Source organism: Astyanax mexicanus, chromosome 4, assembly GCF_023375975.1.
Source record: "Astyanax mexicanus isolate ESR-SI-001 chromosome 4, AstMex3_surface, whole genome shotgun sequence".
Lineage (NCBI taxonomy): Eukaryota > Metazoa > Chordata > Actinopteri > Characiformes > Acestrorhamphidae > Astyanax > Astyanax mexicanus.
In genome coordinates this window covers 46,666,690-46,913,354 of record NC_064411.1, presented here as the reverse complement: position 1 = coordinate 46,913,354, position 246,665 = coordinate 46,666,690, and the positions used below count along the sequence as shown (strand labels likewise).

Genomic DNA, 246,665 nt, shown 5'->3' with positions numbered 1-246,665 from the left:
ATAAGCATAATGTCACAGCGAATACAATAAATTAAGCTCTTAAAGTTCCAAAATAAGTTCTTATTTTATTATTTAATAAGTTCCTAATTAACAAGCTAAATGCAAGTTGTTTTGGATATTATATTGCTATAATGGTGCTAAACAGATGTGGAAAAGATGTCTTCTTGAGGCCAACATGTGTTTCCCCAAAATCTCCTGAACTTGTTTCTTATACAATCCTACACTCTAAAAAACAGAGGTACGATATGAGTACGTTTTTGTACTCAAAGGTACACTCTTCATAATTGTACCCTCAAAGGTACAATATTGATCTTTACAGCGTCAGATTTGTTCCCTCTGAAGTACAAAGTCATTTCTAACAGCAATAAGTACAGATTTGTACCATTTAACCAGCCAAAAGCTACATTCAGTATTCTGTATCACCTTACTGATAAACAATATATATATATTTAAATTGCACATTTTTCATTTGAAAGCCAGACAATTTTGGATCATCAAGTTTGTGAGCCATATTTAGTTGATGATAATGTTTATAATTTTTATAATCTTTACTGGCATAAAAACCATGGGTACAAAAAAGGACTTTCACTGAAAGGTACTTTTTTGTACCTCAATATAAGGTACAGCCCCAGCGACAAGCTTTGTACCCTTTTAAGTACAAATCTGTACTTACTTTTCTTAGTTTGTACATGGTCCTTATCTGCATCCATTGCTGACATAAATTTATGGAAACGCACACAGCATCTGTGTAGACCCTGAAGAGATGTACTGCCTAAAGAATAGGCCAGTAGTTGGGTTTCAGCCTGACTAGAGAAATCCACTGCTACTGAAGACTTTAGGTCCATCCCTAATTAAACACACCAGATCCAGCTTTAAAAGAAGATTTTGATATTTTAATATGGTGTTAAATCATTCGGATCAAGAGCACAAATGCAGGTAATGGCTCTTCTTTTGGCACGTTTGTCCACCATATTTGAATTGAAGTGGTGTGTATTGTGCAGCTTGTTATATACAGCATTTTAAACAACACAGAAGCCTCAGCAACTTCAATATAAAACAATATTTTAATTATTTATTATAACATTTTATTGATGTAATGAGCACAAGACTTTACCAAATATCTAAAGTTTACTCATAAATGTTGGAACATTTCTGCTTTTCACCATTTGAAGTCATTTTAAACATTAGTCATTTAAAGATTGAGATGGCCAGTCCATTGTTCTGAGAACACCAGCAGCAGGAGAAGTTTGATTTGTGTTGTTATTAAACCAGTTAGTCTCTATTGCTTAATGAGAACATAATGCTACTGGTGATTATGAGGTGTGTGAGGCTAATTGGAACATAATGAGGAACGAGCTGCTTTAAACCCCCACAGCATCGATCTAATAACTTAAACTCTGCTTATGATTAGGTTTAAAGTAGTGATGCTACCTCAGGTGCATTTAAGCTCTCCTTAACCCCATAAGATCAGCACTTAAAGACCTGATTACAGGTTCAGTTCTTTGTCTCATACTCACACTCATACTAAGGCTGGTTACATAGGGACACATACCTTGTAAGCTTTTATCCAACAGTCTGTCAGCAAGGAAATAAAAAAGCCACCTGTGCATATGGAACCTCTGTGGCTACAGTAGCTGGTATATCAAGTTTTTGTGAGCCTGGTGAAGAGCCAAAAAATTAATTACTTCACTGAGGTACTTTTTATTTAGCTCTATAAAGCCAAAGTCAGCTAGACAGGTTCTTATGGACCCTAATGTAGTCATAGAAATTCGAATGCTGTGAAACCCATGACTAGGCTTAATCTCTGTCTGGAAAACTTCCATACATTACCAGGTTTAGAGATTAAGACTGAATGAAAATTTTATAGTGAAAGAAACACATAGCCTGATTAAGGGATGTGCAAATTGACCTTTTTGATGGTAAAAGTAGTTGTACAACTGGTCCTCCAGGTGTAAATACACAATATACTGATAAACTGAATGGTGCAGCTGCTCAAATCAGCTTGACTTTCCTCACAATGCTGGTCACTTGATATGTTTAAGGTTGTGAGTTTGGTACCCAGGTTTATTGGGCTGCGCTGCTGTTGAGCAAAGTCCTTGACACTGGATTGGTTAAATGTGGGTAAGAGCACAGTTTTGCTCAAAATATTGCAATGCACACAACATTATGGGTGACATACCAGAGTTCAAAAGAGGACAAATTGTTGGTGCACGTCTTGCTGGCGCATCTGTGACCAAGACAGCAAGTCTTTGTGATGCATCAAGAGCCATGGTATCCAGGGTAATGTCAGCATACCACCAAGAAGGACCAACCACATCCAACAGGATTAACTGTGGACGCTGTAAGAGGAAGCTGTCTGAAAGGGATGTTCGGGTGCTACCCCGGATTGTTTCCAAAAAACATAAAACCACGGCTGATCAAATCACGGCAGAATTCAATGTGCACCTCAACTCTCCTGTTTCCACCAGAACTGTCCGTCACCACAATAAATTATTGTGGTCTAAAACCAGGTGTTTCAGTTTCATTGTCCAAACCCTGTTGGTGTTTATGGTTGTCTTTTTTCATGCTGGTCAACATATTTACTTTTATTGCTGACTGGTCTGTATCTATACACTCTGAAGAAAATAAAGAAGTTCATTCATAAGACCCTTTTACGCCACACTTTTAGCAACATGCTAAACTGCTTGAATTTTTGCACCAGGAGTGATATAAAGTTATCCAAAAGTAGTGTGTAAGACTGGTGGAGGAGAACATGCCAAGATGCATGAAAACTGTGATTAAAAACCAGGGTTATTCCACCAAATATTGATTTCTGAAAAACTTTTTTGTTATTTCAGTCATTTCTCATTTTCTGCCAATAAATGCTCTAAATGACAACATTTTTATTTGCAGTTTGGGAGAAATGTTGTCCGTAGTTTAAAGAATAAAACAACAATGTTCATTTTACTCAAACATAAACCTATAAATAGAACAATTTCATCTTAGTTTAATTTGATATTCAGAAACTGAAGTGGTCTCTTTTTTTTCTCCAGAGCTGTATATATATAGAGAGAGGGAGATGCTTGAATAATACACATATTTAATTATTTAGTAGAGGAAAAAATGCAAAATGCTAAGTTTTTAACAATTTGTGTTTTGGTTAAAAAAAACATTTCAGTGCATCTCTAATCAAAACCATAACTTATAAAGTTTTAAAAAGATCAGAGCAGTTTTACTTTCAAAGCTACAACTCAAACAAGAGGAAGAATAATAAATAGGAATAAGCTGGGGCTCAATCTGAAGTTTAAACCATTCCTAATTTACTGGAAAACTGCAGCAATCATAAAACAAGCATGCAGAATGACAAAAACAATTGTTTGTCAAGTCCGGTGCTTTCAGACCACCAGTCAGAACTCAGGAAAGTTGGCCACATCTCCATTTGGGAAGAAGAGTTGCAGCTCTGTTCACCAGCACTTTGAAAACGAAAGGAAGTTAATGGTGCAGCCTGTTGGAACTGCCCAGATCTTCTCATGTGGTTTGTTATGAATTGGTTGTAGTAGGAGGGAGGGCTTACAGAAAGCAGAAGTAGGAGGTGTGTGTGTGTGGGGGGGGGGGGGAGCAGTGGTGTGCAGTCAGTCTATTAGCAGCAGTCCACAAAAGCATACATGTGGAAGATAGCAGCACCAGGCTGACAGTCAGACAGATTACCTGTTGAGATTAATTTTGAATGATTGTATGAGGAGCTTGGGGGTTCCTCAAAATCTACCAAACAGTCAGAAAGGTTTTATTTTAATGGAATTTAGGTACTAAAGTGACTTGCATTGAGGCTATAGGGTCCTTTCTGAAGTTAGGTTCTTCAGGATCTTCTCCAAGAAACAAGATAAGGCACCAGGATGGACAGGTAGCAGCCAAGAGGGTGTCAAACACTGTCAGCTCGAGCAACAGAGGGTGACAGCTTCTCAATGCTGATATATGGGGCTACTTTCTCCAGCCCTAATGGCTCTACAGATGTCTTGAAAAGAGAAGAGAAGCGATGGAGAACAAGAAAAAGACCCAGAGCTTGTCCGGCTTATTCTCCTGGATCTTCTGGATGTGTGGAGTCTGCAAGATCCTGGGCTCAGGTAAGAGTTTAAACAATGGTTTGGGTGAATGTGGATGAATGGTCCAAAGCAAAGCGTTTAAATTATTGGACCTTCACTGTAGCATTATATTGTGTGAGAAAGCCCACAGGCTTTGTATGCGAGATTCATGCACCAGCTTGTGTTCATAGACTTATAGGCTGCGCCTGAAAGAAGTGTTGGAACTGGTAAACTTTCCTAAAGAGGGATCAAGCCTAGTTTTGGACCACACATCATTTTTAATGGAGATTTGCTATTAAAAGTAAAATTTAGTCTAGAACTAGGCTTTATCCCTGTCTTGGAACCAACTCTTTATGTTCTACTTAGTTCAGCGTTTTCAACCAAATGTAGACCTTTCAGCTTTAGTTCATTGGTCATTTAAAAGTCTCAAAAGTGGTATTAGTGTAGTACATTTAAATGTAGTCACATAAATATGTCAAAGTCAAATATTTTATAATAAAATATATGATTGTTTGCTTGAGAACAAATACTTAAAGGATTAGAATCTGCACTTTTTATTTAAAAATGCCACTCTGTGGGTAAGAAACAGCTAAACAAGAAGGAATTCTGAATTTCTGTATACCGGTAATTAGGTAGTGCACATAATGTAGTAACTCTTTTGCAGAGCATTAAGTCTTGGCCTTGCTTTAATTCTGCTGTATATCCTCTGTAACAGTGTCTAAAGCTGTGTTCGGACTTTTGGACGCTCTTTATTTGTCTTTTCCAGCCTTGGTGGTTTTGGGTCAAACATGCTGATGTGGGTGTACTTACTCTATGTGGGTTATGTGTGAATGCTGTCAATACAGTCATGTAAAATGAAAAATATTGGAATACCCAGTGTCTTAATGTGTTTAAACATAATGCTGTTTGTTCTGTGTTAGAACAGTATTGATAAATGAGAAGGATGATATATACAGCTCTGGGAAAAAAATGAGACCAAGATGAACTGCTTGAATAATTTGCACCAGGAGTGGCATAAAGTTATCCAAAAGCAGTGTGTAAGACTGGTGGAGGAGAACATGTCAAGATGCATGAAAGCTGTGATTAAAAAACAGGGCTATTTCACCAAATTTTGATTTCTGAATTCTTAAAACTTTATAATATGAACTTGTTTTCTTTGCATTATTTGAGGTCTGAAAGCTCTGTATCTTTTTCGCTATTTCAGCTATGTCTCATTTTCTGCAAATAAATGCTCTAAATGACAATATTTTTATTTGGAATTTGGGAGAAATGTTGTCCGTAGTTTATAGAATAAAACAACAATGTTCATTTTACTCAAATATATACCTATAAATAGCAAAATCAGATAAACTGATTCAGAAACTGAAGTGGTCTCTTACTTTTTTTTCACAGAGCTGTATAACTTAACACATAAAGCTAAATAAATGCCTTTAAAAATAATTTGTAAAATGTAATTACTAGAAGTGCAGAAAGTTTGAAGCCTGTTTACATGTAACAACCTGTCAAGGGATTTACTACTGCAAACATATTTGCAGCTACTTTTGGAGTTGGAGCAGTGTTTTCCAGTTATTTGGTTCAAGGCGGTTTAATCTTGACCTTTCTAATAAATCAACTGTGTTCAATATTACCATAAGTATATATTCATGCAAACTGTCACATGGATACTGTGTATAACCAATAGTTGAGGTTTATCCATCACCAAATAGGAAGCATTAAAGCAGCTACTGGAACGTCTTTAGCTGGATAGTGTTGGCACACACCTAGATGGGAAGCTGTGTTCTGTGTTGTGTTCTACAGCATCTATCAGCATCTATCTATCTTTAGTCTTATCTTAATGTTTTATTTTCATTGATTTGTGACCAATCAACACATCTGACTGTATGATATCTGATTGCTGAGTGGAACAGAATATGCACAGAATGCACAGAGTAGGTGTGGTCCATTCTGAAGGCAGCTGCCTAGGTAGCCATTGTCTTCAAAGGCAGCGCTCTCGTTCAGCAGCATTTTAACTGATAAGGATTTTTATGTGGCAGGGCGTTTAGGACATCCTTTGGACTCAGCATACGTCATCACATCTAGTGCTTCGTTCTAGGGCTCTGTTGTCTCACTTAAGTTTACCCTACCTGAGAGACAAGATGAATCCTCAAGCAGTATCAGCTATTTTTCTTTTCTTTCAAATTCTTTCCATTCAAATATTAGCCCTAGAACGCTAACGCCAGGTGATTTTCACCCACACAATATTTTTCATGATTTCCATTTACTTTTTTTATTTTATGTGATGTTAAATGTTGTAAAATTAAAGAAGGGGTTCAAAACTCACTATCAATAGTGGTGGTGTTACTAATTTTAACGTTATTGTTGTATTTAATTTCATAATTAATCTAATCATTATTTACTTTAATTTACACACTTTTCATCATGTCCAGTTTTATTTATTTATGTAACCATAATATCATAAATGTTTTAATGTTTAAATCATCAAGCTAAGCTACATTTCCCACAATAGTACATTTATACACAATCAGCTAAAGGAGCTAATGCTAGCTCCAGCCAATGTGACCAGAGTTCATCTTCCCTTTTATAAGAGCCTCTTCCCTGGCCTGGTAATAGCGTTCATCACTGGGGACAAAATAATCTGAATTACTAACAGCGCTTCATGGAGAACAGGATCAGGAACAGGATAATTCCACAAACTATTACAAGTTACCCTACAGTTATTCCATCTAACAGTTAAACCTTTTATACTGTATGACGAGTTTAGCTTAGCATGTTAGTGGCGGTTAGCTTAGCGCGTCAGCCGCGTTTGGTACTCGGAAATCCAGCTGGCCCTTTTAGCTTCACGGGTAAATCTGCTTACGCGCTAAGCTAACGGTAGCTTCACCCAGTCAGGTCTTACTTTAAATTAAATACAAGTGAGAACAACACTGGAAAACAACTTAAAACAGTCTTAAAAGTACTAGTTTAATAAAGCATGCAGCAATAAGAGGAAACACAGACGAAAATTACAATTACAATTACAATTACAATAGCACTGTTTTCTTTAAAACATCTCCTAATCTCTCCTAATCTGAGTTTAGTAGTGTTATTTCTTGTTCTCATCATATCAACACCTGTTTTGGTAAATCAAATCTTACTGGTGTTAAATCAGGTGAGCTGCTGATGGAACTGAACATGCACATGCTGGCTGAGGAGCATCCAGGAGAAATCTGGAACTACTCTTTGTTCTTCATATTGGCTCAGGATACAACCTACTTACCTAAAAATGAGAAATTCTTATTACTTTTTACTGTATTTATGTTTATTTGCATCTGTTTAAATCAAATGTGATGCTTTTTCAGGCAAAAACAACACTGGTATTGCTGAGATGAATGGATTATGTCATTTGTAAATGGATGGTGTAATTTGATTAGGGGCCTAAAACTTTTGCACAGTACTGTATTTTAGCCAAATGTAGCTCAAATGTATCGTTACTTTCTAAAGTGTCTTTTTTCCAGACATAATCCTGATATTCAAGACATATTAAGTCATCAATTGTAAATGGGGTCAAAACAAACTGTACAAAAATTGCAGTCTCTAATCTATATGTCATTGTTTATTCTTTTTCAGCCTCATCTCCAGCTCCCTCTGTTACACAGTGTGAACTGCTGGAGCATGCAAACATCACCTGCTACTGGACAGCGGCCGGTTCGGACAGCACCATCTACATTCTGTCAGTCAACATGTAAGAAACAGTCTAGAAACTTTTTTGGTTTGCTTTTAATGCATTGACCCAATTGAAATGCTTAGAACCATTTTGAGTTCTTTACATTTTCGTTACAGCACCATGGCTTTTTAGAGCCTACTAATTATCTTATACCTGATATCTTATATCTTAGACCATATTTTTGGTTAAAGTCCTTTACTTTTGCATGGTAGGATAAGGTGCCAGTGTGATGCTTTTAAGGTTAGCCCAACTGGGAACCAGATAGTTTTGTCCACCAGTTCCATGTGGGCCCCATACATGGATGTCAGTGATGAGGGCTCCATCCAGGTTATACACTCCACATGGGACTTAAATCATCAGAAACTATCATACACAGATTATTGCGTTATTAACTTAATGTATGGCAATAAGAGAAGAACCATTTTACCTTTTTAAGTCAAAACAATAATTAATTTATACAGAACAGCAACTTGAGCCCTGAACAAATTTGTGTATGTAGACTTTCTAAGAGTTTCCAGGCTGTTTCTGTGTGGCTTTCAACACAAGTTTTGCAAACATAGGATGTTGTGGTTTCACACCTAACCCCCAAAGTATGTTACATCAAGCTGCAACATTTATGTTAAACATGCTTATATAAGCAAAGCTTATATCAAATAGCAAAGATTTTTATCTTATTTTTATTTATATTTACTGAATCCATGTGCCATAAAGGTGTTTTTTGTGGCCCATTATTATTTTTGAGTACATTAGTATTTACAGTATTTATTTATTTAGTACATGTATCATTGTTCATTAGCGTGTCTGTTGTACCAAATACCAAGTGCCAACTGCAAAGGTTTTCTTTAATGGAAAATACTGTAGGTTTTCACAGGAAATTCAGACATAGACTTCCTGTTTGTGGTCTGTAGTAAGTGTGGGTGATTGGGCCCAAGTATAAAATACAGCTTTTTCCTTACCCCATATTTTGCTCTATCATTGAGTGTAACTACTCTCTGAAGTAACTTCGAAAAACATCATGTTTCACTACCAGATTTAGGGGGATTTCATGCCTACCTTGTTTGACCTGGACTTGAGAATCTTAAGTCCAAACCAAAAAAAAAACAGCTGTGAAAAGTCTAACAAAAGAGGAAAAATAAACCATAGTTTGGAAAACATATATTTTAGATCAAGTACAGGAAATTGTGGCATGCTAACTGTAGATTAACAAAAATAAAAGGAAGCCGGAGAGGATGAAGAATTGGCCATAGCTCAGCTGATGTATGGAAGGGTAGGCATTAGTCACACAGAATTGTGCTGAAAGTGTTTTATACCTGGCAACCAAAGAGTTGGCACAAATGATGAGTTTCTTTTTTTACCAAATTGAAAACCTCTGGAATAAAATCAAGATGAAGATGGATGATCACAATCCATCAAACCAAACTGAATTGCTTGATTTTTTGCACCAGGAGTAAAGGCATAAAGTTATCCAAAAGCAGTGTCTAAGACTGGTGGAGGAGAACATGCCAAGATGCATGAAAACTGTGATTAAAAACAGGGTTATTCCACCAAATTATGATTTCTGAACTCTTAAAACTTTATAAATATGAACTTGTTTTCTTTTTATTATTTGAGGTCTGAAAGCATTGCATCTTTTTCTTTGTTTTCTTTGTTTCAGTCATTTCTTATTGTCTGCAGATAAATGCTCTAAATGACAATATTTGTATTTGGAATTTGGGAGAAATGTTGTCTGTAGTTTATAGAATAAAACCACAATACATTTCCTATATTATACACAGCAACTGGGGAAATGCTTTTTTTTTATCTGTGAATCTGAGATTTTGTTGTCTGATTCTGGCAGTGAGGCACAATTCGGCACACTTAAAAACATGCTGCTGAACTGAAAACATGATGCAGCTGATACACATACTTCTACAAGTCAATCAGCCTTGCTGCCCACATTATTTCACTTAAGTCAAGTCAAGTCAAGTCAAGTAGATTTATTGTCAATACTGCATATGTACAGGACATACAGAGAATTGAAATTACGTTACTCTCCTTCCCAATTTTACAGCAAGTATAGATAATAGATATAATAAAGGAGAATGGGAGACACTATGGGTACAATACAGCAGGGCCACAAATAGACATACATGAGACAAAAACAAGGTGCAGTAGTGTGGGCAGTGTAGTGATAAAGGTATCTGTACAGAATAAAAACATAATGTACTAATGTTGCCAAAGTAGAGTCAGTTCACTGCTAGATATGAGTATTTAGGTGTATTAGCATTGTCTGCTTGCATTTTCACATAGCAATATAGAAGGCTATATTACTAAACTTTGCTTCAGACAAGACTGAGTGTCTTTCTGCCTCAGAATCCTACCTGAATATACTGAAGGTCCAGATATCATATCTGCTAGATTACAGCCCTGATATCTATAACTGGACAGCCTGAAATATTTATTATGATCTTATTATGATCTATCTATGCAGTTGTGCAACAAGTTCATTCAGGAATGCCCAGCATTTCACAGCACTGGTCTCTAGAGGCGTCTGCTGTTTACAGCATGACTTTGGCAAACACCTATCAGAGTAGATCTGGGAGGTGCTTCGTAATATGCAAATAATTATTTGTATAAGACAAGGGGCGGGCTGCAGACACTGAGCAGGAAACTGGAATCAACTGTAAGACATTCCTTAATGTTGTGGATAAGCAGCATTCTCTTTATGTGTCTTATTCTGTCCTACTGTTGGAGAATGAATCCTATAGTCTCTTTTAATGTGATCTGAATGAACATTATGTTTAAAGTAGTGCCAGTCTTTGATCTTCTGTGGTCCAAACCAACTGCATTGATGAACCTTTTTAAACATTTTGGACCAAGTAGCTTTTTTCCTCTTATATGTTTCTGCTTACACAACCCCAAATCAGAATGCAAAAGTGCAAATAAAAAAATATGTAGTAAGTACACCTTAATGCATACAGTATAATGCATGATGAGGTACATGCTGCCTTCAGGACCACATTTTTTACAAGCAGGACCATGCAGTTTTTAACAAAACAATGCAAAACCACATGCTGCAGTGCACACACATTACAAAGGCATGCCTGCAGACGAGGAGTGTATGGGTACTGGACTAGAATGCCTGCTGTCCTGACCTGTCCCTAGATCAGGGGTCAGCATTAGGCGGATGAAACATCTGGCCTGTGAGGTTGTTTGAACTATAATGAACAAAATAAATAAATAAAATGCTTCTCTGACAAGCTTTTGTTCACATTCCTCCCCTGTCTCTCTGTCATGCTCGGCATGACTTTAGTTATAGTATGTTTTTTTTCCCGACCGCGTCCCAATTGAGTAGCCAGGGCAGCGATAGTGTATTGGAGCAGTGTGTTTATTTACTTATTTTTTCCCTTTTACTTTACCTGCTTTGAGATCAACTGTTCTGCAATTAGGTTCAACAACCCCCTGGGCTGGAGAGCTACTAATCTGTAGTCCATTACTACTAGCCCATTACACTTCATTTTGTCTCTAATAAATATATATTGTGGGAAATGAGGACAGTGTGAATTTTTTAGAACCCTGATTTGATAATTAGGGGTGGGTGATATGGCACGATATTTCAGTGTTTAATATCGTTCACGATTTTAAAAAATATTGGCGATATCATATCGTGCGATACGATATGGCACACCCCTACTGTCTTAACATTTTCTGTTTTGGAATTGCGTAACTTAGGAAGAACTTGGTCAGTCTGAATTGCGTTGCATGTACTGTATCTACACATCCACTTCTTTCTGGTCATGGTCGCTATATATCCCGATCAGCAATCATTGGGTGCAAGCAGGAGGGTTTCTTAGGCAGGATGCCAGTTCATCTCAGGGTACCACACTCTACCATTCACTCACGCATAGGTAGCAATTTAGCACAGCCAGTTTATTTACCATGTGTGTTTTTGGAATGAGAAAATAAACCAAAATTTATGAACCCACAACCCCCAAACCCCTGGAACTCACATGAGACAACTGCTCTACCTAGTGTTTTAAAAGTCAGAGAGCCTAAGGGGTTAAGGAATTGGATTAAGATGTTATGTTTAATGTCATGTACCAGCTGTATTTCAGTTCAGCAACATTCTTGACTTGCATATGAACTGGCTTTATATCAGCCTACAAAACCCAAGATCAAAATACACAAAGCACATCAGGATCTGTACACATAAAACTAAACAAGTCAAACAGGAAAAAAGTAGCCCTCTAACTGCGTCAAAGTGCGTGACAACGGCTAAAGTGCGATATTTCACATGCTAAATGAAGTCAAAAGTAGAAGGTGTGAAATACATTGTAAGATGTTTAGAAAGCATGTATTTGTGAGTGTGAGTGGAGGAAGTGTCATACTGAGTTAAGTCCCACATTAACCCCTTAAAAGGCCAGGATTTTTGTCAATTGTCTGCCTAACATTACAACAGTAAATCATGAGGATTTCTATTTAAGTATAACATGAAAGACTTTCATGTTTAATAAGGAACATTACTGAAAATCATAATTGTATTTGTAATAGAAATTATTTAAAAAAATATTGAAGTAAATCTGCTAATCTCAAAATACAAAGGATAAAATCATAAAATTGGCTCTTTGCTGAAACTCATTTTAAAATCAATATTTTCCTGAATACAAATCAACCTTTAGTTTCGTTATGTTTGTCTAGTTTTTACATCTATTCTTAAACATGCAGAATTTAGGTTGATTCCTGTTACTAATCTGGAATTATTAATTAGAGTAGAGAGAAAACAGTCAGCTTCTCCAAATGTCCTGTATGTAAATAAGTTATTTTACTGCAGAAAAAGGGGTTTTATCACCTACACCTGTAGTCAGTATATGGGACAAGGCATTTTAAGGGGTTAAAACCTTCCAGTTTCTTTCAAGAAATTCAAGAAATCCAGAGAAATTTTAGTACATAAGGAACAAGGCCAAGAACCGTCATTCAGCTATAGCTGATAGAACCATGTGAGCAAGCAATTACTTGGGCAAACATTTGACAAGCTTTACAAACAACACAGAGTTGCACTCACAAATGCCACTTAGAACTTTATTGTGTAAAACAGAAAGAAGCCTCATGTTAATCATGTCTAGAAGTTGCCTTGAGTTCTCTGGGCTTTGAAGCATCTATGCTTGAGCATCACAAAGAGGAACTTTCTATTGTGTTTAGACAAATCAGTGTTCTGGACCTTTTTTGGGGGAAATATTTTTTTTAGCAATACGCTCAAAACCCAAAGTCTTTATAGTAATTGACTCAATATGTATTGGTTCTAAGAAATAGTTTTTTGAGAAATTGCAATTAAAATATTTTTTATTATCTTTCTATATTTTTCTTGCTTTTAGAAGGATTAGTTTGTAATGCATTTACTTATATTTAACTAAGTCTTTTAAATACCTGATTTCTGTTCTTTGCAGGACAAGCTGTTTGAATTCTACAAACTACAAGCCCATTGGTTTCTGCACTACAGCACACACTCAGTGTTCAGTGAGCATTGGCTCAGTGTCTCACTGCTTCTGCGTGGATGTTCTAGCATCTTCTCCTTCTGGAACCATCAGATCAGCTCGCCATTGTCTAGTCGGCGTCAATGAAGGTATGGACTCCCTCAGATTACTTCATATGCACTTCTTAAACTGATTCAAAGTGCTTTAAGTGTTATTTGGAGTGATTTTAAAGAACAACAGTCCTCTTCCATGTAGGTTCTGACTAAAATGAAATGACTGATGACTGAATTTGAATATTTACTAGAAAATAATTTAAGCCAATACCATTATTTTTTTAATGTATACATTAGTAGTGCTTTTACTTAAGACCTATTCGGATGGGATTAGTTAGCTGCTTTTTGAAACAGGCTCAATACTCCTTATTTGGGGATGCTATATTTTATCTTTGAAAAATATTTCACATTTCTGCTCAGTGATAAAACTCCTGCATCCGGACTGCAATTAAAAAAAAAACAGGAGGACCAGTGAGTTTTTTGGCTTTCTCGGTCACATGACATCACGTTCAGTAGCTCCTCCATTTCCACTCGCTGTTGTATTTATGTAGATCTCCGTGAAAACGCAATGCCTTCCCCATGTTCATTAATCCATGGACATGCATTAATAGACTAATGAGATACAGAATGAGAAACAGTAATAGAAAGTGTGGAAAGAAAATGGCAGGAAAAGAAAAGATCAGCTTATGATCTAAAAACATGAAGCCACATCTGTCAAACATGGTGGAGGTAGTGTCATGGTTTGGGCTTGCAGGGCTGCTTCTAGAACTGGTTCATAACTCCTTATTTGGGGATGTAACTCATGATATTAGCAGCAGAATGGAATTGGAAGTCTACCACAGTAATAGATGGGCGTGTACGGAAAGTGTGTTAAAAAAAAAAATCTGCTTATGATCCAAAACATGCAATCTGTCAAACATGGTGGAGGTAGTGTCATGGCTTAGGCTTGCATTGCTGCTTTTTGAAACAGGCTCAATACTCCTTATTTGGGGATGCTACTTTTAATGGTAACAGCAGAATGGAATTAGAAGTCTACAAGCAAACATTTTGTCTGTTAATTTACAGATATATTTATTTGGATTAATTTAATTTGGTTAAACTAACTAATTAAGGGGAACTTGATCATGCGTCAAGACAATGATCCAAATCACTCTGCCAACATAACAACAGAAAAACAAATGGAAGGTTTTTGACTGTTTAAGTCAATCACCAGACATTAACTGAAGTGCAAAATTCATCTCTATATGTAGATACAGTATCAGGAAATAAAAGATCTGTTTGCTCATAATGCTAGTTTGTCTTCAGTGTATAATTAATACAAAATAATGAGCCTACTGCACATGTTAAAACATCTTTCATATCCCCCTAAGGCTATGTTTTCATGCAAAACTTACACCACAAGTATGATCTTGAAGCTTTGAATAGGACCTGTGTTCTATCCAAACCAATTCATCTCTTTTTTACTTTCATTCTGAGCAGTTAAGATGTACCCACCACAGATCACAAAGCTCATCCCAATACCAAGAAAAGCAAACTGTCTGAGGCTGGAGTGGACTGAAGACACGTCTATCTATTTGCAAACTAAAAAGGAACATGGTGTCCTACAGATAGAGTACAGCACCTCTCATCAGGTATGATCCCACCACAAATACCTAGGTATACAAATACCTGCTTTTATAGCTTAAGCACTTTCCCTGCTTTTTCCAAACATTTTTTCTGTATTTTATATAATGGTTGAATGCCTGGCCACAGTGTTGTAGGCTATAAGAGCAAGTTGCCTTTTTCTTTACTGCAAAGCGTGACTTTATGCTGCTCGAGCACTGTGAAAAGTTTCCTGTAAATTTTAACAGCAAAAACGTTGCCAATAAAGGACTGTAAAATTACAGTTATTCACTGTACAGCATATTACAGCATATAATTGGACAATAAGAACAGTAATTTACTGTAATGAATGAATTACAATAAATACATTATAAAACTCTAATTATGTTTTATAATAACAATATATGTATGTTAAATTGTTTGGGGTCTTCAGTTGTTGTACACCTACAGCACTGTAGTTACACAATCAAGCATTATAAAAAGTATAGCAGATGTAGCATTTGAGTAAATTTCAAATGTATTAGGTAGATTCTATAATTAACAAATAAATAACAGCCTACATCATTAAACCTTTATTTACTGTATGAGTTTACTGTAAAAAAAAATACAGGAATTGGTTCCAGTGTGCCAGAATTTTACTGTTCATTTACAGAAGCATTCATTATGGCCAGCTATAATTTTACAGTAAAGTGTTAATAATAATTGTACAATAATTAATCAGCAAATAAAGGCTGTAAACATTGTGATAACATGATTATTGTAAAGAATTAGTACAGTATAATACTGTAAGCTGTATAACTTTTGTAATTTGTCTACAGTAAGCTACATTTCTTATTATACACTAATATGCTGTAAGCTTTCTCTACAGTGAATTGTTGTAATTTTACAATCCTATATGGGCAGCTTTTTTGCCATGAACTTTAATATTAACTGTAAAATTCATCATTTTTTACTATGAATATTTACTTATATCAGTCTAGCCTTTTAATAATTTATTGTTCCTGGTAACTTTTATATTTTCCTTAAGAATAGCATTGCAATCCGACACTATCTTCTTGGTGCATCTATTTTTAAACTATTTTTGTCAATGTGTGTATGTACAGGATTGTGCAAATGTTTTAGGCACCTGTGGGAATTTCAGTAAAGGAAAAGCTTCTTATCTGTGCAGTAAGTGTTTATTAGCTCAGTAAAACACTAACATTACAATAAATACAAACAGCAACTTTACAAAAAGCAGAGCTTTTACAGCCCTGTTTTTTCTAGTTATTTTCATATCAACAGCTGGTTTGGTAGATTGGTAAATGTGGTAAATCAGGTGAGCTGCTGACGGAACTGAACATAATATACACATGCTGGGTGAGGATCATCCTGGAGAAATCTGGAGAAACTACACTTTGTTCTTCAGCTTGGCTCACAGGATAAAACATACTTAGTTAAAAATGAGAATTCCTTGTTACGTTTTACTGTATTTATGTTTATTTGCATCTGTTTAAATCATATGTGACGCTTTTTCAGGTAAAAACACTCATTTTGCTGAGATAAATGGATCAGTGTAATTTACTTAGGCACAGTACTGTATATAATCACTGATATCTGCTTTAATAATAATAATAATACAATTCAATAGTAATAATAGTCTGTTTATCTTCAGGACCAGGCCAGCAGAGTCAGCACTGCCTTTCATGACTGGAAAATGGAGCTGTGTGGGTTATATCCCGGCACCAAGCACTACGTGAGGGTCCGAGCGCAGGACAGCAGAGCCCCCAAGCACTGGAGCTCCTGGAGCGGCGTCAGAGAGGCCACCACAGCGGAGGCTGGTGAGCAGCGGCTGGGGGTGGGAGTGGAGTAAAGTGGGGGAAGATGGAGGAAGCTATGGGTGAACAAAAAAAGAGAAACTGACGTCGCTTGATGACACAGTGTGGTTGTTTGTAGATTCTTGGAAACCTTAAGCGGTCACTGAGATTCAGAGTGTTCTGTACCCTTAAATGGAGTTATATATGGTCAAAAGAGCCAATTTTTTATGACCAGTCAACTGAGTCAGTGCTACGTATTTAAAAATGATAAGGCCTGTAAAGGTCTGTTGGTCAGCAGTGGTGCGGGCATTATGAAAAAAATATATAAGAAAGTGAAATCCCTCTAAATGTAGTCTAAATATCTGATATTTTTCATTTTGTGAATATTAAATTAATATGATAAGAATTAATAAATGATTGCCTTGAAATTAACTTGAAATTAAGTGATTTCAAAGATTTAAACTAGATTTAAAAGGATTTAACTTTTTAAGGTTTCAATTTAAATTCAATTCAAGGAACCAACCAACAGAGAGCCCAAGAAAGCACAACTGGCCATGCTCTCTCTGGGTGGGTAGATGACACTCCCTCCCCTTATCACTACCAATGTGATGCTAGTCAGCACAGGCATCTGCTGGCCAATGAATCAGAGCTGGGGATTCAATGCTTTCCTCAGAGAGGTTAGGCTTCCTAGTGATGCTGCATTGGTGGCTGACTTCACATGTATCGGAGGAGGCATGCTCTTACCCTCACCCTCCTAGTGCCGGGAGCATTGCAAGTGATAGATGGAGTCTATAAGAGTGACTGGGTTAATTGGTGTAGCTTCCTGAGGAGTAAATCGGGCTAAAAACAAAATTGACCCATGTTTCACAGACAGGAGAAAGTAAAGTAAAGTCTTGTCCAAGGACTCTTATTGGTGTAGCATGGTGTGTTTCCCCTGATAAGTGAACAATTCCTAGTTTGCAAAAGAGTAAGTGGTGGTGTTATCCACTACACTCATCAATCCACAGCCCTGCACCAACTGTTTATGTGCCAAATGCCACAGAGGGCACCTTCAGAGATCTTGTAAAGTGAGTTGTTTGTTGTGTTGGCACACAGATGCCCAAGGTCATATTAGGCATACTATATTTGAATGTGTTTGAATGTGTGTTTGCTTTTCTCAGCCCCATCAGCCACCCCAGAGCTATGGCGGCACATCCAGCCATCAGACAAAACAGGACAGAGGCACATCACCGTATTCTGGAAGGTAAATCCAAAGTCACCTGACTCGCAAGCTCTCACAAGCACAGGTGAAAACAAATAGTGAAAACAAAAACAGACCTGAGGACATGTTATATTAACTTCAAAGAATACTCTCATTAAATACAGAATTAAAAGCTGTTATAAGTCATTAATCAGTCCTCATATTTTGATTGAAGCAGTCTGAGAATCAACTTTCTATATGCAAAATGTTTTCATGGATGAAACACAAACAAATGAGGCCTTAACTGACTGAGCACTAACCACACAGCTGTTCAAATCTCAACTGAGTTAAACTACCCGAAAAGGCATTTGACTAAATCTATGTGCTTAAAATCTTATCAGGATTTAATCTGAGCCTTTTTAGTTTGCCCTGTATAAAAATGTGTTCATGTAATATATGCACAACAGTATTGGGACACTTGCTTATTTATTCTTTCTTCTTCCAAAATCAAGGGGTTTGTACTCTAGACTGGAGGCTTTCTACTAAATTTTGAAGCATTGCTGTGAGGATTCGATTGCATTCTTTTTTTTTTTTACATTTTTAAAAAAATTATTGAAAATTTGAAACAAATTACAAAGTGAGAAGTCATCAAGACATAGACGTTCACATACATCACACACTTCTAAATCTAGTTTACGTACAGTTTCTTCTTATTTTTTGTTTGAATTAGGAACAATTTAAGGAGTCCAATAGTACATCATTTTTAAAAATAGTGTACATAGAGCTTGTTCTTTTTAAATAGATGATAATATTTTTAAAAACAGTCTTACCTGGTGAAACTGTTGATCAATAGTCATTCTTGTCCTTTTTTCCCATAGATTATATTTAACAAGAAATATAATGAACCAAAAGAATTCACGAAAATGACATGGTACACTACTTTCAAAAATTCCATAAGCAATAGCTAATTGCATCGATTGCATTCAGTGACAAACAAGACATTAGCGAGATTAGGAATTAAAATAAATCAGCCTACCTCATTTCCTATTTCCCAGCCTATCCTAAAAGTATATGATGGAGCACCATTATCCCCTATTCCTCAACATATCCTAAAAGTATATGATGTCGCACCATCATCCCTATTACTCAACATATCCCAAAAGTTTTGGATGGAGCCCCATCAACAACCATTACTCAACATATCCCAAAAGTATACAATGGAGCACCATCATCACTATTACTCAAAGTATCCCAAAAGTTTTGGATGGAGCACCTTCATCCCTATTGCTCAAAATATCCCAAAGGTATTGGATGGACCTCCATCAAACCCTATTATTTAGTGTATCCCAAAAGTATTGGATGGAGCACCATCATCACTATTACTTAACATATCCCAAAAGTATTGAATGACCGTCCATTGAACCCTATTACTCAGTCTATCCCAAATGAATTGGGTGGAGCACCATCATTACTATTACTTAACATATCCCAAAAGTATTGAATGACCCTCCATTAAACCCTATTACTCAGGCTATCCCAAATGTATTGGATGGAGCCCTATCATCCACTATTACTCAGCATATGCCAAATGTAATGGATGGAGCACCATCATTTCAGACAAAACAGTTTCACTGGGTTCTATACCCCTCTAGAGTCTACTCTACAGTAATTGATTAACTCCAGGTCCAGCAAAATAGTTTGTTTTGCTGTTATCAGAACATTATACAGTATTATCTATAGCCATTCATCACTCATTGGGTGAAGCTAACTTAGCTGAGCCCCACAGTTATTTATTTTACCGACTTACTGGAATTGACATGTATGAACATGAACGCAGCAATGAGATAAACTGACAAATAAATAGTAAGAACAGTTGTTAGTATAGACCTGTGTTGGCTGATGAGCTTAAGTAGCTAAATGTCATAAAAGAAGACTAGAAAAGCCCTCGGCATCCAAAACAAGAGCTAGCAAGCAACATGGATCAGACCTACAGCCGTGGAAGGTTGAGTAAGACCGATACTCAAATTTAGGAGAAAGAGGAACTGTCATTTTGGATTTCCAGAGTGTTTTTTGGGTTGTGTACTTTGGTCTCTTAGTTCTTAGAGATTCGTGTTATCATGTGAAACTTGATGCCATCTCAAGACCACTTCATCTTTTTTCTTCTCTCAGTTAAACCAAAGTGGGATGTGGCAATGCTGAAGATCTCTATCAGATTCTAGTGCATTAGAGTCGTCAAAACTGTGATTAATCCAAATGTAGTTGAAGCAGGCTTAGCATTATGGCTTGTTAGTATGGAGGTAGTAGCAGAAACTGAACAATATCTATATGAACTATGAACACTGTGAGTGACACATGTTTAAATAATGACAGTGCATGTTACCTACACTTACCTAACTCTAACAGATACGTTATTAATGAGGAAACAAGCTACTGGTTAAAATATGAATGGGAGGACTTGCAACACTTAACATGGCAACTGTTTACAAATAAAGTCCCACCCTTTAACAAAAAGAACCAATCATCTTGCTGGTTGTGCTCTAAGTGGGTCAGAGTGCTTGATGTGGAGATCTGCACAAGCGCAGTAGCCATACCAACTATAACTGTAATTTAACTACCATTCGTGTCATTTTGGTTTGATGTCAAGCTCAATCAGTGTATACAACCTACAATATAACGTAAAATGGAATTAATGTAAAGAAGAACAACTTAAGTAAAAAATAGACTTAAATAAACAGAAAAAAATATGTTTTAGTGTGGGTGTCATTCCAAAATTTAAATAGCACTTGTTTTTCATTAGTATTCTCCCTTCGTCCTGCAGCTCTACCCTTCTTTCTTTACCCTTCCTTTTACTCTGCCTTCACAAGGGGCCCCGAGGTGATGTTACAACATCACACACTTGCCTAAAATTACACATCATGTTGTTGTGTAATCTTAAATCTTAAAAAAAAATCTGAGGTTTTTGAATGCTGGGCTCATTGAAACCACGAGCAAAGAGGTCTGACTAACTGGAGATGCATTTTGACTACCAGTGTAGTACCAGTGTAAAAATCTGATTAAATCTGCTAAAACCTTTATAACCAGTTTGTCCTAATAATGCACATAAATTAGACTTTTTAGCTTGATATGGCTGCTGCACTTGTGGGTTCCCCCACTTGTGGTGTAACCTTTAAACTGACCTCTAAATTGACGTCATTTTGAGCGATTTGAAAACTCTCATTCATATAGTAACCAGTAACTGGTTTCATAATTCATGGAACATTTCCGATATACAGTATAGTGTAAAATGCAATTTATGTGACAGAAAAACAAGTTAAAGAAAAATAAAGATGTTTAAATTAACAAAAAAAAAATTAGATATCTAAAAAAAAAGTTTAATGTCAAAGGTTTGGACATTTTTAGTTTTAGTATCAAAAATCTTAAATCCTAAATTATTTTATTAATTTAAATACCTTTCACCTTCATATAGCTTGACATATCTTTGTTTGTTATGCCCGTATCCATATGCATAAGGAGATACTGTTGCAACACCACACACTTGCTTCAGTTTATGCCATGTTCTTATGAATTGTCAAATCTGTGGGTTTTGACTATATGACATACCCTACATGGACAAAAGTATTTAGACAATTGCTCATTTATTTGTTTCTACCAAAATAAAGTTTATTTAAAAAACTTTATTAACTAGGTTTTGGAGCATTGCTGTGAGGGTTTGATTGCTTTTAGGGACAATAGCATTAGGTCAAGATGTTGGATAATCAACAACCCCCAAATACCACCATCCTCATCCATAACTCCACAAATCATTCCATTTAAAAGTACTGAACAGAGAATCATCATTTCAGAAAACTACATACTTTTGTCCATTCATTTTTTAGGGGTAACAGTGCATTATACAAAATCATTTGAATAGTCTATTCGGATTACATAACAGTCTGATATGGTTTCTCTGTCATAACTTTATGAATTAAGAAGATCTATAGCTCTGGAAAAAAATAAGAGAGCACTTAAAATGATGAGTTTCTTTGATTTTACCTAATTGAAAACCTCTGGAATATAATCAAGAGGAAGTTGGATGATCACAATCCATCAAACCAAGCTGAACTGGTTAAATTTTTGCACCAGGAGTAAAGGCATAAAGTTATCCAAAAGCAGTGTGTAAGACTGGTGGAGGAGAACATGCCAAGATGCATGAAAACTGTGATTAAAAACCAGGGTTATTACACCAAATATTGATTTCTGAACTCTTAAAACTTTATGAACATGAACTTGTTTTCTTTGCATTATTTGAGGTCTGAAAGCTCAGAGAAATGTTGTATGTATTTTATAGAATAAAAACTATGTTTATTTTACTCAAACATAAACCTATACAGTAAATAGCAAAATCAGAGAAACTGATTCAGAAACTGAAGTGGTCTCTTAATTTCTCACAGAGCTATATATTGCTGTGGTCTCAAATAAAATAAAAAGCATTCATTATAATAATGGGCGATTGCCATGGGGCTTAGCACTACAAGAACAGTGTTCAGACAGTGTAAAGGCAGCTGCTACACTCAAACAATTTAAACAGAAAATCTAAAAGCTCTGCTGTCTGTCTGTCTGTCTGTCTTTGTTTGTTAACCAGTACATGATGCATGTACAGTGCAGTATGATTACCGCTGCTGAACCTTTGCCTCATCTCATTAGCGTCCTCCCGCTCATAATAAGAACACCTCAGCCCTGGTGTGTAATAAGTTTTAATGAGGCTGTGTGTGGGGCTGAGCTTGATTAATCTGTGCTGCTCTTTATGTTATTATTGCTCAATCCGTTCGACAGCAGGAAATAGGTCTTAGTCTGTTAAGTTGTGTAAGTGAAGTGAAGTAACTAGAGAGAGATACAAGTATGTGCGTGTGTGTGTGTGTGTGTGTGTTTTCCTTAGTGGGTATGTATTATACAACACGTACAGCAGTTTAACACACCATGCGAAGGGTTTCCTGGATAAAGATTGAAAGCATTGAGTCAACGAAACACTCGGTAACACCTTACTTTAAGGAGCACAAATTAGTGGTTTATAAAAAATTAAACATAGAAAAATAGATTTAATTAAGACATTTTAACCAACCGTGATGATATATTTTGCTACCAAAGGATCCAAATAATAAAAATTACAGGAAGAAGACAAAGATGTGTACCTTAAAAACTAGCTATGTTACTTTTTTGCACACTGCTTTTAATTTCTAATAGATAACTAGTTATCCCATGGCAAAAAACACATAATAATGTCTGTTTGAATGTAAACATCTCTACAGTGTGTAAGAAAAGTGAGTAATGATTGATGAATGCAGGTGAAGCAGAGCTAATTGCTGTGGTTTTAATCTCTCAGCACTTGTTAACTACATACACCTTTTTTGATATTGTATAGTGCAAAACATTTAAATAGGCCTGTTGTTTTTTTATATTGTATCAGAGTTATGTGAGGAAATGAGGAAAATTATTTGTAATAAAATATTTTTGCATTCATTTTCATTGTAAGTAATCTTTTCTTTCTCCTGTAAAGTTGCTTCTTTAGAGATACAAGGTTTTCGCAATAGAGCAACGATTTTTTGGCTAATAGAATATGTGGTACCACTTTAAAATAAGACTTCCTTTATAAAGGGTTTATAAATGGTTTACAATTAGTTTATTAATAGTTACTAAATAGGTTGTGAATGCCTTAAAATCATTAATAATCAGTTATAACACATACGTAGAAAGGGCAACAATATAGATGGCTGTGGGTTCACTATTTGGCAAACAACAGGTCATTGTTGCCCTTTCTACATACGTGTTATAACAGATTATTAATGATTTTTAAGGCATTTACAACCTAATTAGTAACCATTAATAAACTAATTGTAAACCATTTATAAACCCTTTATAAAGGTAGTCTTATTTTAAGGTGGTACCGAATATGTTATAGGTTTAAGCACAATTATTTTAGATTTCTTTTGTTACCAATATGAAAATATATATTTTTGTGGAATAGTCGATAATATTAATTTGTTTGAGGACAATTAGTGATTAAAAATCCTCTTCTTTCAGCCTCTCCAGTGGCCTGACAGTAACGGTGTAGTTCTGCGCTATGCTGTTTCCTGCTGGAGTGACAGTGACTGGTCACACTGGGACTGTGGTTACCTGAACTCAAACAGGACGTCCTGTGTTCTTGCTGTCTCCTCACACGTGTGTACCTGCAACCTGACTGCGTCCAACTCTGCTGGAACATCACCACCAGCTCATCTACACATACCTGCAGACACGGACACCAGCGACCTACAAGGTTTATAATCCAGCACTCACCTACACAATTATTCTGTGTATTCACCCTGGTAAAAAATATGTACTTAATTTTACTTAAAACATATTGAGAAATGTCTAAGTATGCTGTAAAAATACTAACAGATTTATGTACTTACTTAAAATATGTTAAAAGTACATTAATATTATGCTTTTATCAAATGTTTGAGAGTAAACTTTGATCATACTTTTTAAAAAGTATAAAAAAGTGTATAAAATTTTATAAAATTTTATAAACTAAAATTTTTAAAGTGTATAAAAAAATAGACTACTATGAAGTACACTTTTAGTTTAATGCAATTCAATATACATCTAAAATACTTATTTACAAATATACTTTTGTACATTTTTAGCAAAGTGTGTGAAAAACAGCTGTTACAGTAGTTCACTTAAAGTACAATGTATCCTGTAACTTTTTAGAAAGTAAATTAAATTACTACATTTATAAAATTTTAAGTAAATTTGTAACATGCTAAAAATTGTAGTACAGTATATTAAAATATATTTTTATACCGAACAAAGTATTCTAGAAGTGTGCTACTTACAAAAGACAGGAACAAGAAGCATATTTGTTTTCTAATGTAAATATATTTAACATCAATTCTTAGTACATTTCTAATATATCTGGTGTATAATATTGATACAGTTGTAATACTCATTAAATGTGTTATAATATTACTGTAAGCATATTTAAAATATGGTGTTACATACATGAAGTAGTATGTTTAATTGTACCTTAAAGTATATTTAAATTAGTTCAATTTTAGTACAGTTAAGTACACTTTTAAGTACACAGTTTAAGTAAGACTTTTGTACTATTTAAATACGATTAAAGTATAATAAATACAAAAAAAGTTGTTTTATTTTAGCACTCTTTAAATATACTGATTAATAATGTGGCTACAAGAACACTTTAGTGCACTATAGCATAATAATGCTTAGTGTACTTTCAAATCTACTTTTTTCACTAGGGCAGTTACACTGTGTATCATAATTAAATAAGCCCCCACTTAATGTGGAACCAGAACAAGCAAAATGAAGTCAAGTTTTTGTGTAATATTGAGCTAAATGCTACACTATTCTTAGGTTTTGAAGTTTTTAAGATATTATCAATAATATAATCAATAATATGTTTTGGATCTTTTTCCTTACTATCTAAAAAAAAAATTAACTCATTTGAAACTGTTCTGTCTCAGTGCCCCCACCTCCTTTAAACCTCACTGTCACATCACTGGCTGACTACCAGCTGAAGGTAGAATGGACTGCTGCAGTGCACCAATCAGAGGCCAGCTTTGTAGTAGAGTGGTATCCTATACCGGACAACACGGCCAAAGGTCTACATTGGGAAATACTGAATGGGTCTGCAAGAAGCTTTATTATCACAGGTAAATGTTTACTTTCTGCATTATTGTGAAATCTGTTAACATGAGAACCAAGAGGTTTGTGGCAGTGAAAGACCTGCCCAAACTGTTAAACATGGTGGTGGAAAAATACAAAATACAATATATGATGAAAATATATATTTTTCTTTTTATATGAAGCTGCAAAAACAGACTTTCTTAAGGAAGTTTATCTAATGATCAATATCAGCCACGAAGTTAACAGTTTCATTTGTTGTAAAAACACTGCAGTTAATGCTATATCAATTAATTTGAATTGAACTGAGTTGAATGAGTCTGTTTTAAAGATGGTGTGCTTCCTGAGGTCCCCTATAACGTGTCCGTTAAGATTCTGTACAAAAAGACGGTTGAAGCTGTGAGATTTTCCATAGCCTTCACCAGACAAGGAGGTGAGACACAAAAGCTTTTCAAAAAAATTCAAATGTTGTGTTTGTTATACAGTACCAGTGAAAAGTTTGGACACGCCTTTTTCATTTATTTCTTTATTTAATTTGTTTTCTATATTGTATATTATTATTAAAGACATGAAAACAATTGAGGGACACATACGGAATTACCTAATAAACAGCTACAGTAAAAAGCTAAAAGTGCTACTTTGAAGAATTTAAAGCATAAAACATATTCTGGTTTATTTAACACTTTATGTTTATTAAATAATTCCACATGTGTTCCTGTTAAGCATTAATATATCTTCAATATTAAATTTACAATGTGAAAAATCATAAAAAGAAAGAAAAAACATGTAATGAGAAGAAGTGTGGCCAAACTTTTGATTAGTACTGTATATGAGGTTGATTAATTACTGTGTCAAATTCTTCAGTAAGTACAGCTTTTGACTTGCTTTCCATTTGGGCCGTATCCTTCTGCCCTGGCCCACTTCCTAACCGAGCTTGCTGTCAGTTAGAGATACTCCTTCTTAAATGTAAAACTCACACCTGCAGTCAGCCCTGCTGATAGATAAACACACACTCCCTTCCGTAGGCATGTTCCCATTAACTTCCATAACACACACACACACACCTGGTCTAAAAGAGTGAATGGTTGAGTCTAAGAAGATTTACAGACCCTCACAAACAGCCAGACCTGAAATTTGGAAAAACAATTTTACAATGTATATAATTGTAGAATTATATAAAAATGTTTAATATGGGCGCCGAGTGGTCCAGCGGTCTAAAGCGCTGCCACTATGAGCAGGAGATCTCCGGTTCGAACCCCAGCTCATACAGCTTTGCCATCAAGCTTCCAGCGCTCAGAGGGAGCACAATTGGCCTTGCTCCCTCCGTGTGGGTAGATGGCGCTCTCTTCCCACATCACTCCTAGGGTGATGTCTGCAGCACAGGGTGTCTGTGAGCTGATGTATCAGAACCGAGCCGCTGCGCTTTCCTCCAAGCGCGCTGGCTGCTCGCCAATGCTGCATCTGCAGCAGCTGGAAAAGAAGCGGTGGCTGGCTTCACATGTATCAGAGGAAGCATGTGTTAGTCTTCACCCTCCTGGTGTGTTGGGGCATTACTAGTGATGGGGGAGTCCTAATGAGTGGGTTGAGTAATTGACCGTGTAAATTGGGGAGAAAATGGGAAAAATTAGAAATAGAATTATATATATAAAAAAAGTTTAATATAATTAATTCACAATTATCAATTTACTAGTAATTTAAACAATAACAATTAATTGCTGCACCACCTGCTTCCTTTCTTAAGACATATGATGCTCTAAACTTAACTAGTTAACCAGCAGCTAGGTTGCTGAACTTTAGCGCTACAATGCTACACTACCTGGCAGAAAAAAAATTGCCACCAAAAAAAGTCACACAATCTAATATTTCATATTTCATTGGACCGCCTTTAGCTTTAATTGCAGCAAACATTCACTGTGGCATTGTTCTGATAATCCAGTGTTCATTTTTTTAACCAAGATCTTGTCTTCTCCATCCAGCACATCCCAAAGATTCTCATTGAGGTTAAGATCTGGACTCTCTCTCAATCCATGTGTAAAAATGATGATCTCATGCTCCCTGAATCACTCTTTCACAATTCCAGCCCCATGAATCCTGGTATTCTCAACTTGAAATATTCTCGTGTCATCAGGAAAGAAAAAATCCATTGATGGAATAACCTGGTCTATATTCAGTATATTCAGGTAGTCAGCTGACCTCATTCTTTCAGCACATACTGTTGCTGAACCTAGACCTGCAGACCAACTGCATCGGGTGCTTGAAGGATTGTCACAATTCCTAGGGGGGTAAATTTCACCTATGAGTTTCACTCAAAAACAAGAGGAGAATTTGGATTGGGCCTTACAATCAACTTAAAATGAGGGTATAATGTTGTGCAGTAATGCAAATGTATCCTTCAAACTGATGTTGAAATCAGTTACAGCACTGATAAAGAAACCACAGAACTGCTCTTATCTCAGATTAAAACATGGCCTGAGGGATTTCTTCTGTCTGTTTGGTTCTCAGTGCCCTCTGTTGGTCCGACTGTGGAAGTTGTTCAGGTAGAAAGCGACCGCATCAGTCTGAGGTGGAAAGCTGTTCCTCTGGAGAAGCTGTGTGGATTCATCCAAAACTACACACTTATATATAAAACCAACGGCAAAGTGAAATGTAAGTGTTCAGTCTTTTTCACAGGATGTGGCCTAAAAAATACTGTCCAACTGTGTTAGAAGACTCCACTTTTAATTAGTGGAACTGGTTGATTTAAGGAAAATCATTTGCTCACAAAGTAGTTCAGATTTACATTCATTAATGGAGCAGTGGAGCTGTGTTCCCTGAAATGATGGAGTTCCATCTACTACATGAATTAGAGTGGCATTTGTGATCCTGTCACGATTATTTAATTTCATTGGACAATATATTGTTCATTTTTTTATTTATTTCAATAAACGATTTTATCGTAATTTGAAAATATTTTTTTACCAACACTATACAGTAGCAGTCAAAATTTGGACACACCTTCTCATTCAATCTTTTTATTTGTTCCCACATTGTAAATGAATACTGGATTAATTCAGACTATGAAGGAAGGCATAAGCAAACATGAAGTAAACTTAAAAGTTTATATGAACATGCAAATTTCCCCATTGCTGGATTAATAAAGGATTAAAATATTTATTTCATCTCCAATAGCAAAATAATTAAACCCTTTATATAGTAAAGTAACTTTTAATAGTTAGGAAAGGATTTTTACCATATACCGATAGAGCAGTGTTCTGTTGTGCTGATAGAGCAGTGTGCAGGAATAAATCAGGATAGTGCTGTTTCTCAGTGTGGATCAGACCACATATATTAAATCGGAGTCCGACTTGGTGCAAGTGAAGGTATTATTACATATTTCATCAAACAAATCAATGAGTGAGATAGTTAGTTTGATTGAGATTGTTAGTCTTGGAATGACAGGATTGCAGAAGCTCAGAAGCAAAAATAATAGTGTATAGGGTTAAAAGAAATGGAGCTATGACCCCAAGGAGTCCATATACTCGTGTAGATCATCTCAGAGGTTGCATGAAGTAGTCTAAGCTTTAGTGATTTGATGCAAAGTCCAAGCTTGTGGTCTGTTTGCCAAGAGCTTGAAGCTTCACTCAATAAGAAATGGATTTCTCTTCAAGGCCTTCGTCATCTAGTATGCTGGCAGGTGAGGCTGTAGTTTATTAAATGCACCAGAGAGGTCAGAAAAATGTGTCATAGTATACGCACTGTCTCTGTAGCAGCTCTAGATGCTCATTAATTCAGATGCAGTGGTTTAAACACTGCATAGTTAATGTCCAGTTCTGGTTCTGGTTTAGTGCACAAGCTAAAAATTTAACTCAATATATGCTTCATCAGAATATACACTATATGGACAAAAAAATGGGACACTCATTCTCTGTCACTCACTGTATCTTCCAAAATGAAGGGTATTAAAAAGAGTTTAACTTGCTTTTTTTAACGTTAAGATTTTATATATTTTTGACAATCCAATAAATATTGAATATTTAGCATTTCTCCATATTATCAAAATAATTCTCAAAATATTAATAAAAATAATAAAAAACAGAGAAATCTATGAAGTGAATTTTGTGCCCAAAGTTTAACGCAAAAAATGCAAGAATTGAAAGGAAAAAGTGCATGTTGCAAATTCAAAAGAGAAAAACATTAAAGGAAATATGTATCTCCAAATATACCTGGTCACACTACCACTCTCTGCAGCCATTTGAACATTATTTCTCTAGGGAGTCCAATTCTATTGCCAATGCTTCTCTACAGGGAACAGTCAAGCTGTGTGTGTGCATTTGCACACCTGTGTCAGCAATGGGTGCAACTTAGCTAAAGTACAGTCATATGAAAAAGTTTGGGCACCCCTATGAATCTTAATCAAGATTAAAATGAACTAATCATTTTTAGTTCTAAATATTTGGGTGTTTGCAACAGCCATTTCAGTTTGATATATCTAATAACTGATGGACACAGTAATATTTCAAAAATGTCAAATTTTGGTTTAATGCATATTGCACATGTTTGTTAGTACAATAAACCTCATTTCAATCCTGAAATATTCATGTGTTCATCAGTTATTAGATATATCAAACTGAAATGGCTGTTGCAAACACCCAAATATTTGATGAATCTTTAAATGTCTGAAGTGCAGCCATGAGTAAAGTGTGGCATCAGTTCTCTATGCTCCTTGTTGTTCTGCAGATCAGGTGCTGGGGGGTGATGTGGAGGAGTTTTCTCTGAGTGGGCTCTCGGCTGGAGAGTACACCATCTGTGTGAAGGCCCACACGCTGGCAGGGGGCGCTGAAGGCCCGTGGGTGACTGTAGCTGTAGGTACGTTCAGAGAACCTCATCTGGCTTCAGTACAAAATGCCACAAATGTCAGTTTAAATCTTGCAGATCCACACTTGCTCTGAAACTGCTGTGTGTGTGTGTGTGTGTGTGTTTTTACAGGACATGATTACGTACAGCTGATGGCCATTCTGCTGTGTGCTGTTGGCACTCTGTTGATTTTGGTAATCTTGCTAAGCCAGGTTGAAAGGTAAGCCAATAACAGCTAAACGCTGATTAAATACAAAGGCCTTTACATATTTACATACTGTTAATAAATACTCAATAGACACAATTCCTGTGTCACTTATGACAGCTAGCTGACATGCAGGATTTAGCCTGATTCAATTGTAGTCAGCAGTCAGCATCTGTTCTGACCTTCGTACTGTGTATTAACTTAAATCACTATAAATTACACAAGGCATCTCACTATACAGTATTATCATGATACATTGCCTACAATAATTAAGCAATAATACACTCTTATTAAAAGTTATTTTAAGAAAATGCAATCTGTTAGGATATAAACACTTTGTAACACTTTGTTTGTAGCTGCACTGTTTGGTTTGTAAGCGCTGCATCGTTGCAAGGTTACCTGTATGTGGCGGAGTAAAACATGGAGAGCTTCGGTTACAGTGCATTACCAGCTGATAATGGCATTCATAGAACTCCTCTAAGCCAATCACATTGCAGGGTCGGAACTAACTGTGGTATAATAATCGATATATATATATCGATATAATTATCTACGATACTTCACAGCATCTGTGTTACTGAAGAGGATAAAATACTCCTTAATTATTAAATACCAGGAATTATGGATTTATCTGTGTGAGTTTTGCAGAATTTGACAACCAATATTCTTCAACCCAGGTTTACCCTATTCATTTGATTAGTGGCACCATGTGGAGTAATAAACAATAACTTTAGTCAAATTGGGGGCGAGTTTGTATCAATATTTGACGGCACATATCATGAATTTATAAAAAAAAAAAAACAATAGGATATATCACAATATCAACCATTTTCCCTCCCCTACACTGTGTAAACAATACCTTCAGCTTTCTCCGCAGTACGATTGGTTGCCACTTCTCATGGACGAGTGCTGATTGTAATATGATTGAGTGTGGATTGTGATTGTAAAGTGTCTTTGGTTATCTTGAAAGATCTATATAAGAGTAACTTCATACATTTATTAACTTAAATTAGCTTCTCTATGATTAAAAAAAACCTTGGTTGTGGTTCTGCAAAGAGCATTTTATATGTATAGGTTCTATAGCAACAAAAAGGAGCCAAATCAAGTGAAAGAAACCTATAGGACAGAACTTCTCCTGAAGTGAGTGTAAGTTTTCCCTTGTTGTCCTCCATCAGGATTCAACAGCAGCTCTGCCCAGCCATTCCTGACCCCTCAAAGAGCAGCCTGTCCACCTGGCCACCTGTCTCTCCAACTCAGGTAATGTCAGAAAGCATCCATAAAATTGGTTTGAATAAAAAATAAACAGAATCTGTCTTTGATTTGACTTTCATTTTGATGTATTAGCTGTCTCTCTGTCACCACCAGTAATTGTACCCCATTTGCCTATGCAATGCTTACAGTCAGGGTTAAGACTAAGGTTAGGGTCTAAACCTGCACCTCCCATGTGGTTCTTCTGTGTCCATGCAGAAGAATCACTTGCTATCTTCAAACATCTGTTGCAGACCCACTTCATTCATTAGCACTAATACATATTAAAGCTTATATTACACCTACCATGTCTTGTTCTTGCACTAGTTCTTGCATAGTAGTCTTTATAAAGGCTCTTATTTTGAAAGTTGCTCTGGATAAGAACTTCTGCTAAATGCTATACATGTAAATGTTGGACAACTAGGATAAACTAGGCCTTTACCTTACCTTTCAGGTAAATGCAAACAATTCTAAACTTTCAGTAGCCAAAGTCAAAAGATTTTAAGTAATTTTGGAGCATTTGTATTAGTGCATTCACCATGACATTTTAACACAATGTAAAGGGACCTACAAAGATATTACTCCATATTGTTGTTCTGTTGCTTTAACACTAGGGGGCGGTGTGCAACAGTTTTATATACACAGCTCTGGAAAAAATATGAGATCACTTAAAATGATGAGTTTCTTTGATTTTACCAAATTGAAAACCTCTGGAATATAATTAAGATGAAGATGGATTCACCAGGAGTGGCATAAGGTTATCCAAAAGTAGTGTGTACGACTGGTGGAGGAGAACATGGCAAGATGCATGTAAACTGTGATTAAAAACCAGGGTTATTCCACCAAATATTGATTTCTGAACTTTAAAACTTTATGAATAAATTGTTTTCTTTGAATTATTTAAAAGGCTCAGGAACTGTGTTTTCTAGAATGATGGTGGTCCAGTTAAATACTTTTTAGATAATTTAGCTAGAGAGTTGGGGATAAAGTGGTTCAGGTGATAATCCTGACCTCACCAATGCTTCTGTCGCTGATGCTTCTGTTTGCAATCAAATCCTCACAGCAATGCTCCAAAATCTACTACAAATATTTTACTAGTCTAATGATTAATGCTCAATTAACACCAATTAAATTATTTGAAATTAACTTCATCTTTTCTCTTTTTTTGTCCTATAGAACAAGCTAACGGTCTTGGACTTCCGACCGTCCCCCTCTCTTTTTGAACTCATCTATTTGGGAGGAATAGCGGGCCATCATGATCATCATCAACACCACCATGACCTCAGCCAAGTCTGGTCTTTTAACCCCCAGTCAGTACCAACCAAGCCAGGAAGCCATGAAAGTAAATCCCTTATGATCTTTCAAAGGCCAGTTTTACCCAACACGGACAAACGAGAAACTGAACAAACACTCAACAGTCCACCACCTGCTGACGGCTTCACTGAAGATCTAATTATTGATCCCGGGATTAGGAGCAAATCTGTGGCAAAACCACAGCCTCCAAGTCTGTTGCTCTCTGAGTCCTATATTGGAGTAGACCTTGTGGACTTTCTTCCTTGTTGGAACACTGTGCCAGCATTAGACCCCTGTTCTCAAATCCAAGTATCATCCAGAAGTCCACCAAACCCACCGGTTCCACCAGAGTCTTCAGTTGGAGTGGATGCCATAGACCTTGTCTATCAACAGAACGTTAAATCAAGACAAGATCTGTCAGAGTTCTCTTGCAATTCCATTGCATCTAGTGCTAGTTGTTACCTTCCTGTCTCTGAGTCCTACGTTAACATCGAAGCGGAGGCCAAAGATCCCATCGATCTTCTCAGAAGAAGCAAGAATTCATTGTCAGAACATGAGTCCTGTTGCTACACCCACCTATCTACTACCTACCTACCCATCCCTGAACCTTCTCGGGCCTTCTGTAAAGACCTTGTGACTGAGACAGTGAACTCAAGTGAGGGTCCTGGTCAAACCAGCCTCAAGTCCAATTGTTCCAATCTGGTAAATTCAGTTTCTTCTACTTATATACCGTTCCCTGTGTTAGCTTCTGCTGATAAGAGGTCCACAGAGACAGTGGGGTTAACTAGAACCCAACAAGCTTGCCAGTCTCCACCTATCTGTACGGATTCTATGGTGGTGGATACCTATAGGATCTTGGGTCCGGAGGAGTGCCCACTTCTATTGCAGTTCTCGTTACAGAATCACAGCACCAAGGACTCCACAGACCTTCTTGGGTATAGCTGATCTGACAGCAGAACAGAATGAGTAGATGGGACATTCAAGAGAAGGGCACCAGAATAACCCGGTGTTCTTTGATGATAGGGTTGTGGATTTGATAACCAGGTGCCCAGGGAGCAGTGGGGATTAGACGTTCCCAAGAGTCCAACAGTGGCAGCTTGCTGAACCCAGATTTTAAACGCACAACTCTGAAGTAGGGGTTAAAGGCCTTTCTCAGAGAACCAACAGGGTCAGCTTGCCACTCAAGTGAGGGTCCTGGTCAAACCAGCCTCAAGTCCAATTGTTCCAATCTGGTAAATTCAGTTTCTTCTACTTATATACCGTTCCCTGTGTTAGCTTCTGCTGATAAGAGGTCCACAGAGACAGTGGGGTTAACTAGAACCCAACAAGCTTGCCAGTCTCCACCTATCTGTACGGATTCTATGGTGGTGGATACCTATAGGATCTTGGGTCCGGAGGAGTGCCCACTTCTATTGCAGTTCTCGTTACAGAATCACAGCACCAAGGACTCCACAGACCTTCTTGGGTATAGCTGATCTGACAGCAGAACAGAATCAGTAGATGGGACATTCAAGAGAAGGGCACCAGAATAACCCGGTGTTCTTTGATGATAGGGTTGTGGATTTGATAACCAGGTGCCCAGGGAGCAGTGGGGATTAGACGTTCCCAAGAGTCCAACAGTGGCAGCTTGCTGAACCCAGATTTTAAACGCACAACTCTGAAGTAGGGGTTAAAGGCCTTTCTCAGAGAACCAACAGGGTCAGCTTGCCACTCAAGTGAGGGTCCTGGTCAAACCAGCCTCAAGTCCAATTGTTCCAATCTGGTAAATTCAGTTTCTTCTACTTATATACCGTTCCCTGTGTTAGCTTCTGCTGATAAGAGGTCCACAGAGACAGTGGGGTTAACTAGAACCCAACAAGCTTGCCAGTCTCCACCTATCTGTACGGATTCTATGGTGGTGGATACCTATAGGATCTTGGGTCCGGAGGAGTGCCCACTTCTATTGCAGTTCTCGTTACAGAATCACAGCACCAAGGACTCCACAGACCTTCTTGGGTATAGCTGATCTGACAGCAGAACAGAATCAGTAGATGGGACATTCAAGAGAATGGCACCAGAATAACCCGGTGTTCTTTGATGATAGGGTTGTGGATTTGATAACCAGGTGCCCAGGGAGCAGTGGGGATTAGACGTTCCCAAGAGTCCAACAGTGGCAGCTTGCTGAACCCAGATTTTAAACGCACAACTCTGAAGTAGGGGTTAAAGGCCTTTCTCAGAGAACCAACAGGGTCAGCTTGCCAAACTCGGGTATCAAACCCACTCACCTAGTCATCAACAGCCCAGTAGTTACAGCATTGATAACAGAGTTGTGAATACAATATCCCCATGCCCAGGAAGCAGTGAGGGTTGTGGATTCACTCCCCCAGTGCTTGGGGAGCAGTGGCGATTTAGACCCTTAGTTCTTGGGCTCAATAGTGTCAGCTTGCCAAACTCTGGTATTGAACCCACAACCCTGCAATCAGTAACCTGTTAGTGATTGATTACAGAGTTTTGCATTTGATACCTTGGTGCCCAATGACAGTGGCAGCTTTTGGACATGGGTATCGAACCCATGTCCAATCCTGTCGACAATGACCCAATGATTATTGATAGCAGGATTTGATACCCTTGGAAAGCAGTGAACCCACAACCCTGTCATCCATTACCATCAGGTTATTAATGACATGGTTGTGTGTTCAACACTCTTGGGCCATTAAGCCACCACAAAAAAATCAGGTTTTCCGATAAACACGGTGAGTTGTTGGCCCAGTTGGGTTCCTGGGGTACTCAGAGAACACTTGAGGTTTGTTTACCATCAATCAGCTAATTGATGAACTGTTGCTGAGCACATCACAGACTATTGATGAGGTGCTAACTGTGGCACCAGCTGCTTGTGAGGGCAACCAATGGGGGTTACTTCCAATGCCTAATCACATTCCAAGTTAAGTGTTGTTATGACTCTGATATAGTATAGGAATGTCATTCATCTCAGTCATCTCAACACGTGATATGGTCAAAGAATGATTGTAACTGTAATCGGTTTTGTTCATTTGATTATTTGTTTATTTGTTTGTGTGGCTGTAATAATAATTGTGAAACTGGCTGTGTCATATCTGAACTTTTGTTGTGCTACATTAAGCCTTGAGGACTGATTCTGTACCAGTTGTTTACTATGTGAAGTAGGGTGGGTGTTGTTTTTGTACTGTATGAATGTTATACATGAAAAGGAGCATGTTGCTGTACTTTTTATGCTATGCTATGAAACCGAGTAAGCATTATAATTATGAAGAAACACCAGCTCTTGTAGTTAAGCAGCTGAACATCACACTGGAACATTGTTTTTACTCTTCTGCACCAACTTTGCTCTACAACCTTGGATTTTTCAAAATAGCAGGTGTGAACCATGCCGTAATCTATGGCCTGGAACAAAGGATAAAAAATTGGTCCAAACTAAATAAGTGGTTTTAGTCTGGATCAACTGTGTAAAACCACTTTTTGGATGGTTCAGACTTTTAAACCAGTTACAGTAAGTTACAAGTAAACACTCTCCAATACGTTCTGTGGGTTAGATATATTGTATATATATATATATTGTATATATATATATTTCTCTGAAAGATGTTCACACAAACATTCACTTTACTCCACTCTCTAAATCAAAATGATTTATATTAAATAAATATGAATTATGCCAAACATGTCTTGACTGATTAAGTACATTTTGAAACCGTAAATTTTACTTTGCACCAAACTATTCTCTTAATGGAATGAAATGAGCCAAGAAATGCAGATTTGCAGATATGAGACTTATGTTGAGAATCCAGCTGACGAAGCTTAATGAAGAAGAGGAAGAGCGTATGTGTTTGGACAGATGGGCAGATTCCTCCATCCGCTTCCACAGTGCTGATCCAGGCGACTCCGTTCATAAGATAGGCCCCTCGCCAGTAGCGGAATTACAGATAAAGATGTATCTTTTCCTTTTTTTATCCACCCGTCCTTTCCTTAGAATTGTGAGCAGTTGTTTATTCACTCTTCCCCTAATTCCATTACTTCTTCCCCCAATATGTACACTTATTGCACCAAATTTCACAACTCTTTCTACCAATTATAAAACTAATTTTTTTTTCAAATTATTAAACTATTGCTCCAAATTCTCTAAATCTTCCCTCTAATTCCACAAACTCCCTGCCTAGTCTTTCACAAATGTTTTCCCAAATTCCACATCTCCTCCCCCACATCCACAATGCTTCCCCCAAATTCCACAGCTCTTTCCACAATTTCACAACTTTTTTTTCACATTCAACAACCTTTCCCCCAAATCAACAGTGACTCACCCAATATCCAAAACTATTCTCCCAATTTACACTACTTTACACCCAAATTCACAAACGGTTCCCCCAATTTCAACAACTTCTCCTTCAAAACTATTCTCCCAAATTACACTACTTCACACCCAAATTTCCAAAACTGTTCCCCCAACTTCAACAACTTTTTCCCCAAAATAATTTTCCCAAATTACACTACTTTACACCCGAATTCCCAAATTTCAACAAACGTTTCTCCCCAATCAATTATCCAAAATTACACTACTTTACACCCAAATTCACAAACTGTTCCCCCAATTTCAACAACTTCTCCTTCAAAACTATTCTCCCAAATTACACTACTTTACACCCAAATTCACAAACTGTTCCCCCAATTTCAACAACTTCTCCTTCAAAACTATTCTCCCAAATTACACTACTTCACACCCAAATTTCCAAACTGTCCCCCCCTAATTTTAACAGCTTTTTCCCCAAAATAATTTTCCCAAATTACACTACTTTCCACCCAAATTCCAAAACTGTTCCCCCAACTTCAACAACTTTTTCCCCAAAATAATTTTCTGAGATTACACTACTTTACACCCGAATTCCCAAATTTCAACAAACGTTTCTCCCCAATCAATTATCCAAAATTACACTACTTTCCCACCAAATTCCAAAACTGTTCTCCCAATTTCAACAACTTTTCCCCCAAAACTATTCTCCCAATTACACTACTTTTTCCCAAATTCACAAACTGTTTCCATAATTTCAGCAACTTTTCCCACAAAACAATGAACCTAAATTACACTACTTTCCCCCCAAATTTTCAAACCGTTCCCCCAATTCATACAATTTTCCCCCTAAATTTTTCTCCCGATTATTCTACTTTCCAGTGAAAATCCAACAACTTTTCCCCGTAAACAATTATCCCAAATTACACTACCTTCCACCTTAATTCCCCAATTTCAAAAACCTTTCCCCAAAACAACTGTCCAAAGTTACACTATACTTTCTGCTCAAATTCACTAATTTCAAAAACCTTTCCCCAAAACAACTGTCCAAAGTTACACTATACTTTCTGCTCAAATTCACTAATTTCAACAACATTTCACCAAATTCAACAACTGTCTGAACAAAATCCACATCTCTTTCCCCAAAATCATCAACTACTACCCCAAATCCCACAGCAACTCCTGCAAAACCTACAGCTGCCCCAAATTGCACTACTTTTCACCCAAATTCCAGAACTATTCTCCACACTTCCACAAACCTTTTCACAAATTTAACAACTATTCCCCCATATTCCACAACTTTAAGGGCACCGTTTTTTACCACAATTTATCCCTAAATTTCATTCCTTTTATTTTTCTTATGGCCATTTATTTAAATTAACATAAACCCACTTGTCTCTCTATCTCCAATGTAAGTGTGTACTTAAAACATGCGTTTTATGTTTTTCTGATGCTTCTTGACTGCTTCTTAATAAATCTGAACTCTTCTGGCTCGACTCCTGCTGTCTTGCTCTGCGGTTGTTTAGAGCTGCCAGGTAGCGGTGAGGACTTTGTTACATTTACATTTTAAGACATTCCTGAACAAAACACATCTTATTCTCAAAATTCTAAATGCAATATCTAAACTCATGATAGTGTCCCTTAAAAAACTGTATCACTTGCAAAAGCCGTTAAATAGTTTTACTTTGAATGGTAATAAGCCTGGTTGTCTGTTTTCATTCATTTATATAAATAACTTTTAATAAAACAATGAAAAGCTTCAAATCTGAGGCCAATCACAACAACAGTGTAACACGGATATACTACATACTAAATATTTGCTTCAAAACCTGATTCCCAACACTACACTTGTTTTACAGAGGATTATCATCCCACACACACACACACAAATGTGGACAAAAGAGACATGGTGTTCAGTATTTACAGTGCAGTTAGTTAAATAACGCTCTTTGTTGATTTTCTACAGGAAACAAAAATGTGGCTTTTCTTTGTGTAGATTTTAGAGCACAATGTGTCCTCTGTAGAGGATGAGTTCACATAGATTTAGTATCTGACCCCTACGTGACCCTGACCAAGATAAAGAGGATCAAGAAGAAGTGGATCCAATGTTTGGAAATGTGTTCAAATTTGTAAAATAAAATAAAATAATGTAAAATCCAATAAAATTAAAAAAAAAAAAAACTAAATGTATATTTACTAAAAATTACATTTCCCTAAATATATTTTATATATTTAATATGTGTCAGACATAGGCAAGGCCTTCACAAAACTATAATATAGGCCTATAATAATTGTATGTGATTATTATTTTTATGCTGTTAAATTTAGTTATTTTGTTATTTTGTATTTATGGCAAAATTTCCAAGTGTGTAGGTGACCCAGCTTGCCAAATGACTTTAAATCAACGTTCTTCAATGTTTCACAACCATTCAAAACCTTTAAATGAACATTGATCCTGTGTTAGAACTTCAACATTAACCAATTAGCCTCTTCGTCAAAGTTAAATAGACAATAAAAGCAACCTGCTTTTATTGTCATTTTTCCACTATTAACCTTAAAATATGTAATGCAACCACTAAATAATAACGTTTATTCAACGTCCTTTTATATGAGGGGAGTTTTTTTATCATTATGAATTTCCAAAAACAACATAATCATAAATAAATAAGAACATCCATTTACCTTTAACAAACTAAACAAAACACTTAGACTGATAACACATCTCATCATTCATCAGCTAACATATTTTATTCCTTCATATACTTTATAGTGGACACACAATTAAGAGACGTTATAAATAAATCACACAAAAAGGGATGACCTTAACCAGACAACATTTCCAGAAGAGAATTATCAGATTCAGAAGTAAAGTTAAAACAAGCTAAAAAAAAAAAAACATCATTACATGTATATGTTTGAGTAAAATGAGCATTGTTGTTCTATTCTATAAACTACGGACAAATTCCAAATACTTTTTTCTGCATTTATTTGCAGAAAATGAGAAACGGCTGAAATAACCACAAAACAAGATGTAGAGCTTTCAGACATTAAATAATGCAAAGAAAACAAGTTCATACTCATAAAATTCTTAAAAGTCTTAATGCATCTTGGCATGTTCTCCTCCACCAGTCTTATACAATGCTTTTGGATAACTTTATGCCACTTCTGGTGCAAAAATCAAGCAGTTCAGCTTGGTTAGATGGCTTGTGGTCAGATCATCCGTCTTCCTCTTGATTATATTCCAGAGATTTTCAATTTGGTAACATCAAAGAAACTCATCATTTTAAAGTGGTGTCTAGAATATAAATGTTTACAATATATTTTGAAGGTTTATTTGATGTATTGATATAATAACACATTGTATATTTAAGTGTAAATAAGTAGTTAACATTAATGGGGGAAGAAAAGATGTGACGCCAAAATATTATTATGAGGGTGGGCAGTAAGGTCGTGACGTCAACGCGGGGGGCAGGAGACACCAGGCGGTCTCGCGCTGCTGACTAACTGACTGAGCGCACAGCAGAAGAGCAGCAGCAGCTACCGCGCGCGCACTGTCTCTGTCTCTCTGTGTGTGTGTGACTGTGCGTGTGTGAAAGAGAGTAAGTGTGTGAGACGAGAGTGTTTCCTGGAGAATTCCCCACCGGCCGCCTTCCGCGTGGGAATCCTGCTGCAGAGCTTCTCCACAAACACTCCTGTCAACTTCTGCTGCTCTCAACACACACATACTCTCTCTCTCTCTCTCTCTCTCTCTCTCTCTCTCTCTCTCTCTCTCTCTCTCTCACACACACACACACTCTCTCAGAGTGTATAAACACAGAGTGTGTGTGTGAAGAAATCAGTGCACAGGTATAGAGGAGCAGCAGAGGATCCGGAAGAACTGCTTTTCCTCGTTTCTCCAGCGTGGAGCTGAGCTGAGGAGTGTGTGTGTATGAGTGTGTGAGAGAGAAAGAGAGAGTGTGTGTGTGTATAGAAGAGTGTGTGTGTTTGTGTGGGAGGACAAGAACAGCTGCTGAAACATGATGGAGTTAAAGAAGAAGAAGGTCTTCATCCTGCTGGATATGCTGTGTGTGCTGGTCGGTAAGTCTGATAGCAGCTTGTCAATATGGCCGACAGTGTCTCACCTGTTATTATCAGCCAACAGGTAACTCAGACCAACACCAGGAAACTCAGCATTAACCCCTTTAACCCCTCACTGAACTCAACTGTAGCCTTAACAATATTGGGTTACATACTTCATTAGGTACTCCTGTAGTATTGCCTTAAAGAGCTGGGCATTGTTGCACAATTGCGTCACAGTGAGCTTTAGGTCAGGTACTCTAGGTGCTGTGCCTTACAATACTTCTGATATACTGTCTAGTAGTTATAGTACTTCTGTGGTGCTGTATAATGGGTTAAATACGTCTGTGGTATTGTTTATTAGGTTCATTCCTTCTGTTGTGCTGTATAATGGGTTAAAACCTTCTGTAGTGCTGTATAATGGGTTAAATGCCTTCTGTGGTGCTGTATATTTGGTTGAATACTTCTGTGGTACTGTAAAAAGGTTAAATATTTCTTTGGCGCAAAACAATGGGTTAAATCCTTCTGCACTGCTGTGTAATGGGTTAAATTCTCCTGTGGTACTGTATAATGGGTTAAATGCCTTCTGTGGTACTGTATAATGGGTTAAATAGTTATGCATAATGGGTTAATACTTCTGTGATATTGTATAATGGATTCAATAATTTTGTGGTGGTGTATAATGGCTTAAATACTTCAGTGATATTGTATAATGGATTAAATATTTGTATGGTGATGTATAGTGGGTTAAATACTTATGTGGTGGTGTATAATGGGTTAAATATGTCTGGTGCTGCATAATGGGTTAAATCCTTCTGAGGCACTGTATAATGGGTTACACTCTTGTGAGGTACAGTATAATATATTAAATACTTATGAGGTACTGTATGATGGGTTGAATCATTTTGTGGTGGTGTATTATGGGTTAAAAACCTCTGTGGTGCTGTATATTTGGTTATATTCTTCTGTGGTACTGTTTAAAAGGTTAAAATACTTATGTGGTGCTGTATACTGGGTTAAATACTTATGTGATACTGTATAATGGGTTAAATAGTTGTGCTGTATACTTCTGTGGTGCTGTATAATGGGTTAAATCCTTCTAAAGGGGCTGTATAATGGGATACATTCTTATGATGTACTGTATAACAGATTAAATACTTCTGTGGTGCCTTATAAAGGGTTAAATACTTTTGTGATATTGTAAAGTGGGTTATATAATTTTGTGGTGGCATATAATTGGTTAAATAGTATTTTATATCTGTCTATCAAAAGGTGGGCATTCTGGCAGTGTATTGCAACTTATACCCTTTGATAGTGTAGTTCTGTATCATATGTTTATAATGACCCAGAATGTTTTAAATACTTATTAGGTGCTGCAAAGTACTTCCATTCCAGTCTATAATGAGTTAAATACAATAAGTGAAACACATTAACCTATGACTGAACAGTGCTATAGTAAACATATGTCTAATACATACATACTGAGCAAAAAACTTCAATAAATGCTTCTGTAGTATTGTCTAATAGTATAATAAAGAGCTGAGTATTGTGTGCACGCCTATGTGATCAATTCAACTATTGCGTCAAAATATGCTTTACCGGTACGTCATGTACTCTAGGTGCAGTGCTTTATAATGGATACAAGGTTGGCACTCTGACGGTAGGTTATCTGTATCATACACTCTTAAAAACCCAGAATGGGTTAAATATTTTGTTAAATACTTGTGTAGGACTGAATAATACATTCTGCTCCAATCTATAATGAGTTAACACAAAAGAGCCCATGGTGACGCATCTGTTGCAGACCCTATAACAGCTGTGTAAAGTTCTATACAACACTCTGTCCTTCTCTTTAACTCATGAAGTTCCTCAGTGACATTTACTGAACGTTCTGAGAGCATCACTGGACAGCGTGTGAACATGTGTTCATTCATTTGACCTCATTAATAATGTTAGCTGGGTTAGTTCTGGAGATAAAACTAGTTTATTCTAGTTCAAACTAGATTGTACAGCTGTTTTTTAATGCTTTAATTTGTGTTTAACATTTTTAGAACAAAATGAAAAGAATAGTTAGGTTATTGTTGTCATTTATGTTACAACATGATTTTAACCTTAAAAAATTTACAGTCATGAATGAGCTACCCACTGAATTTATCTGATTTGAAATTGGTAGCAATATTCAGAAATGGGTTTAAACCCATAAAATAAGTGAAACACAACAAACCCCCTGACTTAACAGTGCTATAGTAAACATGCTAGAAACTGTAGTAGCACTGTGTGCGATGTGTGCTATAAAACATAATTACTGGAATAAACATTTCATTAAATACTATCTTATTAAAAATATATCAGTACTGTGGTGCTATGTTCTAATTGGCATGATCAGTTACACCACGCACACATCAGCACTTATTTCCAGTACATACAGCGGTACAGTGCTTTATAATACTTCTTTGGTAGTATGTAACTGATTAAACACTGTATAATGCTTCAAAACCAGCTTATAATGGGTTAAGTACTTTCGTAAATGCTCCAGCAGTGCTTTTTAATACTTTAAAAAAAGTCTACAAAACATTAACCCCTGAATAAACTGTGCTGTAGTAAAAATCCAAAAACTGAATTAGTAGTACTGAGAACAGTTCTGTATGATATGTATTTAATGGGTTAAATGCTTCACTAATTACTCATGTAGTGCTTTCTAATTGTATAATAAAGAGGTAAGCATTGTGGCACTATGTTCTAATTGGCATGATCAGTTACATCACATTGCACATTTTTCCAGTATGTCATGTACTCTAGGTTCAGTGCCATAAAATACTGCTGTGATAGTCTATAAAGGGTTAAACGCTTGGTTAAATTGTATTGTAATGTTATATAATACTTACATAATAATAAAACAATCTGCAATGGGTTAAATGCTTCAGTAAATGCTTCTGTGAGTTAAATACTTCGATAAACACCTATGAAGTGCTGTTTAATCCAAGTTCTTACGTTCCAAGCTTCCAACACACCTGCACTATGACTATGTGATGTTGTAAAGAATACAAAATAAAATCTGGATTAGCATCAAATTTTTTTTAGTTCCTACAAAACAACTAAAAAAGACAAAAAAAAGTTTTATTATTTGTAGATGTGTCAAAATAGTAACAAACCTAACCATTAAGAGCTTTCCAAATATTAGACTAATGTTTCTTTTACATTTTAACATGTTCAAGGCAGTGAAAACTGTGCAAGTCAGAGTTAAAGTTGTATGTTACTAATATAAATGCAAAAGTTTAATTTAGCCATTCGTTTAATAACAGCCAGCAGCTTCATAACCTCTTTATATTTCAGTTTTTTACATGTTTCTGACAGAATCGCAAACCTATCTATGGAAATTCTGTCTGGCAGGTTCTATATGTTATATATGTTATATAAGTTGAACAGTTTTGATTAACCCATTAATCTCCAGTAATTTGATTCATTCAATTAATTTCCCAGACTCACTAATCCGAGAATCATTATTTAGTCTGGTACAGTTGAGTTGGTGTCTAGATAATTTTTTTTTTGTCTAGTTTAAACTAGCTTCTACAGCTGTTTTAACCTTTTATCCATTTAAATGCTTTAATTTATGTTTTACATTCTATATAACTAGTTCCGAACTGATTAACCCATTAACCTCCAATGATTCAATTCATTCAATTAATTTCCCAGCATCAACATGAACTAATTTGAGAATCATTATTTAATCTGGTACAGTTGGTGTCTAGATAAAACGAGTTTATTCTAATTTAAACTCGCTTCTACAGCTCTGTTTTAACTATTTAACTTTTAAATGCTTTAATTCATGTTTTACATTTTATATAACTAGTTCCGAACCGATTAACCCATCAACCTCCATTAATTCAATTAATTTGCTTAATTTCCCAGCACTTACATGAACTAATCCGAGAATCATTATTTAGTCTGGTACAGTTGAATTGTTGTTTAGATAAAAGTAGTTTTTTTTCTAGTTTAAACTAGCTTCTACAGCTCTGTTTTAACCATTTAACACTTTAAATGCTTTAATTTATGTTTTACATTCTATATAACTAGTTCTGAACTGATTAATATCCAGTAATTCAATTAATTTGATTAATTTCTCAGCACTTACATTATCTAATTCAAGAATCATAGTTTAATCTGGTACAGTTTTGGTGTCTAGATAAAACTAGTTTATTCTAGTTTAAACTAGCTTCTACAGCTGTGTTTTTTAAATATTTAACCCTTTAAATGCTTAAATTTTTGTTTTACATTCTATATAACTAGTTCCGAACTGATTAACCCAATAACCTCCAATGATTCAATTCATTCAATTAATTTCCCAGCATCAACATGAACTAATTTAAGAATTATTATTTATTCTGGTGCAGTTGTTGTGTAGATAAAAGTAGTTTTTTCTAGTTTAAACTAGCTTCTACAGCTCTGTTTGAACCATTTAACCCTTTAAATACTTTGCTTTATGTTTTACATTCTATATAACTAGTTCCGAACTGATTAACCCATTAATCTCCAGTAATTCGGTTCGTTTGATTAATTTCCACAACACTGACATGAACTTATCCAAGAATCATTATTTAATCTGGTACAATTGGTGTCTAGATAAAACGAGTTTATTCTAGTTTAAACTCGCTTTTACAGCTCTGTTTTAACCATTTAACCCTTTAAATGCTTTAATTTATGTTTTACATAAATCTATATAAGTAGTACCAAACTGATTAACCCATTAACCTCCAATGATTCAATTCATTCAATTCATTTCCCAGCATCAACATGAACTAATCCGAGAATCATTATTTAGTCTGGTACAGCTGGTGTCTAGATAAAAGTTTTTTTTTCAGTTTAAACTAGCTTCTACAGCTCTGATTTACAATTTAACTCTTTAATTTATGCTTTCATTTATGTTTCACTGTCTATATAAGTAGTTCCAAATTGATTAACCCATTCATCTCTAATAATTTGATTAATTTTCACAACACTGACATGAACTTATCCAAGAATCATTATTTAATCAGCTACAGTTGGTGTCCTGAGATGAGACAGAACACAAATATGTACCATCTCAGGACTGTCTTGTCAAATGCTGAGATTACATTTAGCAAGCGATTACAGTTTGTCTGTCTCGTTGGCATTTTACACTGGGTGAAAGTGTTTTCGATGCATCACACGAATCTGCAACATTCCTTGCCTGAGTACTAGGTTAAGCAATCTACCAACGCCGCAATGCTGCCAGCCCATAAAGTAGGTATGTTCTGAGGTCTGGAAGGCAGGTTAGATTTGGGATTGAGCCAAACATTTTGGAACATGTCCTGATCGGCAAGGTTAACATGGATATGTGATTATTATTTATTTTTTTAGAGCACATTTGTTTTATGTTATAAAATTTTATTCAAAATTTAATTCAGTGGTCTTGAATTTGTTTGTAAAATTTTTCTCATTTAGAAATGGGTGTTTCTGGCTTTGTAAGCAGTGTGACGTAATGTGTGTTATCTTTGCATGGCATGCTTAAATCCCTATGAGGGCACATGCACACATGCAGTACACTGGGCACTGTTTAACCCTGTAGGCACCAGGCATGCACCACAGGCTGGTAGCCGCAAGCTTTTCCCTGAATTTCCTACAGTAGGGAAAAGAGAAACTCATTAAAAAGGGAAGCTCAGAACTCGAGTACTGAGACATGAAGAAAGAAGATCACGCTTTGTTTGGACGATCCGTGGTTCTCAAGCCTGGTCCTGAATGTGTTATTCTAACACACCCACCTCAGCTCAGGAAGGTTGTGATAAGCAGCAGATAGGTTGTAACAGATGTGTTTTTTTCACCATTAAATAAACCCTACACATACTTTTACATACCCTAAAATTACTTTCGTCTTGCTTTTCTTAAGGAAAAAAAAACATTATCTACAAAAACACAATGTAATTGGATTTATTGGGTACTAAATATATTTTAAAATCCAAGCAGACAAAGCAACAGAGCACAATACATTTACTCCTGCAGTGCTAATCTAATCATGGATTTATTTCAGCATGGCTATTCACACATTAGCTAGCTAGCTACCACAGGGGTCAAATTTTAGTCATAAATGTACCTCAGCAGTGCTACTCAACTTGCATATGAGTAAAATTTACACAAAGAAAGTGTGCCAGGCTTTTGTAAACAAAAAAAAAGGCTAATGATAAGTTAGCACAGCTAACATTATCATTAGGTCTGTACAGTTTGTACCTTTCAGAAGGAGTCCTATACAAAAACACTGTTTTTTTTTTGCAATTAGACATTTATATCTATTGTTCATATGTTAATTAATTTGATTAAAATATATATTTTACAGCTTTTTATGTTTACACTACTCTCTAAATATATCTATGTTTACATATTCTATGTGTAAACCATTTACAATGCCAATAAACTGGCCTGCAGTGACAATTGTATATATAACAGCTTTTTTGCTGCTTGATACAAAAACATAATTTGTTCTCATCTTTTTCATGATTATACTATGTTGCCAAAAGTATCTGCTTTCCTGCATTGTGTTTGGTAATATAATTCTTGGATGGAGCTTCTTAGCCTCGGAAACCTATTCCATTAATCTCTCTACGCTCTACTGTTCTAGAGCTAATCTAAAGACCACATGTAGTTTGGAGGTCTGTAGTGATTGACTCTGCAGAAAGTTGGAGACCTTTGCACATGGCTGACCCCGCTCTGTTATTTTACAGTTATAGACTTCACAAGTTGCTGTCCTTCCCAGCCGCTTCTACTGTGTTTTAATATCACTGACAGTTGGCTGTGGAATCTTTAATAGAGGAAATTTCAGGACTGAACTTGTTGCACAGGTGCTGCATCCTATCATGGTACCACAGAGCTGGAGTTCACTGAGCTCCTGAGAGAGAACCATTCTTTCACTAATGTTTGTAGAAGCAGTCTGCATGACTAGCTGCTGCTTTTATACACATGTAGCCATGGAAGTGATTAGAAGCTAAGTTCAGTCTGGATGGGTGAATGTATACTTTTGGAAATATAGTGTATCTACTAAAGGCAGATTTTATTATTTTTTAATATTATTAATTTTACTCCGTGAAATGCCTGATCAGGGATTTCTGTTGAAATAAAAAAATACAGCTCTTGGGAAAAAATAAAAGACCACTTAAAAATGATGAGTTTTTTTATTTTACCAAACTGAAAACCTATGAAATATAATCAGTGGGAAGATGGATAATCATTGAGTTTTTTTTGCACCAGGAGTGGCATAAAGTTATCCAAAAGCAGTGTGTAAAACTGGTGGAGGAGAACATGCCAAGGTGCATTAAAAATGTGATTAAAAAACAGGGTTATTCCACCAAATATGGATTTCTGAACTCTTAAAACTTTATAAATATGAAATTTTCTTTGCTTTATTTAAGGTCTGAAAGCTCTGCTTCTTTTTTTTTGTCATTTCAGCCATTTTCTAATTTTCCGTAATTAAATGCTCTAAATGAGACAATTTTATTTGGAATTTGGGAGAAATGTTGTCTGTAGTTTATAGAATAAAACAACAATGTTCATTTTACTCAAATATTTACCTATAAATACCAAAATCAGAGAAACTGATTCAGAAACTGAAGTGGTCTCTTAATTTTTTCCAGAGCTGTATAGTGTAGAACTACAAAATATTGCAATGCCATTTTCCATTGCAATCCAGTATCGTGCAGCCCTAACAATAAAGGTCTTATCTTCTTCTGTATTCAGTTTGTGAAGAAATTAACAAGTTCAGGACCACCTAAGGCATATTTTAATAATTCGGTTCCAATCCCTTGTGTTTACTGCTGTTCTCACACACTCTTAACTATCAGTATAACGTCTTTCTGCATGTGCATCTGTCCGTCTGACCAGCCTGATGGTCACTGACCAGTCAGGGGTCACTGGTGCAGCTGGTACATGATTTCAGTTGGACTTCATTTAGTTGAGCAGGAGTAAGCATTTAGGCTGGTCTTGTTTGGCATGTGGCTTCACATTCCTGCACCTGTTGATGTGTGTGTGTGTGTGTGTGTGTGTGTGTGTGTGTGTGTGTTATGTAAAGAGTAAATCAGGGAGGCTTGTTAAGACTTGCTGTGGATTGAGGCGAATGGTGTGGGCTTCAGTTTTGCCTGCTGTCAGAACAGGAGTCCCACTCCTCAGCCAGGTCTTTGTTCTGGTTGCAGAGGGTGTTTGAACAGCTCTGTGTTTACCTGTCTACCCAGACAAGGACAAATATTAGTGGACGTGTCTCATTTTTTGCTCTGTTTGTAAAATGCAGGGCAAAAAACACGGTATCTTAAAACAGCAGTGTTAGCAGTAACACACATTAACATTAGCCTACTCTGGGTGCAACTGCTGAGAGCTGTACACGTACAGCTCTCTGAAAAAAAATAAGAGACTTAAAAAACTTAAAAATTATACGTTTCTTTGATTTTACCAAATTGAAAACCTCTGGAATATAATTAAGAGGAAGATGGATGATCACAAGCCATCAAATCAAGCTGAACTGCTCAAATTTTTGCACCAGGAGTGGCATAAAGTTATCCAAAAGCAGTGTGTAAGACTGGTGGAGGAGAACATGCCAAGATGCATGAAAACTGTGATTTAAAATCGGGGTTATTCCACCAAATATTGATTTCTGAACTAAAAAAAGCAGTCCATGCTGAAACACCCTTTATAACTTCAGCATGAATGGATTTGGGGCTGAAGCCCTGTAGGTTAAGTTGGTGTCACTCCAATTGAGCCAATTTTTGCAGCTAAGTCTCCGTGGGTGGTAATGATCGTGACCTGTGGCATCTGGCTAGAAGTGTCTGGCTAGAATGCAAACAGATAAACGACACACACATCCAACAGGCCAGTGCAACATTCTTTAGCTTCAACAGGACATGAAAAAAGCAATATCTGTGGATTTTTTTTTTATTTTATCTTAACATCCATTGTAAGGCCTTTTTTATAAAATAAATGTAGAATTAAATCTAGATTTTCCACTATATCTGCCTTTTAATATATATTTTTAAATTAACAAAAGCTTGATCAACCTGCTTAAACACCTCTTCAACCTGTGCTGTTAAACTCCACGCCTGTGTGTTGTAGCAGCAGCTGTTGGTTTAGGTTGTGAGTCTCGGCAGTGCAGGTGTGGAAAGCACACATTTAACACACTGTGGAACTGAAGGCTGGTAATGAGCTTTACTGTGATCACGGTGAGCCGGCTGTAAGGCTGCTTTAGCGTTGTGTGCTGGGGGTTTAGAGGTTGGGAAATCCGCATGCGGGGAGATTTGTTGTTGTTCTCGCTGGAAGCTGAGCGATTGTTGTGGCTCGCTCTTATCTGTGTGCACGTGAGCTTTAGTGTGTGGGTGTGTGTTTGGTTGTGATTTGAGCTGTGATTATAGACAGTGCAGACAGTGTAGAAGTGTATTTAAACGTGCAAAATATTTCTAATTTATAATTTAATATATACTAAAATATCATTGACCTATAGAAACAGTGCACTTTGTGTAATTTGGGGGAATTTTGCACTCAGTTTAAATAGCTGTAAATGGGAAATTGTGGCTGAATGTGTCTTTAAACAGCTTTAATATAAAACATCAACACCAATCTCTCTTGAACTCACTTTTTGGATGCTTTTGAATGCCTAAAAACACTCCAAGTGCGAAGAAATTCATCAATCCATTTTCTGTAAATCAGTTGAAATAGTTTGGTGTCAGGAGTCATATGTTTCTGTGAGCCGTTTGGATGGTTCCCTTATTGTAACATTAGAATAAGGAAACCTGCATAGAACCACTCTGGCTCCACCCCTCACCTGTCAACCCCCCCTACAGCCCCACCCACTAGATTTGCTGAAGAAATGCCACAGTACACAGCAGGATTAGCCAGTAGACTTTGTCTGATGGAGGGATCTGTACATAATGTCCATGTCAAGTCATCAAGAGAAGTATTTTCAGTTTTGTGCTTCTATCACAGTTAAGCATGAGCTAGCTTGTTTGTGATTTTTCATTAAGCACAAGCTAACACTAGCATGTGGTAAACACAAATTTTAAAAAGGTTAAAATTTGAATAAAAGTAACAGAGCCCTTAAATGGCTCATTCTGAACGGGACTGAAATGCTATACCTGTTCTAACTTGTGTAAAAAGAGGTATAATATGTCCACTTCAATACCTTTCCGTCTAAAGAAAATATAAGGGAAATATATAAAGATTTAAAGATCCTGTTTCTATAAATCACAATTATTGATCTGTCATTTATGTTCAAATTCATACATATTAAATCTTCAGCCTCAGATTGCAACAGAAACCTTTGGGCAGACTAAATGTAATAAATGTTCATTATTAACCACTGCTGTGATTTTATATAATTTACTATTTCTTTCTCTTTTGATTTTAGTTCAGTATGTACATATATATACCCACAATACCTATAAAACATAATTGACCTAGATACCTCCCCTGACCTACACAGGGACACACCCCATCTCCATACACACACACACACACACACACCCTTGGCCTTGTGCTGTTCTGTATAAGTGGCCTGAGGATCTTATCAGGCTTTTTCCTTCCTCCTCTTTTATGTCGTGATTTTGTTCGGTGTTGTTTCGTCTGTCTGTTCTCCCTCATTACGGCACTGTTCTCTTTCATCTTCTTCATCCACGCCCAGGCTTTCCTCATCCCTCCATCTGTACGGCTGCAGCAAAGCTCAGGATCATTTACACTGTAAACAAATTACATCTCTAGCACCGCCCTGTTGGTGTGTATGTGTGTGTTTTGCAATTGGTATATGTATGTTTGTGTGTATGTTGTTGGAAGTCCTTGGCGTAACACGCCGTGTCATAACGGATCAACTTCAGACATCAGCTGTGTGTGTGTGTGTGTGTGTGTGTGTTAATGTTGTTTCATGTACAGTGTATCGGTTTACTCAATAATATTGCCCAGATTTGTTTGTGACCATAGTTTTATTGGTATAATTAAAAATATTGCACATAATGAGTGATGTTTTCGTATCTGTGTCAACAGCTTACAATCCTGGTAATGCAGGAAGTCTATAGACAGGGTTCGTATGGTCATGAAAAACCCGGAAAAGTCATAGAATTTGAAAATAGCAACTTCCAGGCCTGGATAAGTTTTGGAAAAATTAAAAATACTCAAAGTTTTGAAAAAGTCATGGAAATTTGGTCTACAAATCTTTCGCGTTTCAGTTTATCGATGAAGAAAATCTATTTTAAGCTAACAAATACGTCAGCTCAGAGTTAACACACATTTTATTATTGAAGATTGCGTGTCATTCGTTTTAGGCCTACTTTAATCCATTCCGATTATAGTTTTAGTTGATTTTTTTGGATTTATTGTTTAAAAAACGTATGGTTATGGAAAGTGCTTAAAAAAAAGAATGGAAAAGTCATGAAAGAATCATGGAAATGTATTGGTTAAAAAGTGTGTGAACCCTGTATAGATTGTTGTACCTTTTGAAAACCTAATGTGAGCCCACCTCCAATCATTTATTAAAAAGTTAGAACTTGCCAACATATGATAATTTTTTCATGCCCTTTGTTTCTTCTTCTGGTCTTCCAGATTTTACCCTGACTTCCACACTTCCCCTGAACCGTCTTCTTTTAGCTTTGTGCACAGAATACTTTAGTTTTCAGTTACTTTACACAGTTACTTAGAGAAGTCCAATGTTTCTGAGTTTTAGTACAAGGTTTAAAGAGTCGTGTATTTGATAAAACCTGGACATTTTGTTTATCTGACAGTTCCTAACTAGAAAAGAGTTTAGGTTGTACCACTTTATTATTATTATTGTTATTATTGCTATGCGATATCTAGATAGTTGCTGTGTTGTACCAGGTGGGTGCAATTGTATTTTAGTAGTTTAGTTTGACAAGATGTTACTTATTGGTTGCTTGGTAGTTACTATGGAATCACAGGTGGTTTCTCTGGTGTCTCAGAGGGTTGCTGAAGTGTTGCCTTGTAGTTGTGTTTGTGGACCCCATGTGGTTGGTTGGGTGTTTCTAGGGTATTTGTATTAGTGTGACATTTTAGGGACATTTTTTCATTCCTATAGCGACAAAAACTGCAAAAATCCATTGCTATGCTGAAACCATGCCTCCCAACGTTTAAATCACATAACAAAACAATCTTGAGTTGGAATGGTGTTGATATCTAGAGACAAATTTTTGCTCACAGAGTTAATTGTGATTTTTATTTCTTTACTTATTTTTAAAGAGAAAGAACATGATAGAGAGAATTTAAAATACATATTATTATCATGCACATTGGCACATTGGCAGCTATCATCTATTAGATTTATTTTATGGTATGCTGTTTTATTGCATGTTTGTGTGTGCATGTTTTGCTACCTTTGTAAGGACCAGATGACCTTTTGATGGCTTTTTAGGAATTAGAAATTAGGAAATCTAAAAAATATTACTATGCATGTGGAAGGTCCTTACAAGAATAGCAAAACCAATGAGCGTGTGTGTGTTTAATTCCACAGGGACGTGAAGTTCGCCGGGGCGTCATGGGGCTTTGCTGTGGTTTAATCAGCTAATCGTCTCTCTCTGCAGCTCTACTGAGCACTCAGAATGCATGAACAAAACCACAGACCACAGAGGGGGAATTACAGCTGCAGTGGGAACGGGGGGGAAGAGGGAGCGATGGAGAGATGGAGAGATGTGCTGGTAAATGAGGGGGTGGACGAGGGCAGAAAGAAGTGAGATGTGAGGATGAAGAGAGGGAAGTAATTTGACAGAAAAAGACATGAGGAAGAAATATGAGGTAATCTGAGATTGAGGAGGAGGAGGAGGAGAAGAATGAGGTGATTAAAGGATTTAGGAGAACAGAAAAGTGAAGAAATGTGGTGGAGAGGTTGAGAGAGAATGAAGGAGGTTGTTGTTGAAAACTGAAAGCAGGAGAAACACTGAGCCCTAAGTGTCAGATTTCACAGTTTGTTCACTGAACACACACATACACACACACACACACACACACTTGTACATGCCCATCCCCTCAGATGTTTGGAGGCATCTTGTCTCTGTGAGTAATGTTTAATTTGCTTTTACTTTTGAGTTGAGCAATAGAGCAAAGGGTCTTTTGTTACATTTTCGTTGAGCATTGGGTAATGAGCAAAGAGGGCAGTTTTTTTAAATGATATGTGAATGGGCAAATGTGAAAAACTGTTTTAAAGGAGAACTCCAGTGTAAAATGGACTTTTGTTGTAGTAAAACATGATAAAAAGTACTTCCCTTTGATGTATAGCACACCTCCGTTCTCCCACAGTGTTCCAAGATCCAGAAAATTAACATTTTGTCCGAATAACTTTCAGACTGGGTGACATGGGGCATAATTTGCCCTGATAAATTGCTTTTTCCACCATTATCCAGACTCAAAGTGGCTCCACACCTCCTTGTTAGAATCTGGAGAACCCTGACATTTAAAATGAGGCATTAATTGACTCAAAAAGTGCACAAGAAGCTCATAAAAAACCTCTGTTTACATCCTGTAACGCTAGCTTCAGCTCCATGTGCCGCCATATTTGTATTCTTGCAAGAAGCCTGGATAGTAGTGGAAAAAGCGATTTATCGGGACAAATTATGCCCCATGTCACCCAGTCTGAGGGGTGTTTGGACAAACTGTTAAAATTTCTGGATCTCAGAACACTGTGGGAGAACGGAGGTGTGCTATTCATCAAAGGTTAGTACTTTTTATCATGTTTTACTACAACAAAAGTCAATTTTACACTTAAGTTTTCCTATAAGTTAACCTCGTAAAAAACCCAAGGATTGCTTTTTAGTCATAATCCAATTTCAAAAACCATTAGAAATTATTTTTAGCCTTTTAGAGTAGCATTTTTTTGGAATCCCCCTAGGTTCTGTTTTAGGGCCTAAGAAGTTTTCATTAATTATGAATATAATATGTAACATGGCATTGTTAATGGTGCCAATAGGTTCACGGTAATCTGCTCCATAGAGTCCTATTCTATTGACAGGACTTCTCAACTTTGGCTTGACAAGCTGTGTATGTGAGTGCATTTGCACATCTGTGTCAACAATGACACAATGGGTGAAAAAAATGGGTGAACAAATGCCTAGATGAAGTTTAATAAGCCTATTTATAACTTTATTTGGCATTAGAAACAGTAAAACACTGATTTTCCTTGTATGGTGGGATTGTAAATAATTTGTAGAGCTTTACTCTGATTGGCTGGTTTATAAAATATAAAGTAATGAATCCAGAGTCTTTCTGAATTTGTGGATTGTTCTTCTGTTCTGTCAGTGTGATGTGTGGTTAGCTAGCTAAAAGATGGTGAAGCCAGTTATCTTGGGTTAACACAGATATACCCCTCACCTCCGTCCTCTCCCTCTCTCTCAGCTGTCTGTGAGCACTGAGATTTATCAAGTCCTCAGAGCTGTGCTATGTCCTGTGTGGAGCTGAACAGCGTGTTGCTCTATCGTTGTCTGAGTGCGTTCTAGCATCTTAATTCATCCTCAGCCTGACAGTGTTGTTTCCTCCCAGAAGAACAACAGCTGCAAACATGTGCCTTCCTTTTAGCATAACTTTCAGGAGACAGGTCATTGACCTTCACACAATGGACAAGCTTAAAAAATCGTATCCCAAAGTTTCTTCCAATTTTTAGTTGCAGAAACTTAGACTCCATTTTTCAGAGACCCCCTTATCCACCTTATTCTGTATATACCATTGAGCTACACACAAACAGAAGTGTTTAATAGTGTGTAATGCATGTCTAATGGATATCAGCATGGAGTTGTAGAGGTTCCTAATGGTGTCCAGCAATAATCCATCCTATGCAGAGACCACTTCAGTTTCTGAATCAGTTTCTCTGATTTTGCTATTTATAGGTATATGTTTGAGTAAAATTAACATTGATGTTTTATTCTATAAACTACAGACAACATTTCTCTGAAATTCCAAATACAAATATTGTCGTTTAGAGCATTTATTTGCAGAAAATGAAAAAAAAAATGCTGAAATAACAAAAAATATGCAGAGCTTTCAGACCTCAAATAATGCAAAGAAAACAAGTTCATATTCCTACGGTTTTAAGAGTTCAGAAATCAATATTTGGTGGAATAACCCTGGATTTTAATCACAGTTTTTATGCATCTTGGCATGTTCTCCTCCACCAGTCTTACACACTGCTTTTGGATAACTTTATGTCTTTACTCCTGGTGCAAAAATTCAAGCAGTTCAGCTTGGTTTGATGGTTTGTGATCATCCATCTTCCTCTAGATTATATTCAATTTGGTAAAATCAAAGAAACTCATAATTTTTAAGTGGTCTCTTATTTTTTCCAGAGCTGTATATTTACATAGTTACTGCAGATTTTACAGTAAAGATGTGCATGGCTAGACAATGTATTCAAACTCCCTTTTAAGATTCCTTTTTTAAATATGGTTATAAAACAAGTTAAACAACAATTAAAATAATGGATCGGCTTGATGGAAGCTGGCTGTTGTTGTCCAGCAGGTCATCACATGACAGCCTCATTAATGCTAAGCAACTATTTCCCATGATGCGTTTGACCTGCGCTGTCCTCCCGGGTGTGATCGGTCAGTTTAGGAACCAAAGGCTCATTAAAGTCACTGAACGTTCCCTCAGCTTTTAAATGGAGAAGACTGTGTGTTTAATACAAAGCCTGGCTCTGAGTGAAGGTCTCTCAGTGCTCGGAGGCAGGAGTGAGTGACACAGTGAAAAGAAAGAGAAGAGACGCTGCTGTTTGCAGACTGCAGTTCCTCGCATGACCTTCCTTTCTTCTCCCAGCTATTCAGCATTTCCCCTCCTGTTTTCTCAGCCTGGTTTGGGCTTTGTCTCAAACTTTTACGCTTTTCTCCCCCTCTCCCCGTTTTCTCTCGCTCTTTGTCTCAGACTTACCCTTTCTCTCCATCTCTTTATGGAGGGAAAGGTCTGTATTGTGAGTCATTTGTGCTTTACCGAAAGAGTGTGTGCTGCTTAAAAAGAGACTCTGAGTCTGGGTAAAGTCAGGAAACCACCCACTGATGTTTTACAGGAGAACTGAGACCTGGCTCTTTTGTTTTACTGTACTTTATACATTGTTGCTGTCACGCAAAACTTAATCTCCCTTTTGCCATATTATTCACATTTCTAACATAATATACAGTAAAGTTGACTGTTCTCCCAAAAGTTCTTCATACTAGCAGCTCTCGATTATAAATATGGTCCTTAATGGAAAAGCAATTCTATTATGGTACCGCTTAAGGATCCATGAATAATGAAACGCTGTATATGTCCAGATTTTTGTGAACACTTCTTCTAATAAATGTGTTGCACTAATTGCTGATGCAGATGTAAAAATACACACCCGCACAGCTTGTTTAGTTCCTGTGGAGAGGTACTGCCAATAGAACAGGACATTCTGAAGCAGATAAACATGAACCTATTGCCACTATGCTAATTAAAACCAGACTTTGGTGGACTGGGGTGTGAAGCCCCCCATCATTGAGCTTTGGAGCAGTGGAACTGGGGCTGATGCTATGACTAAAAAACATTATGTATGTTTTTAGAATACTATTTAGTATCTACTTAGAATACCAAAAACGTGGTATTTCAATGACTCTGCAACCTGCACTGAATTGTGTTGTTTGAGATGTTGAAATTAGTTAGTTATGGTGCTACCTTTAATTGTTAAATGTATTTGTATGAAACTGTACTCTGTTAAGTGTGATCCCTCCAGAAACCCAATTATTTCCACACAAACAACCCAAACACATTCTTTTTTTGATTGACTGTGTAGGCAAGATACTATAATTTGTTTAAAATAGTTTATTAATATTTAGAATATATTCCCCAGCTCTAAGTGAAGACGAGACGAGACGAGACAAGACGAGACAACTTGATAGAATGATGCATGATGGAATTTGGCCTCAGCCTTTAACACATCTGTACAAGAAACACACTCACACTAGTGAATACACTCACAAAGTAATTTTGTGAGAACACGTGCCCGGAGCGGTGGGCAGCTAAACCAAGGTATCAAACCCACAATTTTGCTGTCGATGACCCACTGCTCTAACCACTGAGCCACCACTGCCCACTAATGGAATTATGGTGCTCCATCCAGTACTTTTGGGATGATTGACTGAATTTTTGTAAAAATATTGGTATATTGGAGCACTAAAGTGCCACTGGAATGCATAAATCAAACCAGTAGCTGCTATATCTACTACAATATGAAGAAACAGCACTGGTAGTTGTGTTTTTTTATATTATCATTTTTGTATACCTGTGTAATGATCTCTAATGTAAGTGGAAGTGAAAGATTTGTTAAACTCCTATACTCTTAAACCTGTATATTACTTCCTTTTAATTTACTTTGAATTCAGCCCAGTTAATTTTTTTCATGTCCTCGTAACTCCAGTTGTGAGTCATGTACAGTGTTAGAATACGATGCATTTAATAGATTCACAGAACTGTATCTCTGCGCTATTTTTCAACAAAGATATTAATAGAATTAATAGAAATATTGATGGAAAACATTGAATATGACATTGCCAGTGCATTTCTTCAACCTGAAAGGGGTTTAACTGATAGTTTTAACTGAATATTAAAACTTTTTTTGCACAGAACTCTAAATACAAGAGCTCCTGTACATTAATATAGACCTCCAGTTTGTCAGACACCAGACTTGCAGTTGGTTCTGCTGCTGCTTTTGGCTTGCACCTCTCGGCCTGTCCTTGCTATTCGTGTTTTGCAATGCTTTTCCTCCCTGGCTTGGCCGTGCAAGCTGGTCAGGGAGAAGTAGAGAAATGGTAACTTGAGTTTTCACATGCCTGTGAGAAAACTGAGCAAATTCCAGTCTCGAGAACATCTTCTCGCACGGGGAATACAGCCTGCTGCCAGATTTTATTTACAGAAATATGAAAAATATGGATGAAATGTCCCTGTGGCATACTTTTAAAGGTCTTATATAACATGCTGTGAAGCGCTTTTGATATTGGGGGTATTTGCTTTGCCACAAGGGCATTTATCTTACGTCCTGTGCTTGTCTTCTGTCTTTTCCTTCCTTCCTATCCAGGGCTAAGGTTAGCATATCGGAATAGCTTTGCCAGCGCAGAAAGATTGAAGGGCACCACTATCTCTGAAAGGGCCTGGGAAAGGTGGCGTGCAGAAGGCAGCGTTGCATTGTGGGTGTGCTGTAGAACTGTTAGTGTTGGCCCCGTTCGTTGCCAGTTTATCACTGAGACTGTTTAAGCCTGTGTTTCTGCTTTTGGAAAGGTTTAGTGTATACTGTTTAAAACGGGCCTGTTCCAATAGTGTCCAAGTACTGTCCAAGTACTGTGATTTGGGCTTGTTTAAGTATTTATATGAGAAGATTATACGAGAAGGTTTTATGGCGGTGTTGTAAAAGTGTACTGAGCTTCAGGCCGAATGAAAGAAAGCTGTGGTTTGGCCTTGCAGGCAGCGATACCTCAGCTGTGCGCCTTTTGAGGAATCTCGCAGGCTGTTGTTTCATACTGATATGACCGTGATATTGTGTGTTTTTTGGCAGTGTCAGGATTTGGAGAGGAGAATAACATGAATAAGTGCTCGCTTCTCCTTTTTGGGCCATGGGAAAGCAGCTCGGAGTCAAAGGTCACAAGGAAGGCAAAGCGTGTCCAATTGTGAATTCTTGCCTGTTTGTTTTCTTAAAGTCATCCCGCTTGAAACCTAATAGCCAGATGAGATTGCATAAGACTCTGGGTGGACAATAGATGTTCTTATTCCATCAGCGAGAATCCCTGCTGACACGGACACAAAGAAGCTACTGGCACAGCTCCTTATCACTCTGCACTGTAATAATCTGAAGGCCATTCCTGCAGGCAGTCGACTGTAGAGCAAGACCTCTGTGTGTGTGAGTGTGTGTGTGTGTGTGTGTGCGCTGAGATATATGAGGTTTGAGATGGGGTAAAGATGGGGCAGAGGTTTTGTCAGATGTAGTGTAATTAGTGGTTGCTGAAACAGTGGAAGCAGTATGAGCTGGGGGTCTGTTACAACACCACAGTTGTGTGCTAGCAGGCTTTGAGACCTACATAAGACAGCCAGTCCTAAACACATTTATCTTGAGCTCAGTTTGAGAATCTGAGCTTACTAGTAAAAAATAGTAGTAAGATTTACTAATATTTACTGATATGTGTTGCTATATTGAGAAATAAAACCCAATGCTAACCATTTACATCTCTGGGGAAGAAATAAGTTAATTTAATTTTACCACATTGAAAACCTCTGAAATATAATCAAGAGGAAGATGGATGATCACAAGCCATCAAACAAAGCAGAACTGCTTGGATTTTTGCACCAGGAGTGTAAAGCATAAAGTTATCCAAAAGCAGTGTGTAAGACTGGTGGAGGAGAACATGCCAATATGCATGCAAACTGTGATTAAAAACCAGGGTTATTCCACAAAATATTGATTTCTGAACTCTTAAAACTTTATGAATATGAATTTGTTTTCTTTGCATTAATTGAGGTCTGAAATCTTTGCATCTTTTTTGTTATTTCAGCCATTTTTCATTTTCTGCAAATAAATGCTCTAAATGACAATATTTTTATCTGGAATTTGAGAGAAATGTTGTCTGTAAATAAGTGTAGATAAAGGACTAGAGGATGACCAACACAAACTGAACAGCAGCAGATTTAGAGATTCTGTCTCTGACTTTACTTTATCTACAAGGTGAAGAAGCCAGGTAGGAGTGTGGAGGACAGTAAGTGAACACAGTGTTTAAAAACTCCAGCAGCACTGCTGTGTCTTATCCACTCATACCAGTAAAACATACACACTAAAAAAACTAGTTCTAACTAGTTCCTCTAAAAGATGTACTAAAGTAACCTGTAAGTATAGCTTTGGAATGGGTTCATCAGGTCTAGCTGTGAGTTTCAGGCAGAAAAGTTCTACTTCTTGCACATTGTGAGTGTACTTTGTGTCATTGACCAGAATTTGGTGAACACTGAGAACTCAAAGTGCAGAGATTGATCAGCGGAAGTGGAACTGAAGTGTGGACTGCCTCGTGGTAACTGTTAGGCTGGAAAATGAACATAAATAAGTAAATACATGAAGCCAGTTCAAGCCTTTTTGAGACCCTGAAGGGTGTAATTGAGGTCGATAGCTTTCCATCTTGAGCTGAAGAGGAACATCTGCCTGGGAACAGATCGGCTCACACAGAAACAGTTTAATGTAATTCCTCCTAAAACATGAAAGGCTAGCTGCTCTATTACTCATCAGTATTTTTCTCTTTAATGATTGTGAAAGAGAACAATCTAAAAGTCTATGCCCTCTAGATACCATCATGCCTGTTACATGACAAGAACTTCCAATTAAATAGCTTTAGCACACTAGCACCTCACTCACAGTGCTTTAAACTTCAAAAGTGTTTTGGTGAAGTCCCATGTCAAATGTCATGGGACAGGGGACTACATATCCCATAACTTTTGCCATGTCCCACATAAGCTAAAGAAGTGTGAATGTCAGTTGCTTCTTTGTTTTTATGGACAGATCTAGCCAGATGTCACCAGTCACGATCATTACCATCCACTGCACAGTCCACTGTGGGTGGCAAAGCATACTATAATGTATTCCTGGTATACATGTGATTTTGTGGATCGAGGAACATTAAATGCCAGCACAGCTTTAGAAACAAAGTGTTTTTATGTTTTTTTTTTTTTTTTTTTTTTTCAAATTCTTTCCCATTTTTTCCCCAAATTTCACGGCCAATTACCCAACCCACTCATCAGGACTCCACCCTATCACTAGTGATGCTTCCTCCAATACATGAAATGTGAACTCAGCCACCGCCTCTTTTCTAACTGCTGCTGATGCATCATTGCCGAGTAGCATCACAGTGCACTTGGAGGAAAACGCAGCAACCCGGTTCTGATACATCAGCTCACAGACGCCTGGCCCAGGGGGACGTCTGTGAAAAATATTTCAGGAGGACCAATGAGTTTTTTGGCTTTCTCGGTCACATGACCTCATGTTCAGTAGCTCCTCCATTTCCACTTGTTTTCACGTGAATTTCAGTGGAAACGCGTGCCCAAAGTGTAAGTACGGTGAGTGGCAGTGGAGAAATAGCTATTTTATTAAACTCGAGGTGATGAAACTCAGAGATGTGGATCCGGACAGGACTAAAATTACCGGAGGACCACAGAGTTAAACAAAAAACAGTAGATAATTCAGCCTGTCTGTGAAAAAAACATACATGGTCGTTTCGGATGGGAAAAAAAATCACAGAGGACCCCATAAAAGAGAAAATTAACCCAGGACCCCCTAAGAAACTATTGCCATCCAGAAAGGGCTTTAGTGTCACTAAAGACTTAGAATACTCCAACCTGAAATATCCAGCCAATACTAAGCTTAGAGAGATTTAAAAAACAACAAAATATGAAGATAAATTGTTTAGACCTATTTCTAGTATGCTTGAACGTTTGGACACCATAAATAAACCTAAAGCAAAGGATAAACTATTACTACAAACACTTTCTCCCAGTGATTAGTCTGAAACGTTTAAACATCTGATGATCTTCTGAACTGTTTCTTATTAAATCTGGTGTCTTCTCATGGGTGGGCATCCCAGTCCCCCCTACAGAAATAATCAACTTTCCTCCACCACTCCAGTGTTGCCTCATTCTAAATGACTCGCCACATTCTTTTGAGGTTTCTGTAGGCTCTCGCGGGAGAGCTTCCCACAAACACTCCGTTTCATTTCCAGGCTTTTACTGTTCCCATATTCCATGTTTGTAATTTCCCGAGAGATGATTTACTGACCATGCTGGTGGAAAAAACAGGAGAACAGAATGAACCACTCAACAAATAATCACAGTGTAATCGAATCCGAGCAGATCAAAAATGCGTCATTTACGATACATCCTGCGTTTTCAACGGAACTGTGAATCACTGGGGTGAAACTGCTTTACTGTATGTGTAAAAATTGGTTTTGGCAAGAAAATCAGAGAAGGTAGTTTAGCTTTACCATCAGCAGCACTTTACTATCAGAGGCCAAAGATCATTGAAGTAATGCGCAAGAAGATTTAGTTGTCTTTGTTAGTTCTTTAAGCAATGCCATGTTTCTCTATATACTTTATTACTTTTAAACCCCTTAACAGGGCAGGATTTTTAGCATTGTTGTTGCCTGACATTACATCACTAAATCTTCAGAATTTCTATTCAAGCATTACATAAAAAGCTTTCATGATTGATAATAAACTTTACTGAAAATCATAATTGTAATTGTAATAGAAATTATAGAAAAATAGTCTAATAAATCTCCTAATGTTAAAATATACTGAATAAAATCATAAAATTGGCTCTTTCCTGAACTTCGTTTTGAAATCAATACAAATCAACCAGTTCATCTCCACCAAACCTTTAGTTTGTCATGTTTGTCTAGTTTTTACGTCTATTTTCACTTAGGCAGAATTTGTGTTGATTCCTGTTACTGATCGGAAGTTATTAAGTGGAGTAGAGAGAAAACAGGCAGCTTCTCCAAGTGACACAGCAGTGCTGCTGGAGTTTTTAAACATCTTTGTGTCACTGCTGGATTGAGAAGAGTCCACCAGTCAGAATTATCCAGAAAACCACATTCTATTGGCACATTCTAGAGTTCTGTGGGCTGCATCCCGTGGCCGTGTCCTGTGACCACTGGTCATCTACATCTACAGTGTTTAAAAAATCCAGCAGCACTGCTGTGAGTTCCCACATACCAACATCACCATATCAGTCAGTGTTACTGCAGTGCTGAGAATCAGTGACCCACCACCCAAATAATAATATTAGTTGCTCTGTGGTGGTCTATCCTGTGTGGTTCTGAGCATTTGAAGAACAAGGAGGTTTTATTTAAAAGATAATTAAGTATACAGAGAAACAGATACTACAGGACTACAGTCTATATCGATAACTGTTACTATATGGTTATAATGGAGACTCCATGCTGTAGTGTATAATAGTACTATAGTATTAATACTATAAAATGTAGTATATAGTTGTTTGTACTGCACTGGTGTAAAGAACACAGAAAAGCACTAGCTGTCAGTTGGCGCAGATGTATTTCCAGTTATATTTCCATTCTGTCCATTACTGTAAGTGCGGGTTAGACCAGGGCACCTCAGACTGCTGCTCAGCGGCTCCACACAGACATGCATTTCCTGATGACACAATGAAGCTTCTGTGGCCTTCACACATGACATCACACGTTAGGTTCTCGAAGAGCAGTCGTGGTGTAAGAGGCACTATGTTCCTCTTCCCCCTGCATGGACCAGGTGCACCTCGTCAAACCTCTTCTCACTCTGTTTAAGGGGCTGTTGAAGTCCATCAAACTCCAAGAGGAAGGAAAAAAATGTTGTTTAATTAGTCTTAAAACTAAAACAGCAAATAAATGAATGTTTACACATGCTAGTTCCTGTGGTAAGCAGTATAGTAAATAAGGAAGTGCTGTATACAAGTTATACAAATTAAAGTTAGTATTATGTATAAGCCTGGTCCTCAATATGAGTCTTGATTTAAAGTGTGAAAAAAATGTTTGTTTTACTGAATAGGGCGTGTCCCAGTTAGGTTATTTTGCCCCCTAGTGTTTTAGTCTTTTGATGCTATGTATCGGCTAATAGCGATCCAATGCAATATTATTTGTGTTGCTTTAAATAATGCAGCCACACATTTTAGATAAGATGCACTGTATATATGTATGTTTATTAGCATTAGCATTAGCCTCCACAAAATTCTGAACATTTCTGCTGTTTAGTGGTGGAAAGAAGCTATGCGGTTTTTAGGCAAAAGGTTTATATAGTTTCAAATATTTTACATAAACACTTAATTTATCCTCTTAGAATTCTCCTCATTGCTGCTGGGCATTATGGTGGTCCAAACACTGTGGTTTAAAAAATAAAAGACTTGAAACTAGAATGGTATTAAAATATCCAATACCAAATATATTAAGATATGCCTGGCTCTTTTTGAAGGCGTCAAAAAGCATATTAGATGTCACCAATGTGATCAACAATCAATACCAAACCTAATTAAGGGTGCATCTTGTGCTAATTTCTAAGCTTTCAAACTGTGGAAAAACTGTGTTTTCTGGAATGATGGTGCTCCATCCAGTACTTTTGGGATGAGTTGGGAAGTAGTTTGGGATGAGGTAGGGTGGTGATAATTTCAACATCTTGACCTTATTGTTGCTCTTATTGCTAAATGCAATCCAATCCTTTCAGCATGGGGCTCCAAAAATCTAATAGAAATCCTTCTCTAGACAATGGAGACTGTTAAACCAACAAATGCAGAATAAACTCATTTTTTAATACTCTTGTATTAAAATATGTATCATATGTATCAGCTAATAGCGATCCAGTGCAATATTATCTGGGTGGCTTTAAATAATGCAGCCACACATTGTAGATAAGATGCACTGTAGATATGTCTGTAAGCATTAGCATTAGCATTAGCCTCCACTCAATTCTGAACATTTCTGCCTGTATAGTGGTGGAAAAAGCTTTTCCTGCTGATAAAACAATGCATTTAGATAATGAGTTTATATAGTTATGAGTTTATATTCCAACATCAATCAGCTGTGCTTCTCCTCACCCTGATGTGTTTTGCATTCTACATCTCAACATTTTTTATGCCCCTTTTTTTTTGGATGGACACATTAGATTAAAGACTTTTACAATTTAATATATTAAATAAAACCACAATAGCACCCAATATTTGCTTATATTAGCCCTGGGGCTACATGCTTATTTAGGGGGGCTAAAGAACATGTGGGGGAGGCTATAGCCCCCCTAAGACAGGTTTTAATAGGGACTCGAGTGGTCAACAATGTGCTGCAACAATGATTGTGAGAACGCTGGTTCGAATCCCATTCATGTAGCTTGCCATTGGCTGCTGGAGCCCTGAGAGAGCACAATTGGCCTTGCTCTCTCCGGGTGGGTAGATGGTGCTATTTCCCCACATCACTCCAAAGGTTTAATGACGTCCATGGTCCCAACACTTTTGTCCATGAAGGCACATAGACTTAATAAACTGTCTTAGTTACACCTAAGTGATGGTAAGATGTCTGAAAGTGGTTGTGTAAAGAACTAAATACTTTGTATTCTTCTGCTTTAACCCCAATATCTCAGTAATATCATGCTTTGCTTTAAAAACATGGCATTCGTCACAATAAGTGTTGTCCAATCATTTAGCAAATCACATCTGGAACGTTTTCCATGAAAATGGCATTAACTCACACTTCCTCAGACAGCTCTTGAGACCTTCCATCTGAGCATTTGAGCAACATGCTGCAGTTCATGTCCTCAGCTTGTGCTCATTTGATCTGCAGTGCTGACCTCACCATGAACCATGTTTCGAGGGGCTGTACCCTCAGCGAAGCAGCAGCGGATATCTCCCACTCCCTGCGTGTCTGAGCAGAATGCTGACATTTGACAGTATTGTGTTTCCTGTAGATGTTTCAGTAGATAATATGCACTATAGAATATATAATTTTTTGTAAAAAGTTTTGTTTGTAGCATTTTGTCATGCTACAATTTTATACAAAAGGAAGATGCACACTGTTCTCATTTTCCATTACATATCTACTGCATATGTCACATCTATACAAAAACCTCTGGTGAAACATGGTAAAAATTTAGTTTTTGTTTAATATCTCAAAATACAGCTCTGAAAAAAAAAACAAGAGATCACTTAAAATGATGAGTTTCTTAGATTTTACCAAATTTAAAACCTCTGGAATATAATCAAGAGGAAGATGGATGATCACAAACCATAAAACCAAGCTAAACTTCTTGAATTTTTACACCAGAAGTGGCATACAATTATCCAAAAGCAGTGTGTAAGACTGGTGGAGGAGAACATGCCAAGATGCATGTAAACTGTGATTAAAAACCAGGGTTATTCCACCAAATATTGATTTGTGCACTTTTGTTTTCTTTGCGTTATTTGAGGTCTGAAAGCTCTGCGTCTTTTTTTTTTTCCTTCTTTTTGTTATTTTAGCCATTTCTCATTTTTGGCAAATAAATGCTGTAAATTACACTATTTTTATTTGGAATTTGGGAGGAATGTTGGCTGTTGTTTATAGATTAAAACAACAATGTTCATTTTACTCAAATATATATATATCTATAAATAGCAAAATCAGAGAAACTTTTAGAAACTGAAATTGTCTCTTATTTTTTTATAGTGAAATGAAGCATTCATGTGAGTCTGAACTGAACTGCTTTCCTGCGAAGACAGCAATGGCTAAATAATCTGCCAAATATACAGTGTACTGACAGTGGTCTGCTGTTGCTCATACAGTTTGTGCATTCTTGTACAGGCTCTCAGGGTGAACTAAAGCTCCACTTTTCTGTTGCCTCTGTTACTTTGCTTTTGGTTGATCTATCTAACCATATCCTATCTAGCCTCTCATAAGTGGTGGGTAGCAAGAACTGACAAATATGCTGAAGGTTTAGCCATATTTATAAAGCTGTAACTGAATGAAGGGGTATAATAATGGATTCTGTCATAATGTGCAGCAGAAGACCTTCTGCTGTCATTACTATAGGTAGTTTGAAGGGTTACGCAGATAAAAAAAGACAATGCAATGCAATTGATAAATGAAAAAATAAACCAGGAAGCATATAGAACACGATACAGTTCTAGTCCTGGGTTTTCTGAGTGGGTAAGGTGTGTTAGTGTCCTGCTTCAGGTGTGTTTAGCTGTCCAGTGACTTTGCATTAGCAGCAGTTAGTAAATGAAGCAGATGGCTGGATGTTGTTAATATATAATGCTGTTGTAAATTTACCATTGTGACACCTCTGATTGGTGTTTACCTGTTTACCTATCTCAAATTGTCTATATTTTGTCACCTTAGGGTTGGCTAGTGCTTTGAAAATGCTGGTGATTCACAATGATGGCCTGAGGAAAGAGCATCATGGACATAATCTATTGCAATAACTATAACATTTCATTATAGCTTGAAAAGTAACATTGATCGGCCATGGTGGAAAACTGTATTGTGCATAGACAATACTAATATGGTCATTTCTGCTTTGTGACTTTCACATCCCTCAAGCTGGACCTGTGCTGAGAACATGTTCTGATCTTAAATCAGAAACCTGATACACATTCCTTACAGAGTGGCTTCCTCCTTTGATATGGTGTGTGTGTTTGTGTCATATGTCTGAATCTCATCTGCAGTACTTTGCAAGACATGAAAATCGGAAAGGTCTGTTTCAGTGGTTAAGTGGACCTCTAGTCCCATGACCCATAGCTTTATTTAGAACATCAAAGAAGGGATGATCTTTTACTTGATTAGTTAGAAAGTGAATTAGATGTAAGAACTGGTGGTGTACTGGTTTCTTGGTCTGTTTTCCTGTTCTCTGTATTCAGTGGGCAGTACCAACCAAAAATGGTCCATGGAGGAACAGCTGGTGAACCATGAAACTGGCTCAAAAATCCTTGTGCCGGTCCATGGAGGCACCACCTCACAACTTACAGAACCTATTAAAGGATCTGCTGCTAACTAACTATAGTTACTGGAGGTCTAATGAAATCCATTTCTTTATGGGTCATTGGTTTTACTCAAAGTTTACTCAGTTTAGACAGTTATGGCTGATCAGTGTATATTATGGCACAATCCTATTTCACTATTTAGGGCTTAAGGGGTAGGGGATTCCAAGTTTTCTTGGAATAGAGGGGTAGAGTTGAAGTGTTAAGGCTATAGGGCCCTAGAGAGGCACGCTTTAACTAAAGAGTTATACGAAATTGTGGTGAGATGGCTGTTTAAGGAGCCAAAGAAACCCACAAATGGACCATTATCTTAGTATATCGTAGTTTTAATGTATTCTGGCTGCTTTCTTTATAACAAACATTGCTAAAATGATGTTTCGGTAGCTAGCTAGCTCACTATCTAGCTATATTTCCCATTCCTCCCTAAATGATGCAGCAGTTACATTCTAGCACCTGAGACTTCTGCATGGTGGAATGGGAACATTTGAAACATTAGCTAATCTAAGTTAAAGCTGATGTCTGTAAGTTTTGGGATTCAGGGCCCTTTCTGGAAAGAATTGGTAATTGCACTGAGCATGTGGATGAATCATTTCAAACTGGGTGGGTGTGATGCGTCTCTTTTCAGAGTGGATGAATCCGATTCCAGGTTATGTTCAGTGAGAGAGACAGAGAGACAGAGAGAGAGCGCGCTCAGTCATAAACTTCACTCCTTCGTTTCTTTGGTTTTACTATGAGTGAATGAGCTACTGAGCTCTGAGTTTCCTCTTCTGAAGTCTCCATTGCTCCACCAGCCGCTCGTGTTCAGTAAAACTGTGTCGGATCCTCTTTTAGAGGCTGTACGTGTGACGTAAGTATGTAAAGACATGTGACGTGGCCAGAAGAACTCCTGTGAAAAGTGACCTGACACCCCAGTTTTTAGAATGAATATATCTTAGGCTTAGCAGGGATGGTCGTTCCAGCACAAAGGTACCATTAAACACAATATTTTATCCTTTCTCCACTCAGAAATGATTCTGCTTTTAGTTTAGAAACAAAATAATACGGACTGCCGCTTTAACTTTTGCTAAACTTTACCCAGCCTCTGCTTTCACCAGACTGGCAGTTGCCACTAGTAGCTGCTTATGAAACAGTGTTCATTTGATTTATTTATTTTAAGGGCCTTTTTTTGGGTGTTTTATATTTTGGGCCTTTTTGAAGAATGGTCCCATTTCCTCTTAATTAACAATTGCAAGGTGAAGGATGACGCTCGAAAACAAGGAGTAGGGGTAAAAATGCGAAATGGGATCAGGCCTAAGTGTAAGGATCTATACTCCAGGAAACTGATATGAAGGCAACGTGCCTTCAGTCTTTCATAAGAGCTGACATCAGTCTAATGCCATTCGAGTGAGTCACGTCTTGGCTTTGCTTTTCCCATCTTGAAATTGTTGTGATCATGAACACAGTATTCCTGCAGCAGTTTAATCTGTTTTTTTTTTTGAAAGAGGTCTTAAAACCTGTTCCAGATTTTACTGAGGCAGGTTTGTTGTCATACGATTGCCCAGAAGGCAGAGACAGTATGAATTTCACCCTGCTATCTACTAATTAACACCAGACCTTGTGTTGGGTAAACAAATGCTTTAAAGAAGATCTAACCTAGTTTTAGAAGAGTTGGCCGCATAGAAAAGTTACGTTTGAAGGTGCAAAATTCTTCTGTGTAAAAGCAAACCATTCATATTGAGCCTATCATCTAAAAGAGCCCAACATTTCTTGGTTCTTGGTGATGACTTTTGCATTCAGGATATGTATTTCACCTTAGTGGTCAATTTATGCTTCTGTGCCAAGTCTATGCTATGCGTATCGTACACAATAATAATAGTGTCAAACATTTGGACACAATAAAAAACTCCATATTTTGATATTGCAATATTTTTGAAAGTATTTTGTGTTTATTTTTTCTATTTATTTTTGTTTATTATAGTTGCAGTGTACATGCACAGAGCATAAAGAGGTTAACCAACAGGGTGTGTTGCTGTTTCATAGGCTAGACTCAACTATTTCCCAGCATTTTCATAACCTTATCTTTGAGCACATGGTCAGACAGGCCTTGAGTCCAAATTTGTGACGTTTTTGGACGTGTCTAGGCCTCTGACTTGTCTTGGTTTCAGTTATCTGTCTGGCAATGATTTTGTCTCTTTGGTCTGTTGTTCTCAACTGTCACCAATGAGCATCTGTTTTGTGTCTGATCTGGTCATTGGTTGGATTCGATTGAGATTCATTGTTTTCTAAGTTCGTTTTCTGCATTAGTTTTGCAGTAGAAATGTGAAGCCCATTTGTAGTGATGTACACATCCTTTACTTGGTCCTGCACCTGTTTTGGACATATAAAAGGATGATCATGCTGGCTTTTCTGAAACAATGCCTGTTTTTCCTGTGAAGCAGGAGCATTGTCAACCTTTCAGTGCTTTGTCATTGGGACATAGTGTATGTCAACCCTGTTATCACATGTTTTAACTTTAGTTTTCCTGGAACCAGGCTTAGAACAAAGTGAGAGGTCAAGCACATGCTGTTTTCCAGAAGAAAAGAATGGTTGGATTTGTGTAAGCAGTTTCAGTATAATGCAGATGGATGAGCTGTTTTGTCCTCCAGAGTAATATTTATTTCCAATTTCTGTAAAGACACAGTCACATGCCATATATTAGGGGTCAGAAACTAGTTTTTGGTCCCATAGAAGCTAAAATAAGCTGTGTTGATCTATGTGTTGATGTGTTTGTGGGGTCTCTTGCATTGCTCTTGACGTTTCAAGCCAGAAGCGGCTGGTCGTGTTCATTACTGCCTACTGTACTGTCCACTGTGGGTGGTAATGAATCAGATAACCTATTCCCAGTACACACATGATGTCAGTCCCTTCCACCTGGCACCTACTATCAATCAATCCTCGCTTAAACACCCATTGTCATGAGCACACTGACCATTGTTCAGCCTCACTCACAAGATAACACCTCACAACTTATACAGTTCAGGGAATTCCAGAGCTATCCCCTGAGGTAACAATCAACTATACAGTATAATCAAGCACTTTTGGCATATCAGTGTAATGCAGTGTTGCATTTATATTGTGCATTCTTTATAGCTATAGTTATAACACATCTTGCACTACAGTAAAAGCAAAGCAAAAAAATCCTATTTTTTCAACAAATAGTTTTTTTAAGCCATTACACTTTGTTACATCGACACTAAATGTAGTCCGGATGCTCCTAACCCAGTGTACAAAGTTCTGAAGCTGATACATTTTATCCTATGTGCTTTTACCACTGGATTCTCTAAACTGCGAGGTCATTTGCTTTGCTGAAATGATCCAGAAATTGCTACATTCTTACCCAAACGCATAAACAAGCCAACATTCCTGCACTCACTCTGTAATCCATCACTGCTAAAGACAGATCGTTGCTTCATTTGATAGAGCTTGCTGCTTTCCTGGCAGTAGTTTGGTGAGGTTTCCAGTTAAAATATTAGCATTCAGTTAGAAAAGACGCATTAGTGATGATCACCACTCCACCTCATCCCCAACCAGCTCATCATAAAAGTATGGGTTGGAGCACCATCATTTCAGAGAACACTGTTCCACTTCCAATGGTAAATATTAATGTTAAATTAGTATAATATGTTAGTGTACACTGCCTGGCCAAAAAGAAAAGCCAAACACTCTAATATTTGGTTGGACCACCTTTATAGACTAGCTTTGATTGCAGCACACATTCACTGTGGCATTGTTTCAATAAGCTTCTGCAATGTCACAAGATTGATGATAATTATTTACCAGCATTTTTTTGCAGCATTGATGATGGTAGAGTCTGACCGCTGCACAAAGCCTCTCTTCTCCATCCAGCACATCCCAAACATTCTCAATGAGGTTAAGATCTGGACTCTGTGGTGAACTCTCTCACTCCATGTGTGAAAATGATGATCTCATGCTCCCTGAACCCTGAACTCTTTCACAATTCCAGCACCATGAATCCTGATATTGTCATCTTGGAATATGTCCGTGTTCATCAGGGAAGAAAAAATGTATGGAATAACCTGGTCTATATTCAGTATATTCAGGTAGTCAGCTGACCTCATTCTTTCAGCACACACTGTTGCTGAACCTAGACCTGCAGCATCAACCAACCCCACATCATTTACTTACTTAAATTCAGGTGGACACTTTTTTTTGTCCAGGCAGTGTAATATCACTTTCACAAGACATTCTGTCAGTGTTATAATGCCTTTCTAAGCATATTTTGATGATTGTCCATAATTAAAAATAAACACTTATCATCTCCTTGTAGTGCATTGTACAAAATCTTTACATTTTAATATTTTCACAAGTTGTTTTGCAGTATTACCCACTACAAGTGTATGTCCTTGTTACACTGTTAATGAGCCACTGGTTTAAAACTCTGTATGAATTATTTAGTGCTTTTAGATTGTATATTTACTGTACATTTTGATTGCTTTAGTTCAGTACAGTATTTAATGTTCTCAGTGTTGTTTTTCTTTTAAAGGCTTATTTACAAGCATTGTAGGACTGTAAGAAAATTTTGATATATTGATGTATTGCAGAATTTGTTTTGCATTACTCTTTCGATTCTCGAAAACTCAGTATTGAATATTTATTATTATACCACAGTTAGTTCCGACCCTGCAATGTGATTGGCTGAGAGGAGTTCTATGAGTGCCGTCATCAGCTGGTAATGCACTGTAACCGAAGCTCTCCATGTATTACTCCACCACATGCAGGTAACCTAGCAACGATGCAGCGCTTACAAACCAAACAGCGCAGCTACAAAGAGAGCAGCACTGGAACTATTTTAATTCGCAGTTTAGAGTTTTTATAACCAAACAGATCATATTTTCTTATCATTTTAAATTTAAAATCTTTCAATAAACAGTGATAATGGAACTGTGGTATAATCGCAATAATACACTCGAGGTTCGTGCTATAACGTGTAATATTGGCACTGCTGTGCTGTGTGGTCTTAGGAACGAGGATCTGTTTGGTTATAAATAAAGTTAAAATAGTGCCAATATATACAAGTTAAAGCACGAACCTCGAGTATATTATTTCTTAATTGGTTTACATGTAAAGATTGGTGTCAGATAGTGGTTCATTTTGTGTTGTGTTGTAGTCTGTTGTCATTCAACTCTTCTTCCAAAATCTTTTTACTTAAATTTATAAATGTAATAGTGTGAGTTTTTTATACTTATTCCTAAAATTTGATTTTCAACCATCACAAAATATCACCTGGCTTACAATATACTGTATATCACAATATATTGAATCGTAACAGCTGTATCGTGATGTGTATACCAATCCAATCCGTGATGTGTATACCAATACCAGTCCTTCCAATGCATCCCTAAAGCAATGTGACACTACACTCAATCTTACAGTCAAAATTTTAAATACAGTATTGTGACAGCTCTAATGTACACTTTAGTGAGAGCAAGTGCTGAATTATTTGGGACAGTTCATCTAAACTGCTTTCATTAAGTCCTACAGTTCACTCTGGGGAGCTTTTATAAATTTGCGGGTCAGAAGTAAAGTAAAGCGATACGCCTCTGAGCTCTTGAACTGTTAAAACTTGCTCATCGCTTTGGGAATATTGAGTACACAGCTGGATAAAGCAGATGTTCTTTTGTTATTTTTTAGTTCGAGGTTATTTGCTGAGCTGTGTTCATCCCAAGTGGCATGTTTTAGGGTTTTTTCGGGTCACAGAACACAATGCCTGCAGAGTACATGATTATCTAACTGTCATCATGACTTCTACCTTCACAATACTGGTATTGTTAAAGTGTGTAATATGCAAACAGTGTTTTATTGTGTGTCATAGATGATATTTTCGCATTGAGATAATTTAAGATTTTCACAATATTCAGCACAAAATAACAGTTTTCAGTATATTGGAAGATATAGTACATATGGTATAAGGTATATTGTCTATATGGCAGATGTCTGCAATTATAAGATGTGAACATAAACTCGTTGATAACATGAAGTGACTGGGCAGACCAAGGAATTGTTGCAATCTGGCATTTATACAGCTCTGAGAAAAAAATAAGAGACCACTTCAGTTTTTGAATCAGTTTCTCTGATTTTGCTATTTATAGGTATATGTTTGAGTAAAATGAACATTGTTGTTTTATTCTATAAACTACAGACAACATTTCTACCAAATTCCTAATAAAAATATTGTCATTTAAAGCATTTATTTGCAGAAAATGAGAAATGGCTGAAATAACAAAAAAAGAAGTCGAGCTTTCAGACCTCAAATAATGCAAAGAAAACAAGTTCATATTCATAAAGTTTTAAGAGTTCAGAAATCAATATTTGGTGGAATAACCCTGTTTTTTAATCACAGTTTTTATGCATCTTGGCATGTTCTCCTCCACCAGTCTTACACGCTGCTTTTGGATAACTGTATGCCTTTACTCCTGGTGCAAAAATTCAAGCAGTTCAGTTTGGTTTGATAACTTGTGATCATTCATCTTCCTCTTGACTATATTCCAGAGGTTTTCTATTTTGTAAAATCAAAGAAACTCATCATTTTTAAGTGGTTTATTATTTTTTTCCAGAGCTGTATATTTTACTTTATAAATGTGGCTTTGGGTTTGGATAGAAACTGGCCAATTTTATCATCAGTGTATTTTTTTTATCTTATTCCTTTTCATGTATGGTTTTATAAGAATTTTATATTTTTTATTGTTCTTCTTTATTCTGTTCAGTGAGGTTCAGCCCTATTTCACCTCCACTGCATGATCTCACTCTTTGGATGTGGTAATGTAGATTAGTGTCAGTGAACAGGGATGTCCCTCAGATAACCGTCTCAAAAAAATATGTCATACATTGCAATAGAAGGCATCCACACTGGATAGTAGGGGTGGAACAGTGTATCCTATAGTATTGTATTGTATCGCATCAATATGTAGTGTCAATTATTGATACTTTTATTGAAACATAGGGGCTCTAAACTCCCTAAGACCCCTACCTCTAATTTGACTTACTAATGTTACTGCTACTCCACATTGTGGCACTTATCAAATAAATTGGGTAAACCTTCAGTAAAGAATACTAGTTGCCATTTTTTTTATTTAATTGACACCAATAAATATATAATTCCAATATTCGATTTTTTTTTATATATTATTATTAGATATTGTTATTGTGGACAATGTATGGTGATAATATCATGTTCTGAGATGTGATGGACAGGGTAGTGGGTGGAAATGACTGTGACTGGCTGTATCTGACTAAAATTGTCCATGTGAGCAAGACTGTCCATTTGAATCATTATTTACAATAATATACCTTTTTCTATGTATACAGTAATACGAACAAACAAGTACACGGAGTAGATACAGTATCTACATAATGAAAATATTAATAATTTATTTATTTATAGAATAGTTTGATGAGCTAATCCTTTTTTTAAGAAGTAGTTATTCAAAAAGTTATCTTTTGTCTAGTAATTGTGTATTGCTTTATGACCACAATCCAAACTACATTACTGAAAGCATACAGTAAATTGCAATTTGATTAAATGTTAATGATATTTTAGTTAACACTAATGTACATCACACATATAGGTATTAGTGGTATCAGTTAAATAATAACCGCTTATTATAGATGGTTTCAGTGCTTTCTAAGTGTATTGTAAGTGTGTGTTCTAAGCTGTGTGTGTGTGTTTTACTGTGTGTTTCAGCTGCGATGCCCTGCATGATCCTGACCTTCATGTTCAAGCCCTTCCAGCGCGGCATTTACTGTGATGACGAGAGCATTCGTTACCCTTACGAACAAGACACCATCTCTCACGGCATGATGGCCACCGTCACCATCTCCTGCTCCATCATCATCGTGAGTGTCCAGCAGCTCCTCTCACACACAAACACTCCAATACATAGCCATTAAAATATAACCACAGTAACAGATCAGCTGCGTTAGTGGCTTATTTGCTCAAATAGGACAGATTAATTCTGCCTGGTGAGAGAGAACATTATTTAAGAACAGTGTCTGTACACAGTATGTGCCATCTTACACTATTTAACTGCACTAGTGAAAGTATCCTTTCTTAATGCACAGATTAAGCATTATGAAACATTATGTACACCAGTTATCTATTTTTTCAGCTCTTCATTCTATAATTGTATTATAATTGTATTGTATTAATAATACAATTTAATTTTCATTTTGTTGCAGTTGTGTATTCTTGAAAGATATATATATTTAATTCAGTGTTTTGTCATATCGCCAAGAGTATCGCGAAAATACCATGACATATCATAAGGGCAATATCACCCACTCCTAGTCCTGTATCTGTTTCTCTTCATACATTTATATTATTCATTTATCCACCAAAGAACAGCTGTTATTTGAGTGGTGGGTCATTCTCATTGGTGGTGTGTTAGTAGTGTGTGTTACCGCAGCAGTGCTGCTGGAGTTTTTAAACACTGTGTAATGTGTGTATCTAAACATTACATATTTAAACAGTGTAAATCGTAATCGTAAATCGGCTTAATAAACAGAACATTTAAACATTTCATCTTTAAACATGTTTTTCTTTTCTCTTCTCTTCTCTTCTCTTCTCTCTCCCAGATCACCTCAGGAGAAGCCTACCTGGTCTACACCAAGCGCCTCTACTCCAACTCAGGCTTTAATCACTACGCCGCAGCGCTGTATAAAGTGGTGGGGACGTTTCTGTTCGGCGGCTGCGTGAGCCAGTCCCTGACGGACATGGCTAAATTCACCATCGGACGCCCGCGGCCCAACTTCATGGCGGTTTGCGCTCCGGTTGAGTGCAACGGCTACATGCTGCAGATAAACTGCACAGGAGACCAGCGCAACGTGACCGAATCCAGGTACTGCACTGGGAGACAGGAAGGCCAGGGCCTAAGGTCTCGCCACCGCTGACCTCTTTTCCTGTATTTGTGTCTCGTGTGGTGTCAGCTGTTGTTTTCACTTCCTGTTTCTTTTCGCTCGTGCACCCGTAGGATTTGCCCTTTCTCATAAGGGGTTCTTTTGTTCACACTGTGAAGAATTCAGGGACCCCTTCCTTTTTTTTGCTTACACCATAAATACACACTTGAATGTAGCGTTTTTACAGCCTGCTATATTTACGCATGTGCTGTAATCTTAAACAAGCATCTGCTCAGAACAAAGACCCCAAGATTTTCTCATCAGAAGCTTAAGGGTGGGGGATTATTGCTTTAACAATATATTTAACTAGTGTGGAGTGTTTTGTGGTGCATGAATGTCTTCCTGGTGTAGCCATTTATAGCCAGAAATGATGATTAACCCTTGAATTGAGCTTTTAGACAGGTGTCATTACACTACAGTCACTTAAGATATCCAATTGTCTCATATATTGTGACACCACCATCCCCAATATACTTGACCTCTGCTGAATTAGACCTGCCACTTTACAGGGGTTCAATATTTATGCAATCACAGTTTTAACATTTGATTTTTCATTTAATTGACATTACTTTGTAAAAATGCTAAATTCTCTTGCTATAACAGCAATAAACAAAATTCCTCAATCCTTCTTTTATAGGCACTGTAGTCCCATGTAGCACCAGCATTAGAAATGCCCATGTGTTAGAATTCATATCCACAGTATTTAGGTGAAAATAAACAGGCTTTCAGTTTCCATTGTGTGGCAACCCTTATCACAGTACCTAATTAAACCAATTAATTTATTAACACAGTCAAAATTGTGCACTAATTGTGCCAGACTTTGCTACTTTACCTCTAGTGAAGAAAGAAAAGCGCAGTAAGGTTTTACAATTTTAAATATATACTTAGAAATACAGTGCTACTATACAATTTGTTACAAAACTGAGACACACATTTTATATCGATGATATAAAATGTATATTCATATATTAAACAGTGACCTCAGTCTCTGACATCGACAGTCTCCTCATGTAAAAAAAAAAACAGGTCTGGCCCAACCCGATTTATCGAAAGCATCTATGTGTTTTTGCACTCGCCATAGTCAGACGCCAATCGGCTTGGGCTTAATTTAGTTTTTCATGTTGCAAACAGTAGTGTTTGGACCATGACAGTTTAAGACAAATACAAATGTGTTTTATGAATCGGCATATTTTAACAGTTTAACACTGTACTTAAATATTGGTGTATTTTAATATCTTACACTAGGATTGTTACTTTAGGTTTGAAATGTATTGTTTACAGCTTCTCTCTCCGTGTCTCTGCTTCAGGTTGTCCTTCTACTCAGGCCACTCTTCGTTTGGGATGTACTGCATGCTGTTTTTGGCGGTAAGTTGTTTCTACAACACAACAGTGGTATTGTTATTGATGATGTTGACATTTAATTATAATATCCTTTCTAGAGGCTCATATTATCTCAATTTTTTAAATTCTTTTAATGGAAGTCAAGACATTACACATTCACATAGGTCTAATATATTAAGAAGAGAATCCACACAGACACACCCTTAAAAACACTGGCATCCTCCCACTTCACCATACACAAACCTAAACGATTGCGCATAGTCGATTGTAGTGGTCAATAGGTACATATTGAACTGTTTATTTAAAATATAAATAAACAAATATATATATATATATATATATATATATATATATATATATATATATATATATATATATATATATATATATATATATATATATATATATATAATAAACAAAAAACCCTGTATAGATAATCTAATGCTCAGCACTGTCACTAAAACAGAGCAGTAAAAACACTCAAAAACATTTTTCAGCAAAAACACTCATATACAGCTCTGTAAAAATAAGAGACCACTTAAAAATTAGTACTTTCTTTGATTTTACCAAACTGAAAACCTCTGGAATATCATCAAAAGGAAGATGGATGATCACAATCCAACAAACCAAGCTGAACTGCTTAAATGTTTGCACCAGGAGTGGCCTAAAGTTATCCAAAAGTAGTGTGTAAGACCGGTGGAGGAGAACATGATGCCAAGATGCATGAAAACTGTGATTAAAAACCAGGGTTATTCCACCAAATATTGATTTCTGAACTCTTAAAACTTTATGAATATGAACTTGTTTTCTTTGTATTATTTGTGGTCTGAAAGCTCTGCATCTTTTTTGTTATTTCAGCCATTTCTCATTTCCTGCAAATAAATGCTCTGAATGACAATATTTTTATTTGAAATTTAGGAGAAATGTTGTCTGTAGTTTATAGAATAAAACAACAATGTTCATTTCACTCAAATATAAACCTATAAATAGCTAAATCAGAGAAACTGATTCAGAAATGGAAGTGGTCTCTTAATTTTTTCTAGAGCTGTATATATAGACTCTTCCCTGCTATTCAGTCTGTGAAAGTGAGGCCTCAATGACGCTGACAGCGTCAGATTCAGATCCAGATTCAGAGTCTTTCTTCTTGCTGCTTGTTTCTTCCTCTGATGTGTTCAGACATGCCGACAGTTGTTACGCTGTCATTTCTTCACACCCACACCAGTCAGAAGATGCTGGCGACATGATTAATGTAGCTATTTGAGAATGCAGGAAGCGTAGCGCTAAAGGTCAGAGAGATTTTGTGGGCGTGTCTCTCTCTCTTTTTTTTTTTTCTTTCTTTCCAAAGGAAGTGAAAGGTTTGAATGCAGAGTGAGTTTATGGTGTTTTCCCTGTTGACTGTGTTGGAAATGGATTAGAATCACTGTTATTTCGAGTTTACCCTGGAGAGTTGTTGAGTTCAGATTGATTTGTTTGTGTCGTGTGTGTTTGGTGGGGTTTTCCGCTGATAAGGGGTCCACAGTTTAACTGCAAACACACGTATGTCCGCTCTGGAGAACAGCTGCAGCTATGTTTTTTTTAAGTTCGGGTTTAAAGGTTACAAGATATCGCTTTATGTGTTGCACAATACTTTATCTCTGTCTTTCTCTCTCTCTCTCTTTCTTTCTCTCTCTCTGTCTATAGCTATATGTACAGGCACGCATGGCATTTAAATGGGCACGCCTCCTCCGACCCGCAATCCAGTTCTTCCTGGTGGCGTTTGCGATTTATGTGGGCTACACACGAGTCTCTGACTACAAACACCACTGGAGCGATGTGCTCGTGGGCCTCCTGCAGGGGGCGCTCATTGCCATACTTAATGTAAGTGTTTTTCTATGGGTTTAATTGAATTTATTGGCCAGTTATTGGTTGAAACTATTGGTTAAAACTAGATGGGATGAAGTGTGAAGGTTTGATGAAACCCTGTTTAATTTAAACGATATGTAATTATCAGGTGTTATATTGGCAGTGATACCATAGACTGATCAGGAGGTCTGCTGACTGTAGCTCACATGTTGATACACAGTTTGTTAAAGATAAGAACCATCATTGGACCCCTATTAGTCCAGACCACCATCAGTGGTCCTTTTCTAATCACATGACCACCAATGATCTGGGCAGTAGTATATATGTATATGCTGCTCTTTTCTGGTAGAAGAAGTTTTAAAAAAATGGATAGTGTTAAAAGACCACCTACTGTACATTGGTATAAAAAAGTTTGGGCACCCCTCATAATTTCCATGATTTTCTTTTATGAATGTTTGGTTGTTCAGATCAGCATTTTTAGTTAAACATATCATATAGCAGATGAACACGGTAATATTTGAGAAGTGAAATGAAGTTTATAGGATTTACAAAAAGTCTACAATAATTATTTAAACACAATTAGGCAGGTGCATTAATTTGGGCACCCTTGTCGTCTTATTGATTGGAATACCTTAAACACTAATTATTGGAACACAAAATTTGGTAAACTTATTGACCCTTGACCTATATACACAGATGAATCCAATTATGAGAAAAGGTTAGAGTGGCCAATTTAATTTTTTACATATACAGTACCAGTCGAAAGTTTGGACACACCTTCTCATTCAGTGTTTTCTTCATTTCTTTATTTAATTTATTTCTACATTCTAGATTAATATTAAATACATATAAACAAATAAGGGACACACATGAAATGATGTTATAAACAGTAAAAAGTGTTAGTCCTCCAAATTAATCCTCCAAAATAATTAGTACTTAAAATAATCTAAAGTGTAAAACTTATTCTGCATGTGTTCCTGTGTAGCTTTTAATGTCTTTAATATTAAATTTACAATGTAAAAATCATTGTGAAAAATTATATAAACTTTTGACTGGTCCGAAATGAATCTAAACAATACAAATACAAAAAGATTTTTGTTATCAAAAAGGTGTTACATTTAGAAATAGCCAAAGAATTTTACTTGGGCCAAAATATGAGCACATATTTTGCTTTTTTTTTCCCACTCCAGCCACTTATGCTCTTTTTTTTTTTTTTGCTCAGTGCTCTGTTGATCTGTAAGTTCATTCTTTGCAAACTCAGTTTGTAATGGTGCTGTGATGTTTCACAGGTGCGATACGTCTCAGATTTCTTCAAAGATCGGCCTCCCCGCTGCGACCAGTCCGACTCGGCCGATAACGAGGAGATGGAGCGTAGCGTACCCAGCCTGCAGATAACCGAGCCCGAGAGGAATAACCATTACCCTTTATAACTTCACCAGAGCGCATGAGAGACCTTTAAACTCTGAGCTTTAGGCTGCCGTGCCACTGTTTGCACCGAACCCCACCAAAAAAAACCACATGTAACCACTGGACAGGCTGCAGTGCTGCCCCCCTGTGACCACCTCCAACCCCTCACCCCTCACTCTCGCTCAATACTCCCATCCTAGAGGCACCTGCGCAGCTTCTGCAGCCACCCAAACTGAGTGGCACTGACTATAGACTCTCCTCCACTGGAGGACCAGTACTCACATTTACACTTCTGAGTGTGTGTGTGTGTGTGTGTGTGTGTGTGTTTGTGTGTGTGTAACCGTGTGTGTGTGTTTGTGTAGAATCATATGCAGTATTTCTGTGTTTTGCTGTAGAGGGTCTGACATATATTTATACGTATATTCTTTTATATCAGCAATTTTATATCAATAACACAGATCAAAATGATTAGAGACGCACATTATAGAAAGCATTAACTGGGCAAGGTTTTTTTTTTTTTTTTTCACTTTGCAGGGATTGGTCTATCTATGCTTCGCCCACCAATGCGTTCTACCATAGCTACTGTTGCTAGAATTGACCAGCTTTACAGAACAGCAAAATGAACATTTTAGGCTGAAAACTGAATACAGAGCATGTTTTTTTACAGGTCTTTGTTAAGATTAAGCCATTAAGCCATTTTTTCCACCAGTGCATAAATGAAATGTTTACAGCATCTTATTCAGAGTGACTTACAAGGTTATTTCTATTACAGAGGTGATAGGAGTTTACATGTAGTTTTAGAAGTCACCCAGGTCAGGAATTGAACCCAGGAATTGAGTCTCCCACATGGTAGCTCACTGGCAGGCAGTGTTGTTATCCACTGCACTGTATTGTATTTTTGTCTTGCTTTTCAAACCTTTTTACTCATTCATTCAAACACCAAAAGTGGCAAATAATCTTGGTTGCCAAGTATTCTGTGTATCCCTTTTGTCCAGTTTTTTTTTTTTTAAAAAAGCTGTGCTACTGAGCTGGGTAGAGCTGGCTGGAAATGGCAATGGCAAGGACGAGTTTGCCACCATGCTAATGCTAATGCTAATGCTAAATTGAGACCATCACTACATCTAAAACATGCCTTTAAAATGTTAGTATCTAACCTTTTTAGTATCTAACATTGTGCTGATTTGTAATTAGCCCAGTGGGCAGAGCATGAGTCGATCTAACTTGCATTGTAGTTTATTCAGATATTGAACCATTAGATTTAAAGAATAAAAGCTACACAATGTGGCTCCTCCCACCAGTGCAATGTTTCATAGCTTCTATTGCTAGAATTGCTATTGCTATTGCTACAACACATCTCTACATACATTGAGTAACATTGAGCGTCTGGTTGCCACAAAGCTAATGCTAATGCTAGCTTAGTTCCAGCTTAATTCCACATTAATTCGACTACACAAAAAAACCCAAGATTAATGCTATTTAAAAACACCATTCTAAATTTTCGAATTTAAAGTTGATTTGAGCTTCAGTATCATTTCTTTGAAGTGGGCGGAGCTTGGGTACATCAAATATGCATTGGAATGCAACAATCTGTGCCTTAAAAACTTGTATTGCTTGTATTGCTCAGATCTTAGCTCACATAGCTCATGTGGGTGGAACGTCAGCCAAGTGTGTTCCAGGTGGCCCAGGTGGGTTTATACATGGTTTATGGTGTTACTTGGACTCAGTTGGGCTTCCCAAATAGACCTTTTCATTGCAGCCCACCTTATTATCATATGGGTTCTATCTAGACCTCATAAATAGTGTACAACCCTGATGGAGCCTAATACTGACCCTAGTGGGCATCCATATTTATGGCCAATTCTGGGTCCTAATTAGGGTAATCATAAAGGCCCCTAATAGGCATGTTATTTGGGTCCCTTTTCCGCTACACTGCAACAATTATCCAAGGGCAAATTGTGTGTATATGTTATTGTGTGTGTGTTCGTGTTCTTGTGTGTGTGTATGGTGTTTGACCTGTACATTTTATAAAACATTTTTAAAGATATTTACTGAATCTAAATATAATACCCTGTGGCGATATCTTGATTGTGTGACACACCATTTAGCAGTTAGCGTAAATGGTCTTGTGTGTTTTGTATTACCACCCCGTAACGCGTCCTTTTAACAGCTTCAATGATGGACTCCATTGCGGGACCAGTTTTTATATGTCTATAAAATATCTAACATTTATTTTCCTGAATAAATACCACTAGCTAACTATTGCATATTTGCAGAGCTATTTACAATTCTTTTTCTGCTTTTGTATTTTTGAAAATGTGAATTTTTTTAAGGGACTTTCAGAGCTGGAGGACTGACACATACAATTATTTAAACTACAGCATTCTTTAACCTCCTGAGACCCGAACATTTGCTTGGTGTGCATTTTTGATTATATCTATGTGGAATCAGTAGGACCGAACAAGTATAAAAACTAAACTTTGTACAGAAAGTTGTTTTTTGCAAATAACATTGCCCTTATAAGGAGACAATAGTTTATTTTAATGATGATGCAATTAGCACAAAACCAAAATTTTTGCTTTCTACAGTAAGTAAATAAACTAGTTTCAAACGTAAAATTGGATGAGAATTTTTACCTGGCCCATGTTTCTGTCTGGACTGGCTGTAGAAACATGTGACTGGGATTCCCACCATCTTATTTTTAATCAATTGAGAGTAATGTTGTCATGCGACCACTAAATGTTACAGGCAGTGTCTCCATATGTATGAGGACAGGGTTAACATTTAAAAAAAAAGTGTAGAATCATGATGCAGAAATGCAGGAATGTAATTTCCTCATAAGAGGACAAAGGGTCTCAAAAGGTTAAGCACCTAAACACCTAGATTCGCAGGGTTGTGAATCTGTGCATGAATATGTTTAAGTTCTGCTCAGCCGACGCGCATGAAGGGACTTCCTATGTTCGTCAACATGCAACTCTCAGTGAATAATATACAGTATATTTACATTATATTATTATATTAAATGCTAAGCTTAAAATGTTGCTATTTTGTATTGAATCACTTCACTTATAAAGAGAACTTTTAAGATGTTTGCTTAACTGATTGAGGAGAAACCTAATAATACAGATTTCTCTGCAGAGGTGGTGATGCTTACAATGTTCTGGTGTAATGTGATTCTGAAGTCATTTTAATGCATTTCTATTGATCCGAAATGTGGACATAATTCATGAAACAACTGTCATATTCATATGTCAAATTGTAAAAACAGCAAAAATGAGATTGTTAGAGATTGTGTGGTTGTTTTGTGGAAATATACAATATTGCCCAAATGTCTTTGCCCAACCCCTTCTTAAGGGTGTAAATTTAAGGTGGCTTGACTTTCTGAGATTTGTTTGTTTTTCCATCCTAACTAAGCTCATGCAGAACTAAAGCTCTAAAATAAAATTGGGAGACCACTTCAGTATCTGGATCAGTTTCTCTGATTTTGCTATTTATAGGTATATGTTTGAGTAAAATGAACATTGTTTTTTTTATTCTATAAACTATAAACATTTCTCCCAAATTTCAAATAAAGATATTATAATTTTGAACATTTATTTGCAGAAAATGAGAAATGGCTGAAATAACAAAAAAGATGCAGAGCTTTCAGACCTCAAATAATGCATAAAAAAACAAATTCATATTCATAAAGTTTTAAAAGTTCAGAAATCAGTATTTGGTGGAATAACCCTGGTTTTAATCACAATTTCTATGCATCTTGGCATGTTCTCCTCCACCAGTCTTACACACTGCTTTTGGATAACTTTATGCCTTTACTTCTGGTGCAAAAATTCAAGCAGTTCAACTTGGTTTGATGGCTTGTGATCTTCCATCTTTCTCTTGATTATATTCCAGAAGCTTTCAATTTGGTCAAATCAAAGAAAATCATATTTTTTAAGGGTGGTCTCTTAATTTTCTTTTTCCAGAGCTGTATGTTAAACATGCCTGTGAATCACATGTTCCTCCAGGGTTTTAAATTCTGATTGAAGCAGAGTAACGTTGCTAACTGTGAGCCGTGGGTTTCACTGATTCTGCAATATTTTAATGGACTCTATATTTACTCAGTATGAGTGATTTTTCTCTGTTTTTATTTTTTTCTTCACTCTGCCGGACAGAGGCTCTCTCTGTTACTGTGGCGTAGCTGCTGAAAACCCAAAGGCCTTAAATAGAGCGGGGGGTCCAGCTTTCCTTCAGTTCGCCTTCTGCAGAGCATGTTTTATTATCTGTACAAAATCAATGTGGAGGGAAAAAGATTTAACGCATTATCACAGTCAGCCGTGTTGAATCATTATTGAATTTTATTTGATTTTTGTTTTTTGGTTATTTTGATGTTTTAAGCCTGTTAAGCCCCTTTTAAGTGTTTCAGTTTTCCATCACTTACCTTAACATAACCTTATTATATTATTATTCACTCTTAGAATCACTCTAATGCACACATTATTACATTATCTATACATATATGTCAATATTGAGCTCTCACTAGTACAGCAGTAACCACAGTGTTATTATGGCTTATTATAGTTTATTATAATAGTACAGTATTGCACTAACAAAACTATTATAGATGATACTCATACTACTGTATGTAGGAAGCAGACTGTACCTTTTATAACTATAATAAAGGGCCCATATCATGGAAAACTTTAACCAAAATGTTTTTTAAAGACAATTTTTTTTTTATTGTGATTAAATATTTTATAATATTTCAAAACGAAATTCTTGTCAGAACTGTGGCATTTATGAGAAAAGCGCACCACAAACTTTATTTACTAGTGAAACACTTTTATTTAACAGCAACTGCAGTCTAGTTTTTAATGTTTTATTTGCAACCACACATGGAAAAAAATAAAAATTTAAATACAAACATTCTACTGATTACTTCTACTGGATGATGATGATAGCGCACAGCTCATGCTTTTATTTTGCTTTTTGTTAAATAAATTTAATCTGAAAACAGTATTTACCCAGGGTGTTTGTGTTGTTTTCAAAATCACATTGTATTTACATTATAAGCCTGAAAGTCATAAGTAAATAAATATATATATATATATATATAAATATCTAAGGTGATATTAAAGGCAGCATCACATGTGGCCCTGCAGAGAAATTAGTATATACTGTTTAATATACTGTTTTTGTGATTTCACAAAAAACCCAAAAGCATTTTGTAGATATACCTATTCTCCCTATAGCAGTGTAGATGCCCATTCACACTGAAATTCCCCAGATTGTGATTTGCAAGATGCAGAGAAAAAGGATTTATGAAATTGAGGTTTTAGAATGAAATTTTAGACAAAAAATTAATAAAAAAACTATAAATCTCAGGAAATTCTGGGGAAAAAATGAGAAAAAAGGGGAGAATGTGGGAAATATAGCATTTCACAGGCCCTAGACAACACAGGACAGTCACCGGTAACAAACAAAATTGTTTTTTAAATTTTTAAATGTATCATTTCAAATTTTTTCCCCTTTTCTCCCCAATTTGCACGGCCAATTTCCCAACCCACTCAGTAGTACTCCCCTTATCAGTAGTAATAGTAATGCCGCTTGGAGGACAGCGCAGCGGCTCTGTTCAGATACATCAGCTCACAGACGCCCTGTGTTGTGGACATCACCCTAGGAGTGATGTGGGGAGAGAGCGCCATCTACCCACCCGGAGGGAGTAGGGCCAATTTTGCTCCCTCTGAGCGCCGGCAGCTTGATGGCAAAGCTGCATGAGTGGGGGTTCGAACCTGTGATCTCCCACTCATAGTGGCAGCGCCATTAAAGAAAGATTTATTAATCATAGTCCTATTTTACATTCTCTGTTCTCTATTCAGAAAGCTGTGTAGGGCTGGACTCAGCTTATTCACTGTATGGGAAACCGACCCTGTAAGACCTGGTTTATTTTACTGTAATAGCAAAAAAAAAAAAACTCAACCCAAATTGAATTGAAATGAAAGAATAACAAACTTTGTCTAAATATGTTTTTTTAATAAACGCTGTAAATAAACAGGGCTGGTTTGTTTAAACTAGGCTTGGAATCGTTTACTGGTTTGAGCCGCTGACGTGGGGAAACAGCTGAGCGGTTTGTTTAAATAGACCTTCAGACTACACCAAAGCAATTTGTGTAATTTGTGTTTCAGTCTTCTGTTGAAAAATGTTCTCAGGCTCACATTTGCAAAGTTGAAAATTTGATATTTTAAAGCAATTTTTTTCTGTCATTTGCTTAAACCAAAGAGCCTACAGACTACAACTGGGTACTGGCAAGAACTTGGCAATACGAAACTCAGTATTCAGTATAGCACAATATATTGCAATACTGTAAGCAAAACTATATATATGATATGATTTTTAAAATTAAAGATTTTTTTTTTTACATGTAAACTAATCATTAAAAATCAATACTGTTTCTGAGATTTATGCAGTATTGCAAAGCCACATAAATCATAAGTGCCTACACACTAGGGTGATACGATACAGATCACATTACAGGGCTTACATTTCAATATATTGCCATTAATTAAATGACATTTTAGGAAAGAAACCCTCATAATGTAAAGAAAAAAACATACTATCATCTTTATAAAATCTAAGTAAAAAAAACAACTCTTTATCCAGTCAGAACAGTGGGATTTACTGTCAGAGTGCAACACTGCTGTTCAGTGGTTGGGATTTAAACACCACCTTAGATAACCACCTGTCTGACACCAATTTTTACATCTAAATTAATTAAAAAATATTGATATATCTGTAATTTTTTTATATATATAATAGTATTATAAAACAAATATTGTGATACTTTGATATATCTATATTTTCTTACACTCTTGGTTAAACTGCACCATTTCTAAGTCAAATGTTTGTATTTTAAAAAAGGTCCAGTGATATGAATTTAAAGCCAGACTTTCTAAGCCATACGCTTGAACCACAGTGCCTACAGACTAACACTGTGGAGTTACAATTCAATATATCATAATGATATGTGATAATGTGAACAAAATGAATATATTGCTATTGTTTAAATGAATTTTAGGTAAAAAAAAAAAAAAACTTTCATATTATAAAACATTATCATATAAATAAAATCTGAGTAAAAGAATCTTCTTCTAGTGAGCACGGTTTAAACACAACACTAAATAAACCAGCAGCTGAACCCTTTACATCTAAACTAATAATTTGAATTAAAGTTGAAGCTGTTTTTAAGAATTGATGTATTGCAAGACAAAATATTGTGATACTTTGATATATTGATATTTTCTTAGACCCCTACTTCAGGCACCCTCTCTGTGATCAGTGTGACTCTCAAAGCTTCTCATACCTTATACTGCATATTGCACACAGACCATATACTGTATATATATATATATATATATGTTATATATGTATGTTTTTTGTCTATCACTACTGTAGATGAATAAAATCAGTTACTCGATTTACTGCTGTTTAGTGCTTTATTTACGCAGATGAAACATGATCTCTGTTTATGGGAATTGCAAAGATCTGACCTTGCACATTAGAAATGTTTCAATATTGCAATAATCTGTTGAAACTCTGTATAATAGTCTGATCTGCATTAAAAAACAAAATTACAGTGTTTCATAAAATGTAATAATAGAAAACAAAACTGTACAGTCATCTGGAAATAATCCAGTCCCCAGTGAAGGACAGGGCTGATACCTGGTGCTCGCTGGTTACAGTTTATTGCTGGTACAGAACAGACAAGAGTTTACAGTGAAACGAGTGAAGGTGAAAATAAACTGAAAAAGACTCGGCTTTGTCACATGAGGACCTGAGGACTTTCACTTTTATCTGTTAAAGGAATTTGATCTCTATCTGCTTTTTATGGTTTATTACTGTAGACAATTATTCTCACCACAAATAATCTGATCACTGGCTTCTATTTTAAGGGGATTTTTGAATGAAGTTTCCTGTTCAAATTAACATGGAAAACAACTGACATTGTGATATACTGTATACTACGCTACTAAAAATAGAGTTGAACATGTTATAATTATTAATAATTCTGTATTAAATAAAGTAAAAAGCTTTAAAACATTGTATTTGACATTGCACATCCTGTGATGTTGAAGTTATATATTGTGCAGTGCTATTTGAGATTTAATTTATTTATGATTACATTAGGATCCCATATTAAAAAAGCAGAGCTGTGAACAATCCTGCAGTTTAAAAACACATAATTAATCTACATCTGACACATTTTTGTCAGGACTTTTTTGAAGACGAAATATAACCCTTTATGGCATGGTCTTGCCCTCAGGCAACATACCACTTTTTGGTTATTATACCATCCCTTTAATTTTCACAGTGTTAATTTTTAAATATAATATGACAAGACATGACGTCATCCAGTAAAATTAGGGGGTAGGAGTTGTTTTGAGATTTTCAAGATGATTAATGATTTTGATGGTGGAGCAATCCTTTTAGGATTCTTAAGGATCTTTTTATGACATGTTAACATTTAAATAACTGTCAATACAAATTATTGTGCATAATGTTAAGAAACAGTAAATATTAATATTAAAGGTATTTTTCAGCTGATCAGACAAAATGACATTTAATCCAAAAACCTGATTATGATTAAGAGAATGAAGTGTCATGTGAGTGATCTTGTTTGGGCTGACTCAAGTGTCTGAAACTAGTGAGATGTTTCTGGATATTTGACCTGAACTGTGTATGTGGGTGAGTGTGCAAAGGACAGTTAGGCTGACACCTCAAAACTGAATGTCCAGTATGTAGCATGTAATGCAGAAGTCAGCGCCTAAGCAGCAGAGATGAGGCCGGAGGACACATAGAAAACAGTAGTAATCAATAAATGATTTAACTTAATCAGTTAGAAACAGTTGCTGAGGAACCGCTTAACTGACCTTTGCACAGTATGTATGGGGGGGATTTTGGGGATATAAGGTCTTGCAAATGTAAGGATCATGGAACTTCTTCTACTGAAACTCTGTCTGAGTGGAAGGGGTTCCCAGAGCTCTGTTGTAATAAATTGCTAATTTGCTGAAGATCTAAGTATCCTGTCTCTCTATCAACTCTACTTCTGGCTTCCATCAAAAGAATCAAGGGGAACGCACTGGAGCAGTTGAGGGTAGTGCTGATTTTCCCAACAATAAATAAAGGAAAGGAAAAGCATATGTTGCTGTTTAATGACAAATTGAAGAAATATTATAATTTACAGCATACTATTATTTGCATAAAATGAGAAATGGCTGAACTAACAAAAACAGATGTAGAGCTTTCAGACCACAAATAATGCAAAGAAAACAAGTTCATATTCATAAAGATTTAAGAGTCAATATTTGGTGGAATAACCCTGGTTTTCATGCATCTTGGCATCATGATCTGCTCCACCAGTCTTACATACTGCTTTTGGATAACTTTATGCCACTCAGGATGCACAAATGTAAGCAGTTCAGCTTGGTTTTATTGGCTTGTGATCATCCAGCTTCCTCTTGATTATATTCCAGAGGTTTTCTATTTGGTCAATTTGGTAAAATCAAAGAAACTTATCATTTTTAAGTGGTCTCTTATTTTTTTTCAGAGCTGAATATTGAGATTTTAAAAGGGCGATTATTATTTTATCCAGGCTTATTATTGCTGTTTCTTGCAGCTGAACATAACAGGAGGGTTAAAAACATGAGCACGGTTGGAAATTTGCCTCTTTAATCAAATAGAGCTTATCTGTTTCTGGCTCGTTCAGTCAGATGGGTGTGGATGTTTTTCGTCCCCCAGAATGAGCTCGGTTCCTGTTCTCCAAAAATCCCCCCAAAGCGTTTTTTTTTACTGCAGACTGCATTGTGCTCTCCCTCCCCTGAGTGATGGACATATGACATCCTGTCCACGGCCGGGTTTTACTGTGCGCAACCAACACAATGAGACCGCAGGGCTTCAGAGCCCATAAAACACAGCAGACGTCAGCTGTTTGGTCATGTATCCCACAGTGCCAGAGGTGCTGTTATTTATTTATGGTGGATCATGCTGTGTATCTGGGTAGTTGTAATACTGGCTCGCGTTGAATTGTAATGACGTGACTCACACCCCGTCCTGAAAGAAGCACAGCTCGGATTATCTGAACAGTTTCTGTGGGATCAGTGTAGCTGATGTAACTCCTGATGAGCTGGATAATTGATAATCTCCCTGTAATTGCTGTCATTAGCATTGTTTACTCTAATTAGCAGGGAAAACACTATCACACACCATATGACCAACCACATGAATAGAAAAGGCAGGGCATGGCTGTGTGCTGGCTGGGTTTGATGGTGCTGCCCCCTTGTGGAGACAGCAGCTGATCCAGTCTGAGAGAGATTAGAGTTTTATATTACTTTTAATGAATGTAATTAAATGAAATAATCCCAGTAAATGACATAATGGCACCTATTAACCAAACCAATTCATATAGATGGAAACCATATAGATGGTATCAATCCAGTACTGTACAGTAATCAGCACTGAATCAATCAATATCAGCAGGGAAAGGGTGAAACAAATGCATAAAACTGGTCTTATACTGTAATCTTACACTCTCACATTCATTAAATTCATCAAATGTGTAAAACAAAAAAAAAAACAGAAGAAAACTGGAGCATGTGGAGAGATGCTGTACTTTTTTTACTATGATTTTGACATAATTTAAAGAGTTTAAGCAAGAAAATCACCAGACTCTCTCTGCTGGACACAGTGTTGATCAGAAACTTGATGTAGTTATTTTCTGAACTGTATCAGTAGTATAAATCTGTTATAATGCAAAAATCTTGAATTTACAGAAGGAAAAAAAACTTGTTTATCTTCAATGGACGTCAGTAAAAACAATGTAATTTCAATATTGATCTGGATAATTTATTATTGGTCCATTCATTACAAAATTGTATCCAATTTTAAAGATTTAAATGAAGTAGTTTAATTCAGACAGAATTGAGTGTGTTCTGTAGTGAACAGAAGGTGATTAGCTATCACGGTAGCTAATTGATATATTGGTATTGATATATTTATCAGTATATAAAAATTGTGTTATATTAACTTACAAACAAATCAATGAACTTTTTTTTATGTCTCAAAGGGTACAACGGAAGCTCCAGTTGGATTTTACTCGTCCACAGAGAAAGTAAAGTGCAGATAGAGAGCACAGTTCTGCTTCTGCTTACTCAACAGTGCCAGCAACCACGTGGAGTGCATCAAAGAAAAGGTCAATAAAAAGTGAAGGAAGGAACGGTGAGGTACGGGGGAGGGATGGATTCTGATGTTAGCAACAAAAAAAAGATGTGATTACAAAAATAACAATAAAGCCGAAGTGAGTTATTACTGTAGAACTGCCCACTGCAGTGTGTCTGTTCAGAGTGCTGGTACACAAACCGAGTGTAGAACTGGTCCATATCTAAAGATCCATTTGAGTCTGATCCAGTTCACCAGCAGCAGTCTATAGGATTCTGCTCACACATGAGTTCAGCCTCTGAAATAGTTATAGGGTCCCAGTCCAGGTCTGCACCATCCTTTCATTCAGCTTACAGAAGATCCACAGGATTTACTCCCATCTGATCACCACTGAAAAAACACAGAGAAAAAAAGAAAAAGAGGAACGTTAGGATTTTACACTACTGCTGAGGAATGATGCACCAAAATGACAATGTTTTGCCATAAATGAAACTAAACAAAATAAAACATTGATTCGGCAAAACACCGAAATGCATTCTTTTTTGCTGAATATTCGATAAATTTGAAATATTCAGTACATCCCTACATCTTAGGTTTGTTCAAAACTTTAGAATCAATTTTGCTAAACGCTTTATTTTCTTAAATTTACGTGAGTAAAGAGTACAAATAAACTTATATCAGGTATGTATTGTCCCTCTGCAGACAATATGGATCTGTCAATTGTGGAACACGGAGCTGGACTGAGGGCGTCGGTGTGTCCTGGGTGTCGCAAGGACGCAAAAAATACATCTTGCGCGGCTCTAAATGTGCAAAAGGCGTGTACTAATTATCTTAATTAATCATGGGTGTGTTTTGGATGTAACATGAAATAAACCAATCAGTGTGTCGCTGGTCTTTCCCTTAAAGAGGCCCATTGGTATCTTAACAGTGTGGCGCTTTGTGTGTCTCAGCAGAGGACACTGAACTGCACATTCACAAGGTACACTAGCAGCTCATTTAAAGGAACAGCACCAATAGAAACAAATTCTGATGATTAACTGTTGTCTAGGTTTATTTCAGTCAGTGGCACACCTGTGTTTTCCACCACCAAAATATCAACATGCCAGAAATGTACCTGAACACACCTCACTTCCAGACCACCACACCCATCAGTGTAGATTTATTTCTAAACTCTATTTTGAAAGCAAGGGCGCAAGACATGAAATTAGACTGTTGACGGGGTGTAAGGTGTACGATAGGGCCCTATATGTCATATAAATTGTTTATTATTAGAAATAAACAGTATACTCTCACATGACTTTTAACATACAGTATATATAAATTGTTCAAAGTTCCAACCAACACAACACAACACATAATGTGGTCTTCTACTAAAATGCACATAATAAGAAAGGCAAAAAAAAAAAGGGCAGCTCACCAAATCACCCAGCTTCGCCACAGCTCTCCAGCTGCCTGATTGGCTGATAGATCTTTCAGTCACTGTGCAGCTGATTGGTTGGCTTGTTAAGCTGTGCCTCAGAGGCGGCGCTGCAGTGTGTTGGACGCAGATGCTGGAACGCTCACGGTGTGGCTCCGCGAGTCAGTGGGCAGACGCAGACGCAGACAGAGTTCCTGACCAGGCACCTGATCCCCGGGCCCACTGCATTCTGGGACAGAGCCAGTGTGTGCTGGGTAGGGTGGGTGGGGAGGAGGGGGCGCGTCGTCTCCCACCCGTCTCACTCCACAGTGTGGAGCGGGTCCTGAGAGGAGAACAGCACAAATACAGTCAGAATACAGTCAGTTTTTCCATTTCAATCCAGTCCAACAGGAACTTGCAAAAAGTGTGTATTTCATGCACCTTTTTAGTCATTTTCTCACTTTCCATTCATTACCACAACATGAAAAATAGTCTCTGAGTTTGCTTTCACATTTGCCAAGTTTTGCCCGGTTTGTTCCAAACCAGGCCTCTCACAATAACTCTTTTTGTTTGGACGATATATTGTTCAAGAAATGATTCTAATAAACAAAATTATTGTAATTTTAAGACATTTAATTCCACAGATATAACAATGCAACAGGCAAAAAAAATATTTTCATTTTCAAAAATTCAGATTCTAGAATTGAAATCCTTTTTTTTTTTTTTCAAAATGTTCCTATTTTCTCTCTAATTTACAGCCAACTACCCAACCTGCTCATTAGGACTCCCCCTATCAATAGTAATGCCCCAACACACCAGGAGGGTGAAGACTAACACATGCTTCCTTCGATACATGTGAAGTCAGCCACCGCTTCTTTTTAAACTGATCCACGCTTGGAGGAAAGCGCAGCAACTTGGTTCTGATACATCAGCTCACAGACGCTCTGTGCTGCAGACATCACCCTAGCAGTGATGTGGGGAAAGAGCGCCATCTACCCACCCGGAGGGAGCAGGGCCAATTTTGCTCCCTCTGAGCGCTGGCAGCTTGATGGCAAAGCTGGTCCAAAAAAATAAAATTAAACCACTGTTTTTTAACAAAGTCAACATTTCAGTTCATTCATGTAAATGGGCTGTTCATGATAGGTCAGGTAAGCAAAAATAATTGAGATCATGTTCATACATTGTGTGATAAATCAATAATGTAATTATCCTATGAGTGAGGTGGATCAGGGGTCCAGAACAAAGGAACAAATTTTGGTTTGACCGAAAAACTTGGCCTCAGTCCAAATCAACTGAAGCATGGTTTGGTTTGTCTGCAGTATGAGAACACTTTTCTTGATCGTTAAGATTTTTGGAAAAGTTACAGAAGGATGGGGCAGGCTATCCTCACCTAATAAACAATTATTTGATTAGCACCACCACCTGGAGTAATGAAGCAGTAACAGTCAAACTGAGGGGACGAGTTATAGGGAGTTTAGAGCTTCTATGTTTTAATCAAGTTATTGATAATTGAAATTGATAATGTAATGCAGATGATAGGATATGATCTTGGTATTAATATTTTGCCCCTCAATAGTCTGTGATAGTGTCTAGAATTCCAGGATACATATAAACCCTGTATTACATATAAACCTCTGTGTCTCATTTGCTGGTTAATGGCAGTTAACAGTAAAACTGCCCCCTTTATATCAGTAATGTATTGTCCTAATGAAATGAGGGCAAAAAGGAAAGTCTCACCTAGTGCTGAACAGGAGGAGAGGGAGCGCGTGCTGGGGAGGAGAGAGGCCGGGAGGAGGGGGGAGGAGGAGGAGGTGCAGAAGCAGAGACCGGAGACGCAGTGTCCCGGGACGGAGACTGAGAGGGAGACCGGGTCTTCTCCTCCTGGAAGAAACAGAGACACAGATAAAACAGAGTGTGAACAGTTCGTACACCCATAACGGGGCTTATTTATTCATTATATGCTAAAGTCATTAAACATAAATAAATAGGGCGATTCACATATTCTAGAGTTTTAATGTCCTCCACCACAGGTCATCAATTCTAGTCCTAGAGGAAATTACTTTAGCACAGATTGGTGATTACTCTGCTCACACACCTGATTCAACTCATTAATTAGCAGGTTGGGTAGGTCTCTAAGTCTCTTCTTACTAACTTTAGCACACATCAGGGCCAAACAACATTTCAGCATGGATTTCAGCAGAAACAGAGCACAGACACTGATCATTTAGGACACATCTCACTATTTAACAGGGAATTTAACCACAGTTTACAGCTTTTTGTTTTGTGATAAAACTGCTGAGATAAAAAATCTGTAAAACACACACATTTACATTTAGTTAAGCTTCACAGACAGGTCACATAAGTAAAAAAAGACTTAATTTCATGGTCTACAATAAAACATATGTCTTTATTATTCTGAAAGGCCTGTCTGAGTTGCCCAGCTATGGTACATAGAAGTGAACATAACCCTTAGCTCAAAATATACAGTACACAGCATTTTTTCAATAGACTAAATTACATGCAGTTTCCCTTACCATTTACTCTAAATAGCAGTAGTCTATGGCAATATTACTTCTGCCATAGTCATTAGAGCTGAGCCTCACTGGAGAACAGTAAGCACTAATTAGCTATAGCCACAGCTAACTACTGTAGATAGGTATACAGCTTTTTTTAAAATAAAAAAGATGGATCAGTAAACCTGATTATATTCTAGTTCTACAGCAACAGTTTTAAAATGCTTGTTAATTCATGCTTAGAAAAACACTCTAACTGGGCAAATCAACTAGCTGGTTGACTTGTGCATCCACTTTTTTCTATCTGCTAAATTCGGATCCAGGAGCACAAAAAATGATACTTTTTGGAAAATGTAATTCTTGCCGTGACTGTTAAAGAGTAAAATGAGATTCTAAGGCATGCTGACTCAAGAGATATCTCTGTTTTATAAGCTGCTTCTTGATTTTAGTAATATATTAGGGATTACATTATTCCAGTCTCCCATTTTAATCACCTGTGAAATTTAGATTTGATTTTAAATTGAGGCTTATTGGTTATTAAGGCTTATGGTTGTTCCAAGGCAAAACTCCAGTAAAAGGAGGACTGTACACCTGCCTCTCAGCTCCCTAAAGTTCACATCAAAAAGTAATTCAACTGCCAATTAATGCTTACAGTACAAGTCAAAAGTTTTAGAACACCCCAATTTTTCCCTATATTTTATAATAGGAAATTATACAAAATCTAGTGGAAAGAAATTCTGTCTGCCAGGGCCTTTAAGAAAAATTAATTAACTAACAACTGAAAAATGCAATTAAATTTAATATTGTAAATAAATAATAGTATATTGTAAATGTATACTGTAAAAAAACCCTGAAAAATCATATTGTTTAAAAAAGAGGATATTCAGCCAACAATTCAGATTACAGCTGGTAAGTAGCAATGATAATAAACTGAGCTTTAATTAATTGTCTGTAGTAAAAGAGAGCTGTAACAGATTGTGTTACTACATTCTCAGTACCACTTTAAAATAAGACTACCTTTATAAAGGGTTTATAAATGGTTTACAATTAGTTTATTAATAGTTACTAATTAGGTTGTAAATGCCTTAAAATCATTAATAATCAGTTATAACACATACGTAGAAAGGGCAAAAATATAGATGGCTGTGGGTTCACTATTTGGCAAACAACAGGTCATTGTTGCCCTTTCTACGTGTGTGTTATAACTGATTATTAATGATTTTTAAGGCATTTACAACCTTATTAGTAACCATTAATAAACTAGTTATAAAGCATTTATAAACCCTTTATAAAGGTAGTCTTATTTTAAAGTGGTACCAAATTCTCTACAGCAACATTTAACCACTTACACACTTTCATCATAATAACTAGAAAAAGACAAAGAAACAAAGATAACTCAAAGGTAACTATTAAAAGTATATGTTTATTCTTTAGAGAAATTACAGATAAAGCCAGGGAGAGGTGTGTACTGTGTCCTACACCGTCAAAAGTCTGAAACTGGAGAAAACTGGTACAAAAAAGGGTCTGGCTGACCCACATGGCAACAGCTTTAGCTTTTAGCTCAGATTAACATTAAACTAAGTCTCAGTTTCAGCAGTAAAGAGAAGAATTAGAGGTCTGACAGGTGAGCACTGTACACGTATGCAGTCCTGATGACTATCTACTGCCTGGAGAGTTCAGGTTCAGCTTTAACACACACACCTGATCCCAGTTAATCAAAGCACTGAGGAGCGTCTGCGTACCAGAGCTAGATAGAGTGAAAAGTGGAGATTTTCTATACATACTAAAGCCAGACAGCCCTGCTCTACATGCATCGTGTGGTGTTCCTTTAAGCCCTATCTAAAAATGGGTTATCTAAATTCCTATTACTTTTGTACTTCATTATTGTAAGTCGCTTTGGACAAAAGCGTCTGCCAAATGAAATGTAATGTAATGTAATGTAATGTGTGTACCTGGGCGGGGCTCTTGCGGTGGCTGGGTGTGTGTGGGTGGGGGAACGTGGGGGAGGAGGGAGAGTGGGTTTCTCTGGACGTGTTTCTGCGCCGGACCGGGGAGCCGTCCAGACCGTTTCCATCAGCTGAGCGAGGAGATGCTCCTGCTGGAGACACACTCTTCTACACGACCAGCAGGAGAGGAGAGATATTCAGCATAAAACACAGAATTATACATTCAGATCATAATACATTCTATTTCTCATCATCATGAACAGTCCTGAGACCAGATTTACAAAAGCATTTACAAGAAATATTTTTTACTAAAAACATACTTAGGAGAAAAACGAAATTTGAATGAATGTTCTTAAATGCAATTTTCTAACTAAAAAAAAGACACAGAAATGAAGGAAAACGGCATCAAAGTCATTAAAAACACTACTAAAACACTGTTACTTTATTTTACTCATGTAGACACTTATAGCAACCTACTTTAACTCTTTAATATTACGCTGAAACTCGCTGAATATCACCAAACTGAAAACCTCTGGAATAAAATCAAGAGGAAGATGGATGATCACAAGCCATCAAACCAAACTGAACTGCTTGAATTTTTACAGCAGGAGTGCAGGCATAAAGTTATCCAAAAGCAGTGTGTAAGACTGGTGGAGGAGAACATGATAAGATGCATGAAAACTGTGATTAAAAACCAGCGTTAATCCACCAAATATTGATTTATCTTAAAACTTTATGAATATGAACTTGTTTTCTTTGCATTATTTGAGGTCTGAAAGCTCTGCATCTTTTTTTTGTTATTTCAGACATTTCTCATTTTCTGCAAATAAATGCTCTAAATGACAATATTTTTAACTGAAGTGGCCTCTATTGTTTTTTCCAGAGCTGTATGTTATATAGTAGTTATCTATTTAGAAGAACTCACAATTCTCAATGTTTTACAGTTTTCATTCTAAAAAAAGTGTATAAGGCACATCTATGGGTCTAGTAGTTAATCTACACACATGTAACATGTTCCTTTAACATCACTTACTTTATATAATTTTATATAAAATATGCATTAAAATATTACATATTTCTAAAGCTGTATTAACATCAGATGACACAGAATTACAGCACCTATTCTAAAACTTAGGCTCTAAACAGTGAAACTACAGCAGCTCGATTAATTCACCCAGGCATTAAATATAGACACAGAGCTGACGTTAGGCCAAGGCCATAGAGGAAGAAGCAGGAACAGAATATTCAGGCCATACCTCTTTAGTGCTGTCCCGCCTCAGACTGTCTTCATTCTTGTCCACTTCACTGTCCTGTGGGAAGATACAAAATCCCATCAATAACTCCTCCTACACCAGCAGCCTGTATAAGACTATAGACGGGACTGCAGTGCACTGTGACTACACTGAAATCAGCCTGCTTTTTATATATCCTGACATTTAGACGCACTGAAAATCAGCACAGCAGATTTAATATGGATACAAGCTAAAATATTAAGTGACAGTTTAATAGCTTGTACGTCCTTAAGGCTTAGAGGGTTCAGAACAGGACACTGTTATAACACTGACTGAAGATGTTCCCAGAAAGTGATAAAGTTATATTAGTGGTGCACTACAAATATATTTTGGGGGGCTAGACAGCAACTAAACAAAATTAAACATTTTTAAAAAATGCAGGTTTTCTCTTATTTTGGCTATTTTTTTTACTCTTGTATAAGTGAAACGGACCAAACGTGTTGTGTTTGGGCACTTTGAGACACTGTTAGACTGTGGGTAGACCCAGAATAGACTCTTCTATTCTGAATAGAATAGTGTGTCAGCCGCAATGCTAACAGTGGGCCTAGAGAGTTTTAGCCGTGATGCTAACAGTGGGCCTCAGCAGGCTTAGAGAGTTTTAGCCGCGATGCTAACAGTGGGCCTCAGTAGGCTTAGAGAGTTTTAGCCGCGATGCTAACAGTGGGCCTCAGCAGGCCTAGAGAGTTTTAGCCGCAATGCTAACAGTGGGCCTCAGCAGGCTTAGAGAGTTTTAGCCGCGATGCTAACAGTGGGCCTCAGCAGGCTTAGAGAGTTTTAGCCGCGATGCTAACAGTGGGCCTCAGTAGGCTTAGAGAGTTTTAGCCGCGATGCTAACAGTGGGCCTCAGCAGGCCTAGAGAGTTTTAGCCGTGATGCTAACAGTGGGCCTCAGCAGGCTTAGAGAGTTTTAGCCGCAATGCTAACAGTGGGCCTCAGTAGGCTTAGAGAGTTTTAGCAGCGATGCTAACAGTGGGCCTCAGCAGGCTTAGAGAGTTTTGGCTGCGATGCTAACAGTGGGCCTCAGCAGGCTTAGAGAGTTTTAGCCACAATGCTAACAGTGGGCTTCAGCAGGCTTAGAGAGTTTTAGCCGCGATGCTAACAGTGGGCCTCAGCAGGCTTAGAGAGTTTTAGCCGCAATGCTAACAGTGGGCCTCAGCAGGCTTAGAGAGTTTTAGCTGCGATGCTAACAGTGGGCCTCAGCAGGCTTAGAGAGTTTTAGCCGCGATGCTAACAGTGGGCCTCAGCAGGCTTAGAGAGTTTTAGCTGCGATGCTAACAGTGGGCCTCAGCAGGCTTAGAGAGTTTTAGCCACGATGCTAACAGTGGGCCTCAGCAGGCTTAGAGAGTTTTAGCTGCGATGCTAACAGTGGGCCTCAGCAGGCTTAGAGAGTTTTAGCCGCGATGCTAACAGTGGGCCTCAGCAGGCTTAGAGAGTTTTAGCTGCGATGCTAACAGTGGGCCTCAGCAGGCTTAGAGAGTTTTAGCCGCGATGCTAACAGTGGGCCTCAGCAGGCTTAGAGAGTTTTAGCCGCGATGCTAACAGTGGGCCTCAGCAGGCTTAGAGAGTTTTAGCCGCGATGCTAACAGTGGGCCTCAGCAAGCTTAGAGAGTTTTAGCCGCAATGCTAACAGTGGGCCTCAGCAGGCTTAGAGAGTTTTAGCCACGATGCTAACAGTGGGCCTCAGCAGGCTTAGAGAGTTTTAGCCGCGATGCTAACAGTGGGCCTCAGCAGGCTTAGAGAGTTTTAGCCGCGATGCTAACAGTGGGCCTCAGCAGGCTTAGAGAGTTTTAGCCGCGATGCTAACAGTGGGCCTCAGTAGACCTAGAGAGTTTGGACCAAAGTCTTAAAAGCCAAATCAGTTCATTCTGCAGTCGTCTTGACAATGCAGCTGAGTGCTTATTTATATTCCCTCATCCTTATATCTATTTGAATGGGGAAAGAACCAAAATACTGTAAAGCAAAGGGATAATAAGCATGATTTTTCAGCTTGTTATGGCTACTGCACCTGTGCACATCTCCATATCGAGGAGAGCTTCCCAACCAGCTTCCAGACTTTCCTCAATTCTGCTCTTTACACAAGCAGCAAGCTGATTGGCTCTTTTTGTTAAAAAGCAGCATTTTATCCATAAACAGGTGCCATTGATTAGCAATACAAGAAATCCATCAATTCATACAGCAGTAAATGGCGCTGTTTAGACACAATAATTACAGCATCTGGTCTCAGCAGGGTGTGAGCAGTTTAGCCCAGGTGCTAACTGTATTTCAAGCTAAATTAATTGCTGATAGTTGAGGATGGTTTAAGGGCACTTTGCTGGTTAGCTATTGTAATTCTTGTTGTGTTAAATGATATGTGGATGTTTGTTGGTTATTCTGATCTTTTAGTTAAAAATCTTAGAATTCCAGCAGCTAAGTTACCTGTCACAGTGTAGTTAAAAGTAAACTTAAAATCATTAGTTATTGTTTGGTATAAATTTTTTATTATTTGTTTTACTAATTATTATGTGTTTTTTGCCATTTTCCACCAAATATTTTGAATTGCCAAAAATCCAGTGCACCCCTGTTTATTATCATGTTTAAAAATAAGTAAGAAAAATATATGTACTATTTATACATTAATAATAAATGCATCCTGTGGCACGGTTAATTGTGCAAGTTTTTGTTTTCTTTTTTTGCATAGTCTAGTTTATATAAAAAGAAACCGGTCATTTATTTTGTATATGTTTTATTATTTGCTAATTTTAAAACAAGAAACTCTCTGCAAAACATACATTAAAATTCAATTGTATTTTATTAATTAAATGTGTGGTAAATGTGTAACGGCATGTAATGGGTATTAAAACTATACTAACAAAACAATAATTTGTGTAGTTTTTAGAACAAAAGGCTGATTTTCTGTGTAAATAAACAGTGCAATCATGGAAAATGAATCACTGTGAAGTGTATCATTAAGCCCAGGATGTGGCACAGTGTTTGTCTGGGAAACAGTGCCAGCAGGCTAATCCCACTGCGGCGTCATCACGATGACTGTTTGTGTAAGAGAGTGTGTGTGTGTGTTCAGCTGACTGACTACACAGTATATTAGTTTAAATCTATTCTGATTTTACAATAAAACATATTTGTACAAGAGAAAAACAACACATATAGGATATAGTGGGCATGTATAATCTCAAGCTATATTAACTAATGTGTGTGTATTTGTGAGTGTGTGTGAGAGAGAGCATTACTCGGGGTGTGTTAATGCTGGATTTCTCCTCCGTGTTGCTCCTCTTGCTATCAGCTTCAGCCTCCGGGGGGCAGGTTAGAGACAGAGGAAGCCTCTGACCCCCAGACTGACTCATCAGAGACAGGTCTGGAAAACCCTGTACAATAATACACAACATCACACACCAGTACAGCAGCACCGTTAATATAGCACATATTTATGTGGACATGGACCAATAGAAATGCTCCAAAATAAACTGATTCCCATTGAAATGTATAGAATTTTTCTCCTACTGCAAAGTAAAATATTTGACAATATACAAAACATTATTCTATATTAGACCAGAAATTGTCCAAAATGTTTTTTTTTTTTTTTTTACTTTTATTAAAAATTAAGAAAGTACTTTTAAGACACAAGATTTTGTTCTAACAGTCATAATCTACAGCAAATATCATATTGCTTATATGATAAAAATAGAAAAGTGTGGGTATAAAAAAATCTGATATAAAAAAGGATAAAAATGTTTATCTTTCTTTTTGAGCAGGGCTTCCCAAACATGCAGCCTACATGTTGCTTCCTGCAACAACTTAAACTTTGAGGCAGGGTGCAAATGCAAGAAGGTTTTACTTGACTCCATAAAGAATAAGAACAAAAAAACAATTCATAAAGACTAGAAAACAAAAAACTAAGACTAACTAGATAAAGTTAATTCTAAGTATGAAAACAGAGTTTATTAAACAAAACAAAAATTTACAAACTACAAAAATCAGCAACACAGTCAAACAAAGAAAGAAATGGGGTATGACTAAAGAAACAAGGAACACCTGGGGGAGATAACTAGGAGGCTGGGTAAACTAGACTAGGCAAACTAGACACAGGTCTGAACACTTAGGACGGGGCTAGGGCGAAGACAAGACAATGACAAAACGAGTCCTGTGCTTAAGAGCACATAGGATGGAAAACAAACAGGCAGGAAAACAAGACAGGAACAGAAAGGACCAAGAAGATGAACATGGGCTACGGTGAGAAAATTCCCCTGTAAATACACAGTACAAATCCACATACACACTACATATCAAACCCAATGCCTGGCAAATAATTATTCATAAATGTTTTTTTATGGATAATATGGGCAATTCAGTTAAACATGGGCCCAATCACAAGTATCTGAATGTGTGTTACAGGTGAATCTGATTAGAAATACAGGAAGTGACCTTTCTGCTATATAAGAAACACATTACTGATCATTATCTCCATAATAGTCAGTGCTAGCATTGCCTCCAAGTGTCTGACCTGGATTGATTCTATAACAGGTTTAAATAACACATCCTACAGCCTCCTATAGCCCACCCATCCCCACCCATGAGCACTCCACTGTAACAGCTAATGGAAAACTGGACATAAATGAATAAACAATCTAAGCAGCGCAGTGCTGAAATAAAGCCTACAGCCTGGCAGCTCCATTTAGCCACTAACTGATGGGCCTGTGGGGACTCTACCTCACTGCACAGCAGTCACACACATGCATAAAACACAAAATCAATACCAGGCCATAGACAGGCCTGCATTATACACAGCAATTCACATGGCAGAGTGCCCGGTTTATATACGCAACACAGGCAAACCCTCACTAATGCAGCTCATTCATCCTCATTCTGACATGCAGAGCAGCGCAAATGACCAAAAGCTGATACTCACCCTGTTCACAGCGCCATCTACAACAATAAAAAGAGATTTCAGCTTTTATTCAAACGGTTATTACACAGACATGTCTCAATTTACAGTAATCATTATGTTACGCTATTTTATTATACATACATTTATACATCACAGACAAAGCATTACATCACTGTCAAGAAAGCTTTGCCTTTTAATTTATTTTGCTTATGTCTATCTATCTATCTATCTATCTATCTATCTATCTATCTATCTATCTATCTATCTATCTAAATATAACTAAATACTCACAATTATTATAGTAATTATATGATCTATATTAACTAAATTAAGGTGTAGGTTAAATACACCATAGTTTAAAGTTTGGAATTCATATTTTTAATATTATAAAATTGTTTTGCAGATACATATATAAATTATTTTTAATTGATGCTAGTCCTGTAAATCTTATCAGTTTGAAATAATCAGTATTAAGAATCATTATAGAATTATTTTTAGAAATATTTGATGTGTGCAAAGAATGATAAAAAGAGCCACAGATCCTAAATTTAATTAGGAGAACTTAATGCATGAACTTACAAATAAATTAATATCTAGTATTCATCAAATACAAGCATTTAATTTGATTCTTTATTCACTATGTGACACTGATGCTTTCAATGCAATGCCATCCTCTTACAACCAACATTAATCTAAATAGTATTAGACTACTAAAGCTGGAACACAATAAAATGTATTATTATAGCATTGTCTATCATCTCAGTGGCTTAAGAAATCCCAAAGAAGCATTATTTTGTTGCATTTATATAATTAAAAAAATATATATTTTGATATTTCATTAAAATGGAGCCTTGTAATATTTTTTTTTACTAATTACTGTATTCATATTTTAAAACTGTAATACCAATACAAAATTCTAAACATTCTTATTCAGAAAGCTTACATATTTGGAGACACTTTAAATAAAAATTCACAAATTCAGTACCTCTAGGATCCACAGACTCGGGATGGGTGAGGTCATCTTTAGGAGCTAAGTGTGGTGGGAATGGGAAAGCTGCTGGGAGAGCCATGAGACCCCCTGCTCCCAGAGACAGGCCTGAGTGGTGTGGGGCCAGGGGGAAGCCTGGGGTATGATGGGAGAGATGCTGCAGCTGCTGTTGCTGCAGGGAGCAACACATACAAGAGAAAGAGAGAAAGAGAGAGAGAGAGAGAGAGAGAGAGAGAAGGTCACCAACCACTCACATGCAAATGACTTACTACAGAGAACCACATGTTCATATTGAGAACAACTTCAACCTTTTTCTCATATGGAGGGCATTAATATTGGCTTACTCCTTATAATTACATTTATACAGCATGTAAGGTGTTCAAAGTTTTAGGCTGTTCACATTATACTTCCAAAGTGATCTATATCAAACTGAATATCATCTGAATAGTTCAGCTCCTAAGGAGCAGTGCTTCATGTGAAGTTTCAGTTTCATCTTCTTCAGCAACACAGAAACTATCACGGAGCTCCAGTGTCTGACAGCTGTGTTTATCACTAGGAATGTGTTCGAGCATCAGGCTCCGAGTGCCACCTGCCACCATGATCATAAGATCGATGGTTCGAATCCTGTTCATGTAGCTTACTATCAACTACCGGAGCCCTGAGAGAGCACAATTGGCCTTGCTCTCTCTCTGGGTGGGTAGATGGCGCTCTCTCTCCCCACATCACTCCAAAGGGTGATGTCGATCAGCACAAGGCTGCGTCTGTGAGCTGATGTATCAGAACCGAGTTGCTGCGCTTTCCTCCGAGTGCGCTGTGATGCTAATCTAATTCTAATCACACAGTGAAAATCATTAAATATACGCTAGTATTATTATTATACATTCATTTCTGACTGAATTCCACCAGATTCCAAGCAACTGCATCTACTGAGCGAGTGCTGTGGGCACTGAAACACACACACACACACACATGCACTAGCTTATTATGTTATGTAATAACACAAGAATGTCATTCTCATTTCCTGTAATATAATATAGTGCGAGCTGTAATGCTTTGTGACAGTGATCAAACAGATCTAATTACTGAATTCATAATGCGAGCTGAAGGTCTGTTTAGGGCTACAGAGCTGGATCATCATTCATCATGCTGGTTCTGTACTGATAGGATTTGGTGGAATCCTGGATGTGATTGGTCGGACTGGTACTATGATCATGTGTGATTGGTCAGACGGATGTAAAGAAGACTGTAGTGACTGACCCCGATGATGGCGTTCAGGTCAGCCATGCTCACGTGTTTGGATCTCTCGACAGCCTGGGCCACCTGGTGCTGATGCTGGAGAACAACCACCCACACACACACACACACACACACACACACACACACACACACACACACACACATACACACACACACACACACAATTATACATACACATAAGAATAAACATTGACAACATTATTAAAATGTTACGACAACATCTAAAAAATGTTTCTATTACTTCTATTACTTTTGTACTTGACTATTATAAATCGCTTTGGACAAAAGCGTCTGCCAAATGTAAAGTAATGTAATGTAATGTAATGTAATTATTGTGCCAAAAACATGGTCAAATCAAGTACAGGTATATCAAAAAGCATCAAAAAGAACCTATTAAGGACCACATGATACAAAGGGATCTTTTTCATGCTTATTCTGTATCTCTATTACAGACACTGTGGTTCTACTAAGGCATCAACCAAAGGACAAAGTTACGTATGTTCATTTTTAAAAGTGTAGGTCAAATCCAGCCTTAAATTTGCAGGACATTTTTTTTGCAATTTTCCCATTTTCCAGCAGTTTAGTTACTGGAAACAATTTAGTTGAAGTTTTTGATTTAGAATTAAATAGAATTAGAATTAAAAATGCCTTTTTTATAAGTATTCTGGGAATTTAGAGACCTCTCTGCTGAGAATGAGTGTTTTTAATGCAGCTTATTGTGATTGAATTCTGTATTTTTAAGTTTATTGTTTTGTTAATGTTGACCATTTATAATACACTGTCAACAAGTATAGAGCAATTATATCCAACAAACCTACCAGACTACTCTGAAATTCATTTTTAGAATGAATATATTGGATTTTACAAGAATGGCTGTGCCAGGACTCTGATATAATTCATTAGAATAGTTTGTACCTTTTCAACACAAAATCTCCATTTGTGAATGTTGCGTAGCTCAGAAATAGGCTTAAAACCTTTCTGGGAAATTTTGTCCATAGTTGTGCAATAATGTAAATCTGGCACTTAATTTTCTTGATTTCATGAATTTAATGTGGGAAACGCTTTAAAATGACACAAATCTTTTTACATTGACTTTCATAAGACTTCTTAAGGCTTAAAACACACTTATATAAAATTCAGTGAGCAGATACTGGCACCCCTACCCACTGGTGTCATTATAAGAGTGTTCTGAGTTCCAGTTCTATTTTAAATGTGTGGTAACGGGTTATGTAACAGAGATGTGGTGTCACAGTTTCAGATAAAACACATTAAAGTAAAGCTACACCAGATATCACCACACATCACGAGCCTGGTGCCACTGTAGTGAAGTCTGTAGTGAATAGATCACTTTAACCCCTTAAGACCTTAAGGTTAAAAACTGTTATTGATTTAAAAAAAAAAGTTAAACTGCTGTCACAACAATTACCTTATCATATATATCATATATGCATGACCTCTAGGCCTGGACAATATGGCCAGAATTATTATCACGACATATTACTTTATTTCAGTCAATAAAATAAAATAAAAATAAAACTCTGATACACAGTATAGTGTAAACTCCATACAGTAATACGTATATCTTACTCAATATATCTTCCCAACTATTAAGTGTAAATCCTTGGATGTAAATGTATTACTTTTCTATTATTTTTTTCTATCATATGGTCAGTGGCATTAAATGCAATGTTACAATATATATTATTAACTATATATATTAGGGATTATTATCGTGTCATTTAATTTTGGGTATCTGCAGATACAGAGTTCCGATCTGATAATTGCAATAAGAATAATGCAGTAAAAAAAAAACACATCCAAGTTGTCCCTTAAGTGCTTTTAAATATATGTTTAGTTATTATTGAAACAATGTTATCAAAAATGACTATTTTTAGCACAAAAGAACCATATAACTAGACTATATAAATAAACAGCCATATAAATGATTCCTATTTAAATATGCATCTTTTCTTAAATAAACAAACTAAAAAATGTCACACAACAAAAACTCTGTAATTAATCATAATTAATATCATGCTTATTTTTTTTAAATGCTGGTAGTTCTGTTTTTTTTTTTAAAGTGAGACAGTAATAATAATGTAGTGTGGTTTAAGCTTCGCAGACTAAATTTAGACTAGACCTTTTTTACTGCCTATAATGAACTTGTGGAGTTACAATACTGATACATTTTGATAAATCAATGATCCAGATCTTTTCCACCCAATTCTAATCCTTTGAAAAATACGTGATCTGCCCTGATTTACAATAACATGATCGGATCGGGGATATCTTTAATTGCAACCATTTCTATAATAATAATATAATAATAATAATGTGTCCAATTAATACCAGTTAGAGTAACAAGCCTGGCTGTTTACCTTACCTTACTAGATTTACTAGCCTCTATGATGGGGTGGGGCCTATAAAATGGACATAAATCATGACAGTAATGAAGTACGGGTTTACACACATCGTTTAAAGGGTTTAAGTGGTTAAACGAAGTGTACATGACTTCCGCTTAACCAAAAAAAAAAAAAAAAACATATTTCCTGCTGTTGCTCTGCTCCTCCTGGGTACAAAACCCCCTGATGCTCTCTCTATGTCTCTCTGTGCGCCTGGTTAAAAAGAAGCTGCATGAAATATTGATGGACGAAGGGGGCGGAGATTAGAGCGCTGATGACCAGCTCTCTTGTAAATAATTAACGTCTAAATAGCCGAAGTGGGGAAGGAGGGGGAGAACGGGGTCCTGAAGAAAGCAGTGCTTTAATATTGGGCTGTAAATGGTTGTGTGTGTGTAAGTGTGTGTGTGTGTGTGTGTGTGTGTGTGTGTGCAACAATAGTTTCACTCACACACCTCTTGGGACAGGAGAGGGATGATCTGAGTGCATATAGCGCTGAGCCGCTTTACAATCTCCGCCTGCGGGGGAAACACACACACACACACACACACACACAGCTCAGAGAAAATCCCATCAACCAGCAGAGGACATAGTAAACATGACAATAGGGGGCCAAGCACTGTACCGCTCCACTCAGCAGCCTTCTGAACAGCTATATATATGTATATTACCTCATGTACACTATTGATGATTGCAGTGTAGAACCTTTCAGGCCTTTCATGCACACATCTAACAACCCACAGACTTCAGGGATATATATTTATATAAAAACATATATCTCTGCTGCCCCCATGTGGACACGCCAACCCTGTTCCATACTACTAATCATTTAACTGCATTTAATTTCCATAAAAAGCACAAACCAGCCCCTCAGAAATGCAGGGATACACCCTTAACTATGTAGTTAAATATACGTATTAAAAAAAACATGGTACAAAGGTTATCTTCTGCATTTGAGAAATACAGAAGAACCATTTTTGGTTTCATACAGAACGTTTTTGTATTAGGCCTTACATTTAATTAGAATTAATTGAATCAAATTATGTTAAAAAGTGAGAAACTGAAAAGTGGGAGATACAAGGTTTTTGCTTGATGACAACCATACACGTCTTTAACAATTTACGGTAAATGTTCATCATTCTTAACACAAAACTAGGTTTGCACCTATGCCTGCACAGTACACTGTTTCAGCATCACAATTGCAAAGTGCAATAGTCAAATTGATGTATTTGCAGTGTCACATAAGGCAAATTAAGCCATACTTGCCATTCTATTAATTGTTTAATACATAAAGAACATTTGTTCCGATTTTTATTTTATCCATGCAATATCTTTCATATAATAGTGTGTTCTCAGATTCAAAGAGGGCATTATAAATATCATGGGATTAACATGTTGAAATATGGATTTCAGGAGCAATCTGCTGAAATTCCTGTATTTTTTTAAGTATTATAATATTGTATTTATCAGAGAACAACAAAATAATGTAACATCAGTTGTCTTCCAATACTGTGCAGTGCAGCCTTACGTGGCTTTTTCACAATAATAATATCATTGTTTGCGATATCAAGTTTTACGATATTTCTCTTCTTAACATTGTTTGTCTTCTTCTTTTTATTCTTATTTTTATGATACTCTGACCATTAAAATAATAAATGCTGTGTTTTATAGTGTATTGAAGATAAGCTTTTCTAAAGCTAGAGCTTATTAATAAAAGTATTTGTAAATGTATTGTTTTTGAAAAGAAATAAATATGAAAGCTGCTTATGAAGTGAACCTAAAGCTGGGCGATGTGGTCATAAATTTATATAACAATATAGTTCTTAATTTTGGTGAATGTGGTGTAATTCTATTATCAATACAAACAATAAAAAGCCACAGAAAAATTAATTTGCCTATTCATTTACGTGCTCTCTAATGAACACCAGCCAGGGACAGATATTGTAAATAATGTGAATTAAAATATTTGAAAAATGAATTCTTACTGAAACATTTTTATTAGGATATATTATGCATTATTACTCAGCCCTTAAAATACATTTATCCACTGATTTCTGAATGAATCGATTGATATTAGTAAACATCTGTGGGGTTCTCTGTTCAGAGTATGATAACCATCATTTTTTTTATTTACCACAACACCGTGACCCTAATTCAAATACAGTTCTTTATGTACCCAAAAGCAGTTCAACAACAGCACCTTCTGAAGAACCCTTTAATTTACCCTCATTATTAATATTTATTGTAGCTGTATTCACTCAGTCAAACCCAAACACACACACACACATAAAGGCCTAAACCTTCACCTGCAACACAAAGAGAATTAAATATTACAGACATACTGTAAATATACAGTAAACACACACACACACACTCTCTTTCTCACGCACATGTAAACACACACACTCCACCAGAGGCGGTTCCACAGCATTTCCACAGTGACCCACATACACCCTCAAAAATCCAGATGGCCTGGAAAAAGAGGAAAGCACCAGGGGTCTTATCTGGATTAGCCCACTCTGTGTGTTTTTCGTGTGTGTGAGGGTATTATTTATGTGTGTTTATGTCTATGACTAGGAATGAATGAATGAATAAATGTAGGTGTTGATGATACTGGCAAGAATCTGGAGAGAACTTTTTCTACTGTCAGTGTTTTAACTTTAACAGTTTTAATGAATAGTAACAATAAAATATAATTCATTTTACATAAAACACCCACTAAACAGCATACACTCAACAGCAGCTCACAGGTACAGTTTGTACTGTACTGCAGTGTTCTCTCTCTGTTCTATCAATACTGCTCGAAATATAACATCAATACTGTTGTGCAACACAATGCCAGTACATTTACATGTAGTGATTTAGGAGACGCTTATATCCACTGAGTAGATCCAAACAGTGGAGGCCCAGCATATACACAGTACTTAGAGATAAGACAAGAGTCAAACATAGAGCTTTACATAGGATTACATTTCACCATGACTAGACCGGACATTGAAATTTAGCCAAGTGTTCAAATATCTGTTTTGTATCTGTTTGTATAGTAATAGTCTAAAAACATCATCAGTAGAATAAATATAAATAAATCCAAATAAATAAAAAAATTAACATTATCAGCAATATAACTGTGATTTTTATGTGCAAAGGTATCCAGAACAAGGAATCTCAAAATCTCAGTAACTACAGTTCCCACCCAACACCACCCGCACAAACATACCATACCATACATATACCAGAAAACAACACATTCTAAATAAGCTACTGTACTTAATTTTACTTATTTATTTGTTCTAATGTTGCCTCACATTTTACAAGCAGCCCACTTATATATTCACTTACACAGATGATAAATCATGCATATAGCGACTTTAAAACATTATCATGATAATAGCTGTATTTTGTCTTGAAGCAATTTATTTTGTATGTGTTTTTTAGGACTGGGCGATATGGATCAAAAACTATATCTCAATATATTTTTCTGAATTGCGATATACGATATATATGTCAATATTTTTTTCATCCCATAAGGTAATATCAAAAAGATACTTTTAAGACAAAGCTACACATTCCCAATTTTATCTAAAGTGCTTACGAAAAAGTTAATAAAAAGTGCAGTTTGAGTTTTCTGTAAATTTGCGCTGAAACAGTGTCAGGTCAATTCTCATACACATGTGAAGCAGCTGATTGGTCAGTTCAGGTTAGAGTGAGTGTGTCTGCTTTAAAGATCAGTGTTTAGTTCAGTGGTGATGCTTCAGAACATGAGACGTGCTGCTGTTTCGCTGAAAAGTCGGGTTCTGCCGTCACTGTGTGTTTAGTGAGTGAGGGAGGCGGGGCTAGGTAAAGCTGTACAGAGAGACAGAAGGGGGAACTGACAGGGCTCACTGTAACGCAGCATAGTCTATATCGATATAAACTATATTGTCTCGTCTTATATCGCATATATAAATATATCGATATTTTGGTTTGTAGAGGTATTTTTGTAAAACTGTTTATGTTTGCAGTTTATAATCATACACTAAATATTCTGCTACATTACATTATTACATGTAACATTATGGATGTCTTCACACTGTTTTATAAAATAATTATTTTACTAAAATAGTGGAATTTAATGGAATTAATAAAATATGTTTCAGTGTTTTTTCATACTCCCATGTACAAATAGCCAGAAATATTGTGATATTACTTTCGGGACATATGTCTACTACCTCACATTTCTATAGTGCTCCTTACCTGTTTCTGCATCTCGATATTAAGTCCATACGACATCTCATAATACTGAAACACACACAAAACACAAACACAATTACAGTAATGAGACTGACATTCACTCTGCAGGAAGCTGTTCTCTGTTTTCACTTCAGACCAAATTAAAAGAAGCCTTTTCTCACTTCCTCCTCTTTCCCCACTCCGCTCAGCAAATCAATGACTGCAGAAAAAATGACCTTCTGTTCTGCAATCCAACTTAATGGCAGTGTTAATGCTTACTGCACAGGAGAACTGTGGCTAAATGTGGCTGTAAATTGAACAACACTATCTGGAATTAGAAAGAGCTGCATCATTTACTATTCTAAACTCTCCCCCCTATAGCAGGGCTATCCCCGGGGACGGAGGACAGAGGAAGTGGGGGAGGCAGCACATATATTCTATTGGGTCACAGACTCTTATATACTTCCTCTCATAAACAGTCTTTTATGGGTCATTACCAGCAGCTTTGGCAATAAGGTCACTCACCATGATGTAATGTCTGTGCATCTCCGTCTTCTCAGTGGCCAGTTTCTCACATTCCAGCTTCAGACTGAAAGAGAAGAGGTGCAAGAAGTGAGCTGAGCTAGGGTTGGGCTCTTTTACATTAGGTCACAATGAATACATTTCACAGAAGAAACCAATACAAACTCAGGATTATTAGTGCTGGGCGCTATATGACCTCAAATCAATTTCACAACTATATAAACACCTGAAGTTTCTCAATTACATTTAATCATAATGATATGGACAAAAATGCTATTTGTCAAAACCTCACTGTACTTAATGTTTTCAATGTGAAGCATAGCAAACACTGATGCACCAAAATGAACATTTGTGGCTGCAACTTTTCACTTTTTAGATAATTTAAGCTTTGCTTAATATTGGTGCAGCCTTAGAGATAAATTAAGATCCTTAAGATGCTAGTTTAAGATACACTAAGGTTTTTATACATCACACAATTTTGCTCTACCTCCTTCTACCTTAGTTTCCCTCAATTAACCTTGCTCTACCTCGCTCTACATCCAGCCTTGTTATGTCACGAGAGCACAGTTTGCAGAGGGAATAGCGCCCTTAGTTGCTGCGGTCTGGTATTATAGTTTGAGTTTGCTGTTATTAAAGTAGTTATTTAAGCTCTTTTGAGGTGTTTATCATGATAACTGTTAATGTTTCTGATCAAAATATGATTTATTGTACAGCCCTAACTGTAATTAAAGTTGGACTCAGCATTTTCTTTGGTATAAACCTGCTCAGGTTGCTAACTTAGCTCAGCTGGATAATGCAATATTATGTTTGTTAGAGATTGAAAATGTTTTACTAATGTTATAGGCATATAAAATGTTATATGGCAGACTGCATGGCTAGACATTGGCCTTATACACATCTCTATCAATGCAGCTGATTGAAAGTGTAAATATATAATTATCATAAACAATTCTGCTGTCAGAACAAATTCTTTCACCTTTAAAACGCTAATAGGAAAAACTCTCACCTTTATTGGTTTGTAATTCATGTTAAGTTCACACAACTGTCCCTAAAATTTAGTTTATATTTACACTGCATTTACAACTGCTTAATATATATATACATATTTTATATTAGCTCTTATCAGTAACAGACATTCCCCGTCTGGTGCTCGATTGCTCTAACAGGATCACCAGCTAACAGCTCAAACAGGGTATAAAGTAGCTTGTCCCAATTATTTAAGTGATCTTACAGTATTAAGTCTGATTTGAGACGCTAAATCCTATTGGCTTAACACAGGTGGTACAGCCTGCATCTCAGGAATGGAGAGCAGCTGGCAGTTTGAAAGCTAGGCTAACAGTGCTAATACTGGGCCAGTGTGCTGCAGAAGAAGCTACTGCTGTTGCAGTCAGTCATTCTCAAACAAATAACAAGTACGAATGAGATAATAAAGCATACATAAACTAACTTTTGGTAAGAACAAAAGCTTCTTTAAATATTAGTACATATTAAAATCCACAGTATATTCCACCTCTTGGTGTTGGGTTGGATGGTGAATGAGGTACTCCACCCAAGAATTATTGTGCTATGGTAGAACCACTGTTTTTTTTGGCAGTTTTTGATAGTTTCTTTTGTTCTAAATAAAGCTTAAATAGGATATTATAGTAATTTATTCTGTGGTATAGCTTTTGAAAAAGTTCGTTAGAATTTATGTTTGAATATTTTCTTAACTTCACTCGAAACTATATACCAGAGTATCTATAAGACATCATAAAATGTGAGCCTGTTTCGAGTTAGGTAAAAACAAAAATATAAAAATTAATAAAAAAAAAACGTTAAAAAAAAATTAATTAACAAATTTGAGAGTTGTTTTACACTGTGAGCCAAAATGTGTTAATACTAATAGGAGTTACATAGAGTTAATAAATGACTCCATACAGTGTTGAATTAACTTTTAAAAAAAATCTCTTTAGGTAGAGTTATTTTAACATTACAGTGAGTGGGACCATATGTATATCTAGGACAGTGTTAAATTCAGCTCTTAAAGAGTTAATTTAACACTGTCAATTTTACTGTGTGTAGTACTTCTTCTTTAATTTAGGTAACATAAAAATAGCACACAGTCTTGTTAGCATTAGTGAGCTAATGAGAATTCACATTTCCTACACGGATCCACATGTATTTTCTTTCCTCACACTTACAACTTAATAATGACCCATTTTAAAACAAATTCTTATTAATTTATGAGCAAAAGATTAGATTTTAGTTTCCTGGAGTAACTGTCTTACAATATTCTTATCACAAATGTGTAAAAAAATCCAAATGTATCAACTTCTTTGCTAGCATGTAAAAGCTAGGCTAAAAAGGCCAAAAAGAGACCCTGCTAAACTCTGTTCAGACAAAACACTATTCAGTATGACTCCATTAATACTGGGAAGTCAGAATTTGCTAGTTCTGCAGTAATTTAAACTGGAACGCTCCTACAGGCTACCCCACATATCAACCGTAGGAAAAGCAGTATCATAATAGCTAACGTTTATTAGCATTTATATCTGTTTGAGCCTCATTATATCAGTCATACATAAATAATAAAAGTGTACAAAATTAGTCTGTGGACATGTTTCTATGGGGTTTAGATGTACAAAATACTGTGTAATGCGCTGTTATTAAAATACAGCAAATGAGGTGTGACTTCATTCCCAGCATCGAGGTAAATAGAACACAGTATAACTCCTGTTATAGTGGTAAAAACTATGCTAAAATAGGATTCTGTAAATCAGCCTAAAAAGACAGAGCTTATATTTGTTTTGTTTTACAAAATTACAGTAAAAGAAAATCACCTCATTCATTCCTGAGGCAAAATAACAGGGTGTTAAATAATCTTGTAAAACATTTTTTTTTTTTATCTTAGACTAGTTAAATAATGAAACTGTTCGAGGAAGTGAACCTCAAACGCTGCTGTTTTCGTTTTGTTATATTTATACCACCAAAATTTACAACGGCAACAGCTATTTTGCAAGCATATGAGAGTTAGGCTAAAAACACCCTGCTGAAAACTCTAGCAGCCCCTACTACATCTTTTCAGATTACAGAGTTCACAAAGAGTACACAATTTGGAAATACCTAAGTCTCACAGTTTTAGGGTTAACCCCTAAACAGGCCAGCCTTATTGTCTTATTATTTTCTGCCTGATATTACAACACACCTAAATCTAGAGGATTTATGTTCAAGCATTCAAAGTTTCACGTTTCACAAGAAAGTAATTGCAATTGTAATAGAAGATATTAAAAAATACTGAAATAAATCTGCAACTGTCAAAATACAGAATAAAAATCATAAAATAGGCACTTTCCTAAACTTAATTTTAAAATCAATACTTTTTTGTAAATACAAATTTAAAGTTTTACTTTATGTTCTTCAAACCTTCCCTTTGTTAATGGCTGTCTAATTTCAAATGTGTTTTCAAATATAATAATCTGGGATTGATTAGTTGATCTGAATTATTAAATGGAGTAGAGAGTGGACAGACAGCTTTTCTAAGTGTCCTGTAGGAGTCTTTAAAGCCCTCAATTTTTTTCTGAATGTAAATAAGTTATTTTACTGCAATGATAAAGGGTTTTGTATTACCATATACAGGCCAAGGCCTGTTAAAGAGTAAAAAAAAAAAAAAAGAAGGATAAAATAGGATAGGTCAGGACAGGCTAGGCTAGGACCAGAACCAGCCCACAATAAAAGGAACTTTAGTACACTTTTTTTACCCCAAACTAAAAACTAAAAAAAAAATGTGTTTGTGTCTTGTCCTGTTCCTTAATGAGCTGTAAGGAACATTAATAATGCCCTCAGTTTTATTTTTTACCTTAAATATTATCTGTATCTTAATTAATATTAATATACTCAACATTTTGTGTTATCACAATTTTCACAATTTTCTCCTTACAGATCTATGATAAGTCACTATTTTTTTATTTTTTTATTAAATTAATAAATAAAAAAAAATACTGGCTGATTTGTATTGTTTGCCTTTATGTTATTATTAGGTTAAACTTGGCCAAAACAGTATGCATGAAATATATTCAAACATACAAAATAAAAATAAAATAAAAATAAATTATTAAATATTTTTATGTGCACACTATTTACTTTACTTAACCCTGGTTATGGTTTGTGTTGATAATAAAAACATTTTTTTCAGATTTTTGAACATACAAATCAGTAAATCTGACCTAAAAATAACAGAATTTTGATATGATAATATATGATAATATTGATGATATTCTGTTTACCTTTAACCTCAGTTTTACACTTTTAACATTAGTCCAGTGTAGCGTAGTTAAAGCTATCTTCACTGTGTGTGCTGCATGCTCACTCTCACCTATGGTACTGGGCCTGGAACAGCTGGAACTCCTCTTTGATATGGTCCAGTGTCTCCAGCACTGTGAACTTCATGCCAGCATGGCCTGGCACCAGTGGAGCCTGAGGGACAGAAAGAGGACAGCTGCAGCATGACTGACCATTAACCAGGACGGGTGATACAGTAAATCATCAATCTAACCAGTCACGGTGCGTTTTACTGTGTGCTGCTGTGTGAATCCTGACCAATCACAGGCTCACAGACTTCTATTTCACACCCGGAGGAATAAAGTAATGCCAGGTTAGAACGCTGTGATTACCAGCTTGGGGGGCGTTTGATGTGCACCATGTGGGAAGCTATATAGAGGACATGCACACCTCTATATATTTAAGTTATATTGGTATCTGTACTACTGTTAAGCATGAGACAGGTAAACTCAGGATGTACACATTAAAAACAGACCAACATTACTATATACACACACAAAAATACTGATAAACCAAGGGTCATCTGTTACAAAATTAATGATGATGATGATGTTATCGAGATTCAAACTGTCCATCACTTGTACACAATGCTGTTGTTTAGGATGCAACAAGACCAGTCTGCAATATAGCAGACTTTACCTACTATATAGTTTGTAAAAGCAATGCAGACGGAACCAGTGAATCTGAATATATAAAACAATATATCAAAAGCATGTAATATGTATTAAATCTTCACCACTAACATAAGAATAAAAAACAACAAGAAAACTAATGAGAGCAAATCACAGAAACTAAAAAGTCAAACTAATATGGGTACCTCTGTCCCACTGGTGCAAAAATGATATACAAAGTACTGTATAGAATTAAATATAAGTAGGGATGCACCAAATAGTTCACCAAATATTCCATAAAAAAGATTTGGTCAATAAGAAAAATGCAATTATGAAAACTGGCAAAATTAATGAAAACCTAAGAAACAATCATGTTTAGTATTCGGTATTCATTTTAGTTTTATCCATTATTTTTCATTAATAGCTGAAATGTTATTCTTTGAAGTTTTAAAACATACAATTCCTGCTTCATTTTTTAAATAAAGCTTTTCTTACCTTTAAAAACCTTCCTAACCTTTTACTGCAGTCGTTTTTGCTTCTGCAGCCCTTTTAGGTTCAACTGTGCTATAGGTGTGGATAGCGTGTCCAGGTACTTGGTACATGGATACTCAGAATATGCAGATCAATCAATCAATCAATCAATCAATCAATCAATAATACTGCCCTCCAATCATCTGTCTCATCACTATTAGTGGCACACTGCTCAGCTCAATCAGCTCTCCCTTCTGCCCCGCCCCTAAACCCATACATCACCCTATGCCCCTCCTAAACTACTCTTCCTTTTTTTTGCATATTTCAAATTCGAGCTGAGGGTAGAGTCAGTGGAGTAGTTATCCTTTCATTTTTTTTATTCTGTTGCATAGGAAATGTGATTATTATGAGTCAGTGGAACTGTGCTGTCTGGAATGATGGTGCATCATAGCTGTTGGACCACAAAGGACACACAAGTATTGCAACCGTGCACATTAGTACAGCTATAGCTACAATTCTTTGACATCAAGTTCTAAACCCACAAGCGTTAGTGTGGACTGTGGAGTCGGTCCCCCCTTTTGCAGCTCTAACAGCTGTGGAGTTGTGGAGCTCTCTAGTTATTGATCTGTGTGTTTTGTAGCCCTTTCTGCACTATTCTCCTCATCACTTGAACACCCAGCTCTGTAAATTTATGAGGTTGGACGTTTGGTGGATAAGTTGCTGTGGTTTCTTAACGCGTTTACTTTCAATAAGCATTGCCACCTTATTACAGCACCACATTTTAGAACCACCCACACAGGCATGTTTTGGCATAGCGGTAATTAATTTTTCATTTAAATTTTGGGACTGTGGCAATGAAACACCTATATTTAGTAATAAAACTGGTGTCCCAATACTTTTGTTCTTATAGTGTAGTATCAAATTTACACCTCACCCTCACTCTCCCTGCGTCACGTAAACAAATATGTGGAAGGGAAAGTGCACAGAGAAAATACACATTTCCTTCTACGCAAATAACAGCGTCCGCTAACCTTTACTCCACACACACAGTGCATGCAGATAGTGCTGATAATGAGTAATGGCAGTGAGGCTGTACAGCAGCTGCATGAGCGCAGGGAGCAGCTGCGCAGGAGAACGGGGCAGCGCTGTGGTGATACAGCTGCTGCGAAAACAAGGGGTCATTACACACAGGCTAGAGACAGTGTGACAAAGCACTGCATTATCACCCAGCCTACTCCACACACCGCCGTCCTGCAGCCATACAGCCATCCATCTCAATGCTGCACTGTGTCAGGCACTTTCAGCACACAGAGAGAGGAGGAGAGGAGGAGGAGGGGGGCTGAATAAGGAAAAGCAGGAAGAGAGAGAGAAAGAGAGAGAGAGAGAGAGAGAGAGAGAGAGAGAGGGGAAAAATTGAGTGAGAAAGTATGAGGGTGAAGGGAATCCACTGAATATGGAGAAGCAGGAAGTGAGAGATAGAGAGAGAGAAAGAGAATAAGAGAGATAGTAAAGAGAAAGAGCAAGAAAGAAAAAGAGCGCAGGAAAAGTGAGAGATAGAGAGAGAAAATAGACAGTGATGGAAAAGTGAGGGAAAAACTGTAAGAGGGAAGAGAAACGGCTGAATAAGAAACATCAGGAAGAGAGAGAGAAAGAGAATGAGAGAGATAGTGAGGAAGAAAGAGCAAAAAAGAAAAAGAGAGCAGGAAAAGTAATAGATACAGAGAGAAAGAGAGAGACAGTGAGGGAAAAGTGAGGAAGAAAGTGTGAGAGGTAAAAGAAACGACTGAATACGGAAAAGCAGGAAGAGAGCGAGAGAAACAGAAAAAGATGAGAAAAAGAGGAGATGGAAAGAAATTGAGGGAGAAAGAATAAGACACAGAATGAAATAAGAGAGAATGAGAGAGAGATGTGGGCGGGAAGAAGAGAGAAAGATGAGAAAGATAGAAAATGACAGAAAAATTAAAAAATAAAGAGCGAGTGTGTGAGAATGAGATACATAAAAGAGAGATAGCATGAGACAGTGAGGGAAAAATGAAGGAGAAAAAGTGAGAAGGAATAGAAACGACCAAATGAGATAAAATACATAGAATTATAATAAGAAAGAGTAAGAAGGAGTCAATATTCCAAGCATCAGGGAAACAACAGAGTGAGAGAAGTGAGGGAGGTAGAGTAAGAAAGAAGGAGAGCATAAAAAAGTGAGGGATAGATAGAGAAAGACAAAGTGTATGTGAAAGAGACATAGAGAAACAGAGAAAGACAAAAAGAGACAGATAGCGATGGATAAGTGAGGAAGAAAGTGTGTGAGCAGCTAGGGAGCAAAGGAAGAGAGAGACAGATATGAGCAGAAAGGGGTAAGAGTGAGAGACAGACATCATTAGAGAGAGGGGTGTAAGTGAGGATGAGCAAGAGAGAGAGAAAGAAAAAGCAGTAAGGAAGAAAGAAAAAGTGAAAGAGAGGAAAACAGAGAAAAAGGAGAGAAAGAGCAAGAGAGACAGTGAAAGACAGAGAGAGCAGTAAGAGATAAATAGAGAGAGAGAGAACAGTATGTGAGTTACAGCGAGAATAAGACAGAGGCAGAGTAAGAAAAGAGAGAGCAGCAACATAGTGATAAATAAAAATGAGAAATAGAGAGAAAGTGAGAGAAGTAAAGGAGTTATAGTGAGAACGAGAGAGACAATGTGAGAGATGAGGTGAGAGAGCAGAAAAAGAGATAAAGAGGGAGAAACAGAGAGAGAGATTGAGAAAAAGAGAGCAATAATGGAGACAGAGAAATATATAAATATGTGTGTATATATAGAGAGAGATACAGAGAGATACAAATATATATATATATATATATAGAGAGAGAGAGATACAGAGAGATACAAATATATATATATAGAGAGAGAAGGAGCGATACAGATATAATGCACAGATATATATATATATATATATATATATATATATATATATATATATATAGGGAGAGAAAGGGATAGAGATAAAAATCACAAGAGATAGAGATGCAGAGAGAAACAAACACATATAGGGAAAGAGATTTGTAAAGACAGACAGATAGATTGATAGACAGAGAGAGAGATAGAGAGAGAGGAAGGGAAATCACAGGGCTGTGAATAACTGTAGGCGCTGCTGAAATATTCAGCACATGGGCCAGAGATATAGCAGCAGACAAGCCTACAGCAGAGGGGTGTGTGTGTGTGTGTGTGTGTGTGTGTGTGTGTGTGTGTGCGTGTGTGTGTTCGCTGATACACGCATGCGTGTTACATGGGTGATCACCTGCAACACACAACATGTGTCCCTGAGGAGCAGCTACTGGCCGGAACAACAGGACACAGATGGAGATGAAGTGCTCGGGACCTCACATTAACACACACACACACACACACACACACACACACTATTAATTGAGATGAAGATCAGAGACGTTGCGGATGTGCTTGTGCTACTGCTTCTTTGAGTAATCTGAAACCTCTGCTTTACTATAAGCACATCCTGCACCATTCACCTGATTGGGGCGGGGTCAAGGTACACCACAATTAACCAGAACATTTACTCACATGATCTGTAATCTGCACATTTCACATCCCGTTTTAATGGTCATGTGACTCGTGGGCCATGGTTTCAGCTCATGACTCTCTAGCCCACAACACGACCGCATGCGTGGATCAGTGAAGAATGAAAGGTTAACAGCTACACAGCTCATTTTGAATATGCAAAGTTTACATACACTGCACTGTTTCAATAATATTGTTTTGCATCAATACACGGTGTCAAATATGGATATTTTTATTGAAACATAAACCCTATCGGTACGGGACTAGTTTCTCAGGGGGACGTGTGTAAAAAAAAATCACACTTCTACTCTAGTGATAAAACTCTTGCATCTGGACTGCAACTGAAAAAACAGGAGGACCAGTGAGTTTTTTGACACCGTGTTCAGTAGCTCCTCCATTTCCACTCGCCGTTGTGTTTACGTGAAGCAAATAGCTGTTTTATTAAACTTAAGGTGATAAAACTCAGAGATGTGCGTCCGGACAGGACTTAAAATACTGGACGACCACGAAAAACAGTAGGAAATTCAGCCTGTAATTTTCTCAGAGGACGTCTGAGAAAAACACATATATGGTCGTTCTGGACGGGAATAAAATCACAGAGGACCCTCACATAAAAGAGAGAATTACCCCAGGACCCTTTGAGAAATGAATCCTGTTCATATAGGGCTAAAGTCAACATTTCTGTTCATTCATGTCAATGGGCTCTCCATGATGAGACAAATATATATATGGAGCAATATGTCCATTTAATGTACGATATAATATAATTATCGTGATTACATACATTATCTTCATCAGTGCAATGATGTATCTATACTGTAAGTTTATGTGTGAGTTCGATATTTTCTCTATTTGTATTTGTATTTATTGTATTTGTATTTGTTTTCGGCTACTGTGAGAGACCTTGCACGTAAGCAGTTCACTCACCTGTACACCTGTGTTACTGCAATGTAATAAACTACTAAAAAAAACAAATGACTACTGAAAAAAAATAAAGGCACTGGTTTATATCAGTGTCATATCACTGCTGCTTTTATAACACACAGTTATAAAGCATCTCTCAGTCATTTTTCACTGTAATAATCACAACAGTGTGTTATGATTGAGAGTTACAGGGCACACAATGGGTGTGATAAAATGCAGTAACGACACACATGGCAGGCGAAAAGGACAGAGAGTAGATTTAATCATTAACACCAGAACTGTACCGACTGTAAATACAGAACAGATGGAGAAAGATAATGCAGTCAGTGTGCACAAATGTGTCCTAACACACACACACACACACACACACAGATACACATAGATACACACAGTTAAATATCTCATTCTCAACATGAGCAGAACCAAATGTAGACACCCATGACTCACACACACTAATTCAGCCTCTCTTTCTGGCCTCTGTTTTCTTTTGTTTCTCTCTCTCTGTCTTTGCCATACTCACACACACACACACACACACAAACACACACACACACACACCGGCCTGCTGCTTGTCTAAGTGCGCCACTATCAGATCAGGCAGGCTTTTGAGAGCAGACAGAAGCTGCCCAATAGAGTCATATCATAACCGGCCCAGCAGGGAGCCTGCTGCGACACGCACACACACATTATAAACACACACTATAAACACATACACAAAGCACACACAAACATGAGCACAGCCTAAACAGACACTGACAGAGCATCAAATCAGGAACACACACACACACACACACAGTGGGGTGAATATCTGTGCTTTCAGTGAACATTTAATGTCATCTAAATACCAAAGCTCAGTTCAGAATAAAAGCTATTTATCTTCACCACAGCAACACACTACAGGCAGCACATACTAGCAATCAGCCAACAACTGGTATTACCAGATCCTTATCATTCTAAATACATGCAGACATACACTTTATATAAAAAAGATATCAAGTGGGCATGTCACGATTATTATATTGTTGACTTTTTGTTCAATGTACTGTATGTTCAATGTACATATCTTCAGTCATTTCTGCTGACCTCTATCCTCCCCATTATGTTTTTGAATGAGACAGTATGTTGGATTGTTTAAAAGAAGCAGGAAGCAGGTTTATATTTATGTATTTTGGATAATTTAGAGTATACCAATTGTAATCTCTGATTTTTATCTTTTTTTTTTTCTCCTCAATTTGGAAGGTCATTTACCCCACTCACTCATTAGGACACTATTACTAGTAATGCTACCAACATTAGGGGTGAAGATGATGTAGCTATGCTGGGTAGCCAGCATGCTCTGAGGAAAGCACCGGATCCCCAGAGCTGATGCACTAGTTGGCAGAAGCCTGTGCTGACCAAACATTTGATCATAGTAGAAGGATTTTGTGGACAGAGCACCATCTACCCTCCCGGCATGGTGCCAAACAGTTCTGGCCCCACAATCTTGCAGGCGTGGAACCAGTGAACCTGTGACACGAGAGGTCAAAGGTCAGGGCGTTCAAGCATCACAAAAAAAAAGGTGTTCAAATCGTCCTTCGACTTCTGTTTCTGGTTTGTGTTACATGCACACATTTACATTCGTAGTGATTGACTCCATAAAGCAGTGGAAACACAGGCTGGTTCTTAAAAGGTTCACATGTTTACAGGAACCAGCACCGACTCCAGCTCCAGCACTTTGTTGGTGGAAAAGAGGTAACAGGGATGGTTTGTGCTCTCTCAGACTTCAGCTGCTGATGACAAGCAGCATGATTTGAGATTCGAACCATTGATCATCTGATCGTGGTAGAATCGCCTTTGTCTGCTGGACACAATCTCTGAATATTATTAAAGGTCTACTGCTGTTTAAATAATAATGCATTACTTAGTTATGTAATAACGCAACACTTTGTTTTATCATTACAATATTTTGCAATATAATGTTTAATGAGTAACACATTGTCATTATGTCAACATTTAATGTAACATTATTGTAGTATGTGTAATGTATACCACTTGTGATAATACTAATATAATGTGTAACCTACTGTAACATTTATATGTAACATTACTGTAATATGTGTATTGTGTCACATATTGTCAGTTATATAACTGCAATACTCTTGTCACATGACTGTTATAAATACAATATGTAATATAATTTACCTTTTTTTTATTGTGTAATATTCAAGTGACTGTTATATTGTCATATAGCAGAAATACTATGTGAAACCTACTGCAACAAAAATAAGAACCACTTCAGTTTCTAAATCAGTTTCTATGATTTTACTATTTATAGGAAAATGTTTGAGTAAAATGTACCGCGCTGTTTTATTCTATAAACTACGGACAACATTTCTCCCTAATTACAAATAAATTATTGTCATTTCGAGCATTTATTTGCAGAAAATTAGAAATGGCTGAAATAACAAAAAAAGATGCAGAGCTTTCAGACCTCAAATAATGCAAAGAAAACAAGTTCATATTCATCAGAAATCAATATTTGGTGGAATAACCCTGGTTTTTAATCACAGTTTTCATGCATCTTTGCATGTTCTCCTCCACCAGTCTCACACACTGCTTTTGGATAATTTTATGTCACTCCTGGTGCAAAAAAAATCAAGCAGTTCAGCTTGGTTTGATGGTTGTGAACATCCATCTTCCTCTTGATTATATTCCTGATTTTTGTTTATTTGGTAAAATCAAAGAAGCTCATCATTTTTAAGCACTCTCTTATTTTATTCCAGAGCTGTATATGTAACAAGTGTAACATTTGAATCGTAACATTGACATTCAAATGTAACATGACTATAATATGTGGAGCATGTGTTACATCATTTAATAGCAACATTATACATCATTAGAAACACCATTGTTTAACAAAATTGTAATATTCCACGTAACTTGACTATTATTAACTAAAATTCAGCTTAAGTCTTTGTTAAAAGTATTTTAAAGCCCTGTAATTTCCTTACAATATGTAGCATTTCCCACCCACAACCACACACCCACCATAACCACAGTGTTACACCCAGAACTGAGGCGAGCTTCAGCATGCACTCTACCCTTAGACCAATCTCTAGTGTCCACTATAGGTGTTAACTGTGATCGATTCACTGTGTACAAGCTACAGTCTGGCCTGCTCTTAAGTAACACGATCTCATCATTACTGCTGCTTCTCTTTTTTCAGGAGTTGCTGCAGAACTGAAAACACCAGCCTGCACATTCCCTACACTACAGTTAAGCAAATTAGGTCTAGTGCAGCTCACATGACGAGGTTTCTAGATACACTCTGCTTTCCTTTTATGATAATGTTCTTTCTATTATACGCCAGGCACTTGTGGAGTGCTTTCATATCCATTTATAAGAGCTTGGCTCAGAGACAGCCACAGAATAGTAGCACCTACATTTTCATTCTGACTCAGCTCTGCTGAAAGAACACCTCAAGTTTAAACACAATTTCTAATAGACTTTAAAAAGAGGGCTTTAGGTTACTTACCTTTTCATTCTATAGTATAATCAACACATTCAATATGAAAGTATATCATCTCATATTATGAAACTGTACATTTAGCCATAACTGTCAGGTTCCTGTTCATGTTAGTCACCTAAGCTGTAATAGTTTTACACCACTCTAAACACCTGATTTAAGTGCATATGATTAACAAAACCAAACCAAACCCAAATCCCCAGATAATATCCATGTAACAAGAGCAGTTCTGGGTAAAAGACAGACAATTACACTTACAAATCATGTTAAATCCTGTAAAATGTAACCTGTCTAACAATTATACAGCTCTGGAAAAAAAGAAACCACTTAATAATTATGAGTTTCTTTGATTTTACCAAATTAAAAACCTCTGGAATATAAGTAAAAGGGAGATGGATGATCACAAGCCATCAAACCAAACTGAACTGCTTGGATTTTTGCCCCAGTAGTGGTATAAAGTTATCCAAAAGCAGTGTGTAAGACTGGTGGAGGAAAACATGCCAAAATTAATAAAAAACTGTGATTAAACTGTGATTGTGATTTCTAAACTATAAAACTGTATGACTATGAACTTGTTTCCTTTGCATTATTTGAGGTCTCAAAGCCCTGCTTCTTTTTTGTTATTTCAGCCATTTATCATTTTCTGCAAATGAAATCTCCATCCTGGATTTTGTGAGAAATGTTGTCTGTAGTTTATAGAATAAAACAACAATGTTCATTTTACTCAAACATAAACCTATAAATAGCAAAATCTGAGAAACTGATTCAGAAACTGAAGTGGTCTCTTACTTTTTCCAGAGCTGCATATCATCTCATATTATGAAAATGTACCGGTAGATTTATCCATAACTGTCAGGTTCCTGTTCAAGTTAATCACCTAAGCTGTAATGGTTTTAGTCTCCTCTAAAGGCCTGATTTGATTAACAAAGATGTCCACTCCTCTGAGACACGAACAATAAGTGTCATCCCCCTGCCAGACCCAAATCCCCAGATTATAATCATGTAACAAGAGCAGTTCTAGATAAAAGATAGATAATTACACTTACAAATCATGTTACATCCTGCAACATGACTGTAACACCATGGTATGTACGATTATTGCAATATATGTACAGCATAAAATGTGCAAATTGCCTAAAATGCATCTCATGAGGGTAACACAATACATATCACAACTTGAATTAAGTGTAACATACGACATAATTGACATAATATTACTCTATGTGAAACATGAGGGTGTATCATGACTGTAATGCCATTATATGTGCACCGCTATTGCAAGATTGTGTGTAACACATACAACATCTGTGTAATATATTATTAACGAGACTGCAATACTCTCATGCGTCTCATGATGGTAACACCAAGTTCCACAACTTGCATTTATGTGTAACATACCTGTGACATAATGTGTAACATTATTGTAATATTATGTGCAACATAAGGGTAACACTTGTGTAACAGTAACACTTATGTGTTGTGTACCATTATTGCAATATGTGGAACACAATAACATGTAACATACACAATTTTGTGTAATTTATAAGACTGTGCCTCATCACATGAACACCACATGTAACACGTGAGCAGAATTTATGTGTAACATACCTGTGACATAATGTGCGATATGATTTTAAAACAACACATTATGTAACATTATGTTTTACAGGACTGTATCATGTGTAACAGTCATGTTAAATATAATGTGGAACTGTGCAATATAATTTTTTATCTGCTTAATACAACCATATGTTACAACAGTAACATTTCTTACGGTAACATAATACGTAACATGACTGTATGACTAACACTGCTAATCTGTTGAGTGTAACAATGTAACATAACTGTAACATTATGTAAAGCAAAACTGTAGCATTTGCATAACTCACATGTAAAAATATATGTAACATATTTTTACAATTATATGCAAGAAGGTATATACAGATAGCACTGTCTAACTGTAACATACTGTAACGTACATAATTATACTTTACATGTAGATATTTGTAGCTAACTGTGTGCATGTTTTGAGATGTAATTATGAATAACTACCATAATAACAACAACAATTCTAACTATAATCTGTCCTACACACCACACACTCTCGCCAACACACTATTTATACATCCACACAACCAACACTCACATCAACACTCATCTATGTATACACTCATAATATTGACACAGCAACAGTGATCACAGATCATAAACTCTCTTGCTCCCTCTCACACACACACACACACACACACACATTCACATACACACACACACACACACACACACCTGTTTGATGTACATATCTCTAAAGGCCTGTAAAAGCATGCCATTATAACTGCAGTTATGCCAGAGTGTGATTGTGTGTGTATGTGTGTGTGGTATCATGTTTCCCACTGAAGGTAATACAACATGACATTTGCGGTGGAGAATGAAGTGGCCTGGATCCATATGCAGTTCTGCATCACACACACACACACACACACACACACACACACACAGAAATCCCTCTTTTCATCCATCAGCTTCTCCTCTACGCCTCAGTGACATCATATGGTCCTTAGGACATGTTTACATAGTTTACATAGATTATGAACACACACACACACACGCAAAAAAAACTGAAAAAAAATACATTTACATATAAAATACAATACATTTAATTAATTTAATGTGTTTAATTAACGTATGTGTAAAATGTATGTGACTGTAACACCGTGTTACAGGAAATTTTAATTTACCATACTATTTTACCAGTCTATGTCTATTTCTGCTAGTCACAAATTATATAGTCATGTGAAACATATGCAGAAGATAACTGTATTTCCATGCCACATGACTGCAACATACCGAACAACCCGAATGTTAGATTGTGTAACATAACTACAAAAATAGGTTTACCATATCTATAACATTGTCATGTGTAACATGACTGTAACATTATGTGTAACAACTGTAAAATTAGGTGTAATATATCTATAGCATTATGTGTAACATGACTGTAAAATTAGGTGTAACACAACCGTAAAAATAGGTCTAATGTATCTTTAGCATTATGTGTAACATATCTATAGCATTATGTGTAACATGACTGTAAAATCAGATGTAACACGACTGTAATATATATATATATAATATGACTGTAACATTATGTGTAACATTATGTGTAACATGAATGTAACATTATATGTAACATGATTGTAAAATTGGTTGTAACATATCTATAGCACTATGTGTAACATGACTGTAACGTTATGTGTAACACAACTTTAAAATTAGGTGTAAAATATCTATAGCATTATGTGTAACACATCTGTAACATTATATGTAACATGGTTGTAACATTATGTGTAACATGACTGTAAAATTGGGTGTATCATATCTATAGCATTATGTGTAACATGAATGTAACATTATGTGTAACACCTGTTACGTTACAAAACATGACGTGTAATATAAAGCAATCTCTATCTTTGCGGCTTCGTGTGGTTCTAGTTTTAGGACATGGTTTACATAGAGTATAAACACACACACACACACACACACACACACACACACACACACACACACACACTGCATCACTGCATGGCCTGTACATCAGTGACTTATATAACACAGCACACACTGTTAGCCACTCTCTGACCACTCCCCTCGACCTTAACCCTGACCCCAACACTACCCGTTCAACTACAGTCACCCTAACAAGCCCCCCGGTCCACACACACACACACACACCAGCGGCCATCATCAGATCACTGACCTGCGCTCTCCCGTGCGGATACATGGTGTGCGCCGCGCGACGCTGGAGGTCATCCATCCACGGGCGCGCTCGCTCGCTGGCTCGCGCTCCACGACTCTCCTCTCTCCTCTCCTCCTCCTCGCGCTGCTGCTTTTGCTCCTCGCGCTCCTCCGCCACGCGCCGCTCGCGAGCGCCGGACCGAACGCTGGAACGGCGCGCTTCTTTGATCTCTTCTTCAAAGGCAACAACAACAACACAGAACAGAACAGCACGCGCTCCGGTTTCCGGTCCGATTCAAACCGTCGTGGCGGTGTCGGTTACGAGCGAGCGAGCGCGCGCTTTCACTCACTCACTCCCTGACTGACTGACGCGCGCACGCGCCTCCTCTCCCCTATCGCTCTGTGGGCTCGCTGTGCTGCTGCTGCTGCGCGAGCTACGAAAACGTAAACATCCCAGCCAGCCAAACACAGTGCAGGCGCGAGGGGTCGGGTTTCTCTAAGAGAGAGAGAGAGAGAGAGAGAGAGAGAGAGAGAGAGAGAGAGAGAGAGAGAGAGAGTAGTTTAGATAGAAAGAGAGGGAGAATGAGCAACACAGATATAAAGAGAGAGTTAGAGAGAGAGAGAAAGAAAGGGGAAAAGAAAGCAATAGAGATATAATTATAATAGAGAGTAAAAGATGGAGGGGAGAGCGCAATACAGATTCAGATAGGACAGAGAGAGTAATAGAAAGAGTATTAAAGATGGTAAGAGAGAGAGAGAGGAATTAGAGAGTAATAGAGATAGAACGAGAGAAGAGTAATGGAGAAAAGAGAGAGCAATAGAGAGATAATTAAAGATAAAGGAGAGAGACAGGGGTGAGAGTAATATAGATAGAAAAAGAGAGAGAGAGTACAATAGAAATAGAAAGAGTATTAAAGATAGAAAGAGAGAGAGGTGTTAGAGATTAATATAGATAAATAGAAAGATAAAGAGTTAAGACAGAAAGAGAGAGAGAGCAATAAAGGTAGAGAGAGGGGGAGTGAGAGAGTATCAGAAATAGAGACACAGAGAGAGGGAGGGAGGGTGAGAGAGTAATAGACAGAGAGAGAGAGAGAGAGAGAGAGAGAGAGAGAGAGAGAGGGAGAAAATGAACAGCAGGTCAGCAGATGATCCAGCAGGCTTCACAGCAGCAGACCCCCAGACTGTATTATTGTGCCTGTGAGCTTGACATTAACTTGGCTGAGAACGAAAGCTGCTTTTAAGGTGGTCCCACATTTCCCCTGCTGACAACAGTGTTAGAAAATCCAGTTTAAAAAGAAATAAACACATATTTCAACTATTTACTCAGGATTCCCCGCTTACCTGTGTCTTCTCGGCGCTGTTCTGCGGCGAATCAGAAGCGAAAACACACTAAAAACCGCAGTTTTTTAGCAAACTGTCCCGCATGATGAACATACGCCACCTTAACGTCTCTTTCGCCCAGACTCTCTCTCATTGGCTGCGCGGAGAGAAGGCGCGGCCAACCGGCGGCCCCCGTGCCCACGTTGGTCTGTGACGCATCCGCACAGCTCCAACCAATCCCAGCCTCTCAGCCGCGCATTCAAATGAGCTGCGGCGCCGCGTTCAGTGTGGCATCATGGGAAATGTAGTCTTTAGCGCGGTTTTAGCTTAACCATCGTATTTGGCTCGTTTCAAAGGCCGTAAAAGCTCAAACGCGACCCGTGCAGGTTTGAACACCCCTGGATGTCTTACTCCGCGCGCCAGAGTGAGCATATTTCTGAACGTGTGAGCTCTCGCGGGCTCTCCTTGAGAAAGGTGCTTACTCAGCTCAGCTCACCCCTCCCGCCCGCGTGTTCTCTCATCAGGGAGGAAAAAACACACAGCACAGCAAGACTCAGATAATGTGGTTTTCATTACTGAGCCGTGCATATCAAAGTCATGAGAGTGAGGGAGAAGATGAGCAGGCGAGGAGGATACGCACTGGCACAGGATGGGCAGCCTTTAGTGCTTTTAGTGAAATTAAACACACTTTATCATGGTGTGCGAGGGGTGCAAATAGGATGCAAATAGTGCATAAAAAGAGGAAATTCAGCCACCACCATTCACAGCAGCTAGCTGGGCCACACTGACTAGAGTGCTGTCAGTGCTTTCAGTTCACTGCTGCCAAGGCGCATCAGAGATTTGATGAGAAGTTGGTAGATAGTAGATTTGTGTAGGTTTAACTGGACCTGTGCTAGAGCTGTACAATACAGCTCTAGTTTATATGATTTTCTAGTTTATATGATGATCTGTAAAATGAACAATGGTTAACATTTCTCCCAAATTGTCATTTCGAGCTTTTGTTTGCAGAAAATGAGAAATGGTCAAAATAAGGAAAAAGATACAGAGCTTTTGTAATCAAGAGGAAGATGTCTGGTCACAAGACATCAGACAATGTTGGCATGAGGTCATCCAAAAGCAGTGTGTAAGACTGGTGGAGGAGAACATGCCAGTATGCATTAAACTGATTAAACTAAAAACCAGGGTTATTCCACCAAATGCTGATTTCTGATCTGATTAATATGAACCTAAAAATGTTAGTGTTGTTCATGAATATGAACTTGTTTCATTGCATTATTAAAGGTCTGAAAACAAAAGTAATTGCCAAGCATTTTCAGCTTGTAGTTTTTACAGTGTCAACTCTCATGTGCGTGGTAATGGGGGAAAAAGTGGACCTGACTACTTAGGGCCTGAGTAGGGAGAGGGGCCCATGAAAATCCGGATCCCCCCCCCCCCCTCACATTCCTTGTGTACTGCCATGTATAGGGGCTCGCTGACATTGAGAGTGTACAGGGCCCAGAATTTGCTGCTACACCCCTGTCGACTATTGTTAAGAAATGGAAGTTCAGGGGAATTGTGGAAGTCAAGATGACCTCTGGTCATCCAGGAGACCAAGAAAACGTTTAGAGAGATCTCTTCATTTTCTGGCAAAATGCTTAAATTACCACCCATATACTGTGTCAAGAGTCAAGAAGGTGGTGCACAAGTCAGGATGAAACTGTATGTAAATATCCTCTATTCTGATTGTCATAAAGCATGATGGTGTCCATCCAATATTAATAGGGTGACTTGGAGAGTTAAACATGCTCATCTCATTCACTTTGCTTTTTTCAAGGAATACAATAAGGTCCTCCCAGCAATGCCCTAAAACTAGTAGATCAATTTCTAAGGACAGTAGAGACATTTACTCCAGACAACACAGGATATACACTTTAAAAAAAAAACTCTTGAATGAATAAGCAGGTGTCTCAGTGCTTCTGTCCATGTGGTGTAGTATTAAATTTAGCAGGCTCTGGAGGAGAGAGGGTGACGGCGTTTGTGCTGTAAGACAGCAATTTACTAGAAATTAGTCATTTCCTGTGGAGAGCAGCACTGGAATCTTATACTGTTCTGTTTTTGAATTAGTGACTGGTTTTGAGACTTTTTCCAGAGGAGTGTTTAGCCTGATGAAGAGCATAGAGGTTGGAACAGCACAGAAATGCTTTAAAAAATAAGGGAGGTTTCTGTTTTTATTTTTGTGGTGTCAATCGATGAATCACACATTTCTTCTTCTTACTTTTTCTTGTTCTTTGTAAAGTACTATAGGTCTCTCCCTTAGTTGTATATTGATGCTGCATATAAAACACTTCCTCAGCCTTCCTTGTTTGCAGTAGCTAGGAAAATAAAGCCTTAGAAAAACGAGTTGACCACCTCGGCTCAGGACTGCTCACAGGCGGAGCCTACAGCTTCTGTCTACAGAGATAGTTAGCGTTGGTTATCTTGTGTAAGCAATTATAGGTTTAAATCGGATCTCCGGTTGATTCTGAGGGGCTGCTAAAGTCTGACGTTAAGCAAAGTTTAAGGATTAACTTTATCTAGCACTTAGTGCTGTATCTTTATAACCAAGGCTGTATCTCTGAAAACATATTGTTCTTTAAGTTTTAGAGCTGTAAAACTGACTGTGGGGGGAAGGCAGCAGGTCGCGTTCTCTGCTGCAGTGCTGTTAGTCAATCAGAGTTGATATATTTTTGCATGTATGAATATTCATGAGCAAGAGTCAAAACCTGTCTTTCTTCAGAGACCACTAATTCAGTGATCTAAAGCAGGGCTAAATAGAAACACCTGAGCTCCTTTTTTTCACAAAAAATGTCTCACATAACATTTATTCACATTAGAGACCACAACTGGACTGTTTAAAATGAATGAAAAAACAATGGAATGGGATCTTTAAGACTATGCTTTTAATAGTGGATATTTAATTTAGCTGGAATTGGAGAGCAAAAAAAAAAGCCTGAGAGGAGAGGAGAGGAGAGGAGAAGGGAGGAGAGGGGAGATGGAAGGTGAAACAGACAGACAGACAGACATATAGACAGACAGACGGGAGGAGCCAGCAGGGATGGGAGAATGGTGACAGGCGGAGGAATGAGAGAGTGAAGGACAGTGACAGCAGCCACCGCCTCAGAGAGGGTAATGAAATATCATGTCAGTCTCCTTTGCCACCGGGAACGACTGCATCGACTGAAAGAAATGAACAAGGGATGGAGCAGAGGAAAGACAACAAGATGGAGGAGGGGATGGGGGAGGAAATGACAGAGGATTTATCTCCAGATATGGTGTATTTTATTGAATATATATATATATATATATATATATATATATATATATATATATATATATATATATATATATATATATATATAATATATGTGTATGTATATATATGTATCAATAAGAATGAGGTATATTGGAATCTGTATTAAATAGAAGATAACTGAGGGCCTTGTAAGGCCTAATTCACACTGCCAGTGATGCTACTGGATGTACTAGGAGGACTGTCAGGATTTGGTGCCCTTTAAAGGAGACTTGGGGTCATGTAGGGCGCTTGGAAAATAGGCGTTTGAAAAGCTTGGCAGTGGGTGTGTCTAAATGTGGGTGTGTTGACTGGAAATATATGAGTGTGCATATAGTATGTACACCTATCCTTAAAAAAATATTGCACCCAGAAGGAATCAACTGACAAGAATGAAACTTGGTGGGTATATTTGACATTGTGAGAAACCCAAATTATTCAAATTTTACGTTGGACCGTGCATGTGATTCTTGCAATTGTGGCACGGAAATCAATGATACTTATAAAAAGACAAACATTTACATATACATAGAACTGTAGATTACGAGGGAAAGGAAGGATACATTAGACGCGTCCTCGAAATCACTCCAAATTTCTACTGCATTTCTCATCTGTGTCCATTATTTTATTTATAACAGCCTGCTATTAAGTAATGGCCGGGAAATGCGGCCCACCTCGTCTGCATATTAGGCTTTTTTTTAGATTTATCTTGTAAGTCTATAACCTAAACAGTAGAGCTGCACAATATATCATCTCAGCATCGATATCTCAATGTGCTGTGTGTAATCGGTACATCACAGAAAGTGTCATGTTTAATGCCATGTCAAACTACATTTTTTAAAAACATTTTTGCTGCTTAATACAAAGAAAATTCATATTGTTCTTATTTTACATGGCAATATCTTCCAGATTAAAGATCCATTCTTCTGGTAAATTATCCTGTGCAACAGAGGTAGCACTTGCTGTTCCTTTCCTGGGGCGGTCCTGATGAGAGCCAGTTTCATCATAACATTTTGTAGGTCTTTGCAACTACACTTGATGATACTTTCAAAGTTCTTGAAATGTTTCGGATAGACTGAGCTTTATTTATTAAAGTATTTTTTCTTTACTTAGTTAAGTAGTTCTTAATCAAAATATGGATTAGAACATTATTCAAATAGAGCTATTTACTGTATACCAACCTTTTTACAACTTTACAACTGATGCTCTTAAACACATTAGGAGACAAGAAATTCAAGTAATTAACTCTTGATGAGTTCAGCACAGCTGTTAACTGAAAGCCTGAATTTTAGATGACTCTACCTCATAAAGCTGACTGAGAAAATACAGCCAAAATTTGCAAAACTGTCTAAGCTAAGCAAAATTTGCTACTTTGAAGAATCTAAAACATGCATATTGTATAATATATTCTGGTTTGTTTAACACTAAATAAATCCATGTTTTTTCTTAGTTTGGATGAATGTAGTATTAATCTACAATGCAGAAAAACGAAGAAGAATGAAAAAACACTGAATTTAGGTGTGTCCAAACTTTTGACTGTATAATTGTTCTAAATATTGTAGCATTTTTAGTGTCCCTCAATTATTTATTCCTTCTCTTGTCATAATTATGATGTGACTTTCTGACCTCATTGAGAGAAATCTTTCTACATAAAAATAATACAGAAAATAAAAATATCATGTCAAAATATTTGGCATTCGCATTTTAGCACACAATTTACAACTCAACTAAGCAGAAAATCCACCAAATACACAAGTAGATATAGTAGATATCAAAATAAACATTTATCAAACATCTATGCATAATTAAAATTGATAAATTCTACATGTTTGTGTACAGGTTAGACTCATCTGTATAGAAACAGCGCCATCTGCTGGATTAAAAAAAAGACAGTCTACTTTGGTGCAGCATGGAAATAAGATATACAGACACAGCAGGCATTCTGTGGAAGTTTTGGGAAGTCAAATGACAAACTGCAATGACATTGTGTCTAAATGGAGCAATTGAAATGGACCAAAGTGACTATTTTTTGTATTATTTTTGCTGTAAGGATTTGATTGCATTCAGCCACAAGAGTTGAGTAACTGAGTGAGGTCAGAAAGTTATATTTACTAACCACCTCATCTTATTCTTAGCGCTGGCTCATTCCAAAATTACTGGATGGAGCTCCATCCTTTTAGAGAAAACTGATCTTACACTGCTCCACAGCTTAATGCTGGTGACTTTATACATACCCCTCTAGACTACGTCTGAGGAAGGATGAAGATGAACTTTGATAACCTGCCATTGTCTCGTGCACAGGTATCACACTAAACCTTTAACAGCATGTAAAATAACTCCCTGAACTTCAGAGGTGCATTAGGTTTTCTTATAAAACTGTAACTAGACTTACATATTTGTCATACCCCGTTTTTTTAACCACAATCCTAACTTATACGCATACGTTTCTTTCCCTTCAGATGCTATCTCTTAATACTCAGCTTGCCCAGAAATGCATGTGTAAGGTGTGTCCCTTCTGTGGTAGCTTAAAATGCAAATTAAACTTTGACTGTAGGGGGGCTCAGGAGCAGGAAAAGCTTTTTCTCTAAAAAGCAGTTTAAACATTTTCTGTATTTTTACACATAACGTATATTTGTTAGTGTCAAAGTATCATTATATAATATTTATATTTATTGACCCTTTTTGTAACCCTCGAATTGAATGGTCAGATATTTCTGCAAGGCACAGGATTTCCATTTCTTCCCACAACAAACATCTCATGATTGTCACGCTAGAGAAAGAACACAGACGAGGACACCGTTAGAGGTACACTGAAGCTTTTATTTGTAAGGCACCATAAATACTTCCTTACTGCAGAATCTCATTCACAAAAAAGTTTAACGTATTTAAATTTGTCATTTTCCCCACGTTTTACTCTTTAAACAAAGCTGTAATATTGACTTTCAGAACACAAAGGACATACACTTTCTGCCAAGTATACACTCAAGAGGTTTACATACATCACAAAATGAGAGAAGATGAAAAAGAATCATTACAAAGATTTAAAGAAAAGAGAAAAAAAAAGAAACCAAATAAAAGACATTCTGACAATCTTGATGAAGGGAGGAAGAAAAATAGGTAGGGGGTTAGGGAAAGAGGCAGGGTTTTGAAGAATGACCTTACAGTACTGTACTTTACAGTAATGCCCGATTAAAAATGAAAAACATCAACTGTACAAGTGATGGGAATGCAACTTCATACTTACATTGTACTTACATCAACTCAGAGTTCACCAGCAGTGCATCTATCCGGTCATCAGCTGACCACTGTAATCGTAGGTTATCTTAAAACCTTAAAGGAATAGTCCAGCCTTTACCAACTTTCAGTCAATCAGTTTTTATCTACTGAAGCTATAGAGTACAGTCACTTCCATACAAGAACCAATCATTTCAATTAGAAGCCAAAATAAAGGAAGCAGTTAAAGAAAATGTTAAATATGAAATATATACTTTTGACAAATTCTGTAAATCGGAGCTTCATGAACTAAGCTGGAAACGTCTATCGTTTAGTCTGAATTCTGGCATAAAATAAAGAAATAAAAAAAAAAGACTAAATTAACCTAATAATATAATAATAATAATATAAAAAACATCACCACCAATAGCAATAGATCCATGTTTAGACAATATTGGCCAACTGAGATCATTTGATGGCAAATGAAGCACCAGCGGAAAAAATCCATCCAAGTTACATTTTCTCAATTTCTGCTTTTGGCTGAAGTGACAGAATAAACTGGACAGGAGGCGAACGCTTACAATGTCCAGTTGCGTTACATAAAACCCCAATTTGATCGCAAAAATCTCCAAAAAGTCAGCGTTACAGGAGAAGAAAAATCAAAGTCAGGTCTTTCTTTCAGTGGAAATTAGTGTAAAAAGATTCTATTGGAAGTCATTTTAGAGCATTTTAAATGGTCCGTTCATTATGTATTCATTAATTTTGATACAATATAAAGAACCACTTCCACATCTATATTGTAAAAAAATGGGGATTGGAGGTTTTTGCGTGAAACATTATTTGTACCATTTCCAGGATAATGTATGGCACTTTTCCACTGCAAGGTTTTCACACCACTTGACTCTTTCACTTGACTTGACAATTTTAGTGGGTACTTTTTTTTAGTTGTCATGGTTCCAGGTAGCTGGCTATGGACTAAAACACGATGTGTAAAGCAACTTAGCACAGTGCTAAATGGCCAAAAATAAAGAACTTAAAACCAAGAAAGATGACTTGTAGCGCATTTCAATCAAAATAACTCTTGAGCTGATTCAGTTCAAGCTTTTAAGAACCATTTTTAGCAAACCAGCCCACGTTTGTACCAGTTTTAGTGGAACGCAGGATAAGTAACAGAACACATCATCAACAGAGGGAGTTACACAGCAGCTCTTGGTTTGATCTGAAGAACCAATTTTTCAGGTTCCAGAACAAATTTTTGGTGGTGGAAATGTGCTTAAGTGAAACTAAGTCATTCCTTGTTGGTGAAAAAAATGCTACTAGTGATTGTGTTTTATAGTATTACCGGCTCCACACATGCAGATAAAACGCTGAAAAACGAAACAACGGTACCCAGTTCTTAAATGCCAGCTAGCAGTGTGGGCAGAGGAAAAGCACCAATAGTAGCAAACACCACCCACACAGCCACCCAGTTATTCCAGTGATGCCACAATCACCTCCAAAATGTTGTACTTGCAATATTTCAAACTGTTGGTAACATCCTTCTGAACCATGAGCACGATGTACTGATCTAAGTAAATATGTTTTAGTATGGATAAAATGCTGTAGATACAGATCACCTTTTTACTGTATTTAATGTCACTGCTTGGTCTGAGGAGTAAAAAAAACAAACAAAAACAAACCGAAAAAAGTGATAGGCTGAAAAATCGCTGACCTATTATCAACAACCAAAGCTAGTCAAACCAGTAAGAATTTACTTTGACATGCCAAAAGTCATGGGACGGCAGTACACAAACTAATAATCAGGTAATGCCCACATCTGTATAAGCTGTGAGGTGTTAACTGGGAGAAGCTGAACACTGGGTATCAGATGGATGGGATATTTTATTTCCAAAGTTGAGCTAGCATTAAATATTCCAGTACTGGAAATACATCACAGAAGGCATTACCACCCACAGAGGACAGTGCAGTATGTAGTAATGATTGGGACCGGTAGCATCTGGCTGGAACTGTCCATGGAAATAAACTCCACATTAAATGCTGGAGGCCCCGCACACACATCCTACTGGTCAGTGTAGTGTTATTTAGCCTAAAATAATTATCTGGACACAAGTCTCATTACTATCCCATGACTTTTGGCACATCAGCGTATATGCACCTGTGTGACCTAATATAGCAGCCTTATCTGAGTACTAAGGCTCTACTGTACAGCCGATTCACAGCAGCATGTAATGTCAAAATGTTGCTCCATCAATCAGAACAGAAACGATAGAAACATCAAAACTGCATACACTACAACATGCGCTCCAAAACACAGACATAATAAATGTAGCTTTATACATACAAAATGTTTTACAAAATTATATGTATATCGATATATCTATATATCTATATAAATTGGCCCTTCACAACATGAACACACATACGAACACATACATACAGTACATACATACTGTTAGTCTCATAGGAGTCTTCCAGTATCTTCGTGTGTGTTATCGTACTTGACCATTTGAGACTCTGGAATTTTCTCAGGGGAACTGATGGAGGTCAAGTGCATCAACAAAACAATTCAGAACATAAATGATTAAAAATATATATATGTCCACTAGTAGATGAAATAAAACATTAATAAAAGTAATCAAATTAAAATTACATATGAAAAAACAAAGCTAGAAGGTGCAAGATCGCACATTAGCATCAATTTACATAATGCTACGAGCTGTTCTAACCTATCAAACTCGTACAGTGTAAGGGGTGAGGTCCTATGTGCACAAATGGATTTCATGTCATTTTTTTTCCTGACTTTATTCCAGATAGAATGCTAGAGACGCCAAATAATCAATCAGAATTCACATGATGTTTTACTGTTCAGATTAGGGATGCACAATGATATTGGAATTGTATTGGTATCGGCTGATAATTGCCCTTTTTTTTAAGAAACATTGGCATCGGCAGATACATGTAGTGTGCAACACTACAATTAGGAGACACTGGCTGTGCTACTTTGAAATTTAAGCAAATTATTAATTTCTTTTTGTTATAATTTTAAAGATATAACAGGGTATCTAGTCTCTCAAAGTTTGAATATGTCTATCGGCATGGGAATATATATATATATATATATATATATATATATATATATACATACGTATATATATATATATATACGTATATATATATATATATATATATATATATATATACGTATATATATATATATATATATATATATATATATATATATATATATATATATATATATATATATATATATATATATATATATACGTATATATATATATTTATATATATATATATATATACACATCGGCCCAGAATTCCACATCAGTGCACCCATTAATCAGGATTTGGACAGGCTGTTTAAATAAAGCCGTAAATGGTAGTTTAGACTTCAAAAACAAAATAATGTGTACAACCACCGTGTGTGTAGATATCAGTCGTTTCATTCAAACCAGAGGAGCCAACTTACTTACTAAATCAGAAAAAACAAAACCTCATCAAGCACATACAGCAAAAGCTTTTCTGCACTCTACTATACAACTTCAGTATGTACTAAATACAGAGGGAACACAAACAGAAGGTGATTCCCATTTAGCACTCATACACAGCATCGCCCATCTGCAACATCCTTCCGATTGTTGAAAAAGAAGAAAAAAAAAAGTTTTAAAAAATGCATAATGACAACGCATTACTCTTTCACTCTATATCACGCTATAGGTAGTACCATCTTAGAAACCAAATCAGAAGTCAAAATGCTCACAGGTCTCTCATGGAAACACTGCCACCTTGTGGTGACATGATACACACAAAAAAGGGGAAGTTTACTGAGCAGAAAACTGTATTTTGTATAAACTGTGCAGATGTGTGTGCTGATATTTTGCTGGTCATTTATGGCAATTTCAATCTGCAACTCAATATAAAAATAAAAAAAACACACAATACTGACTCCACTATTTAACCAGGTCTGCATGAGTCCATATAGTTTTCCAGGCCCATATTAAGTCAGAGTCTTAAACTAAAGAAAAGCATTTCAAAGTGAGTGGTTCACTATTGGCACTGCAACTTAGAACCAGGACTAGGATTAAGCCACAAATCACACACAGAAGTTTCTCCTTCTGCACATCATGGGCAACTGTATAACCCTTTTAAATATTTGATTGTAGGTTCAGTAGCACTTTAAAAATGAAAAAAAAAAAAAAAACAACAACAAAAAAAAAAGTATTGCTGTAAAATCTAAATGTGGAACATGCTAATTTTTCTACATTGAGAAACGCTTAGTTATGAACATCACCAAAAGAACCTGGTTTCCACAGAGCTTACACACCATCACAGCTTTCTTAAGTTCTTAAGATCTGACTGGGACTTTAGCATTATAAGCACAGCACTGTTCCAGAAACACTCAGTCCTCCACTGCCCGTGACTAAGCTACAAATCTGAACTGCATAATTTAACACGCGTCTAACAAACACTGCTTTATCTGGACCATTATTTAGGGCAACTTTGTAGGCCAGACTCAGTCTAGTTCTATAATGCAGGAAACAGTTATCCCAAGGTAAGTGCTCCACAAAGCAAAAAAGACTTTCTATGTTTAACCAACAGACCACAATACTGCAGGCTTCTTTCCTCCAGCAACTGCAGAAAGTGTATATCGGATATGAATATGTAGATATGATTTTCACCAAATCTAAATATTAGCATGATGCCTGCACAGTGAAAGCAGGGTATATCTGTTTCATATATGTGAGAAAGTTTCCAAGAACATAATATTCCATATTCTTCCATATTCTTACTAATGCATGTGTATTTCCTTAGATGTTCAAATGAAACTGGCAATGCACCCCTTCATCTTGTGGTAAACTCAGAAATTTACACTCTAAAGACAGGAGCATCTTCTCTGCCTTACAGGGCCCTGCTCTTCAGCTCCGTTTAGTCTGAGCAGCAGCCTGTGAGAGAAAGTGTGGGTTCCCTCTCCCACATGTGGGAGGATTTGGGAGAGGGCAGCGGATTTGCAGGAAGTTGTGGTTTTCCAGAAGCTCCAACAATAATAATAAACGCTGAATGAACTCAAACATGGAGTGAGCAGAGGAAGGAAACTGTGGTGTAATAAAATACAACAAATGAAAGGGGAAAATAAAAATGACCAAAGAATTTGCTTCCCAGCTCAGATGAAATCTTGCTAATTAATATTAATTAATTACAAACGTTTCAGGATCAGAAAACAGCTGCTGTTGTACTGCACTGAATGAATTTATATTATTATTATTAATATTATTAGGTATGGTTCAACTTCAAGTTTGATTTGTTTCCTTTTATTTTACACACACAATTTGTGACTGTAGATTTGTGTGCATCAGTGAGATCCTGCTGGTGAGATTTTCCTTTTTTTTACTAAAGGACACAAAACCTATGATTACCCTTGTTATTAAGTGTAAGGTCTACAAAACAACAAAACCACATAAACCAAGGCAAAAAATTAAGAATAACAAGCCCATCAAGTAAAATCGACAAGCAAGAGCTTTAAATGAACGTATGAACGCATGAACGGTGGTGATTGCCTTTAGAGATTTAATAACTGTAACACTACATTAATATTTAGGGCAATTTATTGGACTAAACACAAATTTAAGATCTGATCACAATGGATTGAACGGTCTTCTAAATAATGGTAATTATACTGAAGTAATGTAAAGTTAGATTTTTATTTATTTTATACCGCTGGTCTTCTGCTTGAACTTTCTTGGGTTTCTGTATATGTGGATATGTGCTTTTCCCCCCCTCATCTTTTCCATCGAGAGCAGACTCGGGTGCAGTTAGTCGGATTTGTCTCCATCGTCATCACGGTGGTTGTCGTTCGCAGCTTCACGGGCACTCTTCTCCTCCTTGGCCAAGTGAGCCTGCGATGCCAGCAGACTGGAGAGGGAGAAGAGGCCCGAGGCAGAGGAGACGGCCGGCAGGGAAGGAGCGGTCAGTCCCAGGGGCAGAGGAGCCATGGGCAGGGCCAGACCCTGTAGCTGAGAGAGCTGGTGGGCCTGGAGTTGCTGCTGTGCACAACAGAGAGAAACACAAACACATACACAGGTTACTGATAAAGCAGTTACACATACACTCTAATTACACCCGATCACTTTATGCATTCTGAATAACAATCAGGATATATGTATATCTACATAAGGTTAAGCCACATGAAAAAAATGCACCCAATGAAAATACACTAAGGACGTATTTAAAACAGAATACAAATCTAATCACTCAAACCACTTCAGGAAGCAGACTAAGATGCATTTGAGCCACATTATATCAGTGCAAATGTATCTGCCAGTTCAAGACACAATCAACAACCAAAAGCACAGTACAAAAACATACTAGTTATAACTGCCACACATTAAGCAATAAAAATAAATAAATAAATAAGAAAGGATGACGGCGAGCAGAGAATGAGGTTAAAATAGTTCGTTTGTTAGAAGTGTTAAGACAGTAAATGCTCTTTGAAGACTTTTTGAAGGTAGCAAGGGACAACCTTGTTCTAGTAGAGGTAGATTTTTCCACCTTTGGGAACTAGGTAGGAGAACAGTCTGGATTGCTTCGTTTGAATGCTTTGTGGGTAACATAAGCCTTTAGGAGCGAGTGTAAGCAGGAGGAAGCCTACTCTGTCATTACTATATATCAAATTGTAAGGGCTTTGAATTTGAAGCAAGCACCAACCGGTAGCCAGTGGAGGTCAATGATCAGTGGGGTGACGTGCCTATTTTGTTGAACCAGCTGTGTTCTGGATCAAAAATCACTAAGGTTAACTGCTGTTGGAGATTGCACATGGACAGTTATCATGTACATGTTCTTAGTATAAAATTCAATGGAACATACACAGTACACAAATACAACACATACACCTGGTCAGAGGATGAACAGACTGCGAATATGCAAAAGGGAACATGACGAGAAAGCCAGAGATGGAAAAAGTCAGAAGAGACACAACAAAAACAAACTCCCTTGCAAGCGCACATTTAAAACACACACCTCCACAAATGTTTTCAGCTGAATAAGGCAGGCAGCTTACCCGAATGATGGAGTTCATCTCTGGCGGAGTGACCTGTTTGGCTCTCTCAATCGCTCCCAAGACCTGCTGCTGATGCTACAAACACAAACACAAAAACAAAACTATATTTATCAGACACCTACACAGCGCAAACTGTGGACATTTTGACAAACAAGCCTTAAGTGTGAACAGCAGAAAGATTAACTCCTGCCTGTAGTGGAGAACAGAAGTGACATTGTAATTCATTATATTTACAAAGAATCTTAGATATATTAGAAAAGGACTGGATTTTCAAAGTGTGATTTAAACAGATGGAATAATCAGTCAGCTATAAACCTATAAAGTTATAAAGTTTTTTACTCCAAGAAGGTGATCTTAAAAAGTTGGCTAATTTTGAGAAATGTCAGCTCATCTGATTCATGTTCTGCAGAAGCAGCTCCGTGTGAGGTCATATGTATATATTACATACACACATCACACGTTTTTTTAAACACTGCCCACATAAGAAGCTTTTTTACTCAGATGTCCCAAAATTTGTGTATTACTTGCACATTATTAAAACACCATCAGATGGTCTGTGTATGTCTGTTGGTGGATTGTTCACAGCTGAGACTAAGCAAAACATAGCTTTCAGAAAGCAACAGGAGCATATCGTCACTGTCCAATGAAAAACACTTATCTCCAAAACTTTACAGGAGAGATAAAAAACCTTCTAAACTTTCAATGGAAGTCAATGTAAAAAGAGTTTATTTCAGGTCATTTTGAAGAGTTTCAAATTATGTTGTAAACTAAAAATCGACAAAAATGGAGATAAGTGTTTTTTATAGGACAGCGACGATATTTGCTTTTCCATTGTAGTAATAGTGTAATTTTGGTTTAACACTGTCAAAAAGAAAAAAAGCCTTTGATTGCAAACCGAATCATAATATTCAATATTATAATCCTTTACTGTGTACTTGACAGTAACACAAGTATAATGGGGGATGGAGTCATATATACCTCTTGGGACAAGTAGGGCAGCACCTGAGCGCAGATAGCATTCAGCCTCTTCACTATCTCGGCCTGTGGAAAGAATAAAACAGTGTTAAAGAATGCCACACATACAGCATAAAAGTTCTATTAAAACAAATGGGGTTTGTAAACACATATACACTTGTTTGCTTGTGTGTGTCTGTAAATAGGGAGGAGTATTTGCATTTTGCTGCTTTTACTGAAGAGAAATGCAAAAAAGCTTCTATAAACAGGTAACTTATAAACCTTGTGTATACTGGACTCATCTACACACAATGTGCATACAGAGTAATATACAAGTTTATCATCACCATGCATATTTCTAAAGATAAATGGTAAATTTATGAGTGAGAGTGCACGCATGCACGCACGTGCACACACACAGGTAAGAGCCACCAAATCTAGGGCAGCTCAGACATATTGAGCATTTTCTGCAAACACTGGAAGAAAACCATCCAGCGAGAAAACATTTGGCTTCAACAATAACCTGACTAAAACACCCCCTCAAGCGCAATACTGGAGGCTCTAGGGGGGATGAAAAGAGGAAGAGAAACAGAACAGAAGGGATAACAGGAAAGAATAGACATACTGAGTTCCATCAAAGCACAAAATCTCTTACCTGTTTGTGCATTTCAATGTTGAGCCCATATGACATCTCGTAGTACTACAAAAGCAATGGACAGAAGAGAAGGCAAGTGTTAGGCTGGCAAAAGGTGGACCATATGGAACAAATATAGCACAATGGGGGTGTATGATACAGGTAAAACAAGCCATGCTTAATTATGATGTTGGATTTCCCAATAATAATGTAAAGTGTGATACATTATATACATAAAACAAAGTACTACATTTCCCAGGCTACATAGTAGTTTAGTGAATGTGAGGTTCACTGTAAAGAGCTTCCTCACTCTGCCTCCAGCCTCATTACGCGATGGAGGCACAGTCTGTGAGTAGCGCCTCTGTTAATGCATGCAGGATATGGAGTTGGAGTTAAAACTTGCATAATATTAAAATATTAATAGTAGAGATGGAATTGAGTTCTGCCATTCCTCTTTTATCAGCTAGATGGCAATATGGACCTCATGTATAGATACAGAAACTTATTGAAGCCAGCCTGGTGCCTTCCCTTCTAAGGGAAGCAGAGTAAAGACATTTACCACCACTAACTGGACATCCCTCTAAAGAGTGCTTTACCAGTACAGTAAATATCAGAACACAGCAGTTAGTCTTTGCAAAACGAAGTACATTTCATTTTGAGAGACAATGCACACAACATTACAGAAGCCTCGCATGATGACGCATTACCAAGTTTGTTTGTTTGAAAAGATTAGCTGAAATTCTTGCTTACATGCTCTTTTACCTGGTCTAGCACCTTTATGATCCATGCAGATATTTAGTATTCAAGATGTACTGAAGATGCCCAAAATATAGTTAGAAAATGGTCTTGCAATATAATATAGTAATAATAAAAAAAAGATGGCCATGATTCAAGACAGTCAACTTTGATGAACTCTTGTAATCGCATGTAATCTTACATTCTTAAACAAATGGAAAAAATGGAGAAAATGCTAATTTCTAGCAATGTTCGAGCATGCCCTTTTCTTCTCCACTAACTGTAAATAAACACTGTATCTTACTGTTTATAGTAGGCACGTTAGCAACTGTGCTAAATGCCAAGTTAGCTCCTTGGCTACAGCTGAACACACAAAACCAACAACTGCCACAAGCTAGCACAGTTCTACACTACACAGACAACAATGTTATTTAGCAACTCTAAAGGTCACAACAGTATTCATTAGGCTGAATGAGCTTTTTAGCATGCTGCTAGTCTTGTTCAGTTTCCAGGAATGGACGCATTTTTGTACAGATCATGAATAGGTCACTATGTATTTACACACAAATGTATGGACACTACTTCCAGTAAGACACCAGGCTGGGTGCAGTCTGTTTGCTGGCTCTGACAGTAGCAGGATGTAATGATATGGTAATATGAGCAGAGCCAGGCAACTGCCAGGTCCAAATGAGATTAACATGGCAAATTGATCAATTAGGAGCACACTAAAAACACAAGCACTCACTCAGGAATCATATTACTGGGCAAGAATGCCTGTGTGTGTGTGTGTGTGTTTGTGTGGGTTTGAATTTATATGTAGAGAAACATAGTACAGACAGTTTAAATATATATATATTAAAAAAAAAAGAAACGTTAGAAAAATTAACAAATGTGCTGTTATTACACATGCCTTATTTGTGCCATTAATATAAAAGCAGAAGTAGTTAAATACACAAATATGCTTTTAGAGACTAGAGATTAAATTTCATACTGTATTTATTCACTTGGCTAGCATATATATATATATATATATATATATATATATATATATATATACACACACAAATGATTGTAGAAAACAAATTAATACATTCAGCTACATTAAATTGCACACATTTTTTACACAAACCTGCACATAAATGCGCACACAACTAATTTTATAGCAAAAAAAACAAACAAACATTAATTTATGACATCTGGTATGCTGGCGGTTTAAAAACAGTGTTTTTTGTACTGAATTTAAATATTTTGACTAGTGAATGAGCTGAACTTTTTTTGTTTTCTTTCATTTGTTTGTTATTTATTTAAAATATATAACTATTTGTATATAACAACTGCAATGACTGAATATGCTTAAGTTACCAAAAGCTTTTTGCTCGCCAAAAGATACCGGTACACTGAATTCAAAGCAATTCAAAGGCATGCACGTTGTACACATCATTAAGGTTTAATTGTTTTAAAATGTGTATTATTATTTATTGTTTTCATAGGCTAAATAAGATAACCTGCTTTTTTCAGACAAAGAGAGCAAGGACCACACTGTCTGCCTTCTGACGGCTGTTTTGGCTGGGGGGCAAAACGTTGATGAATTTAAAACCAGAAAGCGGCTCTTCTATTCCCCCAGGATGCAGCCGTTATGTTGATACACTGCTGTTACTATACACACTCCTATTGATCGCTTATGGGCTGATCAATAAAGCCTGTAGACTCTTTCGACTTCACTTTTAAAACTAATCAATAAAACATTTTAGAGAAGAGAAAAAGAAATGTCTAAGGGTTTCGGGCCAATGAAATAAGAGCTAGACTGAAACAGAACGTGATGGGGGGCTGTACTGTGGGGGATGCACCATAATACTAATATTATACTGAAGGGAGGGGGTTGAGAGAGCAAGAGCTAGCGAGAGAGAGATGAGAATATAAAGACGGAACAAAAAATGGACAGCAGATGTAGAGAGAGGAAAAAAGAAAAATGTGTGCTAAGTGTATGCTGAGCTTTTCCTTTAAAAATCTATGTGAGTGGAAACAATTGTGACTGGCAGCACACAGACAAGCAATTCTAATAGGAATTCCATCCACATTCAATGCAGGAGACCCCACATGTACATTTAGCAGGTCAGTGCAGTGTTCTTTGGCTTTCACAAGACATGGCAAAAGTCATGGGACACAATATTACTCCCATGTCTCTCTTGACTTTTTTGACATGTCAGTGTAAATGCTGCCTCCATGCAAAAAAAAAAAAAAAGTGCAAAAAATGCATCATACAGGGAAAAACAAGACTTGTACCTCATGTGTGTCTAGACAGATATTAGGCCTGACTAATTTTCTTTCAAAGAAAAATATTCATTCAAAATGATGTGCAGACCATGACTTTGCTTAATCCCAATCTTGGAAACTGTCCAAAAATCTTTCTGTATTTATGTTCAGATCAGAAATAAATTCAGGTCAGATTAACTCTCTCACATTCAGAGACACAAACATACCCAGACATATAGAGGTCATGATCGATTCAGACTATTGACGTGCAGACACAGTCAGACCTGGGTTTATATAATGAACATAGCCTATTACTGGTATGTGGAGGGTTGACTGTCCTTATTGAATCATCTGAGGGATTAATACAGTATGTTTAGAATTTTATCAGTTCACTACATAGATGTGATCTGGATGAAAATGTGACTGGGGCTTTGTTTGCATAAGACTCAAGCTGCACTTTTTAAACTGAAAACGTAGTTAAATAACCCAATAAAAGACAGCTTTCAAGTAAGTAGAGCTTTTAGGTATAACCATTTTCGCTAAATTACTATTGAGGTGGCGATTACTTCAAAGCCTCAAGTAACAAATCTGACTCGCCAAAGATTCGGGATTTGATTCATGCTCGAACTCAGCCCTGAGACTGGAGATATGACTCAAACGCATACTCCAAAGATTTGAGACATGACTAACTTTTACACTGTATGTTCAGAACAAAATATGATTATAGAGACCTACACGTCAACTTGGACTGACTCTAGAGACTCAAAGAGTGACGCTGACTTTCACTCCAAACACTCAAGACAAAGATTCCCACTATAGAGGCCTTAACCTCGACTCAAATTCTAACTCCAGAAACCTGAAGTAAGATCCTTGTGCTCCAGGCTTGGAACACAACCTAGACTGGCACATCAGATACGTGAAACGCACCTTGGACTAGCACTCCAGAGACTAGAGGCGCAGTACAGAGACCTGCATCCTTCTATGGGCTCTTACTCCAGAGGTATAATTCTTACCTTGAACCTAGTGCTGGACGATATGGCCAAAATTTATATCACAATATATTCCTTAATTTCGGTCGATACGATATAATTTCGATATCGATATAAATACTTTGAAGGCCTCAGAAAAGCTGCTAAGAATCCCTGCAATGGAAATCTGTACACTACTGTCTGAAATTTTAATTTAAGTCTTTAAAGCCTCCTCTCACAAAAACTGTATAGTACTTTATAAATAAAAATGGTCAGAATAAATCAATGCTCACTTTTATTTGCATGTAGCAAAATAAAAACATGACATCCCTGTCAAACAAACCTATAACCTATATACATATTACCAATATATACTACAAAATACCAACATAAACTACAAAAGTGTTTCAGCCAGAATAAGGAAGATATTGTGTGTAGTGAATCTGCTTAAGGTGGAGGAACGGATGTATTACCGTTGCTGGTCGGCTCCACTCTCCGGCACAATTTGGAGCAAGCTGAAGTCTGAAGTTTATCAGACCTTTGAAAGCCGAACCACTGAATTAGACCTTCCTCCCTCAACTATTTATTCTGTTTAATCATTAGTGGAAGCGTCAGGTGCACTCATAAGCTAACTTCAGCCTCGTCTCATTCTGCTAGGGCTAGGGTCGGTTTTGCTTCATGGCGGGTGGGTTTTAGGTGCGGAGCGGAGCTGAGATCCCCTCGGTTAGGGTTGGTTTCGCTTTATCGCGGGAGGTTTTAGGTGCGGAGCAGAGCGCAGCTGAGATCCGCTCGGTTAAGTTTGGTTTCGCTTTATCGCGGGGATTTTAGGTGCGGAGCGGAGCTGGGATCCGCTCGGTTAGGGTTGGTTTCGCTTTATCGCAGGAGGTTTTAGATGCGGAGCGGAGCTGAGATCCGCTCGGTTAGGGTTGGTTTCGCTTTATCGCGGGGATTTTAGGTGCGGACCGCAGCGGAGCCGACCCAGGTTTAGCCTAGCCTAGGTTTAGCCTAGCCTAGCCTATCTGGCTACGTGCCTGTATGATTGAGTCATCACGCACTGACGTAGCCCGGCTGTATTCAGAGCTGCAGTGAACTGACGCTGCTAAAAAACGCCTGTTTGTAAATAATACATATCGATATGCCACAAAAATGATATCACCGTTATTGAAACATTTCTTATTGCGATAAATACCGATATCGAAATATTGTCCAGGCCTACTTGAACCTCAAGACATTGCTCAAAGTCACTCTCCAGAGATTGAGATACGGCTCAGAGATCCATATTGGACTCTTTCCAGAAAGACTAACTTGCTCCCTGAGACTAGACTTGGACTTTAACTTCAGAGACTTGAGATGAGATTGGACTCTCACTCCAGAATCTCAAGACATATCTCTGACTTGCAATCCAGAAAATTGAGACATGACTCGGCAGCACTGGAGAGACACAACACAAGACATGTCGAAGGCCTTTTTTAACTCAGAACCTCTAGACACAACTTGCACAGTCGGTCGCACTCCAGAACCAAGACATAACACAAGACACTACAGACACTCACCCCTTGAGTCAGACCTGCACTCTATAAAGACTTGAGACACCAGTTCTAACTTTTCCTATAGGTGCGTCTTAAGTCAATAGATTTACCCTGTTTCCCCTTAAGTGCAAATAAATCCATTACCATTTCATCACCATCCGGCAGTATGATAGATTATTAAATATTAAGGATTAGGGTAAACAAATGTTGCAGTATTCCTTCAAGGTTTTCAAAATAAAAAGGTGTTTCCCATTCCAGTGAAGATGTGCTTTGAAAGAGATGACACCTGGGGTAATGTTTTGCACTGCAGCGGTATCTCATGATGTTAATTAAGAGCGCTTAGTCTAGTGTCCGGTCTAAATAAGCCATTCATCTACAGCATGGGTAATTCCTGCAACGGCTGCAGTGAAATCATTCAGATGGATGTTGCAGACTGCTGGTGGCTGATGAGCTTCCAGCACATGCTGAGCTCTTTGGGTGCAATCTGCTGTTCATTCATAAAGGAATTACTCACCATGACGTAGTGCCGCTGCATCTCCGATTTCTCCGTGGCCAGCTTATCACACTCCAGCTTCAGACTTGGCCAAGAAATGGCAGGAACACACACATTCACCCAGACAAATGGAGAGAAAAATGGATAGGGGGAAAACAGCATTAGGAGATTGCTTGCCAAGTCATCACACAAAGTAGCAGAGGGGAAATAAGTGAACATTTTTAAGGAAAAAGGAGAAAATGGGTGAAAATGTTTGAGCATGTGTGTGTGTGTGTGTGTGTGTGTGTGTGTGTGCATGCACAAGTGTTTGTGTGTCACGGTTGAAACAATCTGTGCTAGTGTGTGTGTCAGCTAAAATATTTACATTCCTGGCTGAAATGTTTGGGAAGGGGGTGGTGTTTCCCCGCTCTCACACATGATTGGACACACACGGACACACACGGACACACACACACTTTAGGCTTTCTTTAGGCTGTCATTTCCACTCCACCTAATCCTTCTTCCCAACGGGCCCAACCAAAAAAAAAACAAACAAAAAAAACAAAAACAAGAAGAACTCCAACTACAACATTTCCATCCCCATGCCAACCAGGCTTCACTATATCTGCCCCCTGATTGGCTGCTACTGAACGGTGCTGATTTTGATAGGTGGAGCAGAAGAATTCAGTCTCTGGCTCGGATGCTTCAACAGTTCAAACTGGCCCTTTCCCTCCCTACGGAATCACACATCTTGTCAGAGATCAACACATCAATCAGCTCATCCTTTCTTCCATCTATCTGACCATCTATCAATCCATCCCCACCTCTGCTGCTCCTGTCATCATTTGAGAGCTGGTCTGTCAGGGTTGGGTGGTGTCCAGCCCAAACAGGGCCTTACACACCTTTCATCTCTCTGATCATTTAGCGATCAGGAAGGAAGAGAGAGATAGAGGGATGTAAAAAGAAAGCACATCTTTTTTTGTTTGTCTAAAATGATCCACACTCTGTTTGAGATGCTCAGAGGGCACACACCCACACACACATAATAATACAAAAACAATACATAGTAATTGGTCTTCAATCTATTATGGCAAAAACAAACAAATCGAAAATCTTTTTTTTTTTTCAGTAGAAGACAATAAAAATGATTTTATTCCAAATAATTTTGAAACATTTATACTGGTCCAATCATTATAAGGTTTTAATTGTTAAAAAAAAAATCAACACAGCTTCATTTAGTGCAACACATTGCCTCAACTGCTAATGTGAATATCTGGGGAGCCAGCACATAAAACAGAGGGTGACACTAACAGCTCAGTAATATGAGCAGGACATCTTGTGGCCAGGATCTGAGTTTTGCCACTCATATCAGGGATTCCAACGGCCCTTTTCAGCAGGATAATGCTCCCCCACACACAGCAAGGGATCTCCAGGAATGTCTCCGCCATATACCAAAATGTTTTGACACTCCCGTTCGCCAGATTTTTTGGAAAACTGAGCAATTTTTTTTAAAGCTTCAACATCCCACAAGCAGGATCTATAGGCCAGGCTGAAACATCTATGGGCAAATGTGCCACAAAGTGCCAAACAGAACCTGTATACCTCTATGTCCAGCTGCAGCTCATCTTGTATCCAGGTTAGAGGTGGCCTGACAGGGTACTACAGTCTCCTTTCAGTTCTACAGTTTTCCTTCGACTTCAATATTGTAAATCACTTACATTTGATTACATACATTTAAGTCACATCTATAAATCACAGACAGACATACAGTAATTCAGATATGTGGTGTACCTGTGATACTGCGCTTGGAGGAACTGGAACTCGTCTTTGATGCGATCACAGGAGTCAGATGTGGTGAACTTCAGTGGTTGTGCTGACTGAGACGCAGCCTGAAAAAGATTAAAATACATGTTTAGTTTTCATTCACTCATTTTTTTTAATTAGTTTGAACAAAACCAAAGCTAGCGAGTATAGCACACATCCTACAATAATTTTCTAATTACTGAAAACACAATGCAAACCTTCCTCCAAGCAGAGTAGTAACAGTATAGGAGTTTAAAAAAGCTGATATTCAACTTAAGATGTAAGAGACATGGTGCATCTACGTGACCAAGCATCATGTTCTTCATGAGGAAATGTGTGTGTAGAATATAAATGTGTCGTGCGTTTGCTGCATAGGCCAGTTCTGCAGCCTTCTGAAGTGACAGGTCTGAAGGGTGTGTGTGAGTGGGTGCGTGTGTGGTAAAGCAGTTATCCCCTGCAGTGTTTCTGTTGTGTGGCCCACTGCTACTCCTCTGGGGGCCTATTGTTCCTGAACACACTCATACGCACGCACACACAAAATAAAGGCCTTTCATGGTCAACATCCACTGCACCCTGCAGCAAAAAGCTTGAACACAAACAACCAGGCAGCATTTCACCAGGCACTGCTCAGATGACTACAGTACACACAGGGCAATGCTGGCTATAAGGGTGAAGACAAGTGAACACATCTCCCTGGTTAAAGCCTTTCACAAATGTAAGTATTTTTGCTTGTTAAAACACAGTATAAAATTACAATAGATCCAAGAAAGCATACATAAAAGTGAATAGTAACATGAATGACAAAAGGCTGCTAGAATGTTGCTATGTAGGTTATAAAGGGCTGCTACTGTATTTTAGCTGGTTGCTATGGCAATGAGTGGTTGCAAGGGTCCTATTAGGTGGTTGTGAGGCAGTTTGCTCAGGTGTTGCCAAATGATTACTTTGGTACTCAACATTGATGGATTCAGTAACTACTGAGGTAAGAGTAAAAAATACAGAAATACAGAACAAGAACAACAGTTCTTTTATACATATACATCAATACATATTTAAATGTATTCATATATGTTGTCCATTTAAACTAATTGGTGATAGAAATGTCTATTATAAAAGACAGCAGGTTGAAAAATGTTTACAACAATGCTACTAAAATTCTAACAACTTATAACCTTTATAATATCTGATTCGGAACTGCATTAATTACAAAACAACAAACAGAAATAGAAAAAGAAAGCTGTTCTCTACTCTTTTCAAAAAAGCATGTTTTTATTTTACCCACACACCTACAGAGGTTAGTCAGCCCTGGGGGTGGGAGGCAAGCGAGTGTGTGTGTGTCTCAGGTTGCTAGGGGACTTTGCTGAGGATCTCAGTAATCCCACTCCTGCGCTGCTACCATTAGAAATCAATTAGAGCGCTCTGCTGCAGAAAATCATCAGCCTCACCTGTGACCCACACACACTCCTACTCAAAAGAGGGAAAAGAGGGAGCGGGCAAGCGAGCCTGAGACAGTGCCAGTGAGAGAGAAAAGGGTAAGAGAGCAGAAGAGGAGACAGAATGAGGGACGGAGAAAGAGCTGAAGTGCGCAAGAAAAAAGAAAGAGAGAGTGTGAGATTGTGTGCGCGAGTGAGTGTGTGTGGCGAAGGTTGTACAGAGTACTTCTTTGTGATGCTAATGAAGGGCTTTGGCCTCTGTGACCCAGACATCTGCTGCTGCACTGTGTGTCAAGCACACATACAAGTGTGAGGGCACACACACACACACACACCACTGTGGGGTATTTCCATTGACCATTGTAAAGCTGCAACCATCACATATTTGTAGTTTATAATATTCTATTGAGTACTATTTCGAATACGAATGATTTGCAGTCTGACTAATTTAGATTGATTTTTGTCATTTAAATAACTGTCCGTTCTGTCATGGGGCTGTGGGCTTACATATTAAGTGGTAGAACTGACATTAACAGGCGCAATCCGAACAATTTAGCAGTTAACTGAAGACAATGGGGAGAAAGTATGTCATACAAAGCTCTAGTCGGTGCAATGTGTATGTGTCCCAATACTTTGCTCTATAGTGAACCTGTTAATGAAAGTTAATAATCAAACAGTTCTAACTGTTCTGGACACTAACTAGGGGTGAAACGATTACTTGAGTAAATTGAGTAGCTCGATTTAAAAAAATGATCGATTAATTTTCTGTGCCTCAATGAATCGTTTAAAGCATGGAATTTAGCGCAGACTTTTAATGTGAAAAGGCGCTTAGCGTTACGTCACCCACGCACAGGACGCAGGTGGAGAAGACGGAGTGTGTGGTTAGTTTATTACAATGGAGACAAGTTCTAGACTTAATACAGGCTTTAGGTAATCAGTAAACACAGCGCTGTGGAGAAAAACAAATACATGTTAAAGTAAGGCTGAGCTAAAGTTACTGGAATACTGGAATACACATCCATGTAAGTATTAAAAGTTGAAATAATTTAGCTTAATGTATTAAATTATTAATTATTAAATTCTTATTTGTGGTATTTATGTCTATTTCGTGTTTTATTTATTTCTATTTGTGTTTGCTATGTGGAAATGTATGTTGTGAATTTAAAAATTAAACCAATTGTTCATTATTAAGTGAAATTTCTTTTTTTTATTTGTGTTGTTTAATTGCTTTTTAGGCAAGCAAATATGTTTTATCCGATGACTCAATTCATCGAATCGATTTTCAGTAGAGTACTGGATTACTAAAATAATCGATAGCTGCAGCCCTAACACTAACAAATACTTTCTACTCTCAGGTGTTTTCTCTGTGTATGACATCAGCAAGAAGTGAATGTCTATTTAACCTCAGCTAGAGCAGTAACCATCTAGCTAACCGCAGCTAAAGTAACCATCTAGCTAACCGCAGCTAGATTAATAAACACATTTCACGTTTTCCATCAGGCTGGGTCTATGTGGCTCCAGAAAAACGGTTCAAATGAACCCTCACACTGGAACACATGAATTCTTGCACCTCCAGGTTGGTAATCGCCCTTTTGTTTCCTCCAGTAAGGCCTGTGTGTGTCACAGGGGAGCGGAGGTGGGGGAGGGGAGCACACACACTTTCACAGGAAGACTCAAATCTTTGAGTAATTACTCTTTGTGCTGCGCGTGCGTGTGCGCACACGCTGCTTTGACAGGATGACTGATCTCTGTGCAATTATCGTTTGTGGTGTGCATGTGTGTGTGTGTGTGTGTGTGTTCACTAACACATTAGCAAGAGCGTGGGTATGAAGCAGAGGAGGGAATGCAAACCTGTTAGGATTCAGACCAGCAGCGGTGGTGGAAATTAAAGGAATACCTTCTACTATCTATCTAGCCTAGAGAGCAAAATGAGAAATAAATTGCATTATTTCTTGCATTTGGTATGAAAGGACCTTTAAGACAATTACGTCACCATATCATGAAAATCTGTATTTTACGTGGTATATTACAATAACTGTAACAGTGGTATAGTTCAGTACATGAACGTGACAAACCACAAACTGTTGTTCCTACTGCAGAAGAACATCCAGCACAGTCAAAACAGAGCCGTAAAACAGACCAATTCCAAAACACCAACACTGTTACGTAAAAGATTTGACTCACATCCAGTAACATAAATGCTAACTGAAGTGGTTAAAACTGAAAAGAAAAATGGTAATGCTAATACTGGAGAGCATTAACATCACCTCCAGTTCTGGAAAGAATTGAAACAAACATTTTTCAAGAAAAATAGATCCACTATCAAACCGAGCACAACAGACTCCCTGAAAAGCCCTATCAGGGCATAATTTGTACAGTGCTCTAAGCTCTAAACACAAAAAACATCCAAGCACTCTTACACAGACAAAATATATCCAATAGTTATTGGACACCCTCTCTAATTAATTTGAATTAAAATGAATTCTAATCTTCATTTTCTAAGTCTAAGGTCACTATGCCCAATTTCAGGCATTGGCTTGATGATTATAAATCCTTCCATGATTTGGCTGTGGAGCTATCGAATATTGAATAAAAAGAATGCAAAGAAATCCTTATAGAACTGTCCTGAAATTTAGAGCAAAGATGTCTCTGAATATCAGCAAAATGAGGAAAAATATTTTCTAGTACTGTTGATACTGGCTTTGTTGTTTCTCTTGATATGTTAGATGGTGAGGTATATAAAAATGAATCAAATATTACTACAGGAGTGGGTAAGGAGAAAATATTTTTCCTGGTATTAATTGGTAAAATGTGGACTACTACTCAGACATGGTTTCTGTAATTTTGTTACTAGCTTGCAAGAGGAAAAAACGGAAAGACGAGAGAGAGAGAGGCTTGTGCGTGTCTGAGTGAATGTGTGTGTGTGTGTGTGTGTTTGTTTAGTGTTGATCAGGACCGCAGGGGATTAACCTCGTGTCCTGCTGGGGGTTTTGTAGTGCAGTCGGGGGGGCGGCAGTGTTAATTCAACCAGCCTTAATAATGTCCTCCGGCACTGCCCTCAGCCCTCCCCCATACAACACACATTACACCCACACACCAACGCGCACGCACACACATACACACACAAACCCAGGGGCTGCCTAAGTTCATTACTGTGTGTGTGAGTGCTTGTGCAAGTGTATATATGTTTGGTTGTATGTGGGTATGAAAGTGCAGTGTGCACCAAAACAGCAAGTAACCCCCACCCACCATCACCACTCCTCAGTATGCATGGTTAGTGTACGATAGGGAGGGGAAAGAAAAAGAAGAAGAGAGAACAGAGAAAAAAAAAAAAAAAAGATTTTGGGGGGAGGATACATGTGTCTGGGCTGAGTGCCATAGCCAGCAGATGAAGCATTTCACACACAGCTGGAAAGGTGTTTGTATGTGTGAGTGTGTACACACACAGTGATTGCACATAGTCTGTTCCATCCACATCTTTTCTTTTCCTTCTCCTAGTACCAGCTATGTGCTGCACTGCTTGCTATCAATGGTATAGCTATTTCTGTTTTTTTGCTTTACATTTGCATTACATTAACTTTCAATAGAAGTCAATGGACAACAGATTTAATTTCCAAGTCATTTTCGGAACTTCCTATAGCTCACAATCTAAAGGGCAACAATCAGACTAATATAAAAAATAATTATTTTTGCTATTAACAGGACAGTTACTTTTTAGCAATACATTTATGACATTGCACATGCATTAAATTTATGTACACAGACATGCCACATGTGATGAGACTAGAGATACTAGAGTATTGAGTCACATGTATTTTGCCATATTACACAGGAGACCACTAATTTCAAAAGAAACAATTAATGAGCCGGTGTCCCAACACTACTGCCCATATAATGAATCATATTAACTGCATGTTTGCTCACTCATTTTATATAGTCTTATGCAGTGTTGTGTTGCTCTATGTTGCATCATGGTCCCATGGGAAGGCAATTTCACTCTACTGTGTACCTGTACACAACTGAAACAACAAATAAAGCCTCCTGACGTGACACTGTGGTTCCATGCTTCAGCTGATGTTTGCCCAGCTGTTTTAGTTTGTCATTGTTCTAAGCCCATTCTTAGCTTAAAACAAAAGGCAACAATGGTGTCCTATCCTATTCCGTGTGCTGTCTAGAGAACCAGGGGTTCTACCAGCTGTCCCTTATTTGTTTTAGACTTTCAGACATTTTAGTTTTGTCTGAATCAAAACACCTGATGTGAAAGATGTTGGGAACCACGTTCTAGAACAAAGAACCAAGATTTGATCTGACCATAAGAGAGGTTTTCGGTCAACATCAACTAAACTATGGTTTTGTTTCAATGCAGAAAATATTTTTCAAGGAGGTTTAGTCTGAGTCACCTTCTAGTGCACACACATCAAACAACAGTATGTGCACAAAATATTACACTTGTGAATTCTGCATCTACATTTACTGCAGAACGTGTCCACACAAAGTGATTTTGATTCGGTGCATTACCTGGAAACAACTCGCCAAAGTGACAATATTCAGACTGATTTCAGTCATACTCAAATGTTGCAAGACGCAGCCCACAATGTTGATTAAGACAGGATGTAGCAAAGTTCTTTAGTCCACTCACTATCCTGCACTGTGAAACCGGACAAACAACCGGACCAAATGTATACAATGTAACAAGAACAAGAGCCTTGGTTTAGACTAACTAACTGCAAACTCAAAGCAAAGGAAACCAATGAATAAGGAAACCCTCTAGAATCTGATCTCCTCTGAGAAAAACTCATTTAGATAACTAAGAAACATCACCCATACAAAGCAGCGATGCATTTCCCTCAAACTTCCACATGTAGTCCTTGTGGACTAAGCTCTACATGCTTGGAACAGAGACATGGAAGTTCTGGTTGATATTCTAATTCCACTCTAGAATTAAATGATTGGTTCTTCCACCAATCAAGGCAGCATGGATTTTCCCTGTGGGCATCATACCCATGCTCACCATCACTGCCAGGCAGCTGTTCAGTTCTCACTCCATCTGCGTCCGTCATGCTCACGACAACTAGCATCTGGCTAAGTCTGAAGAGCGAGGATAAGGATGGTTTAAACAGTGGGCTGAAGAAGAGCTGCTTGTGGCAGCAAAACTGTAGCACAACATCAGTAAGTCCTTTCCTTAATCCACCAAGCTGCCTCCTATTTCTCCAAACAACAAGCATAAGGCCAGACAATTGGATTAACAGCACACTAGAGCAATGTGGGCACTGATATGAGTGAACCTGAGCTGGAAAATGTTGCTCCTTAGCAGTGATAGACCAATTCACATTTTTTTCTATTCAGATCTTATTCCAACACACCTGCGGAAACCAATACAATTTCCAACACAAGACCTCTTTTAATTTTTTTCCCTTTCTAATTATTTAAGATTTTTTAAGGTCACATCAAGAGGTAGCTAAAATAGATCACACAGCATGTCTAGGTGTGCAAAAATATGGGCAAATACATTTAAATTAAATGAATTCCAAAGCAATTCATATATAACAGATTATACCCTGGAAATTACTTAAATCAGACTTTTTAGTCTTAAATATGATGCAGATCTGTGGTGGTCATAAATTAGAAACTAAATACATAAATTAGATACAAACTTAGTCCTGTTGGTTAAAAAGGCCAACGTCCTCATAGGATTATCTGTTCCGTCTTCAGGCATTAGTGGAATACAGCCAAGCAGTTATTTCCAGTCAAACAAGACAAGGCTCTGATTTCTATGAATGGGGAGAGACCAAAACTCTCAAATCTGATTACTTATTCAGATACATAAACAATAAAAACTTGAAGCGTTTTGATCAATAATCTGATTACATTTCCGTGTTCTTAAATGAATTTTAGCCAAAGGTACAAGTGAAAAACACTGCAGTTCAGTTTTTTGTTTGTCTGTTTTGGATAACAAATTATTCAAACATCACAACTGGTTAAATGGAATGCTAGGACGTTTGCAGCTACAGCTGCTAAATTAATTTAGTTTTATATTCTTATGTGGCAAACTTTGAGCTTTAGACATGGACCCACTGACTTTCCAAACGTTGGGTCCGATCGCTTGTGTATTATCAGTCAACACATTGAGCAGCCCAGGGCAGGACCAGGCAGGAAACAAGAACACCAAATCCTCTTGAGGAGAAGCCTTTCAACAGCCTGTTTAAGACATAATTTACCCATCAGCCTTAGAAGGCCCTTAGCCAAGCTCAGCAAGATAACCAGACTGAATCCACGTTCTTCCCCTCCTTTCCACAAAATCAACTAACTCCCAGAAGGTCAAGATTCAATTGCGGATCCAGCTGTTAGTCCTAATCCTAGATTGAAGGCGCAATTGAGAATCTGTTGGATAATCCAAGATTGGGGCCAGTTTTTTGTGCTGCCTGTTTCAAAGATTTAGAGCCAAATTGTAGGATTCGGCCTTAAGAGAAGCATTTAAAGTAATGAAAGTTATTATGGCCTTCTGATGGACTCTTCCTGTCATGTCCGGTCTCTGAGAACATCAACACCAAAGACAGACCTTTTCTTTTTATCAATCAAAAGCCAACATGTTTTTAGACTCCATGAACAGAAATGCATTTAAGATTAGGAAAGCAGTTTGTCCAAGCAAATTCAGGATGAATATCTGGTAGTTTTAAAGAAATTAATATTTTTAATGCAAATGGAATCTCACTGTATTTCTTGACGTGGCAATCTTGGATTCAGAAGTGGGTCTAAGCAGTTCACTCAAATTTCACAGGCCCTTCTATTTGTCTTTAGTGAGCTTGTGTTTGTATATGAAGCTCTGTTTGTGTTGCAGCCTTGGGAGCACAACCGGGAACAGTACCAACACAACTAATGGCAGGGGACTCATTAAGAAACACTGCACTGAGGGTTGGGAATCACATTCACGGAAAAGAAACTGAAGCATGGTAGAACAGGCAACCTGGCAACCACACTGGACCTATATGAAGCACTTTAGAGAATCCCATTATTTGTCAAAAACAAACAAACAAAAAAACACAGTGGTAAGCAGACGTAAGTCAGTCTATTCATAGGTAGCTTATTAAAATGCCCCCAAAACCATTACTGTACTTAAGCATATAGAGCTCTGTAAATGCAAGCCAGCAGCAATGTACACAAGGCATAAGCATCATCGTGCCTCTTAGTTTATTGTTATGACGATCCTTTCTGTCAAAACTATATATTCAAATAAAAACATCTGTGTAGGTCCAGACTGCATACAGTGCTTTGGAAATTATCTAACCCTATTTTTCTATATGCAAACTTGGTAGCAAATGATTTTATATATTGCAATTTTAGACAAAGAGACCCTTATCAAATACAAGGAACTAAGTATGAACTGAGATGAGAATTTCTGGTTGAAACTGAAACCAAACTTCCAAATACTGAACAGATACGTAATTAAATTTTGCTGCTTTTGTCACAGTTGCATAATTTAAATGGGCTACATATATTTTGTTCTAAATTTTTACATTTTACATTTAATTGTTTTTTTTCCCCTAAACATTACCATTCAGCATGACATGACAAGAAGGCACAACACTTTGGGTAAAAAATATTTAGTTTTTTCACATTTCACTTCAATCTGGACATGCAAATTGCTTTTCTTTACCATTTTTGGTAAATAATTTGTTGCTTTCCTAAAATACATTCAAAATGTATCATTTAATTCCTCAATTAAGCAAAAAACAAACATGTAAACAATCCATAAACAAAGTAACCATCTCCTAAAATTAGGGATTTGTTTCATTGTCTTTCAAATTGTTGTCCAATGTTTTTCACTGAACCGCTTTCATTCAGATATACTGTTAAGCTTTTGAGAATGAACTGCCCACCACAGCATCTTTCTTAGGTTCCAGACCCTAATTAGGTCAAATGTGTATTGTGTTTGATCAGATTCCTCAACAAAATGGCCTATAAGAATGTACTTTACATTACTTAAACAAAAAGTAAATGTGAAATGTGTGTTCTTTGATTTTCTGCATTTATAACCAGACAGAAATAAATCTTACATTTCTTTTTAATGTTAATCCAAACAGATCTAGTTCCAATCTCTACATTTTATAACTACACATCAGTACACACACCGACAGATTTGTAGGCCTGAATTAAATAGTTTGGATATCAGTGCAGGCCCAGGAGTCCCACATTACACTGTAAGACATACTGCAATCATTACATGCATAGAATAAAAGCAATGTGAATCTATTGCTCATATTGTGTCTATCAAACAACTTATAAATTCAGTCTCAGCCTACTTGTTAATTTTGACTTAGCTAGCTACATTTGTTAACTTATGTATGTATACTTTATTTATCCCGAAAGAAATTTAGGGCTGAGTTTCTTTGATTTTACCAAATTCAAAACTTTTGTAATATAATCAAGAGAAAGATGGATTTTCATAAGCCATCAAACCAAGCTGAACTGCTTGAATTTTTACATTAGTTGTGGCATAACGTTAACTAAAAGCAGTGTGTAAGACTGGTGAAGGAGAACATGCCAAGATGCATGAAAACTGATTACAAACCAGGGTTATTCCACCAAATATTGATTTCTGAACTTATGAACTTGTTTTCTTTGTTTTTGTTGTTTCTTTGTTTTGTTTTCTTCTGCTTCTTTGTTATTTCTCATTTTCTGCAAATAAATGCTCTAAATGACAATATTTATATTTGGAATTTAGGAGACATGTTGTTCGTAGTTTATAGAATAAAACACCAATGTTCATTTTACTCAAACATATACCTATAAATAGCAAAATCAGAGAAACTGACTAAGAAATGAAGGTGGTCTTTTGATTTTTTTCCCAGAGCTGTATGTTTGTTTCATAGTTAGCTTGATTAACTAACTTGCATTGTATCTGGTCTCTGATGAACATGGTAAAACAGCACATGTAAACTAGGTAATCCAGCTAGCTAGTACCTAAAGGCAATGGATGACTAGCTCTAGCACTGCTAGATAATGCTAGCTTAGCTAGGTTTTAGCGATTTTTAACGTTTTATAGCTACACAACACCACTTACCGTGTGCCTGGCTTGTGGAAACATCATGTCAGTTTTCTTGCCTCCTTCCTTCTTAGCAAAGCAAGCGAATTTAGGCTGGAAATCCTCCTCTTTGTTCGCTCTTCTGGAGATGAGATTGGGTGTAAAATGTTGTGTTTTCTCCGGCTTTGCTGGTTCTTTTGAGCTCTGCTTAATTTAGCTAGCTTGCTAACCTATTAGGTTAACAGTCTCCCTGTGAAGGGGGAGGAAACGAAGAGGAAAAAAGCCTCCTCAGTCTGCCTTTAGCTAGCATTAGCAGCGAGATTTGAGATTTGGGATAAATCTGATGCAAGCTGGTGTAGTTTTGTAGTTTTTTTTTTGCCGTGGTTACACAGAGCTAACGCAGAGCAGCCAGTTAGCTAGGCGATCAAGCTAACCTAGCTAGCTTAGCTAACGTTGGCTAAGTTAGCCCGGGAACTCGCTCGCTCTCTCTTGCTCACGCGCACACTCTCTCTGTTCGCCTTGCCTGGTTAGCTAACGCTAGTTAGCTGCATTAGCTTCGCTTTTCTGAAGCCAAAAAGGTCAAACAAGACTAAAAAGACAGTAGGCAGGTTGGAAATGATATTTCTAAGGCAAAAACGAAGTAGAGGATGAGTGTTGTTGTGCTAGTTTGACTGTAGAGCCGAGCAATCCAGATATATCCAACAGTTGAAGAGAAGGTAACGTTAGGCTAGCAGGTAAGTTCGCAGCTAGAAACAAAAACGACCGTTACGGAGACCAAAATTCAAATCGCCGGCGTTCAAAATCAGCCCTAGCCGCTTTAAAAGTTCACTGTCTCGGCTTCTTTCTGGCGTACGGTCCGTGTCTGTCAGTCGTCCCCGCTGTCAGTGTGATCTCCTGAGGTTTAGAAGAAATCGCAGGAACCCAGCATTATCTTCTGCCCTGAGGGGTGTGGGGTTAAGGCGGTTCTCCTCACAAGGCCCATGCCCATGTTATTAGACGGCAAGTGTGGGAGATTAGCTATAGCTAGGCTGCTAGCTGGAGTTAGCTTAGCTTTAGAGTCTGTCAGAAGCGCCTCCGCTCGACGAGATCCAGCTAGTAGTAGTAGTAGGTGTGTGTGGAACTGGGCTTGCTTTTGTTCCTCACACACACACATTTACACACACACATAGACACACAAGGCCCATTAGGAGCACACCCAGGGGAGCACAAACACAGCGAGGCGAGCATTCACATGCAAATCACGAGGTAAAACCATTTTGCGTGTGGCAAAATAATCTCCCCCAGAGGTTACTCCATTAATTATTAAACACTATCAGATGGGCCATACCAGTCTTTTGTTTTAAAACAATAGCCCTGGACAACATCGTCCATTATTAAACAAGAAATCAGAGCGTCGTCCGATTGTAAAGCTTATTTTGGCCTAATAATGTGTATTTCACACATAAATGGCTGATTGTGTAAGAAAAGAAGGGTTTCAGAAACTGCACGGGTTTCCCATTTTCTTTGTGCTTAGGAGGTCTGCCTGATGGTTTACGCTCTGATATAGTATCTAGCTGCAGTGTCGAGCTGCCCCCCTCTGGTGAATACCTGACTTTCTGTCTAAAGAGTTATGTGTAGAAGTATGATTTAAAGCTTTTTGAAACGTGACTTTTATCTTGATTCTTAAAAAGAATCGTTTGGATTTTTAAATTTGTACACATTTTATTCTGGCAAAAAAACTAAGCTAGTTAAAGAAAATGAAGAAGAGATTCTGAAAGGAGACAAAAACAAAAGTAGTATCATTAGTCCTAGACAAAGGCAACTCCTCCCTCAGCTTAAATTTGAAAAATTTGGTAAAGTTTGGGAGGGGCACTGGGTGATGTATGGGTTTAGGTTTTGGCTGAGCTGCAGCAGCAGTGTGCCTCTGATAGCGGTGAAGGTGCTTACACTCCCATTGGAATCAATTATTTATCCAGCAGCAGAGCAGTGCGGAAAGGTGTGAGTGTTCACGCCTATAATAAGCCTCCCCCATGCAACATGGTTCAACTTTGAGCTTGCGCCAAGAGGTGTCGCGTAAGAAAAACTGTAAGGGAAAATTTGTAGTTCAAAAAATTAACAATTAGTGAACACCACCACCTATACATCTCTTCCCTACACTCATATAGAGATAGTAGGAGGAACACCAGAATCAGAGCTTTATTCTGATGTTGAGAGACGGAACAGGTCTACAGAGGCAGTCACAGACGTGACAGGTTTTTGAAAACCCCGCTTATTATCAGCAGCCAACGTTTGGCGTCATAGTGCATGCGATGTGCAAGCACCTGGAGACACAGATGGTTGGATCGCACCAGGGGCGGTATTATTGATAGTCTCATCTGCATACAGTGATGTGTCCAAATACAAAAGTACACAGACACATCATCCTCGCCAATAGCACAATTAAACCTAAGAGGGCACTGCAGAGGCAAAATGGCTGCAATAAAGGGTTAGGACTGGTATGTTTCATTACTTCAAATGAACACATATTTAAAAAAAATATTGCAAATGTCTGCTAAAATTCTAGTAGTGTTAGCAGAATTCCAGCTGAAATGCAGTGGTACATTTTGAGACAGTCAAGATTAAACACCCATTCTCGAAGTTTGAAAAAACACATTGTGTGTGAAGGCCCAAAAAAGTCCTAAAAAAGTCCCTGAATGTTCCCCAATGTCACGGACTACTGTGAAGGTTTAATAACAGGAAAGCCACAGGATGTTGTTAATTAGTCCTATTGAAAGTTCACAAGTTCAAAGAACACAATCAACACAAGCAGCAAGTATAGGAACAAATTTATTTAAATTTAAAACATATACTTTATCATTTTTTATTATTTTTTTATTTTTCTTTTTTTAGAAGGCGGTTATGAAAATCTTTTTCATGTCTTGAATGAGGTTCAGGCAACAGTGGTTGAAATGAAACAGTACAAATAAAGACAAAATATGGCGAGAATGTCGTAAATCAATATCCAATATGATCCCTCATCTTGAGGATTTTAATATTAATATTTTCTGAGCCCATAACTCCAACCCCAACACAGAGCACATGCATTGTAAAATCACAATTCTTAAAAAAAGAAAAAAATAATAAAACAAAACAGCAGTTTCTCTTAAATCTTAAATACAGAATAAAGTTCATCTCATTTTATCTTTCATTTAGTGTTTCCAATGATTTTAAAAACGGGAAGATGTCTTAGCATTCGGTCCTTGTGTGATCTGGACAACAATTGGCACTTGGTATTAAGAATCGGCCTTCGTGAAGGGGATTGGCACACTTAATATAATACAACATTTACATTTGGTATACTTATAAAACAAAAGCAGAAGGGTCTAAGGAAGGGTGTGAGAGAAAGAAAATAAATAGAAAGAACTGGATATCTCTAAAGCACACATCATCCTGTCCCAGTGAAAGCGGGAGGAAAGTGTCCTAGGTTTGATAATGTTAAGATTAATGGGATTTTAAAAATTAGTATAAAGAAAAGAAAAAGCTAAAGCTGCTAAATTAGGGTCTGATCTTGAAGTGTTTGGATGATCTGACATGCTTGTAGCCTTACAAGTAAGTACCAGAAATACCTGCTCAAAGGAAATGTTCCGGACGTTCTTAACCTTATACTCATTGAAGAGAACCTGTAAGCAGTGTTATCAGTGCCAAGTGTTCACACTGGCAATCATTTGAACCAAATGATAAAAAGCTAAAACTACCTCTAGCTTCCTGCAAATGTGCTAAACCAATATTTTGCAGCATGTCAATCATACTGAAACTACAGGTACCAGAAATCTCCTAAAGACAAGTCTAAAGTCATATCTGTTTGGCTTTCTGAATGAATCTTCTGTTCCAAATAGGAAAACTGTGGAACAAAATCTGAAATGTAAACCAGTCCCTCTTGTTCCTAGAAAGCTGCTAATTCAAAGAAAATAAGTAATACAGACAACATTTCAGATCTCAGATCTGATCTTGTCTGCCATGTGAATGCCATACATGTGTGGTTCCCGTAAAACAGTCAATCCATCAACATCCAAATTGGTCTACACATGCTCTTTCCACAAATGTGTTAGGCCGGACAAGCTTTGCAGAACCTAGGTGAATCATGGCCAATCTAATAAAAATTGTAGCTCTTGATCTTGACAACATGAATGAGCCCTGCACTTTTTACTCCTATTAAATCAGTTTGTAAATCTAGGTAACCCTTGTTGCAATTTTTCTGGGACACATGCTACAAATGTGTTAGGTTGGACAAGCTTTGGAGAACCTTCGTAACGTTACTTCCAACCTAATCAAGAACTTTGGGTCTTGATAGTGACAAATAGGAATGACATTTCTTGAGGGTATATTTACACCTGCACTTTTTAATCCTTTAAAATATTCATAAATCTGGAAAATATTGATGCAATTGGTTTGGGCAGGTGAATCCAGTCATTTCAAAATCCAAAACAATTGCACAGAGACCCTTGGAAGAGGTCTCCGTCTGATACAAAAATATTTCTTAAATGATTCAGTTGTGGTAAAAATTTGACCAAACCAACTAACAGGTTTATTCTAAAATCCTTTAAATAAACCACTAATTGACATTCTGCAGGTATAATTATTTTAGCTGTAAATTGTCATTGTTCCATGTTAAACTGCAAGAAACACAGTCCAGAACACAGGACCTTCTTTCTGTATTTACTTTTGTGCTCCTTCCCAGAGAGATTCTGACCAGTAACTTGTGGGGTTTGTTTTGACACATTTTGGTGCACTTAGATTTTTTCCTGTATTCAAATAAACCAAACCAATACGAAAATAATCCTGTTTTACAAACAAACTATTGTTGTGAAAACCTCAATGTCCAATAACGTTTGTCCAGCCTTCTGATATGAACTTCGAATGCATGAACGCTAACCCTGTAAAGCATGGAGTGGTCACTTTGATCTATGAAGAAATACAAAATGCAGAAACTGAACACCAAAGTACTGATGTGGTACAGTAATAGAGCAGTGTCTAATGTAGAAAGAGAATCCAATCTATTTTAATTAAAAAGGGAAATTCAACTGGCTCATTAAAAACCATGAGAGAAAACCAAACCAATCCAAAAAGGAGGAGAAACCACCCTGTTACACTTGATCGCTACGTGGTCAACCTCCAAATACACTTGTACCACTTTGAGGGTACTGCATGTGCTTCTAACACCACTGCTGATACTGAAAATGCCCTAAATGTCACACTATTCACACAGAGGTAGACATTCTTTTAGGGACGCTGGGCGCACTAACACCTTTGAAACAAATACAAATAAAAAGAAAGAAAAAAAAACAGAACAAAATAACCAAATAAAAGGAAACCTTTCTACTGCTACGGTAATGGCAAACTGATATGTGCATGTGCATACAACAGGTCAAAGACGCTAGCAGTAGCTATTGACTCCGGCTTGGTCTTCGAAGGGGCATCAGAAGCTTTTCCTGACTCTGGCATGACAAAAACAAAGATTAATCAATCCAAAAAAGAGATAAAGAAAGTGCATTTACAACAAAATCAGACCATTTTACATTAAGTGTCTCCCTCCTAGGACAAACATCCTCTACAATCAATCATCAGCTTGCAAACTTAAACGATCACCATCAACCCAAATACATATTCATATAGTGTTATCATTCTGAGACTTACGTCCACTGAAATATTTGATTAATGCAAAGCAAAAGGGTCAATAAAACTAAAATAAGATAAATACATATACAACGACTTAAAGGACATGGGTTATGATTTGTTAAAAAAAAAAAAGATAGCTTCATTCGTACTTTTCAGTATTGAGTAAACCGAAGTGACACTTAACCTTTGGCTGCTACCAGTCTACATAGTTACTCCAAAAAGTTCTATAGCCAGTACGACATTATGAGATCTATCCAAACCGCTTGATACTTGACATGCCTGTAGCTTTTTAGCTAGTGTGCATAAAGTAATAGTAATACCTAATGGGGAAAGTGTGTGCCTTTACCCCTTTGGAACACTCTATAATAAAAGGTCTAGAAGGCCTTTCTAAAAGTTTAAACATTTCAGTACTGGTTCAAAATCCAGGGCAATGAATAATGTGAAATCTGATAGGGTGTAGCTCATAATCAAAGACTGTAAACCTTATCTTTTAATCTCTTCTGAACTATTCTGTTACTTTAAGCCCTCGTGCACATAGTCTCTTTGCTGCTCTGGTCTGTGAGGATTCAATGTATTTTCTTAGCCCTTGATGAAAGAATGAAAAGGTAACCTGTATAAAATCAAAAACTTCAACACTTTTCTTCGTTTTTCTACCAGCGCAGAACTTACACAAAGGTGAACACAAGCCATATTTAAATGGGGGGGAAAAAATCAAGTGACTACTTGTCTGGTACACTTATTCCAGGCATATCTTCTATCATTGATAAAATGCAGTTTTCTTTCATATAATACATTTTCCTATGTTTTAAGCATTTCACTTAAATATCACAAGGAAATCGGAAAATCCAAGACACAAGTTCTCAAAAATGAAAGAAACCTGGATACTATACAAGAATATACAGTGAAAGCATGATGGCAAAACATTTCTCTTTTGGTGGGTTGAGTAGATAAATATGAAAAAGATAGTGAGTAATGGGTGGGGTTAATTGGGTGGTAAAGGGTGGAGTCAATAAAAAAAAAAATGCAAGAAAAGCTGATAGTTTCATCCATCCAGAGATTTATACAGCAGAAAAGACCCCAACGACTTCAAAATCTGGTCCATAAATTATATAAATAAACCATCCTTTATTTACTTTAGTTAATTTTTTTTTCCTTTTAAAAATCATTTGTTTTAATAGCTTTCTATTTTGAGAGTTAGCATTCACACCATGAGAGAAACTGTACTTGCCTGGAACAAACACCAGAGAGAGAGAAACGTTTTGGACGCTTCTTTTGATTTAAAGTTTCCTCACACTATTGCTCATAACCACTTATTTCCTTGTCCACAAAATTACTGTCGTGTACAGCTACTTGTATGTCATGTGAATAATCAATCAATCAACCATAGTGAAGAAAAGAAAAAAAACAAAACAAAAAAAAAAACGTAAATCACAGTATCAATAATATTGTAATTCATAAGAAACCAACCAAAACCGTACACAATTACAAAGAGTGGATTTTTTTTCCTTTTTGCCAAAGAGTGTACCACAGACTGTTTTTTACATAAGCAATAATGTGTATACGTATTTACAAATATAAATATACACAATCAATTAACTTCAGCGCATTTAACAACTTTCGCCCCCCCAACCCTCCCCCCTTCACTTTGACACTACCTCCCAACCCCAAAGCTAAATTAACCTATTTCTCCACAAACTCTTATTAAATCAATAAGATGATGTCTCTGCAATTTAAAAAACAAAAATAAACAAACCCAAAAAACGGCGTAAACAAACATGATTGTGTGCGTCAGGGCCACTAGTTGGTAGCAGATAAATCAACCAGAATTCAACGGACTAAATTGAACTGATGAAGTTATCTGTCAAGTCAAGAACATACTCGTCGCAGAAATGTGGGAGGAGTATGGTACCAGCCAGCAGGAGCCCACACGTTACCATCACATCAGTGCTAAGCTAACGACTGATGCTAAATAATGAGCAAAACTGGACAAGGCAAGGAAGGAGGAAGCAGTCACTATGGAAAACACTTAAAGAACATAAAAGGGGGGTGAGGAGGGGAAGGAAGCGATGAAACCATCATAAAACCCGTGTGGAAATCTGCAAAAAACAATACCTACTATGTGAATAAAATCCTGCTGTCAAATGTCTGTTTTATACACTGATAAATTCTTAACATTTCTGATTTCTTACTCATCACTAATTCAATTGCAGTTTTAATTCATCCCATAGTGGTGGTAGAAGTATAGATACTTATTTAAAAAGTGTTGTTTTTTTTTCTTAGATTTTTTCCATTCACACACATTCCATCAGATTTTTCCCACTCGTTCTTTCGTGCTTTTGTATCTTCATTTCATCATCATTAATATCATTTGCTTGAATGTGCATTATCATTCTTATGTTTTTTTTTTTTTGCAATTGCAATACTCTCACATTTAGGTTTACATTCATCAATGCAAGTTGAAGACTAGCCTTATCTCATCTCATTAATGAGATCATCTCATCATTTGTGAGAAAAAAACAAAAAAGGAAAATTCTCCATACCACCAGTGGAACCCCCCCTTCCGCTGGAATCTCCCCCAGACTCAAGAATCCAGCAGAATCCTCCTGTTTCTAGAAGGATCTAAAAAGGATCCGTTCTGAACTTTCGGCACCACAGCGCTTGTCCTTGTTTGTGTCCATGTAAGTGTGGATATAATGTTGTGATTTTCTTTCTTTTTTTGTTTTTTGTTTGTTTGTTTTTTGCAGGATGGTCAAAACCAAAACAATGTTTTAATCAATCCAGGCAGAATGAAGAATATGTGTTTGCTTGTCAGATGTGACTGGAACAGGGGAGGAAAGGAAAGGGCGAGGGACGTCATTTCCAGTTTCCATGCCGGCATAAAGTCCATGAAACGCTCTTGCCGAACTGCATCAGTGCTGTCGCTGCAGCAGCCATCCCTGCCTGACCAATTCTGCCACTTCAAAAACCTTCATTTTTGTTTCTTTTGTACTTTTCCAAAATGAACAAGGATCAAAACAGAAACCGAGTCACAGCCTGTTACCCTAAACCCCCTCTGATCAAATCTGAAAAGGTCAGAAATCCTCATGGTCAAACTTGAGGGAAGGGATGGAGGCCTTTGACATGAGCTGCCAACGAGAGAAAGTGGACAGGCTTTGGCAAAACCAGGCAATGGCCAGAAGGAACGCAGGAAACGTCCATAACATCCTCACACAGCTGGACCAAAAAGGGGAAAGAAACCAGGAGTTTGGAAAACAGGGTGGATTGTGGGTAATTGAGAATGTATGTTGTATGCTGTGTGTGTGTTTCTGTGGCATGTAGAAAGTGTGTATGCATGTTGTGTGTGTGTGTGTAGGTTAGTAGGTGTGCGCACACTCTGTGGGTGCCTGTTCTGTGCTGAAGTGTGTGAGTAGCGCCTAGTGGCGGCAGCAGCTCACACCAGGTTGTACTCTTTCAGGTTGAGCTGCAGGATGGTGTCCTTCACGGCAGCGAAGACGAAGCGGATGTTCTCCGTGTCTGTGGCGCAGGTGAAGTGCGAGTAGATGATTTTGTCGCTGTCTGGGTTCAGGTCCACAAACATCTTGAGGATAAACTCCCTTGCAGCCTGGGCATCCCGCTGAGGGCCTACAGGAGGAGAGCCAAAATTCGTTAAAAAATAAAAACACTATGAGACACCAGTTGATGAGCCTTAAAATCACTACAAACCACTACAAAACATTAAACTGAACCAAAGTTTTATGTGTCAAAAATCGTTTATCCTGCTGTACTGTCCGGGTAAGGCTTTCTACTGGGGGGTTTGCATTATAAAAGGATAACATTTATAAAGAAAGATTGCTTTTTTTAAATTAACTGTACCATCAAACTCTGGGAAGTAGTCGACCAGGTGGGAATAGGAAATCTTCTCTTCTAGGAGATCCTTCTTGTTGAGAAACAGGATAACAGAGGAGTTTTGGAACCAGGGATATGTGATTATTGTCCTGAAGAGGGCCTTACTCTCCTCCATACGATTCTAGGAATAAAGTAGAAAAAGTGAGGCCAGGCCTTATTAGTACTGATGATGTAACTATGCCAAGAAGGGGAAAATGGACTACACAATAATTTAATAATACTAGATTCTAAGATATTGTGGATATTGCTGAATCATTTTATGTGTACTCTTTGTTCACTTGCTCTGTATTTGTGCTTCTACTTATGAAGGTTGGAACAGCACAGTGCTACTGGAAATTGTGGCGCCAGAATAGTCAATAATATAAACAAAAAAAGGCCACTGCCATATGGACATGACATTAAACTCCATCAAATTTTTTAAATACATATGTTACAAAGTATTTAGTAGCCTCACAGTCCACTGGCATTTACACTGCTGCCTCTTTTGTCTTTTTTTTTTTTCATAATTCTTTGACTCTGAACTGCCGTCTAGTGGATACAGAAAAAGAAAATGCTGTATATGTATTCTTGTATTTCTTACCTCATTGTCAGACTCGACTAAAACCTGATCATATTCGCTCAGTGCCACCAGAAACATAATGGACGTCACATTCTCGAAACAGTGGATCCACTTCCTGCGTTCAGACCTCTGGCCCCCGACATCCACCATTCTGAGAGTGAAAGGACGGATCAGGAAATTAAAAAAAGGAATATAAATAAATGTTTTTTATTGTTTTTCAAATAATAGTGTACATTTCTAGTTACAGTTCAATCACAGATCAAAAACATAAATCCTAGAGAGCTACAGTGACAGAAATTCACAAGTGGCAGACGTGACCTCTTATGCTTTGTAAAGGAACATTTTCTTCAAAATTATCTTTTTTTTTTCTTTAAACGAAATGTTCAATATTCTAAATGTGGTTGTCAGTTGTGTAACTAAAGTTGTTTAAATATTTTCTTTTGTTTAGCAAATTTCCTCACCAGTTTAGCCAACTAAGCCACCCACTCACTAGGACTCCCCTATCACTTAATCTGCTGAGCCCCAATTATGTAAATATTGTATGACATTTACAAGGGAGTTTGGGGAAGAAAATGTCAACCACAAATTCAAGTGTGGTGTCAGTACAGAACTTCAGAGGCAAGTTTTCCACACGTGAATTTAAATAAAACTCCTGTGTGGCATAACTCCCTCAGAGGACTGTTTTTTAGGTCACTATGAAGGGAGTTAACAGAGACCTTTAAAGATGGTACTTGTGCTGTTACCAGTTTCACTACAAACTGTGCACCCCCCACCCTCAAAAAACGACCCCAACAAGCTAACAGACCTACTCTGAACTACACCAACATGCTCCCTAAGGATCCAAACCAGTGTTCAGTTCACAATACAAGCCAAGCAGTGATGTGACATGGTGTGGCTTTAGTAAAGGAGAGGTATGTTTAGGAAAAAAAGAAAGAAAATTGGAAAGCAGGGGCACCTTCTCTGGATCCTTTAGAAGTTGAAGAAGCGGTCTATCCACAATTAACTGGGCTACAACAACTAAGTGGACACATTTTACTTGGAGCTTTGAGAAAGGACACTGGTGTTCTCGAATGTCATGGTACAGCAGCATGTAAATTGATCATGAAGTGTTAGTTTAGGGGGCAGCTTGGGAATACCCATACCTGTTTAAATTATGAAGTGCTATCTTGTGCGTAAGGCTGGTTGAACACAGGCCATTGGGCGCATGGCAAGGCTATGTGAATTATTAGAATTCAAGCTTTCAAGCTGAATTATTAGAATTCAGGCCCACAGGCCTGATTGTGGGTTCCAGATGTACAGGATTTTCATTTTCTAAGGATGTATGAAATTTTTGAAATTTCAGTGTATAGATTTATAAGTGTATACAAATGTCTCGGCCTCTTCATACATCACGCTAATGGTAAGACACAAGAAAAGGGACAGTACTTAAGGTCAAAAAAGAGGAAAAGAAAGAACCCTGCTGAAGTGACCTAGTCGTGAACTTCCTCTTTCACGTAACCACACGGCTTCCTGTGTCTGCCACATGAGAGGCATTCGGCCAGTCAAGGAATCCATTCAAAAACACAGCAGATTACATCTGCTCAAGAGTGTGAGAGAGGGATTCCACACTTAGAATTCTCAAAATGGCAAATTAACTGCCAATAGATAACAGCAGACAATGTCCTTCAAGCTCCAAAACAGCATAATATATGGGCCAAAAGTATTGTGATATCTACTTATTCATTGTTTCTTCTGAAATCAATGGTATTAAAATGGAGCTTATCCTGTTTTTGTTTGATAAACTGTCTCTACTGTTTAGAGAAGACTTGATATGACTTTGAAGGAGCACTGCTTTAAGATTTGATTACATTCAGTGACAAAAGGTGCAATGTACAGTAACTGAATGAATTCATTAGAAGGGGTGTCCACAAACATTTGTGCATTTAGTGTATATCCGTAATAGGATGGGTTTTAAAGTTTGTAGTTGCCAGGAATGTGCCTTTTGTATCAGGCTTACATTGAGCTTAGCCCTCAGAGGACATAGCATTTTTTATTATTGTAATACATACATTTATTATTATATTATTTTAAATATAATGTAATGCTATAACATTGTCCAGCACTGCCTTAAAGTTTACAATCTGCACTCTAAAAAATGCATTATCCGGTTGATTCACTGAACTTCTAGTTTGAAATAATGATTAAGAAAACGTCATGATTTCGTCACTGGCAACAGAAGTGTATGCAACCTTTAAGGGTTAAACACCGGTCACCTGAACGTGCCGGACAAGTGCTGGGAACAGAGCTAGATGGCGTTAGAGGACGGGTGCGGGCGAGGTGGCTGAGCACAGGGATGGATTTTGGGGCGGACAGCGCCCCCGCCGCCGCTTCAGTCCTGAGCCAGCAGCCCACAGAGGGGCCTTTGATAAATGAGGCCCTCTAGGAGAGCCTGCCTAAAATAAAGCTCCTTCACATCGTCGTCCTCATTTCCTTCAGCCGGGGGCTTGCTGACCTACTTCCAAACATGCACGGGCTCTATAATGTAGGACGCGCCGCCACGGTCGCTCAGGCAAAACTTCAGAACGGACACGGAGAGCAGTGGGAGAGAGGGAGAGAGAGAAAGAAGAATGACAGGAAGAAAAAGAGGAACAGAGAAAAGATGTGAAGGAAAGGAGAACAAGAAAAAGAAAGTACTGACAGAGAAAAAGGCATGAGAAGGAAAAGAAGAATAAGGACAATGAAGGAGAGAGATTAGCAGAAATTACTGACAGAGAAGAAAGACAAGAGTGAGTTTATTATGACAAAAATAATTATGAGTAAGAGACAGTGAGACATTGTTTTATGGGACATATATAATGGAGATGTTTTGGGATACAGATAATTGAGAGAGAAAGAATGTATGAGTGTAGAGTTTATTTTGATAGAAAGAATAGAATATTAGAAGAAAAAAAGATGTATATGACAGTATTTGAACGAAAGAATATATTAAGAATACATTAAGAGAGTAGTCATAAGAAAGAGATAGTTATAGATTGCCCTGTTGAAATGTTCATTTCAAGAATAGTTTCTTATGGCCTAAGCAGGTCTTAGACGGTCAACATGGTTAAATGCTGGTTAACAAGATCTTGACCAGCAAATTGTGTGTTACATTTGATTCTTATCATGCTGGTCTGATACAGATACTGGTTGTCCAGATTGGTAAGGTTGATCATGATTGTAGACCAAATTCTAACAAAAATATACCCTATGCTGGACAAAAACTAAGGTGGTGAACCATCGTAGACTATATGTTGATTCAGGTTAAAAATTTAAAAGTGACAGATTTAGAGGAAAAAAAAGAGATACTGTGTCAGAGTGAGAGATGGCAAAGGAGAAAGACGTAAAAGAGAGTGTATGAGAGAGAGAGACGGTTAGAAAAAGACAATTATGAGAATATGAGAAAGTCTCTATGAAAGACACTGTATTAAAGAGACTATTATGAGACGATGTGACAGATTGTATTGGAGAGACTGTATGAATGAGACTATTACAGGCCTGTGGGAGAAACTGTAGAAAAGAGAGAGAAAGAAAAAGAGAGAGAGAGAGATACTGTATGTGAAAGTATAAGACAGATGCGAAAATCGCTGTTCTTGACAGAAAGGCTCAAGATACAAACTGTAAAAGAAATGACTGTGGGAGTTATTGTTTTCTTTGTTGGATCAATATGAGCGAAAAATACCAGTTTAATTAGGAAACAGTATCAGCTAATCTTCTCTTATTGACCTTCAGACACAAACCAAAAACAAAGTCATATCCATCTGTCTAGCCTCTGTCCAAATAAAGAAACCTAAAACAGTCCCACCCAGAGAGGCTCGTTCCTCTTGCTGCTGAAAACAGGTTTGTGGGTTTTCAGAACTCAAGATAAAGGAAAATTGATGGATCTGCAGTAAAGCGAAGTCTGCTATGATTGATGCTGGGGTTCAGTTTGATCTTTTTAGGTCCCAAAACTCGACTCCTGCATGAAACTGGTGGCTGAAAATTGAAGACTCGCTTTTAAAGTACGTTTAAAGGGACTAGGCTCATTTCTACACCAAATCCGAGACCAGAGCAACTGAATTATAGAGGCTCTTCTACCTGAAAATGATGCTCTGCAAGTCGAAAGGGTACTCAATGATCCCTGTGGTTGGGATTCGAACCCTAAGCACATCCTGCTGGGTGGGTAGATAGTTCGACTCAGCAATACGATCCAGATCGGATAGATAGCTAGAGAGAAAGAGAGAGAGAGAGAGAGAGAGAGAGAGAGAGAGAGAGAGAGACAACAACATAATGAAGACTGATCTTAAAGAACAATTTCCCTCCTTCCTCACAAGACAGTGGTTCAGTCCAATTCTAAAGACTTGTGTTTTGGGCTAATCCAACTGAGAGGTGCAGGGAGGTGCGTTAAGCATCCATCACACCACCACAGTATTCCTCAGTTGGAGTTGGAGATGCATCCCACAGGAAGCTTTCTGGGTCTGGCCAGGGTGATCTTATAAATGCACAGTTTTAGTGTGTTTAAAGTGTGTCGCATGGAATAATAGACTGAATTAGTCCCAAAATATTTCAAAACATTTATTTTTAAAAAATTTTAATGTCAAAAAATGATTCAGGAATTTGAAATGAACGTGACAAAGTGGCAACAGTTCAGTTCAGTTCTTACATTATTGGACATAATTCGATCCTGGCCATTACCAGAGAAGCTACAGTGTGTGGATGGGCACAGATGAACGTTAGTGTGTTCAGTGAGTGTTCAGTGTGTGTTAAACAGACAGTGACTGTGTAGCACTGCAGCAGTAGATCAGCACACGGTGGGCTTCAGCGCCGGTACCTGAAGATGACATTCTCCAGGTCAAAGGGGTACTCTATGATACCCGTGGTGGGCACACGCACCCGCAGGACGTCCTGCTGAGTGGGGATGTACCCCGATGCTGTGACACGCTCAAGATCAGTTAGGTAACTGCAGGATGAAGGGCAAGGTAAATCCACACTCTAAAACCATATCCTCATACCACTCCCACCCCTCCAACAGAAACATGAAGATGATCAATATTAAGCATTGTTAATATCAATTATTACTGTCTGTTTACAACAGAAGACAAAGCTGACTTAACTATGTTGTTGATTATTGGTATCAAATATAATACACACTGCCTGGTTAAAAAAAATGTCACTACCTGGATTTAAGTAAGTAAATGATGTGGGGTTGAGGCTGCAGTTGGTCTGCAGGTTTAGGTTCAGCAACAGTATGTGCTGAAAGAATGAGTTCAGCTGACTACCTGAATATACTGAATATAGACCAGCTTATTCCATCAATGGATTTGTTCTTCCCTGATGAACACGGGCATATTCCAAGATGATGATGTCAGGATTTATTGTACTGAAATTGTGAAAGAGAGATTCAGGGAGCATGAGCATAATTTTTACACATATTGACCACCACAGAGTCCCCTCTGGGATGTGCTGGATGGAGAAGAGCTGCTTTGAGCAGTGGTCAGACTCTACCATCATCAATGCTGCTGCAAAATCTTGGTGAAAAATTAATGCAACACTGGATTGAAATAAATCTTGTCACTTTGCAGAAGCTTATCGAAACAATGCCACAGTGAATGCGTGCAGCAAAAAAACTAAATGCGATCCAACCCTTTTTTTGGTGCCAACACTGAAAATATTATTCTGCAGTAGGCATTGGGCCTATTTTAGGGAATTTTCGAAGCTGCCACCATGGTTGGGCATTACAATGGTAATACCATATGCTGTTGTGCTAATTGTTAAGGAACAATAATAAACTGACGTAGGTCTAAATCATAGACAATCTTCTTGAGCCAAACCCAGTAGGTTCAGAGAAAAATGGTGGGAAATCTTGGCCTGACTCAAGCTTCTTGGTCGTTGGTCATTGGGTCAGGCTTGGACTCGGGCAGAGAATATAAACTCTATGCCAGTGTCACTGTAGTGCTGAGAATGTACCTGCTCTGTGAGGGCCTGACCATTGAAGAACAGGGCAAAAGGAAAGGAGGATAATAAAAAAGGCAGAGAAACAAATACAGAACTAAAATCTGTATTATTATTGTCTTTAAAAAGTTAGATTTAATGCTTGTGATACTGTTGGTAATTTTGTAAATCAGAATTTACATGGTATTTAAACTGAACTGTAATTTAAATTATATTGTGGCCAAATAAACAGAACAGGTAAAGGATGTTTTTTTTAAATATTTTTTTAAACATCCTTTAAAAATACATTATTAGAGATATTGGTATCCAAGTCTAAATATAAGCATCTATTTAATATGCAGTCCAAATAATAAACGGGCCAGAACAGAAGCCTTTAAACAAGCCACTATAGAGGCCTAAATAATTGTCATGTAATCCCTGCTCACACTGACAGGGGGCACTATTCTTCATTTTTTACGTTACACTGTAATTCTTTACTCTCTCTCTTTAACAATGCCTCATGCATTTGATAATTATAAGCTGCAGGTCTTTGACCCGGCAATCTCATTCAGAGTGAATCAGGGCTGCCCATGAATTCATCTACGATTCACTGCAAAGACAGTCATTAGGGTCCTGCACCGGCCGGATCAGCGCTGCATTCACACGCCAGTCTGCTTACTTTGACTGTACCAATGTAAAACAAACCAAAAAAATAGGGCGGGGGTATGCAGGAATTCTGGGATCATACGTCTGTATGTAGTCTATAAGTTTGAACTAATTTAAAATAACCTTAAAAGTACAGTAAACTAAAAGTAGTGTTTTCTTTGAATAAGAATGGTTTCATCTCTCTCAATTTTATTCACATAAATATTTTATATTTTGAATGGAATTACATTCAGGTCACACTCAGACATACACACACCTAGTTATGCCAACAAACCATAAACATCTCTCACATGGTGTGAGCGTGACTATACTGAGATACACCGATCAGCCAAAACAGGAAAAACCTATGTCCCTTATACTTCCAAAACTGACCCATCAAGGCATGGACTTTACAATATTTCTGATGGTGTCCTGTGAGATCTGACACCAAGACAGCAGCTAGCAGCAGATCCTGTACGTCCTGTAAGTTGTGAGGTGAGCTTCATAGAGCCTCAAAGAGCTGTGGGAACCCTTCATACTCTTGTCAGTTCACCAGCCAGTCATCATTCCTCAAAGTACTTTTGGTACTTTAGGTACTGACCATGCTATACCTAACGCTCAACAACTTGACTTGACCCAGCCGTAAAGCTGGCTCTTGTGTAAGTGGCTCAGATTCGTACACTTGTCCATTTTTCTTGCTTCCAACAAAACTTCAAGAACTGACTGTTCAATTGCTGTCTAAATGTAGATCCCACTCTCTGACAGATGCCATTGTAACCAGATCAGTGGTATTCACTTCACCACTTTTAATGGTTTTAATGTTATGGCTGATTGGTGTATATTGTGATATCCCTTGAGTAATATATATATATTTTTTTTATTAATGTAAAATCGACTGGCTTTACTTTTGCAGCGTTACAAACTTGTTTTTTTTTCTACTGGAAAGACTCCAGAAGTCCTACTCGAAAATTCGGGAGAGCCTAATAAACCTTAAATTTAAAATCCAAGATGGCTGCCTCATTTGTGTCTCATTAAATCAGTTATACACACAGTACTTTTCACACAGTAGCTTCTATCTGTGGACATGATTTTCTAGTGATTGCAGGTGCAAAATATTGTATAATTACCTTGCTAAAAACACAGCTCAAAGCCAGTTAGTCATTCAGAGAAAACATGCCCTATGTTGATTGGCTAGCTTGTTAACTAGCTCTTGACTGGCTTAGGGTACGTTTTATGACGTTGGCTGACCAGCTCTTTTATAGGGGTATTTTAAACATATAATTGGCATCGCTAACAATGCTAACTTGGGGGAGAATGGTACAAAAATTTTAACTGGGTATAAAAAGCGGGACATATTTTGGTTGGAACCAGAACAAGTACCTCTCCTCACTTCTTTTTACCTCAAAATCAAGAAAAGTGAGGAACAGTATAGTCTTTAAGTGTGTACTAGCTCAAGGTTAACATAATAGCTCGTGGTTATTTAAATATTCAACTTTTTTACAACATAATAAAGGAAAAACAAATGAAAACATTTAACGTAGCACAATTACAGTCATTCCCTCCCAACTCTACACTCCCATTCCCATTCATTTTAATTCAGTTTCGTATTAAACTCCACATTAGCAGTGCTTGTACTCACTATTTAGTGGAGTCTGAAAGCTGGTACTCCCTGCGGCGGTCGTAGGCTTCCTGAATGCCTGGATCTGACCACAGCATCTTAATGGCACTGGTGTAGGGCTGGTCAAATGACGACACCTTCTCGATATCCACCTCCTTCACCAGCATGGCGTTGGCCTGAGGTCAGATAAGGATCGCAGAGATGAAGAAATTGAGGATATAATGGGAAGTGACTGGTATGTATTAGGAAACCAAAGAGAAATATTGTATTGTGCATGACTTAACGTTGAATAAAAGACTACATAAAAGCTACACTTGAAGAACTGATGCTTTCTTCTTTTCTTCTGAGAGATAATGCAGGCTGTTTAGTAAGGTTAGGCCGCGTCTACAGTGAGCTCAATAATAAGGGTGTTCCTGTTTTTTGGCTCTCTCCCACAAGCATTAATTCAAATTGCATAAGAACTTCTGGGAGGAGAAGTTCAGAGAAAATTATATTTGCACAATTACTCCCCCAAAATGCAGCTGAACAGCCTGGGTGGCTCTGTTCTTGAGTTTCGGACTGAAGGTACGAGGATAATGTAGATAACAAGTGATGAGAGCTTAAAACCCACTAAACAAAAAAATATTTTTCTGTATTTTGTCCAATTCTTTTTATGTAGAATAGTATATTACAAACCAATGCAGTTGTAATTAAAACAGACAAAAGCATAAACTAAAATAACACTGTACACTGGCTTATAAATGTGCTTCTGTTTTTAATAAGGGGAAATTAAATGGGAAATGTTGTGCATAAACACTATATAAACAAAAATATTGGGACAATGCTCATAAGAATGTCTAATAAGAAATCTACTAGACACTCACTACTGGAACATTGCTGTGAGGATTTGATTGCATTCAGTAGTGGATGAGGCGCCATCTTATCATTCTAAAGAACACAGCTACACTGTAAAGCCCCATAGCTCAAAGCAGGTGGTGGTGGTGATGGGATATTTACGGGAAAGTGTAACAATCACACATTTAGACTTTTATTTGTGCTGATGTAATCTTTTTATTGCACTAAATTGTGAATTATTACACTACAAGTGAAACTCAATCAGATCCAGATACAGTGCTTACAAAAAAAAAACAAAAAAATAATTTCTCCCCTCTGGCATCAGTATATTATTCATATAATATCCATATGTCATATAATAGAACATAAATAATAGATTTACAAATATATGCATGTCCTTCATGAGACAAGTTGTAAGGAATCGTTTGCATAATTTCTTTTTGGTTTCTAATAATATGAGTCATGTCTATTGTTCATTGTAATGTGTCTTAATTTACAAAAAATTGGATCCTTAACATTGTTCAGTGATTGGTCAATAACGGTGATGATAATGCAACGTTCACCTTGTTCTGCTCATACTTGTAGCCGATTTTCAGCGTCTCAGTGGCACGGATCATGGACTGCATAGAGGTGAAGATGTTCTGGTAGACCAGCTTGGTGAAGCCACGCTTGTCTTCGTCTGTGTAGCCGGTGCCATGGATGATACGCATCTGTTTTATGAATGTGCTCTTGCCGCTCTCTCCCGTACCTGCAGAGAGGAAGTAGACAAGGGTTAGAGCTGGAAAACTCCATCTACTGATCATCATATATTTACACATATGTGCCTTTCACATTGATAAATTATCTGATCTAACACAGACTTATGAACAATTATAGCATAAGTCTCCACCTGGATTTAACTAAGTAAATGATGTGGGGTTGCTTCTGCATTTGGTCAGGTCTAGGTTCAGCAACAGTATGTGCTGAAAGAATGAGGTCAACTGACTACCTGCATATACTGAATATAGACCAGGTTACTCCATCAATGGATTTTTTCTTCCTTGATGATCACGGCCATAGTCCAAGATGACAATGCCTAAATTCATGGTGCTGGAATTGTGAATGAGTGATTCAGGGAGCATGAGATCATCATTTTTACACATGGATTGAGAGAGAGTTCACCACAGAGTCCAGATCTTAACCACATTGAGAATCTTTGGGATGTGCTGGATGGAGAAGACTTTGTGCAGCGGTCAGACTCTACCATCATCAATGCTGCTGCAAGAACTTGGTGTAAAATTAATGCAACACTGGACTGAAATAAATCTTGTGACATTGCAGAGCCTTATATAAACAATGCCACAGTGAAAACAAGCGTAAATACATTAGTGTGTGACCTTTTTTTGGTGGCAACTTTGTTTTTGGCCAGGCTGTGTACAAAAGAATAGTGATTTCTTGATGTTGTGTTTCGATTATGTCTTGCAAAATAGTTTCCACAAGTGTCTTTATTTACCAAACCTCCTAAACCATATATAGAGGTAGTTAGTAAGGGGAGGTTTAGTCTGTCTGTACTGAATAAGTCTTAATAAAAGAGCTCTAAGCCTTTGGTGGGGACTAATGATGCTGCTTTATGTCCTGACTCAGCCCTGGAGCACCTGCAAAAGAGCTTCCTTTGTCCCTCCCACACCTGTCCAGTCTCCAGCACTGCTACAAAATTCAGACTTTTCAGAGCAACACCAGTGAAAACACAGAAATAAAACAAAACGACATGCCAAAAGTCATGAGTTACCATGATAAAAGTGGATAATCACCACCCCATCTCATCTCAAAAATCCAAGCAGACCAATCACAGTTCTTGCATATTGTTATTCACATGCTACAATTAAACTTGACATAAAAGCATAAGTTGAACCTTAGTAGTAGTGACTGATGGGCTATTTGTCCTAACATAGACAAAAAAAATCATTGTACATTATAATTAGGGCTAAGACAAACTATCAATACTAGCGATGTATCATATTGTTTTTGATCGTATTTCTGGTATTTGCTAATTTATGAGTATTTTATCCTCTTTAGTTACACAAATGAATTGTCAAGTGATATATGGAGTATCGCAGAATCACAGTATCGTGATATCATTGTTATATTGTGATATCGTATCACGAGATGCCCTGCGATCGCCAACCCTAGCTATGATAAAGAACATATGATATGCCAGAGTACCAGAGTGAGCCCAGTAAAGCATCATGTTCCTCAAGCACTCAAGTTCTTCTGAATATAACTTTTCAAGGAAACTTTTAGTCCTGAAGGATTATTAGTTACATTTTTGGCTATGTCCAAACAAACTGTTTTATTTTTGACGAGCCTAAAAATACAAAAGGCTCTCAACCTGCCTCTTCTGCCTCTAAAGGTTCAACTTGACCATCTACATTAGTCATATTTAAAAAAAAAAAAAAAGAAGTACAAAGTATGTAGAACTGCATACCTAGAAAAATGGAAACTCAGAAGAGAGCCTGACTAATACTGAAACAGAACGACTCATACATCTGCTGGTTTTCTATTACTCTCCCTCTCTCCACATGCAAAAAGCTTTATATTAGCAGGAGTATACAGGATAAGCCAAAACTCTGAAAGATCGAATTCACTGAATTTAATCTAATTTAACCCTGCATTTTCGTCAATACTAAATAAAAACCACACACACAGCGACACTGCAGAGACAGTATTTATATAAATAATATAATCTTGGTTGTTTCTTTGTGGACTAGTTGATCTAATATATCTGCAGTTTGCGCCTCTAGCCTTTTGGGTACAGAGCTTTAAAATACGGCTGTTCATAGAAAGCTCTATGTTCCCCAGAGTGTGGATTGAGCTGATGACTAACACACACACACACACATACACACACACTGACGATGACTGAATACAATGTAAGAAATGTTTTTTCTCGACAGGCTGTATGATGCAGTAGCACTTTTCTGAATTTACTGTTGAAAAGAAAATCAACGTTAAGCAGCTGCTTACAAGAAACCACAGCCTTTATATATTTTTGTAGAGAATCTGTGGAAAGTTTAAATATTATGGATGAGAAATAACATCAACAACCTGATTAACAACTAGCTCCAGGCTGTGGTGCAGATTAGGGCTGCAACTACTGAATATTTCATTAGTTGACTAATCTGTTGATTATTTCTCTGATTAGTCGATTATTCAACAATTATTTTTTTCCATGCCCTCTGCTTGCTGTGGGTTTAGTTTCTGTTTCTTGCTTTCTCTATTGGTTCAAAATGACAGAAACAGCTGAATATGAGATTTAATTGCCGTAGTCCAGAACACTGCCCTTTAGATATGTAAAATATGTAATCTTGGCACTTTCTGAGTTAACAATTACCTAAAAACAGCTTTAATATTAAGCTAAAACGAACAGAACATAAGGCTAAAAGATCATTAAATATGCTCAGAGCAAATTTGTCAACCAAAAACAGTAACAACCTTAGTTATTATCAGCTAGCTGTTAATCCTTCTGGTTGATGTTTGCTAAATGCTAACTAGTTTAGCTGATTTTAGCTATATATATTTACTTTTCTAGTTTATGTTATAAAGATGTGAACTACTCTAGCTGATTTTACATAGCTGCTAACCACTCTATTTAAAAGTTAGCTAGATGCTAACTACTCTAGCAGATTTTACATAGCTGCTAACCACTATATTTAAAGTTAGCTATATGCTAACTACTCTAGCTGATTGTACATAGCTGCTAACCACTCTATTTAAAGTTAGCTAGATGCTAACTACTCTAGCTGATTGTACATAGCTGCTAACCACTCTATTTAAAGTTAGCTAGATGCTAACTACTCTAGCTGATTGTACATAGCTGCTAACCACTCTATTTAAAGTTATCTAGATGCTAACTACTCTAGCTGATTTTACATAGCTGCTAACCACTCTATTTAAAGTTAGCTAGATGCTAACTACTCTAGCTGATTTTACATAGCTGCTAACCACTCTATTTAAAGTTAGCTACATGCTAACTACTCTAGCTGATTTTACATAGCTGCTAACCACTCTAATTAAAAGTTAGCTAGATGCTAACTACTCTAGCGGATTTTACATAGCTGCTAACCACTATATTTAAAGTTAGCTATATGCTAACTACTCTATCTGATTTTACATAGCTGCTAACCACTCTATTCAAAGTTAGCTAGATGCTAACTACTCTAGCTGATTGTACATAGCTGCTAACCACTCTATTTAAAGTTATCTAGATGCTAACTACTCTAGCTGATTGTACATAGCTGCTAACCACTCTATTTAAAGTTAGCTAGATGCTAACTACTCTCTGATTTTACATAGCTGCTAACCACTCTATTCAAAGCTAGCTAGATGCTAACTACTCTAGCTGATTTAACATAGCTGCTAACCACTATATTTAAAGTTAGCTACATGCTAACTACTCTAGCTGATTTTACATAGCTGTTAACCACTCTATTTAAAGTTAGCTACATGCTAACTACTCTCTGATTTTACATAGCAGCTAACCACTCTATTTAAAGTTAGCTAGATGCTAACTACTCTAGCTGATTTTACATAGCTGCTAACCACTCTATTTAAAGTTGACTAGATGCTAACTACTCTAGCTGATTTTACATAGCTGCTAACCGCTCTATTTAAAGTTAGCTACATGCTAACTACTCTCTGATTTTACATAGCTGCTAACCACTCTATTTAAAGTTAGCTAGATGCTAACTACTCTAGCTGATTTTACATAGCGACTAACCACTCTATTTAAAGTTAGCTAGATGCTAACTACTCTAGCTGATTTTACATAGCTGCTAACCACTCTATTTAAAGTTAGCTAGATGCTAACTACTCTAGCTGATTTTACATAGCGGCTAACCACTCTATTTAAAGTTAGCTAGATGCTAACTACTCTAGCTGATTTTACATAGCTGCTAACCACTCTATTTAAAGTTGGCTAGATGCTAACTACTCTAGCTGATTTTACATAGCTGCTAACCACTCTATTTAAAGTTAGCTACATGCTAACTACTCTAGCTGATTTTACATAGCTGCTAACCACTCTAATTAAAAGTTAGCTATATGCTAACTACTCTAGCGGATTTTACATAGCTGCTAACCACTATATTTAAAGTTAGCTATATGCTAACTACTCTAGCTGATTTTACATAGCTGCTAACCACTATATTTAAAGTTAGCTAGATGCTAACTACTCTAGCTGATTTTACATAGCTGCTAACCACTATATTTAAAGTTAGCTAGATGCTAACTACTCTAGCTGATTTTACATAGCTGCTAACCACTCTATTTAAAGTTATCTAGATGCTAACTACTCTAGCTGATTTTACATAGCTGCTAACCACTCTATTTAAAGTTGGCTAGATGCTAACTACTCTAGCTGATTTTACATAGCTGCTAACCACTCTATTTAAAGTAAGCTACATGCTAACTACTCTAGCTGATTTTACATAGCTGCTAACCACTCTAATTAAAAGTTAGCTAGATGCTAACTACTCTAGCGGATTTTACATAGCTGCTAACCACTATATTTAAAGTTAGCTATATGCTAACTACTCTAGCTGATTTTACATAGCTGCTAACCACTCTATTTAAAGTTGGCTAGATGCTAACTACTCTAGCTGATTTTACATAGCTGCTAACCACTCTATTTAAAGTTAGCTACATGCTAACTACTCTAGCTGATTTTACATAGCTGCTAACCACTCTAATTAAAAGTTAGCTAGATGCTAACTACTCTAGCGGATTTTACATAGCTGCTAACCACTATATTTAAAGTTAGCTATATGCTAACTACTCTAGCTGATTTTACATAGCTGCTAACCACTCTATTTAAAGTAAGCTAGATGCTAACTACTCTCTGATTTTACATAGCTGCTAACCACTCTATTTAAAGTTGGCTAGATGCTAACTACTCTAGCTGATTTTACATAGCTGCTAACCACTCTATTTAAAGTTAGCAAGATGCTAACTACTCTAGCTGATTTTACATAGCTGCTAACCACTATATTTAAAGTTAGCAAGATGCTAACTACTCTAGCTGAAGCTCGTTAGATAGATGTTTAATATGCTTACCTTCCTATAAAATAAATAATTTGGTAAAATGTACTTTTTTTGTTTGCATAAATCATAATTAAATGTGACTCGGGCAAAATTAATAGCTAAGCTGGTGAGTGAAGACATTTTTACTAAATTATAAAGTATCTTAAAAACGGCTGTAGGCTATAAACACTGCATAGATGTTTAGCCTTATTATTAAGTTTTATGAGTCTGCATTTTTATTAATAAAATAGCGAAGTCAATAAAACTAGCTAGTTATGCTCTAAAATTTGTGGCTGGTAAAATATTAACTGATTATAACTGAATATTAAAAAAAAAAATTAATAAGGATTGTTTCTGATTGGTTCTACTCCTTGACTATCTGATAAACTATCCTCTTAAACCACTGCTCCTGCCCTACCTCTAAACCCATACATCACCCAGTGACCCTCCCAAACTACACTTCTTAATTTTTTTTTTTGCGTTTTTCAAACTTGAGCTGACGGTGGAGTTAGCTAAAATAATGGGGTTTAGTGCACCGTTGAGTTAGATTTATGCTAGGTTAACTGCTTTAGCTGATGCTAGCTAGATGCTTACTAATTTATCTTACGTTAGACAAACGTTAACTTAACCATCTAGCTTATGTTACCTACATAATTACTACTATATCTGATGTTAAACCTCTTAAAAGGTCTTGCTGATTTTAGCTAGAAGTTAAATAAATAAGCCCTTATTAGAATTCAAAGTATTACTTAGCTCTGTTAGCACATAGCTTATCTGAAGAGGAGGCCTGGTAATCACCCAACAAAAAACTTTTTTTAATTCCTATATTCTTCAATTTTTATATTCTTCTTTTTTCGATCTCTTTAAGTCTTTTTATCTCTTGATTGTTTCATTGTGTTTAAACAGGCTGAGCTGTATTGCTATGAAGCAAAGAGATGAGGTCTGTTAGCTTAGCATACGACTGGCATTTGAACAAAACTACAAGCCACTAAATATTAACGTCATATAAAGCCCTTATTTATAAGCCTATTTTCCCTCTGAATTTAGACAGTAGGCTGTATAAATTTATAGTTTGATATATTATAATATCAAACAAAAAATGGGTAAATGAATAAACAGTTACGCTTCCCCAAAACATTTTAAAAAAATAAAAAATTGTTCCAATATCCAAACCAAACATCACACAGGAAACCATTTGACAATGACAGTCAAAGCCATTTCTAGACAAAGATAGAGCAAGCGCGAGAGAGTGACGGTGCATGCGAGAGTGTGCGAGAGTGCACAGGAGCTGAAGTGGTGATGGCGTGTAGAGCCTCTCAAGATAAACTGAAGGACCTCTTCACTGACTGAACACCCCTAAATAACTTCACACTGAGTGATGCATTGTTTTGGATGACCAAAGCGCTGTCAGTAATGTGCTAAAGGCTAAAATTAGAAAGAACCACTTTAAGGCGATGGAGAAATGTAATCACATAAACTGTAAAACGAGTAAAAGATGAACAAAAACAAATAAAAAACAGTATAGACGATGTATTTGCTAGTAGAAATCTTGGTTAGCATGCTGGCTAGTGCAGCACTGAGCTCTCTCTTCACACAGGCCTGCAGACGCCCACGCGGAAACACAAGCTCACACTAGCGCAGAGAGCGAGAGAGAGAGCGAGAGAGAGAGAGAGAGAGAAAACAGAGGTAGAGAATGACAGAAATCAAGAAACCTCATCACAAACCACAGGAAGTACACCACAACCACATCACACTCATTTATCCACAAATCACAAAGTGCAGTTCTCGCTTCTCAGTTCCAGCTGCCTCAGCACTGAGCATTATTGATAAAACATCAATTATTGCATTACTGCAATTTTATGTGGCTCAGCCTTCTCCAGATATAATCACGATGCTCAAGATATGACCAGGTGAAACAGGGTCCTATATTGCCATTTAAGCATCAAACATATAGTTCTATATAACACTGCAAAAGGGATCTTTGACTAGACAGAACCCTTTCTGGTGCATTTAAAGCAAAAATGTCAAGCTAACACAGGTTGCCAGATTGGCACCTAGTGGCAAGCGACGACGAGGTTTTCTATGTAGCTAATCAGAGAATATATATGCATTTCAATAGTCAGAATATCCATCTTTACAATGCTAGCGGTGGCAGTAATTTATCCAGCTATGCTCAACAACCTTACCGAAGCTCAATGATGACCTGTTCAGCAGCACGCAAACTTTTTGCATGCTGCTGTCTATACCTGGCCACACAGAGTGAGGAAACAGGACTGGGGGAATGGTGGTGGGCAGATTCGGAAAATAAAACCTACACAGATTTCTGTGATGTACTGCACAGTTTAAGAAATAAATAATTAAAACTACTGGATGAAGCTCTGTTATCAAGAGCTGCCAGTGCTTTAACTTAACATGTTTCTTTATTAAACATCATGTTGTGAGTTACTACAGAAAATAATATAATCCTTAATTGTCCTTTAAATTTGAAAAAAACAGTAAAACCCTTTTTGGTGCACTTCAAGCAAAAAAGGGTTCTTGGACTGTCATGATAATTTTTATACATATATATATATATATATATATATATATATATATATATATATATATATATATATATATATATATATATAGGCATGACCAATATTTCTCTAGCCTCAATATTACAGATTAAATCTTTCTTTACTTATGAATTAACTATTTTAGTTCTATTTTAGCCAGTCACATAATAGCAAATGCATTAATAATAGAGTAAAACTTGCTAACAAGCGTTCTGCATAGAACTGAAAAGTGGTTATCTGACTTTAAACAATAAAATGTTTTTCTATTTTTTCTATGCTAAAATGCTTCTACAAAGCCTTTAAAAGAACCAACTAGAAGACCTTTCCCACCACACAGAAGAACCATGAATGAATTATGCATTATAAATATTTATTTTTCTTTTCTAAAACATTTACTGTAACTCTACAGATGATTATATTTTAACTGGTAGCCAAAGTTAGGGTAAGCTAATGATCTGATCAGACACCATAAACACCTCGGCCAAACAGCCAGAAACAGGCCAGTGTGTTTTGCTGCTTATCTGAGAAGAAAGAATCTTCACTAGTTAAAGGGGTTAAAAGTGTGGCTGGGGGTTTTATTTTAATACAATGTCTGCTAGTTAAACGCTTTCTGAAATCTTTAAAAGGACATATTATCTGTGCTTTTTAATAAACTCAGTTACTTGACTGGAATACTGAAGGAACAGAATGAGAGCTAGTGCCTTGTGTGCACTGTGAGATACGCAGGCCACAGGTGCTGTGATAGTATCTGTTAGAGAACTGAAAATCAGGTTTACAAGTAAATAAGGATTTTATCCTGTTAGGAAAAGTTTCAAAGCAGGCTCTGAGCTAGATCATGATCATGATGACAAAGCTCATGTTCTCCAGTTTCAGTTGCAAACAGTGGTCGAAACCCTGTCTTGGGTTTGTTCAGAAGTCCAGTGTTAGCACTGTTAACATCATGTGGATCATGTGATGTGATGCGTCTCACACACACACACATACACACACACACACACACACACACACACACACACACAAAGTACAGTTCATTATGGTTCAACATGCTGAGTCATGAGACATTACTATAGTTACTATGGTGTTAGCACTATTCCAACATGTACCAAAAGCAGTGTTCAAAAGACTATAAAGCAGAGGTACCAAGCCTGTACACACTGGTTCAGTGGGGCTTCAGGTTTTCATTATATACAACCAAACTGCCATTCTGGGCCATTGCTGATATCTGGTATACATGTACAGCTCTGGATTTTGCTATTTATAGGTTTATGTTCGAGTAAAATTAACATTGTTGTTTTGTTTTATAAACAATGAACAACATTTCTTCCAAATTTCAAATAAAAATATTGTCATTTACAGCATTTATTTCCAGAAAATAAGAAATGGCTGAAATAACAAAAAATATGCAGAGCTTTTATTTAACCTTAAATAATGCAAAGAAAACAAGTTCATATTCATAAAGTTTTAAGAGTTCATTAATCAATATTTGGTAGAATAATCCTGTTTTTTAATCACAGTTTTCATGCATCTTGGGTCAGTTCAGCTTGATTTGATGGCTTGTGATCATCCGTCTTCCTCTTGATTATATTCCAGAGGTTTTCAATTTGGTAAAATCAAAACTCATCATTTTTAAGTGAGCTCTTGTTTTTTTCCAGACCTGTGTATACTGTATCTGCCAATGCCGATATAAACATTTATAACTTACAGAAAGACTAGACCCTCTGATATAACTTAAGAAAAAAGGTAATATTTTTTTGCCTTATATTTTAGCTTTTAACCAATTTAACCAACCATGTTCTAATCCTTTTTTAATTAGCAGTTAAGAGAAACAATATATCTATTGAAACTAGATTGAAACTTAAAAAAATCTATCTATTTAAGCTCATTTTTAAAGTTGAATGATTAGTGTAGGTCAATTGTAGTTGTACACAACTATCTACGCATTGGCCCAATGCTGATGATTCTGTATAAAAGAAAGCAATTATTGTCTGCTACCGATATAATTCCAATATCATCATGCATCTCTACTGATTCCAGCAGTTTGGACAGTTAGTCAGTCTTGAAACAACTGATGGAATTTGCTTCTGCTTGGCTGGAATGAAAACCTTCAGTCAAAACATGCAGATTTTAAGCCACAATCCCACGTTTAATTATTCGTTTATACCCCTTACTATAATTTAGCCAGAAAAACGCAATTCATGGAGTTAAAACTACATTTCATATTATCTACATTTATATTATCTACATTTATATTATCTACATTTGTGGCTGTAATACAGAAGTAGGGAACTCCAGTCCTGGAAGGACAGATTCCTGTACGGTTTTGTAGTTTTCCCTCCTCAAACACACCTGATTAAATACCCAGGTTGACTTCCAGGTTTACTCAGTATGTTACAGCAGGGAAATCATCAAGCTGTTTCAGACTCTGGCCCCTTATTTCCTTCCACCTGTTGTTCTACATAAATGTTAAATAAATATTAATGCTATGTTCTATTTACCTCTGGCAGAAGTCAGCTGCAAATTATTCAGATAATTGGATACTGATTTCAAACAATTTCCAAAAAACAATTAGCCAAAGACCAGTGTTTACCACAAACAATTACGTTTGGCAATCAATCATTCACCAGTGTTTTATTCCATACTATATCTAACCAACATGTCATGCTTCTAACCAACATCTCTTAGGTTAGCATTTTTAGCAATACCATCTGATAACAATGTGTAACAAAATATTTTGCAGATCCAAACATAATGGAAACACATTCACAGAAGGAAATTGAACAGTAGGTTATGTTCAACTGATTTAATTAGACACAAATAAATAGAATTGCTAAAAAAATGGTATGTATAACTGTAGGCCTGTGTACTGGCAAGAACTTGAATGTATCAGGATACAGGGGTTATAAAATATTGCAATATACATACAATTTACATGTAATCTAATAATAAAAAATACTGTATTTTTGAAAATCACTTCTGATGGCATTCCAGTTAAAATTTCCTACATGGAACTTAGAATTTCCAACATCCGAATTTACAATTAATGCAAAATACAGGTTTGTGTTGTTTGGCCTATATTGTTAGGCGAGCTTTATTTAAAAGAAGCTTTAGCCTTTTGTGTGTTTTTTTACATAGTTCTTGGAACCTCTGAATGCTTTATCTGAAGCAGATCACATTTGTGTATCTGTTACATATTAATTATCTGTTGATATCAATGTATCACAATAAAGTAAAAAACATTCCAATAAATATTACTGAAAAAAATATTACTACAAAATCAATCATAGAATTGCACAACCACTAAACACAGGATTGATACCAGACAGAGTACATTGGGACTTATTACTATCAGTGTGTAAATTGTAGTTCTTTTGTCTGTAAAAAATACAAACCAAAAAACAAACACTAAACGGTAACTGGCCTATATCTGTACAGTGCAGTAAAATGCATGAAACACATGCTGAGTATAGCTCTATTACAGATTATATGAATGCAGCTTTCAAGTAAATGGACCTTATACATGTATATGTACAGAACTAGACCACATGCAGTGTCTATTCCTGGCCTTTGATCTTGCATTATGTCACAATGACCTGATTCAGTGACTGTATTACCCTAGTTTTTAGTCTTGACATCTCCTTGATGCTCTCTGAATTACACACATCATTACTGAGCCTTGATGGAATCTCTTGCACTAAGCAGGTCATGTTATCCAATGTGGTGGTAGAGTATTCTTTAGCGAGGTCAGTGATATCTGTCTAGTTTCGTTATTTAAAAAAAAATACTGATATAAAATTAGTTTAGTTTAGTTTAGTCTACAGTAGACTGTAGTACTACTGTCAGAACATACTCATATTTTAGTATTTTAATGTTTTTTTCTTTTCACATTGCAAAACAAATATTTTTTACATGTCAATGTCAATTTTATAATGAATGGACCAACTGGCACATAACTTCGAATAAAAAATGACATATAAAGTTTATGACAACTTGTATTATAATTAAATGCGATAACAAAATTATTGTCAGTATAAGAACATTTTATGCCGTTGACATAATTTTATATACTAATATAATATATCTCATAGCCTTTTAGAAAGAATGGACTTTAAATTTTTCGGAATCCTCAGACTCATACTCAGAAATTGAAATATAAAATAATCAAATTAAATTAATTAATAAAATAAAACAAACACGCATTATTCTGTTTTTAAACAAACCAACTTATCAGTTATTTCATGCTAATAATCTCTACTTACTGTAAAAACATAATAAGCAACATCAATGTCAGCAAAACTGATTCAGCTGTCCATATATTGATAATTCAATTTGTATTATAAATAAATGCGATATTATTTTTGTCAGTGTAAGAAAATTTTATGCTGTTGACAATTTTATATACTAATAATATCTAATAGCCTGTTAGAAAGAACAGACTTTTAATTATTAGAAATACTCAGACTCATAGTCAGGAATTGAAATATAAAATAAAAATCAATAAATAAAGTGAAACAAACACGCAATATTCAGTTTTTAAACAAACCAACTTATCAGTTATTTCATGCTAATAAAACTCCACTTGCTGAGAAAAACATAATAAGCAATATCAATGTCAGCAAAACTGATTCAGATGTCCATATATTGATAATTCAAGGCCCATAATCAATCCATAATCATCTTTTTCTGACTGGTGTTCATGCCAGAACCAAAACTGCCTTCCCACACTCCCAGAAAGTAATTTACATACAGTTTCTTTAAAGCAGCGGGTGGTGCAACCATTGAGGAAGTATTATATTTGCTCTGGGTTTTACATTCTTATGTTATAATGGCTCAACAAGGAATAAAGGAATTACACTCTGTATTTGCTGATGGCACAGTCCCTAAGTTGAGACTATTAAAATGTTCATCACCATACGATTCTTAATTGAACCAAAAGTGTTCTAGCAAAGTTCTAGAAATTGCTTGATTGCAGATTTTAATGGATGAGATGTTTTTTATTCTCTAAAATAGATGTTCCATTCCATGTGGATCCATAAGCTTTCAGACAATGTGCACAAAGATCCAGATGAAATAAAAAGTAAAGTACGGACATTAGGTTCCATCCGTATCCAAATATCACTTTGAGTATAAGACTAAGACTTTAGATAGAGTTCAGAGTTCTATCATTGTAACTTTTTTGTACAACTATACAGCTACTTCCCACAGAGGAGAATCACCCAAACTGCCCAGCACTTTCTCTCACAAGCTCTTTCTCACACATTGATCCCAAGAATGAACTTGCAGCAGAAAAAGATACCTAAAATGTTTTCTAGTTCACAATCACTTGAGGACATTTAACAATAATCTGTATCTTACTTAGCTATCGGTTATATAAATATATACTTATTTAATTATATTAATCATAAGTACTAATGTATTTTTTTGAGGTCTGTTTCAAGTATCTACAGCTCTGGAATATAATCAAGAGGAATATGGATGATCACAAGCCATCAAACCAAGCTGAACTGCTTGAATCTTTGCACCAGGAGTGGCATAAAGTTATCCAAAAGCAGTGTGTAAGACTGGTGGAGGAGAACATGCCAAACGCATTAAAACTGTTATTAAAAACCAGGGTTATTCCACTAAATATTGGTTTCTGAACTCTTTGAACTTTATGAATATGAACTTGTTTTCTTTGCATTATTTGAGGTCTGAAAGCTCTGCATCTTTTTTTATTTCAGCCATTTTTTTTCTGCAAATAAATATTTTTATTTGGAATTTGGGAGAAATATCGGCAGTTTATACAATAAAACAACAATGTTCATTTTACTCATACATACACCTATAAATAGCAAAAGCAAAGAAACTGATTCAGAAGTTTTGTCAATTTTTTTCCAGAGCTGTATATTTGCAATTGCAGTTTTTGGCATATTCTGAACAATGGACAAGTAATATGGCACGCCTGTAATAGATGTTAAGCAATACATTCACTACAACAAAATCAAAAATTTCTGAGAACAAACAAACATGGTAACAATAGAGTAGGGGATTGTTATTTTGTACTTTCTACAATAGGCAAAAAAAAATGGTGTAAAAATAGAATAGAAATGTTCTGTTTCTTTTTCTTGTGGCAGTGGTCATATTTCGCTTGAACTTTTAACAATATTGCCCCATTCTGTCCGTATGCACAAGCTTTCGGAGAATGTGCACCAAAATACAGATTAAATGAGCAAAGAGTGCATAAATGTATTTAATGTTAAGCATATATGAGTCTAGATTACCTAGAGCACTCCCATCTTATTTTTTTAAAGCATGAAGACATCTCGCCCAGTAGAAACAGTAATAATGCAATTTTTAGAACATATTATTGCTTTTGTCCTCAAAATAAACCCTCTTGGCAACCCGCGGTGCACTTCATTTCATTAACATGATTACTTTGATTCATCAAGATTCGAGACATGTGACCGTGAGCGCACCAAGACGGCGTGGGTTCGTGTCCATAACTAGAAACTTGTCCAACTATTCTGATTTTATGATGTTAATGAGTATCATAAGTTGCTTCATGGAAAATCAATTGATTACTGTGGAAGGGGGAAATTCTGAATCGCTGGCTTTTCCCCCGCGGGGTCAGTGTGAATGAAGAAAGCCCCTGTGACAGAGTTTAGCCTAATTCCTAGAAAACTCCTTCAGTGGGGTGATGCTGAAGTCAGAGCTGGTCCTCGGCCAGAGAACCAGCACAACATCAAAGCTGTTAGTAAAGATGGCACATCAGTAGCAATGGGTTTCTGTGTTGGGATCTTATCAGTGGAAAACACTGGATTGGACGACAGAAAAAAAGTGAAAAAAAAAGAAAAAGAAAAGTGAATTAGGGTTAGAAATCTAGTCTAAAACAAACAGCACACATTCATAATAATCTATATGGTGCTCAAACTACTTAAAGGATCTACCAGTCAGGGTTTAAACACAATACTGCATTTATAAAAGTTGAAGCAGTACTGCAAAACATGTCACAATATTTTGATAGATCAATATTTTAGGCTTGGATGGAGCTGTCCTGCCTTGAAAACCCATTCCATGAAGCTCTCTATACTCTACTGTTTTTAAGTTAATCTGAAGCTACATGAAGTTTGGAGGTCTGTAGTGATTGACTCACTACAGAAAAGTTGACTGACTGCAGAAAGTTGGAGACCTCTGTGCATTATGTTTTTCAGCATGTGCTGACCCCGCCCTGTTATTTTACACTGATAGACTTCATAAGTTGCTGTCGTTCCCAGTCGCTTCCACTTTAGCCCAGTGATACTCAGTGATAAAACTCTTGCATTCGGACTGCAATTGAAAAAAAAAAACAGGAGGACTAGTGAGTTTCTAGGCTTTCTTGGTCACATGACATTGTGTTCAGTAGCTCCTCCATTTCCACTCACTGTTGTGTTTTCATTAATCTCTGTGGAAACGCACGCCCAAAGTGTGATTACAGTGCGTAGCAGTGGACAAAAAGCTACTTTATTAAACGCAAGGTGATGAAACTCAAATATATGCAAAAGTTCAGCGAAAAACAGTAGGTAATTCAGTCTGTAACACATACATGGTCGTTATGGACAGGAATAAAATCATAGAGGACCCCCCATAAAAGAGAAAATTACCCAAGGACCCCCTAAGAAACTAATCCAGTCTGAATAGGGCTTTTTGTTACAATATCACTGACAGTTGGCTGTGGAATATTTCGTAGTGAGAAAATTTCATGACTGAACTTGTTGCACAAGACTTTATCTCATCACGGTACCACGCTAGAGCTCAATGAGCTCCTGAGAGAGACCCATTCTTTCACTAATGTTTACAGAAACAGTATGCATGACTAGCTGTTTATTTTATACACCTGTTTCCATGGAAGTTATTAGAACAAATGTTTAATGATACGAATGGACAATCAAATACTTTTGGAATAAAATGTAATTCAAACCTGCTAGCTAGTAGAGGTGGGCGATATGGCCCTAAAATGATATCACAATATTTCATGGTATTTACGAGATAATGATACTGTTGGCGATGTGACAAAACATTGAATTAAAAAAAAAATAAGAATACACTACTGCAACACAATTAAAAAATAATAAAAATGTAATTTTATTACTGCATACAATCCGATATGCCATATCCCTAACTGAGATATAAAAAATACAAGAATTTTATCAGATTTGTAACAGAAATCAATGATCCAGAATGTCATGATACTAATAATGCACTCCAAATATCTCCATATATTCTGGATTAAAGTTAAATAAATTATACTGGACAGATATATAACCTGTCTCTAGTAGCATATAATTGGAAATTAGAACAGTGTGACTTTTTCTTTTGCTAAATACTAAAAAAAAGTAGTACCCTGATGTGATAATTAGGGGTGGTTGATATGGCACCATATTTCATATTATAATATTGTTCACAATATTCAAAAATGTTATCAATGGCGATATTATTGCATATGATATGATATATGGCACACCCCTACAAGCCAGTATTGCATACATCACCACTAAGCCTCTTAATTATTAGAGCAGCAGACTTAAGCAGGAGACTACTGGCTAACACTAGGTGCAACTTTCAGTCTACAGAACAAACCCAACAACAAACATACTGAACTCCAGCACAGCCTGAAACACACGCTCTCTCTCTCTCTCCAAGTCTATTAAAAGGGGATTTCCGTGTTCAGACTCCTTCACTCTGCTGGAGAGCTTCCATCCAACTGGAACAACAGGTCTGAAAATCCCACAAACCATTCAGCCCACTGCTGAACGCTCACGCACCGAAAACGAAAGAAAGACAACGCACTGATCACAAATATTTGCTAAGCATTCAAAAAACCAGAATCAAAAAGAATACAGGCATTCAGTTCTTCAAAGTGGCAATCCTTTAGTTGTCATGGCAACACCCCCTTCGTCTGTTTATTTTATTGAGAATGTTCAAATTGAACTTGATTTCTCTCTCTCTCTCTCTCTCTCTCTCTCTGCGTGGACATACTAGACATTTTATGAATGAACAACAAGACATAACTGTCTGCGGGAAAAGTGAAAAAGCACTAATGGCCTTGGGAACACATGAAAGACAAGCTTCTTTAGAAACTACTTCAGAAAAAATGGCCTGTAATTCAATTTTTTACAGCCTGAAATTACAAAAAAAAAAAAAAGAAAAACAAAAACAGTAGCACTCATTTTAACTTTGTGGAAAAAGTGAGTGGGGTCTTCTGTTTTTTGATACCCTCTCCTGGTGGGTGATGTTTCATGGTGTTAAACGCTTTTCTACTTAATTCAGAATCCTAACACATTAACATTAACATTAATTTGTCTACATGTTGTTTGTTCATAGATATTATTACATGTTTTTTTTCCCCACAGTCATCTACCTCACTATTGCTGTTCCACTCATGTAATTACCTCAGCAGTGCTATCTTAGTGATAGATTTACCTCCGCAGAGCTGTTAAAATTATGCTTTTACCTCAGCAGTGCTGTTCCACTCATGCAACTACTTTAGCAGTGCTATCTTAGTCATGGATTTACCCTTAGCAGTGCTGTTCTAATCATGCATTTACTTCAGCAGTGCTATTACACTTGTAATTCCTTTAGCAGTGCTATTTTAGTCATAAATTTACCTCAGCAGAGCTGTTCTAATCAAGCATTTACTTCAGCAGTGCTATTCCACTCATGTCATTACTTCAGCAGTGCTATTTTAGTCATAGATTTACCTCAGCAGTGCTCTTTTTTTAATCATAAATTTACTTCAGTACAGCTACTTTAGCAACTTGTGAGGTAAATGTACCGAAGAATGAAGAACGCAGCCAGCATAGCTTATTTTACTATCCTAGCCCTGTATAGCTTGTATCTTTGAACTGGAAACCAGACAGTTTGTAAAGAGATAGAGATAAAAAAAAAAAAAAAAAAAAAAAAAAAAACACACCAAACTTTCTCATTTAATTTGTGCTAATAGAGCCTAAAAATACTTTAAACTTATGATGCCAAACTTTAGTTGCATTATGAACCTATTCACATAACACATTTTCTCATTAATTTGTATATTATTACATGTTTTTTTTTACCCACAGTCATCTACCTCACTATTGCTGTTCTACTCATGTAATTACCTCAGCAGTGCCATCTTAGTGATAGATTTACCTCAGCAGTGCTGTTCCACACATGCATTTACTTCAGCAGTGCTATTCCACTCGTAATTCCTTTAGCAGTGCTATTTTAGTCATAAATGTACCTCAGCAGAGCTGTTCTAATCAATCTCTGTGAAGAGAGAGAAAAAAAATATATATATATCACACCAAACTTTCTTTTATTTAATTTGTGCTAATAGAGCCTAAAAATACTTTAAACTTACACTGCCAAACTTTAGTTGCATTATGAACCTATTGACATAACACATTTTCTCTAACAACACATTGACTGAATTAAGGAGAGAGTTTAATAAACAATAAACCTGAGAAATTTAGGACATCTCCAAGTCACTCCAAAAATGTTCCTACAATGACATACTGTCTGTAGAGCTAGGGATAAAACGTAACGATATGGAAAAGTCTTAAACAAAAAATGTCTGTTGTCCTCCTCAGACTCCTCCTGTCTGTCAGGCTGAATGCAGCGGCCAAACCTCTCCAAACACAGACTGAGGAAAAGGAACAGATAGAATTATTCAAATGTCTGATTTATTTCGCGTGACCCTGTCACAAGATAACGGCCCTCCCTGACTTCCAGCTGCCTGTTGTTCTCCTTCTCCTCTTCTGTTCCCTCAATGCTCTTCACTCGTTTTACGAAACAGGACAGACGGCCTCACTCTGTCTCTCTCTCTCTCTCTCTCTTTCTCTCTCTCTCTCTCTCTCTCTCTCACTCACTCACTGTCTCTCTCGCTTAATACGGCCATTCCAGAAATTCAGGATATTCATAACAGGAATATTTCTCCATTCTATTTTTTGAGACGACCTAGAAATAGGAGGGCATCTATTATAGTATGTGCCGAGCGCAGCGCAGGTCCTATTGCTCACACCTCCATTTCTTTCCCTTCCTCCTATATGAGAGAAACGGTCTGACAAAACCAATTTCCCAAAAAAGGACAAAGAAAAAAAAAAAAAGACGATATATTCAGCTAGCTCCTTTCGTCTTTGCTGATTGATGAAGAGGATTGTCAGCAGGAGTGGGGTTGGACAGAGCAGTGCTGAGGAGAGGAGGGGAAGTGGAGGTTCTCAGTGTTGTGATCTGTAGATCTGGAGAGCAAAACGTTGCACATATGTGCTCCATCAGAAATTTAAGCAATCACCCTAGGCTACATCTCAGCATGTGCTGCCCATGTCCCTCCCTCTACGCCTCTCAATCACAGTTGTGTTGTAAAAAACTCATCGCCAAAAAATAGCAGCATCCAGAAGGAATCAACTGAGAGGAATGAAACTGAACTTTTCCTGAATGCACACTCCAATGCGCTTTTCCAACAGGACAATGCTCGTCCACATGCTGCTGCCATCTCATTACTTTGGCTTGAAGACACAGATACTATGCAATAGGGCTGTGTATTGGCACCAACCTCGCGATACGATACGTATCACGATACAGGGCTCACGATGCGATATATCACGATACTTTAAAAAAAACCTCATACAACCTAATTTAATCTAAGTGGAAAAAGTTTCATTTGGAAACAATCAGAACAGTGGGAGCTCCATTAGACTTACTAACGGGTCCTGTAGCATCCAATATCATGCCACTTTTTTCAACAGTTTTAAACACTCTGCCTTCTTCATTGTGGAAGCTAAAATGAGCCCACACTTCAGCTCTGTACACCCCAGGAGCCAGGCTAACGCGTTTAGATTCTGCCATCGCCAGCGGGGTGCTAATGCTAATGCAGCGCTGTACTTACTTGCAGTGTACTGGAGGCACCGAATGGATCAAGATAGATTACAGCACTGCCACCTCGCGGCCGGGTGAATAAACAACACAAAAGTAACTACTGTCTGCCATCTAGCTGCCGGGAGTTTAATAAAAACACACTTAATAAAAAAATCGATACAGCGTTTTTGAGAATTGATACAGTATCGCGAAATGTAATATCACATTGATATTTTCTTACACCCCTACTATGCAAAGGCCAGTTGCATCACCAGACCTAGCTTTGATTGAACATGTATGGAATGATTTTTGACATAGTATAAATACTCCACCCCAACTGAAAAATCTGCAAGAATTGCTAGAAAAGCTGCACCATTAGGAACCTCTACAACTCCATTCCAAGATGTCTTGTGTTGTATTACAAATGCATTACTAGTACTTCTAAAGAGTTGCCCATATCTAATTTGTAATCATGTATTGTTCCTAATAACCTTTATCTTTCTTCTGCATAGCACTCCAATCTGGGTGCAAAAATGTTTGCAACCATTTGACTTCATATTTTCAATTACCGATATTCTTCATCATTTTAGAAGCATTTTTTTGCCACTGGTTTAAACAGCCATTTTAAACATCAATGAACTTGTTCAGACATTGGAGTTGGAATCTAAAATGCACTAGGATATCTAAATATTTGTTAACTCTTTCTAATGAATGTTTATTCAGTCTGTTGACACAGATGTGCAAAAGCACACATACAGCTTGTCTAGTCTCTATAGAGAAGTAGTGCCAAAAGGTCTGTACTGCTCTCTGCAGCAGTGTAGATAAACTAACCTATAGATGAACCTATTGGCACCATGCTTAATGCCAGGGGTGGGCTAGAGGGATAAATAAGCCCCCCAGCATTGACTTGTGGAGAAGTGGAACTGTGCTCTGTGCTGGAATAATGGTAGGTGTGCCTGTGCTATCTAATTGAGGATGAGGTGGGGTAGTGATTATTCAAAATAATCTAAATGCAATAAAATCTGGTAGAAAGCCTTCCCTGGAGAGTAGAGACAGTCACTCCAACAAAAGCAAATACAAAGAAAATCTAACATTTTGATTCTGATACAAGATTCAAAACAAGGATTGCAAACATGTCTGTAAAAATGCAACTAGTACAACACTCAAGCTGATGAATTCATAACAGCATTTCAGCACCTTTCAGCGTACTATTATAATTCCCAATGATCATTTACGACAAGGTTTTGAGGGGGCAAGAAAAAAAAGGCAAGTGAATTCACACAGAGAGAAAGCAGTTTGCTCTGCCCTGGTGAAATGTAGGATACGGCTGCACCTCGGGCCGCAGCCCTGCACGAGTGGCCTCCATAGTGAGAGCGAGAGTAGCAGCAGTGGAAAGAGTGGGCCAGAAAAATCGCTCCAATCTAGGCTACTACTGTCCCTCAAGTCCTGCTGGAGTCTCGAGCGCAGAGCAGCCTGGAACGGCACTACTCTCAGTGTGTGTGTGTGTGTGTGTGTGTATTTGTGTGGGGCAGGGGGGGGGGGGGGGGGGTAAAAAGAGGGCAATGTGTGCACGAGTGTGTGTTCACACACAGATATACACTGAGCACTACGTGGGCGGACGATGCTCAAAATCTGTGTTGTTGCCGTAGTGACGGGCCTACATGCTCCCCCCCTTTCTTAGTGTGTCAGCTTCTGTACAGCTGATAAAAAAGGCGTTTTTCACCAGAGAGAGAGAGAGAGAGAGAGAGAGAGAGAGAGAGAGAGAGAGAGAGAGAGAGAGAGAGAGAGAAAGAGAGAGAGAGAGAGATAAAGAGAAAGAGAGAACATGATCATAGTGCTGTAGTACTACAATCATAAGGAAACACACAGGTCAGAATTCACACCGAGGCCCTACTTCCCACCAGGCATCTCCACCCTCATGCTTCTTAAGGTAGGCCACACCTCCAGCCCACACACTTCCACCTGACCAGCACAGGTCTCACACACAGCCACTCCAAACACAGACTGATTACCTCATTCATTCACTGCAGTGGTCAGCTACGCTTTCCCAACTGCACATATTCTCACAGAGCTGCCACTCAACACACATGCAAAGCAGCCAGGCTTCATTTGCATTGAGGTCGGACCGCACTGAACTGCTTGAGGTCGCCCAATCAGATCGACTACACCGCACATTTGCATGAAACACAGTTATAAATGTCTGATGACCACGAGATACACCTTCACTCTATGCCCAGGAGCAAATAAAAAAAATACCTAATCTCACATGATGCTGCTTTACGTCAAAAGCTGCATTATATCAATAAGATTGGGCACCTCAGTAGATTTGACAACTATTTGGTAGGGCTGGGCGATATGAACCTAAAATATTATCACAATATAACAATATTCTTGAAGATAGTAATTTAAAAACAAATTAAATTTTAAACATTTTGTTATTGCACAATATAGAACATAACACACTCCTAAATGAGATTTTCACTAGATTGTTAAAGAAGTTAATCATACATCATGACATGATACTAATATTAGGATTGTAAATTAAATGATAGTGGATGCATATAATGATATAATGTGTATATTGTAAATTTACATTTAATTGGGAATGAGAACAGTGCAAATTTTCATTTTGCTGCAAACAGCAAAAACTTCAAAAAATACTTTTTTGGTCACCAGAAGCTGCAGTTCCCTAGCTCAAGACAAATGTGTTAAACTAATGCACCTTATGGAAGAAGCAGAGTAAACACTTTAAACCCAATAACCAGATACCCCTCTCGAGAGCATTTTACTTGTGATTTTCAGTGTCTATATAAGTTTATAATTTGTAGGTTCATTTACATAGTTAAAAGCTGAAAACAACTGCTCAAAGCCATTGGAAATTTTTTGACGTGATTTTTCTATAAAGAACACCATTCTCGATTTATTTATTTTTTTATGTGGGTTTCAGAAGCAATAGGAAACAACTTCTTTACCTGTGAAACGTGGCCGATGCAGAAAAGTAAAAGAATATGTACAACCCTCAATACGTTCTCCCACACGAATCCCCAAAATGATCCTGGCATTCCCCTCTGATTGAAGGAAGTGGATATTTCAGTCATTTCACCCTAGAGAATCACATTTTCCTTCCTCAAGCAGAACGTAGGCTGTGGCATCGACTATCCGTTGGAACTGAGAGTTCTTGTGCAAGACGGTGTAACAGAACGCTACGCACTTTTGTTTGGCTAAACTACGGCTAAGATTTCAATAAAATTCAATATCCTGCTTTAACAATGTCAGAAATCGCCTTTACACTCCATTACTTCTAACAGCTTTTCTGTGGAACTTCTAAAGGTTCTTGATTAAAGGCCTTTTAATTCACCTGCTCTGCATTTCCCAAAACAACACAACATTCTTTTCTTCCATTTTCTTTAGAACATGCAGAGAGTCAGGTCACACCGTGGCCTAGTGATGCAGCCCCATATCTGAAACGTTTACTTTGTGCTCCTGTGTTTAGCTCCCTAAGCGAGCGTCTCTGTTTTAGAGCGCTTCAGAGGGCCCTAGGCACTGGAGCTTTGGAGGCTTCACAGTTGCATATTATGAAAATTATTTATTGTACTGGAAGTCAAAACTTAATTTCTCCAATTTGTTATGATTTTTGTTTCCAATTTCATTACATTGTGATGCAGAACAGAGCCAACAAAACATGTAAGTTGCATTAGCTTTTTTGTAGCTTCCTGCACATATGAAAAAAGAGGAAATGATCAATTAAATTGTAGTGATGATGTTTATAGTACTAATAGTACTACTAACACCACTGCTACTTCTACTACTACACTACTACAACTACTGAAAATACTGAATACTGATAATAATAATAATAATATTAATAAAAATAATACTGAAAAACATGAAAGTATCTTCACTATAAATAATTAAGTGTCCATTTATCATTCTCTGATTTGGCCATATCTTTAAAAGTGGTGCCTGTTAACATAAAAATCTACGAAAACAAACTTTTAAAGCGAGCAGATTTATATGCCGCTAATGTTACCTAGCTCTCCTCTAACCTTTGTTTTATCTCCAGATTATATCATTTACACTGGGCCACTGAACTTTCCCACCAGCATTAAACGCAACATCTGAATATTTAAAGGTCACCTTCCGTCGTTTTTTCTTTCATTTTAAAATGTCTAGTTGTGGTCTCTAGTATGAATGAATGACATGTGAGCCGTTTTTGTAAAAAAAAAGTGCTCAGGTGTCTCTGTATAGCTCTTTTTTAATGGACTGTTTTAGGGGTGTGTCCAAAATGACCGGATTCCAGCTTTGCTCATGAATATTCATACATGCAAACAGAATGCAAATATCTCTCCTCTGATTGGCTAGGAGCACTGCGACGCCCCTCCACTGCTCTGCCGCTCACTGCCTCCCACCTCCTAACTGATGAGCGGTGATGTTGCGTCGCTTCAGCTCCGCCTCTGGGAGTTTCTCGAGCCAAGGTGGGCTGGTCTGTGATTTTCTGCCTACGTAGGCAGAAAGATAATTCAAAATTCACCCGTTTTTCGGAGGGGGGGAGGGGGGATTTCTTTGCTTAGCTCCTGCAGACAATGGGGGCTGCAAAACAGTTTAATGTGCAGGTGTACACATTCAACTCGGAGAGACCTACTGTATTCCACAAAAAACAAGAAAAATCGGATTTTCGCGGAAGGTGAGCTTTAATACCTACAGAAAATTTACAGTAAATTTAAGACAATTTATGAGCTTAATTACCAGGATTTTAAGACTTCTTAAGGACCCGCGGGAACCATGTGTCACACAATAAATTAACATGACATGTTCTTAAATAAATATATAATATTATCATTATTTTGATACAATACAAAACGTCCAAAAGTAGAAAACCTAAAGCTAGAGATGCACATACATAAAAATTGTTTGTTGCTGGTAAGATTTCTAATGTTAGAGGAAACACTGTTATATAATTGGTGACTAGTGCACACCTAATAAGCTTACAGACAGATGAAGTTTGACATCTGATCAAAAATGTCTGGAATGCTGGGTTGGTTTGGCGTTCAAACGATGTAATTGCATTAGATCCTTCATAAAAATAATAAATAAAAAAAAAAAACATAATATTTAACATAGAACCTTCATCACAATGCATTGTCTTATTTCTGAATTTCAATCTCAAGACGTTCCAACGATTTGTTACAACCATAGTCAAGACTAATCAAATCACCCTTTCAAGTCTATGCCTTTCTCTCTTTCTCTTTTGCTTTCTAACATCCACACAGAAAGTAAATCAGTGCTTCAGGAGCCTCAGGCACATGAAGCCATTCTAACTTCCACCTAACTATAGCAGTGAGGTGACATACCTCCACTGTGATGCCAGGTTTACAGAGAAGCGACACACCTGTGCAGAGCAGAGGACATCAAGTTCTAACTTACAGCACACCCGAATTAAAAGGCACAGACTTTATAAATGGGACATGTAATGTGTCGCTTCCTAAATCCAAAGAAATCTTTTACTTTTTAAAAAGTGTTTTAGTTCAGGGAGGGAGTGCGCTTAAGTGTTAAGAGTTACAGGAAATGTGGCCGTCACCACAACACAGTGATTCCTGAGAACCCTCGGCATCAATAGTCTCCTGGCTATTTTCTGTGAAATAGGATTAGATCTGGGAAACTGGATTGATTGATAGGACCAATAATTCAAACAGATTACTGATGTGTATGTATGATGTATTTACTGTACTTTGCAAGAGCAGACAATTTGAGGCTGTGCTAGACTGTCTAAATTGTATTCATTTTACTTTACTGTACAATGCAAGGCTAAACCAGGGAGTTGTAGTACCAACAGCCATCTTATAACTTGCTGTATATATCAGCATCAATAAAACACATAAGCCCAAAATTGCCATCCCTACTTTATAGATTATTAAAAACAAAGGTTTCTACACAAAGTTCTTTGAGTAATGCCAAAATGGTTCAGTATGGAACCAAAAATACACTCAGAGACATATAGATATACATAAGTGCTTGCAGTGTCAGAGCGCAATGATAATTATTTGGAAAAAATTAAACAATTAAAAGTAAGCTCTAGTACCCTGTTGTTTCTATTGTTTTTTTTTAGAGATGGAGAATAGAGGTGGGAGATACGGCACTAAAATAATATCATGATATTTCACTGTATTTTCACGATAAAGATACTCTTGGCGATATGACAAAACACTGAATAAAAAAAAATATTTGAAGAATACACTACTGCAACAAAATTACAATTAAATTTTATTATTGCCAACGCTATGGTATGGCACATAACTGAGATATAAAAAAAATACAAGAATTTGATCAGATTTGTAACAGAAGTCAACGATCCAGACTGTCATGATACTAATAATGCACTCTAAATATCTCCATATATCCAGGATTAAAGTAAAGTAAATTACGCTGAACAGATATAGTGTGATTTTTGTTGTTGTTGCTAAAAACAGCAAAAAAGTAGTACTCTGATGTGATAATTAGGAGTGGGTGATATGTCACCATATTTCAGGGTATAATATTGTTCATGATATAAAAAAAACGTTGGCGATATTATTGCGAATAATATGATATGGCACACCCCTAATGGAGAACATGGCAGAAATAATCGCGGACTAATGGACTAATCTGAAAAATTATCATCAGATTAGTCGACTACCAAAATAATCATTAATTGCAGCCCTACTTGATCATACCATCCCTGTAATAATTTACTTAATTATCTGCCTGAGACACAACTGCAGAAATCCAGGAGGCTTTTTCGTCAGTAAGTGTAGTGCATCTATGGAACCTTTTGTAGTACCTTTATTTTTAAAGCCCAGTCTCAACACTTAAACACTCAGATCAGTTCCCCTTGCCTGCAGTGAGCTCTGGTTTGGTAGTAACATGTAGCTGAACGCTTTCATCTACCACCCCGTCACACTGATTGCAGCGCTGTTTTATAATCAAATCAACATAATGAGTTCCTTAGTAAAATATGGTGTTCTGGAAAGGCAGAGTGCTTTAGAAATTCTTTGAAACTGACCTTCCAGTCCTTCTATAATATACACATCCCCAGCAGCTGTGGTACCCTCTAGGGGGGAAGAAGACTCCACATCCACAGGAGCGCCTTAGCATCTGCTTAAAAACGCTATTAACAGCCTCCAACTGTACGATTTATAGTTCCATAGAACATATTACTCCAGAACTGTCCATCATCCCGGCCCTTCCTCCAGCCATAAGAATCCAGATCAACACTCCACACGGCTTATAGGCCAGCTCATAGAAGCCAACGCCAAAGCTGTCTCGGAGGAATGCGGCGTTAAGGAGTGATTTGTCGAGTGTGAGCGCATGGCTCCCATTTGTCTGTATCAACAAGCATCAAACTGATAAAGCGTTTACTGTGAGTGACTGAAGGACACACTACCCGGCGACGGACCAACGGAGCACTGTGACACTCTCAAGCTAGAGCTGTGTGAAATGGACATCATATATACACACACACACATATATATATATATACACACACATAATTCATAATTTCAGAGAACATTTAATTGAGGCATAAAAACATTTTCTAGATTTCAGTAGAGGAAAAATGGAAAAAAAACAAACAAAAAACTGTTAAAATTTTGTGACATTAAATCAGTGTATTGGAGCTTTTACTTTTCATTGTGACATGTTTTCCACATATCCGTGTTTAAAAGCATTTTGAGAAGATGTTTATGTTTACAGTACCTTGATTACATTTCAGGGTGTATTGTATTAAATTCTGACAAATTCAGCATTTGGTTTTAAAAATGTAAATTCTTGTGTAATGGTTTTAATAAAGAGATCAGGTGCAGTAAACGTAATCGTGTTCTGCATTTTATTTTGGCACATATTCTGCATGTTAGTGAGGAAAAGCAATGCATTTGGTGGACTGCATGTACATTTTCCCACGGTAGGGTTTGCTTTTCACTTAGGCACTAATTCCACTCCATAAATAAAAGGTTGATTAATAAAAGGGCCGCTCAATAAACACTAAGGGTACATTGACAAAAATAACTAAATCCAATTATAAGATTTCATTTTCTGACTTTCGATCACTTAGTAAGAAAACTGATGACAAAATCACATCAATCACAAGTGTAGGACAGAAACACAAGCGTAGCATCATACTGCACTCCACTCCACTGGAAAAGCATTATATGAGTCAGGTATAAATCCTCAAAGTGTATATATTTTTATATGTGTGTATGAGTGAGTAAGAGAGTGAGATCCAAAATCTTCAAGAGCCCTATGAGTAGGTGTTTCGCCTTGTTGGCAATCAAACACTCCGTACTGAGTGAAACGGAGAGAAGCTGCATTCAGAACCATCTTTGATGCAGAGAAAAAAAAATCCAAACCTGGCTGCAGATTCTGCCCAAAAACCTCCACACTAAAATCACTAAACTGAAAAAATGTGTCAAGGATAAGAAGAGGGCAAAAAAGGATGAGTGCAAGTGTGTAACATGGCTGACAACTGGAGCCATCTGAGGCCCTCAGTGTAAAATTAGCAACGCGGTTACCATGCTGAGCGCCATCAAACCCTCTTTTTTAACTCTTCCTTTCGGTCGTTCGCTTCACAGTCCTGCAGAGTTACACAAGTATTGTCGTCAGACATAGACACAGCAGCTCTCCTTTGTGTGTGTGTGCGCGTGTGTGACACCTTAGCAGCTTTACCATGTAAAGCATTTAAAATGATGTAACTACATTATTTTTTTGGCTACTAGTAGTGCAAAGAGTAAAAAAATAAGATAATATGTTCCCCTAACCAAACACATACAAGATGATCATGTGTAAAGCTCAAACCTACCATTATTGAAAATGTTAGTCTTGAGCCAACACTCTAGCCATAAGTGAACACTTTAGCAGCAAGAAAAAACTGTTAGTCCCAATCTTACACCACTTTAACCACAAGAAATATATTAGGCCTGAGATGGGCGATATGGCTCTAAAATAATATCACAATATTTCCATGATAACGATACTTTTGGCGATATGACAAAACACTAAATTAGAAAAATGATTTTGAATTTTATTATTGCATGCAATATGATATGGCTAACTGAGATATTAAAAAAAATAATAATAATTTTATCAGATTTGTAACAGAAGTCCATGATCCAGAATATCACGATACTAAAAATGCACTTCATACATCTCCATATATCTACGATTAAAGTGGACAGACATATACTGGACAGATATAACCTGTAATGGAACCTATAATGGAAAATGAGAACCGTGTGAATTTTTCTTTTGCTTAAAACAGCAAAAAAGTAGTACCCTGGTGTGATAATTAGGGGTGAGTGATATGGCATGATATTTCAGGGTATAATATCATTCAGGGTATAATATCATTCACGATATTACATTTTTTTTGGCGATATTATCACGTATGATACGATATGGCACACCCCTACTCTAGGCAATCTGTTAGCCCCAACCAAATACTTCAACCACAAGTTAATATGGTTGCCCCAGTCTAACACTCTAACCAGAAGGAACTGTGTTAGATTCAATGTAACACTCCAGCCAGAAAATGTTTTAGCCCAAATCTAACACTCTAACAATCTAGCACTGATTCAACACTCTAGCCATACAGTTGAATCTTAGCCTCAGACTAACACTTTATCCACAAGGGAATACACGTTGCCCCATTTTAATACTAACCCCAAGACTCTAGCCAGAAGTTAACACTTTAGCATCAAGAAAACATGACAGCAGTAATACATAACAAAAACCAAGACCTAACAACCTGGTTTCTAGGTAATATATTAGCCCTATGCTAACACACTAATCACAAGGTAACATGTTCACAGGGTAATACATTAACCCAACATAAGAAGCTAGTCTCAAACTAAAGATCTGGTCACAACAAGATAATTTAACATATCCAAGCTAAGCTAACGCATTAACCCCAACCTAACAATCTGATCATACTGTAATGTTAGCCCTAAACTAACCCAAAACACAAGGTAATGTTAGCCTTAAACGAAAACACAAGTCACAAGGATAAGTTAGCTTCAAGCTAAAACACAAACCACACAGTAAAGTTAGCCTTAAGCTAAAACACAAGCCACAAGGTAATGTTAGCCCTACGCTAAAACACAAACCACAAGGTAATGTAAGCCTTAAGCTAAAACACAAGCCACAGAGTAAAGTTAGCCCCAAGCTAAAACACAAACCATAAAGTTATGTTAGCCTCAAGCTAAAACACAAACCACAAGGTAATGTTAGCTCCAAGCTTAAACACAAGCCACAAGGTAATGTAAGCCACAAGCTTAAACACAAGCTACACAGAAGTGTTAGCCTCAAGCTAAAACACAAGCCACAAGGTAGTTAGCCTCAAGCTAAAACACAAGCCACTAGGTAATGTTAGCCTCAAGCTAAAACACAAGCCACAAGGTAATGTTAGCCTCAAGCTAAAACACAAGCCACTAGGTAATGTTAGCCCTAAGCTAAAACACAAGCCGCAAAGTAATGTTAGCCTCAAGCTAAAACACAAGCCACAAGGTAATGTTAGCCTCAAGCTAAAACACAAACCACAAATTAATGTTAGCCTCAAGCTAAAACACAAGCCACAAGGTAATGTTAGCCTCAAGCTAAAACACAAACCACAAGGTAATGTTAGCCTCAAGCTAAAACACAAACCACAAATTAATGTTAGCCTCAAGCTAAAACACAAGCCACAAGGTAATGTTAGCCTCAAGCTAAAAAACAAACCACAAGGTAATGTTAGCCTCAAGCTAAGACACAAACATGTTAAATTTAGCCCTTAGCTAAAACACAAACCACAAGGTAATGTTAGCCTCAAGATAAAAAACAAACAACACAGTAAAGTTTGCCCTAAGCTAAAATACAAACCATAAAAAAGCTAATATACAAACCATAAGCTTAAAGACAAGCTACACGGAAGTGTTAGCCTCAAGCTAAAACATAAGCCACAAGGTAATGTTAGCCTCAAGCTAAAACACAAGCCACAAGGTAATGTAAGCCACAAGCTTAAACACAAGCCACACAGTCAAGTTAGCCCCAAGCTAAAACACAAACCATAAAGTTATTTTAGCCTCAAACTAAAAAACAAGCCACAAGGTAATGTTAGCCTTAAGCTAAAACACAAATCACAAGGTAATGTTAGCCTCAAGCAAAAACACAAGCCACACAGTAAAGTTAGCCCCAAGCTAAAACACAAACCACAAGGTAATGTTAGCCTCAAGCTAAAACACAAACCACAAGGTAATGTTAGCCTCAAGCTAAAACACAAATCATAAGGTAATGTCAGCCTCAAGCTAAAACACAAGCCACACAGTAAAGTTACTAAGCTAAACCACGGACCACAAGGGAATGTTAGCCCTAAGCTAAAACACAAACAACACAGTCAAGTTAGCCCTAAGCTAAAACACAAACCACAAAGTAAGGTTAGCCTCAAGTTAACAATCTGGCCATAATGTAACAATTAGTCCCTAGACAACACACTGCCAACGAGGTAAGGTGCTGACCTGAAGCTAAGACACCAGCAACAAGGTACCATGTTAGCCCCAAACTAAAACTACATGGCCACAATGAAATATGTTAGCATTGAGCTAACACACTAGCCTAAAAGCAATATGGTCCGCCAAGTTAACACATTAACTGCAAGCTAACAATACAAAATGACCTATACCTATAAAATGACACACATTTTTACAGGTGTCCTGATTCAGTTTTTGCATCCTGATCAAATGGGTAAAAAAGCTAAGCATAGTCCAATACCAATACAGTATCTGATCTGATTACAATAAAATATCTCTTTTACATGTAAACACAAATGAGGTACTGAATAAAATACCAAATCTGCACTTGACTATATTTTCACACAGACTGCCACTGAAAGTGTCAGGCAGGGGATAGGGGGTCTCGACCAGGGCAAAGGGGTCATGCAGTATCTTTAAGTATCTTTGGCATTGCTGAGAAAAGTCTTAACCAGACCATGCAGACACAAACAACACAAACACAGAGAGAAGGAAAAGAGAAAGAGGGACAAGGTGAGAGAGAAGAGACAGGAGGAAGGGAACAGCCAGCAGACGAAAGCAAAGCGATGAGGGGAAAAAGTAGGCAATGAAAAGGTGGAGAAATAAAAAGAGGACAACGACAGACAATGAGACAAAAGAGGCAGGAGAGAAAAAGAGAGAGAGAGAGAGAGAGATCCAGCTATCCCTGCAGGTCTCTTTTTTGTGAGGCTGTAGAGTGGCACCTGTTCTATTTATATAGTCACAGGGGGAGCTGGCGGCCCAAGCCGGGTCATTTAGCCACCTTGAAGCATTCCTTCAAGGAGAACAGCGCATGTGTGTCTATGCTCACACACATGCGCGCACGCACACACACAAAACAAAGAGGGGGGGAAAGGGGGACAAGAAAATCTCCCCAAAAAATTAAGCAAACGCATGTAAAAGTGTGAATAGTATTACGATTCTCTGTTTTAAGATAGTGTATTGATTTAAATTATATAGTTTACATGTAAACACTGAAATTAGACCACTAGATAGTCTTTAGAAGTGTTTACACACAGTTCTTAATCTGATTATTGGAGAACATCTGAGTTTGTCAGTAATCCAATCAGTGAATTTATATTAATTTGGGTAATCAGATTATGGGAAAATTCAAAGCTACACAAGTCAATGATACAGATTTTTGCTTTGCAACCAGTCAAAAGTCTCATGAAATCTTACGTAAAATCCAAATTGCATGCTGCAATATGAGCCCCTAGATGTTCTCATGCAAAATCCTGACCTTACTAATACTCCTATTGCTAAATGAAAACAAACCCGCACAGCACAATAGTAAAATTAAGAATTTTCTATACAAAAGCAGGACAGACTCTTTTTTAATAGCCTTGATTTAAGCAAAAACTATCTTGAGAGCAATGTTGTCTAAATACTTTTGCCCATAGTGTATCATACACATCAAACCCTAATTGATACAGTATGATTAAAAAGTACATAAGTTTTAAAAATGTTCCAAAACTAATGAAGAGGTGAAACTATGTTCATCATAATTCTACTGTTCATTCATCAAATAAAGAAAAGCAAAACAGTAAAGGCCTCCCAAACTAGGTTATCCACTGCAAATATGTTTACATGGGGTCTGAAAACATTTTCTCTGTAAGTAGATCGGTCAAATTTCTGCTGCCTCCTGTAGAAGCTTGTTCTAAGTATCAAGGTGAGTTTGGAACACGTCCCAAGCAAGCCAGCAGGGAGAGCAGTGATGGAAGACGCTCCCTTGGCTCTGGATTGAGACTCGGCAGAGCAGTCATGTCCACTGCATTGCCTTATTTGATCATAACGGATGTAGGAGGTGACCTGCGAGAGCCCTGAGCTTCGCCTCCCATTAAGCTCAGCGGTCGGCCAGCCACAATCGAAAACAATCTCGACAGGCCCATTACAGGGCACACGCCTGACGCAAACAGCGCCCAAGCCATTTCATCACCTCCTCAATGAAAAGTCCAAAGTCCAGCAACCTGTGTTTGCACTGCCAACGGTGACCGTCTTAAGGCACTGAAGTGGGAGGTGCTGGTGGAACTAGTCAAACAGCTGAATGGTTTTTCCAACACTGATACAGGTTAAGCTTTGGCTAGGCCTGACCTGAAGCTGATCCTTACCTGCTCGGGCCTAGCTGAGTGGAAGCAACATGGACGCTGTGCAGTTCACAGCCTCAGAATTGAAAGTGAAAGCGTCTTTAGATGCCAAGGCCCCTCCTCAAATTAGTACACAGCCACCAACCCAAACTAGCCTCTTAATCTTGAGCAGATCTGCAACTGCCAGGAAATGTGTGCCAACTCCACCAGGCTGTCTGCAAAATTCATTCATAAAACAAAGAACCAAATGTTTCACTTCCAGCAGAAATAGCCTGCATCTAAATGACAAGTGCTTGTGTGGTTGTTTACGGTGTGTGCCAAAGGCACACCCACTATTATGCTCAACTGTGGTTCCAGGTCAGTTCCAGTTGAGTGAACATGTTTTAGAGGCCAAATTAGTAATAGCTCCAGAAAAACATTAAAACTGAAGCAAACCTGAGCCTTCAGGATACAAGTATGATGTACAAGTCAATCCAAGTAGTAGAGTTGGCATGTATTTGTAGGGATATCGAGGTGAAACAGAAAATGTTCAATAGAATAATGAAGGAAAATACCAACAAAAAGTCCCAGGGAGGAACTGGGTTTCTTTGCAGGGATTAAGGTGTGTTCACACCTGCACTTTTCTAATTCAGTTAATTAAATCAAATTCTGATTCATTCTCAGCCTTGGTGCCATTCATTCTTGGCAGGTATGAACACAGTTACCACATGTATCTTGTTCCAAAAAGTCCAAAAACAATCTCTAGTGCAATTTGCTTGTAGGGAGAATGTGATCCTACCTCAATCTAACCCATTTGTTAGGTGTTAGATGTAGGCAAGTTTGAGCTAAACAGCTCCCCTAGCAAAGAAATGCACTGTAGTCCAAAGCACAGGGTCATCTTTTAAAGCATTAACTGTCGTTAAAGCACGAGCATTAACTGTTGACCATCAAGTTATCTATCCCTGAATGGAGATTCTCAACTGAAAGCAAAGTTTTCAAGTGGTCCAAGACTAAGTCTGGAAAAGCCAAAGGATTGGTTTCCTGAACAGGAATTAAGTCCAGTCCATAGACTATGTTTTCCTTACAAAAGGAAATATTTCTTTAAAATGCTGTGTTGTCCAAGACGAGGCTTAATCCTTGTCCAGGAAATCAACCTCAAATGATGTATTGAGTGTTGTGAGCATTCTGATCGATCACAGTTACAGAGATTGGTTATCAACCATTTATCAATATTTTTCAGACGATAGAACTGCAACAGACACTACTGTCCTTTCATACGACATGACCCCCGTCACTGAGTCTCTGAAGGAACTTAGCTTACATTAAATCTCACCCAAACAGGGAATATTTAATTTCAAAGAAAACACACAGACTGGGCTCTGTTTTGACCAAGTACAGTCAATGGTAAGGTTGGTCAAGTCGGGTTCCTCCACAGCCTGATAAGGCCTTGGGTGCGAGCCGAGGGCAGCGGCGGCAGAATTCTTTGCTCCGGGGAAAAGGAGTGGAGTGATGGGCACCAAGGGTAGCGAGGCAGGCACAAATGAACAGTGTTGGCAGGAAGTCAAGCCCCACTCTGCTTGGAAACTGGTCACAGTGACCCCTCTATCACACTCAGGCACAGTGTAAAATGCAAGCAAGGCACAATGCAAAGCAATAAAAATGACAGTGTTTTTGCCTTTGATTTTAGGTTCGGTGTAGTTAATCAAGCAAAACGTGTCCATGAGGTGCCTGAAATTTTAAACTGGAGCTAAGAAGCTAGCTAATGTGGCTAACAAAAAAAAAAAGCTTAAATCCCTGTGGTTTATCATCAAGCACTCAACATACCATGGCATAGTCCATATGTACAGTAGCATTTGTCACACTTTTTATTTCTTCAAGCCTGTCCACACAAGCACTGTTGTAACTAAAATCAACTTAAACTTCATTATCAAAAGGTATCCCACCTACTAGATTTCCAACTAGGACTCAACCAAAAACTGGATGTTAAGTACATGTATGTGTAAACATATAACAGGTCCAATAAACACAATGTTAAAAACAGCTTTATAATAACATACTGAAACATATTTGTTTTTAAAAAAGTGCCCATGTACCTGCAAACAAGGCCTGTTTTTGTGACAAATGCCTGATATTTTGACTGACAAAGATGCTGGAAAGATGCCTTCAAAAAAAAAAGAGAGCAAGAAAAGAGAGCACTTCACATCTTGCAAGTCTTCATGTGGAACACCCCCAGTATGGTATGTTTAAAGTGGGCTGAGCTATGTCTTGATAGTATATCCAAATACTATTCAAAATATTTAGCGTTATCAACACTTTTTAGCATAATCAGTGACATGCCACATGTTAGTCTCTTCTGAACCCACTTAGAGCTACAAACATGAGCAAGTAATAAGAAAGTTCCTGGATCAGTGTAACAGGTACCAAATTTACCAAATGGCAAAGCAAAAAGCTGAGTAGAATCAAGTCAAGTAAATCAAGAGCATTTGAGTGAACAGTGGTCCACAGTAGCTGAACTGTGTAGTTCTCTCTGGATCTGTGGCTTAGGTAGCTAAGCAAAGGCTAGTTTAGCAAGCGGGCTACAGCTTCTACACCATTTGGGAATAAAACTGTCTGAAAACAGCCTTTCGATCAGTGATTGTCGTCTTAACGCTAACATGTTGGGTTTCAGCTAACCAGACTTGACCGTGTTTTGTGGTAAACAGGATTGTTAGCCTGCTAGCACTAAGCTAACTAAGCTAATGCTACCCAGTTTCTTCCTCCTGAGTCAGATCAGTTTAAACATCTAATAGACTTCTGACTGGCATTTATCCAATTTTTGATTTAAAATTGTGTACAGTGTTCATTCAGTCTGTGACACTTTGAGCAAACATAACTTTGTTTTTTTTATGATTTCTCATTTTTCAAATTATGCAAAATGAGGTTATACAAAAGCCATGTATACAAAGATACTTCTTTGTATACATGGCTTTTGTACAACCTAATTTTGCTAACATCCCATGTTAATCCTTGTCTCTGTGTGCTAATATTTTAAGATGAAGACAGAATAGGCTTGCTTGCTAACAAGCTAATAGTGCCCCTTCTTAGAGCAAATCAAGCATACAGAAACCCAATAGATGATCTTTTGTATTTTATCATTAAATCTAGTATTGTGATATGCAACAACGCAAATTTTAATACTGCCTAAACACTCTTGATTGATTAAGCACTTGGTTGCAATTGGCAGTGACGGCAAACTGTAGCCAGGACACCCGCCAAATAACAGCTCCTCGCAGGCAGTGTCGTTCTACATCTGGGATCAAATCCTGCTGCATGATGGATTTTGTGGAGTCAAAAAATATACTTATAAATAATTGATTAAAAAAAACAACTAAGCTATGTGCACCCATTACGCATCAGTATATTCTAGATATATAAACCTAGTTTAAGCTTAATCAATTGGGCCAACCTCCTGTGTACATCACATCTGGACAAGCTGCCCTCCACAAGCTTTCTTTTTTTACCCTTAAGACCAGACTGGAGATTTCAAATGTGACAGAAATGAGACAGAATTTCTCTTAGTATAGCAGAAGGAATGGCATCCCTGTTGGAGAGCAATTAGTTTTTTTTTTTCTGTAAACTAATCATCATTTACATTAGTGTGCAAGAGCAGCATCATTCAGTAGAAAGCCTGGCCTCATTAACTTTATTAATATGAACTTATTCACCTCGCTATTGCTACTTACACATATTCTGAGATCATTATATCTCTCACACTGGTAAAATGTCATGATGCAGAAGAGTATGAACATCACTTATCCAAAATTCACATAATAAGTGGAAAATTATATACAGGTTAGCTAATTCTGACTGATACCAACAGTCTGGTCCATCTTCATCACCTGACTAGTCAACTAGTGCGCCACAGCTGTAGTGTCTACTTTGGAGGCCTTGGAAGACTTGTTTAGGAAAGCCTATTAAGGTGATGGATAATCCAGACTAGTGGAGACTTATTCAGGGTTACACTGACAAGTTTAATTGGTTTAGAATTGGGCATTAATAGGATAACTCTGCACCAACCAGCACACTGTCTCGTTTCTCACTGCTGAGCTGCAGAAGACAGTAACGGGAAATATAAGAGACACAACCCTAATTGAAGCTTCACGTATACAAGAAACTCAAACAGATCATCATTCTTATTCTATATTTCTAGAGTTAAACAGTTGGCCACATCCTCCTTCTTTCCTTTCACCCTCATCTTACTCACCCTCCATCTATGCACTTATTACCAACCATCGATTCCTATTTTAATGCACCAAGCTTTGTGGTCGCGAGCGGAAAGGAGGTCTCACTAATAGGAAATGAATGCAGAGTGTGTCTGTGTCAGATATCACTAACAAACTCACCAAGTCATAGAACAAATACATCCGGCTCTTGAGACAAACCTCCAAGGCTTGATAAAGCACCCATTTCTCTTTCCTTGAGGATATCCAGAGCAGGCCATACAGTTTGCTCTAACGCCCACTGCTGTATCACCAGGCTTGGCCATCATTTAAAAATAACACTTATTAGGAGGCAGTATGGAAGTGCAGTGATGATTATGATTATGATGATGACCTTAAATTGTCTATCTGTGTGCTGGCCTGGGTTTGCAGTGCCATATATGCTTAGCCTAAACCGAAGCCTACATCTGACAATCTTACATGATGAATATCAGTCATTGCTGAAAGAAGGGTGTGACTATGCTGATAAACTCTAAAAAGCATTTTTTTTAGGTGCATTGAATTTTTCTTTGATGATGCTATTGGAGAAATGGAAGAATCACTTTCAATATTAGAAATATACATGTCTAAAAAAATGTTTGTCACTCTCAGGCATAATAATTACAAATATATTTGACCAGCATAATGTATGTTCTTAATTGAATTTGGTCTACAAGCATGATCAACCTCACCAAGCAAGACAACCAGTACAACCGAGCTTTGGGTTGTTGGTCGACCAGCATGATTAGCAAGACCAAGCTGGCTGACCAGAATATCCAGCATGACCAATCTGGTCACACACCAGGACTAGTATGACCAGCAAGACGAAGCTGGTTGACCAAAATAATCAGCACCCCCAAGCTTGTCGACCAGAAAGACCAGCTAAACCAAGCTGGTTGACCGGCATGACCAAAATCAAATAAAACATACACTATTCTGATCAAGAATTACGACACCAGCTCGCTTATCAGCAAAGGGTGTTTTCACCTAGATGACCAGTTCTTGATCCACCCTGACTTAGACCTGATTAAAGACCAGCTCAGAGCATCAGAAACCAGCTACGAACAAAAGACATCATAGAGAGGGAAGATAACACTGCATTTCCACAAAATTAACTAACTAATAAAATTACTTGTAAAGCAAAATGTTCACATTTTAATCACAAGCTTAGACATCTACTGGACCTTCTTCTAACTGGAAGTTCTATCACTGCAAGCAAAAACACGCGTCAGAGCTGTCCAGGTCACAAGGCCCACACTTCAGCAATATCTGAAGACTAGTGCTGGTTAATTAGCTAATTAAGGTTATCTAGATCTATAATTTGAAGATAATGTGAGAAAATTACAGTGGGAATGTTAGCTGGGAATCATTGTCCTCATTAAAGCGCTTAGCTAGCTTAGTAGCTTGTTTCCAGTTATCACATCTACAAGGCTGCCATAGAGTTTTGTTGTGTTCAACACAAGCCATATACTGTACATAAAGAAGGACAAATGAAGAATTAGATAGATATAAGGATATCCTTTTGAAAATTTGTTTTGTTCTTATAGATCCAAAAGAACAATTTAATGCACCTTTAAGAATGAGATACTTATGATATACTGCTAGTAAAACTTCTATAGTCATGCTGAGAAAAGCTAACATTCCATTTCTACATACCAAACTAAACTGTATCAAGCAATGACTTGTCAAATAAATGAAAAGATAACATGGCAAAGCTTGAGAATACACAGAAAAATTATATTTCTTACCCCTTAGCCGGGACATATTTACATCAAAGACAACCCTGTAATCCATGCAACAAAAATCTAATGTCCAGCTCACAAGACTCCCACTTCAACAATATCAGAAGACTAGAGGTAGCTGAGTGACAGAAAACAACTAAGTTGCATCAAAGACAACCCTGAAGTCCAAGCAAAGACATACAGCTCCAGGACCTTCTTCTAGATATATCTGAAGATCTATCACTGCAGGTAAAAACATGCACCAGATTGAGGACACAAATAAAAAACATTTTTGGCCACTTATTTTGCCCTCATTCAGTAATATCTAATATACCTTCTCCTAGCTGGCTATATGGATGCTCGATCTAGCTATCAGAGCTGTCCAACTTAAAAGGCCTGCACTTCAGCAGTATCTGAAGACTAAAGTTAGTTAAGCCACTGAGAACACATGAATGCAAGAGAATGAGGATGCAAAAATGCAACATTTCTGACCACTACTCTGGACATATTTACAACAAAACCAACCCTGAATATCCATGCATCAAAAACCAGAGCTATCAAGGGCCCACACTTCAGCAATATCTGGGGACTAGAGCTAGTTAGGTAAAAGCAGATGCAAACATACACTTTTAACCACTAACAATGGTAAGTTTCTTTTATTTGACCAAATTGAAAACCTCTGGAATATAATCAAGAGAAGGATGGATGATCACAAGCCATCAAACCAAACTGAACTGCTTGAATTTTTACACCAGGAGTAAAGGCACACAGCTATCAAAAAGCAGTGTGTAAGACTGGTGGAGGAGAACATGCCAAGATGTATGAAAACTGTAATTAAAAACCAGGGTTATTGCAACAAATGTTGATTTCTGAACTCCTAAAACTTTATGAATTGAAAATTTGAACTTGTTTTCTCTGTATTTTTTGAGGTCTGAAAGCTCTGCATCTTTTTTGTTATTTCAGCCATTTCTCATTTTCTGTGATTAAACGCTGTAAATGACACTATTTATATTTGGAATTCGGAAGATATTGTCTGTAGTTTATTTTCCAGAGCTGTTCACTGATATTATCCTAGCTGGATATATTATGGAAGCTCTAACAAAACATGCATCAAAATCTGAGCTGTCCAGCTTACAAGGCCCACACCTCAGCAGCATGTAAAGAGCAGAGATATTCAATTAGCTCATTAAACTTGTCTTGGCTTACATTTTGGATGTGCTGTGACAGAATTACAGGTAGGAATGCCGTCTGCATTAAAATGTTCTCATGTAACTAGGTTAGCTAGCAAGCTAACTAGCTTGGTCTAGCCGAAAAAAACACCACCACAATATGCTTTCAAGATGTAACGTTATGCTAGCGTTGATTAGCTAGTTACCTAGTATTAAGTTAGCAGCGGCACATATTGGCATATCAGAATGTGCTAACTAGATAATTAGATATATACAGCTAAATCCATATCTGTCTACTACCTAGCAAGCTATAGCTAACTTCATTCAGATGTGTGTGTGCTGTGTGTCTGAAGTCGCGGCCCTCTTCTAGACCTCCTCCTCCTCACTTCGGCCCAGCGGCTAGCTGTTAGCTATGGCAACGCTAGCTAAGCTAAGCTAAGCTAATTCTTACCTAACGCTATCTATGCTAGCTAGCTAGCTAGCTGTCGTAGCTAGCCTGGGTTTAGCAGGACGACTTGCTACCGTTACCTGCTTCATTAATCTAGACACAGTCTACAAAACGTAGATTTAACGTTTAGCTAAGCTAACTAGATGGATGGAGGTGTGGTTGGTTGGATTATTTGTTTGTTGATGATGATTTAAGCAGCTCAAAAGCTTACCTTTTTGGCTAGTCTATTATATTCTAATTCGATATAACATAGCTAACTAAGTGTGAGTGTATGTATGTGTCTGTTTCTGTAGCTAAATAAGTTACAGGTTATACAAATATAGCTAAATGTGTATGTGTTTATACAGAGTAAAATTAGCTTTAATCACTTGCTAAACAGCATTTCATTGATTTTTTGCTGCGCCAAGCTTTCCTTTAGTCGGCTAAGCAGCAGTTAAGCCCAGGTCAAACCTGTTGGCTGGTTAAAATGGAAACATGCTGCTGGTAAACGCCGGTGTCCTGTCGAGTCCTGCTACTCATCTGTGTGTGCTACTTAGCTGAGGCGCGCATGCGCGGGCTTTTAGAATTTTAAAGGTTTTCCATGTGTTTTTCACATGTGACAAGATGTGCATTTCACAGCTTAAGCTCGATGTCAGTGTTAAATAGCTGCAAATTCAACTAATGCAAACAAATTAACTATCCTCTTTGATTTAAGTTACCTTATTTTTTTTTGTTGTAAAACCCAAATACAGTGTCAGATTTAGATTTAGGCCACACACATATCTCTCTAGCTAGGTTATAATTATATTTTTTCTTTTTTTTGTTAATTATTTAATATTATGATGTAATTAACCAATCAGCAATACCATACATAGGTTTGTTCTTATCTATCCAGCTAACCTACCGTAACATTTTTTTAGTTAAGTTATAAAACCCACATAACTTACAGTGTCAGATTTAGGCCATACACATATCCAATCCAAACCTCTCTAACAGGGTTATATTTATACACTTTTTCTAATATATATTTTTTTATATTATGATGCATTTACCCTATCAGCAAATACCACAGGTTCGCTCTCGTCTAGGTTAAGTTAGCTAGCTAACGTTAGTTCTAGATCTAGGCAGCGTTATCTATAGAGAGATAGCTACATATACGAATACACGGTAGCACGTTCTGACAAGGAAGCACAAATCGACAGAACACCACCGAGGACCCACCGAGAAGCAGCAGCTTCAGCTCCCGCCTGGCGTCTCGCTTGTCTCGGCGCAGCTGCTTGTCGATCTCGGCGTTGATCCGTTTCGACTCCTTCGCCTCTTCACTCAGGCAGCAAGCCATCATAGACTCTAAAGTCATCCCCCCCGCTTTAGGAGCCCGGCCTCGTCGGGACTGGCCGCGGCGGATCTTCGAAATATGGTGGTGGTGGGGGAACAAATAGGAGGAAAAAAAATATCCCAATCCCTGTTTGGAGGCGAAAAAAAGCAAGAGGCGAGGTGGAAAGGGAGGTGGGGGAAGAGGAGGAGGAGGAGGAGAAGGAAAGAAGGAGGAGGACAGGGAGAATGAGGAGGAGGAGGAGAAAGAAAAAGAGGAGGAGGAGGAGGAGGAGGAGGGGGCTGGAAGTGGTGGTGGTGGTGGTGGGAGAAGGAGAAGGAGGAGGAGATCCAGGCGCTCCAGCAGTATCAGGCAGCAGCAGGAGAAGGAGCACCCAGGCAGGCTAGCTCTAGTCCCCTCTCCCCGGGAAAGCTCTGCGTCCTCGGCCGCTTTTCTGGCTGCGAACCCGGCTCACAGTCGCGGAGGCGGTGGAAAAGAGGAGGAAGAGGAGAAGGAGGGGGAGGAAGAGGAGGAGAAGAAGAAGAAAATGAGGCCTTGATTTGTCGAGAATAATTGAAGAAGAAAAAAATCCAGGGCAAAAAAAAAGACCAGAAAACTATCCCGCGGTAGCTGCGCCTGACACTCCCCCAGCGCCTCGCCTCGCTCACGGCTTCTCCAGCTCCAGCAGCAGCAGCAGCAGCGCCCAGGAAAGCGGGGCAGGCTGGACAGACAGGCGCGACATCCGTCCGTGAGCGCTATGGTTTAGCCAGCCCTCTCCCTCTCTCACTCCCTCACTCTCTCCCTCCCTCTCTCCCTCTCTCTCTCTACCCTGCTAATGGTTAAGAGATGACCTGCTGCAAAAAGGAAGAGGGAAAAAAAGAAAATGAAAGAAAAGTGAGCCCAGGCTGCAGTATGGCAAACAGTTTGAGCCTAAAATGACGCCACTAGACAAACCCAAAATGAAAATGTCAGATATCAGCTATGGGTTGATTCATATGAAGTAATATAGTACTTTAGGCAGAGATTAACTAGTAAAAATAGAATATAAAGTTTAAACTTTATTTCAGTAATTCAGTTTGAAATATGAAATTATTTTATTTTTATAGAAGTATTAGACACAGCATGATCTATTTTAAGCATGTATTTCTTTTATTGTTGGTTTATGATTATGAACAACAGCCAATGAAAACCCAAAAAATCAATCTCTCACAAGATTAGAATATTATATAAGACATGCATGAAGCATGAAGTGCACTGCACTGACTTTGGACTTGATATAACACAGTGGATCAACACCAGTAGATGACATGGCTCTCCAAACCATCACTGACATCAGTAAATTCTGCATTTCATTTGAATATCAAGGAAAACCAGAGTCTGGAGGAAAAGTGTAGAGACACACATTCCAAGCTGCTTGAGGTCTAGTGTGAAGTTTCCACAATCAGTGATGGTTTGGAGAGTCATGTCATCTGCTGGTGTTGATCCACTGTGTTGTTTCAAGTCCAAAGTCAGTGCAGTGTTTTCCAGAAAATGTGTACAGCACTTCATGCTTCCCTCTGCTGACAACTTTTATGGAGATGTGGATTTCATTTTCCAGCAGGCCTTGTCACACTGTCCACACTGACAAAAAAAACATTTGGTCTATTATAGTATTACAATTTTCTGAGACAGTGCTAAAAGAAATAAATGCTTAAAATAGATCACTGTGTGTTATACATCTATATAATATGAGTTTTAAATTTTGAACTGAAATACTGAAAAAAAGTAACTTTTCAATGATATTCTATTTTTTGAGAAGCACTAGTAAATAGTTCCTATTTCCATTTTTACTTTACTACATATTTTCTATGAGTTTAATACATTTACTCAGATTTTGTATGTGCTGCATCTTTATTTGTTACAATAATAAAAATGTTACAAATCATCCCACATTTCCACTGCCAGAGCGGTAGATGCTCTAAGCTGTCATCGGAATTGATGACGCTGCTCATTAATGTGTGAATCGCGCTATCAAGCTGATTGTGTCTATGAAAAATTTGCCAAATCTTGTTTGCCAATGCCAAACTGCTTATTCTGCTGTTTTTTTCTGGTTGGCACCTGATTGGTAGCACCTGTTAACATGTGCGATAGGGCAACTTCAAGCTGGTTTCCCAACAACCAAGTTGTGGAATTATTTGGAATGAGCCCTACTATCATCTCATAATTGAAAGTAAAGTTTATTCTAACGGGGGGATGTCACAGACAGGCCGCAAAGTGGGCGTCTCAAGAAGAACCCAAGAAGATCCTCAAACACTGAATGAGTTAACGGCAGAATAAGCTGTTTGGTAATGGATTTTTCATGGGCGCAACCCACATTCTCATCGCTGCTCATCCCACAACAAAGAAAAAATCTGCCAAACACAAATGTCTACATTTTGTGCTATGTTTATTTTTCTGTTACACAGAGTCCTATTTTAATGACAATACTTCTTGATGCAAATGCATTTATTAGAATGAGTGTCCATTCATTCCGATTGTATCGTATTGATATGTGGCACAAAAAGATGTTACTGTGTATCAAACATCCACGTACACTATACTGGCCAAAGTATTCAATATCTATATGTTGTCCTGCCCCTAATACAGACATGGGCCTATCAGAACAAAGAAAAGATATTCAGGTATGAGTTTAAATGCATTGAGCTGCAATATCTGATTTGACCTCTTATATATATATAGGGAAATTAGCCCATTACAAGTACAAGCAGTGATGGTGATCTCAGCACGTACAGCACATACAGAGCCTGCACGTCATACACAGCCTGCATTTCACTCTCACCAGTTCCAAATACATACAGTATTTCAAACCTAGCACCCAGAAGCTCTTTTGCTGTCTTGTCTGCACAATAATTACACCAAGGGGTCAAGAGTTGCCATTCAGTGGTGACCCATCATAGCAACAAGTTTAGAAGCCAGAATATGTCATGGTATGGGGGTTTGTAAGTACGCTTCTGTGATGCAGCATTATTGTACAAAATACATTAGAGCCTTAGAGCATCATATTCTGCCTTCAAGATGTCATCTTTTCCAGGGAAGGCATTTTTCAACAAGGCAATACAAATCCACATGTTGCACACATTACATACCCTGAAATGACTGCAGAAAAAGAGGGTACAGTTTTAGATAAGCCTGCCCACAGTCCCGACCTGTCCCCAACCCTCGCAATGTTTGGAACAATAGAAAGAAATCTCTTTATTTTAACATCAATTAAGGCGGAGTTAGAAGCGCAGCAAAACTGAAGTTTAAACCACCTTGGAGGTTTGCTAAAACAACAGAAGTTTCATTTGGAAGCATGAAATGATTATAGTTGCACAAATCACTGATTTTAGCAAGTATTTCTGTGAATATGTTTGTAGATGAACATATTATTTATGTCTTAGCTTACATATCTTGTTTATCCTTTTATATGTCATGCTGCATTTGGTTTCATTTGTTCATAAACGTTATGTAACAATTCCACGATGAATGGACCATTGGAAATGCTTAAAAATTGTTTTCTTTACTTGTAAAATTATCATTTTGAGGACATGTTTTTTTTTTTTAATGACGTCAACAAAATATTCGTAAATGGTATTTTAACCCTTTAACAACTCCCTAATATAATAGAGCTTTGCACTGTACTCAGGCTCATACCATTGTGCAGGTGCCCATTCAACTAACTAAGAAGTCCTTCAGAAGGTTAAAGTTCAATAGATATAAGGTTAACTGGTATTAGTCATTAACCCAATGCTAGTTATAAAGCATGCTGTATGACGCCTCTTATGAAGTCCCACTGCAGTTTTTCAGCTTGTGTTTTTTTTTAACTTAATTTCTGTTTTTGTATTATTTTGCCTGTTGGCTTAGAAACAAGTTAAGGGTCAAGGTACAAGGAAAGGCCTCACTCAGTCCAAAGATTACAGTGAGAGGCTGATTACATCCTGAGCCAGATTCACTAATACAGAGCTCTGCTGACACCTACTGACCACAGATTAAATGCTATTCACTATTGGCCACTAGAGAGCGCACAGGTACTGAAATAAATGTGCATAAATCTGATAGGAAGAAAATCACAGTTAATTGATACAGTTAAACTGGCAGAGCTCGTTTAATTGACTTATTTATAGTTTCTTAAAGTGCCCCCATGGTTTAAAATGCATCAATAAAGCACCATTTAGAGTGGCAACAGAGATTCTTGCGGTTAAAAAAAAAATAAAAAAAATGATCAAGTGTCCACTAGGACTAGGATGCCCCATCCTGCAATAAATTATGATGTGCCCTCTAGATCGTGAATAATTTGAGTGCATTTGAAAAAGAGAGAGAGGGAAAAAACTCACTGTACATTAAAGGAGAAATCCAGAGTGAACTGGACTTGGGGTGTTGTCGTGAAACATGATAACGAGTACAGACTTTTGTTTAGTTGCCCATCTCCGTTCACCCCCAGCATTCCCCACAAAATACTTCGCTTTTAGTAGCTGATATTTCCGCTTACAATGCTAGTGATAAGGGCATAATGTGATGGATGCAAACAAATCACAGTTTTTACACCATTAACAAACTCAAAGCATCTCCACACTTTATTAGTAGAATTTTGAGAGACCTGTCATTTAAACTGAATTAATTTTGCAGTGTGTTCCCCTATCATACTACTACTAGTCTCAAAAAGAAAAAATTATATCATTGAAAAGTTACTTTATTTTAGTAATTCAGTTCAAAATATGAAACTCATATATTGCATTTATGTATTACACACAGATTACTCTATTTTAAAACATCAGAAAAAAATAATAATATAAGACCAATTGGTACTTTTGGCAGTGTGGGCAGTGTGCCAAGTCCTGCTGGAAAATGAAATCTGCATCTTCATAAATGTTGTCAGCAGAAGGAAGCATGAAGTGCTGTAAGATTTTACGGGAAAACAAAACTGCACTGACTTTAGACTTGATAATAAAACACAGTGGATCAACACCAGCAGATGACATGTCTCTCCAACCATCACTGATTGGTGGAAACTTCACACTAGACCTCAAGCAGTTTGGACTGTGTGTCTCTCCACTCTTCCTCCAGACTCTGCTCCCTTGGTTTCCAAATGAAATGTAAAATTTACTGATGGTCAGTGATGGTTTGGAGAGTCATGTCATCTTGCTATTTAGTGGAACACTGGAATGCACACTGTGATGTAGTAAAAACCTATGTCCACAAGATAGCACACCTGACCAATACAAAATGAAACTTTTTTGATTTTTAAAGAGCCACTAAACCATATTTTTTTAATTAATAGCAGAAATGTGTTCCTCTGAAGTAATGAAACATACCAGTCCTGTTTAATTTTTTTATAAACATTTTCCTAACCTTTCAACTGTGCTATAGGTGTGGATGATGTTTCTGTGTGCTTTGGTACTCAGACACATCACAATATGCAGACAATCAGACAATCAATAATAACCCCAAATTTGAATTTAGTGCCCCTTTAATTAGGCCTGGCTAGCAACTGATGTTTAGGTTTAACCCAAACGTGTTCAGTGGGGTTAAGTTCTGGGCTCTGTTCAGTTTATAGATATTGAATCATCTTTATGACTTATGGCTAAAGAGATATAAAGCCTCTTAAAATTGAGCTGTAAATCAATGGAACTGTGATCTCTGGAATAATGGGATGGGGCTTCATCCAAAACGTTTGAGAGGAGCTGAGGAGTTGCGTATGATGTTATGATGAGGTGGGGTTGTGATCATCACCCAACATCCAACCTCACCTCTTTCACCACACTCTTGTGGCTGAATGCGATCAAATCCTCAGAGCAATGCTTTACACAAAATCTTTACTGAAGTAAGAAAAACTATTCTCTTTCTCTTGTAAAGCGCCCCAACTCTGGAATAATCTTCCCAAATATGTTCGGGACTCAGACACAATCTCAATCTTTAAATCTAGATTAATAACTTTTAGTTTAACTTTTGGTAATTAATGTTTTTTTTCTTTATATAAGGCTGCAGATCCAGGGGTTCATGGACATAGGGAATTGTGGTAAACTGAGATGCTGGTGCTGTTGTTCTCTCACTGCACGCTATGGTCACTCAGGTTTGTGGACAGATAGTGGAGTGGGTGGATGCCAGTGTTTCAGGGAGCCTGCATGTCTATGTTACCTTCTGGCTCTCTGCCTTTAGTTAGGCTGTTAAATCTTAATCATTTTTAGTTCTAAATATTTGGGTGTTTGCAACAGCCATTTCAGTTTAATATATCTAATAACTTATGGACACAGTAATATTTCAGGATTGAAATGGGGTTTATTGTACTAACAGAAAATGTGCAATATGCATTAAACCAAAATTTGACCGGTGCAAAAGTATGGGCATCCTTATCATTTAATTGATTTGAATACTTCTAACTACTTTTTACTGACTTACTGAAGCACAAAATTGGTTTGGTAACCTCATTGAGCTTTGAACTTTATAGCCAGGTGTATCCAATCATGAGAAAATGTATTTAAGGTGGCCAATTGCAAGTTGTTCATCTATTTGAATCTCCTCTGAAGAGTGGCATCATGGGCTCATCAAAACAACTCTCGAATGATCTAAAAACAAAGAAGTGGCAGGCCAAGAAAAATATCAGAAAGGCAGGAAAGAAGAATGGTGAGAACAGTCAAGGACAATCTACAGACCACCTCCAAAGAGCTGCAGCATCATCTTGCTGCAGATTGTGTCACTGTGCATCGGTCAACAATACAGCGCACTTTGCACAAGGAGAAGTTGTATGGGAGAGTGATGCAAAAAAAGCCATTTCTGCAAGCACGCCACAAACAGAGTCGCCTGAAGTATGCAAAAGCCAATTAATCTTACCAATCAATCTTACCAAACCAATTTTGTGCTTCAGTAATTCAGTAAAAAGTAGTTAGGAGTATTCAAATCAATAAAATGATAAGGGTGCCCATACTTTTGCACCGGTCAAATTTTGGTTTAATGCATATTGCACATTTTCTGTTAGTACAATAAACCTCATTTCAATCCTGAAATATTACTGTGTCCATCAGTTATTAGATATATCAAACTGAAATGGCTGTTGCAAAGACCCAAATATTTACAACTAAAAATGATTAAGATTAATAGGGGGCCCAAACCTTTTCATATGACTGTATCTCTTCTACATGTATCGAGATGCCCTGTTCCTGTTCCTGATGTTGCCCAGCCTGGCTCTCCACTTCCTGCTGTGTCATAAATTAGTACCTGTTACATTACCTATAAGATCACATTATCTCTCTGTACTGTTGTTTTATTCTGTTATTTGTTAGTAATAAGTGGGTCGACCTGAGGGGGGGGGGGGGTTCCTCTGACTGAGTCTTGGTTCTTCCTAAGGTTTCTTCCTCTTAAAAGGGAGTGTTTCCTTGCCTCTGTGTCACCACAATAATTATCATCTCTGTGGTGCTGCTTTAAAGAAGCGTGGACCTGTTTTTCTCTGTAAAGCTGCTTTGAGACAACTTCTGTTGTAAAAAAGCGCTATAGAAATAACTTTAATGGAATTAAAATGAAGCTAAGGGGCAAGACCAAACCCTGAAAACAGACATAGGTCCCTCCTCCACCATACTTTGCAGTAGTGCAGTTTTATAGTATGTTATAAAGTTCCAACTGTGCAGCACTTTTCTACCAAGAGATGGAGCCAGGCTGCTGTTTTTCAAGAAATATCATGTTGTTTCTCCAGCATGCAGTAGAGGGGGCTGTCTTCTACTATCTTCAACCTCAACCAACTTCAGTCATGAGAATGGGCTGCGTAAATCAACAGGTCCAGTTAAACTATCCACAAAGCCAAATCCAGATCACACATTCTTACATTTACTGTTTTATAATTTCTCGAAATGTGTTGATTATTCTTCTAGTCATCCCATTCACACCTGGACTAAGTCCTAATGCTCTTAGGGCTCTACAGACAAAGGTAACAGGAGCTGTTGAGATCCAGCAGTATTTCACTTTTCTGGCTTCCTCTCATGCTGACTGCAATCTGGGGTTCTCCATGGCTGTGAACCTGCAAGCCAAACTGCGAACAGCAAGCCCTGGCAACTGACAGCAGGAGAGGAAAAGAGAGAAATAAGGTCTTTCATTCTCTGCCTCTCTCTATCTCTTTTTCTTTGCCTCTATCTTCTGCCTCTTTTACTTCAAGTGTCTTATTTTCTTTACTTACAGAAACATAGTAAAAGCAGTTAAGAAACAATGAAAAAGACAGGGACAATGGCAGGCAAGAAAGAGGGGGAACAGACTGGGACAGGAAAATGAGATAAAGGGAAAAAGAGACTGAGTAAGAGTGAGTGACAAAGAAATACAGATGTGAGAGAGACAGCAAGACAAAGACAGAAAGAGACACAAAAGAGAAGCTATCAGACAAAGAGGAGGACATATTTAGACACAGGGACATGAGTGGAATAGAGAGAGACAAAGAAAGAAAGAGAAAAGAAAGAGACAATACGAATAAGAAGAGAGAAAGACCAGTGATGGTATAGTTACTTTGAAAAAGTAATCCGATTACTGATTACTGATTACTCCTTTAAAAAGTAACTTAGTTACTTTATGGATTACTTGATTTTAAAAGTAACTAAGTTACTTTACAAGTTACTTTATTAGTTACTTTCAGCAGCTGCAGACACCACCTCCCGCCGCCTTAACATAAACATTATAACCAGTTTTGCCAATACTCTCTTTATTGGAAAATGCATTTTTAACAGCAACAATTTATCTCTATTAAGTTGAACTATTTCCTAAAAATAGTAAGGAGTAAGCAGCAAGGAGTGGTTTTATAAAACAGAACCGTGTATATGGTCTAGACCAGGGATCACATATTTGCAGACTGCGGTCCGGACCCAACTACTGAGAAGGATTTAAATCTGACAGTGTTCATTTAAAGCAATGGAACTTTTCTTGTCTTTACGGTATTGTGCGCTCTGCGCCACAGTGAACTTCCAATCACGTGTGGTGTAAAATCTTTAAATGCTCTCCTCTGCCAATCAAATTTGTGGCAGACCGCTGATCTGGCTAGTGAATTGGGACGCGGCCGCAAAAAAAACGCCTTTATAAAGAGAAAAACGAAAACGGGCGGAAACTAAAGACACGCCAAGCGCGAGAGAGAGAGAGAGAGAGAGAGAGAGAGAGAGAGAGAGGGGAGAAAGCGAGACGCGTGTGATTGGGGAAGAGCGGAGGGGGAATGGGTAAGGGAGCGGTGTGTGTGTGTGTGTGTGTGGAGGAGATGAGGTGGAGAGAGAGAGAGAGTAACAGAAACACAGTGAGACAGACATGTACAGAGCAAAGAGAGAAAGAAGGAGAGAGAGGGGAGAAAATCAAAGAAAAAAGATGGGGAAATGAAAATAAAGACAGAAATAAAGAGAGGAGAGAGAGAATGAGAAAGACAGAGAAAAAGAGATGGGGTAACGAGAGACAGAGGAAACAAAGACTAAACAAAAGAGAGAATTAGAAGAAGAAACAGAGAACAGAGTGAGAAGGACAAAGAGAAATACACAAAGACTGAGATAGAGAAGAGAGAGATGGAGAGAAAAGAAGAGAGATGACATCTGTGAGGTATTTGGCAGCTCCTCCACTTTTCTTTCTATAAAACTAACTTATAAATCTGATAAAACTGTAACAGCTCACAACTAGCACAATCACAATTAAGAGAGAAGCAAATCCAATTACCTCCTCCTGCTCAGAGAGAGAGAGAGAGATAGAGAGATGTAAATAAGATGCTTTCCTCTGGTTAGATGCCTCAGCTTGTCTCTCAGGCGTTTGTGAGGATGATCAAAGCTATAAATAGTGATAGCAGGATGACGGACAGCTGTGTGAAGCTGTGTTAGAAACGTCTCTCAGTTTAACCTCTCTGGTGAACACACAGAATCTGCTTTAGTTTCATGCTTAAACACCAGCTCATATTGCTTTCATCTCGCTTTTTGTCTTATCCGGGCAGAAGCAGCGCTTCTGTTGCCAATGGCAACCGTAAAAGCACGTTCTTCCCGCCATCTGACAGCGCAGCGGGAGCGCTGTACAGCACAGGGCGGGAGAGAAGGCCAGTACAGTTCAGCTTCGAGATCTGTACGCGGAGATCAGAACCTGGACCAGAAGATTGCTGTGGAACGATGGAGTTTGGTGATGGAGTGGTAGTGGTTTGGCAAATTGTCATTTGTTTGCTAACAGCTTCTCCTGTGTTTCATGAACATTCAAGAAGTAGAATTCACTTTTGAGCCACCATAGAAGGACGCATTTTTCACATGCTTTTCTGGACAAGCTGAGAGATATGTAACAGTCACTTAAAGTTACGCAGTTCTCACAAGCGTTTTTCTACTCCCTTCACCAAGTTTGCAACACCAGTTTGCAACACACCAGCACATCAAATGATATTTGATATTTCTATTACTTATCTTTATAATAATACTGCACAGCTGAGAAACTACTGTTCTGCCTCTTGCAGTGTCAAACTTACATTTTTGATTTGTGTGTCCTTAATCTGCCGCTTATCTGTAATTGGTTAATTGGTTTGAAGCTGACCAATGGATATGCAGGAAATCTCTAAGGACGTACCAATGGATATACTGTGGATTGACCTCAAAATGCAACTTTAAAACATATTAAAAAGTACCTTTTGTGAGGCAAAGAATCAGGTGCTGGGGTGTGATTAAAATCCCAACTATGATTTATAGCCTTGTCACATATGATCTTGTGATAAGGTGCAATCGAAAAAACAAACTCTGCAGATTCAGGAAATGTTTAAGCCATATTTTTCCTTAGTATAATGTTTCTATTTATTTTTTTAATTACAATAGAAACATTAAAAGGGACATATTAATCAAACCTGCATAGAACTACTCTGGCACCACCCTGCACCCGTCAACTCCCCACCAGAGTCTCACCACCTAGATCTGCTGAAGATCCACTGTTTTGTTCATTTTGGTTGAGCACCTCAGACAGTACACAGCAGGACTAGCCAGAAGACTTCGTCAGACGGAGGGATCTGTATTTACTGTCTGTGGCAAGTCAGCAGATGAGGGAAATGTAAGTATTTTCAAATAATGAGTTTTGTGTTTCTATCGCAGTTAAGCATGAACTAGCTTTTTTTTGTTTTGCTATTTTGCACAAGCTTACCAACACTAACGCCTGGTAAACACTCAACCAGTGGCGCAAAAAGGGGGTATGCAGCCTATGCAACGCATAGGGGCGCTGCACTAGAGGGGGCGCCAAATCCAAGCCCCAAATAAATTTGCGGAGCGCGGTGGGAAAGTAATGAGAGGACGCTGATGATTTTAAAACGTGCCCCCGCCCGATGATTTTAAATCGCATCTCCAATTACATTTGCATACACCCCAAAAAGTATGTAGTTGCACCCCTGCACTCAACCTAAACATGGCTTTGCCAGAAACAGCTCATTTGCGTTTCTTAGGACCATCGTTTTATCATAGTTCTCACCCACCACAGTTGAGTCATTTACCCCTCTTCCCCAAGGTGCTTCCAGTGGGGTATTTTGTCTAGTCCTGTATTTTGTACACGTATAAAGCCCTGTCTGTGAGCGTTTCCCAGAATACACGTAAGGAAAAAAGACAACGTGAACCTGAAAGTCATCTCTGCTATTTCACCCTCTGTTAAATACCCACTGTCTGATCCAATTAGACCAGTGATTAAGTGCCCAGGAGGGAATTTTAATAATGATGACCAACAAGGAAGCCGCTGCGGTTGGTCGATCATTGCTCCTGCTGGTATGGCTGCAGCATCATTAAAATGACTAACAGTGAGTGTTCGGCTTTAGCACCTCAAATTACAATCAGAAAGTGTTCTGTAAAGCAGGGCTGTGCAGATGTGGTTGCTTGGGTACCAACACAAAGAGCTGGAACGGAAAGTGAAATGATGCTGAGAGTTCCAGTGTTAAAAAGTGAAAGATCTTCTCAATACAAATCAGAAAAACAGCAATGAAGAGCTATGGCTACAGCTGTGCAGTGCAGTGGGAATTAATCAATGCAAAGGTCAAAGGTGTCAAAAGTATTCACATTAATTACTCAAGTAGAAGTATAGATACTAGGGGTTAAAATACTTCTCTAGGTGTTGAACTCACTGTTTTTACTCAAGTAAAAGTTTAAAAGTAACACTTTCAAAACTACTTAAAGTAGATCAAGTTGAAAAATGTCATAAAGGACAAAAATGTAGGGCGTGTCACAGGAGCCTATAGAGCACTTCCCCCCCCTCCCAAAAACACATTTTTCTAAAAGCCATAATGACTATACTGCTATATTAGATGTTAATGTTGATATATTTGGGATGTACTAGGCTCCCTGTCTCAGCTGCATATATACCCATTGAAAATGAATGTATGTAGAGATTTATTCAGATATGGGATTTATTGAATGATGAGAAGCTGGAATGAAAACAAGCTGAAATTAAATAGGAGTAACGAGGCTATTTTAAAAATGTAAGGAGTAGAAAAGTCAGATAATTGTGTGAAAATGTAAGGAGCAGAAGTAAAAAGTCGTCTGAAAAATAATTACTCCAGTAAAGTATAGATAACCAACATTTTTACTTAAAGGTAAGGTAACAAAGTATTTGTACTGCATTACTCAACACTTTTGTCAAAGATCCAGAGCAGGACAGCATTGTGCCAGGCAGCAGGAAGCATGGTACAAGACAGTAGTAGCAGTGTATCTCAATACATGGAAAATATACACTAAAAGAAAAGATGTTGGAAAGGATTGTGTCAAACACTTCTGAGTTTACAAAGCGAGAGGAGATCCTAAACCAGAGGTAGACAGGCACCGGCACCCAACTGCAAATGGACTTCTGCTATGGGGGAGATGGGAATGGAAGAAGAGTAAGAAGAGGTTTACATAAATCATCCGGTAGGTTCCATCTCACAACCACTTAGCTACCACATGGAATAGCATAGCAACCACCTATTGCAGAAACACCATAGCGACTGGATGAGCACTTTTCTAGTTTTCTTGTTCTGCATTACAATCTGAGAGCTGACAGTAGCGTTACATCTTGAGACGGCAACAGCAGGACGCAATCAGCATGAGAGAGGGAGCACTCTGAGGAAAGTTTGAACACGTCTGAAGTTAAAGGAATAAACACATTTAAAGCAGAGAAAGTAGAGAAGAAGAGTAGAACGAAGAGCCTTTGAAGCGTGAAATCATGACATCTGTAAGCTATTCCCTCCCACGATGCCTCTGTTTCTGCATCCTCCTCTAGACTATTCTCATCTATTCTCTCACTCTCTCTCTGGTTGACTGCTGAGCAGGAGAACTGTTGCTCTGAGTGAGAGTTGGTGCACACAGTAGGCCATTAGAGCGGTTATAACACCTCATGCCTATTATGCTCATTATTGCCCCTGCTCCCCTCCGGCTAGAGCGAGCGCCTCAACGTGCCGGCGTCCCTCAGCGAAATGGTTCGAGTGTCATAAACTGGAAATTATAGCCACTCTTCATTGTAACGGAGAGCGGCCCTCTGAACATTTACATGCATAATGACCTCCAACAGACGCCATTTCCTTTTGGGAAAAAAAAAAAGCTGCCTGAGAAACATTGTGACAGGGCCAGGCAGGTTGTTTATTTTCATGTGACACAACCTGCAATAGTTTAACAACAATTACAATGTTTTTACTAAAAGTGTTACGTGTTTTCATTTTTTTTTTTATAACTTTTTCTATCAAATTTTACATTTTACATTTTTACAGACTAGGGTTATTAAAAGTATGTAGGAAGAATAAATAAATGACACTTAAAGCAACGTGTAGCATTTTCATATTGAAATACCAGGTTTAAAGTCATTGTGAGGTGCCACTATAATAGGCCTATAATAAGTTAACAGAAAACGTTATAAAAACGATTGGCAATGTTTTGAAAAGGTCCCGAAAGTAACATGAACGTGCTGAAAATGTGTGATGTAATCATGGTTTGCATAACTTTATTTGAACATTTTCCACATAACATTACCAGCTACACAAAAACTAATGTTAAAAGTAACGTTCCCAAAACTATACATTTAAAACATTGACACAGTTGATATTGCAGCGATGATACAAGAACATTTAAAAATGTTACATAAAAATGTTTCAAACCATAAATTCCACTTTCCAAACTGAGCAGAAGCCCAGGATCAAGAAACACCTATTCTAATTAATGCTGCTTTAAATTGGATGCAACTGGGAATTTGAGTGCCTTGATCACACATTTTCGCTGTTTATCTCTTTATCTTATGTCCCACAGTTATTGACATTGTTCTAACACATTCTATATTTTGTCTGGTCAGTTTGTTTAAGGTGTGATTTTTTGGACACAGCTTTTAGATATGTGCATTTGTTCAACCACTACAGTTGGTTTTATTCCCAGGCCCCCCAAATAGAATCACATTATTTTTTTTAATTTTTACATGAGCACATCTACTACACTCCTGGTTGACCGATACACACTGTTTCAGATAGAAGGGCATGCTTTTGGAAACAAATTCACTGTTGTCTTGAGCCATACCTGGCAACACTATTGCAACTACCTTGCAACATTGCTACAGTAATCCCCTAGCAACACCAGAGCAACCACCTATGACATTATGGTGACCACATAGCAACCACTTAGAAACATAATAGCAACCACCTGTGACACCATAACAATCACCAAACAACGACCACCCAGCAACACAATACCAACAACTAGTTACAACCTTTCTGAATTTCACTTTTCTAGTATAAATGCTAAAAAGCCTACATCTCAATCCGTCTTAAATTCTTCACTTCAAATCCACTAAGGAGGTGTCCAAATACTTATAGATCTGGCTTTAATTAGCGATTGAGCTAAATTGCTAATTCAGCATTTTGAAAAGAAAGCTTTAGCTGGTGAAATGTGATATTCTGTTTTTCTCTGGTTCACCTTGCTGAGCTTGACTTGCACAAACTCACACAAATACAAATACGCACACACACACATTCAAGTACACACACAAACGCAAGGGTATGAGAGTGTCTGTGAGCTGAATGAATCAATGGCGACTGAAGCGCCATTTTGTTTCCCTAATCGACTTTGGCGCTGGGGTCGCGATACCTGCCATTAGCGGAGCGAGGGCTTCCTCTCTGATATTTAACACGTTATTGACCCGCAAGAATTTAGACAAAGAGAGAGAGAGTATTGATCACACTCGTCTCTCCTGGAGAGCCGGCAGAACTGCTGCGTTTTAAACTACAGTGCTTCCCCTACGTGGCGTGACATTTGGTAGGATTGATTGCGGCGAAGGACGGAGAAGGAGATGTTTATTAAGATGGTATTATAACCGAAGGCCTCAGGAGCTGAGCAGATCTTCTGGGGGGAAAAAAACAATGGGGTTTTAATCATCTACAACATGCAGCACAACCTCATTGCGCAGGGCCCCGCACTGTCAATCAATCGGCAATCAGAGGCACGGTGTATCCTGGATACCAATCTGCTGTAACATATGCCACTTCTGTTGTTGACAGGACTTCGTCGACTTGGAGAAGATACTGCCAGACTGAGATGTTGTTTTTGAAGCGCGTCCACGATCCGAGCCACGCAGGGTTTGATCACTGCATGTGGGCGCCGTGAATCTAGCTCCAGCACTCACCCTCAGCTGCCAATACGCCTAGGCCAACAACTCATGCTCTGTTTCTTGGGGACACCCAGACAGTTCAGTTTTTTTTTATGTACTCATAAACTCATTACTATGATCCTTGACCTGAACCTAACTTTTTAATTGGTTTAAGAGCGTTAACACAAAGAAATACATTTGCAAAACAATATATACTGGTAAAATTGTATTCCTGGATCCCCAGTTTTTTTTTTTTAGAAAGTCAATCAGCCGGTTGACTTGGTCAGTTATGGTTATTTTAGGCAAGAACTAACAAGTATAACATATAATACAATAGAACTGGTATGTAATCAAATGTATGGTGTTCAGAAATTCAATATACAATAATGCTGTTAAAAATCCTTATAGTGATGTAAATCACAATAAATAAAGATCCTAAATTAGTTCAAGCTCCTTAAAGTTTTTTGGATCTTTGGATCTTGGCTTGGTTGCATTTATTTTTTTCTAGACTATGAGGGAGTTTGGTTTAAGGGTTCACTGTTGAACCCTACCTCACTCTACCTCCAGCCTCACTCTACCTCCAGCCTAATTATGTCATGTGAGCAAAGTGTGCAGCATAAATATCTCTCTTTGTTGATGCATATATTATAATGCAGTTTGGGTTTGCTGTTATTTTTGTAGCTCATATTGTGTTATTGATAAAAATGTGATTTGTCTTGGAGTCCCAATGGACAAGTAAGTCTATTTCTCCAATACTTTCAGTGTAGTTTGAAGTAAATGTCTGAAAAGCTGCATCACGTCCGATACACTAATGTTTTCAGATTATGATACTTTTTGTGACACTGACAGTATTTATATCTGCACACACTCTACTCAATGAAGGGAAATAAGCAAAACAGCCAAAAATTTGTTTCATTGAGGTTTTATTACAGCAACTAAACATGAAATTGGTTCACTGTGCGGTTGCTTTGTCTCAAGACAATGCTGTAACTCTACCTATTCTCGATTTGAGTTTCACAGTTTATGAAATTGATCTTCCTGCCCCCCAGATTAAGTGAATTTTTGATTGGTTTCTACTATTAAGATAAACAGCCTGTCTTTATATGCGGGAAAATCAGTGTCTGTGTGGTTTAGTTTTTTTTGTTATAAATAAAGGGCCTAAACCTAGGTCCTGAACTTAGGTCATCAAGTCAAGAACCTGGATTCTAAGTTCATTTAGTGGACTGGGTCATTATTGAGCTCTCATCAACTGTGGTCAAAGAACCGTGAGCCTCCATGACATCAGAGACCTGTTCAAGGTGCTAAAAGTAGGCAGGCAGTGATCCAAACCTGTGTTTTGGACAGTCCCAACCATATGGCCCACAGACCTCATTACCTAATGAGGCCAGCTGGACTGGGCTCTCATTTATTTATTCTCTCTGGTTCTGCCAAGGAAGCGATGTCAGGGTATGGTCACAAGTTTGGAAGAACTTTCCCCATCCTCTGCTACTGTTGAGCCCTTGAGAAAGGTTCTTGACTGCATGGATGGATGGGTCAAAGGTTACATTCTGTTTCTCTATCTTGATGGTAAATATACAGGCATGACTTCTGCACTACATTTTACTACAATTTTTCACTCTGGTAACTCTGGCCACACCATGGACACACCCTCAGCTATGGACACACTCTCAGACTTGCTGATGCCTAGAACACTATTTTTATAGTTCTACCCTATTTTGCACTAGTAGTTCATTCACTAGTTCATTCATCTACTGTTTACGTATCTTTTGCACTGCTAAATTTAAATTATTATATAACTGTGTATTTGCACTTTCTGTATGGCTGACATCAGTTATCCTCACTTTATGCACATCAACTGGTGTCACTGTCTTACTGCACTACCTCCATTCTGCATTACACACACACTAAAGACTGTACTTTTACACTATACATTCTGTTTTTTATTTGATTGTATTTATATGTATCTTTATATCTTTATATTTTATATTTTTCATTTTGTAACTTTGTGTATTATACCTGCTGCTGGATGTCTAGAATTTCCCCTCGGGGATCAATAAAGTATCTATCTATCTATCTATCTATCTATCTATCTATCTATCTATCTATCTATCTATCTATCTATCTATCTATCTATCTATCTATCTATCTATCTATCTATCAATTTACCCTTTTCAATTAAGTATTTGATTGCAGCTGACATCTGGTTTGGTAATTGGTTAAT

General features: G+C 37.5%; 5 protein-coding genes across 9 annotated transcripts; 2 read left to right on the top strand and 3 right to left on the bottom strand.

Moving 5' to 3' along the window:
- Positions 1 to 3,617: 3,617 nt before the first annotated feature.
- On the top strand, positions 3,618 to 37,512 carry LOC103042008 (interleukin-31 receptor subunit alpha). 2 transcript variants are annotated; one of them, XM_049478968.1, is made up of 15 exons: positions 3,618 to 4,100; positions 7,665 to 7,779; positions 13,185 to 13,360; positions 14,744 to 14,895; positions 16,518 to 16,683; positions 17,820 to 17,902; positions 23,897 to 24,131; positions 25,345 to 25,533; positions 25,836 to 25,937; positions 28,007 to 28,150; positions 30,221 to 30,349; positions 30,470 to 30,557; positions 31,718 to 31,799; positions 32,967 to 33,823; positions 34,375 to 37,512. In XM_049478968.1, exons 1-15 carry the CDS (start codon positions 4,013 to 4,015, stop codon positions 34,556 to 34,558), a joined length of 2,790 nt encoding a protein of 929 aa, XP_049334925.1. In that variant the 5' UTR covers positions 3,618 to 4,012; the 3' UTR covers positions 34,559 to 37,512. The 2 variants fall into 2 exon arrangements, with proteins under 2 accessions (XP_049334925.1, XP_022534671.2); XM_022678950.2 differs by having other exon boundaries at positions 32,967 to 37,512.
- A 3,413-nt stretch (positions 37,513 to 40,925) lies between these two features.
- Positions 40,926 to 83,444, top strand: plpp2a (phospholipid phosphatase 2a). The gene is made up of 6 exons (XM_007258433.4): positions 40,926 to 41,457; positions 76,641 to 76,792; positions 77,531 to 77,793; positions 79,159 to 79,216; positions 80,873 to 81,049; positions 82,324 to 83,444. Exons 1-6 carry the CDS (start codon positions 41,397 to 41,399, stop codon positions 82,462 to 82,464), a joined length of 852 nt encoding a protein of 283 aa, XP_007258495.1. The 5' UTR covers positions 40,926 to 41,396; the 3' UTR covers positions 82,465 to 83,444.
- Positions 83,445 to 90,142: 6,698 nt separating this feature from the next.
- tle2c (TLE family member 2, transcriptional corepressor c) lies at positions 90,143 to 133,626 on the bottom strand. Of its 2 annotated transcripts, XM_022678951.2 has the most exons (15): positions 133,484 to 133,626; positions 132,165 to 132,636; positions 119,380 to 119,480; positions 115,032 to 115,095; positions 114,531 to 114,575; positions 110,753 to 110,815; positions 107,899 to 107,973; positions 106,639 to 106,813; positions 105,675 to 105,691; positions 103,999 to 104,133; positions 100,740 to 100,793; positions 99,490 to 99,651; positions 96,762 to 96,905; positions 95,046 to 95,367; positions 90,143 to 94,018 (listed from the first exon to the last, which is right to left on the bottom strand). In XM_022678951.2, exons 2-13 carry the CDS (start codon positions 132,219 to 132,221, stop codon positions 96,762 to 96,764), a joined length of 1,092 nt encoding a protein of 363 aa, XP_022534672.2. In that variant the 5' UTR covers positions 132,222 to 132,636; positions 133,484 to 133,626; the 3' UTR covers positions 90,143 to 94,018; positions 95,046 to 95,367. The 2 variants fall into 2 exon arrangements, with proteins under 2 accessions (XP_022534672.2, XP_049334786.1); XM_049478829.1 differs by lacking the exon at positions 132,165 to 132,636 and having other exon boundaries at positions 133,484 to 133,625.
- An 11,959-nt stretch (positions 133,627 to 145,585) lies between these two features.
- chico lies at positions 145,586 to 168,175 on the bottom strand. Of its 2 annotated transcripts, none has more exons than XM_049478830.1 (7): positions 166,894 to 168,175; positions 156,391 to 156,488; positions 154,642 to 154,705; positions 148,664 to 148,708; positions 148,033 to 148,095; positions 147,055 to 147,129; positions 145,586 to 146,041 (listed from the first exon to the last, which is right to left on the bottom strand). In XM_049478830.1, the coding sequence occupies exons 1-7, from the start codon at positions 166,918 to 166,920 to the stop codon at positions 145,811 to 145,813; spliced, it is 603 nt and encodes a 200-aa protein (XP_049334787.1). In that variant the 5' UTR covers positions 166,921 to 168,175; the 3' UTR covers positions 145,586 to 145,810. The 2 variants fall into 2 exon arrangements, with proteins under 2 accessions (XP_049334787.1, XP_049334788.1); XM_049478831.1 differs by having other exon boundaries at positions 145,586 to 146,038; positions 166,894 to 168,171.
- Positions 168,176 to 169,643: 1,468 nt separating this feature from the next.
- gna11b (guanine nucleotide binding protein (G protein), alpha 11b (Gq class)) lies at positions 169,644 to 229,625 on the bottom strand. Of its 2 annotated transcripts, XM_022678952.2 has the most exons (8): positions 228,802 to 229,625; positions 186,518 to 186,702; positions 185,142 to 185,296; positions 181,758 to 181,886; positions 181,025 to 181,153; positions 176,954 to 177,083; positions 176,341 to 176,494; positions 169,644 to 176,109 (listed from the first exon to the last, which is right to left on the bottom strand). In XM_022678952.2, the coding sequence occupies exons 1-8, from the start codon at positions 228,935 to 228,937 to the stop codon at positions 175,919 to 175,921; spliced, it is 1,209 nt and encodes a 402-aa protein (XP_022534673.1). In that variant the 5' UTR covers positions 228,938 to 229,625; the 3' UTR covers positions 169,644 to 175,918. The 2 variants fall into 2 exon arrangements, with proteins under 2 accessions (XP_022534673.1, XP_007258493.1); XM_007258431.4 differs by lacking the exon at positions 181,758 to 181,886 and having other exon boundaries at positions 228,802 to 229,621.
- Positions 229,626 to 246,665: the final 17,040 nt, after the last annotated feature.

Coding starts and splice junctions, on each gene's coding strand:
- LOC103042008 (XM_022678950.2), top strand. CDS start 4,013: ATGGAGAACAAGAAAAAGACCCAGAGCTTGTCCGGCTTATTCTCCTGG. Junction 4,101..7,664: donor CTGCAAGATCCTGGGCTCAG/GTAAGAGTTTAA, acceptor ATTCTTTTTCAG/CCTCATCTCCAGCTCCCTCT. Junction 25,938..28,006: donor AGCCTTCACCAGACAAGGAG/GTGAGACACAAA, acceptor TTTGGTTCTCAG/TGCCCTCTGTTGGTCCGACT.
- plpp2a (XM_007258433.4), top strand. CDS start 41,397: ATGATGGAGTTAAAGAAGAAGAAGGTCTTCATCCTGCTGGATATGCTG. Junction 79,217..80,872: donor ACTGCATGCTGTTTTTGGCG/GTAAGTTGTTTC, acceptor CTCTGTCTATAG/CTATATGTACAGGCACGCAT. Junction 81,050..82,323: donor CGCTCATTGCCATACTTAAT/GTAAGTGTTTTT, acceptor GATGTTTCACAG/GTGCGATACGTCTCAGATTT.
- tle2c (XM_022678951.2), bottom strand. CDS start 132,221: ATGGATGACCTCCAGCGTCGCGCGGCGCACACCATGTATCCGCACGGG. Junction 115,096..119,379: donor TTCCAGGCCCAGTACCATAG/GTGAGAGTGAGC, acceptor CTTCTCTTTCAG/TCTGAAGCTGGAATGTGAGA. Junction 99,652..100,739: donor GGCGGGACAGCACTAAAGAG/GTATGGCCTGAA, acceptor CTGGTCGTGTAG/AAGAGTGTGTCTCCAGCAGG.
- chico (XM_049478830.1), bottom strand. CDS start 166,920: ATGATGTTTCCACAAGCCAGGCACACG. Junction 156,489..166,893: donor TTCCACAAGCCAGGCACACG/GTAAGTGGTGTT, acceptor AATCTTTTTCAG/GCTGCGTCTCAGTCAGCACA. Junction 148,709..154,641: donor TGCAGCGGCACTACGTCATG/GTGAGTAATTCC, acceptor TTGCTTTTGTAG/TACTACGAGATGTCATATGG.
- gna11b (XM_022678952.2), bottom strand. CDS start 228,937: ATGACTTTAGAGTCTATGATGGCTTGCTGCCTGAGTGAAGAGGCGAAG. Junction 181,887..185,141: donor CTTTCAGACTCCACTAAATA/GTGAGTACAAGC, acceptor TTCATCCTGCAG/TTACCTAACTGATCTTGAGC. Junction 181,154..181,757: donor CTGGAGAATGTCATCTTCAG/GTACCGGCGCTG, acceptor CTTTCTCTCTAG/CTATCTATCCGATCTGGATC.